This window comes from Schistocerca piceifrons, chromosome 9 (genome assembly GCF_021461385.2).
Source record: "Schistocerca piceifrons isolate TAMUIC-IGC-003096 chromosome 9, iqSchPice1.1, whole genome shotgun sequence".
In the NCBI taxonomy this organism is placed as follows: Eukaryota; Metazoa; Arthropoda; class Insecta; order Orthoptera; family Acrididae; genus Schistocerca; species Schistocerca piceifrons.
In genome coordinates this window covers 207,013,685-207,302,042 of record NC_060146.1, presented here as the reverse complement: position 1 = coordinate 207,302,042, position 288,358 = coordinate 207,013,685, and the positions used below count along the sequence as shown (strand labels likewise).

Here is a 288,358-nt window from a genome sequence, read left to right as displayed (position 1 = left end):
AAACACAAAAAATAATATTTTTTAAAGGTGAAATTTCATGATTTTTTTCACTTACTGTTGCCTGCATTTGTTGCTATAGGTACACTTTTCTTCATAAGTAAGAGAGATTCTGCGATGAATTTTGCACAGCTTACAAACCATACTTACATGTGTATGAAACTCTAGAATTCATTTAATCTATGGAAAAATGAATGGGCTGTTACGTTTTAAACTGTGTTTACAGAAAACTCGAATTTTATAGTTAATTATCTCAATTTTTACTACAGTTTTTAACATATTTGGGAAATTCTAGAGTTTCATACACCTGTCAGTATCGTTTGTATGCTGTGCAAAATTCATCGAAGAATCTCTCTTACTTATGAAGAAAAGTGCACCTACAGCAACAAATGCAGGCAATACCGAGTGAAAAAAATGATGAAATTTCACATGTAAAAAAATTTGTTTTGTTATTTTTTTGAACTTCCTCTGCTATGAGTATGAATCCTGAATCCTTCCTGGTCATGCTGACAAAGTTCTATGTATTTGTGATCTGAGGCTTTCCCGGCGAATGTACTGTATCCAATGTTCACGGGTGTCCAGCCGGATCCGATCGTCGATGTTCCACGATATTAATTTATTTGTAAAAGTATAGACAGTGTAAATTAAAATGTGCTGTGGTGCCTCTCCTGCTCCAAGTCGTCCCGTTTCACGTCCTACCCTCCTTAAATGTGATTTGCAGAGTATCCATGTAGATGTGGATGTAGAAGACCGTAAAGAGCAACGAAGGACCATTTGTACGGAATTGCTTTGCGCGCTACGAAGCTGACTGTGACAATTTTTTTTCGAACATCGAACCAGTCGATGAAACATGGGTTCATCACTTCGAACTGGAAACAAAACGGCAATCTGTGGACTGTCGCCACAGCGTCCCCTCTCTGAAGAAAAAGTTCAAACCACACCCTCAGCTGGTAAAGTGATGGTGACAGTTATGTGGGACTCTAAAGGGTTATTCTGTTTGGTGTTTTCCCTCATGGTGCAACGACCAACTAGGAAGTGTATTGCGCTACCCTCAGGATGTTGAAGAAACGACTTCAGCGTTTCCATCGTCACAAACAAGGAGACGAACTTGTCCTCCCCCATGACAACGCGAGGCCTCACCCGGGTCTGCGCACTTCATTGGACTGTTCCTCCTCGTCGCACCTTCCGACTCCCACCTGCTGGGCCCAATGCAGGATACTCGCCGCGGGATGCAGTACGCGGGTGACGAGCAGGTTTCTGATGCTGCGAGGCGTTTGCTCCGACGTCGATCAGTACAGTGGTGCTACGAGGGCGTACGGGCCTTGCCAGTAAGATGGCGTGAGGTGAGGCCGTCGCACTGAACGGAGATAGTGTTGAAAAGTAGAGTCTTACAGCCAAAAGGGTGGGGAATAATATGGTGCATTGGAATCACGAATAAAACCAACCTGCTTTCAGGAAAAAATGTGTTGCACTACTTTTTGAACGCCGCTCTTACCATGGTAACAAACGCAGAACGAGTGCTTTAATTTACCTGCAACGTTCCGCTGACGATGTCTGGTGCGGGATAACATTGGCAAGCGAGGCTTCACCCCTTTTAAGTAGCTGCGATATCTGGAGTTTCAACTGCAGATAAGTTTTTGACGTCAACTTAAAACTATCGTATTTCGTAAAATGTCTAAGCATAGGTTGTGCGGTTACAACTACTTGGTTGCCACACCGTGTGCCTACCTCCAACACTATTAGTTTGCATGATTTACTGTCTAACATATTACCGTTTATCAGCTAGGAAAAAAAAACGGTCGGGCAGGCACCAAAGCTAGCTACCACGGTGGAAATAATTAGTGTTGGTAGCAGTGGTGGATTCATGAGACGGCAAAGGAGGGCGACCCATCCACGCACGTAGAACTTCGCCAAACTTCAGTACTTCTTTCAGAGACACTCCTCTTTCGAACAAATTTTCTTCCCTGCGTTTCATTCCGTACAGTTCATTACGCGTATCCACCTACTAAACTGGTGATTAAATTTCAGTCTATACGAGTTCATTCGTTAAGCTCTAGATACGACAGCAGTGAGACCACTATAAACAATATGCTTTTCTGCAGCTGCATTTAATCTCCACAAGCCGACTCGAAGTGTGTGGCGGAGGGTAAACTAGTACTACCATCATATGAAGGGCTTATTTCAATAGTGGTGCAAGTCCATTTTTGTTCATGTTGAGATACAGAGTCCTCAAGTTAAATGAGCGCTGAAAAATTTGCAGTTGAGATACCAGAAGTATTCAAGCATATGGCTTCTTGCTAGAGGTGAACCTTTCTTTCTGTTTGTCTGGCTCATTAATTGCAGAAGCATTATAGACAGAAAAGTGGAGGTAATGGACTTGTACCACTATTAAAATAAGCCCTTCATATGCCCTCCTTCAATGTTCCACTCGCGAAGTACTGTTGTCGCTAAAACTCCGTATGAGACCTAATTTCTCTGATTATGTCCTCGTGATCGCTTCACCGGAGGTATGTGGGAGAGAGCAATATATTACCCGACTCTTAATCAGAATTTCAATAGCAGAAATCTTCGTCATGCACACCGCGTCTAATACAGTGTCTGCCGCTGGAATTTGCTGTGCGTCCCTATAACACTCTCTCGCCAGCTAAGCGATCCCGTGACTGAACGCGTTGCTCTTCGTCGCATCTTACCCATGTCTGTTAACCCTGGTACGTGTCTCGGATGTTGTTGTTGTTGTGGTCTTCAGTCCTGAGGCTGGTTTGATGCAGCTCTCCATGCTACTCTATCCTGTGCAAGCTTCTTCATCTCCCAGTAACTACTACAACCTACATCCTTTTGAATCTGCTTAGTTTATTCATCTCTTGGTCTCCCTCTACGATTTTTACCCTCCACGCTGCCCTCCAATACTAAATTGGTGATCCCTTGATGCCTCAACACATGTCCTACCAACCGATCCCTTCTTCTAGTCAATTTGTGCCACAAACTTCTCTTCTCCCCAATCCTATTCAATACTTCCTCATTAGTTATGTGATCTACCCATCTAATCTTCAGCATTCTTCTGTGGTATCACATTTCAAAAGCTTCTATTCTCTTCTTGTCCAAACTATTTATCGTCCATGTTTCACTTCCATACATGGCTACACTCCATACAAGTACTTTCACAAATGACTTCCTCACACTTAAATCTATACTCGATGTTAACAAATTTCTCTTCTTCAGAAACGATTTCCTTGCCATTGCCAGTCTACATTTTATATCCTCTCTACTTCGACCATCATCAGTTATTTTGCTCCCGAAATAGCAAAATTCCTTTACTACTTTAAGCGTCTCATTTCCTAATCTAATCAAGTATTCTATATGCATTGTACTGAAGTGATAATCCACCAGAGCAGCTATTTTTCAAACATTTTTATACACTGCTACCGGTTTCGACCACGACCAAAACCACGTAGATGGAAAGGGCCAACAGCTGCGAGATTTCGAAGTTGTGATGTCAGCGGGAAGCGGAGTAAGTCAACAGATGTCTTGTGTTGTACAAGATGACAGTTATTGAACTACATGAAAAATACGTAAATTAGTTATAAACTACGGCTTGCATACAAATGGGTCAACATGCAAAGGTCACAACATACATTCGGATTTAGGTTTTGATATGTTCGACAAGCCTGCCATCATAACGAAACTGTGTATGACCCGCTGAAGTGTCGGAACATCGATGCTGTCGATGACCTACTGCAGAGCTGACTTCTGCTCAGCAATGGTTTTAGGTCATTGCTGTACACCTTGTCTTTAGTATAACCCCACAAAAAGGAGTCGCATGTATTCAGATCCGGAGAATATGGCGGTCGATTCAAGCCCATGCCAGTGGTCTCTGGGTGCCCCAGAGCCAGAATGCAATCCGCGAAGTGCTCCTCCTGGACATCAAACACTCTCCTGCTTCGATGGGACCGAGCTCCGTCTTGCATGAACCACATCTTGTCGAAATCAGCGCCATTTTGGATAATGCGGATGAAATCACCATCCAAAAACTTCACGTACCGTTCGGTAGTCACCGTGCCATCAATGAATATCGCACCGATTATTCCGTGACTGGACATTGCACACCACACAGTCACTCGTTGAGGGTGAAGAGACTTCTCGGTTGCGAAATGAGGGTTCTCAGTCCCCAGTTTTGCTTATTGACGATCCTATCAAAATGAAAGTGGGCTTCGTCGCTAAATCAGACTATAATGCGCATACTAATTCTCATCATGCCCCGCGACCAATAGTACAGTTTGGACGTCCCAACGCAAACCGTTCGCAAGTTGTGACGATTTTATTTCATATAGTTCAATAATTGTCCGCCTGTATCAGCAACGTATTGGGGACAAAAACTACTTGTGCTATGTGATTGTTATGAGATTGTTATTTAAGTAGACAGAAGTCATATCGTGTGTTACTAAGTTGTGTTTGTGTGAGCTTAACGCAACATATGCGATTATGTAGTTTCATCTCCATTGCGAGTATCAAGTGTTGCGCGCGGAAAGTTAATGGGAATTACACTGGGCAAACAAGGTCCAAGTGTTCAAGTTTCCTAAAGACGATCTAATGAGACCGAAATGGCTTCACTCGATCCCAGGGCAGGATCTCACAGTTATTAATTATTCGGTGGCAAGTTTTGTTTTGAATGTAAATTAGTAACACATGTTTTAGATTATGCAATGCTATTATTTCCCAGATAACTTGGCTTCATTGTATTCGTATCACGATTAATGTACTTCACTGGTCATTTATAAGGTGTGCCACAAGCATCTCAGAGCTAGCTACATTATACAGGAAGTATCAGCCACACACGGAAAGGAGCCGTTACTGCTTCACCTTCAAAACCACGGCTCGATTCAGATGGCGTGGCAGGAATTTTTCCGATCTATCCAGGCTACTTATCTTCAGCTGCACGTTCATTCATAGAGGAGCCAGAAGAAAAAAAGACGCGTTGGCAGCAGCAGTATTTCAGGAATGCATCACGATTACTGCTGCCAGCCATGAGTATTTAAAAAGAATTTCATATAACGGTTTTCAGAAACTGAAAGATTAAGTTAGTCTAATATCTTTACAGAAGTGTGTGAAATTAGTGAAGGAAGAATGTATAATTTTTATGTGCATCGATCCATCTGTACTTAGTGTATAATGTGACTAATAAAACACACATCAAAAAAAGTTTTGCATCACTTCGGTTACGACAGTTCCGGAACCTGTGCAGAAAATTGTAATAGAAATCAACATAAACATCATTTCCGCGATTTTGATTGCTCATGAGAACCACACATTGCATGTTGTACCACCATACAGCGAGACCTCCAGAGGTGGTGGTCCAGATTGCTGTACACACCGGTACCTCTAGTACCCAGTAGCACGCCCTCTTGCCTTGATGAATGCCTGTATTCGTCGTGGCATGCTATCCGCAAATTCATCAAGGTACTGTTGGTCCAGATTGTCCCTCTCCTCAACGGCGATTCTGTATAGATCCCTCAGAGTGGTTGGTGGGTGACGTAGTCCATCAACAGCCTTTTTCGCTCTATCCCAGGCATGTTCGATAGGGTTCATGTCTGGAGATCATGCTGGCCACTTTGAGCGATGTTGTTATCCTGAAGGAAGTGATGCACAAGATGTACACGATGGGGGCGCGAATTGTCGTCTATGAAGACGAATGCCTCAACAACATCCTGCCGATATGGTTGCTTTATCGGTCGAAGGATGGCATTCACGTATCGTACAGCCGTTATGGCGCCTTGTATGACTACCAGTGGCGTATGTCGGCCCCACATAATTCCACCCGGAAACATCAGGTAACCTCCACCTTGCTGCACTCGCTGGACAGTGTGTCTAAGGCGTTCAGCCTGACCGGGTTGCCTCCAAACACGGCTCCCACGATTGTCTGGTTGAAGGCATATGCGAGGCTCATCGGTGAAGAGAACGTGATGCCAATCTTTAGCGGTCCATTCGGCATATTGTATGGTGTCGTGGTTGCAAAGAAGAACCTCGCCATGTACGTCGGGATTGAAGTTGTGCATCATGCAGCCTATTGCGCACAGTTTGAGTCGTAACGCGACGTCCTTTGGCTGCACGAAAAGCATTGTTCAACATGGTTTGGTTGCTGTCAGGGTTCCTCCGAGCCTTTTCCGTAGGTAGCGGTCTCCACTTCAGTAGTAGCCCTTGGGCGGCCTGAGCGAAGCATGTCATCGACAGTTCCTGTATCTCGTGGCATCTCCTCCATGTCCGAACAACATCGCTTTGGTTCAATCCGAGACGCCTGGACACTTCCCTTGTTGAGAGCCCTTCCTGGCACAAAGTAACAATGCGGACGCGATCGAACCGCGGCATTGACCGTCTAGGCATGGTTGAACTACAGACAACACGAGCCGTGTACCTCCATCCTGGTGGAATGACTGGAACTAATCGGCTGTCGGACCCCCTCCGTCTAACAGGCGCTGCTTGTGCATGGTCGTTTACATCTGTGGGCGGGTTTAGTGACATCTCTGAACAGTCATAGGGACTGTGATACAATATCAGTCAACGTCTATCTTCAGAAGTTCTGGAAACCGGGGTGATACAAAACTTTTCTTGGTGTGTACTGGTAACAGAAAATTATGTGAATACAGTCGACTGTGATGTGCATGCCTCAGTGTGAAAATGTCATTTGTAAATTCGTGAACTTTTACTAAACAGCTACTGTAAGCTACATTTAAAAATGCCGCACAAGTTCCTAACGCTTCATACGCACTAAAGTAATGCATTTTTTTCAAAGACACCAGCAGCTTTGTTTACACATTTACTAGTATTGTTGTATAATCTATGCACTGAACTAATCGCAGTTATGCTTTCCTATTTGTTTTTGCCTCAATTCTACATAAACAACTATATGTGTTTCCTCTATTAACTAACCTTACTCAAGTATCGACTCCAAAATCGCTAAACTTACGAGACACACAATTCATTTGATGTTGGCTGCTTTATATTACGATCGCCGCTTGGCTACGACGTCACGATACGGTTGTTTGGCCTTCTCTCTAGGTGATGTTGGCATAATTCATTACCAAGCGGCACCTAAATATAACTAAGTCATTTTCAAGCGGCACCTAAATATAATTAAATGTGTCCTCTTTGGTTGCAATATAATTTTTTATTCTCTCTATAAGATCGTAAATGACATTTTTCAACTTGTTATATTTGTGCATGTATGTTAAAATATCGATCTATGTGTCAGAGATATAGAGCCGAAAAAGCAAGCTACGTGAGCATCATCAAGGAAATAAGAATCTACACACATATGGCAGATAATCTAAATAACATCCTAAGTGAACAAACAAAATTTAAAAAGAAGAAGTATATATTGCAAACGTCGACAAATTTCTTATTAGTGGTAGATAATTCAGAAAAAGAGATAGTTCTAAATGTTACGCACGTTGTCAATAGACTTTTATCAAAGATGAAAATTTAAATGTGAACCACATTTCTGACACTTGTTGGTGTTATCATTTCTGGCTGTATGTATGATCTTTATAATTGATACGTGTGTGGGTAGTTGTTTGTGAATATCTGTTATCTTCAAAAAAATGGTTCAAATGGCTCTGAGCACTATGGGACTTAACTTCTGAGGTCATCAGTCCCCAAGAACGTAGAACTACTTAAACCTAACTAACCTAAGTACATCACACACATCCATACCCGAGGCAGGATTCGAACCTGCGACCGTAGCGGTCGCGCGGTTCCAGAGTGTACCGCCTAGAACCACTCGGCCACTCTGGCCGGCTCTGTCGTCTTCGGTTAGAAATTCTACTAAATTTTGTATAAAAAGTTCATGTTTTAAATCCATTTGTTCATCTAAAATATCATCAGGCCTGTGTATTGTGTGTATGTCTCTGAAGTACGTTCACTTTTAAAACATTAGGTACTGCGAGTAAAATTTTCATTTATAGCTGCCCAGCTGTCAACCTGTCACTTCTGGCGATAAAACGTCAGATGATAAGAAAGGACGATTAACAACTGAACCAAAGCACAAAACAGCTTACAGCATGGGTCCTATACCTACACCACATTCTAATACAATACGAAGTGACAGAGACCACTGATGTTACACAGACGTAAATACCAAATCGGTATATCCGGAAATACAATTAATGAACATTATAGGAAAGTAAAAAATTATATTTTACTTTCGCAGATGCTCTCAAGATAGCAGTCCACACGAATTGGAGAATTCGCACTAAATTAATATTAAACTACTACAGCAGCAATCTGGATTTTATTACATAAAAAATATATGCGTTGTACACGTAATTTTGCCATCGAAGTAAATATACGCTGCGGAGCAGCGTTCGTAAGGAAATAAAATAGCAGCGATACAGTTGTAGCACCATGACAAATGCCCTCTGTGAGAGACTTGATAATGTTCGCTATTCGCTGCTGGCCTTCGGCTTGCCTCCCTTTTGATCCGGGTAGGGTTTGTGTGGGTGGCGAGATGGAGGCAGGCAAGTTGCACAGGATACGGAAGCTGGCCTTGCGTTTAGTGCTTACGAAGACGCCTGAGAAGTCGGCTATGCAGTGCTTACACACTTCCATCAACGAAAATCGTTAGAGGTGGTGAACGCTAATCCCCTTAACTCTCTGTCTTTCCTACTACCACTTACTCAGAACACTTTAAAATTCTAACCGTATCGCGTCAAGTTGGAAACACACATCAGTCCAACTAGTGATGTACCTGTCACAACTGACACGCAGCAGAAACAAATGGTACTCAGTTTCACTAACGAGGCAGTTCTTGTCAGAGTTCCGAGAAATTATACCATCAGTCCTCGTTGTCAAAGTTAAGTGTTTTCTTTTACCCAGGAACGTGCCTGTATCGTTCATCTGTTTGTTATCTTTAACCCGACATTTTAATGAGTCCTAGCTAAAGATATTTTTCCGTTGCAACAGACACTAACAAACCAGCACATTAGAGGAAAGTGCTTGACAACTTTTTCATTACTAGCAGTAATAGCAGCACCTAGTAGTGACAGCAGCACCGGAACGGTGTCCTTGAAATATAAAATTTTCCACTTACTTCATGTTAACGAAACAGCCATATAATCATCGTTAGTTTTGAATTTATGACGAGTAACCGTGTCTGGAGATTATACTGTGAGAATTCAGGTGCTTCTCTGAGGCATAGTTCAAATGGCTCTGAGCACTATGGGACTTAACATCTGAGATCATCAGTCCCATTCAACGTAGAATTACTTAAACCTTACTAACCTAAGGATATCCATGCCCGCGGCAGGATTCGAACCTGAGACCGTAGCACTCGCGCGGTTCCCGACTGAAGCGCCTAGAACCGCTAGGTCAACGAGGCCGGCTTCTGAGGCATGTTTGAAACAAAGTTTTCCGCGTAATCAAATGGAAGAGACCTCCAAATGCGACGAATCTGCATTGACAGCTGTTCCAGAGTGAATATCTTTTTCCTTACAACTTCTTTTTGATGTAAAACCATACATTTTCAATGGTATTAGTGTCAGGCGACTATGAGGGCCAATGCAGTACCTACACACCCTCCTCTTCTTGTGCATCACAGTCAAGAATTCGAAGTAAATTAATGCTTTATGGACATTGCACGAAGGAGAAACGTTCCCTCTAATGGGTTGCGGAAAGCTAAGGCGATGTCTCTCACCATCTCTGTCATAGGTTGACAACGCTCTTACGTAACAGATTGTAACATCACCTTTCTGTCCGCGGCTTTCTCACATATTTTCCATTCATATAATACATTCACTTATATAATATGTGTTTAAAATATAGTTGTACACGTACTCCATCAGAAGTATGCGATGTGCTGGGACATTACCCATTCCTGATAGGCATCGTTCACGTTCTTCAGATTCACCAATGCGTATCACGATGACTCTGTCCTACAAAGCAAAGGGCGATGGTGTCGTGCTAAAAGATAACGACTTCCGTAGTTGTGTACGATATATGCAAATAATACGCATCTAAATACTTGATGGAGACTTGTCCACAATCAAATACAGGTTTTCTCAATTCACCTAGCAGTTGTCCGCCCCCAGTGGCTGAGTGGTCAGCGCAACAGCGCAACAGAGGAAGAGCCCGGGTTCGATTCCAGGCTAGGACGGAGATTGTCTCCGCTCAGGGACTGGGTGTTCTGTTGCCCTAATCATCATCATTTCATTCCCATCGACGAGCGAGTAACCGAAGTGACGTCAAACCGAAAGACTTGCACCCGGCGAATGGTCTACCCGACGGGAGTCCCTAGTCACACGACATTTACGCTATTACCTTGCAGTTTTAGTTTTTACGACAAATGGTGCGTTAAATATTATGCAGGCAATAATTTGGCACTAACGAAGACATTTACATTAGGCTAAGCTACAGGCGAGTCTTCTGTTGTAAACTTTAACTGGCATTGACACTCATTGTCTTCGCCATCTCACATCCAAATTACCACCTTAAAATCTCACCCAGACCTAGGACCGCGCTACAGTGACCAAAACCGAGATATCAGGGTGGGAGCGGGGCGTCCCGTCCGACACTCTAGCCAGTCATCATCATCATCATCATCATTTAAGACTGATTATGCCTTTCAGCGTTCTGTCTGGAGCATAGTCCCCCTTATAAAATTCCTCCATGACCCCCTATTCAGTGCTAACATTGGTGCCTCTTCTGATGTTAAGCCTATTACTTCAAAATCATTCTTAACCGAATCCGGGTACCTTCTCCTTGGTCTGCCCCGACTCCTCCTACCCTCTACTGCTGAACCCATGAGTCTCTTGGGTAACCTTGCTTCTCCCATGCGTGTAACATGACCCCACCATCTAAGACTGTTCGCCCTGACTGCTACATCTATAGAGTTCATTCCCAGTTTTCCTTTGATTTCCTCATTGTGGACACCCTCCTGCCATTGTTCCCATCTACTAGTACCTGCAATCATCCTAGCTACTTTCATATTCGTAACCTCAACCTTGTTGACAAGGTAACCTGAATCCACCCAGCTTTCGCTCCCATACAACAAAGTTGGTCGAAAGATTGAACGGTGCACAGATAACTTAGTCTTGGTACTGACTTCTTTCTTGCAGAAGAGAGTAGATCGTAGCTGAGCGCTCACTGCATTAGCTTTGCTACACCTCGCTTCCTGTTCTTTCACTATGTTGACATCCTGTGAGAATATGCATCCTAAGTACTTGAAACCGTCCACCTGTTCTAACATGTTCCTCCTATTTGGCACTCAATCCGTTTATATCTTTTTCCCACTGACATTACTTTCGTTTTGGAGATGCTAATCTTCATACCATAGTCCTTACATTTCTGATCTGGCTCTGAAATATTACTTTGCAAACTTTCAATCGAATCTCCCATCACAACTAAGTCATCTGCATATGCAAGACTGCTTGTTTTGAGTTCACACATCTTAATCTCACCCAGCCAGTTTATTGTTTTCAACATCTGATCCATAAATAATATGAACAAGAGACAGGTTGCAGCCTTGTCTTACCCCTGAAACTATTCTGAACCATGAACTCAATTTACCGTCAACTCTAACTCCTGCCTGACTATCCATGTAAAGACCTTTAATTGCCTGAAAAAGTTTGCCTCCTATTCCATAAATCGTAGAACAGACAATAGCTTCCTCCTAGGAACCCGGTCATATGCCTTTTCTAGATCTATAAAGCATAGATTCAGTTCCCTATTCCACTCATAGCACTTCTCCATTATTTGCCGTAAGCTAAAGATCTGGTCCTGACAACCTCTAAGAGGCCTAAACCCACATTGATTTTCATCCAATTGGTCCTCAACTAATACTCGCACTTTCCTTTCAACAATACCTGAGAAGATTTTACCCACAACGCTGATTAAAGAAAGACCTCTGTAGTTGTTACAATCTTTTCTGTTTCCATGTTTAAGATTGGTGTGATTACTGCTTTTGTCCAGTCTGATGGAACCTGTCCCGACTCCCAGGCCATTTCAATTATCCTGTGTAGCCATTTAAGACCTGACATTCCACTGTATTTGATGAGTTCCGACTTAATTTCATCCACCCCAACTGCTTTATTGCACTGCAATCAATTGACCATTTTGTCCACTTCCTCAAATGTGATCCTATTTCCATCATCATTCCTATCCCATTCTACCTCGAAATCTGAAACATTACTGATCGTATTTTCACCTACATTGAGCAACTCTTCAAAATATTCCCTCCATCTGCCCACGGCATCCACAGGATTCACCAGCAGTTTTTCTGAACTGTCCAAAATACTTGTCATTTCCTTCTTACCTCCCTTTCGAAGACTGCTAATTACACTCCAGAATGGTTTTCCAGCAGCTTGAGCCATAGTCTCCAACCTGTTTCCAAAGTCTTCCCAAGATTTCTTCTTGGATGCTGCAATTATCTGTTTAGCTTTGTTTCTTTCTTCAACATAACTTTCTCTGTCTACCTGAGTAGCCATTTTTGATATGCCTTCTTTTTCCTTTTACAGGCTGCCTTGACTGTGTCATTCCACCAAGCTGTTTGCTTCATCCTACCTTTACACACTACTGTTCCAAGACATTCTTTAGCCACTTCTAGTACTGTGTCCCTGTACCTTGTCCATTCCTTTTCCAATGACTATAATTGACTACATTCAACTAACTGGTGTCTTTCTGAGATCGCTGTTATGTACTTGTGCCTGATTTCCTTATCCTGAAGTTTCTCCACTCTTATCCTCCTACATATGGACCTGACCTCCTGCACTTTCGGCCTCACAATCCCTATTTCACTGCAGATTAAATAATGATCAGTGTCATCAAAGAATCCCCTGAATACACGTGTGTCCTTCACAGCCAGTGTCATTGACAATCTGTTTCCTTTCTTCGTAATAGTTTACTTTCGTTATCCTATCCATTGAATCTTACCAACAGACTTCTTTCTCACTTCAGGTCCGTTGACAACTTTAAGTGATTGTCATTTCGAGGAAACTAACAGCTATCTGACCCTCCATTGTTTTACACCACACGATTCTAAGAAGACATTAAATATATCTGTGTTACTCAGCCGTGTGGCATTAAATTTGCCTGGAGCGACCAGCACCTGAGCGGTTGTGGGTACCCAGAGAGAGGGGGAAGCTCGACACACCTCGCACGGCCCAAAGGCCCCTCTCTTTCATTCTACGTTCTTTGACTGCTGTGGCGACCACGTGACCTGCGCTGGTGCCAGAGCACGCACTGCAGCTGTCTCGCCATTGGGGGCACCCTGGGGAGCCATCGCTTGATACGTGGATTCTTGTTTCGTTCGTTAATACTGTTTTACTGAAGCACAACAGGCGTCAAAAAGGCTTCAACTCACCAAGTTGCTACTATCCCGTGTCCTGTGGTGGTGGTTCAGCCAATGGCCTGGCCATGGTGGTAACACCAGTTTACATCAGAACACCGAAATTAAGGGCTGTTTGGCTTGGCTCAGCACTTGGATGGATGATCATCCGGTCTGCTGGGCACTATTGGCAAGTAGGGTGCAGGTAGCCCTTGTGAAGCCAATGGAGGTACTAATTGACAGAGAAGTAGTGGCTCCCGTCTTGTAAACTAACAATGGCCAGGAGACCGGTGTGCTGGCAACGTGCCCTTCCATATCTGTACCCAGTGAAGCCTGTGGGTTGAGGATGACACGGCGGTCGGCCGGTGCCTTTGGGTCTTTAATGCCTGTTTGGGCGGTGTGCCCTTTTGGGATGGTAGTTCACGACTTCCTGTCCTCGACCAGCCCTCAACTGCTACCCAATGTAATGTGGGACATATACAGTAATTTTCCCACCACTCTGTACGCAAGCAGAATGGGAAATGCAACCGCTAATACTGGTCCAGTGTACCCTCCACCATGCAGTATACTAGCAGTTTCCAATCTTTTTAGCAGATCGGGCCACCTATTCCATAAAAAAATGCTTTGAGGCGCAGTAGATAAATACACAAGTAAAAAGTATAAACACACACAAACAGACACACACATGCATATATATATATATATATATATATATATATATATATATATATATATATATATATGTGTGTGTGTGTGTGTGTGTGTGTGTGTGTGTGTGCGTGTGTGTGTGTCTGTGTGTGTGTGTGTGTGTGTGTGTGTGTGTGTGTGTGTGTTTGTGTGACATCTAATTAGGAAAACTTACTGTACAAGAAGAAAATTTTTATATATCTTCTTATACAGTAAACATTTTTATTATGTTAAATTAGATGTCAGAACTAGATGGAAACTGAAAATCGAGTGGGCAGTGTTAAAAAGAACTAAATTGGATTTTTGACTCTCTTCGTCACCGAAGAGAGAATTAATGTCTGGATTAAAACTGGTTAATTTTGGACTCAAATCAGTATCTATATCCAATCTATCCCCAGAACTTAAGTGACGTTCAAAGCGCTCGTTCACACAAGCAGTTTTTTGAAAAGCTCGTAAAGTGTCTCAGTGAACACTAGCTCAACAATATATCTCCGCGGGGATGAGAAAAGCGTTGTAGTGACGATCGACCTTGACTCGCATTCCAGAGGCCCAGGTTGAGTTCTCGAGTCGGCCATCCAGATATCAGTTTTCTGCGGTCTCCCAGGTCACTCAAGGGATACGCCAGAATGGTTCCGTAAAAGATCCACGCCGCTTGCTTCCCTTACAGTAGTAATAAATCCGAGCAAAGCTCCGGCTCTGATAATCTTAGCTGCGGATGGAGCGTTAAACACCAACTGTCCTCCCTTCCTCCCTCTGTCGGGATATTAAATGAGCAAAACTCAAGCGAGTCATTTTAGTGAACAGTTGTGACCGAGAAACTATCAACACGACAGATTATGATCGGATTGTTACATGCTGTGTGTTTATCAAATGTGCTAGCAGACAAGCCCTCGGGCCCGCCATGTAACCCCAGTCTGCAGTGGAGCACACTTCCAGCTGACATACGATTTTGGTAATTTTCAACTTTAAAAAAAGTAGTGCCAGTCCGTCTTAGCAGCTTCTATTCATGTATTCGTTCTTTATGTAGGGCAGGCTTCGACATGACTGGATGGACCATCCCCTTTGTGAGTGGAATAAGGTAGCGACAGGGCGTTTCAACTCATCTCATTCTGAGCTCCCGACCTTGACATCTGGAGAGTGAAACCCCTGAAGCTCCCGGTAATTTTTAATCTTGTCTTGGGACTCTCGACCAGCACTCGAGGCCCGGTACCGCACTGCCAACTAGCCACAAGAGGGCTGTGGCCCATGGATTGGGAACCGCTGCAGTCTATAATACACTACCGACCATTAAAATTGCTACACCAAGAAGAAATGCAGATGATAAACGGGTATTCATTGGACAAATATATTATACTACAACTGACATGTGATTACATTTTCACGCAATTTGGGTGCATAGAGCCTGAGAAATCAGTACCCAGAACAACCACCTCTGGCCGTAATAACGGCCTAGATACGCCTGGGAATTAAGTCAGAGCTTGGTTAGCGTGTACAGGTACAGCTGCCCATGCAGCTTCAACACGATACCACAGTTCATCAAGAGTACTGACTGGTGTATTGTGACGAGCCAGTTACTCGGCCACCGTTGACCAGACGTTTTCAATTGGTGAGAGATCTGGAGAATGTGCTGCCTAGGGCAGCAGTCGAACATTTTCTGTATCGAGAAAGGCCTGTACAGGACCTGCAACATGCGGTCGGGCATTATCCTGCTGAAATGTAGGGTTTCGCAGGGATCGAATGAAGGGCAGAGGCACGGGTCGTAACACATCTGAAATGTAACGTCCGCTGTTCAAAGTGCCGCAAGTTCGAACAAGATGTGACTGAGACGTGTAACCAATGGCACCCCACACCATCACGCCGGTTGATACGCCAGTATGGCGATGACGAATGCACGCTTCCAATTTGCGTTCACCGTGATGTCGCCAAACACGGATGCGACAATCATGATGCTGTAAACAGAACCTGGATCCATCCGAAAACATCACGTTTCGCCATTCGTGCACCCAGGTTCGTCGTCGAGTACACCATCGCAGGCGCTCCTGTCTGTGATGCAGCGTCAAGCGTAACCGCAACCGTGGTCTCCGAGCTGACAGTCCATGTTGCTGCAAACGTCGTCGAACTGTTCGTGCAGATGTTTGTATTCTTGCAAACGTCCCCGTCTGTTGACTCAGGGATCGAGACGTGGCTGCACGATCCGTTACAGCCATGCGGATAAGATGCCTGTCATCTCGACTGCTAGTGATACGAGGCCGTTGGGATCCAGCACGGCGTTCAGTATTACCCTCCTGAACCCACCGATTCCATATTCTGCTAACAGTCATTGGATCTCGACCAACGTGAGCAGCAATGTCAAGATACGATAAACCGCAATCGTGATAGGCTGCAATGCGACCTTTATCAAAGTCGGAAAGGTTGTGGTACGCATTTCTCCTCCTTACACGAGGCATCACAACAACGATTCACCAGGCAACGCCGGTGAACTGCTGTTTGTGGATGAGAAATCGATTGGAAACTTTGCTGATGTCAGCACGTTGTACGTGTCGCCACCGGCGCCAACCTTGTGTGAATGCTCTGAAAAGCTAATCATTTGCATATCACAGCATCTTCTTCCTGTCGGTTAAATTTCGCGTCTGTAGCACGTCATCTTTGTGTTGTAGCAGTTTTAATGGCCAGTAGTGTATTACGCGGAGTATGCAGGGTGTCCCGTTTGGTATGGTCAGTATTCAGGGATACGACAGGAACGTACATTTGAAACTAATAGCTTCATATCGGCAAGTGGCCTATTCGGAATGGTTCCCCTGATAAAGCGCGTCAAGTGTATGAGGGGTGTTCAACAGCAAAAGGACGAAACAACACTGTCGGTGCAACAGAAATCTTTATTGAAAGTAATCACCAGACGCATGAGCACAACTTTATATTGCGACTTATACTGGTTAACCTACATGGGTATGTGTTTCACTTTTCTCTGTTTATTTTTATCCATTAATTCGCCGAAGTAGCTTTCGGCAAAGATTGAAATGCGATATGTCCACAGCAATCAAGCCTCTGGAGATAGCGAGGAAAAAAAATAAAGAACATTAATTTCCTTATGTTTTATAAAACTCCTATCGGATGTTTCATCGGTCTTGTACTCTCCGTATTTTCCCGTCCATGATAGAGGACATGAATTTCTGTTTAGTTCTCTAATAATGTGACATATATTAATTCTTATAGTAATAAGCCAATGTCGCTTATTAGTTCTTTATTTTACCTGTTCTACCTCTCTGTGTCACCGGTACCTGTAATACTTCGGAGAAGGAAGAGATTTAAGAAGAGCAAACCGGATGCCGTAACATCGTCTTCAAAGATGAAAAGGAGGTAAATAACTTCAATGCTAGAAGAAATATCATCTAATAATCTAACATTGCATGTTACAGACTTTTTTTTTTGTGTATACGAAAAATCGTAACCTGACTGACTGTGGAGTGTGCGTCGCTGCGCGTAAATTAGCTGAGACACACGCTCCAGACTGAACTCACCATTGCTGCGCCTTTTGTGCGGCGACAGCAAACTTCCATCGTAATTATTATTCTTAAAATTATTAACAAATCAGCAGAACTTCCCCACTGTTCCACGAGCAGTAGGATTCCCTGTATCCCAGTATTTATGTCGCTGTGACAAAAGCCATTCCTGCACTGTCACCTGTCTTCATCGTTCGAGTTGAAGCGATTTCGTTTGACCGCTGGTCCCGGCGGAGGTTCGAGTCCTCCCTCGGGCATGGGTGTGTGTGTTTGTCCTTAGGATAATTTAGGTTAAGTAGTGTGTAAGCTTAGGGACTGATGACCTTAGCAGTTAAGTCCCATAAGATTTCACACACATTTGAACATTTGATTCCGTTTGAGATGTTTGTTTTAGCAGACCAGACGCATGGAAGTCGCAGGGCCTCGTGTTCAGGCTGTAAGGTGACTGCTCAAGTTGGTCCCGCTTGTGACCGCTCTTTTCATTGTCAACAATATTATCTGGCTTATTCTCATATACGGAAAAGGTGATCGATAATACTGGAAATAATTGATGGCACTAGAAAAGTTTCAATTAAAATTATCGATATACAATCTCTCATCAGAATAACGCCCGCAGCAAAGTAGCGCCTCAGGGAAATCAAAGGGGGTTCAGCGCGGCTACTTTTGTTTCCCAATGCTACTAAATAAACCATGTGCGCGTACTGTTAGTCCTCTCCTGTTTTCTGCGCTCTGAATGAGCCTACATAGTTGGGGCGTGCGATGTAGCTGGCATTTCCGTGTGACATGCTACGGAAGGAATCAGCGAACTTCTGTTAACCTGCAAGAAAAGTAAGTATAGGTGATTTATACGGGACAGGCCTACGTTGAAACTTATACTGAGGTCTAAATAGGTCATTGCCGTAAGGACACGGACTAAGAACATCTGAGGAACTATGTGCGAGAGCGAAAGTAGCGCTCAGTATTAAACTCTATTACATGCCGAATAACCGATAACAGAATCTGTGGAATATACGAAGGGACCTTAAAATGAATTTAAGAACAGAATTGGACACTTAGCTTTGCGAGAGTAAAAGCGTACTGAGTTTGAATGGCTGTATCGAAGTATAGTAATGGACCATAGGCCTTGCTATAATATTTTTGAGGGTAATTTTCAAGAATGATTGCCTATCGAAGTCGCTGGGTCCAAACGATACATATCGAACGTGCGATCGCGGGCGTTATGAGTATATTTACGGTGGTCACTACCATAGAGTAAATATCTCTTACTCTATGGTCACTACAGCAACGACAAAAGAAGAGCGATATAAAAATACTTGCAATTGCAAAGGAGACGACTTACTTTACTCGTCGTGGATGTTGTTGCCATGTTAAAATCCATTTGGAAGAGTTGAAACATGTATTCTTCCTGAAACTCGTTCGTTTGGACCCAGCTTCTTCGATAGGCAATCATTCTTGGAAATTACCTTTTTGAGTGATGAACTATAAACATCACGGACATTTTAGATGCCAAAATTGCTGAGAGTAATTATAGGATCCACCCTCCTTTACTCTATATGCAAAACGTAATCATTCATGATCATCTAATAATTATTAGCTGGTGTTAATTGACGGTACCGGTTTGAATTACCGCGATCGACGGTTTAACATCTGCTTGTGCTTGTAGGCTGAATAAGGGAAGTAGGCTTGACTCAGCTTGATGTAACAATTTATTGACGAAGCCCTGCGGGCAGAACAGACAATAATACACTACAATCAATAACTCGTACGAAGGCGTGAGTAAAGTTCAGCACGGAAAATTATTCCGTATCTAACACTGGCATTCACACTTTCCGTCTACGAGTAGGACACGGAACAGAAATCAACAATCAAAGAGTAAATCACAGAACAAGGGTCGCTTGCGTATAGCGTCTCTGGCGTCCAGCGGGAAAGTTTCACGGCACTGTACACACGTGTCACGGCGCTGGACGATGACAGAAGACGACACATTAATAAAAAAACTAAAGTGATTTCCACAGTAGCGTGTGTATCAGTCAACGATAATCATAGGCAAGCTGCAAACTGTATCTCTGGATGACGGAAGACTCGATTATGAATTATTACGAAGTGGAAACTGTGACTCAAGAGCTATTGAACATTTCATTTCCAATCGGACAGAAATAATACAATCAGAAACACTCTGCATAAGTAGTAGTCTCGAAAACTGGGATTTGAAATAATAACTAACATCCAAAGTCGTTATTAACTATCTTGTCTTCGGTAACGCACCAACAAATGGCCGGCCGGGGTGGCCGAGCGGTTCTAGACGCTACAGTCTGGTACCGCGCAACCGCTACGGTCGCAGGTTCGAATCCTGCCTCGGGCATGGATGTGTGTGATGTCCTTAGGTTAGTTAGGTTTAAGTAGTTCTAAGTTGTAGGGGATTGGTGACCTCAGAAGTTAAGTCCCATAGTGCTCAGAGCCATTTGAGCCATTTTTTGAACCGACAAATGAACGGTGATCGAATGTGCAACATTAGTTATTATTATTAAAAGCCGAAGTTTAATCACTGATACAGTGAAGATGTTTGTGGCTGCTCCATCTGATGTGTAGATATAACGAAAAGTCTGGCATGTACAGAAGATAACAACATCAGCATCTTACGTCAGAGAAGTCGGCGACAGCAGATCGACGGAGGGCGGCAACTCACTTGAACTCGGCCACTGCACATTGTATCACCATGGGGACGTGTGGACGCGCGTTATGGTGGAGCAGAATCATTCCCACCGTGAACAGCCCAGGCCGTTTGCTCTCGATGGACTCGTGTAGGCAACCGAATATCTCACAGTACACGCTACTGTTAATGGTTTTTCCGTACTCGAGATATTCGATGATATTGGACGTCGAATGAGCGTCATCTTACCTGCTGAGGGCAAAGCTTTGAATTTTTTTCAGGGGGAAGGTGACGGCGCTACATTCACATCGCTAGATGTCCCACTACGTTATCCCAAAGCAGGTGAGCAAATTTCAACCGGTTTGGTTATTACGACGTTCCGTACCTTTTCATTTTAACACTCCTTATAAGTTTCTTGTTGGGCTACTTTGTCTCACCCACACAACCTCTCTGACGTTCTATTCTAGCTGTACATCGTTGCTTTCTCCCTCTTTGCTCGCGATGTCTTTCTGTCAGTAAACTACCTTGCTGAACGCATTGTTGGTGAGTTGCGACCGAAAAAGTGCGAGAGCCTAAGAGTGTTTCGGGCAGAAACATTGGTTTACTGTCAATAAAATTTTTCTGGGTATGTGACCGCATTGTTAATACGTAAAACTACCGACGTTTCGATCACTATTGCAAGTGACCTTCTTCAGGGTGTTTTTGTTTTTTGCTGAATGAGACAATTTTGTTTGTTATATGTCTGCAGACGTCGCTGTCATCTAGTTCTGACTGGCTGTTAAGGATGAAGGAGAGGGATGTTAGGAGTTCTTTATTGTTGTTTTCATTCATTCAGTCCTCTCCGTTACCACAGATAACACATAATTGTTACCAATTGTACTGATTTCTTTTCATTGGTGGGAACCTGACGTTTTGATTGGTGTTTGCGTTACTGCTCGTGATTGGTAGAAATCGGCGAATGGAAAACCAGGCGGCAGCTGTGACGTGACGTTGTTTTCCTGCTTTCTAGCGCCGGCTGAGGCGTGCCAGTACTCTTATGTACCTGTGGCCGCTGCGCTCTCTCGCGCGCATGTGTTTATTGCTTCACGTGAGCTGTCGTACTGTGACGCTGTTATTGCTGGCAGCCAAGACATCGCAAGTCGATACTCGTCTTCTCTGTTTATCTTCTCGGGTCGCTTGGCAGATTCTATTGCCTCTCTAATCTTCCTCCTGAAAGTGTTTCGCCAGTATGCGAGCTTCACCAAAATCAAAACACGCTGAACAAGGTCACTTGCAATAGTGGCCGAAACATCAGCAATTTCACATATTAACACTGAGGTCACAAACCCAGAAAAATATTATTAATTGTGACAAAGGCCGCGGAAGCCTACGTTTTTATTGGTTTACTGTGTTTGTACACATGCTGGCTAAAATGCCATACATCTCCACTAATGTAGAATATGCAGATATTAAGTACGTTTACGGCTTCTGCGGAGGTAGTGTTCCCGCTGCTGTGTAAAAATACTATCCGCGACATGTCAAACTACTGATCGTAAAGTGTTTACCAGAATTTTCAGCACATTGCGTGAAACAGGCATTATCCCAAGTTCCCATTTTTCTTCTGAATGTGTAGTTCAACAGCCTGCTCAGGAACAGCAACACATTGCTGCAATGTTGCAGCGTAGTCCTGCTGCCAGCACACGGTGGCTTTCTGCATCTGCCAATCTCCCACGAAAACGTGTATGGTAAAAAATTCGTATTTTTTAATTGATAATTTTTAGAACAAAATGGTTCAAATTGCTCTGAGCACTATGGGACTTAACATCTAAGGTCATCAGTACCCTAGAACTTAGAACTACTTAAAACTAACATAGGACATCACTCACATCCACGCCCGAGGTAGGATTCGAACCTGCGACCGTAGCGGTCGCGCGGTTCCAGACTGAAGCGCCTAGAGCCGCTCGGCCACATCGGCCGGCCTTTCAGAACACATGGTGTAATGTTCGCTAAGTGTTGTACGTATGTAAACTCGAAAATCTACTGAATAATACTTTTTAGTTTTGAATAAGGGTTGCTGTCACATCCCTGAATACTGACCATTCTTTCTGGGAAACTCTGCAAACAGGCGTAGATGTAAATAAAGGTTGCTGAAACTTTGCAAGCAGGGTCACCTGATGTGTGGCGGATGTGTTCAAGTATCTTCCAATCCAAGTGTTCAGGATATCCTGACACTATCCCATCAGTCAAAGAAACGGTGCACGGCGGAGGGCACTATTTACACCACTAGGCATTTCCTTTCCTGTTCACTCGCAAATCTGCCTATAAGCCTATGTACCAGCCATAATTTCTTCTTGGTCCTTTCGTAAAACGTACAGTGGCGGCAGCAGACACGTTCTGCAGTCGGCTTCAAACACCGATTTTTCCAAATTTCATCTTCCCTCGGGTCCGCAGCTCGTGGTCCAGTGGCTACCGTTGCTGCTTCTGGATCACGGGGTCCCGGCTTCGATTCCCGGCCGGGTTGGGGATTTTCTCTTCCTGGGGACTGGGTGTTTGTGTTTTCATCATCATCATCTTCCCTCCAAGGATTCCCATTTGAGTTCACGAAGCATCTCGATAATGTTTGCCTGCTGATCGAAACTGACGGTAATACATATGAGAGCACGCCTCTTGTCTGTTCCGATGTTTTCCTTTATCCGATTTGTTAAGGATCCCAAAAACTTAAACAGTACTCAAGAATGGGACGCACTAGCGTTCTAAACACCGTCTGCTTTATGGACGAACCACATCTTCCTAAGATTCTCGTAATAAAAAGAGGTCGAGCATTCGCCTTCCCTCCTTTAAGCAAAAGCAAATCAAAACGTAAATAACTTAATTACAGAACACAGATGACGCTTTACCTCAATAAAGTGAAACACGTCTGGTGAAAAAAAAACACGAATTTTTGTTGTTGTAGTGACAGAACGAAAATACCCTCAAGAATTCTAAAGCAACTACGGACAATATGTCTACACAAACGAAGAATTTAAATTAGAAGCTTTACTGTCTCAAGGAAATTTACTGTATCCGAACGCAGGATGTGTTCTACATTTCTGCAGGAAACCAATTTTAAGGACCTTCCAGTAATTTTCGGGTTTGCAGCCGGATCGCATCAACATTCTGCCACGATATTTCGGCCCAGACACGTCCGGCCATCCTCAGGTGAGTAGACGAAGCACTGAAGAGACTTGATGCAGTCACGGTATGTATATTCCGCGCGTGCGAATCGTACGGACATTTTACGGCGCATGCGTTAGGTGATGACATGCGCGAGGCAGCCAAATTGGGTGTGCTGCCCCCAGTGGTGAAGTACGAACAAACTAATCGCTGAGTATCGACTGAGCATGTCGATTCCGTTGTGACCGCATCATTTTAATAATGGGATTCCAATTTTTATCAAGCTGAAAGCTGTTGTCACGATTCATCAAGTTTTCAGCAAGACGTATTTCCACGGATTCTTTAATTACAGAGTCCCAGAAGCTGGAAACCGGTTCTAAAATGTTGGTATTATTGTATTCCGTTGCATGTCCCATGGAAACGCAACGTTCTGCCACTGCTGATTTGACAGGTTGCCGCAGACGGGTGTGCCTTCCGTGGTCTACACGGCGTTCCTGGAGCGTTCGTGTCGGCTGAGCTGTGCGTGCAGCGCCACACTCACAGCGAATTTTATAAACGCCCGCCTTCCTCAATTGCAAATCGTCTTTAACGGATCCAACTAAGGCCCTGCTGTTTGCTGGTGGACGGAAGATGACAATATTATTCTTCCTAAGCAATCTGCCTATTTTAGAAGATACGTTCCCGGCATGTGGAAGGAACGCAGGTGATTCGTAGTCGACAACAATCTCCTCAGAGCGTTGCTTTTTGTTATTATAATTGTGCAAATAGGAGTCAACTGCGCTCATTTCCAGTCGCTTGGAACCTCACGCTGGGCGAGATGATGATGATGATATTTGGTTTGTGGGGCGCTCAACTGCACGGTTGTCACCGCCAGTACAAAGTCCAAATTGTTTTCCACAGCCCAGTTTTTTTACACAGTCCAATGTAGTCACTGTCACGAATGATGATGATGATGGTGAAATGATGAGGGCAGCACAAACACCCAGTCCCCGGCACAGAAGATCTCGAACCCGGCCGGGAATCGAATACGGGACCCCGTGATCCAGGGGCAGCAACGATAACCACTACACCTCGAGCTACGGGCGCTGGTGGAGAAATTCGCGATATACACTGAAGTGCCAAAGGAACTGGTATACGAGTGCTTATTCAAATACAGAGATAATAAAACAGGCAGAATACTGCGCTGCATACGGCAACGCTTACAAAAGACAACAAGTGTGTGGCGCAGTTGTTAGTTCGGTTACTGATGATACAATGGCAGCTTATCAAGATTTAAATGAGTTTGAACCTGGTGCTATAGTCGGAAGACGACCGATTGGCCACAGCATCTCCGAGGTACCGATAAAGTGGGGATTTTCCAGTACGACCATTTCGCGAGTGTAGCGTGAATATCACGAATCAGGTAAAACATCAAATCTCCGACATCTCTGCGGCCGGAAAAGATCGTGCAAGAACGGGACCAACGACTACCGAAGAGAATCGTTCAACGTGATTGAAGTGCAACCTTTCCGCAAACTGCTGCAGATTTCAATGCTGGGCCATCAACAAGTGTCAGCGTGCGAACCATTCAACGGAACATCATCAATATGGGCTTTCGGAGCCGAAGCCCCACTGGTGTACCCTGATAACTGCACGACACAAAGCTTTAGGCCTCGCCTGGCACCGTCAACACCGACATTGGACTGTTGATGACTGGAAACTTGTTGCCTGGTCGGACGATTTTCGTTTGAAACGTACGGAGTGGATGGACGTGTATCAAGACAACCTCGAGAATCCATGGATCCTGCATGTCAAGAGGGGACTCTTCAAGTTGGTGGAGGATCTTTAATGGAGTTAGAACGGAAATTTTTTTCACATTTTCGGATTTTATCTCATAAAATTTGCAATTTTTCGAATAATATATATAAACTCACATGGTAAGTATTTTATTTTATTTTTTAAAACAAATCTACACCGGTTGAAAATTTTAAAATTTTTACGTGCATTACTTCAAGGTCTAATAAAATTGGTAATTTTTTATATAGAGGGCTGTGGATTTCTGTGTTATAAAGAGCAGTTCAGAAGAGGATGGGCACCAGGTTGAGAAAGTTGAAACAAAGTTTGAGAGACAACAAACTTTCTGATGGTAAAACCTTAAGAGCCAGGCTGAAGACAAAATGACTGATGAACTATAGCAGTAATATGGGATGGCCATTAGAAATAATACTGAGGATATGTTGAAAATGAAGTAGGCAGTATGAGCTACATTCTTCCACGACTGTCAACTGATGAAAAACCAGTACACCACCTTTGCCCTCCTGGACCTGATTCAAACTACCGCCATGCCCAATACTCAAACAGTTCATACAGCCATAAACATTCCATCTCGGCAGCAGTCATGGATAACATAAAAACTATTTACAGAGACCTGCCAAACTTGAATTACTGAAGAAGTGTCTGCATGGTCAGACTCAAAATCCCAATGAGTCGTTCAATAATCTCATATGGACTCGCTTACAAAAAATGCTTTTGTTGGAATGAAAACATCAAAGTGGGGGCTCAGTGATGATGTTATTGCTTTTAATGACGGCAACATTGATAGGATGAAAGCGCTACAGCATTTTGGAATTAATCCTGGAGCAAACTGCAACAGAGTACTTGAACGGATGGACAAGGTATGCACTGATGAAGCAGAGTATGCAGCACAGTTGGCCACTAAGGAGTCCAGAAAGAAGTAAAGAAGAAAAAACTTGGAAAAAGATGAAGAGGATGATAATACAGTATGGTGCAGAGTGCTTCTGAGTGACTAAAAATAAAAAAATTAAGAATATATGGAGTGAGTCACTTTGAGTGAGTTACTTTAGAAGCCGTTCCTGAAAATTTACATTTTCTGTTTCATTTTTTCCTAAATCTCAGAAACCATTTCGGTATTCAAATTTTCAAGGACTAATAACATACATATTCTGAGTCAACTGAACTAAAAGAAGAACATAATGTTATGTACACACACCAAAAAAAGTTTTGCATCACCCCAGTTCACAGAACTCCTGAAGATAGACTTTGATTGTGAATGTTGTATCACAGATACCGTCACTTCCAGTGTTCTGAGATGTCACTAAACCCGCCCAAAGACGAAAACAATCACGCATGAGCAGCGCCTATTAGACGGAGGGGGTCCGACAGCCGATCAGTTCCAGTCATTCTACCAGGATGGAGGTACACGGCTCGTGTCGTCCGTAGCTCGACCATGCTTAGACGGTCAATACTGCGGTTCGATCGCGTCCGCATTGTTACTTTGTGCCAGGAAGGGCTCTCAACAAGGGAAGTGTCCAGGCGTCTCGGAGTGAAGCAAAGCGATGTTGTTCAGACAAGGAGGAGATAAGAGAGACAGGGTCTATGACATGCCTCGCTCAGGCTCCCAAGGGCTACTGCTGTAGTGGATGACCGCTACCTACGGATTATGGCTCGGAGGAACCCTGACAGCAGCACCACCACCATGTTGAATAATGCTCTTCGTGCAGCCACAGGATGTCGTGTTACGACTCAAACTGTGCGCAATGGGCTCCATAATGCGCAACTTCGCTCCCGACGTCCACGGCGAGGTCCTTCTTTGCAGCCACTATACCATGCAGCGCGGTACAGATGGGCCCAACAAGATGCCGAATGGACCGCTCAGGACTGGCATTGCGTTCTCTTCACCGATGGGTGTCGCATATGCCTTCAACCAGACAATCGTGGGAGACGTGTTTGGAGGCAACCCGGTCAGGCTGAACGCCTTAGACACACTGTCCAGCCAGTGCAGCAAGGTGGAGGTTTCCTGCTGTTTTGGGGCGGAAAGATGTGGGGACGACGTACGCCGCTGGTGGTCATGGAAGGTGCCGTAACGGCTGTACAGTACGTGAATGCCATCCTTCGATCGATAGTGCAACCATATCGGCAGGATGTTGTTAAGGCATTCGTCTTCATGAACGACAATTCGCGCACCATCGTGCACATATCGTGAATGACTTCCTTCAGGATAACGACATCGCTCGACTAGAATGGCCAGCATGTTCTCCAGACAAGAAACCTATCAAACATGTCTAGGATAGACTTAAAAGGGCTGTGACCCACCAACCACTCTGAAGTGTCTACACCGAATCGCTGTTGAGGAGGGGACAATTTGGACCAACAGTGCCTTCATGAATTTGTGGATAGCATGCCACGACGAATACAGGCATGTATCAAGGCGAGAGGACGTGCTACTGGTTATTAGAGGTACCGATGTGTTCAGCAATCTGGACCACCACCTCTGCAGGTCTCGATATATGGTGGTACAACATGCAATGTGTGGTATTCATGAGCAATAAAAAGGGCGGAAATGATGTTTATGTTGATCTCTATTCCAATTTTCTGTACAGGTTCCGGAACTCTCGGAATCGGGGCGATACAAAACTTTTTTTTTATGTTTGTATAACTGAAATTATTTAGGATAACGTACAGAAGAAGTAAGCTAAATTTTAACCATGTGATTAAAAAATTGTATATCCGAAAACACTGACTAAATTGCAATTACTGTGGTTCAGTAGACTCAGACATACAGTTTAATGTCATGTAAAAGTTTCATGTCAATGGCTACAGTGGTTCCTGAAATACAGGGAAGACGTGTCACTAGATTTAATATTGTCGGATAGGGCGTTCCAACTCCCTGTTATAGTGTGGGGCGTGTCCGTTGGGGTGACATGGGGCGCCTGATACGTCTAGATACGACCGAGACAGGTGACACGTACGTAAGCATCGTGTCTGATCACCTGCATCTATTCACATCCATTGTGCATTCCGACGGACTTGGGCAATTCCAGCAGGACAATGCGACACCCTGCACGTTTAGATTTGTTACAGAGTAGCTCTTCTGAGTTTAAACATTTCCGCTGGCCACCAAACTTCCCGGATCTGAGCGTTACTGAGCACATCTGGGATGCCTTGCAACGTGCTCTTCAGAAGAGATCTCGAACCCCTCGAACTTAGAGGTTTAATGACAGCCCTTCCGTATTCATGGTATCAGTTCCCTCCAGAACTACTTCAGACATTAGTCGAGTCCATGCCACGTCGTGTTGCTCCACTTCTACGTGCTCTCGGGGGGCTTATTACGGAGGTGTCCCAGTTTCTTCGGCTCTTCAGTGTATATAAGCTAGGTACCCTTACCTAGCCAATGCTGCAGAGTACAGTCTGTAAAATTGAACTGGAATTCCATGTGGACCTGCAGATTTGTGTACTTCCAACTCTTTCAGTTGCTTCTCTGCGCAAAGCATGCCCATTCCTGTGTCTTCCGCTTGGGAGTCCGTGCGAGTCAAACGGCGACACACGAATACTCACTAATTATTACCTGTCATCATTTGAGCGTTTTCCTTTTCACCGAAAGTGCAACAATCTCTCTTTCGTCACCTTTTTCCGAATTTGATTACGAAGCTACAGAGAGTCCTTTAAAATCTGTTTAAACTTTGCCCGTAATTGCTCTACGTCAGTCATTCTGGAGCTAAATGAAGTCCATTCATTGTCTAAGTGCGGTGCTAAGAACTGATTATCTGCTTTTCCTGCAGAATATACTCTCCTAGAGTTCTTGACAGTTTTATTAACTTTGGTAACCGTCGTCGCTACGATGACATCAAGACAACTAATCCCTGTCTCAACACTGACGAGTAAAACATTACGACCACCTGCTTAATAGCTTGTTTGCCCGTCTTTGGAACGAAGTACGTCACTGTTTCTGCGTACCAGGGATGCGGCAGTTGGTTGTTAGGTTTGAGGAGAAAGGTGGCTTTATTTGTCTAGGCACAGGTCATGTAATTCACGTAAATAACGGGCCGCTGATTTACATACGTGGTGATGGCGCCCGATAGTGACCCAGGCGGCTCCCATAGGATTCATTTCAGGCGAATTTGGTCTCCGAGACATCAACGTGAGTTCACTATAACGCTCGTCAAGTCACTGTAACACGATTCTGCCTCCGAGACAGTTATACTGCTGAAAGGTGACGTCGAGGAAGACATTAAGCGTGAAGGGAAGCAGGTGGTTCGCAACTGTCAGCGTGTCATCGGTTACTGCCACAGGTTCCATGCAAGCACAGGAGGATGTCTCCCAGAGCATAACACTGCTTCCACCAGAATGTGTCCGTGACGCGCTGCACGTTTCGAGCCTCCCTTCGTTGCGATGACGGCATTTGTGGAGATGACCATCGACCTAGTGTAGCGAAAATGTCATTCACCCGAAGGACCGACACGTTTCCACTGATCGACGGCCGAATCGCGATGGTCCCGTTAGATTAGGAGGAGGAGGAGGAGATTAGTGTTTAACGTCCCGTCGACAACGAGGTCATTAGAGACGGCCGTTAGATTACATTACATTAGATTCAATTTCCGTTGCATAGACCCAACAATGAGATGACTCTCGTGGATGTGGAACATGTCAGAAAGCATAACACAAAAAAACATAAAACGTTTGAATATATTACTCACTGTCCTGATCATTTGTCGTGAGATCGTCAAAATAGGTGAATACATATACTGAAACTGGTAATATTTACAGAGTTAATACACTGTCAGGATGAAACATAGTTATGTACTTCTAATAAATTTAACATATTCAAAATTCCAAATCTGGACTGTTGTGACCAAGTGCTGTCAAAACATTTAACCCGGTCTAACAATCGCTGTTAGGATATCTAGACTAGGATATCCAGACTAGAAGGAATTGGCTATAAAAAAGTCTTTCAAACTCTGTGTAATCTGTGTTTTATCTGAAACCAAGTTTTTAACGGTTACTGCCTATTTATTGAAAATGTGTGTTCCTTGAATATTGGACCTCTTCCTCGACCAAAGTAAGTGATTTTAGGTCTCTATGTAAATTGTTCTTATTCCTGGTATTTATATTATGTATTGAGCTATTGGTCGGAGACAGAGATGCGTTGTATATTGCTTGCAACAAATTTCATTAAGGAATAAATATACTGAGAAGCAGTGATTAGAATACAAAGTTCCTTCAACATGTTTCTACATGATGTTCTTGAATTTACAACACAAATAATTCTTACTCTTTTAGACACTAAGAACTTCTGCTTAGTTTGATGAGTTGCTGGAAGTGGGTCTTTTCAAAGTTTAATTCAGTGAATTAGCTTCAACCCTTTATTAATGTCAGTTGAAAATTTGATTAGCAGGCATTTCTAAAACTGTACTTGACTTGCCACCAATTCTGATGTTCGTATCCTCTATAAACAAAACAAATTTAACTCCTTGCAATGTAACAGACTAGAGGTCATTACTGTACACAAGAAAAATCAACGGACCCAAGATGGAACCTAGAGGAACACGACATGTCATTAATTCCCAGCCATATGAAGACTGACTGCTTACAGCACAAGTATTTTGCAACGACACTTTCTGCTTCCTGTTGTTAGATAAGACTCGCATCACTGCCAGTGACATCATAATATTCAAATTTACTTAAGAGAATGCTACGCTTCACACAGGCAAAGGCTTTTGACAGGTCACAGCATTCTTATTGTATGTGTAAATAGCTTTCTCTCTGTCAGAACCCTTAAGAAACCCTAAGTATGACTTGAAAAATGTATTATTCGCAGTCAGATGCTTGAGGAGACGCTTGAACACAACCTTCTGAAATATTTTTGAAAAAGTCGGCAAAAGTGAAATTGGTAGATGGTTTCATGGTATATCTTTGCCTGTTTCTTGGAAAGAGGCTTAACTTCAGCATATTTCAATCAGTCTGGAAATGTTGCACTGTTACGAGGTTGATTACACAAATAGCTTAAGATGGAACTCGCATGAGCTCTCTTTGATTAACTTCGTTGATGTGGTATCATAACCACTAGAAAGATTTTAAGGATTTTATAATGGATACTACTTCTTTGGGAGATTGCGGTTCATTTCCACTTTACTGAAATTATTTTTTAAGACTGGTCTCTGATACTCCATTGCAATGATTACCGAACCTGATAACCCCAAGCTGTCAGTAACACAAAGTACTTGGTTAAGTACTACTATGTAGCGGAAAACCTTGACTTCCTCAACTTCTAGTCTCAGATTCTGATTACCTCCGTCTTTCTACGGTTTATTCTCATTCCATGTTCCGTATTCATGAAACTGTTCATCCCATTCAACAGGCCGTCTAAATATTCTTTATCTTTCACTGAGAATAGCAAAGTAATCTGTGATTCTTACAACTGACAACCTTTCAACCTGAATTTTAGTCACTCTTGAATCTTTCTTTTATCTCCATCACTGCTTCTTCGATGTATAGATTGAACAGTAGGGGGAAAGACTACATCCCTTTCTTACATCCTTTTTAATACTAGCCCATAGTTCTTGGTCCTCGATCCTTATTGTTCCCTCTTGGTTCTGTATATTACCCGTTTCCACTGTAGGTTACTCGTATTTTTCTCAAAAGTTCGAAAACCTTGCGCCATTTTACCTTGTCGAACGCATTTTTTGCAGGTCGAGAAATCCTATGAACGTGTCTTGATTTTTGTTGTCTTGATTCCATTATCAACAGCAACGTCAGAACTCCCGCTCTATAGTAAATAATTATACAAAAGACTGAAAAAAACTGCTTTTGCCCCTGGCTAGGATACCTGCGGCTGGGACTGTACACCGTGGACTGGATTAACAGTTCAGTAAAATGAATTTCTTGATAACACGCTGGCCATCTCGCACTCAGAGAAAGAAAACAACTACGTGTGAGACTCCCAGTTAAATCGATAACGTAACATTAAACAGATTACATCATTAGTACTCTATAGTGCACTGAAGCATCAAAGAAACTGGTATAGGCATGCGTATTCAAATACATAGATGTATAAACAGGCCGAATACGGCGCTGCGGTCGGCAACGCCCATATAAGACAACAAGTGTCTGGCGCAGTTGTTAGATCGTTTACTGCCGCTACAATGGCGAGTTATCAAGATTTAAGCGAGTTTGAGCTTGGCGCGCAAGCGATGCGACACATTATCTCCGACGTAGCGATGATGTGGGAATTTTTCCGTACGACCATTTCAAGAGTGTATTGTGAATATCAGGAATCCGGCAAAACATCAAATGTCTGACATCGCTGCGGCCGGGAAAAGATCGTGCAAGAACGGGACCAACGACGACTAAAGAGAATCGTTCAACGCGGCAGAAGTGCAACCTTTCCGCAAATTCCTAAGGCGGTTCAGCGTTCTCGCGGGAGCCCTACACGATATCAGGCAAGGGTACGAGTTTCTTTGGCTATTCAGTGTATCTCTGGTTCGATGGGAGCCGCTTACACACGTGCTCCTGGCGGGGCGGCTGCCAGCACAGCATGCGTGATGTGCGGAAAAAACAACTGCCAGGCGGATACAACAGGCGATGCGGTACCAATACTTTCCAGTATAGTTGTGCCGGACTTGTTCATAATACAGAGGCTGTTTGACTTCCAAGGTACAAAAGAAAGGACGAGTAGAGGACAGTGAAACAAGCAAATAACCCTAATAAACATGGCTTTTCCACTGCGATGTACGCACAAATGCACTTGTGCCAATATTATAATATTATTCATGTCTAAGGCTACGTTTATTTCGAAACATTGCAAGTGAGGCGTAAATTACAAAGTAATGAACTGCCCTCATTTGATTTCACCATCGTTTTGGGTACTTAACAACTATTTAAATGCACTGGCCGTGGCTCACCCATACCACAGGCTCTCAGCTTCTGTGGCTTCAACCAACGTTTTTGTGGAGATTTTTGAAGACTTCTGTGTATTCCAGCCATGTTGGTAGTGTCGATGGGCACTGGGAACGTATTGTGGATGGTTTTCAGTATATTCATAGCATACCTGGGATTTCTTAATGTCTACAGCCATTGATGAGGAAAGTACTGAAGCCTTCCTTCGCATGAACGTTATGCATGCGGAACACTTCCTGTAATGCGTCTATTTTCAAGTGCATATCTGCTGTTTGGATGCTTGGCGGCTCTCTCCGTGTACTGTCACAATATGTCATATTGGGGAAACCTTTCCTGTGTACCATACATTCTGTATTATAAGGAAATATTTATCTTATGATTTGTTCTTTTTGCGTCTCGACCCTTAGGTCCTTGCACAGTTGATTTTTTAAACTACGAATCCCTAAGACTCCATGTTCTGCACATTGGATATGGCAACACTTTGCACTGACCCCGGACGTCACTACCGTCCATAAGCTGAAGTAAAAGGAACTGCCTGTAGTTTATCAAGGAGCGAGTGCAAACCAGTACTTTCTCTGGAATGTCAACTCAGCTGGTTTCCTAGAACATATTTTTAGCGCTGACAGAAAGCTTAACAAAGTTTTGTGTCTAAAGTTGTAACTCAGGGACAGGGGTAGGTAATTCCAGGAACTGCAGTTTGTAATAACTGAGATAAGTCCACAGTTTTTATCAAGGAGCTAGTGCAAACTAGTACTTTGTGCGGATTGTCAACTCAGTTTATTTCCTATAACATTTTCTTAGCGCTAAGAAAAAGCTTAACGAAGTCCTGTTTGTGAAGTTGTAAGCCGGAAACAGAGGTAGATAATTGCAGGCAAGGCAGTTTGTAATAACTGAGATAACTGACAGTCCACAGTTTGTTCGAAACCTCTCGCTGGCCTTTGTTTCACTGCCACGTGACCTTGAGGCTGCTGTCGGGACCTCCGTCCTCATTGCGGAGTTCCGCCGTCGCAGACTGGCTGCATGGTATGAGCCACATCCTCCTCTCGTGTTCCCTGAGTCCTACTGACTTTAGATGATCATCTTATCATCTTCATCATCCTTGCTTGTTCACGTTTTCTGCGGGATCGGCATTGTGATACTAGCGGATGCAATGTTAGTACCTGGCCGGCTGGTGTGGCCGAGCGGTTCTAGGCGCTTCAATCTGGAACCGCGCGACCGCTACGGTCGCAGGTTCGAATCCTGCCTCGGGCATGGCTGTGTGTGATGTCCTTAGGTTAGTTAGGTTTAAGTAGTTCTAAGTTCTAGGGGACTGATGACCTCAGATGTTAAGCCTCGTAGTGCTCAGAGCCATTTGAACCATTTGTTAGTACCTGGATGCCTAGATGCCCTTCCTGAGGCCATCGTTAACCTCCCCCCCCCCCCCATCTCCCCCGTCCTCCGGGATGGCATATGTGTACCCCACCTCTCTGCGTGTAAAGTATATCTCATGTTCAAGTGTCAGAATTTCATCTCAACGTTTGTGTAACGTGTATATGAGACGGAACTTAAGTATTTACTTAGTTGGAAGTGGGAACAAATTTGGTCAATTATTATATGAATTCTTTTGTCGCTTGGAGTCGTAAGTCTTCTGACTGGGTTGTTAAGGCCCGCAACGCAAGCCTCTTTATTTCGGACACGCACTTTAGAGTGGTTCGTAGGTGCACATACCCCAGATCGTGTCACCCTCTCGCTTATGGAGCTGTTGCTGCTGTAATGCTTAAGTCGTACAATAGGCGCCAACCACTGTACAGTTCCGAAGATAAAACTAAGTAGGTCGCAGATTCTACTTTGGTGGTCGAAAGTCGGGGGCTTAAGCTTCTCATCATTAATAGTGGTTGTAATGTTGAAGATTTGGATATCGTGATCACCGTGTTGTTTATTCGTGTGAGCTGGACGCAGTGTACTATCTCTGGTTCGTCAACATTCAGTTTGAGATTGTGTAGAACCAACTCACGAAATATAAACCTGTGCAGCCAATCATAAGAAATGCTTTCAGCATGAAGATGTATTTTCATCACAGTTTTTTCCCAGGCACGATAATACTCAGCATTAATATCACAGGTGTCGCAATTTACAGCGTCAGAAGACATCAGTATCGTTGCTTGTTTAAGCTCCGCTTTACTCTCCAGAATGATCTCTATATTTTTATTCAAGAACTGTCACTTAAATCCTTTTCCACAGTTTAATTCATTTTCCTCCTGTCCAAAATTGAAATAAATCCTGTCTAGTCTTGGAAGAGTGCCCTTCTTACCTTTCTCAACAAAATATCGCGAAATAAGATCAACTCAGACTCAGTACCGTAAAGTCAATGACTAAACAATGTTACTATTCGTATCATGTCTTACGAGATATACGAGTGGCATTCGTAGCTAATGCAACACCTTCTTCTGAAAGGAAGGTGGTTTTATCTAGGATTCAAGTACACCATATTATTTCCCGTTCTTTTCCCTATAAAACCCTCTTTCCCAACATAACCTCCGTTCAATGCGACGCCTCACGCCAACTTTCTGGCAGGGCTTGTATATCCCCATGCTACCACTCTACTGGTCGACGTCTGAACCAACATCATTCTCCATCGATAAACTCCCGATCACCCATGTACAGCTTCACACGGAGAGCATCTTTCATTGGACCAAACAGATGGAGGCGGAAAGTGCGAGATCCGAGGTGTAGGGGGAAGAGGAGGAACAGTCCAATGAACTTTTGTGAGCTCCTCTCGGACATACTTACTTGTGTGAGGCCTTGCGTTGTCATGGAGAAGGAAAAGTTCGTTTGCAATTTTGTAACGACAAACACGCTGAAGTAGGTTCTTCAATTGCCTGAGGGTAGGACAATACACTTCTGAGTTGTTCGTTGGATCATGAGGGGAAAACACCGAACAGAATAACACCTTCAGTGGTCGAGAAGGCCGTCACCATGATCGTCCTGGCTGAGGGTACGGCTTGGAACTTCTTCATTTGAGAAGAGGTGGTGCGGCGCCACTGCATGGAGTGCGGTTTTGTTTCCGGTTGGAATGTTTCATCAGCTGTCACAACGCCCAACAAAAAGTTGTCACCATCAGCCTCGTAATGCGCAAGCAATTTTGGACAGATGGTCCCTCGTTGCGCTTTATGGTCTTCAGCTGGGTGGCGAGCAACCCAGTGGATCCACGCCTTTGAGTACTCCAACTGGTGGACGAGTGTGTCGGCACTGCCAACAGAGCCGTCCAGTTGAGCAGCGAAGTGTTTGATTGTGATCCGTCGATCACCTCGAATGAGACTGTCCGCACGCTCCAACACCGCAGGAGTCAGAGCTGTGCGCTGGTCGGCCGACACGCGGGAGATCTGACAGGTTTACACGACCCTATTGCAATGGTGACAGACGCCTCGCCCAACGACTCAACGTGCTTTTGTTCACTGCCATGTCTCCACAGACATTCTCCAAGCGCCTATGAAGGTCTGTGATTCTCTGGTTTTACGCCAACAAGAAAAAAAAGAAAAAAAAGCCTTAGTGACAGCTCTCTGCTTGGAACGCACCTTCATTACAGGCTCCGTTTCGGCGGCTACGTATAGTTCCTCACCCTACCAAAACTTCCTGAAACTATAGAGGCCGATGTGGGAATATTCCACGACGTCCCACAAGAAATTCCGCATTTTTTCAACCGAAATGGGCCGAGGAAAAAAAGTGTGTTGCTTTACTTATTGAATGCCCCACGTTCTTTAAATGGGACTTCAGCTTTGACTATCTCGCTTGATCTGAAAAACTTTCACCTAAGGCAATGACTCATGAAAATGTTCTTCAGGTAGGATTAAAATCTTCAATATTTTTTGTTCACTTTTTCAACCTTTATTAATTAACTTTACACACACTGATAATATCACCACGTCTCAAACATTAATGAATGAGTCAGTTGATTCGAACTAACTGTGGCCAAAACTGAACACGAACTGAATACATTGCTTAATTTTACAATACAAAGTGCATGTGTTTCTTTTGTCATCCTTGTTAACACGGGGCCGGGCAATTTGGTTCAGGATGTCTCTTCTGGGAAGCGGATATCGATTCGACGCCACCGTGGGTACCTCTTGACAGAAAACCTGTTCCCTCCGCGGCTGCCACGCTCCACGCTCAAAACACGATACTAAGGAAACACACATTTCTACATCATCATATATTCATAAAGGAAATCTTTCCTGTTACTAAAATTACGATACCTATAACTATTCACTGTCCCTGTATCGTGTGGCGGAAAATTATTTGCACAACTTGCACACTCCGTCTCCAATTATTTGTTGGATGTATTCCAATCGCCGGCCGGTTTGGCCGAGCAGTTCTAGGCGCTTCAGTCTGGAACCGCGCGACCGCTACGGTCGCAGGTTCGAATCCTGCTTCGAGCATGGATGTGTGTGACGTCCTTAGGTTAGTTAAGTAGTTCTAAGTTCTAGGGGACTGATGACCTCAGATGTTAAGTCCCATAGTGCTCAGAGCCATTTGAACCATTTTTGTATTCCAATCTCTGTCTTCCCCAACAGTTTTTAACCTCTAGTATGAACTACGTTATTCTCTGACGTCGTAGCACATGTCCTATTATCCTGCCCCTTCTTCTTGCCAGTTTTCCATATGTTTCTTCTTTCGCCAGTTCTGCAGAGAACTTCCTTATTCCAAACTTTATCAGTCCACCAAATTTTCATCACCCTCCTGTAGCACCACATCTCAAATGGTTCGATTCTCTTCGTTCACGATTTTCCCGAGGTCCATGCAATGCTGTGCTCGACACAAAAGTACTCAAAAATTTCTTCCTCAAATTAAGGCTCATGTTTGATACCAGCAGACCTCCCTCGGCGAAGAATGCCCTTTTTGCCAGAGCTAGTCTGCTTTTTATGCCCTCCTTGGTCCTTCCGTCTTCTATTATTTAGCTCCAAAGGTAGCACATTTCCGTAACTTCGTCTACATCGTGGTCTCTAAGTTTGATGTTAATTTTATTGTTAACGTCATTTCTGCTACTCCTCATTACCGTGATCTTTGTTCAGGTTACTCTCAATCTAAAGGGTGAAAAGTATTTAAACCGACAAACACTGGGACGTTGTAGGGGACATCAAAACAAATATTTTTCCCTAATGTCATTTTTTCCTATGAGGATTATTTAAACCGGTGGAGGCCGTATTACGCTCTTCAGTTGTTAGAAGTCGTATTACGATCTTCAGTTGTTAGACGGCGTATTACGCTCTTCAGTTGTAGGCAACTGTGTAGTAGTGGAGCGATACACGTGGAGTGTGTACACTGATATGATTGGTACGTACTACGTAGCGCACCACAACGGACGAGCTGAACAGCCGGTTTATCAGCAACAATATCCTAATCACCGTATCCCGCATCATACGACCTTTGCTGCTGTGTACCAACGTCTGCGTGAGTCCGGGTCATTTAGCAGAATACCTGGACAGAGACGCCGTCGCACGGTAAGAACGCTGCAATTTGAGGAAGCTGCCTTGCAGCATGTGGAGCGGGTGTCTTCAGTCAGCATTCGTGCAATTGCACGTAACATGGGGACGAATCAGACGAATGTAAGAACAGTCCTTCGAGAGCAATTGTTACGTCCATTTCACTTACAGCGTGTCCACAACCTGGAACAAGTTGATTATCCACCCAGATCACAGTTTCCGCAGTGGTACCCGGAACAGTGTGAAATACATCCTACATTTCCATCCTCTGCGTTGTTTACCGATGAAGCAACGTTCGGGCGTGATGGAGTCTTCAACATGCACAATTCGCATGTTTGGAGTGGGGATAACCCACATGCCACAGTTACTAGCGCTCATCAAGTGCGATTCTTCGTTAATGTGTGGGTCGGTGATGTTGGGGACTGTTTAATTGGGCCGTATCTGCTACCTAGGCCATTAAATGGCAGGCACTATTACAATTTTCTCGCCAGAGCATTGCCAGAATTCCTGGAAGACGTTCCGCTCCCTACAAGACAGCACATGTGGTTCCAACATGACGGGGCGCCGGCACAGTTCAGCCGTCCTGTGCCTCGATTCCTCGACCGACGGTTCCCAGAGAAGTGGATTGGCAGAGGTGGTCCTGTACCATGGCCTGTTCGATCCCCAGATATGTCCCCTCTGGACTTTTTTGTGTGGGAAGAGATGCGCAACCTTGTTTCTGCCTCTCCTGTTGCATCAGAAGAGGATCTGGTTTCCCGGATAGTAGCAGCAGCAGGAACAATTCAGGATACTTGTTCAAATGTGTGTGAAATCTTATGAGACTTAACTGCTAAGGTCATCAGTCCCTCAGCTTACACACTACTTAAACTAAATTATCCTAAGGACGAATACACACACACATGCCCGAGGGAGGACTCGAACCTCCGCCGGACCAGCTGCACAGTCCATGACTGTAGTGCCCTAGACCGCTCGGTCAGGATACTCCTGGGGTTTTTGCCCGTGTCAGACACAACATGATCCGGCGGCGTAACCTTTGTTTACGTGTCAATAGAGGCATTTTTGAAAATCTACTTTAATTGAAACTGGGTTGTGTTAATGTGTTATCTCTTGGTCACAAAGAAAATAGAAAGTGTTTGTTGGTTTAATTGATATGCCGCCAGAGAAATCTTCCTCTACTGGTTTAAATACTCCTCATGGGAAAAAATGACGTTAGGGAAAAATATTTGTTTTGATGTCCCCTACAACCTCCCAGAGTTTGTCGGTTGAAATAATTTTCGCCCTGTATATTCTGTACTCATTAGACCGTTCATTGCATTCAACACGTCCCGTAGTCTTTCTTCACTGAGGATAGTGATGCCATCTGAAAATCAAATTTTTGTTGCCCCTGGAAGTCGTTAGATGAGCAGCCCTCAACTTGCTAACCCAAAAGGCCGCTAACATTTGAAAATGCGCAAATTCACCAAATAATGTAGGTAGACGTAAGAATCGACACACATGACTGAAATGACATGGGTTTTATTGAAACCGAGTGCAGAAACTGGCCAACTGATGGCGGTGGACAGCAACACGCCAGTAACGCCGTATGAGAATCGGGTAGAAAATGAGCTGTAGTGAGAGAGGGAGTCAGATCATCGCAACCCTGGCCGACAAACACCTGCTGGAAGATGCGACGGCGCTCCACCGCATATTGCTACACGTGTGAAAGATCTCTAGCGCACATCTCTTGGTGAGGATCGCGTGTTGAGCCGCCATTACCAGGTCCCCAGACCTCATTCCGTGTGACTACTAGTTGCTGGGATACCTGAAGTCGCAAGTCTACCACGGTTATCCGACCTCATTAGGGATGCAAAAAGACAACACGCTACAGCAGTATCTCACCTACTTACCGACACACTATGTGATCAAAAGTATCCGGACACTTGGCTGAAAATGACATAAGTTCGTGGCGCCCTCTATCGGCAATGCTGGAATTCAATATGGTGTCGGCCCACCCTTAGCCTTGATGACAACTTCCACTCTTGCAGTCGTAAGTTCAGTCAGTTGCTGGAGGGTTTCTTGGGTAATGTCAGCCCATTCTTCACGGAGTGCTGCACCTAGGAGAGGTATGTTGGTCGGCGAGGTCTGACACGAAGTCGGCGTTCCAAAACACCCTAAAGGTGTTCTGTAGCATTCGGGTCAAGACTCTGTGTAGGCCAGTCCATTGCACGGATGATATTGTCTAGTAACCACTCCGCCACAGGCCGTACATTATGAACAGGTGCTCGATCATGTTGAAAGATGCAATCGCCATCCCCTTGCTCTTCAACAGTGGGAAGCGAGAAGGTGCTTAAAACATCAATGTAGGCCTGTGCTGTGATAGTGCCACGCAAAACAACAAGGGGTGCAAGCCCCGTCCATGAAAAATACGACCACACCATAACTCCACCGCCTGAGAATTTTACTATTGCCACTACACACGCTGGCAGATGATGTTCACAGGACATTTGCCATACCCACACCCTATCATCGGATCGCCACATTGTGTACCGTGATTTGTCACTCCACACTACGTTTTTCCACTGTTCAATCGACCAATGTTTACGCTCTTTGCACCAAGCGAGACGTCGTTTGGCATTTAGCGGCGTGATGTGTGGCTTATGAGCAGCCGCTCGACCATGAAATCCAAGTTTTCTCACCTCACGCCTAACTGCCATAGTACTTGCAGTGGATCCTGATGCAGTTTGGAATTCCTGTGTGATGGTCTGGATAGATGTCTGCCTATTACACATTACGACCCTCTTCAACTGTCGGCGGTCTCTGTCAGTCAACAGACGAGGACGGCCTGTACGCTTTTGCGCTGTACATGTCCCTTGACGTTTCCACTTCACTATTACATCGGGAACAGTGGACCTAGGGATGTTTAGGAGTGTGAAAATCTCGCGTACAGACATATGACACAAGTGACATCCAATCACCTGATCACGTTCGCAGTCTGTGAGTTCCGCGGAGCGCCCCATTCTGCTCTCTCACGATGTCTAATGAGTACTGCGGTCTCTGATATGGAGTAGCTGGCAGTAGGTGGCAGCGCAATGCACATAATATGAAAAACGTATGTTTTTGGGGGTGTACGCATACTTTTGATCAGATATTGTATCTGTATGGTGTGAAAAGTGGCAACTGACTCTAAATAATGAAAAGTATGAAGTCATCCACATGAATCCATCAGATTTAGATCACACGATAAACCACACAAATCTAAAGGATGTCAGTTCGACTGAATACCTTGGTATTCAATTACAAAGAACTTAAATTTGAACGACCATATAGATATAGTTGTGCTGAAAGTGAACCAAAGACTGCGTTTTATTGGTAGAACAGTTAGAAGATGAACAGGTCCACTAAAGCGACTGCCTGCACTACGCTTGTTCGCTCTCTTCTGGAGTATTTTTCCACAATATGGCACCCTGACACTTGAAATTTCGCTTAAAAGAATCTCATTTCGGCAGTCTGTTTCTTGTTTTTATCAGCTTGTCTACGTATGTGTTTCAGATTCATAGAGAAAATCAGGCACAGATAGTGCTTTGTAGAACTTCATCCATGTTTCTTTCTTGGCTTTAGTTTTTAGGCTTCTGTTTACTTCACCGCTTGTTTGCTGAAACATGAGTTATGCGTTTTTAAAATTTTTTTCATATTTGTAACTGATATATTGTTAGATTTAATAACTAAAATCCGTAACTTGTTCTAAAATAATGTCATTGATTACAATATTGTTTCTAACGTATATTTACCATTGAAGGCCATTGTTTTTGTCTTATTTACGGAAACCTTAAAACTGTAATTCTCAAATATTACTTCTGTAATGTACACTGCTCTTTGCATCTTGTCTTCAGTTTTACTCACAATAAATCTTATCACCAGCAGATAGCATCGTCTTAGATGCAAAATTTGGTGCAATAAAAATGCCCCTGTAGATTTTGTCCTCCATTCTTTAATCAGGTCGTCTATACAAATTTTAAACAAAATAGGAGACAAGCTACGATCATGGCTTACACCTTGGTTTATGCTTTAGATTAGATTAGATTAGTACTTGTTCCATAGATCATGAATACGACACTTCGTAATGATGTGGATCGTGTCAAGTTAATAAAAGGTGTCCATACAAGATATTACTTTCGACAAAATATTACATGACACTCAATAATTTTTTCAGTTGCCTCCACCGATTCAAATGGTTCAAATGGATCTGAGCACTATGGGACTTAATATCTGTGGTCATCAGTCCCCTAGAACTTAGAACTACTTAAACCTAACAAACCTAAGGACATCACACACATTTCTGCCCGAGGCAGGATTCGAACCTGCGACCGTAGCAGTCACGCGGTTCCGAACTGCAGCGCCTAGAACCGCTCGGTCACAGCGGTACGTCTGTATCAAGAACGGCATTCAACGTGCGACAGCCACGTAATCGATATACAGGTCCATACGTATCCAAGTGCCTCAAGTCTTGCTTTATGTAATTAGCGATGTAGTCGTACCGGTTCTGGATGTCTCTGTAAGTTTCTTCCGTTTATAAAAGTTGTTTCTTTCGTGTTTCCCATTCTGATATCTGCCGTTAGTTTCGTTGTTTTAGATGGTGAAACACATTTTATAAGGCAACAAAACCTGTATGACTACGCCTTTAACTGCGCAGAGGGAGATCGGAGACACATGGATAACTATGGCAGAAGTAAGGTACAGCTTGGTCCAAAAAATACGGTGTAACTTGTATTTTTATAGTATGATTCGGTTTCCTAAGAGTCGCCCAACGCTCTGGGAGGGAACGTATCGATTACATGGCTGTCACCTGTCTGTGTACCGTTCCTGGTACAGACGTAGTGTGGGTTGCATAAAACGAATCAATAGGGTCAGCTCAATCACCCTATATGTATTTTTTACTTCACTCCCATTACCGACATGTACGCTTATGGTTGTTTCTTTAAATATCCGTTTTAATACTTTTATTTAATATTCTCTTTGTTCACTATTTCCCAAAATTTTTCCCTACCTATCTGGTCGAAAGCGTTTTCAACATGGAAAAAAACTGTATGTGTTTCAACGTTATATTATCTTCTGTTATCTGCGTAACTGTGAAAGTGGCATCTGTAAAGCCTCGACCCTGTCTAAAACAACTTTCGTCTTCTGCTAGTGAAACGTCTATGAGGGCTCAAACTATTCACATCCTTGCATATATTTTATATCCTGTATCTAAAACACTTATTCACCTATAATTTTCACACCTGTTTCTACCACCCTTGTAAATATTGGCATAACTTGGGCATGTGACCAGAATCTTGAAATATGACAACCATACCAACACCTATTAATAGGATTCAGAAATCTACGATTTGGCATTGCGCCCCCACATCTAATAAATCTACGTTTATTCCATCTTCTCCTGTAGCCTTCCTATTCTTCATTTTTCAGAGCTGTTTCTAATTCCTCTCACGTAAAGCGACCTATATTTCCATACACAGTGTCACCGTTTTCTTATTATTTTTCCAGGGATTTATTAGACCACAAACCTTTATATGTTGTATCCATTCGTCAATAATATGTATATTGGCTACATCTTTTTCTTCACATCTAGATGGTTACGCACGTTATAAGCCATCATTTTTCTTCCATGTATATCATTGGCAATGGTGCTTATAAAATTGTTTCAAGATTCGTGGTGAACTTTCCTTGCAATACATTTTGCTTCATTTAGTTTTGCTTTACATATCTTTCTTGCTTCGTCCGTTTGTTTTTGTAAGGCTTGCAGATGAGCTACTTTCTTGTCTCTTATTGGATTTGCAATTTCTTCTCCAGTACTTCCTTTTCTTACCTACACTTCGTTAGCTGTAGTTCTTGCAGCTTGTGTAATGTTACCCCATTCCTCATAAACATGTTGGCTAATTTCTTGTTCTCGTAGGTAAGAAGATAACCTTCTGTGTTGCAAAGTTTTTATTCTCCCTTGTTGTAACAAGTATATTTTAAATACTTCATAATTTGCTCTTTATGGCTTTTCATTTTCTTCCACCTCGTTAGGATATGTATTTTTGATATTAGCAAATAGTGGTCCATTAATATATCACCTCTCGGATAGACTCTAATGGCTTTTACAATTTTTTATTCATCAGGCTACCCTCCATTCAGAGGCTGTTGCACGCAGTGACTGTTATATTGACTTGTAAATAATAGATTCCAGCTATCAGCCGTCATTTCGAAATTTTATTGGAAGATCTAGATTTCAGCTAGAAACTAGCCATTCTCAATGCACTATCAGTTTTGATCAATGCATGTAATGCCTGTTGGTCGGGCTTCATCCACAGTTCATTGAATTCAATAAATTGTGGATGAAGCCCGACCAACAGGCATTACATGCATTGATCAAAATTGATAGTGCATTGAGAATGGCTAGTTTCTAACTGAAATCTAGATCTGCCAATTAAATTTCGAAAGGACGACTGATAGCTGAAATCTATTATTTACAAATTTTATTTGTAATGACATATTCAATTAGCGATCTGTCTCCCCTTGCACACCCAGCAAACTTAGGAAAAGAGAGTACGTGTTATCTTTAATTTATTAAATGCTGAAAACTGCCATAGCTTCTCTCGATTATCGTTCAAAGTATCTTCACCAAAAGTACCTATAACATCTGTAATCGGTAATTTACCCACTCATGCCTTCAGATCCCCTGATAATATAAGATAATCACTTTTTTCATAGTCATTACATTATTTAGTTCTTTACAGAATTTTTCACTATCTTCCTTTTTGTCTTCTTTGGGGCATAAACTCCAATTACAGCTAGGTGATCACTAGATATTTTAAATGTAACAGCAACCATTCTGTCATTAACAAAAGTGTAAGACTCTCTTATGGGACCACGTTTTATCAAGGATTACTGCAACTCTACTAGCTGCTCTCTGTTGTTTACTAACTCCACTAAAATCAAGGTGTAATTTCCTGTATATTGAGATCCTTTGAGTTTTTTTCTATTTCTGTTAGAACCACTAAATCAGATTTTCTTTCCTTTAATTCTTCAAATAAGTTCTGTTTCCTTACTAGCTATAACAAGAACATTCCTGGTTCCCGAGAGTGGTTTGCTCATATTCCAAAATCTTTATCCTTTTCCTCCTTGTCTTGTTTGTTGTCCATCCAGTTTATTTTTCTGAAACTTTCTACTAAGAAAATCTTGCTGGATAGTGTTACAGACCCTATGCAACCCTCTCGTCAGCCCTTCAATAGAAGTTTAATATATATTCTTTTTCCATTGATAAAGGATAGTATTCAACTTTCTTCCTATATATTTACATCTGTAGAGAGCATGGCAGAGGGCACGTTTCCCGTTCCTTTTGTGTATGGAATGCGGAAAGAATGACTATTTAAATGCCTCTGTGCATTCTGTAATTAATCTAATCTTCTCCCAGTGATCCCTATGTGAGCGAGACTTAGGGGGTTACGGTATTTATTATTCACGTATGGGCCCAGTAGGACCACGCGAGGTACAATCCATTAGTGTCACGATTGGCGGTTGGCCTTTCTCTGTGCCCAAATTTGTTTCATCCTTTCAAAATGAAGTCTCTTTCTTTCATCTGACAACGGCGTTCCAGTCCGTTCTCTAATTTCCCTCTGACCAACTTTCCAATCAAATATCTTTTGTCTGAATGTTTTCCATCTGTAAGGTCTGACTGGGTTATACTGGCTGCTTTTAGATCCTCCTTAATCGCAGCCATCCATTTCATTGGCTCAGTTTTGGCCTTATTTCTGTTTTCGTAGAATTCTACTGTTTGTTTTGTCAACCTAGTGGGTGCCATTCTTTTAATGTGCCCATAAAATTTAAGTCTTCGTTTTCTCATGTCACCTTGTATGTCTGTGTATTCTTCTATTTCCTTATTACTTCTAAGCCTATAAGTTTCTCCAACAGTAATTTTCGGGTCTTATATTTTCCTAATAATCTTTCTTACTTTCTTTTGAATTTCTTCAGTATCCCTCTTCCTATTTAAAATTGAAGTTTCTGCTCCATAAAGACATTCAGGTTTGATTACAGTGCTGTCACGTCTAAGTTCACTGAATTTAGAAAGTGTTTTTTTATTATAAATATTTTGTGTTAATCTGAATGCAGTTACCATCTTTTGACAGCGAACTTCATTTGCAGCTTTTTCCAGACCGTTTTCTTGTAGTATTTCCCCCAAGTATTGAAACTGAGATACCGTTTTCATTTTTCGTGTTCAAAACTTTGGTGCTTGTTTATTGTATGTCATGCGTTCCGTTTTTTTGAATGATATTTGTAGCCAGTTTTTGTTTTTGAAACTTAGTAATTAGGTTTTCTCAGCATATTTTACAGCTACCTTAAACGGGCTTCCCATTCAGTTTCTTGAGCATCTCTGTGACACTCTTCCAAGGGGCAAACAAATGTGTGAGCATTCGTGCTGCCATCCTCTGCATATGCTCTATATCATCTGTTAGTCCTATCTGGTATAAGTTCACACACTTGAGCAATATACTAGGATGGGTCGCTGGAGTGATTTGTAAGCCATCTCCTTCGTAGACTTATTGCATTTCCCCAGTATTCTACCAATAAACCAGAGTCTACCACTTGCTTCACCCACAACTGAACCTATGTGATCATTCCATTGCATATTCCTACAAAGCGTTACACTCTGGTATTTGTATGGGTTGGTCGATTCCAACAGTGACTCACAGATATTATAGTCATAGGATATTATGTTTTTCGCTTTGTGAAGTGCACAGTCTTACATTTTTAATCATTTAAAGCGTGTTGCGAGTTTTTTCACCATCAATTCTATCAAGGTCTAACGGAATATTTACGCAGCTTCTTTCAGACAGTACTTCATTACAGATAACTGCATCTTCTGCAAAAAGTCTGAGGTTACTGTTAATATCGTCTGCAAAATGATTAATATACAAAATTAACAGCAAAGGTGCCAACTAACTTCGCTGGGGCACACCCGAAATTACTCCGCCATCTGACAATTACTTTTCATCCAACATAACATGCTGCGTCCGGTCTAGCAAAAACTCCTCAGCTCAGTCGCAAATTCGTTTGATACACCATATGACCATACTTTTGACAATAAGCGTAGATGTGGTACTGAGTCAAGCGTTTTTCGGAAATCAAGAAGTACCTGACTGTGCTGATACAAAGTTTTCAGAATGTCACGTGAGAAAAGTGCGAGTTGAGCCTCAAATGATCGAAGCTTTCGGGATCCGTGCTGGTTGGCACTGAGGAGGTCATTATGTTAAAGATACTGCATTATGTTTAAGCTCAGAATAAGTTCCAAGATTCTGCAACAAATCGATATCAGTGATACTGGAGGGTAGTTTTGTGGGTCACACCTACTACCCTTCTTGTAGACGAGCTTGACTTTTCTTTTTTCCAACAACTGGGCACGATTTTTTGTTCGAGGGATCTACGACAGATTATAGTTAGAAGAGACGCTAACTCAGTGGAAATTCAGTATAGAATCTGATAGGGGTTCCATCGTGACTTAGAACTTTGTTCAGTTTTAACGATCTCAATTGCTTCTCAGCGACACTGACATTCAAACATACTCCACTCATCTTTCCAGTGTTACGAGGATTAAATTGGGTAATTTCTCCAGGGTTTTCTTTTGAAAACATTCGAAAACGGAGTTTAACATTGCAGTTTTTACGCTGCTACCCTTAATTTCAATTCCTGTGTCATTCACGAGTGAGTGGACGCTAACTTCGATGCCACTAACAACATTTCCATGCGACCAGAATTTCTTTGTGTTATATGAAAGACCAAGTGACAATATTCTGCAACGGCAGTCATTGAAGACTTCACGCATTGCTCTCTCGACAGCCAAACGCGTTGCAGTCTGTCTAGAGTCCTACGCTTTTTTTTTTTTTTTTTTTTACAACTGTTGTGTAGTGCTCTCTGTTTCTTTAGAAGTTTCCTAACAAAGACTCTACACCATAGAGCCTCCCATTATGAACTGTTCTACTGGGTACGTATCAGTCAACTGCATGGTCAAGTATTCTTTTGCATTGCGCCCGTTGGACACTGTAGACCGGCAGTACACCCGTGGATATTTTGATTGTGAAATACGCCGGGAGAAACTCAAGAATCACACAGTATTACTGTTCGTCGAAAGGCCTGAGCTAGCGAGGTGGGCGCATCGCTGCCGCTGCGCGCTAGCTTACTCGGCCACGGTGAGCTCGTAAAAACGTTCTGTGCTGTGAGCGCCGCTGGAAGCAAATTGTCATGTGTTGTTTTCACGAAGGCAGCAGACTGTCGTGTTCTGCGCCCCACAGCATGGGAAGCACGCTCGCAGGAAAGCTGCTGCTACGAGGGCTCCTTCGGTTGAGCATCTCACCGAGTCTGCCGACCGAGCAAAGAAGAGCCGAGAAGACGAGTCTCACAGCCTGTTGCCTCTTTGTACGTCAAAGGCGGGTGGACTGCGCTGTTCGACCTAATGACGAATTGCGCCGAGAACGAGGTGGTCTACGAATCTCTCGACACAGACTCGCTGATCTGCGTTCGGGCAGCAAACGTGGCTGACCACAGGGCGATCGAGGATCGCCCCCTGGTTGTCCACATTGTCGAACCGCCGCGCCGCCAGTGCGTGAAAAGGCACCTTCCGCTGGAAGGCAGAAGACGACCGAGGCACTCCTAAAGGGGTTACCTCGGTACTGTGACGAAGCAGCGGTCCAGGAAGGGCTGCTGCGAGCCGGGTTTGGTAATGCAAACGCAAAATTGATGGTGGTATTAAAAGATGTAACCTTCTCTAAATTTTATACCGTTTCTCTAGAAGTCAGTTTTGTAGCTGACAAATATGCATCCACCATCACAAACGGCTGTCTGCTCCAGTTGGTTTTAACAGTTTTCTTTCCAGTGATTCATTTGAATTACTACTTAAAACCAAATTTCAGTAATCTAGCGTGAGCAGACGCGTCAGGCTGCACCTGGTAACGGTGTTGCGAAATGGCTTCCCAGTACTTAAAAGTGTAAGTATCCCAAAACACTTCAAATTTGGAGCCATGACATGCAACAAATTAGCCGTTTATCACACCTCTCCGTTCCGCATTTACTTTCTGGTACCAAGTTTTTAACCTTTGTTCATCCGCGCGGAAATAAAAATATAAATATCACGCAATCATTTTCCACGTCATAGGTAAGCCACCTAGTTGTAGACTTTGGTATTGTGGCTATTTTAAAACAATCGCTCTGAGATATGTGTAACCTGCGCGAAATAGCTCTGACTGTCATATATAAATCTTATCTACAGGTGAAAGTTGTTCGAAATGTGTGTACATTCAACGGATTGACTGCCAGCGTCCTCCATGCTACCATATTTGTCCAGAACTTATCTCCCGAAAGTCTGCAACACGTATTGCGCGCTTTACTACAGGCTGTTTATAAATGAATATCGGGGTTTTAACGCTTTGTAATATTTATTACATTAAACTTAGAGTTATAAATTATATGTCACATGAAAGAGCAACTCAAACAGTTTTACCAAGAACCTTAAAATGTTCAATGTGAGCACCATTTGTCACACGGCACACATCAATTCTATAACAGAGTTCTTCCCAAACGTTGATAAGTGTGTCTTCAGCGATTGTAGCAACAGCTGCTTCAATCCGGTTTCTTAATTCAGGGAGGTCTGCTGGTAGCGGAGGCATGAACACTCGATCCTTCATGAAGCCCCAAAGGAAAAAACTGCGTGGCTTTAGGTCGGGTGAACGTGGAGGCCAGGCAAAGCAAGCCCTGTCATTGGGCCCCCTGCGGTTATAAAGCGCTAAAACTCCGATATTCATTTATAATCTCCCTGTACCTAGATTACTATAAATGAACTTTTGTCGCCGTTACCCATTATAAGTATTTTTTTAAATCGGTTCACCATTGCTGTTTCTAAGAAATAACTATGTAAAAATAGTGAAAATAGGTGTAATATTAAAGTTCCGGTCTTAACGCAAAATGTAAACAGTCAACATTATACGACAGCCACGTACAGTGACTTGCAAAATTGCAGAGTAATCTCCTTAAATATCGGTTTGCTGCAGAATTCTTGAACATATTCTCCGTTCGAATTTAATAAATGTCTTTGAGGCGGAAATGCTCCTGTCCTGTGAGTCATGGATGAAGGGCAACACGCAAATTCCATAATTGTAGATTTCCGGAAAGCACTTGACACGATGCCCCATGCAAGCTGTTAACGAAGGTCCGAGCGTATGGAATAGGTACTCAGATATGTGGGTGGCTCGAAGACTTCCAAAGCAATACAACACAGTATGTCGTCCTCGGCAGCGATTTTTCATCAGAGAAAAGGGTATCGTCCGGAGTGCCCCTGTTGTTCTTTGTATACATAAACGATTTTGCAGACAGGATGGGCAGCAATCTGCGGTTGTTTGCTGCTGATGCCGTAGTGTACGGTAAGGTGCCACCGCTGAGTGGCTGTAGGGGCACAGAAGATGATTTATACAGAATTCCTAGTTGTTGTGATGAATGGTAGATTGCTTTAAATGTAGAGAAACGAAAGTTAATACAGATGAGTAGGATAAACAATGCCGTACTGTTCGAATACAGCATGAGCAGTGCGCTGCTCGATACAGTCACATTGATTATCTCAGCGTAACGGTGCCAAGCTATATGAAATGGAACGAGCGTGTAATGATTGCACTACGGAAGGCGAATGGTAGATTTCGGTTTATTGGGAAAATTTCGGGAAAGTGGGTCTCATTTATAAATTTGACAGCGTATAGAACACTAGTGCAGCCTAATCATGAGTACTGTTAGAGTGTTTGGCGTCCCCTCCAGGTCGGATTAAGGGATGACATCGAAGCAGTTCAATGGCGGGCTGTTAACCAATTAACACGCGAGTACTATGGAGATGCTTTGGGAACTTAAATGGGAATCCCTGGCTGGAAAGCGAACACTACTGAGAAAATTTACAGAAGCGTCATTTGATGTCGATTGCAGAACGATTCGACTGCCGCCAACGCACATTTTACGTAAGGACCACAGAAATAGGAGTAATTAGGTCTCATATGGAGGCATATACACAGTCGTTTTTCTCCCGCTCTATTTACGAGTGGAACAGGAAAGAAAATCACTGGTAGTGGTACAATGTGCGCCATCATACGATTGATCGCAGAATATATACACCGTCGGAAAAAAAGAGCACCTGGAAAAACGACGACAGTTTTGATCCGATGACGGCATATGCCACCTAGGAAAAGTAGATGCACTAATAATGGTTTTAGCGTCGTCCGCCAACAGATGGCGTAGTGGCATAACTAGCAGAGCGCTATCTGTATCTCGGTGTGGTGCAGACGTGTGAAGCAAGCAGGCAACCATGCCACGGAGATGCATTCGTGCTTCCTACAGCCAACGCAGTGAGTTTCAAACAAGTCGAATTATGGCCCTCCGAGTGTCGGAATGGTCCTTTCGCAGAATTTCCACACAAGTTGGACGTATTTCTGTCAGTGGTCACGTGAACATTCTCGCACCCTGCGACGGCACCAACCGGTAGTTGCACTTCCATCCGTACGAGCAAACGAGTTGCGCCTTTACCTATAGTAACTCGTACTTTAGGCACTTGGGCTATGCACAGCTCTTTTTAAAAACAGTAGCTCGATGTTGTCACAGGGTCGAGACACGCAAGTCTGCTTTCACGCCCTGCACTGATCTGTATGCTGCCTGATTATGGATGTCTGAGTGATACGAGGTTGAAGGGATTCTGGCGTCGGTCATTGTATTTTTCCTGTAAATTTTGAATGTGGACGTCTTGTTATTTCTTGTAATGCGAATTAGCACAATTTTAATAGCACATGTAATCAACATTTAAATACAGTTACTGGCAATAGTAAACCGTTCATTAAAAAAAAACCAAATATGGCAAAATATGAGGTACAGATGCTGTTTTCATTTGTTATGTTTATGTGGAGAATATGACGTTCCGACAAACATCTGCGAGGTAAAAACACGCAAAAACGTAATAAATCGATAAATAAAATAGATACAGATACATAACTTTCAAGGATGATCGCTGTAATGCAGTGTTTTCATCTGAGTTACCGTTTGTTGAAATCGCATGAATAGATTAAAAGTTGTGAATTCAGACGTTCATTGTGTAAATTTTTATTCACTGTGAAAAATTATATTCAGTAGTTTTAAGTATCTTGAAATATTGTTGCGTCATTGGATGTGCCTCATTTTTCTGAGATCGCAGATGCATCCAGATCTGCATTTAATAGCTCTAAGACGCCATCTTTCAGCTTCTTTCTGAGTCCGCCATTGCTGTTCATTCCACATTCTACCGAGCGAGCGACAATTGTCCAGCTGCTACTCCTGGGATTTACTCGCATCCGGTGTTCGTCCTGGGCCGGCCTGGAGCAGCCTCTCTGCTCCAGCCAGAGTCCCGGGCCCACTAGCATTCGGCCGTACATCAAACACGCCTCACCTGCCAGCAGCCCACTGGCTCGCCCAAATGCCTCGAACGTTACAGTCCCTAGACGTGGTTCTGGACACCCACGGAGCACAGACGCCCGCAAGGATCGTCGTATTGTAAGGGCAGCAGTGGCACACCGTATACAGGGTGGGCCACTGATCGTGACCGGGCCAAATATCTCACGAAATAAGCGTCAAACGAAAAGACTACAAAGAACGAAACTTGTCTAGCTCGAAGGGGGAAACCAGATGGCGCTATGGTTGGCCCGCTAGATGGCGCTCCCATAGGTCAAACTGATATCAAATGCGTTTTTATTAAACAGGATCCCCCATTTTTATTACAAATTCGTATAGTACGTAAAGAAATATGAATGTTTTAGTTGGACCACTTTTTTCGCTTTGTGATAGTTGGCACTGTAATAGTCACAAACATATGGCTCACAATTTTAGACGAACAGTTGGTAACAGGTAGGTTTTTTAAATTAAAATACAGAACGTAGGTACGTTTTGACATTTTATTTCGGTTGTTCCAATGTGATACATGTACCTTTGTGAACTTATAATTTCTGAGCACGCATGCTGTTACAGCGTAATTACCTGTAAATACCACATTAATGCAATAAATGCTCAAAATGATGTCCGTCAACGTCAATGCATTTAGCAATACGTGTAACGACATTCCTCTCAACAGCGAGTAGTGCGCCTTCCGTAATGTTCGCACATGCATTGACAATGCGCTGACGCATGTTGTCAGTTGTTATCCTTCAACTTTCCCCACAGAAAGAAATCCGGGGACGTCAGATCCGATGAACGTGTGCGGGCCATGGTATGGTGCTTCGACGACCAATCCACCTGCCGGACATCCATTATGTTGGAAGTACATCGTCATTCTGTCATGCAGTGAAAAATCTTGTAGTAACATCGGTAGAGCATTACGTAGGAAGTCAGCATACATTGCACCATTTAGATTGCCGTCCACAAAATGGGGGCCAATTATCCTTCCTTCCATAATGCCGCACCATACGTTAACCCGCCAAGGTCGCTGATGTTCCACTTGCCGCAGCAATCTTGGATTTTCAGTTGCCCAATAGCGCATATTATATCCGTTTACGTTACCGCTGTTGGTGAATGACGCTTCGTCGCTAAATAGAACGCGTGCAAAAATCTATCATCGTCCCGTAATTTCTCTTGTGCCCAGGGGCAGAACTGTACACGACGTTCAAAGTCGTCACCATGCAATTCCTGGTGCACAGAAATATGGTACGGGTGCAATCGATGTTGATGTAGCATTCTCAACACCGATGTTTTAGATTCCAGATTCTCGCGCAATTTGTCTGCTACTGATGTGCGGATTAGCCGCGCCAGCAGCTAAAACACCTACTTGGGCATCACCATTTGTTGCAGATCGTGGTTGACGTTTCACATATGCCTGAACACTTCCAGTTTCCTTAAATAACGTAACTATCCGGCGAACGGTCCGGACACTCGGATGTCGTCGTCCAGGATACCGACCAGCAGATATAGCACACGGCCGTTGGGCATTTTGATCACAACAGCCGTACATCAGCGCGATATCAGCCTTTTCCTCTATTGGTAAACGGTCCATTTTAACACGGGTAAGGTATCACGAAGTAAATACTGTCCGCACTGGCGGAATGTTACGTGATACGACGTACTTATACGTTTGTGACTATTACCGCACCATGTATCACAAAGCGAAAAAAGTGGTCCAACTAAAAAATTCATATTGAAACCTTCCCGTCTCCTTCATAAGTCTTTTGTTATTACGCAATAACCGTCTCCTCTATACCTCTTTTGTTAATGATAACCTTCCCTTTTACAACAACCTATGTAACCTTCCCTTAGGATTTCTATCTCTTGATAATAATAACAAATGAAATCTTCCCTTTTAAATTTATTCTCTTTCTCAATCTTCGCAAACAAATTTAATTGCTGCTTATTAAAAGTGATTTTCTGATTATTTCGACGAAACATAGAATGTGTCGTCGTCGTGGCCCTCAGTCGTTATCTGCAATAACCCAAAACTGTTCCTTACCTTTTTTACTGTTACTGGATCGCCATCTGACTGCTACATAGAACTGTGATATGAATATATTTACTCTGTTTTACTATACTCTATTAGCTGCTGGTGGGCTTTCATAACAAGTGGCTGTATTTATTACTAAAGCTGACGTTATTCTTTAATAGCAAAGCTGACGTTATTCTTTAATTAATTTGACTGAAGTTACGTAATTCATAGTTACACTTTTTCTTGACAGCAATAAAATTTTTGCAAAGTTTTACGTTAATCGTTTTTGGGATGGATTATAATCAGTAATGCAACATTGCTGGCAAAAATTAATTATATTCTGAAAACGCTTCAAATATTTACTGCTGGTAATGAAATGATTTTACAAACGTTCAAATGGGACTTACTTTTTACAATAATCTTACAACTAGCAATGCGCAAACATACCTTCAGTAGTCTTAAGTTCCTCAAAAAAATTAATTCAATAATTTTAGTTCCTCTTATTATAATAGTTAGCTGACGTCTCTGTACAACCGTTTATAATCTCTTGTAAATCATAGCTGGTGGCTGGCAGGCACACCGCTCCTCTCAACCTCTCGCTTCAGACCTGCTACCGACTCGCTTCACTTCTCGCTTACTACTGACCTCCTACGAACACTTAAGTGCGGTCTCTCCTGCTAACAATGCTTTCTGGTGCAGACAATCCCTGCTACCATTACAAAATGTATCAACGCGCGGTCTTTCTCGCTCTTTTCTTAAAATGTATCCAAACGCGGTCTCTCCCGCCCTTTTTAAAATTATGTCAATTTGCGGTCTCTCTTGCCAACAATACTTTGGTGCAGACATTCCCTGCTACCACAATTATTTCCAAAGTGACAAATATTAATTATTCCTACTTAATCCTATTAATAAAATATAAATTTAACAATAGACAATATAAATATACACGTCTTACAATATTTACTTACGTACTACACGAATATCTAATAAAAATGGGGGTTCCTATTTTAAAAAAACGCAGTAGATATCCATTTGACCTATGGCAGCGCCATCTAGCGGGCCAACCACAGCGCTATCTGGTTTCCCCCTTCAAGCTAGACGAGTTTCGTTCTTTGTAGTTTTTTCGTTTGATGCTTATTTCGTGAGATATTTGGCCCGGTCACTATCAAGGGACCACCCTGTAGATACCAAAGCGCAGGCAAGAGGGCACGTGAATCCAGGCGTGTCAACACGAACTGTTGCTAACCACTTATTAGCAAAGAGACTACTGGTACACACATCTCTAGCCCGTCTTCCACTCACGACGTGCACGGCTTGACTGGTGCCATCAGATGATCACTTCGAAGATGGAATGGCGCGTCGTAGTCTTCAGCGATGAAAGCACATACAGCATGAACACAAGTCGTGGTCATTTGTGCATATGACGCAGACCTGACGAACGTTGTCTCGTTGAGTGCTTCGTCCAAAACACACAGGCCGACCCCAGGCGTTATGGTCTGGGGTGTCAGTAGCTGCATTCTGGTTCACCTCTGGTGTCTCTGGAGACGACGCTAACCAGCGCTTCCTGCATGCAGAATGTTGTTAGACCTGTTCTTTTGCCACTCTTGCAACAGGGCGGTGATGTTTTGTTCCAACGAGATAATGCTCACACACTTATGAGCTGTGTATCGACTCGTGGTTCACCTTGTGTTGGTTTTCCTTTTCTTCCCCTGACATGTTTGTTTGATATGTTGTCTGTCATTAATGGCTGCTTGGTTGTCTTTTCCCTCTGCTATCGATATCTGCATTTGCTTCCGGGAAACTGCCTTGGAGGAAGTGAGATCTTTGACCGGTTGTAACCTCGTGTGGTGGCGTTGAAGTAGGGACGTGGCGCGCAGAGAGTGTGGTGGACACGGGAGGGCAGTGTGGCTCTCCAGCGCGAAGCAGACGTGGTCGGTTGTACCGAGCCGCCACGTGATGTATGTCGGTTGTGTGTAACAAGCAGGTCGAGTTGACGGAAGAACTCCCCGCGTGTTGGTTGTATACATAATCGCCCCACGAGTAGTTGCTGTTCATTTCACCTTGGTGGGGCGTTAACAAGCTTCTTTAAGTCCTCCGTTTCAACACTGGAGTTTAAAAGGAGACACCTAACATGAAGGAGCGGTCACTACCCGTCAACGCTGCAGAGAAGACGTGAACTCCGGTGACAGAGCGTGTTGTCGCGTGGCGTGTTGGGTACATCGGAGGTCGTGTGCTGCCTGTTCGAGCATAATTGCAAGTTAAGTTCGTGGAAGGTTTAATCATTAAGTAATAAGTTTGCGTAAGCAGTGTCTCTTCTGCCTTGTGGCCTCCGGCGATCGGGTTTCCTGTCCCCGGCACCGGTGTAACTGAAGACAGTGATCTTTCCTCCTTCTCTCGTTACTGCCCGATGGGAGGTATAGTTTTGGCAGTTTTAATTGTTTCGCTATTCTGTCGTGTGTTATGAGTAAATTCTTACTTATTGTTTGTTGATCATGTGGTCGCTCATTCAGGACTGTGTGGTGTAATGTTTCCTTGCACGAGGTGAGCTCTAATTCTGTCAGCAAGTTAAGCCATCTTATAACAAGTTTTCGCTGGCTAAAAGTCGGTGCAGTGACCAGCCTGAGAGTGGCAATTGTGTTTACGGGCGTATTTAAATTGGTCAGTATTCTGTCTAGCCTGAGCATCCCTGAGTGGGTGACTTGTGGCCGCCTTACACGGGTCCGTCATGTCTGTTATGTTCTAATGATATTCCAGGACACTTTTGTTTAAAATTTTTTTAAATTCCTCCAAGTTTGTAAATTCCTTTTATTGCCATTAATCGTATGTTTGCTGAGACCTGTTTAATTTTTTTTTTTTAATGGCGGTGTTGGTAGCTCCACTACCTCACCCTACTTTATTAACAAAGTTCTGTATTTACTTTAGTAGCCTGTTTACTAACGTTCTTTAAATTTTTTTAAAATTGTTGTATTGCTATAAATTACTTAGACTGGCGGTAGCGGCGTGTTTTAAAAGGCTGTTTATTGCCGTACTGCTAGTTTCTGTAAGATAGCAATAAAACATTTGTGAAAATCTCAACTCGACAGTAAACTACTAGAAATTTGGCCCCGTTTCCCAACTTGTGGTGTGGCTTGTAGTAACCGTAACCACTGTGTGTGTCAACTCACTATCCCTGAAGCTCTACTTGCTCTGCATGGCGTGCAGCAAACTTCCCCAGTCAGCACGAGTCTCCGGACTTGTTTCCAATTACACATGTACTGGACATGATGGGACGAGGAGTGACTTGTGCGACTCATCAACCAACAGCTCTTACAGAACTACGTGAACAGGTCGAGCAGAAGTGGCACAACGTATCCCAGAACAGTATTCGCCATCTGTACGATCGACTGGGTGCCACAGTGCCTGTATTGCCGCCTGTGGAAGCTGCACCATGTACTAATATGGGTGTTTCAGCATGGGACGATACCTGGTACCTCAGAACCGCTTGTGCTAATCATCTGAAAATGTACGATGGTCACTCCAAAAGAAATGCACACTATTTTTTTTTAATACGTCTTTTATTCTACATGTTTGAAAGGTTTACAGTGTGTAGATACATCCTTTAGGGACAATATTTTCATTTCTCCACATAATTTCCATCCCTCTCAACTGCCACACGCCGACTTGGAACCAGCGCCTGTATAGCCGCACGGTAATATTCTGGACCAACCTGTTGGAGCCACCGTTTGGCAGCGTGCACAAGGGAGTCATCATCTTCAGACCTTGTTCCACGAAGAGAGTCGTTCACTTTCCCAAAGAGATGATAGTAGCACGGAGCCAGGTCAGGACTGTAAGGCGGGTGTTTCAGTGTTGTCCATCCGAGTTTTGTGATCGCTTCCGTGGTTTTATGACTGACATGTGGCCGTGCATTGTCGTGCAACAGCAAAACATCCTGCTTTTGCCGATGTGATCGAACACGGCTCAGCCGAGCTTGAAGTTTCTTCAGTATCGTCACATATGCATCAGAATTTATGGTAGTTCCACTTGGCATGATGTCCACAAGCAAGAGTCCTTCGGAATCGAAAAACACCGTAGCCATAACTTTTCCAGCAGAAGGTGTGGTTTTGAATTTTTTTTTTCTTGGGTGAATTTGCATGATGCCACTCCATTGATTGCCTCTTCGTCTCTGGTGAAAAATGATGGAGCCATGTTTCGTCACCTGTCACAATTCATCCAAGAAATTCATCTCCACCATTTTTGTACTGTTACAAAAGTTCGCTGCATACTGTTTTTCTTGTTTCTTTGTGAGCCACTGTCAACATCCTGGGAACCCACCTGGCACAAATCTTTTTTAACGCCAACACTTTCAGTATTCTGCAAACACTTCCTTCCCCTATCCCAACGTAGCGTGACAATTCGTTCGCTGTGATGCGTCAGTCAGCAGTCACCAATTCGTTAACTCTCTGCACATTACCTGGAGTGTGTGCAGTACGAGGCCTGCCGCTGCGAGGACAATCCTCAATATTGCCGTGCCCGCTTTCATCACGTAACCTGCTTGCCCACCTACTAACTGTACTGCGATCGACAGCAGCATCTCCGCACACCTTTTTCAACCTCTTGTGGATGTTTTCCACTGTCTCGTTTTCACAGCACAGGAATTCTATGACAGCGCGTTGCTTCTGACGAACGTCAAGTGTAGCAACCATCTTGATGAGATGCTGTGACGGCGCCACTCACGGGAACAGGTGGAACCAAGCGGGAATGATGTACCTACACACTTTAAAACTTTCACATATGCAGAATGAAAACTGTATTTTTACAAAAGTAGTGTGCATTTCTTTTGGAGTGACCCTCGTAATCGTTTAATGTACTCCATACGCACTGTTGCAACAATACATCTTGACTGAATTGGAAACCTCTAAAGGGGTATCCTAATTCTTTTCTGGCGTTGTATACAGACGCAGATTTAGTATGAAGTCAGCGGCGTTTGCAGTTCATTACCTTGACCCCCACAGACACCAATACTGTATGCTTAAGGATGGAGATGTCACACAGTCCAGGTGCTTCGCCTTGAGTCGTAAGCTGCTTGTCATTCGAGAGCCTGAGTACGTAGAACTGGTGGCAATTTGTCACGTAGCTAATTCATGCAAACTACTACTTTAATACTGACAACAGCGTCAATTTCCTAGAACGAAGTTTTAGCGATAAAAGGAACAAGAATTTCTTCTCCCTACATAGTATCCCAACGAAGTCCTGGTTGTTAAGTTACATGTCGCGAACAGAAACTCGTAATTATCGGCAAGGCGAAGTTTGATAAGCGACCGTCCTTCATTTCTTACAAATCCCTCAATTGCCTTTTGTTTCACAGTCACGGAGGCCTCACGTAATCGTCTTGGTGGTATTTGATAAGTCGCTGTGCCAACTGCCTGTAAGTATACAATTGCAACATCAAGAATGATATCGAACAACAATATTTTATTTGTTGAGCGTTTGTAGTACATCTGGAAGAATACGTTTTAAGTTTGTGATTTCGGAGTATTCAGGATGCGTGATTAGTTCGCAGACTTGCCACTTCTGAAAGCAACAATGTCTTTCCAGAGTGTTCGGAAATTCCCGTTACGAACTTCTAGGACATGTAGAGGGGAGTGAGTACATAATAATTTGAATAGTATAGCGTCCCCAGTGCCAAATTTTTTATCATGTAGCCGTAAAATAATAATTTCTCTGTGTAGGTTTAGATTGCAAAGAAATAATTTATGACAGAATGATCTAAAGAGGTGACAAGGTACAGTCTTTTGTTAATTTTTTAGTCGTCACTCACTTCTTCTTTTGTCTTGAATGTGTCTAGAGGGAGATCTTGCGAGTGCTGGCGAATGTAAGCATATTTGTATGAGTTAAGCATATAATATACTGATTTAATATCATTGTGCACTTTTAATTTGTAAGAGGTGATCCCGATTTCATGTCCGCCTTCCTTGAATTAACCTGCATTCAAGTAATTTACAGCTCAACAATCGCAGCGGCCGATGCTGCCAACGACGCCATTACGTGGCGATATTAACTTATGAAAAATTAGCGGACGCTGAAAACTCGCCCGTCATTAGCATAATATTAATTTTTCTCCACAGCCGCACGAAGTTGCAGAAATACTTAGCTTTAAGATTCTTATTTTCAGTACCATAGCCGAGACCCAGAACCAGGACTCTGACTACAATACAATGGTTAACGGAGGTAAAATACTCTCGCACGTGTGTGGGCCGCAATTTTAATTAATAACTAAAGATTTCTTGCTTTAAAGTGAACTGACTAGCCGAGGAAAGTAATATGAAAAGTTTATTACATTGTTCAACTTAAACATCATTTTTATTAAGGCCCACCACGTAAGTCGGCAACAATCAAAAAATAATAATAACAATAATAATAATAATATATTAAATTACGACGGCCGACGGACGCTAGATTGGCGCCGCAACTTTGGGGCCCGATTAATATGATTCTATTGTACTGAATGTAATTATGTATGTGTCTAATTGTTGTAAAATATTAATGCTTGTATGAATTTTTTTACATGTACAACAACAAAACCACACCCTGAGGAGATCTGGAGAGGAAAAAGTGTAGAAAAGAAAAAGGATTGCGAGAAAGAAAAATAAGTAAGGTAAGGCCTATTGTGCAAGCATCCTGTGTAGCTCTGTGCGGAATATCGAACCCATGTGCACATGAGATACCTTCGGTGTTTTGTGTATTTATGTGTTTATTTTTGGAGGGGATAATTATTCGTTTTGTGTATTTATATGTTTATTTTTGGAGGGGATAATTATTCGTGTCTATATCAGTGTTAAAGATTCGTCAGTGCCTTAAAGTGAATTTAGTATGGGTAAGATAGGACAACCTAAAGCATCCGTACCAGAAGAACAAAATTCTGTTAATATGGAAAGTGAGGGTCATTTGCAATACGTAAACGAATCCCAAGCCACCGCCTCGGATAACATAATTTCCGGAGCGGGGGGCGAGGATCTGTGGACGGTGAATGACGCTCCACAGCAGAATGGGAATAGAGTAACAACTCCACTGCCTGGGCAGGGGGGCCAATCGAGTGCTAGATTAAGTGGGGCACCAGTATGCTCACCGATTGCAGACCCATTTGCAGAATTTCTGCGCAGGTTAGAAGAAAGAGATAGGGAAAAAGAAAGAATGTTAGAACAGAGGGAAAAACAAAGAGACGAAAAACTGGCTCAGATGCTGCATGAGCAGGAGAAAAAATTAACGCAAAAGCTCATTGAGCAAGAGCAGCGCAGTGAAGCAAAACTAGACAGTATCCAAAGCGAACTTGCCGAGATGCGGGACGCGTGCAAAGAAATACCCGATCTTGTGCAAAGCTTAGCCAGCGAAATGCAAAAATTACAGATGTTGCAGGCTAGGCTTGAAGATAATGTCCAGACTTTAACCAACCGCGTGGATAATGTGGAGATAGATGCACGGAAAAGTATTGACGCATATTTGGAAGTGCAAGCTCAAAAAGTAGAAAAAGAATTAAATGAATGGCTAGAAGTAAAGGATCGCGAGATATCTGCAAAGATTGAAAGCGATGTAAAAACTAGTGATGGGGAGCTCGTGAATGAGTCGTTCAAATGAACGCTTCACTCCAGTGAAGTGTGAACTAACCACTCAATTTCAATGAACTGGTACTTCAAACTCTTCACAGATAGCACACTCCACACTTTTTTCTAGTTCACTCACTCTCTCCCCCTCTCCCTCTCCCACTACATCGGCGCTACGTCACTCATCCTCCCTTCACTTCAGTTCCCCCTCTACTGCCTGTCGACGAATCGCGCGGTGTTTGTGGTGAGCGATAGGCTTTGGAGTGGTTGGGGCGGTGAGGGGTGAGGGGAGGCAGCGTCAGCTGCTTCCTGCAGTGCTGGCATCATTACCCGTGACTATTTGTGCAGTTAAACTTCGCGTCCACGGGTAGCTTGCCGTTGGCAGCGCTTGCAGACAAATGAATATTAAAGATACAAACGAAGAGGCTGGCTGTATGAGCACGCACAGCTAACATGAAAATAAAAGGTTTGTTAATAACACTGAAAGGTGGGTTAATAACACTGAAAGAAGGGTTTTACTTGAAATCGTACCAATGACTACAGGTGACAGTTTACGTTTTGAATGTGGAGGGTTATTATTCCCAACAAAAATAAAATGTACAGGAAAACTTCTGAATAATTACTTAACGTAGGTGTATACACTTTGTGACAGTGGTAAACATACTCATTTTATTTTGGATTAAATTTTAAAAGGAAAATAAAATTGGACTGCATTTCGTTGGAAGTCCTAGTTCTCAGTCCATGAATACAACAAATAATGTTTCACTTGGCAGATAAAGACTTTTTTGGGCGCTTCATGAAAAAATGTCGAGCAAGATTCAATGTATCACCTTGTTTATATGTGACAGGCTTCTCTGTTTATCTTTCCTTTGTCCCCTTCGACCATGCTCTATTTAACTCAGACGCTGTAAGAGCGTAAAACGTTGCGTGCACGTTACTGCATATTTCGGCCATCTGTTGGTAAAATTATGAAGTATTACGAAGCTTTATTGTACGAGCGAGGCGAAGCGAGCGTAGCTGCGGCTGAGCGGCGAACTGGGCAACTTCGCCAGGCTTCCGTACTTCATGAGTGAACTACTTCATTTGAACGCTTCGCGGCAAAGAGAGAAACGAATGAAGTAGTTCACGGGAATGAACGAGTTCGACCCATCTCTAGTAAAAACAGCTGTAGAACAAGCGACTGCGGCCGCGAGTGTAAATATTGACGCTAGCGCTGCCGAATTAGCACAGATCAAGTCCCGTGTGACAGCGGAGTTGCCAAATTGGCAACAGGAGCTCGCGCGAAGACTGTCTGCGTTGGAAAGCAATGTAAACAGTGGCGGACAGATCATGAATCCGACTCCGCGCACTGATTACTATAATAACGCTGACGGTAGGCAGGGTACGAGTGCGCAACCGCAACCTAATGCGAATTATGAGCACGAACAACATGCGATACCGTGCAGCGCACATCACGAAGTGATGAATGTCCCAGAATGTAGCAATCAGACGTGCAAAAAAGAGGACAATGTAATAAAACACAGGACATTCCAACCCTTCAATAGCGGAAAACAAAATGTCCACCCTGTTGTATTTATTAAGAGCTTCAGGAATGTGTTTCCCAGGACATGGACGGAAAGACAAAGGATACAGTTCGTGGTCTCCTTTATTCAAGGTGACGCGGCACTGTGGGACACCGACGTGTCCGAAAAATATCTAACGATGCAACAGTTTGAAGGTGCATTCTTGCAAAAATTCTGGTCCGATAGCGTCCAAGAAAGATTACGAAAGGAGTTGTACAGTCCAGAAATGTACAATCCTAAGGTGGGAACGTTACGCAAATATTTCGAAAAGTATATAAACAAAACCAGGTACTGGAACGAGCCAATGTCCGATCGTGACATAATCAGATTAATAAAAATGAAGTTGCCCAGTAAAATTAAAAGATATTTCATCAATGTGCCGGAATACGATATAGAACAATTCATGGAAATAGTGGATTCTGTTGACTTATTGATCGAAGATATGAAAACCGAAAACAAGTGGAACCATGCAGGCTGTAATCAACAAAAAGCCGATTACAATAGCAGCCACAGTAACGGTAGTAACAACGGGAATAAGCAAGAGCACCGGCAACAGAATCGAGGCACAAACAATGGCAATGGTTATAACGGCAACGGTTATAATCGTCAAAATCGAAAGAGACATCATGATGGACGCATGAGTAATGGATATAATGGTAACGGCAATCCGCAATGGCGGAACAATCGAAACCAGTGGCGTGGTTATAACGAACCGACACCACAGTGGCAACAAAACACAGCGCCACAATGGAACGCCAACCCAGGTCCGTCACAGAACATGTCAGGAAGTTACAACCGACCACCACAAAACCAGAGCCATACACAATATCAAAATACACCATCGGGGAGGCAGGGCGGTCAACTCAACAGTAGCAACAACAACAACAACCAGAACCATAATGTGAGGTTAGTGGAAGTGACAGACAACTGTCAACCCACTAATGCTCATCCGTTAAACTAAAGACAGCCACAATACGCTCTCCGTTGTTGGCTGCAGGATGGTGTAGTGAGGGTACATTCACGGATGACAGCCATAAACTTTGTATGCTGAGATACAATGAAGGAACAAAAATAGAAAAGGAACTTGTAGACATACCGCAGAAATGTAACCGAACCGACAAAAGTGTTGTGCAGGCTGTATTGCAAGCAGAGATGTATGGAGCACCAATACAGATAATAGTCGATACCGGTGCGTCAACCAATGTCATGAGTGCAAATTTTTACAAGTACTTGAGTCAAAATAATAGAATACCAGTATTGCCAGTGAAGAATTGTCGTGTAACAGGTGCAATAGGTGCACAATCTCATATCATAAAGCACCAGGTGCAAGTCGAGTTTACGGTAGGAAATGAAGCAATGAAAAGCTTGTTCCTAGTAGTTAAAGGATTAGGTGTTGCTTGCATCCTGGGGGTGGAATTTTTACGCCAGAGGGACGCAAAAATCGACATCTTGTGCGGGGAAGTAAGCCTTATGAATGAGGATAGACGTGTAATTTTGCCATTGTTGAGGACACGGGAAGTGCACGGTAAATATTGCCGGAACTTTCAGTCGAGAGTCGAAGGGATACAGGTAATGAATTCATATTCTGGCTTAAATACAAGACAAGCATATTATAAAGAATTTATTACTGAAGATAAAGAGGAAAAAAGGAAACTGATAGCCATGAAAGTCAGGGAGTCAGAACATTTGACTGAAGCACAACAAAACGAATTGACTCAGCTACTTACAGATTATGAGAATGTGTTTTCGGAAAAACCCGGTGTTATCGAGGGCTACATCTATAACATCGAAGTGGTACCTCACGATACTTTCTGTCACGCAAACTACACCATCCCGTGGTCAAAGAAGGAGGCTATTACGAAAGAAACAAGAAAAATACTTACAAAGACTTAAAGAAGTTCGCTCAGTAGAGTAACTTTTACATTTGTGTGTAGTAGGTTAAGTTTAGAGTGTATTTTTTTCTGTGTGTAAATGTTCAGACTTTAGTGTAACATTTAAAGACAATGAGGCACACAAGATTAGTGCGATTCAATTTTGTAGATGTTAAGGAATAATAGTATTTTTAAACAATTGCATTTTGAAAAAAAAATGAACGTAGGTTTAAGAATATGTTAAAAATTTCATGTTGAAAAATGCTTTAAAAAATATTTAAAAAAAATTCAATAGCATGTAATGATGAAAGAATTTTTCATTAGTGTGTCATGAATATTTTTGAACTGTAGTAGTAATGCAACTTATGAAATTCAATATTATAGTGTATATGTTGTTCCATGTATTTATGTCTATATCGATCTTGAAATATGCTCAATCATAATTTACTAAACAACATGAGTGCAGGGTGTACATCACCCAAGGTACCTCATGTGTTGTGGTCAAGGTACAAAGCAAATCAGTAAACGCGACTACCGCTAAGCACTGTTAAAATATATTGCCATCTGCTAAGGCAGAGATTTGCACGAATTTGTAGTGTAAACAAAAGTCACAAATCTAACATTAATCTAGGAACTTGCACGCTAGGCCTAGATTATAAAATGTGTACAATAATGCGAGAGGCAAAGTTTTGTAAAGTCGAGCCTGGCTCTGGAGGGCAAGTACGCAATGAGTGGGCAGACATGACATGAGGACTTACCTCAGATGAGACGGAAATACAATTGTATAGTCAAAAAATCTGAAGGCAAGTACCACTCTAAATGGAAAATGAAAAGAGACAATTAGTGCGAGAGACTGGTAAAATCCAGCACGAGCCAAAATCTAGTTCAGACTGAATGAAATACATTAGTGTTTGTGAACTAATCGAAACAGTTACTTTAAACAGTGTGAAAAACTGTGAAGGTGAAACTGTGATATGGACAGTGAAGTGCTAGTATTGAACGTTCAACAGCGGTAAAGACGCCAAACGCCAATATTACGCACGAAAAACTGTGAATTTGCTTACAAATGTGAACTGTTAACGTGAAGTGAACCCACAGTCAATATTTTTGGGACAGACTGTAATTTCAGTGAGTACAACAATGCGAGATTGGAATGCGATGCGTGGACTGTTGCAAAACAGCGACCGCAGAAACGGCGAATGTTTGTGCTAAGCTCGTATTGGGACACTCACCAGTGCCTGCGAGTGCGGCGAAAACATAAATAATTGTATCAAGACAAAAACTGACGTGTAATGGAAACAGTGGCGCAACAAAACTTCATTCACGGGAGAAGATCCATGTCATGTATTCTGCAAGACAGTGCTAGCTTGACACTCGGAAGCTGGCGAAAACTTAACAACAACTGCCGCACTAATAAATGCTTCTTTCCCACTAGCGTAACCATCTGCAGTGGGAAACAAATATTACGTTGGTTGTGTGTATGTTTCATGTACTACGACGGAGATGCGTAACAGAGCTGACTCCTGCCAACAAGCGCGGGAGGCGAATATCAACCCACTCCGCCACACCCGGCCGAGACAGAAGCGCATCGCCAACCGTGCAGCCAATCAGCTGATTCTGACGTTCCGCGACGGCGAGACACACGCTGGCGTCGAGCGGGCGTTGACCTCTCCGCAGCCGCCGCGACCGCCGAGCACCGAACACACCAACCGAAGCTGTCGCGAGCCAAACGTCGCGGCGTAGATCGTCAACGACACCGCAATCAAGTGTTATAATGACCTCATTTTTTGCATAGTGCAACAAAAATATTTGTATGCACATCCTGTACTCCAATGACATTCCAGAAACAATTAAGTGAAAGTGACCAAAGCAGTTAGTCTGTCGCTCCGCCGAGGTTTTCCCCAGGTTTCCCTACGGCCGCGCCAAATGGGGAGCGAACAGTTGACACCCCTGGGACTTCAAATATTCCGGACTAACTCGTGGTTGTATACCTTGAACTTCATCTGTATTACACTTTGTGTGCAACGCACCTCAGTAATTACAACATACGATGTGACATATGTAAACTGTGAAAGAAAAATCTGCGTGTGGACACTGTGGACATGAAAGTGGAAATATTTATGTCAAAAAACACGAACATTTTTTATGACATAAACATTTCGGGGGGCAATATAGCGTCCCCAGTGCCAATTTTTTTATCATGTAGCCGTAAAATAATAATTTCTCTGTGTAGGTTTAGATTGCAAAGAAATAATTTATGACAGAATGATGTAAAGAGGTGACAAGATACAGTCTTTTGTTAATTTTTTAGTCGTCACTCACTTCTTCTTTTGTCTTGAATGTGTCTAGAGGGAGATCTTGCGAGTGCTGGCGAATGTAAGCATATTTGTATGAGTTAAGCATATAATATACTGATTTAATATCATTGTGCACTTTTAATTTGTAAGAGGTGATCCCGATTTCATGTCCGCCTTCCTTGAATTAACCTGCATTCAAGTAATTTACAGCTCAACAATCGCAGCGGCCGATGCAGCCAACGACGCCATTACGTGGCGATATTAACTTATGAAAAATTAGCGGAAGCTGAAAACTCGCCCGCTATTAGCATAATATTAATTTTTCTCCACAGCCGCACGAAGTTGCAGAAATACTTAGGTTTAAGATTCTTATTTTCAGCACCATAGCCGAGACCCAGAGCCAGGACTCTGACTACAATACAATGGTTAACGGAGGTAAGAAAAATACTCTCGCACGTGTGTGGGCCGCAATTTTAATTAATAACTAAAGATTTCTTGCTTTAAAGTGAACTGACTAGCCGAGGAAAGTAATATGAAAAGTTTATTACATTGTTCAACTTAAACATCATTTTTATTAAGGCCCACCACGTAAGTCGGCAACAATCAAAAAATAATAATAATAATACATTAAATTACGACGGCCGACGGACGCGAGAATAGGAAGCCATGTCCAGAAACATATCGTTTCCGTTCCACGACAGTTTCAGTTGAGATGTTCAACTTATCCACTTCTGCTTGGCGAACTGAATTGGGTGTGACGCAGTACACTTATTACGTGTCAGTTCGAAAGGAAACATGACGAAACATCCAATTATCACTTAAGGACATATGTTTGCACTAACACTTAAACCTTGCATGTTCTCATTATTCCAGAACAATAAAGAAAGCAGCATACTGTACGTACTCAACAGTACTGATGCATTACAACAGCGATTCGATGTGGCGACCACATGTACCTGCGACGCATGTTCTGGTACACTGTCTCCATCTCACCTGGTGTCTCTTCAGTTTCTAGTGCAGCGACCACAGCTCGTGCCAGCAGATCTCCCTCCGTCTCGTTAATGAAATTTCGCATACGATACCACAATAAGTCACGTGATCTGTCTACCCTAGGTTTTCCGTGATTTCCCTAAATCGCTTCCGTCAAATGCCAGGGTGGTTCCCTTGAAACTGCACGGCCGGCTTCCTTCCCTAATCCGATGTGACCACTGACCCAGTCTTTAAAGTCCATTTACTGCCCGAAATATGCACGGGATGAAATTCGCGCAGGGAAGACAGAGTGCACGATATATATACACTCCTGGAAATTGAAATAAGAACACCGTGAATTCATTGTCCCAGGAAGGGGAAACTTTATTGACACATTCCTGGGGTCAGATACATCACATGATCACACTGACAGAACCACAGGCACATAGACACAGGCAACAGAGCATGCACAATGTCGGCACTAGTACAGTGTATATCCACCTTTCGCAGCAATGCAGGCTGCTATTCTCCCATAGAGACGATCGTAGAGATGCTGGATGTAGTCCTGTGGAACGGCTTGCCATGCCATTTCCACCTGGCGCCTCAGTTGGACCAGCGTTCGTGCTGGACGTGCAGACCGCGTGAGACGACGCTTCATCCAGTCCCAAACATGCTCAATGGGGGACAGATCCGGAGATCTTGCTGGCCAGGGTAGTTGACTTACACCTTCTAGAGCACGTTGGGTGGCACGGGATACATGCGGACGTGCATTGTCCTGTTGGAACAGCAAGTTCCCTTGCCGGTCTAGGAATGGTAGAACGATGGGTTCGATGACGGTTTGGATGTACCGTGCACTATTTAGTGTCCCCTCGACGATCACCAGTGGTGTACGGCCAGTGTAGGAGATCGCTCCCCACACCATGATGCCGGGTGTTGGCCCTGTGTGCCTCGGTCGTATGCAGTCCTGATTGTGGCGCTCACCTGCACGGCGCCAAACACGCATACGACCATCATTGGCACCAAGGCAGAAGCGACTCTCATCGGTGAAGACGACACGTCTCCATTCGTCCCTCCATTCACGCCAGTCGCGACACCACTGGAGGCGGGCTGCACGATGTTGGGGCGTGAGCGGAAGACGGCCTAACGGTGTGCGGGACCGTAGCCCAGCTTCATGGAGACGGTTGCGAATGGTCCTCGCCGATACCCCAGGAGCAACAGTGTCCCTAATTTGCTGGGAAGTGGCGGTGCGGTCCCCTACGGCACTGCGTAGGATCCTACGGTCTTGGCGTGCATCCGTGCGTCGCTGCGGTCCGGTCCCAGGTCGACGGGCACGTGCACCTTCCGCCGACCACTGGCGACAACATCGATGTACTGTGGAGACCTCACGCCCCACGTGTTGAGCAATTCGGCGGTACGTCCACCCGGCCTCCCGCATGCCCACTATACGCCCTCGCTCAAAGTCCGTCAACTGCACATACGGTTCACGTCCACGCTGTCGCGGCATGCTACCAGTGTTAAAGACTGCGATGGAGCTCCGTATGCGACGGCAAACTGGCTGACACTGACGGCGGCGGTGCACAAATGCTGCGCAGCTAGCGCCATTCGACGGCCAACACCGCGGTTCCTGGTGTGTCCGCTGTGTCGAGCGTGTGATCATTGCTTGTACAGCCCTCTCGCAGTGTCCGGAGCAAGTATGGTGGGTCTGACACACCGGTGTCAATGTGTTCTTTTTTCCATTTCCAGGAGTGTATATATATGAGCCCAGGAAACTGGTACACCTGCTTAATATCATGTAGGGTCCCCGTCCCGTGAGGACGCCGAAGTGCCACTACACGACGTGAATCCTGCAGGGCTGTCCATAAATCCGTAACAATACAACGGGCTGGTGATCTCTTCTGAATGGTTAAGTTCCGAGATGTTCCAGGTATGCTCAATAATGTTCGTAGCGCCTGTTGTTGGTAGTGTTAAACTTCTTGTGTAAAGCGGGTAATATGCAGTATGTACAAGAATCAGAAGAGAACAATAAAACCAATTTTTCATGACTTAGCACAGCCAGAATTGTTACACAAATGTCTACACGGAAAGACGCAGAATCCTAATGAGAGCGTAATCAATTTGATTTGGCAAGTGATTCCTAAAAGGGTGTTTGTAAGCATAAAAACACTTTACTTTGGCATTTATGATGCAGTAGCAACCTACAACCAAGGGAACAGTGTGAAGTGTGAAGTTCTGAAGGCATTAGGATTTACAGTTGGGGTGAACACTGTACGAGCACTAAGAAATATTGACAGAGAAAGGATAAGAGGAGCAGAAAGAAGAGAAAGGCATATGAAGTATGATGGTACAACAGGCCAGAAAAGAAGACAGAAGAGGAAGCTTTTGGAGGATGAAGACCCTGATAATCCATCCTATAGTGCAGGAATGTATCGAGAAACTTTGATAGACATTTCCCGTAAATTAGAATTTTTCGAATATAAGGAACATTTTCTCAAAATCCACTCAAGCTAGAGAGATGAAATTTTTATACAGCACTCCTAGTGGTCAAACTTACATTGTAACACAGCCATTTGGCAATATGTTCAGTAGTTTCATTTCAGTTTAATTATAAAGCAATTATTTGTATAAAAAATTGGGTCATTAATAAAAAAAATTGGAAGGAAACTAGAAAAGATACTCCAAAATCCCTCTGTCATAACTGCAATACTAAACCACTCTATATGTAAAAAAAAATTCAAATTTTTCTATTTGGTAGTTTATTCATAAATGTTCCTCAAACTTAGTGATTTTAACACGGGCAGCATAGGCACCTCCAGCTACCCTTAAACTCAGAAAAGTGTTTCTGTAGCAATTCTGGACGTGTGGGGTGTCGCATTGTTCTGCTGGAATTGCCCAAGTCCGTCGGAATGCACAATGGACATGAATGGATCCACGTGATCAGACAGGATGCTTACGTAAGTGTCACCAGTCACAATCGTATCTAGACGTATCACGATCCCATATCACTCCAACTGCACACGCCCCACGTCATTACAGAGCCTCCACCAGCTTGAGCAGTCTCCTGCCGACATGCAGGGTCCCTGGGTTCGTGAAGTTGTCTCCATACCCGTTCACGTTCACCCGCTCGACTCAATTTGAAACGAGACTCGTCCGACCAGGCAACATGTATCCAGTCATCAACAGTCTAAGGTCGGTGTTGACTGGCCGAAGCGAGGTGTAAAGCTTTCTGTCGTGCAGTCATCGAGGGTACACGAATGAGCCTCCGGCTCCGAAAGCCCATGTGGATGATGTTTCATTGAATCGTCTGCTCGCTGACACTTGTTGATGACCCAGGGTTGAAATCTGCAACAATTTTCGGAAGGGTTGCACTTCTGTCACATTGAACCTCGGAGATGCTGTGTCCCATCTCTCGTACGCAGATTATAACACCACGTTCAAACTCAAATCTCGATAACCTGCCATTGTAGCAGCAGTAACCGATCTAACAACTGCAACAGACACTTGTTGTCTTATATAGGCGCTGCCGACCGCAGCGCCGTATTCAGCCTATTTACATATGTCTGCATTTGAATACGCATGCCTATACCAGTTTCTTTGGCGCATCAGCGGATATAACTCGCTAACGAAGGCCGGTGCAGTGGCGCTTCACCTGGAGGTCAGCCGGTTTAAATCCTTGTGGTGGATGACATTTTCACCGCCCTTGAGTCGCCGGCAAGGCGAGGAGAGGCGGTGACGTAAGGTCCCTGATCGCCAGACTTTTGCCTTACTGCCTAGGATTAAATTCCGAACCTCACCGCAGTGTCTCATGGAGTATGTGACACTGTAGATGGTGATCCGTCCACTAGATGGGGACGTTCGGGTTCCTCCTTGGAGGGGGTGGCTATACTGGTAGCAGGGGCTGTGTGGCGTGGACTGGGTGGTGTTTTAGGTTAGAGGGTCTCGCGAAAACACAGGAAGGGCTTCAGTCACAAACGGTGCAGGCTGAACACAGGAAGAAGCTAGATACAGGAACCATTAGTATAACAGTTGTCGTAGCTGTGTTGGAAAGTACCAGAGCTCCAAGCGCAAATAGAAAGCACTGCCTTGGATTATAGGCTCTGAAAGCTGGCTAAAGCCGGATACAGCTCAGCGGAAATTTTTGCGAAGAAGCTAACGGTGTTCCGAAAAGATAGGCTAAACACGTTTGGAGGTGGCGTGTTTGTTGCTGTTACAAGTAGATGAACTTGTCGCGAAATTGAAGTTGATACTTCCTGTGAGTTAGAGCAGAGGTCCTTGTTGGCAACCAGAGTAAAATAATAACTGGATCCTCTTACCGACCTCCCAGTTCAGATGATACAGTTGCAGAAAGGTTCAGAGAAAACTCGAGTTTGATTTCAAACACCTTCCCGACTCACACGATAATAATTGATGGTGACTTTAATTTACCCTCGGTATGTTGGCGAAAATACATGTTTAATTCCGGAAGTACGCATAAAATATCATCCGAAACACGCATTCTCTGAAAATTATTTCGAGCAGTTAGTTCATGAGCCCACGCGAAAAGTAAACGGTAGAGAAAACACACTTGACTGCTTTAGCAACAAATAATCCTGAGTTTAAAACGAGCATCAAAACCGATATAGGGATTAGTGAACACAGGGTTGTCGTAGCGAGATTGAATATTGTAATCCCCAAATCCACGAAAAATAACCGAAAAATATACCTATTCAAAAAATCAGATAAAAATTCACTTGACGCCTTCCTAAGAGACAATCTCCACTCATTCCCAATTAATAATATAAGCGTAGAACAGATGTAGCTTAAATTCAAAGAAATACTATCGGCAACAATTGAGAGACTTATACCAAATAAACTAACAAACGACGGAGTTGATCGTTCTTGGTACACAAAACGGGTTAGAACACTGTTGCAGAAACAACGAAACAGACATGCCAAATTTAAACGGACGCAAAATCCCCAGGATTGGCGTTCTTTTACAGAAGCTCGAAATTTAGCGCGGAGTTCAATGCGAGACGCCTGTAACAGTTTCCACAACGAAACTTTGTCTCGAAACCTGGCAGAAAATCCAAAGTGATCCTGGTCGTAGGGGAAGTATGTTAGCGGCAAGAAACAATCAATGGCTTCTCTGCGCGATAACAATGGAGATACTATCGAAGACAGTGCTGCAAAAGCAGAGTTACTAAACACGGCCTTCCAAAATGCCTACACAAAAGAAGACGAAGTAAATATTCCAGAATTCGAATCGAGAACAGCTGCCAACATGACTAACGTAGAAGTAAATATCCTCGGAGTAGTGAAGCAACTCAAATGACTTAATAAAAGCAAGTCTTCTGGTCCGGACTGTATACCAGTTATGTTTCTTTCAGAGTATCCTGATGCATTAGCTCCATACTTAACAATCATATACAACCGTTCGCTCTATGAAATATCCATACCCAAAGACTGTAAAGCTGCACAGGTCACACCAATGTTCAAGGAAGGTAGTAGGAATGATCCACTAAATTACAGACCCATGTCGTTAACGTCGATATGCATCAGGATTTTAGAACATATATTGTGTTCGAACATTATGAATTACATCGAAGGAAACGGTCTATTGACACACAGTCAACATGGGTTTAGAAAACATCGTTCCTGTGAAACACAACTAGCTCTTTATTTACATGAAGTGCTGAGTGCTATTGACAAGGGATTTCAAATCGGTTCCGTATTCCTGGATTTCCGGAAGGCTTTTGACACTGTACCACACAAGCAGCTCGTAGTGAAATTGGGAGCTTTTGGAATATTGTCTCAGTTATGTGACTGAATTTGCGATTTCCTGTCAGAGGTCACACTTCGTAGTAATTGACGGAAAGTCATCGAGTAAAACAGAAGTGATTTCAGGCGTTCCCCGAGGTAGTGTTATAGGTCTTTTGCTGTTCCTTATCTATATAAACGATTTGGGAGACAATCTGAGCAGCCGTCTTCGGTTGTTTGCAGATGACGCTGTCGTTTATCGACTAATAAAGTCATCAGAAGATCAAAACAAAGTGCAAAACGATTTAGAAAAAATATGTGAATGGTGTGAAAAGTGGCAGTTGATGCTAAATAACGAAAAGTGTGAGGTCATCCACATGAGTGCTAAAAGGAACTCGTTAAACTTCGGTTACACGATAAATTAGTCTAATCTAAAAGCCATAAATTCATCTAAATACCTAGGTATTACAATTATGAACAACTTAAATAGGAAAGAACACGTAAAAATGTTATGGGGAAGGGTAACCAAAGGCTGCGTTTTATTGTCACGACTCTTAGAAAATGTAACAGACCTACTAAGGAGACTGCCTACACTACGCTTGTCCGTCCTCTTTTAGAATACTGCTGCGCGGTGTGGGATCGTTACCAGATAAGACTGACGGAGTACATCGAAAAAGTTGAGAGAACGGCAGCACGTTTTGTATTATCGCGAAATATGGGAGAGAGTGTCACAGAAATGATACACGATTTGGGCTGGACAGCATTAAAAGAAAGGCGTTTTTCGTTGCGACGGAATCTTCTCACGAAATTCCAATCACCAACTTTCTCATCCGGATTCGAAAATATTTTGTTGACACCGACCTACATAGGGAGGAACGATCACCAAGATAAAATATGGGAAATCAGGGCTCGTACGGAAAGATATTGTTGTTCATTCTTTCCGCACGCTATATGAGACTGGAATAATAGAGAATTGTGAAGGTGGTTCGATGAACCCTCTGCCCGCACTTAAATGTGATTTGCAGAGTATCCATGTAGATGTAGAGCTATTCAAGAGAGCCAATCTGTGCGCAAACACCGTGTTTGACCCTCTCTCTTCTCTCAGTATCATCCTGCAACACACACATGAAACTGCAGTATACGCGCATCCATTACACTCAACCACTCTCTGCAAAGTACACGTAAGACACAAGTCTCATGTATCCACAAGGGAAGTTGCATGTGGGTAGAGAGCAGTCGCCTGAACCCATGCCGTGCGATATCCCATCAAATAATGCCACACGACACTTACATTTTCTTTTTTTCCCCTTTTTTTTTTACAGTCTTTTGTACTGCTGTCAGCAACTTGGTTCGTCACAATGGATCACCCGTTCGCAGTTTGAGAAACTCACGACGAAAACGCCATCTTCGCTGCAGAGGGCACCCCGTTTGTGCACGCCACGAGGGCCTTCGGGCGACTCCCCGATTTCCCGAGCTCCACGCAAATATTTAGAATCCCTGCCCTCAGCCAGTAGAACTAGCGGCCGCGTTCAAGGCGTGTGGGCTTTCCGGCCGCGGGCTTCGCGACCTGACCTGTGACGTCATCGTGGTGTTTCCGACCGTCAAAGGAAGCCGCATTAGGGAGGTTCTGCCGACCGTCGTGTAGTACGAATTTTCCTTCACGTTTTGTCCATGCTTAGGAATGGCCATACACACGATACATAGGGGATTTTTAAATTTGTTTTTTTTTAATTTGTTATTTTACCTTTTCTATTTTTTATTTTATCTTTTGTTTCTACAACATTACTGCAGAAAATGATTTAATTTCTTCTATTGTTTTATGAAATTTTAATTATTCACTCACTTTTTTGTACGAAATCCAGAGATTTTAAACCTTCTTAAAACCCACGAGTCGTTATACATTCTTATCTACATCAATACAAATCACATTTAAGTACCTGGCAGACGGTTCATCGAACTACCTTCACAACAATTCTCTATTACTGAACTCTCGTACAGCGCGTGGAAAAACGACACATATTTTGCCGTGTGAGCTGTGATTTCCCATATTTTATTGTGATGATCATTTCTCCCTATGTAAGTCGGTGTCAACAAAATATTTTCGCATTCGGAGGAGAAAGTTGGTAATTGGAATTTCTTGAAGATTCCGTCGCTACGAAAAACGCCTTATTTTTAATGATGTGCATCCAAAATCCTGTATCATTTCTGTGACACTCTCTCCCTTTTTCGCGATAATACAAAACGTGCTGCCCTTCTTCGAACTTTCTCCATGTACTCCTACCTGGTAAGGATCCCACACCGCGCAGCAGTGTTCTAAAAGAGGACGGACAAGCGTTGTGTAGGCAGTCTCCTTAGTAGGTCTGTTACATTTTTCTAAGAGTCCTGCCAATAAAACGCTGCCTTTGGTTAGCCTTCCCCATAACATTTTCTGCGTGTTCTTTCCAATTTAAGTTGTTGGTAATTGTATTACCTAGGTATTTAGTTGAATTTACGGCTTTTAGATTACACTGCTTTATCGTGTAACCGAAGTTTAACGAGTTCCTTTTAGCACTCATGTGGACGACCTTCATTATTTAGGGTCAACTGCCACTTTTCGCAAAATTCAGATATTTTTTCTAAATCGTTTTGCAGTTTGTTTTGATCTTCTGATGACTTTATTAGTCGATAAACGACAGCGTCATCTACAAACAACTGAAGAAGGCTACTCAGATTGTCTCCCAAATCGTTTATATAGATAAGGAACAGCAAAGGGCCTATAACACTATCTTGGGAACGTCAGAAATCACTTCTGTTTCACTCGATGACCCTCCGTCAGTTACTATGAACTGTGACCTCTCTGACAGGAAATCACGAATCCTGTCACATAACTGAGACGATATTCCATAAGCACGCAATTTCACTACAAACCGCTTTTGTGGTACAGTCTCTAAAGCCTTCCGGAAATCTAGAAATACGGAATCAATTTGAAATCCCTTATCAATAGCACGCAACACTCCGTGAGGGTAAAGAACTACACTCCTGGAAATGGAAAAAAGAACACATTGACACCGGTGTGTCAGACCCACCATACTTGCTCCGGACACTGCGAGAGGGCTGTACAAGCAATGATCACACGCTCGACACAGCGGACACACCAGGAACCGCGGTGTTGGCCGTCGAATGGCGCTGGCTGCGCAGCATTTGTGCACCGCCGCCGTCAGTGTCAGCCAGTTTGCCGTGGCATACGGAGCTCCATCGCAGTCTTTAACACTGGTAGCATGCCGCGACAGCGTGGACGTGAACCGTATGTGCAGTTGACGGACTTTGAGCGAGGGCGTATAGTGGGCATGCGGGAGGCCGGGTGGACGTACCGCCGAATTGCTCAACACGTGGGGCGTGAGGTCTCCACAGTACATGGATGTTGTCGCCAGTGGTCGGCGGAAGGTGCACGTGCCCGTCGACCTGGGACCGGACCGCAGCGACGCACGGATGCACGCCAAGACCGTAGGATCCTACGCAGTGCCGTAGGGGACCGCACCGCCACTTCCCAGCAAATCAGGGACACTGTTGCTCCTGGGGTATCGGCGAGGACCATTCGCAACCGTCTCCATGAAGCTGGGCTACAGTCCCGCACACCGTTAGGCCGTCTTCCGCTCACGCCCCAACATCGTGCAGCCTGCATCCAGTGGTGTCGCGACAGGCGTGAATGGAGGGACGAATGGAGACGTGTCGTCTTCAGCGATGAGAGTCGCTTCTGCCTTGGTGCCAATGATGGTCGTATGCGTGTTTGGCGCCGTGCAGGTGAGCGCCACAATCAGGACTGCATACGACTGAGGCACACAGGGCCTACACCCGGCATCATGGTGTGGGGAGCGATCTCCTACACTGGCCGTACACCACTGGTGATCGTCGAGGGGACACTGAATAGTGCACGGTACATCCAAACCGTCATCGAACCCATCGTTCTACCATTCCTAGACCGGCAAGGGAACTTGCTGTTCCAACAGGACAATGCACGTCCGCATGTATCCCGTGCCACCCAACGTGCTCTAGAAGGTGTAAGTCAACTACCCTGGCCAGCAAGATCTCCGGATCTGTCTCCCATTGAGCATGTTTGGGACTGGATGAAGCGTCGTCTCACGCGGTCTGCACGTCCAGCACGAACGCTGGTCCAACTGAGGCGCCAGGTGGAAATGGCATGGCAAGGCGTTCCACAGGACTACATCCAGCATCTCTACGATCGTCTCCATGGGAGAATAGCAGCCTGCATTGCTGCGAAAGGTGGATATACACTGTACTAGTGCCGACATTGTGCATGCTCTGTTGCCTGTGTCTATTTGCCTGTGGTTCTGTCAGTGTGATCATGTGATGTATCTGACCCCAGGAATGTGTCAATAAAGTTTCCCCTTCCTGGGACAATGAATTCACGGTGTTCTTATTTCAATTTCCAGGAGTGTATTTGTGTTTCACAAGAACGATGTTTTCTAAATCCTTGTTGACTCTGTGTCAATAGACCATTTTCTTCGAGGTAATTCCGAATGTCCTAACATAGTACATGTTCCAAAATCCTGCTGCATATCGACGTTAATGTTATGGTCCTGTAATTTAGTGGATTACTCATACTGCCTTTCTTGAATATTGGTGTGACCTGTGCAACTTTCCACTGTTTAGATATGGATCTTTCGCCGAGCCAACGGTTGTATATGATTGTTAAGTACGGTGGTATACAGTCTGGACCGGAAGTCTTGCTTTTGTTGAGTGAGTTGATTCACTACTCCGAGGATATCCACTTCTACGTTACACATGTTGGCAGCTGTTCTCGGTTCGAAATCTGAGATATCTACGTCGTCGTTTTTGGTGAATGAATTTCGGAAGGCTGTGTTTAGTAACTGTGCTTTTGCAGCACTGTCATCGATAGTATTACCATTGGTATGGCGGAGAGAAGACACTGATTGTGTCTTGGCGCTAGTATACTTCACATACGACCAGAATCTCTTTGGATTTGTGCCATACTTCGAGAGAAAGTTTCGTTGTGGAAACTATTATAAACATCTCGCATTCAAGTCCGCGCTAAATTTCAAGCTTCTGTAAGAGATAGCGAATCTTGGAGATTTGGCGTCCGTTTGAATTTCGCATGTTTTTTTCGTTGTTTCTGCACGAGTGTTGTGACCCGTTTTGTGTCCAAGAAGGATCTGCTCCGTCGTTTGTTAGTTTATCTGGTATAAATCTCACAACTGCTGTCGATACTATTTCTTTGAATTCAAGCTACATCTGGTCTACATTTACACCGCTAATTTGGAAGGAGTGGAGATTGTCCCTCAGGAAAGCGACAAGTGAATTTTTATCTCCTTTTTTGAATAAGTATATTTTTCGTTTATTTTTGGAGGATTTGGGAGCTATGTCTTTTAACCTGTTGTCAAGATCTGTGCATCTTTTTCTCCTTTTTTTGAAGAAGCAGGCCAGTGGAATCTTTTTGAATTTCAAATATAGCATCTACTGCTGCCTTCTTCAGAATTTTTCCATCGAACAGTATACGTTCGGAGCCGGCCTTGGAGACCTCCAAAGGAGACGAGCAACTGGCAGAAGTAAAGCTTTGAGGACTGGGCGTGAGTCGTGCTTGGGTAGCTCAGATGATAGAGCACTTGCCCGCGAGAGGCAAAGGTCCTGAGTTCGAGTCTCGGTCCGGCACACAGTTTTAATCTTCCAGGAAGTTTCATATCAGCGCACACTCCGCTGCAGGGTGAAAATCTCATTCTGGAAATTACACATTGCTTCAAATTTGTCCGTATACGTATCCAATGTAGGGCATACTGGACTAATGCACGGGGCAAACGCCCTAAAAATCGAAATATTCGATGAAATGCGCCGATTCTGTGAAAACAGAGACGCCAGCGGCGATGCGTTCATCTACGAAAAGGGCTTTGAGGAAGAAAATGAGGGCTTATCTGGTCAAAGTAGCAGAAAGCGGCGATCCAGTAGCCGGGGCGATAGTTATTATGGACCAGACATCAACGATACCCCTTAAGATTCAAGCCTTGACCCTTTCCTTTACATGATAAATAATTGTCAAACTTTAAACGCGTTTGTCTCAAAACCATGTTTTTCGGCATGCTTCTCGTCGCCCATGCTACAATTTTCATCCGATTTTAATGTTTTTTGGTTTCCCTTCAAGAAAGAAAGATGAATTACCTTCAATACATCGTAGCCGATTTTTTTATTTTGATATTTAATATTTTTATCGGTCCAAAAACAAAGGTCTAAAAATTTCAATTTTTGTCAAATTTCGTCAAAAAATTATTTTTTGCAAATCGCTACGATGAACTAAAATTACACGGAAGACCTAAAGAAACTGGTGTAGGTATGCGTATTCAGATGCAGAGATACATAAACGGACAGAATACGGCGCTGCGGTCGGCAACATATAGACAAGGGTCTGGCGCAGTTGTTAGATCGGTTACTACGGCTACAATAGCACGTAATCAAGATTTAAGTGAGTTTGAACATGGTGTTACAGTCGGCGCATGAGCGATGGAACACAGCATCTCCGAGATAGCGATGAAGTGGGGATTTTCCCTTAACGACCGTTTCACGAGTGTACCGCGTATGTCAGGAATCCGGTAAAACATCAAATCTCCGACATCCCTACGGCCGGAAAAAGATCCTGCAAGAACGAGACCAACGACGACTGAAGAGAACTGTTTAACGTGACAGAAGTGCAACCCTTCCGCAAACTGCTACAGATTTCAGTGTTGGGCCATCAAGTGTCACCGTGCGAACCGTTCAACGAAACGTCATCGATAGGGGCTTTCGGAGCCGAAGACCCACTCGCGTACCCCTTGATGACTGCACAACACAAAGCTTTACGCCTCGCCTGGGCCAATCTACACCGACATTGGACTGTTGATAGCTGGAAACATGTTGCCTCGTCGGACGAGTCTCGTTTCAAATGGTACCGAGCGGATGGACATGTACGGATATGGAGACAGCCTCATGAATCCATAGACCTTGTATGTCAGCAGGGGACTGTTCAAGCTGGTGGGGGCTCTGTAATGGTGTGACGCGTGTGTAGTTGGCGTGATACAGGACCCTTGATACGTCCAGATACGACTGTGACAGGTGCCACTTACGTGACCATCTTGTCTGATCACCTGCATCCAGTTGTGTCCACTGCGTATTCCGACAGACTTGGGAAATTCCAGGAGGACAATGCGACAACCCACACTTCCAGAACTGCTACAAAGTGGCTCCAGGAACACTCTTCTTAGTTTAAACACTTCCGCTGGCCACCAAGCTCCCCAGACGGGAACATTATTGAGTATATCTGGGATGCCTTGCAACGTGCTGTTCAGAAGAGATCTCCGCCCCCTGGTACTCTTCCGGATTTATGGACAGCCCTGCAGGATCCATGGTGTCAATGTCCTGCAGCACTACTTGAGACACTAGTCGAGTTCGCGCCACGTCGTGTTGCGGCACTTCTGTATGCTGGCGTGGGCCGTACACGATATTAAGCAGGTGTACCAATTTCTTTGGCTCTTCAGTGTGTATCTGTAAGGATCAGGGTAACATGTTAATTTCATGTTTCGTAAAACCACAACCGGAGTTACAGCAGCTACCGTTGATCTATCTCGTTTGAGAGCTACCTCGGGAAAATCTCAAAATGGTTCAAATGGCTCTGAGTACTATGGGACTTAAGATCTACGGTCATCAGCCCCCTAGAACTTAGGACTACTTAAACCTAACTAACCTAAGAACATCACACACATCTATGCCCGAGGCAGGATTCGAACCTGCGACCGTAGCGGTCACGCGGTTTGAGACTGTAGCGCCTAGAACCGCACGGCCACTCCAGCCGGCTGGAAAAATCTCATTACACAGTCAAGATATTAATATTTTTCATTAAAAATTACCAGTAATAACATCAAAGTATGCTTCGTTCATTTCAGCAAATTGCATTTCTCTACTAAATTCCGGTACGGATATAAAAAATCCTGGATTTGAGCAATATTTTCGGCCTTCAGCTTGTCGTGCGGCCTTTACCGGTCAGTTTCTCCCATCAGTACTGGACACATACGCCACGTGGGTAACACCCTGCTCTTTTTATTTACTGGAACGATATGCGCACTCCGTCACGCCGAATGAATTTTCGACTGGACGTGAAATGGACAAGTGCCTGCCCTCCGCTAGAACCTGTCTCTGAGACAAACGTGGAGGAAGTGACGTTATCGCCGCAGTCGATACTCGGACCGGTCGCCCTCTTTTCCGGGACGTCTTAAATCAAGCGCACAATAGGTACCGCTGCCTACACTGTGAATACCCATCCGACGGCAGTAACTTTTTGTCCCGCCACGGGCGTTTTGTCTCACTTTTTTTCTGCCGCTAATTCGTTTGCCTTCCTGCGCAGTCCTTGCTGATTAGCCAGGGGCGTTCCCGCCGGCAGTTTCCCGCGTTGCGGGGTCCACCGGTGCCCCGTGGCGGTGGGTGGGGGCGGCCGACAGGTGTGACCACCTCGCCAATCGCGAGCAGTTTTCCGAGTCCAGGAGTCTGACCCCCCTGATTAGATAGGCCTCGACATAGCGCTGATGTTTTAAAAACGGAGGCGCACGACATTCCCACTGTCGTAGTGACTGAGCGTTGGCTGGCTGAGCATCACAGGTAAGCCAGGCGCTGTTATCTCACTTTCGTTAGAATAATTATTACATGTAAAATTTTTTTGGAAGAAACATGGTAAAATGTTTTGTGAAATGGTTTATCTAAAAGCAATAAACAAACTAGATTTGAAAAACCATTTGAGGAATGTTGGAATGATGCTCGAAGTCGTATACGGTAAACGAGACGCATCAAATGTTTCTCTTATCTACACTGAAGACCCAAACAAACTGGTACACCTACGCAATATCGCGTAGGGACCCCACGAGCACGCAGAAGTTCCGCAACATGACGCCGCATCGACTCGATTAATGTCCGAAGTAGAGCTCGAGCGAATTGACACCATAAAACTTGCAGGGCTGTCCATAAATCCGTAAGAGTACAATGGGGTATAGATCTCTTCTGAACAGCACGCTGGAAGGTATTCCAGACATGCTCATTGTTCATGTCTGGGGTGTTTGGTGGCCAGCGGAAGTGTTTAAACACAGAACGGTGTTCCTTGTGCCGCTCTGTAGCAATTCTGGACGTGTGGGGTGTCACATTGTCGTACTGGAATTGCCCAAGTCCGTTGGAATACACAATGGACACGAATGAATGCTGGAATTCAAACAGGATGCTTACGTACTTCTCACCTGTCAGAGTAGTATCACTGCAACTGCACGCGCCCCACTCCATCACAGAGCCTCCACCAGCTTCAACAGTCCCCTGGTGACGTGCAGTGTTCAGGGATTCATGAGGTTGTCTCCATACCCGTACACGTCCATCCGCTCGACACAATTTGGAACCGTACTCGTGCGACTAGACAACATGTTCCCAGTCATCAACAGTCCAATGTTGGTGTTGACAGGCCCAGGCGAGGTCTGAGGCTTTGTGTCACGCAGTCATCAAGAGTACACGAGTGCGTCTTGGTCTCCGAAAGACCATATAGATGATGTCTGGTTGAACGATTCGCACGATGACACTTGTTGAGAGCCCAGCATTGAAGATTGCAGCAATTTGCGGAAGGTCTGCGCTTCTATCACGTTGAACCATTCTCTTCCGTCGTCGTTGGTCCGCTCTAGCACGATCTTTTTTCCGTTTCCAGCGACGTCGGAGATTTGATGTTTTACCGGATTCCTGATATTCACGGTACACTCGTCAAATGGTCGGACGGGAAAATCTTTCTACCTCAGAGATGCTGCGGCCCATCGCTCGTGCGCTGCGTGTGACACCACGTTCAAACTCACTTAAATCTCAATAACCTGCCATTGCAGCAGCAGTAACTGATCTAACAACTGCTCCAAACACTTTTCGTCTCAAATATGCGTTGCCGACCGCAGCGCCGTATTCTGTCCGTTTACACATCTCTGTATTTGAGTACGCGTGCCTGTACCAGTTTCTTTGGCGCTTCAGTGTATTTTGTTTATTACTTCTAGACGAAACATTTCATAAAACTTCCGACCGCCTTTTTTTAGTTTTGTAATTTCAAGTTTTGTTCAGAAAGCACGAAAAAAATAAAAATATAGTATAAGACCAAAAATCTACAAATGAATTATCCGAACAGGGCAAAAAATAAGAGCATTTGATATACGAAGTCTATTCAAAAAAGTTCCAGAACATTCATAATGGTTTATTGGAGCGAAATGCGGTTTGCATCCCTGCACATGCTCAAATGGTTCAAATGGCTCTGAGCACTTAACTTCGAAGGTCATCAGTCCCATAGAACTGAGAACTACTTAAACCTAACTAACCTAAGGACATCACACACATCCATGCCCGAGGCAGGATTCGAACCTGCGACGGTAGCGGTCACTCCGTCCCAGACTGTAGCGCCTAGAACCACTCGGCCTCCCACGCCGGCTGCACATGCTCGTGTTTAAAGTGTAACTAGCGGAAGTTTCATTGTTGTATGTCTGTTAGTTATTGTCCAGTTCTGTATTCTGAAGAACGTTGTGTCTCAAAGAATTTCGAGATGGCAGAGGCAGAGAAGCAACGCGTCTGCATTAAAGTTTGCGTGAAGCTCTAGAAAGCCTTTATACAGGGTGAAAAGTATTTAAACCGACAAACTCTGGGAGGTTGTAGGGGACATGAAAACAAATATTATTCCCTATTTTTTCCTATGAGGAGTATTTAAACCAGTAGAGGAAGATTTCTCTGGCGGCATATCAATTAAACCAACAAACACTTTCCACTTTCTTTATGACCAAGAGATAACACATTAACACAACCCAGTTTCAATTACAGTAGATTTTCAAAAATGCCTCTATTGACACGTAAACAAAGGTTACGCCGCCGGATCATGTTGTGTCTGACACGGGCAAAAAGCCCAGGAGTATCTTGACCGAGCGGTCTAGGGCACTACAGTCATGGACTGTGCAGCTGGTCCGGCGGAGGTTCGAGTCCTCCCTCGGGCATGTGTGTGTGTATTCGTCCTTGGGATAATTTAGTTTAAGTAGTGTGTAAACTGAGGGACTGATGACCTTAGCAGTTAAGTCCCATAAGATTTCACACACATTTGAAGAAGTATCCTGAATTGTTCCTGCTGCTGCTACTATTCGGGAAACCAGATCCTCTTCTGATGCAACAGGAGAGGCAGAAACAAGGTTGCGCATCTCTCCCCACACAAAAAAGTCCAGAGGGCACATATCTGGGGATCGAGCAGGCCATGGTACAGGACCACCTCTGCCAATCCACGTTTCTGGGAACCGTCGGTCCAGGAATCGACGCACACGACGGCTGAAATGTGCCGGCGCCCCGTCACGTTGAAACCACATGCGTTGTCTTGTAGGGAGCGGGACGTCTTCCAGCAATTATGGCAATGCTCTGGCGAGAAAATGGTAATAGTGCCTGCCATTTAATGGCCTAGGTAGCAGATACGGCCCAATTAAACAGCTCGCAACAACACCGACCCACACATTAACGAAGAACCGCACTTGATGAGCGCTAGTAACATGCGAATTGTACATGTTGAAGACTCCATCACGCCCGAACGTTGCTTCATCGGTAAACAACACAGAGGATGGAAATGTAGGTTGCATTTCATACTGTTCTAGGTACAACTGCGAAATCTGTGATCTGGGTGGATAATCAACTGGTTCAAGGTTGTGGACACGCTGTATGTGAAATGGAGGTAAAAATTGCTCTCGAAGGACTGTTCTTACATTCGTCTGACTTGTCCCCATGTTACGGGCAATTGCACGAGTGCTGATTGAAGGATCCCGCTCCACATGCTGCAAGACAGCTTCCTCAAATTGCAGCGTTCTTACCATGCGACGGCGTCCCTGCCCAGGTAATCCGCAAAATGACCCGGTATCACGCAGACGTTGGTACACAGCAGAAGAACTGCGTGAAAATGGCAGTTCTAGTATAATATATTTGTCCAATGAATACCCGTTTATCATCTGCATTTCTTCTTGGTATAGCAATTTTAATGGTCAGCAGTGTATTATTGTTTAATGTTCATTCAGGACCGAGTACCGCTATATCGGTTTCAAAGCGCTATTTGCTGCAGAGGACAGAGATGTTGCCGACATCTGGATGAGTAAAAGTGGCGACATTCCCTTCTTCGCGGTTTTCCGCGACTTTCACACGTGTATCCTGTGTGCTCCGTCCTACCAGCTGCTGCATTGCGTCACTCATTCCAGTTCCGTTTCGTAGTAACAGAAGGCGCTTAGCAGTTACCGAATGCTCCCACGAAGCGGAATGAAGGCTCTTCTAGGGCACTCAATCCTTTAGAATTTTCGGTTCGTGCTCTAACACCTGCCTGCGTATCATAATCCACACATATAAATTTCGGTAGAAATCAGTAAACCCGTTGAGCGTTTAAAGAATCAAACATTCACGTATAAAACAGCGTCAAACACCGATATGCAACATGTTTTATGCTCCGGTATTACGATTTTTTTTTTGGAGAAGGAAAATCTCCCCTACAAAAAAGCAACACCCATTGCGCAAGCGGAGATCTTGCGAAACTCAGCTCACTCTGTCCCCCACGAGACCCACGGCGCCGCAGACGTCGGCGCTAAAGTTGATGCCGTGTTGCTGCAGCTTTAGCAGAAGCGCATGACTCTGTTCCTAGAGCAAAAGTGTCGGTGGGTTTGAAAGATACAGATATGCACGACCAGAACACAGTTCGCACGGAAGGATTTAACTGTTCACTTCTACTGCACGGTGTTGGAGAATGGAACAGTAGATAAACAGTACGAAAATGGTTCGATGAGCCCTCTGTCAGGCAATTAAGCGTGAATTGCAAAGTAGTCATGTAGGTGTGCAGGGTGATTACAACTAAAGTTAAGCTTTCGGTAGAAATAACACCACTGGTCAGAATGGCGTCAAATTGCAACGGAATATTGTCGGAGAAGGGGGAAGACGTATGGCAGAAGAAAAATGTAGCAATAGATGGCGCTGCATGCATGATAGTTTAATAGTGGTCGACTATAAATGACAAATGAATCATACAACAATGCCTAAGGTGTACGTTTGACAATAAACAAACTGTACTACTCAGTGATCAAACGGCTCTGAGCACTATGGGACTTAACATCTGTGGTCATCAGTCCACTAGAACTTAGAACTACTTAAACCCAACTAACTTAAGGACATCACACACATCCATGCCCGAGGCAGGATTCGAACCTGCGACCGTAGCGGTCACGCGGTTCCAGACTGAAGCGCCTAGAACCGCACGGCCACACCGGCCGGCACTACTCACGAGGGAACCTCCCCACCGCACCCCCCTCAGATTTAGTTATAAGTAGGCACATAGGATAGGCCTTGAAAAACTGAACGTAGATCAACCGAGAAAACAGGAAGAAGTTGTCTGGAACTATGAAAAAATAAGCAATATATACAAACTGAGTAGTCCATGTGCAAGATAGGCAACATCAAGGACAGTGTGAGATCAGGAGCGCTGTGGTCCCGCGGTTTGCGTGAGCAGCTGCGGAACGAGAGGTCCTTGGTTCAAGTCTTCCCATGAGTAAAAAGTTTCCTTTTTTTATTTTCGCAAAGTTATGATCTGTCCGTACGTTCATTGATGTCTCTGTTCACTGTAATAAGTTTAGTGTCTGTGTTTTGCGACCGCACCGCAAAACCGTGCGATTAGTAGACGAAATGACGAACCTCTCCAATGGGAACCGAAATCATTTGATCCCAGGATCATAGGTCAACCGATTCCCCCACAGGAAACCACGTCTGATGTATTCGATACGACACTGCTGATGGCATGTGCGTCACATGACAGGAATATGTTGTCGACCCACCTAACTTGTACACTTGGCAAATGGGTAAAAAGGTTCTTCTACCTTGCCCGATTTAGGTTTTCTTGTGGATGTGATAATCACTCCCAAAAAAGTGATGAAAACATAAGAGTTTGTGACATAGACTGCAACAAATGAATGCAACAGTTTCACAGTCGCACAGTTTTCCCTGTGCTCTGTCAAAACATGTTTTTAACGTTTTCAAATTTTTCCGTGTGTAGACTGTCAAATCCTACGTATGTCCAAGCAAATCTGAACATGTCCTGGAATTTTGGAGAGCGAAGTTTTTGTGTCAGTGCCTGAACTTTGATAATTGTCTGAAAATAAAAAGATTAAACTTTTCACTCGAGGGAAGACTTGAACCAAGGACCTCTCGTTCCGCAGCTCCTCACGCTAACCACGGGACCACGGCGTTCTTGAGCTTACTTTATCCTTCATGTTGCTTATCTTCCATATGGACTACTCAGTTTGTATATTTTGCTTATTTTTTTCATAGTTCCACACAACTTCTTCCTGCTTTCTCGATTGATCTGTGATCAGTTTTTCGAGGCCTATCCACTGTGCCAGCTTATAACTAAATCTGAGGGGGGTGCGATGGGGAGGTTCCCTTGTCAGTGTGCATCGGTGTCCAGGTGTGATACTGTTAGTTGCGTAAGCCCATTGACGACGGAAAGGTCATATCAAATCGGATGGGAAAATCGGTTTTTAAAATTGTGCCGAGGCCAAAAACAGCATTAAAAGTATCAATCACATTGGTTTTTAATTGTCCTGCGGCCATAAACCGCATGAAAAGCATCAATAAAAAGCAAATTGGATTATTAATTTCCGTGTGACTGGCGCAAAACATGTTCAATATGCTGTTCTCCGTTTTCTGCAAAAAGTTGAAATCGAGAAACAGCACGTTCCACAACTGATCGAAGTGTCTCTGGGGTCACGTTCACAATGAGTTGTGCAACGCGTGCCTTCCATGCAGCTAATTTTGCAGTCGGAACACTGAACACTGAACAGGACAGGAAGCATCTGTCTCTCCGAAAAAATATGACCCTGTGATAAATGATGCCGTAAACCCACACCACATAGTGACCTTTTCAGGATGAAGTGGTACTGGTTGATTTGCGTGAGGATTTTCCGTTGCGCATACTCGTCAATTCTGTGTATTGAGATATCCTGTCAGATGGAAGTGGGCTTCGTCTCTCCACAACATCTTCCACAGCCAACCGATGTCCACTTCCATGCAAACAAGAAATTCTAAAGCAAAGGTCTCTCTTGCTGGCAGGTCAACAGGGAGCAACTCGTGCGCATGCGTAATTTTGAGTGGATAGCAAAGAAGGATGCTCGGTAGAATTTTACGCACCGTGATCACAGATATGTCCAATGTCCGGAGAATTCTCCGTGTACTCAACGTTTGCACACCAACAGTCGTCTCCTCCCGCACTTCTGTGGCCACTGCTTCCACTGACGTCGAATCAATTCGTTTCCTCCCTCTACCAGATTGCATATCAAAAGAAACCGTCTTTTCGAATTTCCGAATCATTTTCTCCAGACACACGGCAGTCATCGGACCAAAGCCTTTTTTCCAACGCTTCAGTGTCCGGAACTCCTGCAGAGCAACAGGGCACAGAGATCATTCTTGAAATACAGCTTTACAAGCAGAGCGCGATCCTGCATTGAGACAGTCATGGCGAACGTCGCAGACGCGAAAGGAGGAAAAGCCGTGTACCCGGCGTTTTTATACCAACTTCAATGGGTCGTGCGCATGACAGGTGTTTTCATTTACGTATTATGACACATACAGTGCCATCTATTGATCAGTTTTCACACTTTTTTTTCTTCTAACATACGTTTTACCCCTTCTCCGATGATATTCCTTTGCAATCTGACGTCGTTCTGACCGGTAGTGTTATTTCTACAGCGTTTCGAAAGTTTACCTTTTAATTACACTACTAGCCATTAAAATTGCTACACAAGAACAAATAAACGGGTATTCATTGGACAAATTAGAACTGACATGTGATTATATTTTCACGCAATGTGGGTGCGTAGATCCTGAGAAATCAGCACCCAAAACAACCACCTCTGGCCGTAATAACGGCCTTGATACGCCTGAGCATTGAGTCAAACAGAGCTTGGATGGTGCGTACAAGTACAGCTGCCCATGCAGCTTCAACACGATACCACAGTTCATCAAGAGTAGTGACTGGCGTATTGTGACGAGCCAGTTGCTCGGCCACCATTGACCAGACGTTTTCAATTGGTGTGAGATCTGGAGAATGCGCTGGCCAGGGCAGCAGTCGAACATTTTCTGTATCCAGAAAGGCCCGTACAGGACATGCAACATGCGGTCGTGAATTATCCCGCTGAAATGGAGGGTTTCGCAAGGATCGAATGAAGGGTAGACCCACGGGTCGTAACGTTCACTGTTCAAAGTGCCGTCAATGCGAACAAGAGGTGGCCGAGACGCGTAATCAATGGCTCTTGATACCATCAAGCAGGGTGATACGCCAGTATGGCGATAACGAATACACGCTTCCAATGTGCGTTCACCGCGATGTCGCCAAACACGGATGCGACCATCATGATGCTGTAAACACAACCTGGATTCATCCGAAAAAATGACGTTTTGCCGTTCGTGCACCCAGGTCCGTCGTCGAGTACACCATCGCAGGCACTCCTGTCTGTGATGCAGCGTCAAGGGTAACCGCAACCACGGTCTCCGAGCTGATAGCCCAAGCTGCTGCAAACGTCGTCGAACTGTTCGTGCAGATGGTTGTCGTGTTGCAAACGTCCCCATCTGTTGACTCAGTGATCGAGACATGGCTGCACGATCCGTTAAAGCCATGCGGATGTCTGTCATCTCGACTGCTAGTGATACGAGGCCGTTGGGATCCAGCACGGCGTTCCGTATTACCCTTCTGAACCCACCGATTCCATACTCTGTTAACAGTCATCGAATCTCGACCAACGCGAGCTGCAATGTCGCCATACGATAAACCGCAATCGCGATAGGCTACAATACGACCTTTATCACAATGGGAAACGTGATGGTACGCATTTCTCCTCCTTACACGAGGCATCACAACAACGTTTCACCAGGCAACGCCGGTCAACTGCTGTTTGTGTATGAGAAATCGGTTGGAAACTTTCCTCACGTCAGCACGTTGTAGGTGTCGCCACCGGCGCCCAGCCTTGTGTGAATGCTCTAAAAAGCTAATCATTTGCATATCACAGCGTCTTCTTCCTGTCGGTTAAATTTCGCGTCTGTAGCTCGTCATCTTCGTGGTGTAGCAATTTTAATGGCCAGTAGTGTATATACGAGGGGGGACCCGAAAGAAACCGGACTCCGAGGGCGCTGCCACTCGTAGACGTAGTGCAAGGTTCTCACGCTAGATGGTGTTAGTTGAGACCTTCATGAAACAGCAGTCCAGACCGCGTCTGTGCAGAGCTGAACGTGCAAGTGTGGTATTGTGTTTCTCTGACTGTTGGCTGGTTACCTATGCGAAGTCGTTAGGGCAACTTTAAAAGAACAAAGAGTGTGTGTGAAATTTTGTTTCCTGCTTAAAAAAACTGCAACGGAGACACACCAAATGCTTCAGGAAGCTTTCCAGGAGGACGTATGAGCCGCACACAGGTTGTCGAGTGGTTTGAGCGCTTTAAACGTGGTGAGATGTGTGTTGAAGGCCGAGCTCCTTCTGGACGCCCTTCAACATCACGAACTGAGGAGAACATTGAAAAGGTCCGCCAAAAGATCAACGAGGATCGTCGCCAAACGATCGACCAAATTTCAGCAGAGACAAGAATCAGTTGGAGCTCGTGCCAGCGGATTTTGAGTGAGGATTTGCACATGAGACGTGTTGCTGCTATATTTGTTCCGCGCCTTCTCACACAGGAGCAAACAACCATCTGCATGAATGTGTGTCATAACTTGAGAATGGAGATTACACGTGCTCCAAATTTCTCGAACAGAGTCATTACAGGGGATGAGAGTTGGTGTTACAGGTATGACCAAGAAACCGAGCAAGCGTCAAGCCAGTGGAGGACTCCCAACTCTCCCAGACCAAAAAAGCAAGGCAAGTGAGGTCAAATGTGAAGACGATCATCATTGTCTTTTTTGATGTTCGTGGAATTGTGCATCGGGAATTCGTACCCCCTGGCCAGACTGTTAACCAACACTTTTACTTGGATGTTTTAAGGCGTCTGGGAGAGGATGTGAGGAGGAAACGCCCGGAACTTTGGCGATCAGGTGACTGGTTTCTGCATCACGACAACGCTCCAGCACACACGCCCTTACGAGTGACCCACTATTTGGCATCTCAGAGGTGGTCTGTCGTTCCCCACGCTCTGTATTCGCCGGACCTAGCCCCGTGCCACTTTTTCCTATTTCCACGAATGAAAAAAACGCTAAAAGGGGAGCGTTATGACGATGTGGAGACAGGTAAAAACAGCTCCGCAAATGGCACTGGACAATATCAAACCTGAAGAGTTCCAAACATGCTTCCAACAGTGAGAAAAGAGACTTGACAAGTGCATCGCATGTAATGGAGAGTATTTTGAAGGTGACTGAAGTAATTTTGTAAAAAGGTTCATCAATAAATTTTTTATGACAACAGTCCGGTTTCTTTTGGGTCCCCTCTGGTATGAGAGAACTCAGCCCCAAAAACAAGATAGACGCCTTGCGGATGTGGCTGAGGGAATTGCGGATGTGGTGCGGGCAGCGTTCGTCGTGTCCGCGTTCTCCGCTGCCCGCGCCGGGGCACTCTGAGCTGAGCTGTGGCGCTGCTGCCGCTGCCGCTGCCGCGTGCCTGGGCCGTGGTGCGAGTGTGGAGTGCGTGACGTGCCCGCAGGTGTCGGCATGGCGACGGCGATGACGTGGCTGGCTCTGGCGCTCTTGGGGGCGTGTCTGGTGTCTGCGGGCGAGCGCGGCGGCTGCGGCGACAACGTGGTGCCGCCCTACATCCTCCACACCGAGCCCTGCCGGCCCAGGGCCTCCAGGGGTGAGTACTCCGCCTCTTCTCTGTGCTGACTGCCCGGTCTCCCGCCAGCTTTTGTTGCGGTCTGCGCCGCGCAGGATTAGCCGAGCGGTCTCAGGCGCTGCAGTCGTGGACTGTGCGGAGTGGTTACACGACAATAACATCCCTGTAATGGACTGGCCTGCAGACTCCTCACCCGAATCCCATAGAACACCTTTGGGATGTTTTGGAACGCCGATTTCGTGCCAGGCCTCACAGACCGACATCGATAACCCTCGTCAGTGCATCTCTCCTCGAAGAACGGACTGCCATTCCCCAAGAAACCTTCCAGTACCTCATTGAAAGTATGCCTGCGAGAGTGGAAGTTGCCATCGAGGCTAAGAGTGAGCCAACACGGTATTAAATTCCAGCATTACCGATGGAGGGCCCCACGAACTTGTAAGTCATTTTCTGGCAGGTGTCCGGATACTTTTGATCACATTGTGTATATGTCCGATTCACGGGAGTTTTCATGGTGTTGTCAAACTGTTGTGTACAGTTCTGCATAATCAGGGAGTACACAACTTTCCCACTAGAGCACACCCCGCTAAGCACAACAGCGCAGGCGCAGCGCTCGTCCGTCTCTGCACTACGAGATGGCGCAGCCATAGAGACGGACCAAATTCTGCTTCCGCCAATCCGCATATTAATACATAACACAGCCAATGAGATTGCTGCTAATGTAGAACCTTTTCTCTTCGCGGATCACACTCGCGCGGTGATACCTGAACGCTCGAGGTATTATAACAAGTGCACAGACCTCCGAATGCCGCCGCCGTCACCCCCCGTCCACCTTCTCCAGTTTGCCGATGACACCGCCCTCCTTGCCCTTGCCGCCACCCTACAGCGCTCCCAACGCCTTCTCCAATCCCATCTTGACCGGTTCACCGCTTGGTGCAACCAGTGGTTGCTCAAGGTCAATCCCTCCAAAACCCAGGCGATCATTGTAGGCAAAACCACCCCTTCCTTCCGCCTCCTTGATTTCTATCTCACCGTCTATGGCCGTCCTATCGCCCTCACTCCCACCCTTAAGTACCTTGGCGTCACCCTCGACCGTCGCCTCTCCTGGACTCCCCATCTCCAGACAATCCCAGCCAAGGCACGTTCCCGACTCCGTCTCCTCAAGCTCCTTTCCGGCCGCACGTGGGGTCTGGACCCCTCCACAATCCTCCACACCTATAAATCCCTCATCCGCCCTATCCTTTGTTACGCCCATCCAGCCTGGATCTCCGCCCCCCCCCCTACCTTCTATAAATCCCTCCAAATCCTTGAACGCCATGCTCTCCGCCTTGCCTATCGCATCCGTCTCCCCTCCCCCACGCGGATCCTATATGATCTCATCCCCTTCCCCCACCTCCTCCTTTTCCTTGAAAGGATACGTATCCTGTACACCTCACGTAAACTTGATCCTCCTCACCCGCTCGTTTCCCCGATTCTCTCCCACCCCCGCCCGCTGCCGCGCCTGTATTCCCACGTCCCACCCGGTCTCCATCTCTCCACCCTCCTTACCCTCTCCCAAGGTGGCTTCCGCCAGCTCCCCCTCCCTGATGATGTCCTCGTCCCCTCCATCTACCCCTCTTATCAACTTTGATCCTCCCCCCCCCTACCTCCTATGTCCTCTCCCTTAGGCACCCTCCCTCCCTCCCTTCCCTTCCCTCCTCTTTCCTATCCCCCCTCCCTCCTCCCCTCTCCACCGGGCTTCCCCTCCCCCTTCCTCCCTCCCCCTCTCTCCTTTGCCCATGGCATCTCTGCTCCCCCCTCTCCCATTCCCCTTCCCATTCCTCCTCCACCACCTCCTCTCTTGGCAGGTCCCCGGACTCGTACACGCTCAGTGAACATTCGCGCGCCGGAGATCATCGCCCTAGTGTTTCGTGTGTGTGCCTTCGTTTGTGTGTAGTGTTGTTCGCCGTCACGCCCCCACCGTTCACGTGCCGTCGCCATCATCCCTGTTCTGTGCATCGTGTCGCCCAGTGTTAGTGATGTTTCTCGTCCAGCGTGAACGGCTACATGTTTTTTCGATTTTTAGTGTCTACATTTTTTTTTGCCCACCGTTATTACTGTCTACTCTGTGCCACCTTTCTGTACTACTTGTTGTAACACTCAAGGCTGAAGAGCGGCGTATTGTGCTGCTGCCAGCGCGCCTTTGTATAAGGTGTTAAAATCACAATAAAGAAAAAAAAAAAAAGACCTCCGATTAGTCAGTCTGCATTTGTCTGCTCCAGTCTGTACCAGTCTGCATTAGTCTATAGTCAAGTTTCAGTCCGCGCGTAATAAGATTACCATATTCCCGTACATAGCCATGGAGAGAAATATATAGAGACTTTGTCAAGTATCAGAGATATGTGAGAATAAGATTAACGTACCAAAACCAAAGGAACTTCAGATTGTCAATTGTAAATAGCATCCAGAACCAAGTTGAGTTATTTTTATGCTTGTTATTATTTTAATAAATGTGTGTGAAAATTAATCAAGTTCTGTTTAAAGTTGGTCATCGTCAATCTGCTACTCTAAGCGTGCAAGTGGCATTTCTATCGTCTGACCTAACGGCAGAAGATAAACACTCCACGATAAGACCACGAGACATATTGCTGACACTCGCCTGCTTCGTTAGACCGACAAGTCGAATAATCTGATGATGTGTGTACCGAAGGTCTTACAGTACGCACGCCACACAAACATATCTGAAACGTATGTCCCCAAAGGGAAAAAAGCCGACAAATTTATAAACAGTTTCATTACACCAAAACAAGAAAAAAGTGTTTAGTAAACATGGCCTGTAAAGGGCATAGGTTAAGAGATATCGTGTTCTTCTTCGATACTATGAAACGTCTCTTCTCTTGCAAGCTCTTTGCTTTTCATATTTTGGAGCAGATATATGAGCCATAAAAAGAAAAATAATGTCTAGTTACCGTGGACTCTAAAGTGTATACACTAGCGAAAATGAGCAAGTGTTCGGAGCTCTTAAAGTATGCATTTTAGAGTCCATTGTTGCCAGGCTTTTTTCTCTTGTTTTGGTCAATAATTCTCCCTCCAAAAATATGGAGGGCAAAGACCTTGCAGTAGAAGAGCTCTACTTTATAGTATCGAAGATGAACTAGTGCTGACACCTCATAAAGTATGTCTCTTAGAGCGCACGTTTACTGGACATTTTTTCTTATTTCTGTGTAGAGGACCTGTCCCTAAAGTTTGTCGTTGCTTTTTGGGACGCCCTGCGAACGCTGCTAGATTTATTGGATGCTTAGTGAAATGTAACTGCCAAAAGGCTACATCTGTCTTAGCAACAGCGGGTATTATCGCTTATATTGTAGAACTGTGTAACAAACAATTTGCCGCGCGGGATTAGCCGAGCGGTCTGAGGCGCTGCAGTCATGGACTGTGCGGCTGGTCCGGCGGAGGTTCGAGTCCTCCCTCGGGCATGGGTGTGTGTATTTGTCCATGGGATAATTTAGGTTAAGTAGTGTGTAAGCTTAGTGACTGATGACCTTAGCAGTTAAGTCCCATAAGATTTCACACACATTTGAACACTTGTTGCGGTCTGCCAGCATCTGCTGTCCTGTGCCAGCTTCTTCATCTCCGAGTCTCATGTACGCCCGACTTCCTCGTTTATTCCGTGGATATTGTAAGACACCGAAACCCCTACGGCCATCCTTGTGTCGTCATTTACAGTGTAGCTACCACTTTCGGCGCTTCAGTGCACCGCCTTCACACGTTAGCTGACACTTCGATCAGTTGTGGAACATACTGTTTCTCGATTTCAACTTTTTGCAGAAAACGGTGGACAGCATATTGAACATGTTTTGCAGCAGTCACACGGAAATTAATAATCCGATTTGATTTTCATTGGTGCTTTTTATGCGATTTATGGCCTCAGAACAATTAAAAACCAATGTGGTTGACACTTTTTATGCGGTTTTTGGCCTCGGCACAATTTAAAACCGATTTTTCCATCCGATTTGATATGACCTTGCCGTCGTCAATGGGCTTACGTAAGTAACAGTATCACACCTGGAAACCGATGCACACTGACAAGGGAACCTCCCCATCGCACCCCCGTCAGATTTAGTTATAAGCTGGCACAGTGGATAGGCCTTGAAAAACTGATCACAGATCAATCGAGAAAACAGGAAGAAGTTGTGTTGAACTATGAAAAAAATAAGCAAAATATACAAACTGAGTAGTCCATATGGAAGATAAGCAACATGAAGGATAAAGTGAGCTCAAGAACGCCGTGGTCCCGTGGTTAGCGTGAGGAGCTGCGGAATGAGAGGTCCTTGGTTCAAGTCTTCCCTCGAGTGAAAAGTTTAACCTTTTTATTTTCAGACAATTATCAAAGTTCAGGCACTGACACAAAAACTTCGCTCTCCAAAACTCCAGGACATGTTCAGATTTGCTTGGACATACGAAGGATTTGACGGTCTACACACGGAAAAATTTGGAAACGTTAAACACATGTTTTGACAGAGCACAGCGAAAACTGTGCGACTGTGAAACTGTTGCATTCATTTGTTGCAGTCTATGTCACAAACTCTTATGTTTTCATCACTTTTTTGGGAGTGATTATCACATCCACAAGAAAACCTAAATCGGGCAAGGTAGAAGAACCTTTTTACCCATTTGCCAAGTGTACAAGTTAGGTGGGTCGACGACATATTCCTGTCATGTGACGCACATGCCATCACCAGTGTCGTATAGAATACATCAGACGTGGTTTCCTGTGGGGGAATCGGTTGACCTATGACCCTGGGATCAAATGATTTCGGTTCCCATTGGAGAGGTTCGTCATTTCGTCTACTAATCGCACGGTTTTGCGGTGCGGTCGCAAAACACAGACACTAAACTTATTACAGTGAACAGAGACATCAATGAACGTACGGACAGATCATAACTTTGCGAAAATAAAAAAAGGGAACTTTTTACTCATGGGAAGACTTGAACCAAGGACCTCTCGTTCCGCAGCTACTCACGCAAACCGCGGGACCACAGCGCTCCTGATCTCACACTGACCTTGATGTTGCCTATCTTCCACATGGACTACTCAGTTTGTATATTTTGCTTATTTTTTCATAGTTCCAGACAACTTCTTCCTGTTTTCTCGGTTGATCTACGTTCAGTTTTTCAAGGCCTATCCTATGTGCCAACTTATAACTAAATCTGAGGGGGGTGCGGTGGGGAGGTTCCCTCGTGAGTAGTGCCGGCCGGTGTGGCCGTGCGGTTCTAGGCGCTTCAGTCTGGAACCGCGTGACCGCTACGGTCGCAGGTTCGAATCCTGCCTCGGGCATGGATGTGTGTGATGTCCTTAAGTTAGTTGGGTTTAAGTAGTTCTAAGTTCTAGTGGACTGATGACCACAGATGTTAAGTCCCATAGTGCTCAGAGCCGTTTGAACACTGAGTAGTACAGTTTGTTTATTGTCAAACGTACACCTTAGGCATTGTTGTATGATTCGTCATTTATAGTCGTCCACTATTAAACTATCATGCATACAGCGCCATCTATTGCTACATTTTTCTTCTGCCATACGTCTTCCCCCTTCTCCGACAATATTCCGTTGCAATTTGACGCCATTCTGACCAGTGATGTTATTTCTACCGAAAGCTTAACTTTAGTTGTAATCACCCGGCGCACCTACGTGGCTACTCTGCAGTTCACGTTTAATTGCCTGACAGGGGGTTCATCGAACCACTTTCGTACTGTTTATCTACTGTTCCCCTCTCTAACACCGTGCAGTAGAAATGAACAGTTAAATCCTTCCGTGCGATCTGTGATTACTCTTCCTGATAGTTCTGATCCTCTTTTAATCTATACCTTATTGTCTCTGTACATTTTAATAACCTGTAAAAGATAGTCATGCTTATCTGTATCTTTCAAACCTTCCCACAGCGTCGATACATACACTGTAGAGCCAAGAAAGCTGGTACACCAGGCTAGTATCGTGTAGGGCCGTCCGAGCACGCGGAAGTGCCGCAACACGACGTGACGGAGACTTGACTAATGTCTCAGGTAGTGCTGGAAAGAACTGACACCATGAATCCTGCAGGGCTGTCCATAAATCGGTAAGAGTTCGAGGGAGTGGACATCTCTTCTGAACAGCACGTTACAAGGCATCCCAGATATGCTCACTAATGTTTGTCTGGGGAGTTCGGTGACCAGCGGAAGTGTTTAAACTCAGAACAGTATTCCTGGAGCCACTCTGTAGCAATTCTGAACGAGTCATGTGTCACATTGTCCTGCTGGAATTGCCCAAGTCCATCAGAATCCACAATGGACATTGCAAGTAGTCTGTTTAGGTGTTTATATTGGTAACGCCACGCAGCACTCTGTATGAAAATCACTGGCTGTGCTGTGTGCAGTCTGTGGCTGGTTGGCATTGTTGTAATATTCGCTATTGTAGTGTTGGGCAGTTGGCTGTTAACAGCGCGTAGCGGTGCGCAGTTGGAGGTGAGCCGCCAGCACTGGTGGATGTGGGGAGAGAGAGCGGATGATCTGAAAGTGTGTCCATCAGAAAGAGTAAATTTGTAAGATATATTGATTTTTGAGCACTTTTAAGGTAAATACATTGTTTGTTCTCTATCAAAATCTTTCTTTTGCTAACTATGCCTATCAGTAGTTAGTGCCTTCACTTTTATTTAGCTGGCAGTAGTGGCGCTTGCTGTATTGCAGTAGTTCGAGTAACGAAGATTTTTGTGAGGTAAGTGATTCGTGAAAGGTATAGGTTATTGTAACTCAGGGCCAGTCTTTCCTAGGGATTATTGAAAGTCAGATTGCGTTGTGCTAAAAATATTGTGTGTCAGTTTATTAATGATCTGAATAAGTAAAGAGAGAAATGTCTGTGCGCGTTCAGTTTTACTCAGCTGTTTGAAAACGTAAGGAGTTTATCAGCACAATTATTCATAAATTTTTCTAAGGGGAGGTTTCAAAATGAATAGATGCAGTTGATCACACAGGATGCTTACGTACGTGGCGCCTGTCAGACTCGTATCTTGATGTATCAGGGGTCCCATATCATTGCAACTGCACACGCTCTGTACCATTACAGAGTCTCCACCAGCTTGAGCAGTCCCCTGCTGATATGCAAGGTCCACGTGGTTGTCTCCATACCTCTACACGTCCATCGGCTCGATACAATTTGAAACGAGACTCGTCCGACCGGGCAACATGTGTCCAGTAATCAACAGTCCAATGTCGGTGTTGACTGGCCCATGCGAGGATTAAACCTTTGTGTCGTGCAGTCATCAAGGGTACACGAGCGGGTCTTCGGCTCTGAAAGCATTGATCGATGATGTTTCATTGAATGGTACCCACGCTGATACTTGTTGTTGAGCCAGCACTGAAATCTGCAGCAATTTGCGCAAGGGTTGCACTTCTGTCACGTTGAACGATTCTCTTCAGCCGTCGCTGGTCCCGTTCTTGCAGGATCTTTTCCGGCCGCAGCGACGTCGGAGATTTGATGCTACACCGGATTCCTGATATTCACGGTACACTCGTGAAATGTTCGTACGGGAAAATCTCGACTTCAGCGCTACCTTGGAGATGCTGTGTCGCATCGATCCTGCTCCTGCTACAACACCACGTTCAAACTCACTTAAATTTTGACATCCTGCCATTGTAGCAGCAGTAACCGATCTGACAACTGCGCCGTATTCTGCCTGTTTACATGCCTCTGTACTTGAGTAGGCGAGCCTCTACCACTTTCTTTGACTCTTCAGTGTACGATGCATCAGTGGCCAGCAGCTGGTTCACGCAGACTACCTGTATCTGTGATGTCATCTCCCCCACCCATCAGCTCCCGATGGTTGGAGAGACAACGTCAGTTACAGGTGGTATATATACAGGTCGTATATATACACTCCTGGAAATGGAAAAAAGAACACATTGACACCGGTGTGTCAGACCCACCATTCTTGCTCCGGACACTGCGAGAGGGCTGTACAAGCAATGATCACACGCACGGCACAGCGGACACACCAGGAACCGCGGTGTTGGCCGTCGAATGGCGCTAGCTGCGCAGCATTTGTGCACCGCCGCCGTCAGTGTCAGCCAGTTTGCCGTGGCATACGGAGCTCCATCGCAGTCTTTAACACTGGTAGCATGCCGCGACGTGAACCGTATGTGCAGTTGACGGACTTTGAGCGAGGGCGTATAGTGGGCATGCGGGAGGCCGGGTGGACGTACCGCCGAATTGCTCAACACGTGGGGCGTGAGGTCTCCACAGTACATCGATGTTGTCGCCAGTGGTCGGCGGAAGGTGCACGTGCCCGTCGACCTGAGACCGGACCGCAGCGACGCACGGTTGCACGCCAAGACCGTAGGATCCTACGCAGTGCCGTAGGGGACCGCACCGCCACTTCCCAGCAAATTAGGGACACTGTTGCTCCTGGGGTATCGGCGAGGACCATTCGCAACCGTCTCCATGAAGCTGGGCTACGGTCCCGCACACCGTTAGGCCGTCTTCCGCTCACGCCCCAACATCGTGCAGCCCGCCTCCAGTGGTGTCGCGACTGGCGTGAATGGAGGGACGAATGGAGACGTGTCGTCTTCAGCGATGAGAGTCGCTTCTGCCTTGGTGCCAATGATGGTCGTATGCGTGTTTGGCGCCATGCAGGTGAGCGCCACAATCAGGACTGCATACGACCGAGGCACACAGGGCCAACACCCGGCATCATGGTGTGGGGAGCGATCTCCTACACTGGCCGTACACCACTGGTGATCGTCGAGGGGACACTGAATAGTGCACGGTACATCCAAACCGTCATCAAACCCATCGTTCTACCATTCCTAGACCGGAAAGGGAACTTGCTGTTCCAACAGGACAATGCACGTCCGCATGTATCCCGTGCCACCCAACGTGCTCTAGAAGGTGTAAGTCAACTACCCTGGCCAGCAAGAACTCCGGATCTGTCCCCCATTGAGCATGTTTGGGACTGGATGAAGCGTCGTCTCAAGCGGTCTGCACGTCCAGCACGAACGCTGGTCCAACTGAGGCGCCAGGTGGAAATGGCATGGCAAGCCGTTCCACAGGACTACATCCAGCATCTCTACGATCGTCTCCATGGGAGAATAGCAGCCTGCATTGCTGCGAAAGGTGGATATACACTGTACTAGTGCCGACATTGTGCATGCTCTGTTGCCTGTGTCTATGTGCCTGTGGTTCTGTCAGTGTGATCATGTGATGTATCTGACCCCAGGAATGTGTCAATAAAGTTTCCCCTTCCTGGGACAATGAATTCACGGTGTTCTTATTTCAATTTCCAGGAGTGTAGATCGTGATAACCCCTTAAGCATCACCCGGGGCCTGAAGATGGTGCATTGAAGCACCGAAACTGGTGGCTACGCAGTAAATGACAACGTAAGGATGGCTGTAGGTGTTCCTTGCAATAGTGAACGGCCGTAGTCCCTCAGACCTCCTGACGCAAGGATGGACACACGCGCAGAAAAATTTTGGATATGTTCTAGTCTGACACGTTTCTCTCCTAGAGGTTAGTTGCAGCTTGGGTTGAGCTTAAGATTCCCAAGTGTGGCGATCAGTTTAATTTAGTGGTAATTGACGTTAACGAAATTCTTCAACATAAGTGTAACTAACGCCAGAGGGAAAGACAGAGCAACATATCATTTAGATATATCACAATTTTCATCATTACCGCAATCTGTAATTTCATTATCAATTTGCTGGAAACCGGTTTCGACGACACACTTTATCATCAGGCCCTCTAAATACATGGTGGCTGAATTTTCCCGAAAGAGATCAATCAGAAAGCCCCACGTGCAAGTAACCAGTATCCATATCAGCTCTCGTGCGACAGAAAACTCAAGTCGCATACGCACGGGGAACAGCAAGAAGCCCTAGTAAGTGGTAAAAACCAGAGTACACTCTGCCATGCACTTCACAGTGGTTTGCACAGTATACAGGTGAAACATAACTACACCGACAAACTTTCAGATGGGGTAGTATTGACCAAAAAATGCCTAGTAAACATGGGTTCTGAAATGCTTACCTGAAGAGCTATCAGCACTTGTTACTCTGGGATACTGTGAAACATTCCTCTTCTATTACTAGCTCTCTGCTTTCCATGTTTCTGGAGGAGATAGTACGGACCAAAAAAGAGAGGAAATATCCAGTAAACATGGGCTCTAAGATCCATACCTCAAGAGGTATGAGCACTTGGTCAGTATAAGAGATGTGTTGACATCCGTTTGCGGTATCACTGTGTGTTCTTGCTTACTGCAAGAGCTGATGTGGATGCCATTATTTCCACGTGGAACTTTCCGACTGATGTCTTTCGGGAAAATTAAGCCGCTATGTATCTAGGGGGCCTTATGATGACGAAGTTTAACGTCGAATCCGGTTGCCAAAAAACTGATAATGAAATTACAACTGGCGGTAGTGTTGAAAACTGTGATATTCCTATCGGCTGTGGTTCTATCTTGCTGTTTAACAAAGGTGGATATGCCGACATCATTTAGATAGTAGGAATGCGGCCTTAATAACGTACCGCTATTGTACGTGGTATTACCTTGCAGTATGCTGGCTGGGACACGTCCATCGTATGGATCCTGACAGATTACCACGTGAGGTGATGCTTGGAGAGATGTCTATACCCAAAAGATCTGTAGGACGTCCTGTTTTGAGGACTCCTGTAAACGAGATATGGAGAGCTTTGGAATCGACACAAACAGATGGGAGGCCAGAGACCAGAGTGGCGTGATGATATATCATCTGGAATGTCGAAGAACGATGAAGGCTTCTTAGACAGATTAAGGCAGAAAAAGCTTCGCAATGCTACCACTGCTCCTGCCTCAGCAGCGAGATACACTTGTGGCAATTGCGGCAAGAGATACCGTGCTGCCTTTGGCTTGACAAGTCATACGAAAAAATGCAACCCATTAACACACAGACACTGCAACAATCATCTACCACGATGTCGTGGCCAATATATATGCTCAGTAAAAGTCGTAGACATGTTACTAACAAATACATGAGCTAGTTTTGTCAACCACCATTGATCAGCATTATTTAGGGAGGCCTGTATCTGATGGTATCGAAGCCCGACAGAATCATTGATCAGAGATGAATGACCGAATCATTCACAATAATTTCTTGCACGTAATAAGCGCAACACGCCTTCAAATCATCAGCATGTAAAATCAGGGCTGCGATTTGCTACGAGCAGTAACAAGTTAATACCTAATCTCATTACATCTCTTCATAATCATCTGCTAACTCCGTTATTTCAGCCATAGCGACTGAAACTGTATTAATTTGTGCAGAATTAGTAAATATCCATACTAGGAGAACTGATGATAATAATAAAAGGCTTTTTTACATCTGCTTCTAAGAATAAAACCAGCAAACACCGAATGAACTTAGAAAATGCGTCTGCTCGCTACGAAAGGTCGAGGAGGAAGACATAAGAAAGATACCCAGAGCTATGCTCATAAGACAAGACAAGCGAAAAACAATTTTAAACATGGGTTTTGTTTTGATTTCATATCGCTGATATTCTTTGCGATTACAGTAGATGTTTCTTGATTTACAGAGATTTACGATAAACTTTCACGTATTCAAAAATAAATAAATAAAGTCCACACATTCGCGAGAAACAGATTCCTACTAAACATTTCAACAAATAATGTATCCTTTACGTAACGTAATACTTGAAGTTTTAAAAATAAACTTCCTCTCGAGAGCTACCTCAAGAACAAGCTGAATTTTCTATAGGAAAATGGGCCAGAGATCAAACTGCCAACATCTGACGGAATATGGAGCAGCCTGGAGAATTCCAGAAAGATGTTTCTCTCTGCGTCCTTCATTATGCTATAGCCTTTGAGTCTGTCCACTAAGGTAAACTATGGGAAGCACTCTAAACATGGGAGTACCAGATCACCTCATCCACCTCATAACAAATTTATACTCTGATCAAGAAGCCACAATTAGAACCCTATATGGAGCAACTGAATGGGCCAATCATAATTTATTAACTCAACGATCGCTTAGATAAACTCGTAAGACCAAAAAAGGACACACCACCAAGAAGTTATCCGAATAGGATGTGATGTTCATGTACAGATAAATAAATGTTTAGAATTTCAGAAAAATTGGATGATTTATTAAAGAGAAACAGCATTACAAAATGAGCAAGTCGGTAACGCGTTGGTCCACCTCTGGCCCTTATGCAAGCACTTAGTTCGGATTGGTATTGATTTGACAGAGTTGTTAGATATCAGCCTGAAGGATTTTTTGAAAAATTCCGTCCATATGGAGCGTTATAACTTCAATATCCTGAGCTGGTGGGAAGGCCCTGCCCATAGTGCTCCAAAGGTTCTCTTTCCGGGAGAGATCCAGCAATCTTGCTGGCCAAGATAGGTTTCGGCGAGTACGAAGACGGGCAACATAAACTATCGCATTGTGTGGGCAAGCATTGTCCTGCTGAAATGTAAGCCTAGGATGGCTTGCCGTGAAGGACAACGAATTGGGTCGATGTACCGCTGCCCTGTAAGGGTGCCATGGGTGACAACCAAAAGGGTCCTGCTATGAAATCAAATGCACCACAGATCATCACTCTCAGCTGTCGGGCGTATGGCGGGCGACAGTCATGTTGGTATCTCGGTACTGTTCGGGACATCTCCAGACATGCCTTCGGCCTGTAATCTCACTGACTGGAGCAGAATTGTCTTCAGTGATGAGTCCCCCTTCGAACTGAGTCCCAATGACCAGCGATCACTGGACACAGTTGTACTCTAGTCTATACTATACCGAAGACATGTCTGGAGACACCCCAGACAGCGGTGGGACACCAGCCTGGCTGTCACCCATCATACTGCCCGACAGCCAGGAGTGATGATCTGTGGTGCCATTTGATTTCATAGCAGGACCCTTTTGGTTGTCACCCATGGCACCCTTACAGGACAGCGGTACATCGGCCCATTTTGTTGCCCTTCACGGCAAGCCATCCTGGGCTTACATTTCAGCAGGACAATGCTTGCCCACACACATTTCTGTCGTCATCTGTTGCTGTTATCACAAGCACTTTCCTTGACATTTAAAAAAATTTTTTATGAAATCCAATGATTCGCCCTTTCTTGCACCACACTCGACTTTCCAATATACGAATATTTTTGTAAATGTAATTATTTCTGCTTGAAAAGCGAATATGTTGAAGAGTCTTGCCTCAGATTTAGCAACAATTGTGGAATTGGTATTATCACATCTCTATGGTTTTCCCTTAAGGTTCAATTGTGGGGGAATTATTGGATAGGTTAAATAATACGTTCCACATACTTTCCCACGTTCCAAATTTACTGATTTGGCTGAAAATGTAGCGAACAAAACTCTGCTTTGTTGGATACATATAAGACGTCTTTCTGTAAAATGTCAGGTCTGCTGGTGTTACCTAGCAAGTTCCTGTTATTAAAGGAAAACGATATTATTCAGTAAATGTCTGTACGTTACAAGAGAATCGTAAATAAATTGTCCTGTAATGCACTGTTTCGTATCTCCCAGGGTCCTTAGGAAACTAAATAATCAAAAATACAGTCTAATTTTTTAGTTATTGTCGATTTTTATGGCACTGCATACACTTCCTACCGCAAATACTATCTTACAAATCAATATAGACGTTAGTATTCGCACTTACCCGATACGTTACGCATTAGTGTCGCTTTACTGTTACTTGGGGCGCTGCTATCGCTAGGGTTAACAAAAACAAGATGGAGTGTCGCGACTGATACGTTGGACTGGGGTACACGCCAGGAACGAGTGTGGGTGCTGTCAGTGGTTCTTAGTCGTATTTTATAATAATGTGCATCTAGCAACTAACAACCAAATCCAAAAACGTCAGCTGACGTTAAGAGCTTTTACAGAGTGTTTTTTCCTTGCTCAGTAACAAACAAAAGTACTTACAGTGACAGTAATATTTTAAGATGTGTTTAATTTTATTTCACGTTGGTGAATTCGGCAGTGAAGTAAGGCAAAGTTGCCCGTCCGCTTAGCCAAGCAGTCTAAAGCACGGCTTTCCGGAGTGGGAAGGATCGCCTGGTCCCCGGCACGAATCCGCCCGGGGGACTTGCGTCGAGGTCCGGTGAGCCGGCCAGTCTGTGGATGGTTTTTAGGCGGTTTTCCATCTGCCTCGGCGAATGCGGGCTGGTTCTCCTTATTCCGCCTCATCTGCACTATGTCGGCAAGTTCTCCACGTACGCATACACCACGGTTACTCTACCACACAAACATAGGGGCTACACTCGTCTGGTGTGAGATGTTCCCCTGGGGTCCACCAGGGGCCGAACCGCATAATAACCCTGGGTTCGGTGTGGGGCGGCGGAGGGGTGAAGTGGACTGCGGTAGTCGTCGTGGGGTTGCGGACCACTGCGGCTGCGGGGGGACGGAGCTTCTCCGTCGTTTCTAGGTCCGCGGTTAACATACAAGGTAAAGTTTGCCGCTTACATCATGAGCGGAGTGGGGTGTAGCGCGAACACCGCTGAAGTAAGCTGGAGAGTATTCTATTTTCTGTCTTCCAATGTTGGCAACTCACGAGTGGGAGCCACTCGCACCGATCTGCTTCTGTGGTGCAAACGTCAAACGGATTCGTGAATGCACATTATAGACACTGTCATCTTCAAATGTACATATGTTTGTAGCAAGTAGTATGAAATCAAATTACGGCTGTTGTAACACAACACAGTGAGTAAAGGAAACATGACAAAACACTTAGTAAACGTCTGTGATCGTGTCTCACATTGTAATTACGGTTATTAATTAATACAACGTACTATTTTATGTAGTTGCCAATTAGTCGTAAGAACGGCAGGGGTAGGTGCGTTAAAGTGATCAGGACAGGAAAGGTGGCCAGTGCATATTTTTCTACCCTGAACAGGACGCTGCCGGCCGATAAGTGATCAGACAATTCTAATATACGAGGTCCGTTCAAAACATCACGGAATGACGTGTTGGAGCGAAACGCGGTTGACGTCCCTGCTCACGCCTCTGCTTAGTGTGTAACTGCCGGAAGTTTCATTGTTGTATGTCTGTTAGCTATTGTTCAGTGCAGTATTGAGTAGAACATTGTGTCACACAGTTTGCGAATTTCAAAATGGCAGAGTTAGGGGAGCAAGGCGTCAGCATTAAATTTTGAGTGAAACTCGATAAAATCTTTACAGACTCGCCAAATGATGCAGGACGCCTATGGCGATGAGTGCTTAATCCTAGAACGGTGTTGCGAGTGGTTCATACAGTTTAAAAATGGCCGGACGGAAGTCAAACATGACTCTCGTTGAGGACGCCCTTCGACGCCTACCGACGACGCTCATGCCAAGAACGTCAATGAAACTCTGCACCCAATCGAAGACTGAATGTCCGAGAGAACGTAACATTTCAGTTGAATAATGTCATGAAATCCTCACGCAGCAACTTGGAATACAACGTGTTGTCGCCAAGTTCGTCCCTCAACTCATGAGTCAAGACGAGAAAGACCTTCGCCTAGAAATCTGTGAAGAGCTTCTGGATGGTGCAGGTGAGAACGCGGTGTTCCTTGAGAGAATAATAACTGGTGACGAGGGAAAACATACGACAGTGGATGTCTAGAAACGAGTGATTGGAGTGATGAATCGCGCTATGAAAGTGTTATCAGCAGAGTTCGAGACGTAATAGAGGTGGAAGGTGGACACACGCAACCTTGATGTCTACTAACAGGTGTCCGGAAACTTTCGATAAGGTACTACACTCCTGGAAATGGAAAAAAGAACACATTGACACCGGTGTGTCAGACCCACCATACTTGCTCCGGACACTGCGAGAGGGCTGTACAAGCAATGATCACACACACGGCACAGCGAACACACCAGAAACAGCGGTGTTGGCCGTCGAATGGCGCTAGCTGAGCAGCATTTGTGCACCGCCGCCGTCAGTGTCAGCCAGTTTGCCGTGGCATACGGAGCTCCATCGCAGTCTTTAACACTGGTAGCATGCCGCGACAGCGTGGACGTGAACCGTATGTGCAGTTGACGGACTTTGAGCGAGGGCGTATAGTGGGCATGCGGGAGGCCAGGTGGACGTACCGCCGAATTGCTCAACACGTGGGGCGTGAGGTCTCCACAGTACATCGATGTTGTCGCCAGTGGTCGGCGGAAGGTGCACGTGCCCGTCGACCTGGGACCGGACCGCAGCGACGCACGGATGCACGCCAAGACCGTAGGATCCTACGCAGTGCCGTAGGGGACCGCACCGCCACTTCCCAGCAAATTAGGGACACTGTTGCTCCTGGGGTATCGGCGAGGACCATTCGCAACCGTCTCCATGAAGCTGGGCTACGGTCCCGCACACCGTTAGGCCGTCTTCCGCTCACGCCCCAACATCGTGCAGCCCGCCTCCAGTGGTGTCGCGACTGGCGTGAATGGAGGGACGAATGGAGACGTGTCGTCTTCAGCGATGAGAGTCGCTTCTGCCTTGGTGCCAATGATGGTCGTATGCGTGTTTGGCGCCGTGCAGGTGAGCGCCACAATCAGGACTGCATACGACCGAGGCACACAGGGCCAACACCCGGCATCATGGTGTGGGGAGCGATCTCCTACACTGGCCGTACACCACTGGTGATCGTCGAGGGGACACTGAATAGTGCACGGTACATCCAAACCGTCATCGAACCCATCGTTCTACCATTCCTAGACCGACAAGGGAACTTGCTGTTCCAACAGGACAATGCACGTCCGCATGTATCCCGTGCCACCCAACGTGCTCTAGAAGGTGTAAGTCAACTACCCTGGCCAGCAAGATCTCCGGATCTGTCCCCCATTGAGCATGTTTGGGACTGGATGAAGCGTCGTCTCAAGCGGTCTGCACGTCCAGCACGAACGCTGGTCCAACTGAGGCGCCAGGTGGAAATGGCATGGCAAGCCGTTCCACAGGACTACATCCAGCATCTCTACGATCGTCTCCATGGGAGAATAGCAGCCTGCATTGCTGCGAAAGGTGGATATACACTGTACTAGTGCCGACATTGTGCATGCTCTGTTGCCTGTGTCTATGTGCCTGTGGTTCTGTCAGTGTGATCATGTGATGTATCTGACCCCAGGAATGTGTTAATAAAGTTTCCCCTTCCTGGGACAATGAATTCACGGTGTTCTTATTTCAATTTCCAGGAGTGTATGTACAGTATTGTCGCTAGAGGTAGACTACAACTTATTTTTACTACGCTGCAACTTGTTTTCACTGTAAGATGAAATAATGTGTGGTACAATGACACATGACGAGAGCAAAAACAAGAATAAATACAGACAAACTCAGTCTAACGCACGGCTTCCCGGACGGGAAGGAGCACCGGTCCCCGGCACGAATCCGCCCGGCGGATTTGTGTCGAGGTCCGGTGAGCCGGCCAGTCTGTGGATGGATTTTAGCCGATTTTCCATCTGCCTCGGCTAATGCTGGCATGGTTCCCCCTTATTCCGCCTCAGCTACGCTATGTCGGCGATTGCTGCGCAAACAAGTTCTCCACGTGCGTGTACACCACTATTACTCTACCATGCAAACATAGGGGTTACACTCGTCTGGTGTGAAACGTTCCCTGGGGGGTCCACCAAGGGCCAAACCGCATAATATCCCTGGGTTCGGTGTGGGGCGGCGGAGGTGTGAAGTGGACTGCGGCAGTCGTCGTGGGGTTGCGGACCACTGCGGCTGCGGCGGGGACGGAGCCTCTCCATCATTTCTAGGTCCCCGGTTAACACAGCATAACATAACATAACATACGTTAAGAAGCCATATACACGTAACACACAATTTAGCATGCATAAGAGAACATTTATTAACGGACCAGTTGACGTTTATAGCCTTATTCCAAAAAGTTATTTACTGGATAAAAGCCTTGCTCCAATATATATATATATATATAATTTGTATGTGAAACCTTTTGGCATTTCTGTATCTTTTTACCTCATGTACTTTAGTACAGCGTCGAAAACGGTTCAGTACAGCAATCCGTACCCCCTTGTTTTATTTCCATTATTTTGTAGAAGCGCCTAGTACGTACTGCAAGGAACATCGTAAATTGCGTCGCTCGCTTAACATATGAGTTGCGACTGTCGTCGCAGCCGTCCAAAATGTCGCAGAATATCTTTAGTACGTCGTTACTCTTTGGAGTACGCCATCTGCGGCGAAAAAGCTGTGGCGGTAATCTACGGCCTTACGTTAAAGGAAATGCGAGAGTTGTAAGCTGTCTTAAAAAGCAGTGAAACTCACACAACGCCAGGTACAGAAAGTCAATTAAAACACGAAATTGACAGCAGTATGTTTTTTGGGAAAGATTTAAGCGCAAATCAAAAGCATAGCCAATGGGAAATGCAGAGTTTGTGTTTGTCGCAGTAGACAAGAAACGTAGGTCTACCGAGATAGAAATTGAAGCTCATACGAGATTTTTTGGATAAGAGTATGAAGGATGGGCATAAAATTATAGTTAGATCGTTCTATCTGCCACCGTACGCACCCTTACCGTGATCGAAAATTTTTGCGAAGACCTCAGTTAGCTTCTACGCAAGTTCCCCGATTATACTGTAGTCATCAGAGGAGACTTTCATCGTGAAGTAGTCAGTTGAAACAGTTACAGTTGTGTTATTGGTGTGACAAGGCATCCTGCGGAATATTGCTAAACGCCCTCTCTCAAAACAATGTGCCTAGAACACACAGATCGTAACCCCACTCGTAATAGAAGTATATGAGATCTACTGTCAATAAATATACCTGATCTCTTTGAGAACGTCCACATCGAATCTGGTGCCATTGACCTTGAGGCAGTTGTAGCAAACATTGATTACCAAAGGACAACAGAAAAACTAGAAATACGTGTATGTTCCGTAAACTAGGTAAAACAGCAGTAGTATCATATCTCAGCAAATAGCTGGAAACTTTTACGTCAAGGTAGAAGCACGTAGAGGTTCTACGGCTCAAGTTTAAAATAATAGGTGACAATGTACTGGATAGAGACGTACCTAGTGGGACAGTTCAAGCTGGCAGGGACCCTCCACGCTATACAGTCACTGCAAAGAAATTTCCAAACTACTGCATAACGGGTGTAAAACAAAGTATAGGGCTACAGATAGAGCTGCTAAATGAAACGCGTTTGGCTTTAAGATACCAACGCGTGAAGCCTTCAGTGATTACCGTAACAGAATATTGTCAAATAGTCTTCCACAAAACCCGAAGAAATTCTGGTCCTACGTAACAGTTGCTAGTGGTACCAAAGCTAGTGTCCATACACTCGTGCACAAGCCAAGAACTGAATTCGAGGGTAACCAAGCACAAGCAAAAATATTTAACTCCGCTTTCAAATACTGCTTCACAAAGGAAAACACAGGAGCATTACTCCAATGTAATTCTCTTACCACTGCAAAGATGGTAAAACAGACATTAGTCGCACTGGTGTTGGGAAACTGTTGAAATCATTAAAACTGAAGAGAGCTCCAGGGTCTGAAGGAATCTCCATCAGATTCTGTACGGAATTTGTGACTGAGTTAGCCTTCTTTTATCCGTAATATACCGAGGATCCTTTCAACAAAACACTGTGCCCAATATTACGGTATATTGATAATTTTTACTTATGGACCGTCTGACAGCAACTGAATAAAACACAATTTTAGTGCCATACGCGTTTCGCCTTTATTTTCTGCAAAGCATCATCAGTGGCCTGGAATATGTACATATGTTAGCTATTTTATTTACATTTTTGTCATTGTGCCTATAGGTTATAAACAGTTCTGGTGGTTGGTATTTCCTATTAAGTAGTAATGTTTCGAACTGTACTTACAGGTTGCGTGGACAATTTCTTACATATTACGCTCCTGTTGCGTTTTTGGTGTTGTTCTTCTTCTTATGAACGCCAATTTGCTGTTTTTTCCACATTCCACAGCACTATGCACTGAACGCTTGTTTTAAAGCAATGTTTTGGTTTCTGTTGCCGACTGTCAAATGTTTTTGCCAAAGATCGAATGTTATTGCCAAACTTATGAGTGTAACTATTGAAGTATCTGTGGTCTGTTCGTGTATGCATTTGTGTGTGCGTTTGTGTGTGTGTGTGTGTGTGTGTGTGTGTGTGTGTCAGACGGTCCATAGGTAAAAATTATCAATATACCGTAATATTACACGCATCTGAGAAAGACAGGACTATAAAAGTTGAAGATGTCTGTGCCCAATAGTTTGAAGATAGCACTGACCACCCGCATCTACAAGAAGGGCGACAGAAGTGATGTACAAAAGTAGCGTCAAATAAACTTGACATCCATTAGTTGTAGAATCCTAGAGCTCAATCAGGTACGTCGAACAGAATGACCTTCTTCACGTCTACTAGCACGGGTTCCGAAAATACTGATCGTGTGAAACAGAACTCGCGCTTTCCAGACGTGATATCCTGGAAGCCATGGATCATGGCGGCCAGGTAGCAGCTATGTTTCTTCACTCCCGAAAGGCGTTTGAATCAGTATCCCACACGCACTTGTAATACGATAAAATGGGGTATCACGCGAGACTTGTGACTAGGACAAGGACACAGGATGTGATCTTGAATGGAGAGTTACTGACAGACGTAGAGTCAACTTCAGGAGCGCTCCAGGGAAGTGTCTTGAGACCCATGCTGTTCGTTTGTGTATTAATGACTTTGCAGACAATATTATACTGTCTCGTCACATTAATGTGACTACCTGCCAAAAGCCAGAATAATCAAAATGACTGGCGACAGGTGGCCTTTGCAGGTTAATCACAACTTATGCTGTTGGCCGTTGCCGTTGGTGTGTACGGCATGAAACATCTGAAGGCAAGCACCCTACAACAATCGCTGTAAGAGTCCATTCAGGAGGAGGAAGCGTTAGGGTATGGGAAATGTTTTTGTGCTTTTCCCTGGATGACCTCGTCATTCTGGAAGGCACTGTGAATCAACATAAGTGTGCATCTGTCCTTGGGGGCCATGTGCACCCCTCACATGCCACCTGTTTTCCCTCAGCATGATGGCACCTACCAGCAGGACAATGCATCATGTCAGCCAGCTTGCACTGTACGTGCGTGGTTAGTAGAACACCAGGATGAGTTGAACGTACTCCCCTGGCCGGCAAACGCCCTGGCTTTAAACCTAATCGAGACTCTGTGCTACCACACCGATCGGGCTGTATGCGCCATGGAGCCCCAACTGAGAACGCTACCAGGTTGGTATGCACCTTCGTTCATTGGCTGCAGCAATTACTACCGGGTTTGAAAGCGATATTGATTCACAAGCCTTGGAACGTGTCTCCTATCCTTCTCGGTCAGGGTTTTTTCCGTCCACAATTCTGACGTCGTTTCGTGGCCACGAGAGTGACACCGCTGCTTGCAGACACGTTTAATAATCCGACCCCAAGCACCTGTAAATCGTGCAACTTGTCCGCCCCGATAGCCGAGTGGTCAGCGTGGCGGATTGCCGTCCTCCGGGCCCTGGTTCGATTCCCGGCTGGGTCGGAGATTTTCTCCGCTCAGGGACTGGGTGTTGTGTTGTCATCCTGCAACTTGAGGCACCACATGGCCACCGGCACGGCCGAACACTATTGCCCCTTTTTGCTACTCTATCATGTCCTTACATTCACTCATGTTTCCGTACAATGTCTCCTTGAAACATAAGTGTCGCCGGCCCGAGTGGCCGAGCGGTTCTAGGCGCTACAGTCTGGAACCGCGCGACCGCTACGGTCGCAGGTTCGAATCCTGCCTCGGGCATGGATGAGTGTGATGACATTAAGTTAGTTAGGTTTAAGTAGTTCTAGGTGACTGATGACCTCAGAATTTAAGTCGCATAGTGCTCAGAGCCATTTGAACCATAAGTGTCTCGCCGATCCAGTGGCGGATACAGAAAAACCTCAAAGATGGGGGCGCTAAAGATATCTTAAGCTACATATACTTTACCGTATTAAAAAATAATCAAGTCACATGCAGAGTTTAAGAAAGTTTTATTTAAACTGATTATACAGATATACCATATGTATCCGCCACTGCGCTCATGGCCACCGCCTTGCGCTCACGTAGAGGTAGTGTGCACGCGGTTCAGCTCGTGACTCTATCGCTGCGCTATCTGTAAGGGCTTAACTATTCATCTGTGCATGCGCACTGGGGTGCCTAATTTTCTACCCGCTGAGATAACTTCCGGAGCAATCATTACAACCCAACAACAGTTATGCGCTTCACTGGACACTACCTGTTGAGATGACTGTCACTTTGGGCCTTGCGGGCTCTAGTACATTATCCCGATGTTCACTAATGATCTCTTTTGTTCTTGTATTTTCTTAATAAGATTGATGCGTGCTTCTTTTCGTGTTTGTGCTCGGATTGAGTAAATAAAATTGGGGTTAATTTGGACCAGTGTTGTCAATTCTGTAGATAGACAACTTACTCCAGCTGCTGATAGTTACTTACACTGTTATCTGAAATGCTCCTCCATGATACTGACAAGAGGGAGATTGAGTTAATAATTAAATCACTAAAGACCAAGAACTCTCATGGATATGACGGGGTATCTAGCAGAATACTGAAGTATTGTTCCATGTATGTTAGCCCAGTACTTAGCCATATCTGTAACTTTTCCTTTAGGAGTGGTCGGTTTCCTGACTGATTAAAGTACTCGTTAGTAAAGCCACTTTATAAAAAGGGAGACAGGGATAATGTTGATAATTATAGACCTATTTCTATGCCATCGGTGTTTGCTAAAGTCATCGAGAGGGTTGTATATACAAGGTTACTGCAGCATTTAAATTCACATAATTTGCTGTCAAATGTACAGTTTGATTTTAGAAATGGCTTAACAACTGAAAATGCTATAGTCTCTTTTCTCTGCGAGGTTTTGGAAGGATTAAATAAAAGGTTACGAACGTTAGGTGTTTTCTTTGATTTAACGAAGGCTTTTGACTGTGTTGACCACAAAATATTACTGCAGAAGTTGGAACATTATGGAGTAAGGGGAGTAGCTTACAATTGGTTCGCCTCTTACTTTAAGAACTGAAAGCAGAAGGTAATTCTCCGCAATATTGAGAGTGGTAATGATGTTCAGTCCCAACGGGGTACTGTTAAGTGGGGCATTCCCCAAGGATCGGTGCTGGGGCCACTGCTGTTTCTTATTTATATAAATGATATGCCTTCTAGTATTACAGGTGATTCAAAAATATTTCTGTTTGCTGATGACACCAGCTTGATAGTGAAGGATCTTGTGTGTAATATTGAAACATTATCAAATAATGTAGTTCATGAAATAAGTTCGTGGCTTGTGGAAAATAATTTGATTCTCTCAGTTTTTACAGTTTCTAACTCACAATTCAACAAGAACTGATATTTTAATGACACAGAATGGGCATGTTATAAGAGAGACGGAACAGTTCAAGTTCCTAGGCGTATGGATACATAGTAAGCTGTTGTGGAAAGCCCATGTTCAGGATCCTGTTCAGAAACTAAATGCCGCTTTATATACCATTAGAACAGTATCTGAAATAAGTGACATTTCAACACGAAAAGTAGTCTACTTCGCATATTTTCATACGCTTATGTCATATGGTATTATTTTTTGGGGTAATTCTTCTGATTCAAAAAGGGTATTTTTGGCTCAAAAACGGGCTGTTCGAGCTATGTGTGGTGTAAGTTCGAGAACCTCTTGTCGACCCCTACTCAATAGTCTGGGAATTCTGACATTGCCCTCACAGTATATATTTTCTTTAATGTCGTTTGCTGTTAGCAATATTAGCTTATTCCCAAGAGTTAGCAGCTTTCACTCAGTTAATACTAAGCAGAAATCAAATCTGCATGTGGAATGCACTTCCTTGACTCTTGTGCAGAAAGGAGTGCAGTATTCTGCTGCATCCATTTTCAATTAGCTACCACAAGAACTCAAAAATCTTAGCAGTAGCCCAAACGCTTTTAAGCCTAAACTGAAGAGTTTCCTCATGGCTCACTCCTTCTATTCTGTCGAGGAGCTCCTGGAAGAGCTAAAAAATTAAGCAAATTTCATTGTTACATTCTTGATTTTCTTTATTTAAACTAACGATGTGTCACCTGAATATGTTTCTTATATTTCATTTTATCTGTTTCTACAATCGTGTTATAATTTCATGTATTGACTCGTTCCATGACCATGGAGACTTCTCCTTAATGTGGTCCCACGGAACAATAAATACATAAATAAATAAATAAAAACTGAAGAGCCAAGGAAACTGGTACACCTGCTCAGTATCATGTAGAGCATGCAGAAGTGCCGCAACACGACGTGGCATAGACTTGACTAACGTGTGAAGTAGTGCTGGAGGGAACTGACACCATGAATCCTCCTGGGCTGTCCATAAATCCGAAAGAGTAAGAGGCGGTGGAAGTATCTTCTGAACAGCACGTTGCGAGGCATCCTAGATATGCTCAAAAACGTTCATGCCTGGTGAATTTGGTGGCCAGCGGAAGTGTTTAAATTCAGAAAACTGTTCCTGGAGCCACTCTGTAGCAATTCTGGACGTGTGGGGCGTCGCATTCTCCTGCTGGAATTGCCCAATTCCGTCGGAATGCACAATGGACATGAATGGATGCGGGTGATCAGACAGGATGCTTATGTACGTGTCACCTGTCAGAGTCGTATGTAGATGTATCAGGGGTTCCATAACATTCCAACTGCACACGCCCCACACCATTACAGAGCCTCCACCAGTTTGAACAGTTCCCTGTTCACATGCAGTTTTCTTGAATTCATGACGTTGTCGCCATATCCGTACACGTCCATCCGCTCGATACAATCTGAAACGAGACTCGTCCGACCAGGCAACATGTTTCCAGTCGTCAACTGTCCAGTGTCGGTGTTGACGGGCCCAGGCGAGGCGTAGGGCTTTGTGTCGTGTAGTCAATTAGGGAACACGAGTGGGCCTTCATCTCTGAAAACCCATATCGATGATGATTCGTTGAATGGTTCGCACACTGACACTTGTTGATGGCCCAGCACTGAAATCTGCAGCAATCTGCGGAAGGGTTGCACTTCTGTGACGTCGAACGATTCTCTTCCGTCGTCGTTGGTCCCGTTTTTGCATCTTTTTCCAGTCGCAGCGATGTCGGAGGCTTGATGTTTTACCGGATTCCTGATAATCTCGGTACACTCGTGAAACGGTCGTATGGGAAAATGCCCACGTCGTCGCTACCTCGGAGATGCTGTGGCCTATCGCTCGTGCACCGACTGTAACACCACGTTCAAACTCATTTAAATCTAGATAATCTGCCATTGTAGCACCAGTAACTGATCTAACAACTGCGCCAGATACTTGTTGTCTTATATACGCGTTGCCGACCGCAGCGCGGTATTCTGCCTGTTTACATACCACTGTATTTGAATACGTACGCACCTATACCAGTTTCTTTGGCGCTTCAGTGTATTTTGTAAGACCCAACATCCAGGACTCACTTACGGCTGCCTTTCTTTTCTTATTATGCGGTCCAATGGGCAGCAAATTCAATTACTGTATTTCTCTGAGTTTATGGGGAATGATCTGTCTGTCGGAGGGTCTAGTTGAAAGATCACAAGAACGACCGATGGGTTCGTTAGGTCGAGTCGACTCCTTGCGCAACCTCCGAACAGGGGGTACACATATGCAGAGAAGCTCAAGTATATCTTCGATGATCGCCACTCCTTATTTCGAGCTGCCTGTGGAACTGGAAGACTATAAAGCCCCTCTAAATACTCGTGAACAGAGAACTTGCCGAGCCTTCAATCGGCTGCCTTCCACTTCAGGAGACGCCCAGTGGCGAGAACTCGAGTCGTAGGACTGGGGAGATACGGAACCACACCAGAACGGGCGTAAGGCCACTGAAGCTAACCCTGATCACGTAGGGTTTTGTAGATTAACATGGCGACAGGATGTGCTTATGGAGAATGTCAGGGTATGAAGTATCTCCTGATCCATCCTGTCACAGTACCAGGTGTACCGGTATGAAATGTGCGTTTTTTTTGTGAAAATGAAACACTAATTTTGAATTGAAAATTAAAAACATTTTATTCAAAGTACTGACCATTGCTTTCTAAACATTTTGATCACCTTTCTGGCAATTTGTGGACACCACGCCAATAGAAATGTTCGTCTTTTGAAGCAAACCAATCAGGCACCCAATTTTCGACTTCTTCATAGGAATCGAATTTTTCCTCAGCCAGCGCGTGTCCCATTGATGAAAACAAATGGTAGTCGTAAGGGGCCAAGTCTGGTAAATACGGTGGTTGGGGTAGCAGCTCCCAGCCAAGTGTTTTGATTGTATCCTGAACCAGTTTTGCTTTGTATTCAGGTGCATTGTCGTGTAAAAAAATTACTTTGCCATGTCTTCTGGCCCATTCTGGTCTTTTTTCGATCAATGCATAGTTCAAATTGATCATCTGTTGTCTGTAGCGATTACTATTCACAGTTTCACCTTGTTTTAGAAGATCATGATACACCACACCTTTCTGGTCCCACCAAACACAGAGCATTGTCTTCTTGCCGAATCGATCTGGTTTTGCAGTCGACGTTGATGGTTGTCCCGTATTAACCCATGATTTTTCCCTTTTAGGATTCTTAAAATAAATCCATTTTTCATCGCCAGTAACAATTCGATGCAAAATTGATTTTCTTACATGTCTTTGAAGAAAAATTTGACAAATGGTTTTTCGGCATTCCATCTGTCTTTCATTCAATTCATGTGGCACCCATTTCCCACACTTTTTGATCTTTCCCACAGCTTTCAAACGGTCAGAAATTGTTTGCTGTGCAACATTTAGCATTGCCGCCATTTGCTTCAGACTCACAGTATCATCTTCATCCAATATTGCTTGCAATTCGGCGTCTTCGAACTTTCTTGGTGGTCTTCCACGTTCTTCATTTCTTACATCAAAATCATTATTTCTGAACCGTTGAAACCATCTTTTGCATGTTGCTTCTGATAGAGCACGATCACCATATGCCTCGACAGGTCATTCGATGCGACTCTGCAGCACTTTTTTTCACATGAAAACAAAATCTTAATGCTTTCCGCAAATCATCACTTTCTGGTACAAAATTCGACATTGTTATCACGATGAAAACGTATGATGTTGTTTGTTCCATGACTTGATGTATACTAAATATCTTTGACAGATGTCATACCAACCAAACAAAAAAAATTAAGCCTCGTTCACAACAAATGTTCCCTATCGACACATTTGTATCTTAACGCCCATTTCATACCGGTACACCTGGTAACTGTACCCTCACTGAATTGTGGCAAGGAAGCATCGGACGTAGCTCAGTTTTGGACCGAAAAACTTTGATCTCCGGACACGAATAAGTAAGGAAAGGCGTACATAAAGAAGTTACGTGGCGCCAGTCCTACTGTACTCTCACTGGTCCTGATGCCGTGTGACTAGGGCCCCCCGTCGGGTAGACCGTTCGCCGGGTGCAAGTCTTTCGATTTGACGCCACTTCGGCGACTTGCGCGTCGATGGGGATGAAATGATGATTAGGACAACACAACACCGAGTCCCTGAGCGGAGAAAATCTCCGATCCAGCAGGGAATCGAACCCGGGCCCTTAGGATTGACATTCTGTCGCGTTGACCACTTTTTTATTTTTATTTTTTTCTGTTCTGTACTGTTCGTTGAATTTGTTCGTGGCGAACGTCCAATGACACTCGTTCAGGTTGTTCGTTGATCCGTTCACTCACTTTTTTTTTTATTACAGAGGGTAGCTAAACCCTCTGACCGAACACGCTGAGCTACCGTGCCGGCGGCCACTCGGCTACCGCGGACGGACACTGATCCTGATAGCGGACAGGTTACGTAAGGCAGGCTGCCCGTATCACAACAGCTGACAGCCACCTCGTTTCATTTGCATTAGCAGCCAGCACTCTTGTAATTACCCGGCGCGTGCGTATGTAACCGAACCACTTAGCGCCTACTGCTTTCAGGGTCGTTCTGGTGGCACAAATTCGCTTTTACCTTGAAATCGTGGATAACACGGGACAGCGAAATAATATCTTTTGTTACCTTCTACTATACGTTGACTTCCTCCTACGGTGTTTTTGGGCACTTAATCCACATCTGAAGTCAACCATAGATCAAATATCCACCTTAAGACAAATCCTGGAAAAAAACAAACGAATTTGGAGTTGGCACGCATCACCTCTTTATAGATTTCAAAGCATCTTATGATAGCATAAATAGAGAGCAGTTATATCAAGCTCTAGATGGACTGGGAATCTCTAGAAAGTTGGTAAAGCTGGTGAGAATGACAATGAACGAAACACAAGGTAGTGTAAGAATAGGAGGAATGATGTCCAAAACATTGAGTATTAAAAATGGAGTAGCCGGCAGTTGTGGCCGAGCGATTCTAGGCGCTTCAGTCTGGAACCGCGCGACCGCTACGGTCGCAGGTTCGAATCCTGCCTCGGGCATGGATGTGTGTGATGTCCTTAGGTTAGTTAGGTTTAAGTAGTTCTAAGTTCTAGGGGACTGATGATCACAGCAGTTAAGTCCCATAGTGCTCAGAGCCATTAAAAATGGAGTGCGACAAGGGGATGCATTGGCATGCCTTCTCTTTAATACCGCCCTGGAGATGGTGATGAGAAACGCAAACCTTCTGAACAGAGGAACGATCTTCTATAAATCGGTGCAGATACTGGCCTACGCAGATGACATAGATATAACAGCAAGAACCCAAAAAGCAATGGAAGAGACATTTAGAGCTCTTGAACAGGCCAGTAGGAACATGGGGTTAACTATTAATGAACAAAAAACAAAATATGTGGCAGCTAGAAAAGCATATAGAGAAAATATGCCAAATGCAATAACAATGGGCAATTATACATTTGAGAGAGTTGAACATTTCAAGTATCTGTGCTCGACAGTTACACATCTAAATGATACCTCCGATGAAATTAAGCAGAGATTAATATGGCCAACAGAGCCTATTTTGCCCTAACAAGACTTCTATCCTCAAGGCTCCTGACTCGTACCACGAAATTAACTATGTACAAATCACTTATACGACCAGTGCTTACATATGCCTCTGAAGCCTGGACATTAACAACTAAAGATATTGAAACACTGGAGGCATTTGAAAGAAAGGTACTTAGACGAATTATCGGCCCAATCTGTGAAAGAGGAAGATGGAGCAGGATATACAACCATGAGTTGTATACCATATACAAAGGCCAACTCATCAGAAGGATAGTGAAATCATCCAGACTGAGGTGGGTGGGACATGTGGCTCGCATGAATGATACAGAAGTACCAAAAAGAGTATTACAAGCAAAGTCAGGAGGGCAGAGAGGACGTGGTCGACCAAGAGCCTGGTGGGAAGATGGAGTAATCGAAGATCTTAGGAAGATGGGCTATAGTAACTGGCAAAGGACCGAGAGAGATGCAAGGAAATTGTAGAAGAGGCCAGGGTTCATCATGAGCTGTAGAGCCAAAATAGAAGAAGAATCCATATCTGAACACAGTGTTTTTCCAACTGTCTTGTCACTATGTGACTCCACGATAAACTAGAAAATTAGTGAAAGTGCAGTAAATAGTAATTCAATTTTTCAATACGTTCAAAGGTTTTATCGAAATATAAAAATGAAAACACCTCTTTATTACATAGGAACGGTGTGTCCATTGCTTAACAACTTGTCAGCCCAAAATGTTTCAAGACTGAATTAATAAAATGCTTGATCGATTTATTGATCATCCATTTTATCATATAAGCAACGGCTTCGCCGCAGTGGATACACCGGCTCCCGTCAGAACACCGAAGCTAAGCGCTGTCGGGCGTGGACGGCACTTGGATGGATGGATGGATGGATGACCATCCAGGCCGCCATGAGTTGCCATTTGCCTCGTGATGCAATTGAGGAGCTACTCGACCGAATAGTAGCGCCTCTGGTAAAACAAAACCATCGTAACGACTGGGAGAGCGGTGTGCTGACCACACGCCCCTCCTATCCACATCCTTAGCTGAGGATGACACGGCGGTCGAATGGTCCCGATAGGCCCCTTGTGGCCTGAAGACGGAGTGCATTTTATCATATACAATGATATAGGACTTGTCATATGTTGATACAAAAAACCGTAAGTCTGTATACAACTCATGCAGATAATTAAGTACATAAACAGAAGCGAATCATACAGATACAGATAAAATCATACGGCTAACCAAATACGTAAACCAAACAAAGTCTAAATTTACATTATATCCAGTGGCTATGTTTATCTTAAGTTATGGATGTCCTCAAATTCATAAAATTTATGTACTCGTCAACATTGAAAAAGCTTTCACTTATAAGTATTTTCTTGAGCTCATTTTTAGAAATGTGGAACTTTGGTATCTTTTTATCGCTTAAGGGGAGGGCACTAAAAAGAATTTTGGGATGATATATTAGAATTTTTTGATACACGGCTTTCTTATGTTCTTCTCTATGGGAGTCAGCTCTGTGTCTAGTTTAATAATCGTGGTAATCACTGTTCATAGAAAAGAGCTGGGGACGGGATTACAAAAAGCACACACTTTCATAGATATATATAGATGGAAGAGTCAAAACTTTCAGTTCTTTGAATATTTCCCTACAGGACTCCCTAGGTACAACCCCTTTTATAATTCTTATTCCTAGTTTTTGAATAGTAAAGGAGTGTATTTCTAGACTTGGAAAACCCCAAAATAAGAAACCATACCGCAATAGATTATGATTGAGCGTATAATAGGTATTTGAGCCGTGTATCGACTCGTGCTACACCTTGTGTTTAGATTGAATTGGTTTTCCTTTTCTTCTCCTGACATGTTTGTTTGATATGTTGTCTGTCATTAAGTGGCTGCTTGCTTGTCTTTTCCCTCTGCTATCGATATCTGCGTTTTTGCTTCCGGGAAACTGCTATGGAGGAAGTGAGATCTTTGACCGGTTGTAACCTCGTGTGGTGGCGTTGAAGTAGGGGCGTGGCGCGCAGAGAGTGTGGTGGGCACGGGAGGGCAGTGTGGCTCTCCAGCACGAAGCAGACGTGGTCGGTTGTACCGACTCGCCACGTGATGTACGTCGGTTGTGTGTAACAAGCAGGTCGAGTTGACGGAAGAGCTCCCCGCGTGTTGGTTGTATACATAATCGCCCCACGAGTAGTTGCTGTTCATTTCACCTTGGTGGGGCGTTAACAAGCTTCTTTAAGTCCTCCGTTTCAACACTGGAGTTTAAAAGGAGACACCTAACATGAAGGAGCGGTCACTACCCGTCAACGTTGCAGAGAAGACGTGAACTCCGGTGACACAGCGTGTTGTCGCGTGGCGTGTTGGGTACATCGGAGGTCGTGTGCTGCCTGTTCGAGCATAATTGCAAGTTAAGTTCGTGGAAGGTTTAATCATTAAGTAATAAGTTTGCGTAAGCAGTGTCTCTTCTGCCTTGTGGCCTCCGGCGATCGGGTTTCCTGTCCCCGGCACCGGTGTAATTGAAGACAGTGATCTTTCCTCCTTCTCTCGTTACTGCCCGATGGGAGGTGTAGTTTTGGCAGTTTTAATTGTTTCGCTATTCTGTCGTGTGTTATGAGTAAATTCTTACTTATTGTTTGTTGATCATGTGGTCGCTCATTCAGGACTGTGTGGTGTAATGTTTCCTTGCACGAGGTGAGCTCTAATTCTGTCAGCAAGTTAAGCCATCTTATAACAAGTTATCGCTGGCTAAAAGTCGGTGCAGTGACCAGCCTGAGAGTGGCAATTGTGTTTACGGGCGTATTTAAATTGGTCAGTATTCTGCCTAGCCTGAGCATCCCTGAGTGGGTGACTTGTGGCCGCCTTACACGGGTCCGTCATATCTGTTATGTTCTAATGATATTACAGGACACTTTTGTTTAAAATTTTTTTTAAATTCCTCCAAGTTTGTAAATTCCTTTTATTGCCATTAATCGTATGTTTGCTGAGACCTGTTTAATTTTTTTTTTAATGGCGGTGTTGGTAGCTTCACTACCTCACCCTACTTTATTAACAAAGTTCTGTATTTACTTTAGTAGCCTGTTTACTAATGTTCTTTAAATTTTCTTAAATTGTTGTATTGCTATAAATTACTGGATTGCCGTTATCGGCGTGTTTAAAAGGCTGTTTATTGCCGTTCTGCTAGTTTCTGTAAGATAAGAATAAAACATTTGTGGAAATCTCAACTCGACAGTAAACTACTAGAAATATGGCCCCGTTTCCCAACTTGTGGTGTGGCTTGTAGTAACCGTAACCACTGTGTGTGTCAGTATTCATCACTGTTTCTTCACTGCAGGAATTTTTGAGCTTTCTTAGTACGTAACTGCATTTACTTATCTATTTATTGAGAAATTCTGTATGTTTATCCCATTCAATATGCTCATCTAAGCAAATTCCTAAAAAAATTGGCATTTGAAGTTTATAGTATTTGCTGTTCGCCTAACTTCACTATTATGTTAGGGATTACATTATATGATGTATGCCTGTAATTCAGCCATAACGTTTTCTTTTCATTGACCCATAGACTCCTTTCTCTAAAGCATTTAACTACTCCTTCATTTGTTATGTCAATTATTTTGTGTAAGTCACATTCTGGCATTAACGATGAGACTAGTATCGTCAGCAAACTGTACAGCATAATCTTGTATTAAATAACTTGGTAAGTCATTTATGAGTATCAAGAACAGGGGAACCGACACCGATCCTTGAGGTAGTCCATGAGTAACTTTCTCATATCCAGAAATGTAGGTTTTACCTTCATGAGTTATTTTCACTTTCTGGTATCTGTTAGATAAGCATGATTCAAATCACACATAAGTCAAGATGGTACTTTAAATGCTTCACGTGTTCGACGTAGCCCCCACCCACAGTTGAGTAGTAAGTACAACGTACAGGGCGTTCGTACAACCATGCAAAACTCTCAAAGTCCTTGTTTGGAATGTTGTTCGGCTCGTACTTCACATTCGCGCCTTCTTTGTTTTTGGGCCCCGTCAGAGATACGTCCTGCGATGTTTTGTGGCACATTCGTATTGATAATACCAAATCTCATCAGCCGTGATGATTTTTTTTAGAAAAGAATTGTCCTCGTTTTTCATCTGAATCAACTCGCAGCAGGTGCCATTTTTGCTCGGGAGTCAAGGTGTGCGGAATGAACTTCGCACACAGTTTTCTCTGCCACAAAATATACTGGAGAATATTTTGAAGGCCTGACTTAGAGGTGTTCATTTCTTTGCTCTGTTACGGTTCGTAACACAACAGCAGTTACTCTCTACGCCCACACGTCGAGTGCTTAACGCTGCCTGCTCACAAATGACTGGTCGAATGCACGTCTGTTGTTTACAGTTGTTAGTTCAAGCTGCAACCGTAGTTACAGTGCTGACGCTTGTTATTGTTGTTGTTGTAGTGGTGGTGGTCTTCAGTTCAGAGACTGGTTTGATGCAGCTCTCCATGCTTCTCTATCCTGTGAAAGCTTCCTTCTCTCCGAGTAACTACTGCAGCCTACATCCTTCTGAACCTGCTTAGTGTATTCATCTCTTAGTCTCCCCCTACGATTTTTGTCCTCCACGAATACCTCCAATACTAAACTGATAATCCCTTGATGCCTCAGAATGTCTTACCAACGGATCCCTTCTTCAGTCAGGTTCTTCCACAAATTTCTCTTTTCCCCAATTCTTTTCAGTACATACTCATTGGTTGCGTGATCTACCCACCTAACCTTCAGCATTCTTCTGCAGCACCGCAATTCGAAAGCTTCTATTCTCTTCTTGTCTAAACTATTTATCGTCCATGTTTCACTTTCATACATGGCTACACTCCATATAAATACTTTGAGAAAAGACTTCCTGACACTTAAATCTATACTGGATGTTAACAAATTTCTCTTCTTCAGAAACGGTTTCCTTGCCATTGCCAGTCTACATTTTATATCATCTCTACTTCAACCATCATCAGTTATTTTGCTCCCCAAATAGCAAAACTCATCTACTACTTTAAGTGTCATTGCCTAATCTAATTCCTCAGAATCATGTGATTTAATTCAACTACATTCCATTACCCTCGTTTTGCTTTTGTTGTTGTTCATCATATATAATCTTATCAAAACACTGTCCATTCCGTGCAACTACTCTTCCAGATCTTTTGCAGTCTCTCCCAAAATTACAATGTCATGGGCGAACCTAAAAGTTTTTATTTCTTGTCCATGGATTTTAATTCCTTTATTGCTTGTTCAATATACAGACTGAATAACTTCAGTGATAGGCTACAATCCCGTCTTACTCCTTTTTCAACCACTGCTTCCCTTTCACGCCCCTCGCCTCTTATAATTACAATTCCGTTTCTGTACAAATTGTAAATAGTCTTTCACTCCCTGTATTTTACCCCAATCCCCTTCAGAATCTGAAAGAGAGTATTCCACTGAACACTGTCAAAAGCTTTCTCAAGGTGTACAAATGCTAGAAACGTGGGTTTGCGGTTTCTTAATGTATCTTCAAAGGTAAGTGGTAGGGTCGGTATTGCCTCGTGTATTCCAACATTACTATGCTTTCTCTCTTCTCCTAAAAGCACCTACAATAGACTACTGGCCATTAAAAAATGCAAAACCATGTAGACAGCACACTACATACATCAACTGGCATTAGGATTACTACATGCTTAGATATGTAAATGATTAGCATTTCAGCACATTTCTCCAAAGCAGGTAGGAGTGATGCCACCTAAAAAAGATTGTTCAAATGGCTCTGAGCACTATGGGACTTAACATTTTAGGTCATCAGTCCCTTGAACTTAGAATTACTGAAACCTAACTAACCTAAGGACATCACACACACCCATGCCCGAGGCAGGATTCGAACCTGCGACCGTAGTGGTCGCGCGATTCCAGACTGAAGCGCCTAGAACCGCTCGGCCACAGCGGCCGGCGATGCCGCCTACATCCTGGATCCACTGTCTGATCAAAACTATCCAGACACGCCTACCTAATGTGGGACTGACCACCAGTTGTCACGAGACAGACCTGTCTGTATGAAAGGGAGCAGAGACTATTGTGTTGTTAGTAGGGAAGCAGTAACTGCAGATAGGGTTGGTCAGGACAGCTGAGTGGCTTCGAATGAGAAAGAGTTGTTGAATGTCACCTGAGTAACAGATACATCATGGACTTTGCAACCATTATACAGTTACCGAAGTCGACTGTTGGCAACAAGGAGATTTTGAAGTAGGTATGCGAAGGAATAACGGCAGCTGAATAGAGACTGGGCAGACCCACATACTGATGGACAGGGAGCATCGAGCATTGTGGAGGGTGGTTTTAAATAAACATGTCGCACGAAATCAATGGAAGGAAACGCTCGCGATATCCAAAGTGCTACCAGCAGTCTAGCTAGCACAATGACTCTGTGTAGGAAGATAAAAACATGATCGAGTCGCTCCTAAAGGTTCAAATGGCTCTGAGCACTATGGGACTTAACATCTGAGGTCATCAGTCCCCTAGAACTTAGAACTACTTAAACCTAACTATCCTACGGACATCACACACACCCATGCCCGAGGCAGGATTCGAACCTGCGACCGTAGCGGTGACGCGGTTCCAGACCCGCTCCTAAAGGCTACACATATCTCTAGTCAATTCTAAGCGACGCTTGAGATGCGAGTTGCTTATACCAGTTTCCACAACGAAACTGTATCTCTGAATCTTGCAGAAAACCGAAAGAGATTCTGGTCGTTCATAAATCACACCAGTGGCAAGGCGCAATCAATACCTTCACTGCGCAATAGCAATGGTGAAGTCCTTGATGACAGTGCCACTAAAGCCGAGTTGTTAAATACAGTTTTCCGAAACACCTTCACCAAAGAAGAGGAAGTAAACATTCCTGAATCCCAATCGTGAGCGACTGCCAAGATGTGAAACACACAGGTAGACATCCTCGGTGCAGCAAAGCAGCTTAAATCACTTAATAAAGGTAAGGCCTCCGGTCCAGATTGTATACCAGTCAGGTTCCTTTCAGAGTATGCTGATACAATAGCTCCATATTTAGCAATTATATACAACCGCTCCCTCACAGACAGATCCGTACCTAAAGACGAGAAAATTCCTCAATTCACACCAATACCCATCAAGGGAAATAAGAGCAATCCGCTGAATTACAGGCCCATATCACTAACGTCGATTTGCAGTAGGGTTTTGGAAAATATACTGTGTCCGAACGTTATGAATTACCCCGAACAAAACGATTTATTGATACATAGTCAGCACGGATTCAGAAAATATCGTCCTTGTGAAACATAACTAGCTCTTTGTACTCATGAAGCAATAAGTGCTATCGACAGGGGATGTCATATTGATTCCATATTTTCAGATTTCCAGAAGGCTTCAGACACCGATCGTCACAAGCGTCTTCTAACCAAACTGCGTGCCTACGGAGTATCGCCTCAGCTGTGCGACTGGATTCGTGATTTCCTGTCAGAAAGGTCACAGTTCGTAGTAATAGACGGAAAGTCATCGAGTAAAACAGAAGTAATATCCGGCGTTACCCAAGGAAGTGTTGTAGGCCCTCTATTATTCCTGATCTATATTAACGACATAGGAGACAGAGTAGCTATCTTAAATTGTTTGCAATTGGTGCTGTCATTTACCGTCTTGTAAAGTCATCAGATGACCAAAACGAATTGCAAAATTATTTAGATAATGTATCTGTACGGTGCGAAAAGTGACTATTGACCCTGAATAAAGAAAAGTGCGAAGTTATTCGAATGAGTACTACAAGAAATCAGCTAAATTTCGATTACGTGATAAGTCACACAAATCTGAAGGCTGTAAATTCAACTAAATATTAGGGATTACAATTACAAATAACCTAAATTGGAACGATCATATAGTGTTGTAGGTAGAGCAAACCAAAGACCGCGATTCATTGGCAGAACACTTAGAAGGTGCAACAGGTCTACCAAAGAGACTGCTTACACCACGCTTGCCCGCCCTATTCTGGAGTACTGCTGTGCGGTATGGGATCCGCGTCAGGTGGATGCGAATAACATCGAAAAAGTTCAAAGAAGGGCAGCTCTTTTTGTATTATCGCGTAATAGGGGAGATAGCGTCACAGATATTATATGTGAATTGGAGTGGCAATCATTAAAATAAAGGCGTTTTTCGTTGCGACGGGATCATCTAATGAAATTTCAACCACCAATTTTCTCCTACCATTGTGAAAACATTCTGTTGGCACCCACCTACGTAGGGAGGAATGATCATCACTATAAAATAAAAGAAATCGGGGCTCGCACAGAAAAATTTAAGTGCTCGTTTTTCTGTCGCGTCGTTCGAGAGTGGAATGGTAGAGAGACAGCTTGAAGATGGTTCATTCAACCCTCTCCCAGGCACTTGATTGTGAATAGTACAGTCATCACGTAGAAGTAGACGTTGACGAGGTGGTACAAAAAGAGCAACGCCACTGGGTACTGGATCACTGACAACGAGTGATTTAGAGTGGGGAATCAAAGTATACCCTGTGGCAATCCGATGGAAGGGTTTCGGTTTCCTGAATGCCCGGAGAACGTTACCTGCCGTTGTATTAGCGCCAACAGCAAAGTACTGTATGGAGAAGGTAGTGTTATTGTATTGAGGGCGTTTTTTGTGCTTCTGATGTAGTCTTCTTACGGCGCTTAAGAAAATGATAAATGCGGTAGCATGTGAGCACATTTTGCAGCATTGCGTGCTGCCTACAGCAGAGAAATAGTTTTGAGACCATGATTGCTTGTACTTGCTTGACAATACGAGGAGCATTTGAAAAGTCCGTGCAAAGTCCGAGAGATGATACTGCCGGCGTGTATCGTGTTAGTTAATAGCATCTTTGGAAAGAACACACACCAAGTTTCAGCCACATTGATACAGACTATAAAGAATTTCGTGTGGTGATTAAACATTACTTTATGAAAGGCAAAACGCCTCAGGAGACTAAAGAGAAGCTTCATAAACATTACGGTAACTTTGCACCTTCGGTTAGAACAGTTTATAAGTGGTTTCAAAATTTTAGGAGTGGCCATAAGGGCACAAGTGATGGGGAACGTTCTGGACACCCTGTGGAGGTTACAGCTCCAGAAATCATTGATAAAATCCATGATATGGTGACGCATGACAGAAGAGTTAACGTGTGTGAGATTGCTAGTGCTGTGGGCATCTAGAATGAACGGGTACATTATAATTTTCGTAAATATTTGGACATGAGACTGCTATCCGCAAGATTGGTACCGCGACTGTTCACGCTTGACCAAAAACGGAATCGTGTGAAGTGTTGCAAGGATGGTTTGGAACTGTTCAAGAAGGATCTGCAGGACTTTAAACGTCGTTTCGTCACTGTGGATGAAACATGGATGCATTACTATACTCCTGAGACCAAAGAACGATCTAAACTATGGGTTACCAAGGGAGACTTTGCACCATAAAAGGCGAGCACCATTCCTTCCGCCAGAAAGGTTATGGCGACTGTCTTTTGGGATTCACAAGGGATATTCCTCATCGACTATCTGGAGAAGGGTAAAACTATTACAGGTGCATATTATTCAAGTTATTGGACCGTTTGAAAACCGACCTGCAAGTTAAACGCCGGCGATTGGACCACAAAAAAGTCCTTTTCCATCATGACAATGCACTAGCACACACCTCAACAGTTGTGATCGCAAAATTAATGGAAATAGGGTTCCAACTCGTTTCACATCCCCCCTATTCTCCAGACTTGGCTCCCTTGCACTACTATTTGTTCCCCAGTTTAAAGAAGTGGTTGGCGGGACAAAGATTTTATTCAAACGAGGTGGTGACTGCAGCAACTAGTAGCTACTTTGCAGACTTGGACAATCCCTATTATTCGGAAGGGATCAACAAATTAGAACAGCGTTAGACGAAGTGTGTAAGTCTGAAAGGAGGCTATGTCGAAAAATAAAAAAGGTTTACCCCAAATACGTAAGTAGTTTTTATTTTTGCACGGACTTTTCAAACGCCCCTCATACACCCTTACTGAAACCGATTGGCCTGCCCCGACTGCCGACCGGAACCCAGTGGAACACCTTTGGGATGAGTTAGAATGTCGACTTCCCTCCATACCCCAGCATCCAACATGTCTACCTACTCCGGTTCCGACTCCTGACGAAAAACTTGCTGCCATTCCCCTCCAGACATTCGCACAGCTCACTGAAAGTGCCCTCACCAGAGTTCAAGCCACCATGAAGGTGAAATGTGGCCACACCAGACAGTGTCCACTAAGAGGTCGCCAGAAACTTTTGATCAGATAGGGTATAAAGAAAGGCGACACAATGGTTTTCTCGCTCAGAAATATATCTTTATTAGAACATCATGTTACGCCTCGGATGTGAAGGAGAAACATCTCTCAGCACACGCTAAAATACTGGACTAACGAGAATACGGTTTATCATTCAGCGGTGTTGCTGCTCGTGTTGGGCAGCATCCCATACCTGTCAAACGATTATGGAATTTATGGTTTCAGGAAGGCCACACTCAACACCAAGCAGGATGTCAATGGGCTGAAATGACTAGCGCCCAAAAGTAGACAGACCCATTTATACGAAGTTCTGACATATTTATGGAGAATAGGACCAGCAACTTGCATTATTAAATCTTTATTTCCTCTCAATATCCAACATAGATGTGATAATAGCCATTTCTTTGTGGCGCCCAGTTTTGGATTATCACATCCATTTTCAAACCGTGGCCTTAAATGGAAGTTTAATCATGCAGTTCCCACAAATGAATATTCAAGTAACCATATACTCCTTATTGCTCAATACTAACCATTATACAAATGCAAAATGATGATAGGAAGTTTGTGGCTGTGTATCTGATTAATGATTACTGTTGACAAATCCACACATACTACACTACTGGCCATTAAAATTGCTACACCACGAAGATGACGTGCTACAGACGCGAAATTGAACCGACAGGAAGAAGATGTTGTGATACGCAAATGCAGAGCATTCACACAAGGTTGACGCCGGTGGCTGACATGAGGAAAGTTTCCAACCGATTTCTCATACACAAACAGCAGTTGAACGGCATTGCCTGGTGAAACGTTGTTGTGATGCCTCGTGTAAGGAGGAGAAATGCGTACCATCACGTTTCCGACTTTGATAAAGGTCGGATTGTAGCCTATCGCGATTGCGGTTTATCGTATCGCGACATTGCTGCTCGCGTCGGTCGAGATCCAACGACTGTTAGCAGAATATGGAATCGGTGGGCTCAGGAGGGTAATACGGAACGCTGTGCTGGATCCCAACGGCCTCGTATCACTACCAGTCGAGATGACAGGCATCTTATCCGCATGGCTGTAACGGATCGTGCAGCCACGTCTCGAATCCTGAGTTAACAGATGGGGACGTTTGCAAGACAACAACCATCTGCACGAACAGTTCGACGACGTTTGCAGTCATGGTCTCTGAACTGATAGTCCATGCTGCTGCAGTTACCCTTGACGCTGCATCACAGACAGGAGCGCCTGCGATGGTGTACTCAACGACGAACCCTGGGTGCACGAATGGCAAAACGTCGTTTTTTCGGATGAATGTACAGAAAATATTCGACTGCTGCCCTGGCCGGCACATTCTCCAGATCTCTCACCAACTGAAAACGTCTGTTCAATGGTGGCCGAGCAACTGGCTCGTCAAAATACGCCAGTCACTACTCTTGATGAACTGTGGTATCATGTTGAAGCTGCATGGGCAGCAGTACCTGTACACGCCATCCAAGCTCTGTTTGACTCAATGCCCAGGCATATCAAGACCGTTATTACGGCCAGAGGTGGTTGTTCTGGGTAATGATTTCTCAGGATCTATGCGCACAAACTGCGTGAAAATATAATCACATGTCAGTTCTAGTATAATATATTTGTCCAATGAATGTCTGTTTATCATCTGCATTCCTTCTTGGTGTAGCAATTTTAATGGCCAGTAGGGTATAAAAAAAATGTATGTTTATGTGTATGCTTACCCACCTGAAAGTTCCACAACACCAAATATTCGGACGTCTGCATCATATGCTACTTTAAACAGGCATTTCCGTGCAGGTATGCATCATACAGGTCGGAATCGAGCAGTGTGAACCCCTGAAATGCAAGAGGAGATTTTGCAACATGTTGAAGACACTCCCTCTACAAGCACACAACCTGTTATGCACATCTTTGGCGCCAAACATAGTGTTGTGTGGGATATGTTGCATGACCAGCAGGTTCATCCTTTGCATCTTCAGCACACAGCAGCACTAGAACCTGAAGACTTTCCACACTGTATACAGTTCACACAATGGTTTGTACAGCAGACAAACCCCTTATCTTTGACCGAGGTCCTATACACTGATGAAGATTTGTATATTCATGTCGCCATTTTTAATACCCACAACTCGCATGTTTTGTCACATGTGAATCCACGAGGTACTCGACCTAGTGCTCAACAACAGCAATTCAGTGTTAATATGTGGGCCGGCACTCTTGGTGACAGGTTGACTGGACCATGCATTCTTTCATTACACGTCAGTGTATCCAGAACTACTGCAGGATGTACTTCTGAATGTTAGAGAAAAGATGCACTTCCAGCACGATCTGCACTGGACTATTTCAGCACTGCTGTGTAGAATCATCTAACAGCCACCTTCAGGAGTTGATGGGTTTGCCAAGGCAGTCCTGTGGCCTGGCCAACCAGGTCATCTAACCTCAACTCTCCTCTGGAGACATATGAAGCAGCTGGTGTATGAAACATGAGAGTTTGATTCTTTAAAGAATTAGTGGGGATGGGATGTTACTGGAGAGATACAGTGTGTTTCAGAATCTATATCAGTGTGTAAGGTTTTGTAGCATTTATTACATCCATCTTACAACTGTGAATAATACATCAAATGAAAGAACAGCTCAAAATAGTTTTTGTGAGAAGTGTTCAATGTCACCAACATTCGTCACACAGCACAGATCGGCTCTGTGAGGTAACTCTTCCCAAACCTTGACCAGTTTGTCTGGGATAATCGTTGCAATAACTGCTTCATCCCTGTTTCTTAAACTGGGTTTTATCACCTCTGAGCAGACACACATACACATGATCCTTTACGAACCATTAAAGGTAAAAATCGCATAGTCAGATAGTGTGAATGTGGAGTCCACGTGAAACAAGTTCTGTTATCCGACCTCTTGTGGCCAATCCAATGGTTGTGTACAGCATCGTTTAACAAATCGTATACTGAACTATGCCCTTCGGGTGGCTCTCCATCTTGCTGCCAAATGAAGATCTGTGCTGCATCTAATTCCAATTGAGGAAAGAACCATAGTTCTACTACTTCATGATATATTGCTTCACCAAAAAAAAGAAGGGCCCATAAACTTATAAAAAAGCAATCAGTATTAGGGGAGTCTCGGTGCAACTATACCATCTCATGGGGTTCTGCTGACCCACAGATGTAGACTTTGAGTGTTCACATAATCATGTAGGTGAAATGCCGATTCACGACTGAAGACAATATCAGAAAATCTTCATCGTAATGCAGCAAAATTCCATTTCCAAACGTGACACATAAACCATAGTCTTTAGGCTTCAGAGCTTGTAACAATTGCAAACGATAAGGATGCGGTTGTAAGCATTGCATTAAGTCTCCACACAAAGATCACTGGGATTGCTAATTCACGAATAGCATTCCAAACTGATTTCTTGGGTCTGTTTATGCATGAAAGATCTCTCACTCGTTCAATGCATCCTTCAGTCACTCTTGCTCCTCCTGTACTTTTTGCTTTGCAAAGACAGCTGGTGTCTCCAAATTGGTGATGCCATCCACAGATGTTGTTATCACTAGGTTGATTACAGTGGAACTTAATACGAAATGCACGTTGCGCTGCAACAACAGATTTTGTCCTTGCAAACTGTAAAACACAAAAAGCCGCCACCTCTGCTACTAACGCTTTCTGAACCTCAACAGTTTCTGCAGATGCTGCAGTTATCTACAATGAAGTACCATGTGAAAACGCTGCACAAGGATTCATTGGATCCTGATGGAATTTAAAAGCGGTGGAAAGATTGGTAAGTTACGTCAAATGTTCAGAATTGTGAAACTGTGCACGTCACAAAACAAAAACAAAGAAAGTGGTATCCTATGCCTATAATACTGTTGAGACACAGCTGGAATCAATCAGCTCATACAAATACCTGAGCCTAACAATATGAAAGGAAGCAATATGTAATGATCACTCAGTGTAACTCACAGATAAAGTTGGCGGCAGGCTTCCATTTACCCTAGGATACCAGGAAAATGTTATCAGTCTAGAAGTTTACACAGAAAACACCTGTGCGACCCATCCAAGAGTGTTGCTCAAGTGGATGAGACTTGCACCAAAGGAGTAACAGGGGATAGTTGACATGTGCAAAGAAGGGCGAAACGTACAGTCAAAGATTTGTTGGAGACATGAGAGGGCGTTACACACATGTTGAAGAACTTGAACTAGCAGCCGCTTCAAGATAGACGCCAAATAACCCACAGTATAGTCAATTTTAGCTCGGTTTATTTACTATGTAAATAACCCAAAAACCTGTATACTAATAATAAATCTGTAAAGCAGTCGTGTGTCTGTCTTTGAACACACTAATCTCCTAAAGTACTTGACGATTTTCCTGGGATTTCCGGAGATAACTGGAGTATAGTTTGGAGCACTGTAGGCTTCAGTTCATCAAACTCGGAGATCACGGAAAAAAAAAGATATCCATGCATATCATTAAAATGTATGTGTGTAAATATGTATGTATGTTCCACACCTCCCCTCAAACCTCTGGATTAAGGTTGCCAGACGGGCAGTTTTAGCCCGAACAATACGGAATTTTCCCGTTTCGTTCGGGGCACGGTAGAAACCTTAAACTGTCCGCCGAATGTTCCGATTTTGAACATGAGGCATAGTGAGTTATATTTTTTAATCGTCCAGTACCAAATTTTAATATGTGGATTACGTTTTTCATGTTAGGGCGCGCGTGTGATAGCAGTTGAGACTGAGAGTGAGACGGATGTGACGTCAGAAGCAGCACTGCGTCATCAGCGAGGCCCGCCCAGTTCTGGCTCGGTCGTTGCCAGCCTCAGCGATCCAATACAGAACCTTGTGTTGTAGTCATTGCCAAGTGATTGTTGTAGTATGTTATTTTCATCGTCAAAACGTAAATTTTATTACTGGCTCTTTCCAATTTCGAAAAGTCTATGGTACAGTATTAGGAGAAAAAGAGCATTATCACTCAATGTGACACCATCAATTCCGATTGTAGCCTTTCTTGGGCAGAAATTGATACCGGTTTGTAAGTGCGAATGTAGTACTAGCACTGCGTGATGGAAGTGCGGCTTATTCTCTCAAAACCGCCCCCCCCTCAAAAAAAAATCTGAATTTTTCTTCATTTTGTAACCAAGCTGTACTGCCACTCTGTGCAACATGGCACATTGTTTTGTTAATTTCGGGAGCAGGTTCAACTGGTTATTGCAAGCCATCGTATATTTTACGTCTTAGAATTTATTTCTTTGTGAAGCAGTGTGTTCAAAATGGATGGGACTGTGACAAACCACACGAAAAGAAAATTAGATATTCAAACCAACACACAACGGAATAGAAGACCAAGTGTATCGTTCAGTCTGAGAAAAAGAATTTCCAGAATTGCGGCTAGTTCCAGGAAATGTATATAAAACAAGGTATACGTTATGTGTTGGAAAAGCTGGAGAGGGATTTTCGATTTCACATGGCAGTGTAACCGATGTTAGGCATCGTTTTAACAGTGTCAACCACAAACGCAGGTGCTTAACATCGGTATAAACCACACTGATGAAAAGTCTCTACAACGTGGACTCTGTTCAAGCAGATAAGGTATGTGGCAGGTGCGTGCTAATTTCAACATTTCTAATTTTCAAGCTAATAATAGACCTGTTTAGGCAATTATAAAAGATGCTATTATTAGTGCCTTTTTCCTCGTTTTCTTATAACAGTGTCTGAGCTTACATTCGCGTTTCACACAGTTAATCATCATTTTAGCCATGCCAGCAGTGACTGCAATGTAAAAATATCTTCTCAGTTATTCCCAGATTCAAAAATTGCAAAGGAAAAAAAATCACGTTTGGTAAGACAAAATGTGGGGCATTAATTACTGATGTTTTCGGACCAAACAGCGTCAATAATTTACCTCTGTTTGTAAGGTACTTTGATTTGCAAGCAGGCATGTCCCACAGAATTCTATACTGCGTTGGGAGCATTTTGATCTATGTCATGGCTGGAGTGAACAAACCTCCAGCTGCGACATAGATCAAAATGTATTCAACACAGTCTTGAGTGCAACAGCGAAAAAATTGGTGTGAATGGGCAAACAGACCTGTATAAGGACAGCGAAGGTATCTGTAAGAATCTTATTATTTTTCATCCAAATATCAGGAGTCTCAAAAGTAAGATTTTTTTTCTGTAAATCTATGGGATATGAACATTGCTCACCATCCTCTATTAACTGCAGCAGAACATGTAGGTTGTAGGGGTTTCTTAAATGCTGCTATGCATTTATTACACAGAGCTAATCCCAGGACATATGACCCAATTTGTATTGCCCCCGTCACTATTACTGAAGTTAAAAATACCATAAAGGCCTTAAATAATAAATATTCCACAGGTTTTGACACAACTTAATCTAAAATTCTAAAGCATTGTAGTGACCAAATATGTCACTGTTACTGAAGTTAAAAATACCATCAAGGCCTTAAAAAATAAAAATTCCACAGATTTTGACAACATTTCACCAAAAATTCTAAAACGTTGTAGTGACCACATACGTCAAGTCCTGTGTCACATTTTAATGAGTCTATGCAACAAGACATTGTCCCAGAGATATTAAAGCTTGCTGTTGTGAAACAACTTTTCAAGAAGGGAAACTAAACCAATTTATCTAACTACCTTTCAATATCACTACTAAGTAGTTTATTTATTTATTCCATGTGATCTGATGGTACACAGTGTGTTACAGATGTCAGAAAATATCAGTCGACATTGTTAATATACAGGGTTATTACAAATGATTGAAGCGATTTCACAGCTCTACAATAACTTTATTATTTGAGATATTTTCACAATGCTTAGCACACGCATACAAAAACTCAAAAAGTTTTTTTAGGCATTCACAAATGTTCGATATGTGCCCCTTTAGTGATTCGGCAGACATCAAGCCGATAATCAAGTTCCTCCCACACTTGGCGCAGCATGTCCCCATCAATGAGTTCGAAAGCATTGTTGATGAGAGCTCGCAGTTCTGGCATGTTTCTTGGTAGAGGAGGTTTAAACACTGAATCTTTCACGTAACCCCACAGAAAGAAATCGCATGGGGTTAAGTCGGGAGAGCGTGGAGGCCATGACATGAATTGCTGATCATGATCTCCACCACGACCGATCCATCGGTTTTCCAATCTCCTGTTTAAGAAATGCCGAACATCATGATGGAAGTGCGGTGGAGCACCATCCTGTTGAAAGATGAAGTCAGCGCTGTCGCATGAGCCAATTTTCTAGCATGTCCAGATACACGTGTCCTGTAACGTTTTTTGCGCAGAAGAAAAAGTGGCCATAAACTTTAAACCGTGAGACTCCACAAAACACGTTAACTTTTGGTGAATTGCGAATTTGCTGCACGAATGCGTGAGTATTCTCCACCGCCCAGATTCGCACATTGTGTCTGTTCACTTCACCATTAAGAAAAAAAATGTTGCTTCACCACTGAAAACAAGTTTCGCACTGAACGCATCCTCTTCCATGAGCTGTTGCAACCGCGCCGAAAATTGAAAGCGTTTGACTTTGTCATCGGGTGTCAGGGCTTGTAGCAATTGTAAACGGTAAGGCTTCTGCTTTAGCCTTTTCCGTAAGATTTTCCAAACCGTCGGCTGTGGTACGTTTAGCTCCCTGCTTGCTTTATTCGTCGACTTCCGCGTGCTACGCGTGAAACTTGTCCGCACGCGTTCAACCGTTTCTTCGCTCACTGCAGGTCGACCCGTTGATTTCCCCTTACAGAGGCATCCAGAAGCTTTAAACTGCGCATACCATCGCCGAATGGAGTTAGCAGTTGGTGGATCTTTGTTGAACTTCGACCTGAAGTGTCATTGCACTGTTATGACTGACTGATGTGAGTTCATTTCAAGCACGACATACGCTTTCTCGGCTCCTGTCGCCATTTTGTCTCACTGCGCTCTCGAGCGCTCTGGCGGCAGAAACCTGAAGTGCAGCTTAAGCTGAACAAAATTTTATGAGTTTTTCTACGTATCTGTAGTGTGTCGTGATCATATGTCAATGAATGGAGCTACAGTGAATTTATGAAATCGCTTCAGTCATTTGTAATAGCCCTGTATAGTAACATATAGTATCCTAATGTGTTATGTTGCAAAGATTGGTTAAGTATACATCACTCCATTGCTCAATGTTTTCAACTTAACATAAATAGCAAGATTACTGTTCTAGGTATTCATTTATAGAGTAAAAACAGACACAACAAATATGACTTCGCGGCTTTGCTAAATTTTATGTTGTCTTTGATGGACTTGATACTAGTGGGAAAATTGTTGAACAGTTGGAGGCCCATGTGGAAAGCTCCCATTTTTTCAGTCGAGTGTTTGTACGTAAAACATGCAGATTTGAGTTTTTCCTGGTGTTGAATTTATGTATTCCATTATTTTTTACGAACCTGGAGTCAGTTGGCACTATGTGGTTTCTGAAAAATTTTAGTCTCGAGAATGTATAGGCAAGGCAGTGTAAGGATTTCCAACTTTCTGAAGATGAGTTTGCAGGAGTCTCTGGGTATGCTCCCAGTGATAATCCTCATTGCTCTCTTCTGGATTTAGAATGTGCTCAGGGCAGTTGGAGAATTTTTCCAGAATATCACACCATATTTTAGATGAGCTTGTATGTAAGCATAATACGCGCTGGTTAATGTTTTCAGGTTGGCACATGATTTCAGTACATTTAATATATAACAGCCAGTACTAACTCAGGAATTTACCTTTCCTGTATAGGTATTCCATTTCAGGTTATCTTGAAGCCGTAGACCCAGGAATCTGAAAATAGTGTCAGCATCTATTGGCTGGTTATGTACAGTGACAAGTGGCTGAGAGGAATTTGCATTTTGTGTTGTGTGAAAGCTCATGGAAGATGTCTTGCTCTGCACATGGGTGATATTTTTGGTTTGCTGGTTGGTAGTTTGTGTTAGAATTATTTTTGGCCAGTTTTTCAGCTATACTCGTAAAGAATTTGTTGAAAGTTCGCCACAACTTCGGGATTAGATATAGATTCATTGTTGAGTTTGATTTCCATGTTCGTGTGTGTAGTTTTGATTTCCCCTCTTTCCCTTTTTATAATATTCCGCATTGCTTTTACTTTATTGCTAGATTTGTCAATGTATTCATCGTTTTGCATGCTTTTTGTCTGTCTTATCACTCTTCTTAGGATACATGTGTAGTTTTTATAGTATTCTGTTAGATGGGGGGAGTCACTACTTTGTTTACATAATATTGGAATTTGCGCAGCTGAATAAGTATTAAGGAGAAAAAAGGACATTTTACTAATAACTATATTTGCACATTCAAGAACAAAAAAAATTTACTGCGAACACAACAGAATAATTAGTGCACACTAAGAATGTTAGACAATGCCAAAGAGGTCTATTTTACACAGTGCACTTTGCGCCGTCACACGCGAAATATATTGTTCACACAATTCCAGCACCCCTCCTTGAACTTATATTTTGTGTGTTGCTTCCACAAGATAAACCATATAGTGCCACAATCTTCTGAAACTTCTCCCTTTCCAAGGGTTTGGTCAGAAGGTCAGCTAACATGTCTTCTGTGCACAGATAGTCCACGGCAATGTTCTGTCGCTCTATGTGGTCCCGAATGAAATGGTGCCGTATATCGATATGCTTTGTCCTATCACTAGTAACATCATTTTAGCTAGGTTTATGGCTCCCTTATTGTCACAGAAGATGGTTGTAGATTCCTCAATTAAATTGGGTTCTATTTCACTTATTAATGTTCGTAGCCATAATGCTTCCTGTGTGGTGTAAGATAGTACCATATACTCGGCCTGTACGGTGCTCAATGCAACAGTTCTCTGCTTTTGACAGGACCATGATGTGAGGTCCCCCATTAATGTAAAACAGCAGCCAGTGGTGGAGTATCTGTCCCCCAATTCACTCCCTCAGTCCGCATCGCTATATCCCTCTAGTTTTGCGTTACCATCTCTATGGTATTTTAACTCATAGTTTGAGGTTCCTCTTAGGTATCGGAATATCCTCTTTACAGCTTTCCAGTGCTTTTCCTTTGGGTCTCTGCAATATCTGCTCACTGCATTGATGGCAAAAGCAATGTCGGGTCGTGACGTTTGAGACAAATATAACAGACTCCCTACTGCTTCTAAATAACGAACATTCTTGTCACATTCCACATCAGTCTCATTTACACTTCACTCCTACTTCCATTGGAGTACTTACGGGTTTGCAATCACTCATGCCAAATTTCTTTAATATTTTTTTCCGTGTATGGTGATTGACTTATGTTCAATTCTTGTCTTTCTTCATCCTAAGTAATCTGCATACCTAAATAACGTTTGACTTCTCCCAAATCAAGCACCTTAAACTTGGTTTGCAGCTGTTTCTTGAAAATTCTCATTTGGCCTTCACTTTCAGCCAGGATAAAGAAATCATCCACCCATATCGCCATTATTATTATTTCTTCTTTTCTCCCTTTATAGTAAATGCTGGGATCTGCCTTGGATTGCTTCATATTCATATTTATTGGAGTTTCATGTAGACATCGATTCCAGCAACGACCACTTTATTTAAGTCCATAAATACTTTTTCTCAAACGCCAAATCTTTTTACTTTCTGATCTGGTTTTATGGCTTCCCTTGGTGGAATGACATATATCTCCTCCTCCAATTTCCCATTTAAATATGCCGTTTTAACATCCATATGATGAATTATTTAATTTCGTTTTACTGCCAAGGCTAAAAGATATCTCAATGATGCATACTTGACTACAGGTGAAAAAGTTTCTCCGTAATCTACCCCTTGTTTTTGTGAATATCCTTTTACCACAAGTCTTGCTTTGTATTTTGGTGATGAGCTTTCTGGGTTCTTCAAATCGAATACCCATCTTGCCTGCAGTGGTTCCTTATCTCCTGGCATATCTACCCATTCAAAGGTTTCATTCTGATATAAAGATTCTAATTCTCTCTACGTCGCTTCTTTCCATTCTTGAGAGTTTGGGCCACTCATTGCTTCTTCTGCTGTTCTTGGCTCATCATTAAGACTGTGCTGTATACATCTCAAAATCTAGATATTCCTTCGGTTTTGGTACGCGAGAAGAACGCCTTACATTGTTTTCTTCATTTTTTTCATCCTCTAACTCATTGTCATCATAAATTGTATCCATTTGACCTTGGCTGTCGTCTTCCTCTTCTTCACTTTCTGTTTCCTCACACAAGGCTTCACCTTCTGAACTGGGTGCAGTTGACTTAGTGGTTTTGCTCTCTTTTGAGTCCTTTCTATTTTCAAAGAATATTACATCTCTACTTGTGACAATCTTTTTAGTCAATGGATCCATTAATCGGTAGCCCTTTGAATTTTCACAACAGCCTATAAAAATATACTTTTTAGCTTTTCCCCTTAGCTGTTTTGGAATATGTGCCATCGCATCACACCCAAAAACCCTTATGTTGCTTAGATCAGGTTTCTTTCCTATCCATATCTCATAATGGGTTCTATTCTTTAATGCTTTTGTAGGTGATCTATTGTTCAAATATACAGCTGTTGACACTGCCTCTGCCCAAAAATCTTTGGATAATTCAGCGTCAGTCATCATGCTCCTTGCTTTCTCATCAATGGTCCTATTAGCCCTCTCAGCAACCCCATTTTGAGATGGGCTGTACCTTATGGTAGTTTGATGTCTGATTCCCTTTTCTGCCAGAAGTTTCTTCAATTTCTGGTTAATATATTCTCTCCCATTATCAGACCTGATGATCTTGATCTTCTTTCCCGTCCACCTTTCAACCATATTGCAATATTCCTCAAAGATATTTCTCACTTGGTGTTTAGAACTAAGAAAATAAACATTAGTATATCGTGAGTAATCATCTATAAACGTAAGAAAATAATTACTCCCACCTATGGATTCACACTCCATCGGGCCACATACATCTGTGTGGATTAACTGTAAGACTTCTGTGGATTTACTCTTACTAGTCTTGAAGGGTAACCTTGCTTGTTTTCCCTTATACATGTCTCACAAGGATCCTTGGACACACTAAAATTCTGTATTCCCTTTACCATATCCTTTATTATAGACATACTCTTTCTATTTAGATGTCCAAGCCTCCGGTGCCATAAAAAACCTTCTGCTGAATATATTGAATCACTAATTTCATGTTTACTGTCAATGGTATCCAACTTAAAAATACCCCTTTCGTTACTTGCTGTAGCTATAACTTCACCACTTTCACTGATTACTCTTGCACCCTGCATGTCAAAAGTGACTATTTCCTTTCTTGACAATTTCCCCTACAGACAGCAGGTTAGTTGCCACATTTTTCACATAATGAACATTGTGTGCTGTAACCACATCTGAGACACCATTTACACTTACATGTAGATCTAGTTTCCCAGCCAGGTGACACTGGAGCTTGTTGCCATCAACAGTAGATATTCCCATATGAGTCTTATCTTTGATGTCATAAAGAAGTGATTTATCTTTAACAATATGCACAGATGCACCTGAGCCTAAAATCCATTCCATATCACGATTACTCATCCCACCAAAAGAATAAAAACATGAGAGTGCCTTACCTTTGTTATTGGTCCTTCTATCTGGGCTATCAGTAACATACCTCTTTTGCTGAGTGTATGATATTGGGCTTACTTTTTCTTTGCACTGAGACGCAGTATGTCCCATCTTCTGACATTTATAGCACCTCACCGATTTCTTCTTTTTGTTTTTTGAGTAGAAGCAGACGCACCTTCCTTCTCCAATGTACAACAGCTTGGAGCACTCTTTATGTCCTGCAGGATTTTCACCTTAACACTGTCGCCTGTGATTGGTATATCCGAGCTTTCAAGTCCCATAATCATAGGTGCATACCTTTCGGGCAGTCCTGCCAACAGCAATGTTCCTATCCATTCGTCAGCGATCTCGAATCTGATGTTTCTGAGTCGGTTCGACGTGGTTATTATTTTGTTAACGTATTCGTCTACACTCTTACATTTGTCCAGACGAGTGGTAATTAACTCGCGTAATAATCCTACTTTTCTCGTAAGACCACCATCCTCGAATGCACTTCGTAAATTGTCCAGGACTTCTTTCGCTGTAGCAGCTTTTTCAACATGAACATAATTCACCGAATCAATCAGTAATATCAATTTTGATTTTGCTTTCCTATCCCTACTTGAATAATTCTGATCTGTGGATTTCGTTGTCCCATCTACCACGTCCCATAGGTCGTCTAAACGTAAATACGCTTCTACTGCGAACTTCCAGGTTGCATAGTTTTCGCGACCTATAAGTCTTTCAATCTGTGGAATTTGTGCCGCACTCATTCTTAACGGTAACTTGCTTTTTATTGCCGTAAAGAACACCGAAAAATAATGCGGAAAAAAAAAATTGCGATCGTCTTGTAAGGATAACTCGCACTTCACGTAAATCGGAACTTTTCCAATACTTTCTCCCTACTATTTTATTGATATACTTATTCCAAATGCAGCCTGGGCCCATAACCTATTGGAATTTGTATTAAGGAGAAAAAAGGACATTTTACTAACAACTATATTTGCACATTCAAGAACAAAAAAAATTTACAGCGAACACAACAGAATAATTAGCGCACACAAAGAGTGTTAGACAATGCCAAAGAGGTCTGTTTTACACAGTGCACTTTGCGCTGTCACGCGCGAAATATATTGTTCACACAATTCACACATAACATATTGAGTATTCTTTTATGTTTGCAAGAGATTTTTATAGCTGGTGTAATCCAAGTCTTGTTTCTCTTATTATTATTTATTCTTACTGGTTTTTGTTGAAAAGTCTCTTCAAAGTGGTGGATCATTGTGTCAAGAAATATGTTGAATTTCATGTTGACATCATTGGCTGGGTACTCCTCTGTCCACTTTTCTTTACTAAGGAGGGAATTTAGCTTGTTCAAGTTATCTTGAGTGAAAAATCTTTGTAAAGTTTTAGGTGGGACTGGGTTTGAGATATCTTTGCTAACATTGACCTTTAGAATGACACCTTGGTTGTCACTGAATCCTGCATTGTATCCTTCTAGTGTTGGATTAAGTTTATTTCTATTTGCAAAAATTTGATCTAGAGCTGTATTGGATGTGGGTGTTATTCTAGTGGGCTCATTTACAAGGCCATCCAGATTATGAGTTTTTGTAATGTTAATCAATGTCTCCCTGTTTCTGTTGTGGGTGAGAAACTCTATATTACGTATACTTACATCCTTATTTTGGATAGAAACAAGTCCATTTGTAACAGAAAATCATTAATACTACTGGAGGGGGGGGGGGGGATGGTGAATTGTAGCTACAATTACATTTAGATCTGCAAGCTTTATGGTTGCACATTCCTTTACGGTAGGCAGTGGACTAAATTCTACATGTTGTTTCATGAAGATGGCAACCTCATCATGTCCATCATTTGATCTGGAGTAGTGTTCACTCAATTTGAAATTTGGTAGTGAGATTAACTAAACTAAGTCAGTGCAGAGCCAGTGCTCTGCTAGGCATACTGCTGAGATATCACTGAGTTCACTGGTCAGCAAAATGCTTAAGTCATCAGTTTTGTTGCTTAAGGATTGGACATTGTGATAATAGATTTTCAGGTCTGAGTGGGGTTTCCTTAGGGGGCTCAAAGTCATATTTACTGTGTCACTGACCTTTAGTTTAAATTGTGCTGTATTCCAGATATGTTGACTTCAGAGCAGTTGTGCTGGTTCTGTTAGTTGTCCTTGGCAGCTGATCTACCAGCTGGTCCTGAAAACTATCCACATGCACATCACACTGCTGAGGCATCACATTGTCATTTTGGAAGGCTGTCTCAATAATGTTCACCACCACATTATTGATCCTTTCAGGTTCCGTCCTGTGACTTCGTGACCCATTTGTCTAGTGTAGTTTGCACAGTATGGCCACTATTACTCTTTATTTCCAATCTCGTTTGTCTTGATCCAATTGGTTATAAGCAACTGTTTATGGTTTATGACTTTTGGTTTCTTATTGTCTCCCTTAGTTGTCAGGAAGGCCAGCCTATTGCAGATAATTTCCTTGTCACATTTGTTTAGATGGAAACCATGTGTTGTGAAGTGGTTTCTGGCTAGTCTCTCTATTTCAAAGTTCACAGCAATTCTTTTTTTGTATGCACGTTTTGCTAAATTCAGTGCTTGTATCAGGTGGAGGTTTGCAGTATTAATTTTACTATTTAAATTATGAACTTCATATGTCCTGGGTATAGGATGTGTAATGATATTCATTTTGTGACTTAGAGCGAGTATTGGTTCCAATGGTTCTACATGTTTCATCATTAGATCACGAAGTTTGTCTGTGTTGTTAGAACCCCCCACCCCCATTACAATCAAAGTATGACGTGTACTGGAGCTTCTTGTCAAATTTTCTGCGTTTTTTACCACCTCTTTTAGTGAAGCGCCAGGTTTTACTACGCTTTTTACCTGGTATGAGGACCCTAGTTTGTCTTGCAGTATTTGAGCACTGCCTCTTCCATGACTGTCAAATAATATTAGTACTTTCATTTTATCCATGATTTTCTTGCTATGTAACGTTCTGGAATTTCTTTCGGTTTTGTCCTGCACATATATTGGTGCTTGAGGAATTATGTTCACTAGCGGATTACTCATACACTGTGTGGCAGATTGTTCACTTTGGGTTAATTTTTGCATAAGATCTTGTGCAACGTTAGACTGTAAATTGACCTTGCTAGCATCTTGCACCAGGCGGTTATCAGAAGTTACAATTCTATAATCACTTTCTGGATCCATTTCACGTAGGCCTACCATCATATTATCTTTGTTTACCGAGCAGTTTGTTTACATGCAGATTGTACAGGGCTACGATCACACGTCGCGCTAGACAACACACGATTTCTGTTCGGATTCAGCATCGCATTCTGAGCATGATTTACGGCTTGACTATTTTTCGTAGTACGCTGTTCCGTCAAACTCCAGTTTTTGTTACCTATATTTACGTTCGGGTTGCAGATAGCGAGTTAATTGTTCGTGTGTTTATTGGTTACTGCCAGTTCAAGTTCATTACACTTCACAAATAGTTCTTGATACTTTACCAATAGGTTTTCATGCTTGAGGCTGAGAGCCATTATTTCTTGTTTCAACAACGTAAGTATGCGACCTTCGTTTTTAGAGTATTGTTTACTTTGGATTCCGTAGCAAGTATAATGCATTGGCGGCATGTCCACTGATCTTCACTGTTAAAGTATTTCGGGTTAACTTTGACGCATTTTTCGTGGTTCAAGTAATTACAGTTAATACACAGAATACCTCATATAACTCTTTTTTAACATATTTTGTACTTATTACGGTCAAAATTCGTTGGAACTGGAGGATCGGCAATTTGTACACTTCTACCCGGCGCCATCTTGGAACTGCAGAAGTATTGCAGAAGCTAATGTCTAAAAGAATTGTAGAACATCTGAACATCCACACCATACTCAACAGAGACCAGTTTGGTTTCCAAAAAGGTAGATCAACTGAGCGGGCTATTTTTACTCTCACAAATGAAATTTTGGAGTCAATAAATTATAAAATGTCGCCTATTGGAATTTTCTGTGACTTCTCTTACAGAAGGCTAATTCTTATGGCTTGAGAAATAGCATTGGTAGGTGGATTGAATGATACCTACAAACAGAAAACAGAAGGTGATAATTAATGGTGCCAATTATAGTCCCATCTCATCTGACTGGCACACATTAAAGTGTGGAGTGCCTCAAGGATATTCGTTTTGGGACCTTTGTTTTTCCTTATCTTCATCAATGATCTCCGACTTTGTACAGACACGGAGTGTAAATTTGCTCTTTTTGCCGATGATACCACTGTTCTGCCTGAAAGTCGAACTAACAATGACCTAGAAAATAAATATAATGCTGTACTTGTTGACATCCTACACTGGTGTAAGTGCCGTGGACTAACTCTAAATATTGGAAAAAAAACTCAGTTTGCGCAATATCATACACCTCGGGCAAGAAAATTAATTATGCCATTTAAACTGTGCTAAACTAAATATACTATGTTGTGAATCATCTAAGTTCTTGGGCATTCTAAATGTTGGCAAGTTGAACTGGTCTGTACATATCGTAGACCTACATAGAAGGCTCAGTGTGGCAACTTATGCTCTGTGTGTAATCAACCTCATTGGTGACGTGGATGCTGTCAAAGCTGCCTGCTTTGCCTGTTTTCATTCTATCGTGTCATATGGAATAATATTTTGGGGTAACTGGCCTTTAGCCAAAAACATATTTACTGCACAGAAGAGAGCTGTGAGAATCATGAGCAGTGTTCATCCTAGATATTCTTGCAGAAATCCCATAAGTTACTAATATTAACAGTCTCCTCTCGATAATACTTTTCTTGATCATTTTTGTTTCTGATAACTTGTCTCTTTTTCAAAACTAATACTGAATGTCATGACCATAGTACTAGGTAAAAAAATGATTTACATAGGGATCTGAAACATTTAAGTCATGTGCAAAAAAGGTGTTCATTATTCTGCCACAAAAATTTTCAACTTTCTTCGTTCAGTTATTAAAGTTCATGCTAATGTCTTACCTACTTTTAAATGTATATTAAGAGGATACCTAATGGGAAATTCCTTCTACTCTCTTGATGAGTGGCTGCAGATAAAGCAATGATTGTTTTTTTTTTTGTAAATTGTGTTGTCATTGGTATTTATATTGCTAAAACTTTGTTTTAATGTGATTTGCTATACCTCATCTTAACTGTTTAAGTTGGAGAATGTACTATATTTTCTTTTTCAGTAATTGTTTCATGTTACTTGAGCTATACCTTTGATTTGATTTTAACTATCAAGCTTACTCATCATTTTATGGCGCATTTTTGTCATTTTATATACATTTATTATTTCTGTGTTATGTAATCATGACTCGTTCCACATCCTTGTGATTCATCACACTACAGATCCATTGAATGTGTAATAAATAAATAAAAATCTAGATCTCTATGAGGGTTCTGGTGAATCTGCATTTGCAATGTTTGAGCAGATCTTGAAAAGGATTCCAAAACACAAGTTGAGTTTGCCCCATGTTCCAAGTTTTACTGCAGACAATACAAACTACTGGGAAAAAATTCTGTTTATATTCACTTAAAAAAAGGAAAATCGTAGTATAGCAAACTCAAATTGCTGTGCATATATAGTCCATAGTTGCTGTAAATCTGTCATGACTGCTATGTGTCAATAGATAATGAAATGTTAATGATTAAGACTTTTAACTATTTCTCAAATTCAGCTAAAAGAGGAATCTCAGTTGAAAGATCTCTTTCAATTTGTTGATATAGAATACTAAACTTTGTTGAGGCAAGTGCCTACAAGGTGGTTAAGCTTAAAGCCTGCCATAGAAAGATTGTTGGAAAATCGTCCTGCAATTATATCATACTTTTCTACTGTGGCTTCAGTAAAAACAACTTTATAGGTGTGTCTGGTTCAGGAAAACAACTTATTTTAGTGGAATTATATCTACAACTTTCCATGCATTTAACTAACGTTTTCTTGAAGGGTGTACTCAACTTAGAAAAAAAATGAACTGTCAATTTGTAGAGTATACCGTGTGATGGAGAAAATAAAAATGGAGTTGGAACGTAGGATAAATGATCTGGTTTTTGGTTATAAGGTGCAACAGTTGCTAGATAAATTGGAGGACCTGACCCCAGGTGAAAAACAAATACAACTGGAAGAATATAAGTTTGTCTGAAATGTTGAAATAAATGGATTGATTATTTTTGTCGTTAATAGACTGTGTATCACCTGAAAAAAACCTTAATTTCAAAATATTTTGAAATTAGCCAAATCACTTTGTATTGTTGATTTTCTTAGTGCAGATAATATGTATTTTGAGGTCACTATGGTTTCTGAGTTGTTTTGGAGAGAAGGGAATAAGCATTTGAAAGCAATATCACAGAGATGGAAATACATCATGGAAATGGTTGGCGCATCAAAATTGTGCCGTGTTTTAGTTACATTTATTTTGAGTGTATTTACTTAAAAAGCTTTCACAGAGAGAGTTTTCTCCGTTATGAGCATTAAATGGAGGGATGAGCAAAACAGTTGTTCAGTTGATCTAATAAAAAATGAATTGTACAGTTATTTCAGTTATGGTGAAAATGGCAGTGATTTTTATAAGACAGTATTCTCTAATGAAAAAGTGTTGAGAATTGCACACTCAACTGAAAAGTATTCCTCTTCTTTGTATTGAGTGTATTATGAAGAAAATGTGCAGTAAATATAATTATTTGAAAAAATGTCATAAATGTGTTCCTGTTTTCCCTCACTGAAATCTGACAGCCCTACTCTGGGTCAATTTCAACCAAACTTGGTACACATATCATTTACCTACATATCGGAAGGGTGGTGTGGCAGATGAAAAAGGAGCATTAAGTCAGCACATCCGAATATCCAGATTTTATTCATCCAGTACCAGTATTTCAGAATGAGAACACTTGGTGATCTGCAACGAACTTTACAGATAATTTTAAACATCTACAAGCCTTTTTCTCACTGACACTCGCCACAAAATGATGAAAGGACAAAAGTTTATAGTTTACTACATTTTTGCTCTTCATGCAGTGTAACTTCTGCATGAAACATGACATTTTAATTTATTACTTCTTTATTACTACTTGTATTCATGACCCATTTTGCAGACAGTAATCACTTACACCACTGAATGTACCTGCAAAATTAATTCATTGTATGACACATAGTTCAGGATACGTCACGTCATAAGCACTGAGATGCGTGAAAAACTGCCACATCATGCATGAGATTGAAATTTATTGTTAGTAACCCACTGAATCAATTTTGGTAGAAGTTCTTAAGGAGGAAGCTTGTAAACCTGACCAAAAACAAAAACAACTTTAGGGTGTAGTACATATCTGCATACATACATTTTTATGATATGTTTGCATATCTTTTATTCTGTGATCTGACTGATGAAATGAAGCCTGTATGGTGCCCAAAGCTATACTGAAGTTACGTGCAAAACCCCATGAAAATTGGTCAAGTAGTGTGTAGTACGAGCTAATTATTAATTTGAAGTAAATTGCACTAATTGAGGAAAATATCGACTCTCTGACTTTTGAACTTCGTCATGTATGTGTAAATGCTTTTATTAGCTGATACATGCCATGTGATATGATTCAAAGCAATGAATACAATGCTTATACAATATTGAGTATGTTTAATCCATACTTGGACATAACTTCCATAGCACAATTCATAGATGCATGCTCCTGCCCATGCCCCTCTGTATGTAGGGGAATAGTGGTGAGCACATCATTAACTATGCCTAACCCAAATAGGCAGGTATGCAGGGGCAGCTGAAGTTATTGCACGTACATTAGCTTACTTAACTCACGGTCACTCACCATAACAGAAGAACTCATACGTGGGCACAGCAACAGGTAACAGCTAGTTGAAAATGAAAATAGCTTCCACTTAGGAAAGTGACCCACATTCTTCACACTATCGTTCTGCATTCCTTCCACTACATCAGCCACTGCCCAGGGCCTCACCAGTCCTATGCCAAAAATGCTATTGCTTCTAAACACTTGGCCATTTGGAGCCTCCACTTCTTTCATTTCTGTACATACCCTAAGATAAAAAAAGAAGACACATCAAGAAGAAAATATTAAAATGGGACAGAAATCTGTGTATGTGATGTACATGTATAGACAAATAAATGATTACGACTTCGTAAAAACTGGATGATTTATTCAGGAGAATTTATAGCTCAGATATTGATTATAAGCAAATCGGAGAGTAATAACATTCAAATTATTAGTAAACAATGTGTTTGATTTGATTTTTTATCAATTTTATGTAAAAAATTCAAAACTAAAAAATATATATGTAATTAGGAGTCGTAGCATAAGTTCTGTATAATTACACTTACCACTCACAAATTATATAAATCACCCAGTCTGCAACAAACGAATGCTGAAAGTCAAATTTTCATTACTTGCACACAAATTCACACTTTTATATATTATATTGTAGCTATTGATACCCAGTGGTATTTGTGGGTTCAAACAAGATAGGCCAATGATGCCATTGTTGGAAGGTATGTGCATCACCAGGTGCTTCTCCTTCGTTTAATTTTCTGTCTCTGTTTTCTTGCTGAATTTTGTAGATCTTGTTATATTTTGCTGTTTTATCCTTTGGCTCAGTTGTATTGTATACAACTTTTTCAATTGTTGCTCGATGCTGTTTTTGTCACTGATGTGGTCGACTCTGGCAGTTAGCATGTGTAGACTGGAATGCTTCTGAATCAGCTGATGGTGGGATTTGGCTTACAGGTGTTGGTTGGTGTGGATAAGTTTTCGGTAGACTTTATGTCTGAGTTTTCCAATGGGGTTTCTATAGCCGTCCACATCTAGGAGCGGAATTGAACCATTATAATCCTGTTCTATCGTAAGCTGTTAATATTCTGATGGAGTTTAATGCAGCTTTGCTTTCCCATGTGGCCAAATGAAGTTATCACCCACATATCACAGCCAACGTAGTGGAGAGGACAACGTGGAGCTTGAGGCATTTCATTCAAGTGCTTACATGAAGATGTCCACCGCTACTAGAATTGTGACCAGGGATCCCATTGCCACCGCATCTGTTTTTTCAGTATACTTACTGTGCCAACTGAAATACACTACATGACAAAAGCAAAGTGAACCATGGAGAAGGGGAGCAGGAAACATTTGAAACTCAGCTGGCTGAGAGGATGTGTGACGTTATCTCAGTGATTAGAAAATAGTCAAATTGTCAAAGAACTTGCACTAGGAGTCCACATCTACATCTACATCCATACTCTGCAAGCCACCTGACGGCAAGTGGCAGAGGGTACTTTGAGCACCTCTATCGGTTCTCCCTTCTATTCCAGTCTCGTATTGTCCGTGGAAAGAAAGATTGTCGGTATGCCTCTGTGTGGGCTCTAATCTCTCTGATTTTATCCTCATGGTCTCTTTGCAAGATATACGTAGGAGGGAGCAATATACTGCTTGACTCCTTGGTGAAGGTATGTTCTCATAACTTCAACAAAAGCCCGTACCAAGTTACTGAGCATCTCTTCTGCAAAGTCTTCCACTGGAGTTTATCTATCATCTCCATAGTGCTTTCGCGATTACTAAATGATCCTGTAATGAAGGGCGCTGCTCTCCGTTGGGTCTTCTCTATCTTTTCTATCAACCCTATCTGGTATGGGTCCCACACTGCTGAGCAGTATTCAAGCAGTGGGTGAACAAGTGTACTGTAACCTACTTCCTTTGTTTTCAGATTGCATTTCCTTAGGATTCTTCCAATGAATCTGTCTGGCATCTGCTTTACCAATGATCAACTTTATATGATCATTCCAATTTAAATCACTCCTAATACCTACTCTCAGATAATTTATGGAATTAACTGCTTCCAGTTGATGACCTGCTATATTGTAGCTAAATGATAAAAGATCTTTCTTTCTATGTATTCGCAGCACATCACACTTGTCTACATTGAGACTCAATTGCCTTTCCCTGCACCATGCATCAATTCGTTGCAGATCCTCCTGCGTTTCAGTATGATTTTCCATTGTTACAACCTCTCGATATACTACAGTATCATCCACAAAAAGCCTCAGTGAACTTCCGATGTTATCCACAAGGTCATTTAGGTATATTGTGAATAGCAACGGTCCTACGACACTCCCCTGCAGCACACCTGAAATCACTCTTACTTTGGAAAACTTCTCTCCATTGAGAATGATATGCTGCATTCTGTTATCTAGGAACTCTTCTACTTATTAACATGACATTGCACCCCATATGGCCTGGATGCATGCACTCATTCTGTTGAGAATGGTGACATAAAGTTGTTGTATCCTCTTTTGAAGCAAGCAGACTTGCAACTGACATAATCAATACTTGATATTCTGGATATTGGCACTGGGAAGGATGTGTTCCCATGTATATTCTATCAAGGTCAAATCTGGGGTGCTTATGGGCCATGAGAGTACCTTAGCAGCACACAGAGACACATGCCACAAGTGGAGAGTCATTATCCTGTTGAAAATGGCAACAGGATACTGTCACATGAGAGGTACCCATTAGGATGAAGGATGTCCATCACGTAACATTGTACAGTCACATACTCTGTCACTACCATCTATGATCTGAAGGCACATCACGTGCCTTCCCACATTATGACTCCGAGAGCAATACTGCTGTTCCTCTCCAAAACATTTGAAAAATGGGACCTTTCCTCAGTTTGCCACGATACTCGACAAAACTGATCGTCTGAAGTAAAGAAGAAACACAGTTCTTCACTGAATACCTTGCAACACCGTTCATTAGAAGTTCATGTTTCTTGGTCACAGCAATACTCTAGACATAGTCATCTGTATAGTGGAGTTTACACATTGGTAGGCATTCCTTTGGTCATCTGCAGCTAACTCTGACCAGTGGTGTTGGATGACACAGAATGTTGTAGGGATGTCTTAACTTTGTCTTGGATGGCAGGCACAGGATTTGAGATGTGCTCGATGCACAATTCAGTGACCCTTCCTTGCAGTGTTCGGACATGGTCGACTGGAACCTTGAGCACAAATATTCCTGCCATCCTTTACCGGGCCAGTGTCTCATCAGGACATCCCACAAATCTGCATGTTGCACAATTCGCCCAGCTGACCAAATGGAGACCCACAATGAGGCCCTCTTTGAACTCTGTCAGGTGCTGACAGTGTTGTCTCATTTGGGTATATGGCATCTCCTTTTCCCTCACAGTGATCACTCAACATCCAACGCTGTTCATGCCCCTTATATATTCTACCAGGCCTGGCAGTACTAAACATGAATTACACTAATGCTCTCTTGTGGCCTTTTTAATTGCCACAGGCCACAGGAACTCTAATCAGTTACAGAGTACGTGTACAAAGTTACATTGACAACCGACAGTGTCTTCTGGATGATTCACTCTTTTGTCAGGCAGTGTATTTGCACCAGGTCACAAATGTAGTCTTATGATCCCTTTAGAGACCCAGTACACTGTGGCCCTCATTCCCCAGCTAATAAGTCTGTGCCTCAAGGAAAGTTGCTGCAGCAACGTCGAACATCGGTGATTTTAGTATTTTAGCTTTTTAATTAATTTTTAAGGTTATCTGGGAAGCTTTTTAGTGAGCTTGACACTGATTACAAAACCCTGCATATTTGTCTGTGAACTCTGCAAAAGGAAACAGTGGGGCCATATGTGGTACGCTCTGACGTGCTGTGTTGCAGACGACTTGGACGTGAGTGATGCAGAGCTGGAGGAGGAGGTGCACACAGGGCTGCAGAAGGGTGCCAGGTTGGCGCAGAAGTTGTTGGAGCACGAGAAGCAGGTGTCGGAGTGGCTGAACGTGCCACTGTTTACGCCGGAGTACCACCACTACCTCACCAATGAGGCGAGCGACAGTGACAAGCAGCAGGTCAAGGGCGTGCTCCAGGACCTCGCCAATGCCACCGCACTCGCAAGGCACCTCTCAAAGCGGTGAGTACGGCACTCGAGTTGTCAGGCTCAGTATGACAGTCTGCCTCAGATGTGTTAGCTGCTTCGTGGGAAAGCACAAAGCCTCTGTAAACTACCAAACAATCTGTCAAACAGCACTAGTTTTGTCAAATACTAGGCAATGTGCAGTTTCGTTTGACATGTGTGTGTCAAACATAGACCATGTTCAATTTTTTTGTGAAATGTAGACCATGTTTGATGTGTCCAGCACTCCTAGTACCAATGGGGTGAATGTGACCCCATAAACACATTGGAAATACATATATCCCTTGTTTTCAAAACTTTTATTTTCGAAATATAAGAAATTCTCCCACGAGTCAGTTGCATCCAAAGATATTCCGTTCATTTTTATATTTACAAATTTAAAAATTTATTCTTGGTTTTTGCACTGACAATGAGTACCACAGGGGTCAATATGTGTGATGTCACCGCCAGACACCACACTTGCTAGGTGGTAGCCTTTAAATCGGCCGCGGTCCGTTAGTATACGTCGGACCCGCGTGTCGCCACTGTCAGTGATTGGAGACTGAGCGCTGCCACACGGCAGGTCTAGAGAGACTTCCTAGCCCTCGACCTAGTTGTACAACCGACTTTGCTAGCAATGGTTCACTGACAAAATACGCTCTCATTTGCTGAGACGATAGTTTAACATAGCCTTCAGCTACGTCATTTGCTACGACCTAGCAAGGCGCCATTATCAGTTACCATTGATATTGTGAATCATGTACCGGCAAGACTGACGTTCTTCATTAACGGATTAAAGTTAAGCATTCCACCAGCTACGTCCGTTTTTCTAAATTCTAATTTCCTTGTCCTGTTCCAGACCTCACGCCAGCCTGCGTGAGCTAAAACGCGTGCCTTTCGGCCTCCTCTAGTAACACGGTGATGGCTCTCCTGCCAACCAAAACAATATGACCCCAGCATAAACTGTTTGTTTGTTTCTGACTGTGATATGTGGAAACAGAATGATGAGTTTTATGTTGGGCAGCTGTTATACGAAACACCTGTTACAGTTAAAATATTATTTCCCACTTACTTTTGTATGCATTGTTAGGCTTTCTTGCATCAGCTGTTGCTGTACGCTGCCTAGTACCACTGGCATCAACATGATCCCATAAGCAGGTTGGAAAATCATATCTCCCTTGTTTTCAAAGTTATATTTTCAAAATACATTACATTCTCTTTTTGAACAAATTTTATCGGTATTATATTTACAAAGTATTAAAATTTATTCATGCTGTTTTGCACTAATACTGCACTAAATTTCTTTTTGTTTCATGAATGTGATATTTATGAAAGTAAAATCATTACTCTTCCTTTGTGCAACTATAACATATATTTTTATATTAGTTCATTAAAATACTGCTATACAGAATAATTGTTTCCACCATGTGCGAACCCTACAGCATGATCGATGAGATGATACGGACCAAAGAGATGTAATAAACTTACGTCTGAAAGTGCATGGTTTCCATGCTAGAGACAATTTATTCAATCATACAAGCTAATATGTGCTGCACCATGTAACCACAGTTACAGTATGCGTGGTTTCCTCCCAGAGAGTCGTACTCTTTCTCATGCCCTAGCACCCTCTCCTGCCATTGCAGTTGGTAATGTTGTATCTGATTCACTTCTCTTGCTGACTCACCTTGTAGTGGATGTGATACAGCATTGTGCACAATGGTTCTATATTCGAAATGAGAGCTTGCTGACAGGGTTTTTACTTGTGGAAAGGCAAATGGCAATGGGTGGCAGGCAGCAAGGTTGTATCAGGAGACCTATTCCTGCCAACAATAACCATGGCATTTAATGTTTGCAACAGTGTTTCATCATTTGTCTGAGACAGGATCATTTCAGGAAGCAGGAAATCATGAAGGACATACCCGATATGTTCGGACACCAGACTTGGAGGGAAATGTGATTAACACTGTGGAAAATGACTGCCGTGTCAGTATCGGGCAGTTGACCTGCCAGCACAGGGTAAGCCAGATGACTGTATGGAACATTTTCCATGACAACTGTTACTACCATTATCATTTAAAGTATGTGCAGGGCTTACTAGTGACAGACTTTCAACATTGGTAGCAGTTTTGTCACTGGTTTCTTCACCAGGCAATCACAGTTCTGGAATATGTATTCTCCATCCTATTCACAGATGAGGCCACCTTTACCCAGAGTGGTATCTTCAGCTTTCATTATGTCATTTGTGGCATAGTATGCAGAGCCCCCACGATATGGTGACACGGAGTCATAAGCATCGGTGCAGCCGCAATTGGCTGAGATAATTGGCAACCGTATTTTGGGACCATTCTTCCTTCAATGTCACCTAACAGACCAGAACTTGTTTCATGCAGGTAACTTGGCCTCCCCTGCTGGAAGAAGTGCCATTGATGATTTTAAGTGTTATGTGGCTGTTACGTGATGGTGCTCCAGCACATATCACTGTTAACGTCTGGATACATATCAGTCTTGTCTTCCCTGGTTGATGGGTGGGATGAGGGGGCGTGCTATTTCACTGGATCATAATCCATTAGATTTCTGGATCCCCTATCTCTTCTAAATCGACTCCTGTTTTTTCTTCTATGACATCAGACAAATCTTCACCCTCATAGAGGCTTTCAATGTATTCTTCCCACCTATCTGCTCTCTCCTCTGCATTTAACAGTGGCATTCCCGTTGCACTCTTAATGTTACCACCGTTGCTTTTAATGTCACCAAAGGTTGTTTTGACTTTCCTGTATGCTGAGTCTGTCCTTCCGACAATCATATCTTTTTCGATGTCTTCACATTTTTCCTGCAGCCATTTCATCTTAGCTTCTCTGCACTTCCTATTTATTTCATTCCTCAGCGACTTGTATTTCTGTATTCCTGATTTTCCTGGAACATGTTTGTACTTCCTCCTTTCATCAATCAACTGAAATATTTCTTCTGTTACCCATGGTTTCTTCGCAGCTACCTTCTTTGTACCTATGTTTTCCTTCCCAACTTCTGTGATGGCCCTTTTTATAGATGTCCTCTTCAACTGTACTGCCTACTCCGCTATTCCTTATTGCTGTATCTATAGCGTTAGAGAACTTCAAACGTATCTCGTCATTCCTTAGTACTTCCGTATCCCACTTCTTTGCATATTGATTCTTCCTGACTAATGTCTTGAACTTCAGGCTACTCTTCATCACTACCATATTGTGATCTGAGTCTATATCTGCTCCTGGGTATGCCTTACAGTCCAGTATCTGATTTCGGAATCTCTGTCTGACCATGATGTAATCTAATTGAAATCTTCTCATATCTCCCGGCCTTTTCCAAGTATACCTCCTCCTCTTGTGATTCTTGAACAGGGTATTCGCTATTACTAGCTGAAACTTGTTACAGAACTCAATTAGTCTTTCTCCTCTTTCATTCCTTGTCCCAAGCCCATATTCCCCTGTAACCTTTTCTTCTACTCCTTCCCCTACAACTGCATTCCAGTCGCCCATGGCTATTAGATTTTCGCTCCCCTATTACATACTGCATTATCCTTTCAATATCCTCATACACTTTCTCTATCTGTTCATCTTCAGCTTGCGACGTCGGCATGTATACCTGAACTATCGTTGTCGGTGTTAGTCTGCTGTCGATTCTGATGAGAACAACTCTTACCCAGTCAGTTATTCTGGGTAGGACTTGGGGAATCACTTCTTAATCACCACCAACACACCATTACTAGACAGGGTGGCAATCCAGCACACTCTGGTGCCCACTAGAATGATACAGTATGTGCTCCATGAGCATGCTCACAAGTCCTTATATAACTCTCCACAAGATGCCTACCTACGTACATGAAATAATATTGCCTGTATTAGTGTCCCTTCCAAATACACAGAGAGGAATTTTCTGTTGGGTGAGCCCATTGTATGGTCTGCCTAAAATACATAAAGAAGTCATACCACGGAGGTCCATTATACGTGCTATTGGGTATCTTGCATAACAACTGGTGCCCTTTGTTGGCCACTGTAAAAAACATGTTAGGAACTCTAAAATTCATATAAATCTCCCTTTATAGTTTACATCATACACCGCCAACATAAATTACTTATCAGATCAACCGGTATGATTTTTAATGATAATAGATGACTGAAAAATCTGATATTCCCATTTCTAACAATAGATTCTGAAAACCCTCCTTGTAATACTCACAAACACTGTGCTGCACAAGACTGATATTTCACATGGGTTTGAGTTCTTTTTTCAAATGTAAATTCCTGATTGTATGTAACACACCAGTGATATGAAAAAAATTGATTGTTTTCGTTGTTATATCAGTGATATTAAGCTATTTACAAAATGGTTTGCCATATTTGCAGAAGTACAGTAAGAGAATCCAGTGACCTGTAAAGCATTGACCTTAATGTTCCTGGTTGTGTTATTTAAGTGTACAAGAGGATTTTAAAAAGTATGGTAAGTTACAGATTATTATGGCAAACCAACTTAACTTTTACTAAATCCTGCATGACACTTCAAAGTAACACTGATACACTACTATTTTTCAGTACAGTCACCAATTTCTGTATACAGTTGTTGGAACATTCCGCTAATCATTCAGTTCCTCATAAACTGAAGTCTGCATCTTGTTCACTGATCCTTTCGAGAGCTACAGTATGAACTTCCAAATCATAAAAAAATCTGTAATTGCTTTAAATCAGATCCTGGATTGACTGGACACTATCATTGGCCATAGATATTAGTGGCCTCCCTTCCCAATTGGTATCACCCACAATTGTGGAACTGTTGTTGAATTACTGGCACTATTTCACTTTGTCTGGATACAACATTGCATTTGGTCCTTATACCGCCAGAATTCTGTGTTGAGTCAGTGTGCAACTTAGATGTTTTGCCCACAAGACTTGTGCTGCCCCATGTACTTTAGTTTTGGAGTACATTTCCAGTTTCCATGTCATTTCATTCCCAAATTTGATGCACCTGTTACCTGCCCTGCAGTAGGAGTGTGTCTGCAGGAAACCTCGAACATGTACTCTCGTCTGAAAATATGCACTTACTGTTGTGCCATGGTCTTAGTATAGGACAAAATGTGTAACTTACTTTTTGAAGTACCCATGCATTAAATATTTGTCTGAAATGTAATTCATATATATGAGGTGTGATTGGAAAGTTTTAAGAATGGGCTGTAATTGTACAATGGTGGTACTTACATGCTACTGTGATGCATCTCCTTCAAAATAGACTCCTTCTGACTGAACACACCAACTCCAACAGTGTTTCCACTTTTGGAAACATTCCTGGAAATTTTTTTCCTGAAGTGTGTTAAGGACGCTCTCCGTATCTGCTGGATGTCTTAAATAGAGTCAAATCGCTTCCATTTCAATGAAAATTTCATTTTAGGAAACAGGTAGAAGGCCCTATCCAGGGGAATATGGCGGTTGTAGAAGCACAGGAATTTTGAATCTGATCAAAAATTCAATGATGGAGGAGGCACGATGAGCCGGAGCATTGTCATAGTTAGCTCCCAACTCAGATCTTGTTATAATTGACTGAACTGCATAGAAACTTAAATTAAGTTCATCAGCCATCTCCATAATTGTAAGTTTAAGATCAGAGTGCAGTAAGTCGTGAACTTTCACAACATTTTCATTCGTTATTTGAGGTGGAAGGACAACCAGACTGTGGTGCATCTTCAAATGATTTGCGGCCATTTTTAAATCTGTTGAACCAGACAAAAACATTTGACTGGCTCATACAACTACTGTATCTCCAAAAACTGTTTTTAATAGTTCATAAGTCTCAGAAGCTGATTTCCTGGTTTTAAAACAAAATTTCACACAAACTCGTTGCTCCATCTTTATTCATGCAGACAGAATCCGGAGCCCTAACAGACTTGCACTCAACCAGCTGCCACAACAAACTGAATGAAAGAAATGCAGTTTCCTGTCAGAGGGTGTTCTAGGACAAGGCAATGACTCACTCCCCACCCTCCGTGTACCTGTCCGCCAAACCAGTAAGCAGTAGCGGATCCATTCTTACAACTTTCCAATCATACCTCGTATGTCCCTTCCAACGTTTAAATCACATAGAAATTTTGGTTTGTACAGATTTTAACTGTTACATCATGAATGCAATTCCATAGAAAAATTGTGTAAATAAATTCATAAAAAATTATATCTGAATCTCTTGCTGTAAATTTTGAGTACATAACTTTCTTGAATTATCACTTCTGTACAGATTTAACATACCCCCGGAGGCCATGGGAGACTTCCTGATTTCTTTAAAAGTTCCTGCAGATCCAGCTCATGTTCTGCAAATACCTACATGTGATGCTTCTGATATCTACAGAACACACAATGCGTCATGTAACAATTTGGAGCATCCAGCATGGGGAATGACAAGTACTGCATATACACGTCTTGTCAAATCAGTCTTCCTCGATGGTAAGATATTTTATGCATAAATGTATATTACATATGCATTGCCTCATGATAATACACATTAATAAAAGCTTGTTGTACTTCCAGCCATTTAAATTGGGTTAGTTAGATAGATAGAGTATCTTCTTTTTATTTCTTTAAAAGAAACCAAAAGAAAGGTCTGCCATTTGAGTGTTAATTGTTCATTTATAGTAAACCTTAATGATTTAGGTTTGTAGCCATTCGCAAGTGCATATTGAAATGTTAAAATGTGTCTGACTTGTCTGTGACATGTCATTGTCAAAAAAACATATTTCTGGTCTTACAGGCCAGTTGTTGTATTACAGGATACTTTATTATTATTATTGATTTAAGCCCACTAAGGAGCTCTTATGACTAGTTCTTCGATGCTCTCTTCCATTCCCAATATCTCTTGAGCCCTGCTGATAATTTCTCCTTCCTCTCCTGTGAATACAATACAGGATACAAGTACATACCCAAGATGAAAAACTGATAACATACAATATGGCATATTTAACAGTTTGTATATTCATGTGACCAGCATGTATGCATTTATTGGTGTTAAATATGCTATACTATGTGTTAATGCTTTCTCACTGTATGCAATGTCAGCCATATTATGTATCTTGGATATGTATTCATATCCTGTAATATGACAACTGGTCTACAAGACCAGAAATGTTTTTTTCAATTATGACACATGACATGAAATGTCACAGACAGATCAGGCATATTTTAAAATTTCAACATGCACTTGAGAATAGCTATAAAATCATGACTGTGTACAACAAATAAACAATTAAGTCAGGTGGCAGAAATTTCTTTCATAAACTTCTATATCACTCTAGTTTTCCATAAGGAAAGCTCAGGTCGTTTAGTGTTGGTGGAATACGATGCTAATGGTCACTGGTTTCAAATTGTATGCTGTAGGCATACTGATTATTAAACTTTGTTTTGAATTGGAATGGAGAATCATGTTTTCCTGTACACTTTACTGGCTTTTTTTCAGTAATGCATCATATTGACATTTTAAAAGTTGAATCTGATCCAGTAACATTGAAATAAGTTCACCTTTACTGTTAAATGTCTGGCCTACTCCTTGTTTACAAAATTTTTGCTCCAGGGCTAATGAAGGTGCTAGAATGTGTCCTATCATGAAAAACAACTAAAAACAAAGGAGGTATCCTTTTGTGTATCCAGACAGGTTAACAATTCAGATTTTATGTGTAAAATGGAATATTCAACCTAGTGGGAGGCCCAAAAATACATCTTCAATTAGTTGTGATGTGAAAAGCTAAGCAAGCTAACTCACTAAATGTTTACAAGATCCAAAGTGTAGCAGCAATCACAGATAAGCTGTGTTGAAAATTTGTGGCACTATTTCACAACTGAAAATGAAAAAAATTCTATTTTTGTTGGGGTCTTCAGTCCAAAGACTGGGTTGCTGCAACTCTGCATCCTAGTAAAGCAAGCTTCTTCATCTCTGGAATGAGAATTTCACTCTGCAGTGGAGTGTGCGCTGATATGAAACTTCCTGGCAGATTAAAACTGTGTGCTGGACCAAGCCTCAAATTGGGGGTCTTTGCCTTTCGTGGGCAAGTGCTCTACCAACTGAGCTACCCAAGCATGACTTTCGACCCATCCTCACAGCTTTAATTCCACCAGTACCTCATCTCCTCTCTTCCAAACTTCACAGAAGCTCTCCTGTGAGCCTTGTAGAACTACCACTCCTGGAAGAAAGGATACTGTGGAGACATGGCTTAGCCACAGCCTGGGGGATGTTTCCAGAACGATTCTGTCAGGAAGTTTCATTTCTTCATCTCTGTATTATTACTGCAACTTACAGCCATTTCAAACTGTTTACAGTGTGGTATTCCTCTACAATTTTTATACTCCCACATCCTTCCATTACCAAACTGACAAAACCGTGATGTCTCGGCATATGTCCTATATAGCATGATATTTCAAAAGCTTCTATTCACTTTTTGCCTGAAATGCTTATCGTTCACTCCCATTGTTACATTTCTATTTGATGTTAACACATTCCTCTTTAACAGAAATGCTTTTCTTGCTATTGCCAGATTACATTTTATATCCTCTCTACTTTGGCCATCATCAGTTATTTTGCTGCCCAAATAGCAAAACTCCTCTACCACTTTTAGTGTCTCTTTTGCTAATCTACCTCCCTCAACATTGCGTGGTGTAATTTGACTACATTCCATTACCCTTGTTTTGCTTTTGTTGATGTTCAGCTTATATATTCTTCTGCAGACACTATCAAATCCATACAACTGCTCTTCCAAGTCTGCCATCTCTGACAGAATTACAATGTTATCAGCAGACCTTGAAGTTTTTATTTCTTCTCCCTGAACTTTAATCCCCTTCCAAAATTTCTCCTTGGTTTCCTCTACTGCTTGCTCATCGAAAAACAAGACGTTAGGCTGTTATACCTGCTGTCTGGTTACTGTACAAGTTGTGAATACCCTTTCACTAACTGTATTTTATCCCTGCTACCCTCAAAATTTCGTGTGTGTCCCTCGTAAGATAACTAACTTCTAGGGTCAGTATTGCCTCACATTTTGCTACATTTCTCCAGAACCCAAACTGATTCTCCCTGCATTCAGCACACACATTATACATGACCAACCAATAATTGAACAATAATGTCTTGCAACATGAATAATAATAATAATAATATTGTGTGGCTGTTACGTGCTTGTGTCAGTAATTTTGGAATGTCTGCAGTTGTTTAGAGGCAGAGTAAATTTCTTCATGATCTGAAATTAGTTGGTTCAGGTCTCAGAATTTCTGAGAACACTAATGCCATTTTAACATCGCTGATTTATTACCAGCTCTTTTTTTTCAACACCAGTAATAGTTACCACTTTCAAATACAATTCCATACGAATTGGCTCTTGATTTCACACGTATACGTGGAGCACTTGTTTGCACAGCAATCGCTGACATAGTGTGGCTGAGGTGGGATAAAGGGAACTAGCCCACATTCGGTGAGGCAGACGGAAAATTACCTAAAAACCATCCACCAACTGGCCGGCTCACCGGACCTTGACAAAAGTCCACTGGGCGGATTCGTGCCAGGGACCAGGCACTCCTTCCCACTCCGGAAAGCCGTACGTTAGGCTGCAGGCTAACCAGGCGGTCTGTGTAAATCATACTAAAATGTTTAAATAATTTGTAAAATTAATAGTGAAATAGCAAATCGAGATAAAAGTAATGGAAAACTGAGTTTTTAACAAAAATTGAAGATCGCCAGAATTCAATCAAACATGGTATCAAATGATTTAGTTTAGAAGAATGAAAAAGCCTTGGATTGCTATAAGCTTCTGCCAATGTTTTCATTTTTCTGTGAACAACTTATGTCAATATTTTGCAACCATGAATTATTAAACTTGTGTTTTGGCAGTATCCACACCTGTCTGCACCTGCTTTCTTTGGAATTTTAATTGTTACATTATTCGTGAACTCTGATAGTATTCTCCCTGTCTCATGTATTTTGCACATCATGTGGAATAATTTTATCATGGCTGGTTCTCCCAAGGACCAATAATTCTGAGGGTATGTCATCTACTCCAGAAACCTCATTACCACTTAGATCTTTCAGTGCTCTGTGACATTCTATTCACAGTATCATACCTCTCAAAGTGGGCAAATAAGAATATCATTAAAAAAAGGAGCTACAGAGAAGGACGTAGATACTAGTGAAGAAACCAAGAGATAATGATAATGCAGAATGGAAACAGGGAAGGGAAGTAAAAAGACATTACATGCCCTATACCAGGCTGACACAATGGTGTTTGTCTGAAGCTTTGTCTCTCATATTTTTTCATGTATTCCTTGGTTTACAAACGTCATACTGTTATGAATGTGCCTTTGATTGCTGTACTTTGTAGATTGTAGATTGTATTTTATTGGTCCTGTTGTCTACATAGCAGCTTATGCATAAGACATTGGACAAGTCAAGTTATAAATATACAGGCTGAAAGTAATTTCAAGGCATACATATTTAAGCTTACAATAATACATATTTAAGCTTACAATAATACACTTTACGCACAAGTATTTATATAACACATTTCATAAATTTAAATATTCTTCAATGGAATAAAAGCAGTGATGCTGTAAATATGACTTTAGAGATTTTCCAAAAGTATTGACCTCAGTGATAGCTTTTATGTTTTCAGGAAGTTTGTTATAAAGCTTAACTCCCATGTGAAAAGTACCTTTTTGGCACAGTGCTGTGCTGATTTGAGTCATATGTAAGTTCCTGTTTTGTCTGGTAAAGTGCTCATGTATATCACAGTTTTTTTGTAGCCTCTGGTCCTTGCCTATTACATTTAATTTAAAGAACAAAAGGGTTTCCATAATGTATACACACGGTAATGGGGGAATACCAGATTTCTTAAACAGGGGTTTACAAGAGTCTCTAGGCTTGCACCCAAACAAGATTCTAATGGCCCTTTTTTGTAGTTTAAAAGTGCTATTAGCTATTTTAGAGTTTCCCCAGAAGGTGACCCCATATCTAAGACGAGAATGAAAGTACGCATGATATGCATTCATTACTGTTTTCTCACTACAGCATGATTTTAATGAACAAAGAAGATAACATGTTTTGCTCAGTTCTGTATTGAGACATTCAATATGCTTATTCCATCTGATGTTACTCTGCAGCCAAAGTCCTAAGAATTTGGTTTCAGTACTGTTACCAACTGGTTCGTCATTGATAGAGACTGATGGGATAAACATGTCCTTGTTAGGAACAGTGTGGAATTTTAGAGCAACGGTTTTCTTACTGTTTATTACAAGCTGGTTACTCTGTGCCCAGCTGCTAAGTTGTTTCGTGACCGTGTTTACTGTCTGCTGTAACTGTTCATCGTCGTCTCCTTTTAATAGAATCGTGGTGTCATCTGCAAATATGATTGATTTGTGTGCATCAATATTTAAGCTTAGATCATTTATGTACAGAAGAAACAGAAGGGGTCCCAATACGGATCCTTGGGGTACACCACATTTTATTTGTTTATAGTCAGATAAGTGATTAGATACAGTTTTTAGTTCAATATCTGTGTGCTTGACGCACACTGCCTGCATACGATTTGTCAGGAAGGAACTGATCCACTTGTTGGACAGACCTCGAATACCATATCTTTCTAGCTTTGATAGCAGAATTTTATGGTCCACCATGTCAAATGCTTTTGACAAGTCAATAAAGACTCCTATTGTTTCCTGTTTTTTGTCCATCAGGTTTAGGATGGAATTGATGCACTCATAGACAGCCGTTGTCGTTGACCTCTTATTTCTGAATCCATGTTGTTCATTACATAGGATGCTGTTTTTATTTATAAATTTCATAAGTTTCTCATACATAACTTTTTCCAATACTTTAGAGATGCAGGAGGAAATTGTGATGGGTCTGTAGTTATTTACATTGTCTTTATCCCCTTTTTTATATACAGGAATAACTTTTGATGTTTTTAACACATCAGGGAAAGTGCCTGCCTGAAGTGAGCAGTCGCATAAATGTGTGAGTACTTCAATTAGGTTTGATGCGCTCTTCTTTAACATTGTTGCAGGTATACCATCAATACCTGCCGATTTGGAATTTTTTAGTCCTTTTATTGCTTTAGCTACTTCATCTTGTGAAACAGAACTGATGTACATTGATCCTCTACATGTACTTATTTTATATTCATTTGCCTGGATGCTCTTAAAGTTTGATTGTAACATATTTTCAGCAACACCTGTGAAAAAGTTGTTAAATGTATTAGCTACTTCTAAGGGGTTTGTTACTTTTTTATTTTTATGTGATAGTGTTATATTTTTCCACGGTTGTCTGTATTCTCCACATTCTTTTTTTATAACACTCCACATAGCCTTTGATTTATTAGCTGAATTAAAAATGATTTCATCATTACGCATTATTTTTGCTGCTTTTATTACTTTTCTTAATATTTTGGAGTATTTTTTATAGTATGCGCGTACTACAGGTGAGGAATTTTTTGAGTTACATATTTCATGAAGTAGTCTTTTCTTCTGGCATGAAACCCTTATTCCCTTTGTGATCCAGCTGTTTGTTCTAGAGTTTCCCCGTATGGTCAATGTTTTCAGTGGGAATGCAAGTTCAAAGAAATGGGTTAATGTATCAATGAAAGAGTCGAATTTTTCATTTATATCATTCATTTTGTACGCTCCTAGCCATTTTTCTTTCTGTAATAAGTTGTTGAAGTAGTTCACATTATGCTGATTATAGCTTCGATATGTTGTTCTAAGAGACATGTTGTTAATAATACTGCCTTGTACTTTTATGCTTAATATTTGAGCAAGATGATCACTAAAACCTGCATTGAAAATTTTTAGTGAGGTGTTGTGTAAACTCTTCTTTACTAGAAACTGATCAAGAGCTGTTTGACAAGTTTCTGATACTCGGGTAGCTGCTTTTACTTCAGCCTTTAAATTGTAGGACGTTGCAAGGTTCAAAATGGTCTCCCTATTTCCACTATTTGTGAGGAAGTCAATATTGAAGTCACCACAGATTATCAATTCACAATCTATTTTATTTACTTTATTTAGCAATGACTCCATTTTGTTTAAGAAAAGTTCAAAATTCCCGGACGGTGATCGGTAAACTGTAGCAATAACCAGGTTGAACTGAGTAATTTTTATAGCTGCAATTTCATAATCCTTTTCGACATTTGCCCTAGTTAAGTCAGGTAGTGTAATAAAATCTACATTTTCCTTTGTGTAAATTGCTACCCCACCCTGTTTGCTGTTTTTCCTGCAGTAGTAAGCAGCCAAGACAAATTTGTTTATTTTTGTATTCTGGATTAATTCTGGGTTAAGCCAGTGCTCAGAAATGCATAACACTGAGATATCATTAAGTTCATGTGTCAATAGAACGTTAATTTCATCGATCTTATTACGCAGGGATTGCACATTATGGTGATAAATTTTTAGTTCGGGCGTATTCACGATTTGGTAATTGGGAATCATATTTACAGCATCACATACCTCTAGTTTAAATTAGGAACGTCAGCAGCGTTGTATTTTCGTTCTTCTTTCTTGTTTATTTTGTTTTCCTCGCTGTTGGAAGGATGTTCAGGAAGCTGATAAATTGTTCTATCCCTTACAAGTCTTTCTTTGATTATTTCACTAACACGATCACAAACAAATCTTTTCCCCTCATAGTTCAAATGCATTCCATGCTTCGTGTGCAGATTTCCATGCAGCTTGCTTATATCCAGTACATCGCACTTAGTGTATTGAGAACACAGTTTCCTTATTTTAATGTTTGTTTTCCGAATTTCTTTGTTTACACACGAATTATAAATCAGATCATGCCTATGAGGAAGTGTGGCAACTACTGTGTTTCTGCATTTATTAGCTTGTAAAAAATTCTGTAGCGTTTTCACGCAAACCTCTGCTTCATTTTTTGCCACATCGTTTGAACCCATTATACAGACGATAAAGTCATTTTCTTGCATTAATTTCGTCTGAGAGTTAATGTCTACAACATTTTTACATCCCGCTCCCGGTTTCACTACACTAGTTACTGCTATGTCGCGATTTTTCTCACGGAGCATGCTGGATAGATTCCTGCCATGACTGTCTGCTAGTAATAGTACACTACTCTTTTTCTCTGATGATCTGTGTTTGTTGTTGACATTATTTGAAAAAACGCTATTCATTTTCAGTTCACTGTCTTTTTCAAGTTCACGATCATTTGGAGAGTCGTTATCACAGTTACTTGTTTGCGAAACATGATATTTGTTTTTCTCCGAAAATGTGACATTTTTAGCGGATTTTGTTGTTCTTTTTGTAGTTGGAACACTATTTTTGTACGGCACTTTTACCCACTCGGACGATATATTACTTTTGTCTTGCATCACTTCACTTAGTGTTGGCTTCGATCGCAGATCCCGATTTTCTTTCTTGAGTGAGTCAATATCGCTTCTTAAGGAACTGACTATGAATTGTAAGCTAGCAATTTGTTCTTTTAGCGTTGTTATTTCAGTGTTACAATTCTTACAAACTCCCTTTTTAACAGCATAACTATAACTATTTCTCAAGTTAGATTCACACACTTCTACACTCGCGGCCATCTTGCAATGTATAAATAATGATTACACTGTTTCTTAATTGAAATTCTAATGTTATCAGCGATAAAATACTGAGATCAGAAAGCTATTTATACACTCCTGGAAATTGAAATAAGAACACCGTGAATTCATTGTCCCAGGAAGGGGAAACTTTATTGACACATTCCTGGGGTCAGATACATCACATGATCACACTGACAGAACCACAGGCACATAGACACAGGCAACAGAGCATGCACAATGTCAGCACTAGTACAGTGTATATCCACCTTTCGCAGCAATGCAGGCTGCTATTCTCCCATGGAGACGATCGTAGAGATGCTGGATGTAGTCCTGTGGAACGGCTTGCCATGCCATTTCCACCTGGCGCCTCAGTTGGACCAGCGTTCGTGCTGGACGTGCAGACCGCGTGAGACGACGCTTCATCCAGTCCCAAACATGCTCAATGGGGGGACAGATCCGGAGATCTTGCTGGCCAGGGTAGTTGACTTACACCTTCTGGAGCACGTTGGGTGGCACGGGATACATGCGGACGTGCATTGTCCTGTTGGAACAGCAAGTTCCCTTGCCGGTCTAGGAATGGTAGAACGATGGGTTCGATGACGGTTTGGATGTAACGTGTACTATTCAGTGTCCCCTCGACGATCACCAGTGGTGTACGGCCAGTGTAGGAGATCGCTCCCCACACCATGATGCCGGGTGTTGGCCCTGTGTGCCTCGGTCGTATGCAGTCCTGATTGTGGCGCTCACCTGCACGGCGCCAAACACGCATACGACCATCATTGGCACCAAGGCAGAAGCGACTCTCATCGCTGAAGACGACACGTCTCCATTCGTCCCTCCATTCACGCCTGTCGCGACACCACTGGAGGCGGGCTGCACGATGTTGGGGCGTGAGCGGAAGACGGCGTAACGGTGTGCGGGACCGTAGCCCAGCTTCATGGAGACGGTTGCAAATGGTCCTCGCCGATACCCCAAGAGCAACAGTGTCCCTAATTTGCTGGGAAGTGGCGGTGCGGTCCCCTACGGCACTGTGTAGGATCCTACGGTCTTGGCGTGCATCCGTGCGTCGCTGCGTCCCGTCCCAGGTCGACGGGCACGTGCACCTTCCGCCGACCACTGGCGACAACATCGATGTACTGTGGAGACCTCACGCCCCACGTGTTGAGCAATTCGGCGGTACGTCCACCCGGCCTCCCGCATGCCCACTATACGCCCTCGCTCAAAGTCCGTCAACTGCACATACGGTTCACGTCCACGCTGTCGCGGCATGCTACCAGTGTTAAAGACTGCGATGGAGCTCCGTATGCCACGGGAAACTGGCTGACACTGATGGCGGCGGTGCACAAATGCTGCGCAGCTAGCGCCATTCGACGGCCAACACCGCGGTTCCTGGTGTGTCCGCTGTGCCGTGCGTGTGATCATTGCTTGTACAGCCCTCTCGCAGTGTCCGGAGCAAGTATGGTGGGTCTGACACACCGGTGTCAATGTGTTCTTTTTTCCATTTCCAGGAGTGTAGCTTGTGCAGAAGTAGGCTGGTGTCGTGTGAGTCAAAGAATATGAAAGGGAAGCAGTAGTTAGGCTTGCCAGCAGCCCCATATAGTAAGGGATTTCTTGTATATCAAGGTTAAAAAAATTGTCCTTTATGCACCTTGTACAGATGCTAATGTAATGTTTTTCACTAATTTGTGTTTCTTGTGTAACTGAGTTGTCAAAATTCCATCAATGTTAGGCCTATATGTCACTGATCAGTATACTGAAGAATGAATTTGTCTTGAAACACGTTTGTCAGAATCACATTATGGTATATCAATTACTTACTTATAATTAGACATGCATTTACATTTGACTTTGCCTAATTTAAAGCCATTTGTCAGAACTGAGTTTTGAAAAGTTTGGACAACAATGAATGATGCTCCATTCAAAAGAAGCCATACTATCTGTAGCACCAAACAGATTGCAATTATGTGCAGACAATAGACATCAAACATCAACAGCCAACACTTGGTATTAGTAGTTTGCTGGATGAATATGATTAACATCAAAGTAATAATGTATAATTCACCTCTTAAATAAGTTATGGAAATAAGATAAAAGAAGCATCCATGGATAGCACACATCAATAACAATTTGTCCAAGACAAAATGTGTAAATTATAACTTAAAACTGCAGTTGTCAGGAACTTTTTTAAATTGTTATAAATGACAAAGTTGACTAAACTAGAAAACATAGATAAATCAAATTTTGTCAGAAAATTGCCTCATGATGGAATGGTGTACGTTAATGTTCAATATTTCAAATGTTTTCTGAGTATTTATAAAAGCTCTGCAGCATTTAAATATGAACTTATAAGAGCAGTTTTTTATATTGAACTGATTAAGATAAGTTTTCTGATTAGCACATTCTGCACATTCTTCGCTTAATAAAATCTCAGCTGATTGGCATAAAAATTTGGAGTTATCATTGGTGTCCGTATTGGGGTTTGTGGAAGTTGACGACCATAGCAGTATGTGAGAAGCAAATAAGACAGGGTTGTAGTCTGTCCCCAGTGTTATTCAGTTTTTAAACTGTGCAAGCAGTGAAGAAACCAAGAGGAAATCTGCAAAGGGGATTACAGTTCAGGGAGAAGAGAGAAAAACTTTGAGGTTCGCTGATGCCATTGAAATGATGTCAGAGATGAGTAAACTTGGAAGATCAGTTGAAGAAAATATGTAGTTTCTTGAAAAGATATAATGCAATATGAGGTGGGGTGTTGTCTTGATGTAGAAAGATTAAAGCAATGGCTATAAAATGTTATAAAATTAAATCACATTTTTCCTTGATGTAGAAAAATTAAATCAAGGGCAATCAAATGTAATTGAATTAAATCAGTTGATGCTGAATGAATTACACCGTCCGACGAAAAAAGTGAAGCACACAGATGACAGTCAGATGTCAATATAACTTTGTACATTTATGATGTGTGGCTGTGAAATAACAGGACTATTGCTGTAAAACATTTTATTTCAAAAACGTGCATATTTAGCTACTGTCACTCTCAATATATTCTTCTCCTTTATCACTAAAACACTCCATATGAATTTTCCATTGATGTAAACAGTGCTGGAGGTCTCTTTCTGTGAGTTTCTTGATGATGCTTGCTGCTTTTCCTTCCACTGCTTAAACAGAGTGAAATCTTGTTCCTTTTGCTGCAGATTTGACCTTGGGGTGTAGACAAAACACATGGTGTTAGGTCAAATGAATAAGGTGGGTGGTCTAGCACTGAAATGCTGACTTTGCTAGAAACCTCTTAACAGACGATGGATTATGAGCCAGTTCGTTACCTTGGTGCAGAACCCATGACTTGTTCTTCCACAGTTTGTATCATATATTTTTTTATTATTTATTTCCTTACAGTGTTGAACAAGAACCTCAATGTAGTAATGTTGATTAGTAGTCTGACCTCCAGGAACCCAGTAAAGATACACAGTCCATGAATATTGGAAAAACAGTCACCGTCACTGTGAATCTCGATTTGCTCTTTTGAGTTCTTTTTGCCCTCGGTGAAGCAGGGCCCTTCCAGTGAGCGGATTGGCACTTTGTTTCTGCAACATAAGTGAAGAATCAAGATTCGTCACATGTTATCATTCTTTCCAAGAAATTAGAATCATTTTGAATGGTATTAAAGTGTCAGTACAAACATTTTAACGAGCTTCTTTTTGTTTGATCATGAGAATTTTGAGCACCAGTTTTGCTCACAGTTTTCTCATGTTCAACTGGTTGTGTAAAATTTGCCTTGTGCATTCTTTATCAATTTCTACAGTTTCAGCAATCAATCAAACATTCAACTGACAGATCAAATCAGATTGCCTACATTTTTCATATTTTTTTGTTTTTGATGTTAACTGGCGTACTGGGAATGAATCATCTTCAGCATCTTTATGGCCATCTTGTAAATGCTTTAACCACTCAAAAACTTGTGTACATGATAAACAGTCTTCGCCATATATTTCTTTTAGTAAAAGATAGATTTTGGTAGTAGTTTTCCAAGTTTCATGTGAAACTTAATGACAATTCATTCCACAATTATTACACTTATCATTTTTCTGGAAAAATAAAATACTGCTCTTGCACTAATGAAGGCAACAGTCACACAGATTTATCTACAGACACCAGAGATGCCGCATTCAGTTTAGAAGGCTATCGATCTACCATCTTTATTACATACATACTTACTCTGTGACAGCCTCAATCCCATCATTTTCTAGCCACACTCTGTATGCACCATCAGCAAGTATGTAAAAGATTATAGTGGCAATTCCAATGACCTTCATTGTAGTTTGTGTTAAGTGTTGTTACCATGGAGGTAGTGCCTAACTAATGACTAAACACTGTGAAAGACTGGAGATGCCATCTACTCATTTGAGGTAGCATTGTCACCACCTGACAGAGATTGATAGAGGCCTCGTTTGGGTCTGCATTTGACCAGCTGGTGGAATCCTGTGATATCCAGATTTGTGAGACATTTGTATGTGATAGTAGCCCCATGTTGGATGGCAAATGAACCTGAGGATAGGTCAAGGTTCCTGGCAACTGCAACCTCCGACAATAAAGCTCAGTGAATGAAGTCAGAACGATCAATCAGGCAACACTGGTGACTCACAACACTGTACCTGTGTAGTGGCCAGTGTTGACAACCTCCCACACTGTAGTTCATTTGGGCATGGTGTGTTCCATGTTAAACCTGTTGGACAAAGTGTTTGTTTAGTGCATTGGTTCTGAACTGAGAACAGGACAATGAACAAACAAAGGATCAATTTAAAGTTTTGTTTTGAGCTTGGCGAGACACCAAAAGAAATGCCTGCAATGCTGGTACATGTTTGTGGGGATCCAGTACTGCCCATGAAGTGTATGTACGAGTGGTTCACCGATTTTCAAGGAGGCCGGGAAACTGTTTCTGACAATCCCAGTAGCAGACGACCGGTGGCCGCCGTCAGTGATGAAAATATTGAGAAAGTGAGGACATTAATCATGAATGACTGTCGATTAACTGTGCGCATCATAGTGGATGAACTGCAGATGAGCCGTGAATCCGTGTGACAAATCCTTACCCACAATGTGTTGTCATCTTGTGCCACAGCACATGACTGATGATCAGAAGCAGGCACATTTAGAGGCTTCACAGGATTTTGTGAAAACGGTGGCTGCAACACCCAATTTCTTGAATTGTATTGTCATTGAGGATGAAACCTGGTGTCTACGGTATGACCCTGAAATGAAACAACAAAGCATGGAATGGTGTTCTCCGATATCACCTCTTCGGAAAAAAGGTCAGAGCCAAAAAATCACACACCAAAACGATGCTCATCACCTTTTTTGATAGTTGAGGTATTATCCAAAAGGAATTCCTATCTGAGGGAATGACGTTGAAAGTTGCACGTTACATTGAAATTGAGACCCATTTCATGCAACATCTATGTAGGGTACGATCCCAGCACACACAACAAGGTTCCTGGTTTTTTGTTCACGACAACGCTCACCATAAACAGCCAATATCGTCAAACAGTTCCTGCCAAAAAAGTGTGGTGCAACTTGAACATCCACCATACTCATCGGATCTCAATGCTCCAGACTTCTTCCTTTTCCCTCAACTCAAACTTTGCTATGAAAGAAAATAGATTTTGTGATATTCCTGACATCCAACAAAATGTGACGCGACTTTTGAACACCATACCAAAGGAAGACTTCCTGCAAAGTTTCCAGGACATGTATCGCTGAGCTCAGTGGTGCATAGTTATGGGAGATGACTGTTTCAAAGGACAGTAAGGTAACTGTAGTTCATAGTTCATGTATGTTACAGGACTATCCACTGAACTTTGTCAGAGGTTGTATATCTCACCCACACAAGGGGGGAATCGCCGTAATGTACACTATGCACATTGTGATTTGTTCACATTTGTGCCTGCCACCTGACAATAAATGATGGACATTTTGTGTCGGCCTACACCATCAGTTAGAGACTAGCTGCAGATGTACTAGGGAAATATCATCCCATTTGTAGGCAACAACACAGCACAAACAGTTGTGTTTGGAGTGATGCCATGGCTGGCAAGTGTGGACTGTCGATGAATGGCATCGCATGTGTTCAGTGATGAATTTCCATTTTGTACTACCCTGGATGACCACCGTTGGTGAGTGTGACGATTATCTGGGAAGAGGTCTCATCCTTGCTTTGTTTTGGAGAGACAAAGTTGTGTTACTCCTGGCATCATGATTTGTGGAGCCACTGAGTATGACCTCAGGTCATGGCTGGTGTTGATTGAGAGTCCTCTGACTGCACAGTGATACGTCACGGACATCCTGTGTTGCCACAAGGTGCCTGTTGTGCGACATTCCATGATGCTGTTTTTCAACGGAAAGTGCTCATCTACACACAATACATATCTCGATAATGTGTCTGCACAATGTTGAGGTAATCCCGGTAGAACACATGTAGGACCAGTTTGGACATCAGCTCCGGCGCAGAGTCAGTATCCGATATCCAGGATATTGAACACTGTTTGCGGCACTTGTAGGCCAGCGTGCTTCGAGAGAGGATACAAAGCTGTATGACAGCATTCCAATTGATGAGTGTGTGCATCCACACCAGAGGAGATACAGTGTCATACTGATAAGTGGGCTGAGATCGCCATTTTCTTTGTAAATTTTACTCAATTTTGTAATCACTGAAATAATGTCATGCGGACTCTCAAAAGGCGACTTTCATTTTCTTTCCCCTTCCCTTCTGAGTGGTTCACTTTTCTTGTCAGGCACTGTAGATAAGAAAATAAGACTTAAAGGATTAGATGAGTTTTGCAAGTTGGGAATCTAAACAATGGACAATAACCAAAAGAAAGGGGATACGAAATGTAGATTGACAATAGCAAGAAAATCTGTCCTGAAGAAAATAAATTTGTTAATACTGTACAACAGTGTTGGTAAGTCTTTTCTGAAAATATTTGTCTGCAGTGTAGACTTACCTAGCAATCAAATGTGAATGATAAACATTAAAAGAGTAGAAGCTTCTGAAATGTGGTTAAAAAAGAGGGGGGGGGGGGGGGTGGAACTAATGTAAGGATGTTGAATCAAATCAGGATGAAAAGAAATTTGTGACATTACTTGCTTAAAAGAAGAAATTTGTTGATAAGACATATCCCCAGGCATGAAACAGTTGTTAATTTTTGGTGATGTAGGGAAACCTGGGGGATAAAAGTGTAAAGTGAGACCACGGCTTAAATTTAGTAAGAGGTACTTATTAAGAGATGAAGAGATTTGCACACGCTGGACTAACATAGAGATCTGTATTAAACCAGGCTTCAGATGGAAGACCTCAATGACGACTTTCTACATTTATTCACTGCAATGAATGAAGATGCTCAATAAATTCTTTGGAATAGTAATTGTAGACTTCTTTCTCTTCAGGTATCAATGAACCAAAAAAGTCTGTAACAGGGAAAGAGCTGCCAAATCCCAGAGTTCTGAGGACACATCTGTTTCCTACTGGAGACTTTAATGACAAGATCAACTCTCTGATGTACATGCAATTTGGGCAAATGATAGCACACGACACGGCTCTCAGTGCAGACTCGGTTGGATTTGGTGAGTAGTAACTTACTTATGATGTTTCCAAGTAAGGAAGAAAAACTATAGTTAACATCCCATTTGCACATATCAAGTATGGGAAAAATAACAAGAATTCTAAAGGCTTTCCTGGCAAGTGTTTGGAATTGACTTCTCCCAAATGCAATGTATGTATTTACTCATTCACTATCACTAAGTCATACTTATAATTCATTAAATATAAAATACATTTTTTAAAAAGTAGAATGGAGAACAAGAATAAAATCCTTTATTTCCATACTACAGCAGTGATGTTTTCTAGCCATTCCAACATTCCTTTGGCGTTGTGTTAGTTCATTAGCTTAAAACTCCATTTGCACTCATATCACTCTTTATACAAAGACTTTTGTCTTCCTTTTGCTTATTTAATCAATATACTGTATGCATATGAAATATCAAAATTCTTTTTGAAGCGGTGTTTTTGTAAAACGTTTTGTATAATGAAAACATGGTTCCCCACAAAGTATACAATGGGTTTGTGTCTGAATTTTCATAGTCATATGAAGAGAGGGAAATAGACATATAATGTATTGAATAGAACATTGTGAGGTCTATTCCTACAAAAAAAATACATTTAATTTGTTTGAAAGTAATCAAGGTGATTAAGAAAAACATAGTTATTTGAGAGAAATCTTCACTAAGGATTCTTGTATGGATTTCAATAGCCAAACAAAGAGTGGGAAATAAATGAATGGAACATTAAACTGACCAGCATGAGCTCCAGTTTTGCAAAAAAAAAAAAAAAAAATATTATTATTTGAAAGTAAACAAGGTAATTAAAAAAATTAATTAGTGATTTGAAATACATTTTTGTATGAATTTTCATACCAGAGAAAAGAGAGGGAAGTGAACAAGTAGGGTATCAACGTGAGGAGTAGATTTGCAAAACAAGATTTAGTTTCTTGAAATAAATCAGATTTGTCATCACATAAGGGGGACCATTCATTCCAATTGAAAAAAGTATTAAACCTGACTGTGAAGTTGTCTGGATATCAGCAACCAGCCTGATACCAGCAACCAGCCTAAGTAAACTAAAATTAATGATCAGATGTTTTTACTATCCACATGATTCTGCTATAACAGTTGTAGAATCATTCAAAGGCAGTCCATACTCAGTAGTACGGAAGTAAGCTGATCATACAATACTGGTTAGAGGTAACACTAACATACCAATATAGACTGGGATGTCTACAGATTTGTTGCAGGTGGTATGGATAGACAGCCCTGCAAAGAAATTTTGGAAGCTTTCCCCATGGTCCGTCTTGAGCAAATAGTGCAATAATTCATTCACAACAGAAATATTTTAGACCTTGTAATTACGAGTAGTCCTGACTTTATTGACAGTGTCAGTATAGAGACAGAGATTAGCAATCATAATATTATCATAGCCAGAATAGTACTAAAGCTAACAACTCCATCAAGAATGCAAGGAGAGTTTTTATGCTGGAAAGAATAAATAAGCAGTTGTTAACTTCTTATGTACACAAAGAATGGATGTCTTTTAGTTGCAATATGAAGTATGTGCTGATAATTGGATTACAGACAGTAAAGACCCACTGTGGTTTAATAACAAAACTCAGGAAATGCTGAGGAAGCAGAGATTGGCGCACACTTGTTTCAAAAAGGAATGCAGGAGTATCAACATGCAAATGTTGGCCAAAACTCGTGCGGCTATAAAAAGATCAATGCACAAAAGCATGCAACAACTTCCACCATCATACATTAGTAAAATATCTTTCTGAGAATTCAAGAAAATTCTGTCCTGCATAAAGTCACTAAGCGAGTTGAGTAATCTAAGAGCAGTCTGGTGTTGCTGAAGAAGACAACAAAAGGAAAGGTGAAGTTTTAAATTTCACATTTAAAAATCATTCACACATGATTTTGTTCAGACACACCATAATTTGGCTGCCACACAACCTTCTCTTGGAGGTCATAAAAATAGGCATAGGTACTGAAATGTAGCTAAAAGAGTTGAAAACAAAAAGCTCACCTGGTCCAGATGGAATTTCAAGTCAGTTTTACAGAAGAAATCCTGAGTGACAGGAAAAAACCCAGATGACTCCTGTGTTGGAGAAGGGTAAACGAGCACATTTGCAAAATTACAGACTAATATCCTTAACATCAGTTTCCTGCTGAGTTCTTTAGCATATCCTGAGTTCCAATGTAATAAATTTTGTTGTGAGAGAAAAGCTTATATCCTTAAATTGTCATATAATTAGAAAGCAATGTAAAACTCAGATTTTCCTTTTCTCACATGATATCCTGTGAACCATATATGAAGTAAGCAGGTAGATTCCGTGTTTCTTGATTTCTGGAAAACATTTGACACAGTACCACACTGCAAACTGGTAGCAAACCTCTGAGCATAAAGAATAGGTCGTCAGATACATAGTGGCTTTACGACTTTTTAAATAATAGAACACAGTGTGTTGTCCTTGATGGCAAGTGTTCATTGGAGGCAAAGGCATCATCAGGGGTGTCCCAGGGATGTGTGATAGGACCACTATTGTTCTCCACATACATACATGATCTGACAGATAATGGTGAGCAGCAGTCTGCAGCTGTTGGCTGATGAAGCTGTAGTATATGGAAAAGTGTCACTGAATAATTGCAAAAGGATACAGGATGACTTAGAATTTCAATTTGGTGTTATAATGGCAGCTTGCTCTAAAATTAGAAAGATGTAGACTAATACAGACGAGTAAGAAAAACAATCCTGTTATGTTTGATGCAGTATTAGCAGTGTGCTGCTTGACACAGTCATGTCAATTAGATATTTAGGCATAATGTTGTAAAGTGACATGAATGGAACAAGCACAGTAGGTCTGTTATAAGGTTATTGGAAGAAGTTTATTGGAAGAATTCTACGAAAGTGTGGCTTATCAATAAAGGAGACCCTGTACCAAGTGTTCATGCAAAATCAAACAAGGGAAAAAGCCAGGCTCAAATGTAACAATATAATGAAAAGGATAGTTGCCACTCACCATAAAGCAGAGATGCCGAGTCACAGATAGACACAACAAAAAGACTGTCACACAATAAACTATTGGTCAACAAGCCAAAGTAAATAGCCAAAAAACACACACACACACACACACACACACACACACACACACACACACACACACACACACGACCACAGTCTCTGACAGCTAAAGCCAGACTACAAACAGCAATGCACGATGGGAGAGGCAACTGAGTGGGAGTAAGGAAGAGATTGGGGAGGAGAGGAGGAGGGTAAGGATTGGGAATGATAAAGTGCTGCTGCAGGAGCATGCATGGACGAGATGGAGAGAGGGTAGGGCAGCTAGGGGCAGTTGGGAGTTTATACAGAGGGTGGGGGAGAGAGGATTGTGGGGGGGGGGGGGGGGGGGGTTAGCAGGAAACAAGAGAAGTACAAAGACTGGGTGCATTGGCGGAATAGAGAGCTGTATAGTGTTGGAATGGTTACAGGGAAGCAGCTAGATGAGTGAGGAAAATGACTAACAAAAAGGTTAAGGCCCGAAGGGTCATTGGACTGTAGGATATATTGCAGGGAGTGTTCCTGCGTGGGCAGCTCAGAAAAGCTGCTGGTGGTGGGAAGGATTTAGATGGCACAGGCTGTGAAGCAGTCATTGAAATGAAGAACATTGTGTTGGGCAGTGTGCTCAGCAACAAGGTGGTCACAGTTTGTTGGTGGCCATTCATGTGGACAGACAGCTTGTTGGTAAAATGCTGCACAGCTTAGTGTGGAGATCACGTGACTGGTTTCACAGGTAGCCCTGCCTTTGATGGGATAGGTGATGTTTGCGACCGGACTGGAGTAGATGGTGGCGGGAGGATGTATTGGACAGGTCTTGCATCTAGGTCTATTACAGGGATATGTTCCATGAGGTAAGGAGTTGGGAGCAGGGGTTGTGGAAGGATAGATAAGGATATTGTGTATGTTTGGTAGGTGGCAGAATGGCACAGCTGGCAGGGGGGAACAGAGGGGGGAGGGGGGGGGGGATAGTGGGCAGGACAGTCTTCATTTCAGAGCACGAAGAGAGGTAGTCGAAACCCTGGTGAAGAATGTAATTCAGTTGCTCCAGTCTTGGGTGGTACCGAGTCACGAGGCTGGACAGTGTGACTTAGGGAGGTGGTGGGTGACTGGAAAGATAAGCCACGGGAGATCTGTTTTTGTATGAGATTGGAGGGATAATTACGGTCAGTAAACGCATCAGAGACCCTTGGTGTATTTTGAGAGGGACCACTTGTCAATGTAGAGGCGACAGCCATGAAAGGCTAGACTGTATGGAAGGGACTTCTTGGAATGGAATGGGTGGCAACTGTTGAAGTCGAGGTATTTTGGTGGTTGGTAGGTTTGTTATGGACAGTAGTACTGATGTAGCCATCTTTAAGATGGAGGTCAACATCGAAGAAGGTGGCTTGATGGGTTGAGTAGGACCAGGTGAAGCAAATGGGGTAGAAGGTATTGAGGTTCTGGAGAAGGTGAATAGTGTCCTCATACTCAGTCCAGATCATGAAGTTGTCATAAGTGAATCTGGACCAGGTGATGATGTTTAGGAATGATTCTGAACCGTGAATTTACTTTCAAAACCTTTTCTTAAAGAATTTACTTTATTTACTAACGATTCATCAAGAACATTAACACATTTAATCACACTATGTGAGCGTGGAAGTAGTTGCCAATGGGTAACTGATGAAAACAAATTAAATTTCAACTAATGGAAATTTTATTCCTAAAAATCCTTTCTTAAAAAAAAACAGATATTAAAAATTATAATCAGAAAGCACCCTCTAAATATCAAGTTACAATTTATTCTGAGACATAAATACCCTCCCCCTTTTTTTTGACAGTATGAGCTTTCGGGCTGAGAAGCTTGCCGCTCCCTTTTAACATGACCGCTCACAACAACCTCTGACTGACTACACTGCTGCTAATCTGCAACACACCAGATTACTTTAAACTAAAAATTTAACAACTCACACAAACACATAAGCTATGCACCCCGTAGGAGGAATGGAAATGGTACCTCACATGTGCCAATGCTCAAGGCGGACAAGTCATCTTGTGTCTCAGTGTGCGACCGACCTACCGATCGATCCAACCACAAATGACCGTTGCCTGAACAACTCAAGCAGACTGGTGACCTAACACATACTAGCACTCCGGACGACAGACAGACACTGACTGCCCCACACTGATGCGGCCGAGCAACTGACCAGCCTCTCTCCGACTGACCAACTGCAACTCACGAGCTTACAGCACCCCTTAAATGAACGTGAACAGGCTACCTTTCCCCTTTCACACCAGAGGGAGACACCAAAGCTGTAATTGCCACAGCGGTGGCTCCGCCAGAAATGGAGGGTGACTGCTTTACAGTACCTGCTGCGGCACACTCTTCAAACAGCAAATTTTACCACGGCTCAGATTCTTCTAAATGGCCCATGAATAGGTTGGCATAGAATAGTGCCACATGGTGTCCATAACGATACCCCAGATTTATTTTTAGACAATGCCTTCATAGAAGAAATTATTGTGGGGAGTCAGTGGAGGAAATGATTGCTATTTTCTAATAGGAGAGTAGTTGCAGGTGATAGGCTGTTAGGTGTTGGTCTACAGGAGCAAAGATTCTGTCAGTGGGGGAACAGTAACCAGCCACAGTGGGGCATCCTGCGTGGTTGGGTTTATGAACTTTAGGAAGCATGTAGAAAGTAGAAGTGCAGGGAGTAGTAGGGGTGAGCAGAGATTGCCTCCAGGTAGATGTCGTCGGATGGGCCAAAGGATTTGAGGAGAGACTAGAGATCCTGCTAGAGCTCAGTTATGGGGTCACTGTGGCAGGGTTTGTAGGTGTCTGAATCTGACAGCTGGCAGAGTCCTGCCAGGTAATCCTTGCAGTTCAAACAACAGTGGTGAAGCCTTGTCAGCAGGTAGGATTATAGGTACAGGATCAGTTCATAGGTGATAGACTGCAGTTCTTTCTGCAGATATAAGATTTATTTGCATTTAAGGGATTTGGGGAATGATGGCGAGGCAAGCTTCAAAGTTAAGAAATCCTGGAAAGTTAACAGCGGGTGATTTGGGTGCATTTTGGGTGGATAACAGTTGGCTAGAGAAATGAACTGAGTCAAGCAGAGTTCAACATTGATCTTTGGTTGAGTTTGATTGGTAGGGTTGGTGGTGAAAAAGTGTTTCCGCTGTAGCAACTGGGAGAAGGAGAGAAGTTCTGTAACAAGTCCTGCATGATTGAATTTGGGTGTGGGGCAAAAGATGAGGCCTGTAGAAAGGATCGATATTTCTGTGGGCTACTGTGCTCCCACTCAGAGAATTTCTGCTCTCGTAGACCAACCCCTTCAACCTATTACCCAGAACCTACCCTCCTATCTAAAAGATACCAAGTGGTTCCTCCTCCAACTCCCTACAGTTCCTGTCCATTTACCACATGGTGTCCTGCTTGCCACTATTGACACCACCTCCCTTTACAGTAACTTTCCTAATGCTCATGGCCTTACCACTATTGAAAACTGCCTTTCCCAACACCCAACGGATTCCAAAGCAACAACCTCCTTCTTAGTCACCATGACCAACTATATCCTCCCACAATTACTTCTCCTGGGCATGGGCACCCACTTGGCACCATCCGATGCCAACCTATTCATGGGCTATCTAGAGGAAACCTTCCTAAACATCCAGAATCCTAAACCCCTCACCTGGTGAAGATTCATTGATGACATCTTTGTGATCTGGATTGAGGGTGAGGACACCCTATTCACATTCCTTCATAACCTCAACACCTTCTCCCCCATTTGTTTCAACTGGTCCCACTCAACCCATCAAGCCACCTTGCTCGATGTTGACATCCACCTCAAAGATGGCTACATCAATACTTCTGTCCATATGAAACCTGCTAAACACCAACAATATCTCCACTTTGGCAGCTGCCACCCATTCCATACCAAGAAGTCCCTTCCATACAGCCTAGCAACTCCTGCAGTGACAAGTAGTCTCTCTCAAAATAGACTGAGGGTCTCACTGAGGCCTTTACAGACCATAATTATCCCTCCAACCTTGTACAAAAACAGATCTCCTGTGCTTCATCTTTCCACTCACCCACCACCTCCCAAAGTCCCACTGTTCTGGTAGGGAGGAGCATTCCCCCGTGACTCGATACCACCCACGACTGGAGCAACTGAATTACATTCTCCATGAGGATTGTTACTGCCATGTTTTGTGCCCTGAAATGAGAAATGTCCTTCCCCCTCCTCCCTCCCTCCCCCCCTCTCTTCCCTCGCTGTTATTCCACTGCCCACCAATCCCACACAGTATCATCATCCGTCCCTATGTAACGCCAGCTTCCAATCCCTTGCCTCGTGGCTCATATCCCTGTATTATACCTAGATGCAAGACTTGTCCTATACATCCTTCCACCACCACCTACTACAATCCAGGCACAAACATCACCTATGCCTAACAAAGGCAGGGCTACCTGTGAAACCAGTCATGTGATCTACAAGCTAAGCTGCAGCCACTGTGCTGCATTCTACATGGGTATGACAATCAACAAGCTGTCTGTTCACATGAATGGCCACCGACAAACTGTGACCGAGAAACAACTGGACCACCTTGTTGCTGAGCATGCAGCCCCACACAGTGTTCTTCGTTTCAATGGCTGCTTCACAACTTGTGCCTCTGGATCCTTCTCACCAGCACCAGCTATTCTGAAATGCGCAGGTGGGTACTTTCTGTGCAGTATATCCTACAGTCCCATAACCCCCTGGCCTCAACCTTTGTTAGTCCTTGCCCTCATCCATCTAGCTCCTTCCCTGTACCCATTCCAGCACTATACAGCTCTCTATTCTACTAATGCACCCAGTATTTCTACTTCTCTCATTTCCAGCTACCCCACAGGAGTAACTTAGAGGCATCTCGCTAGCGTTGTTGTTGGTTGTTTTGATCAACATAGGAGTATCATGGAAATGCTCTGTGAACTGAAATGGGAATCCATAGAGGGAAATACTATGGAGAAAGTTTAGGGAACAATTAATTTCAAGAGACTGTATAATGATTATATTGCCACCAGCGTACATCCCCTGTAAGGATTGCGATGGAAAGATAAGAATCATGAAGAATTTCCAGCAAACACATTATTTATTTTCTTTTGGTCACAGTGCATTTAATCTAAATGCAAAGTTCATCTTCCATTCCTCTCCCAACAACACTTGAATGTGAAATGACTCAAAAACATTGCGACCTTGCCAAAATCACATATAATCATACAAGATACACAGTTCAAAAAGATGAAGGGAATATTGTTAAATGTTTATCTTGTATGCAATTTTTTACATTTTGAATTTGAATATGATTACTGCAAGTGCTCTGGTGTACATAACTGATTTTATAAAAACAAAGATGAGGTGACTTACCGAACAAAAGCGCTGGCAGGTCGATAGACACACAAACAAACACAAACATACACACAAAATTCAAGCTTTCGCAACAAACTGTTGCCTCATCAGGAAAGAGGGAAGGAGAGGGGAAGACGAAAGGAAGTGGGTTTTAAGGGAGAGGGTAAGGAGTCATTCCAATCCCGGGAGCGGAAAGACTTACCTTAGGGGGAAAAAGGACAGGTATACACTCGCACACACGCACATATCCATCCACACATACAGACACAAGCAGACATATTAAATATTGTTGCGAAAGCTTGAATTTTGTGTGTATGTTTGTGTTTGTTTGTGTGTCTATCGACCTGCCAGCGCTTTTGTTCGGTAAGTCACCTCATCTTTGTTTTTATATATAATTTTTCCCACGTGGAATGTTTCCTTCCATTATATTAACTGATTTTATAAAATGAAATAACTTTTTTTTAAAACTTACACTCCACAGCATGATCAAGTAAATATAAAAATAATTCACAGGAGATCTGGTTGTGACAGAACCACAAGCACAATCATATTTCAAGAAATTTATTTAAAACATGGAAAGAAAATTGTAAAAGTAATCTCCACATAATGAAAATTATAAAATAAATTAACTGATACCATGTTGCAGTGAAAATAAGGAGATGAATGCTCAATGGACCAATATCTCATACCTGGAAAATCATTATAGTGTCTGTTGCATTGGATACTCTGTCATGCCTGGACTGCATTTAGCTGTCAGGCTGAGTGAGAGCCAATTCTAGTTATCTGTTTACTAGTACATGTCAGTTTCACATTTCATTGTGCATCTGGCATAGTCCATATCAATTCAGGCAGGCTAGGGAAAACTCTTACCTTCATAGTCTCAGATGTTATTAAATTTAGCATATGTTAAAATGAAGGACTGAGTAAGGAACACATATTTTTATGTTTTCTTCAAAAAAATTTCTGCTCTGACATACAGTCCTCCAAAGATGACGCTGCACATACCATTTTGAAGGTGTGAATTTTGGAAAAAATTCTAAAATGTATCTCTGGAACAGTTCTAGATGTTTTGTTGTTTTTTTTATTTGAAAGATAATTGATTTATAATTACAAAGAAATCCTCCATTTGGACTTATCTGTCAAAGTTCTTTTACAAAAAAATTTCAAAATTACCAATCCACAAAATTTTGATTTTTTTTTGTGTTGATTAGTACCATATAGATTTTATAAACAATTGAAATTTTTGCCATACATAAAACCTGTTTTATTACCACATTAACAGGCTCATAAAAAAACAAAACCTAGCCTTATTTAACATAATTTTAGTTTTGAAAGATGAGTAAGAGACTCATTTTTCAAGCATTAAAGGTTCCAAAATGTATGTGAAAGGTACAAAGACTTAAAGGTTTCAATTTGTACAACTTCTGTGCACTCTGTTTTGCACACAAATTAGCCAGTCAATGAACTAAAAATGTGTTCCACTGCTTCAGTATCTTCCCTTGATATAGAGTGATGTCTTCCTGTTGAACCAATAGGAACTGGAGCACTTACAATCTTCAAAACATTGTGAACAGAAAGTGAGCACTGATGATGTTGTTGGTGTCCTTCAGCTGGAAACCTACATCCAGCTGCTGGTCCATGTGGCAGCACAAAGTTCACTACAGTTTCATTTAACTCATAACTGGTGTCTGTAATCCCTGCAATCCACCAGCCGCAGTCATACACACACATGCCACAAATATCCCCCTTCTCAGGTTGTGAATCTGAATATTATCCTGCTGTTTCTGAGGTGTTGGCCGAACAAATGAAATTTCTCCTTTCTAACTATTTAAAAAGCATGCAATATGAGTTTTCCCATCACTTTGAGTCCAAAAATGTGTCTTCCGAATTCCTTTCACATGAGTACTTTGTTTTAACCATTCTTCTTCTTCTTCTTTTTTTCCATGGAATTCTTTGATTTCCTCTTTGGACAAAAGAAAGAGGGTTGTGGATGTGTAAGATTTCATGACTCTCATAAAATCCTCAGCATTCTGAACTGCAGCTATATTTGGTCTGGAAAGATTACGTTTAGTAGCATGGTGCTTCAGCAGGCCTCCTACACCATCACAAGGCCCCTTCCTTTGACCAGTAGCACTGTATACCCAGTCAGTTGGCACAAGCGATGTAATCAATTCAAACAGATGGTAACGTTTTCTAAAATGGCTAGGAGTGCCATCAGAAATAATGATGATCTTCTCTGCCCCTGTTTGCGGTCGAAGAATTTTGCACACTGCTAGCAAAGCATGTGCTGAGTCATGTCCTGTGTCATCACTTATAATTGCAGCACTTGTGGTCTTATTTTGAAAATATATCACTCCTCTAAAAACTGAAACCTGGTCATTACTCAAATGATACCCTTGTATAGTTTGTGGGTAAACTGAAGACTGAGCAAGTGAGTCCCCACTATGCCTACCCAGCTACGTCACAGGGCACTTCTACAGGCTGTTTCACAACGTAGTGCCGGCCTTGCCGCGGCACGCACTTTAAATCTGTGGCAATGCCGTGTACAGATATGTTCCGGCAGCATTTATTTTTAGACAAATGCGCTAAGACTATAAGGATTACAAAAGACAATAGCTTCTTCCGAAACACAACATTATAGAGTAAATAATATTAACAAAGAACAGAAGTCAGAATTCTATTACAAACATAGAACCAAATGCCTGTTCATGTCAATGTATGTTCCTATATTGCTATTCGTAAAGCGAATCCCATATAGTGCAGTCAATCTGTAGAATTTAAGGTTTGTTCCTACTTTGTGTTTCTACTAAAAGTTAGGAGTTTCCTTTAAAGGGCTGCATTGAAACTTAACAATTCTTGCAATACGAAGAGTATTTAAAAAGTAACCAGAAATTTATAATTTCTTGTGTTGTATAACTCTTTTTGCCTGCCTTCATAAACAAGTCTGAAAAGTATCTGTACAATGTTATGGATATTGGGTACTTACTCTGTTGTCAGTTGCCAAAAAGGTTTCTGTGTTTTAGTAGCAGCAACGATTATTTGTTTTGCATAAAAATAGATTAGAGATTCTGTATTAAATTTTGTCGTAAGAATGGAATAAAGTGTATCAAATTTTTAGAAATGTTCAATATTGCTTTTGGTGAGTCTGAGTATACCAAGGGCATACAAGTGGTATAAACATTTCAAAGCATGCCTTAAAGGACAGCGGTTTTACAAGCATGGATGAGATTCAAAATGCATAGTTAAGAGACCTATAAATTATACCAAGGAAACAGTTCCTAAAGTGTTTTGGGAATTGGAAAAAGCACTGTCATATGTATATAGTTTGTAGCGGGGAATGTTTTGAAGAGGATAACATTGCTGTAGATTAACAAATAAAGTTCTTACCAAAAATAAAAAGTAATATGTGAATGCATCTCCGAGACTTTGTGACAGAATACATTAAAATGCTGCTGTTCCATAAGCATCAAAGGTTTTAAGTATTGAATCACATTCTATTAGCGAAGAGGACTATGAAGTCCTTATATTATTACTGAGTTTTTACAACTAGTGATAAAGGTATTTATTGCATTGGACCATATTTGGGTGTATTTATCTTGGAAAACTGTTTAACACTTTTACTACCATGTAGTACGTTTCTACCAAAAGAAACTTTATAGCGTATGAGCATAGTCACCCTTGAAAGGACACACAGTGTATTTTTTAAGAAATTATTCATTGCCTGTTTATATACATCGTATTTTAGAGGTCATCATCAACAGTATCACTGTCATCGTCGTCACTTTCTAAATTAATAACTATGGCATCTAGTATATCTCCAATAGTCCCATCCTTAACCCAGTGCTGTCTTTCAAGTTTCTCCAGGTGGAGGCAGTATGCACTCCAGTCATCTTGAGTTATCATTTCAAAACCTGTAACAATCGGGACAAGTGTTTGTATATGCTATTTTTCGGTTACTGTAAAATTTAGTTTCGAATAAAAAATAGGAACTCATAAAATGGCTACATACCTTCTTTCACCAACTGTAGCAACTTCGTCATGCAAATATCTCTAAAAATATTTATTCCTCTGACGAAATTTTTGAGTTTTGCCCTTGCCATTTCAATTGGATTTAAGTCTCAGTTGTATGGTGCAAGCTGCAGCACAATGTGTCCATGAGCTTCAAGTATTTTATTAATTTCAATTACTTTTTCCTCCAGCTTATGTTGTTTAATTAAATAAATAATTTTGTTTTTCCCGCTGAAGAGTCAGCTTCCACTTTATTTAATAACCAAGCGATCATCTCTCTCTTATTCGAAGACCTAATTGGAGCTTTGTAATGCTCCTTGTTGTAATGTGAAGTGTTGTCCATAACAACAGCACAGTTCGGTGGAAGATTCGGAATTACTTGAGTCAATATCTAATCTGAAAAATTTTCGGCTATCATTTGCCCATGGTAGTATCCCGTTGCACATCCTGGTTTATAAATCAACTGTGCGTTGGGTAATAACCCATCTTTTGATCCAATATTGACCAGTATGATCCTATTGTTTCCGCTAACAGTGTCCATAATGCCATCTTCGCCAAGGCCCTGCCAACATTTTCTGTAAGTAATGTTGTTTTCCACCCAAGTTTCATCAATATAAAAGAATTTTCTGCCTAGCTCCCTTAATTTCCTCACTTGGATCAGGTACTTACATCTCTTTACCAGAATCTTTCATTTACTTACAGATCTTTTCCAGGGAAATACCATTTCACGCAGTGTCTTGTGTAAAACATCTTTCTGCCAAGGAAAATCTATTTTCTGTTTCACGACAGTAAGCAATTTCCATAATGTCGCTAGTTTTTGGTTTATGTAAAAATCCTCAATTGTTTGTCATATGACTGACTTTGTGGCGATTCCAGTAAACTATGTGGCTTATTTTCACGTTCCATGATGTATGAAACAGGCGAAATACCCTCAGACTTCAAGAAGAATATAATAATTCCAATCCCAAAGAAAGCAGGTGTTGACAGATGTGAAAATTACCGAACAATCAGTTTAATAAGCCACAGCTGCAAAATACTAACACGAATTCTTTGCAGACGAATGGAAAAACTAGTAGAAGCCGACCTCGGCGAAGATCAGTTTGGATTCCATAGAAATACTGGAACACGTGAGGCAATACTGACCTTACGACTTATCTTAGAAGAAAGATTAAGGAAAGGCAAACCTACGTTTCTAGCATTTGTAGACTTAGAGAAAGCTTTTGACAATGTTGACTGGAATACTCTCTTTCAAATTCTAAAGCTGGCAGGGGTAAAATACAGGGAGCGAAAGGCTATTTACAATTTGTACAGAAACCAGATGGCAGTTATAAGAGTCGACGGACATGAAAGGGAAGCAGTGGTTGGGAAGGGAGTAAGACAGGGTTGTAGCCTCTCCCCGATGTTATTCAATCTGTATATTGAGCAAGCAGTAAAGGAAACAAAAGAAAAATTTGTAGTAGGTATTAAAATCCATGGAGAAGAAATAAAAACTTTGAGGTTCGCTGATGACATTGTAATTCTGTCAGAGACAGCAAAGGACTTGGAAGAGCAGTTGAACGGAATGGATGGTGTCTTGAAGGGAGGATATAAGATGAACATCAACAAAAGCAAAACGAGGATAATGGAATGTAGTCAAATTAAGTCGGGTGATGTTGAGGGTATTACATTAGGAAATGAGACACTTAAAGTAGTAAAGGAGTTTTGCTATTTGGGGAGCAAAATAACTGATGATGGTTGAAGTAGAGAGGATATAAAATGTAGACTGGCAATGGCAAGGAAAGTGTTTCTGAAGATAAATTTAAGTGTCAGGAAGACGTTTCTGAAAGTATTTGTATGGAGTGTAGCCATGTATGGAAGTGAAACCTGGACGGTAGATAGTTTGGACAAGAAGAGAATAGAAGCTTTCGAAATGTGGTGCTACAGAAGAACGCTGAAGATTAGATGGGTAGATCACATAACTAATGAGGAAGTATTGAATAGGATTGGGGAGAAGAGAAGTTTGTGGCACAACTTGACCAGAAGAAGGGATCGGTTGATAGGACATGTTCTGAGGCATCAAAGGATCACCAATTTAATATTGGAGGGCAGCGTGGAGGGTAAAAATCGAAGGGGGAGAGCAAGAGATGAATACACTAAGCAGATTCAGAAGGATGTAGGTTGCATTAGGTACTGGGAGATGAAGAAGCTTGCACAGGATAGAGTAGCATGGAGAGCTGCATCAAACCAGTCTCAGGACTGAAGACCACAACGACAACAACATGTGTCCTATTGTGGCAAGACTGACATTTGCATAAATTGCAGCCCTTTGATTGGGACTGGTAAAATTAGCACACAGTTCTTTTTGTGTCGCCTCCTGAACACACGCTGACTGAACGCTCATTAGCCCGCAAACACCTCCAGTTCCTCGTATTCTGCACATTTTATTGCAATGCAGGACGATTATCCATCACTTCCGGATACCTAAGTATATCAGTGAGTATACAAAGTTAACTGACTGACACTGGAAACTATGATCCCCGAACAGAAACAACGTATATCACTGCACTCCAATCTACACCACTGGACAGGTAATGGGCAACTGATTTTGGGTGCCCCTGTAGGCCGGTGTCAGCGTTCTTCTGGGAAGGGCCACTCTTGAGTTTACAGACAGACTATACTTCTTTTGGGAGAATTGCAGACCAGTTCTCAGCAAAATCACAGTGAAGCACTAAACATAGTTCTTGAGCCTGTACACACCCTTTCACTTCTGCAATGTGTTGTTGTTGCAATTTCTTCAGATGCTGGTGTGTTACTGCTTTCACTAACCATTTACCAAGTTCATCAATGAAACTGTCAAAGGCAATAGTTTTCTTAATTAGTTTATTCTTCTACCATGTCCCATAAGTAATTTCTGCTAGGCTATCTGCTACATCTTCCAGGCAAAGTGTCTGTAAAAACAGTCCCACCTTTCCAGGGAAGTCACCACATTCTTGAAACAAACAAGTCTCTCACTTTACGCCACAGACTACAAATGACTTCACATGCCCAACCGAGGTGTCATATGTCATATGCTTCAGTAAGTTCTTCAAAGTTACCACACAAAGAAAATCCACCCAGTACCCACATAAACAGACATCTCTAGGTGGGTGTGGAACTACCCACTTAGGTCGTAGTGCATAAAATTCTGATCTTCCAAAGTGTGAAGTTGTTTATTTGCTCTTATACATTACAAAAGTTTCTTTTATACTGCAAGTCATGTACCTCTTCACTTTCACAACCTTTTTACTTTCAACTGTTACAGTTATAGCGTCTTTTTTGTTGGCACTCTGACAAGAACAGTCCCATTTATCTTCCAGATAAAATAACTGCACCATAATAGGGATCTGGTCTTCCAAAGACTCCTTTTACAGACCTCAGATTTCTTGATTTGTCTACCATGTACTTTGATACTGATGGAACGTGGTTCAAAATTGTTTTCTTTGACAATGTCTGGATAAATAGTTAAAACTTGCATCTTTTCACTGTAGGATGCTCAATACTCAACAGCTGAATTGATATTTGTGAAAAATTCCTGGCAAGAGGTGCAGGAGTGCTTGGGTTCATTTTCTTCTGAAGATGGAATTTATACTTTGAACAGTGTGATCAGTTTTGCTGTAGTGTATTCATCCATAGCTTTAATAATTTCTCTGCACTTTCTTGGTGCATAGAGCTTATGACTCGACTTCACTGACCACGGTTTATTAACAGGACTAACACCTACCTCTGTAGTTGGCTGATTCAGTATATTTAATTCTTCCTCTATTGATGCAAAACCTACATCAACTGCACCATGGGAGGCTTCACCTTGTTCATATACCATCATTGTTGTTATTCTGCCAAAACATTTAGATCACAAAAAGTCGTCACTGGAGACATCTTCACTTTGAAACAGAGTCTTCAAATGAGAACACTTATTCCCAAGCTGAAAAAAGTCTGTTTTTTGTTTGTCTTATATATCACTCTTTTATGGATATGCAAATAGTCAGCACACTTCACTCTCATGTGGTCCCAGTCAGAAGACATTTCCAACTTAAAAGTGGAAGCTCTCCTTTACTGAGAATATAGTACTACAGAGAATATAGTACTACATGGCATTAATCAACAGAAAAAAATCTAACTTTTCTGGGTTGGCATTTTTGAAAAAAATAATTCTGTAAATTATAAAAAAAATTCAAAAGGAGGCAGTAAAAGAACTTTGACAGATATGTCCAAATGTAATCATAAAGCAAATACTTTCAAATGAAAAAACTCTAACAAAATATCTAGAACCGTTTCCGAAATTCACATCATCAAAACGGTGTTCACAGTGTCGTCTTTGGAGGCCTGTATCTCTGTGCACAAAGATTTTTTGGAGAAAACAAAAAAATATGTGTTTCTTACTTACTTCTGAATTTTAACTTATGCTAAATCCAGTAACATCCGAGACTATGAATGTAACACCCCTGCCTGAAGTGATACAGACTATGTCGTCTAGTATCATATTTCTCTGTACTGAAGACACTGTTAGTGCGCATGTTGTATGCTCACACTGCACAGATCACTGGCATTCAGCTTCAAGATTATCAGTCAGTTAAACAATTCTCACACCACAAGATAATATCCTTGATTCTGAGGAAATAACAAGATCCTCTGTTGTACTGCTATGCTCTGTTGAACTATGTTCTTGAATTATTTTGGAACACCATGGTTTCCCATTGAAATCATATACATCATTTCTTTGTTGATGCTGCGTTAGATTAATAGAGGTAACACCATTATTGGCAGCTGAGAGCTACATCAGAGGCTCATTCGTATTTTATGTACACATGCTGATATTTGTGCTAATAATTATATTTACTTAGGCTCCCTGTGTCAGGCAAGGAACACACAGTGAAAATTAGGCTTTATTTGCAAAATGTAATTAGAATAATGCTGCAGGCATATGTTCATGTAATTATGCAATGATTCTTCAGAAAACTAATTTTACTGATAAAGTGTGTAAAATCTATTTTATTATCTCTTACAGATGGACTTGGCATTGAATGCTGTTCACATAATGCAACTCCTCTCCCATGTAAGAGCCTCAGCATTGGATGTTACCCAGTGAAAATTTCAAAACATGATAAATACTACGCAGATAAAGGAGTGACATGCATGAGTGTAGCGAGGTCAATGAAGAAGTACACAGTGGGAGGATATCTAGGCCCTGGAGAGGGTGTAAGTTTGATCATCAACACTGGCCCATTTTGATATATTACATAGTTTAAAAGTTCACTCAATAGAGGACAAGTACAATCTGACAAATGCAGAGAGTAACACAGTGCAATTTTCAAATTATAAATTACAGATAATAATCAACCATTACAATATTCCAATAATTAGAATTTCAGCTTGTGAATATTGTGTTTTACAATTTAATAAGTACTAGAAGGAGCACTGAAAAAAGTAACAAGCCTGGAGACAGGAATTCAGCTGGATATGAGGATCAACACCTTGGCCTGTGCAGATGATGTAATTTTAAAGCACAGAATGAGCAAGATTTGATTCAGATGATAGCATGATTAATGGAAGAAGCAGTGAGAGCAGGATTGAGGACTGTAGCGTAAGATGGGATTATACAGAATAATATATTATACCTTTGTTCTCTTAGGCTGACAAAAGATATTTGTAGAAACTGAGAACGTAGTTTAGGCAGTTGTTCTTGCACCTGCCCCCACTGCTTAAGGAGAAGAAGTCAGACATCACAGTCTCTGGCACTTCACAGCATGAGCACTTCAATAACAGCAACCAGAAATTATTTAAGAGGTAAAGCTGACACATGTGCATCAGGGTGACAGATCGTACATGAAGTGTACCACACCACACCTAAACAACCATCACAGTAACTCTGCAAGATGAATACAGATAAGACCAAATACCTCACAGTGAGCAAAGAGAATGATGACAGACCTTTATATGTGAATGGTAAAATCTTTGAAAGGATACAAAAGTTAATGTATCTTGGGGAAGTACTTAGTGAAGGGAATGAGACTGACCAGGAAGTATGGGTGAGAATTCAAGCAGGAAACAGGTCTAGATTTGCACTCTGGAATCTGCTAAAGTTCCTGCTTCTATTGAGATCCATGACGATTAGGATCTACAAAAATGTAATACAGTACAGTCTGTTGCCCTATACAGAATAGAGATGGGGACTCTGGCCCAAAAGACAGAAAGAAAACTCCTGGCTAGATTTTTGGACCTGAGGGGGATAAATATGATTGGAGTAAAAGGAAAAAAGTGTGACCTGTGGGAGTTGTACAAAGCACTGGACATTTTAGCACCAGTGAAAGAGAGGAGACTGAAGTGGTACAGGAACATAATGTGCACAGAAAGCTAGATCACCAGGCAGGTGGTGGAAGAAGCCATCATATGTAACAGATGAGGGGGGAGATCGCAGCTGAGATGGATGGAAGGGATCAGAAAGGATATGAGCATGATGGGACTAGCTGGAGAAAAATATATGCAACTAAGAAGGTGGAGCAGGCTGAATGGTGAAGCCAAAGACTGACTGATTTGTGTAGCCAACGTAATATTAGTACTAGTAGTAGTAGTAGTAGTAGTAGTAGTAGTAGTAGTAATTCAATAATGTTTTTACTGAATAAAAGCTATGTTCCATCAGAAATCATACAGATTTATTTTCAATGGAACTGTTATTTTGTTCCTGGTTTAAGTGATTTGGTAGACTTTTGAATGTTACAGTTCCCAACTTCTGTTTAAAAGGTACTCATCTGCAGACAGGATAGAGTTACACTTGTAAAGGCTGGGTAGGTTTATTATTTTCAGTTGAATGAGGCATTTTCTACACAATTGAAGTTTCTTCGCACCTACATGTAAACACACTCTCTTCAAACCAGTGTGAATTGCGTGGCAGAGGGTACTCAGCTAGGTACCACATGTTACTGCTTCTTCCCATTCATTAATAACTAGTCTAAGCTTATCTTCATGTTCCCTGAGGAAGTAATATACAGTGAGTTGAAGAATGTTTGGATTCTTCACTTAAGACCAGTTCTTGAATCTTTGAAAGTAAACTTTTGTGGGGTGATTGGTATATATCTTCAAGGGTCTGCCAATTCAGATTTTCCAACATTTTTGTGATGCTCTCCCTTGAGTCAAACAAACCTATGGCCATTTGTGCCACCTTTCTTTGTATACAATCAATATCCTATATGGTATGGGTTCCACACACTTGAGACTACAAGTGATCTGTAAACAGTCTCCTTTACAAACTGACTGCATATTCCCACTCTTCTACCAATGAACTGAAGTCTGCGACTAGTCTTACCTATGAATCAGCCTGTGTATCATTCCATTTGATATCACCACAAATTGTTATACCCAGGTTTTTGTACACTGAGGCAACAAAGTCATGGGATACCCCCTAATATCATTCTGGGAATTCTTTTGTCTGGTGTAGTGCAGCAACTTAGTGTGGCTGTACTCAACAAGTTGTTGGAACTTCCCTGCAGACATATTTAGACATGCTGCCTCTACAGCCGTCCATAACTGCGGAAGCATTGCCAGTGCAGGATTTGTTCACAAACTGACCTCTCGATTATGACCCATAAATGTTCGATGGGATTCATGTTGGGCAGTTTCATTGGCGAAATCATTTGCTTGAACTGTCCAGAATGCTCTTCAAACTAATCATGAGCAGTTAAGGCCTGGTGACATGGCCCATTGTCATCCATAAAAATTCCATCGTTGTTTTGGGACTGAAGTCTGTGAATGGTTCCAAATGATCTCCAGGTAACTGAACATAACAATTTCCAGTCACTAATAGATTTGGAGGGACCAGAGGACCCAGTCTGTTCCACGTAAACACAGCCCACACCTTTACCGAGCTACCACCAGTTTGCACAGTGCCTTGTTGACAGCGTGGGTCCACTGCTTCACGGGATCTGCATCACACGCAAACCCATACCATCAACTCTTACCAACTGAAATCAGGACTCATCTTACAAGGTCACAGTTTCCCTGTCATCTAGGGTCTAACTGATATGGTTCCGAGCCCAGGAGATGCACTGCAAGTGATGTCATGCTATTAGTAAAGATGCTCGCATCAACCATCTATCACCATAGCCCGTTAATGTCAAATTTCACCACACTGTTCTGGATACGTTTGTCGTATATCACACATTGATTTCTGTGGAGATGCTGAGACACAGATAGGCACAGCAGAAAAACTGTCACAAGTAAATGAAGCTTTCAGTCATTAAGGCCTTCACCACACACACACACACACACACACACACACACACACACACAGTCTCAGGCACGGGCAGTCTTTTTGTTGTGCCTATCTGCGACTCAGCATCTCATCTATATGGTGAGTAGCAACTTTTCTTTTCATAATATTGTTACATTCCATCCTGGATTTTCCATTGGTTGATTGATTTCTGTGGTTATTTCATCCAGTGTTGCATATTTGTTAGTACTGACAACCTTGTGCAAACATTGCTGCTCTCAGCCATTAAATGAAGGCCTTCAGCCGCTGTGTTGTCTGTAATGAGAGGTAATGCCTGAAATTTATTATTCTCACCACATTCTTCACACTGTGGAGCTCAGAATATTGAATTCCCTAATGGTTTCCAAAATGTAATGTAGGATGTGTCTAGCTCAAACTACCATTCTGCATTCGAAGTCTATTAATTCGTGTGCTGTGGCCATAATCACCTTGGAGACCTTTTCACGTGGTCACCTGAGTACAAATAACAACTCAGCCATTGCATTGCCCTTTTATACTTTTTTTTTTTTGTTGAAAAGTTAACAATTTTATAATTTTATATTTCTGAACATTTGTACCACTTTGAAATCTTATCAAAATCTGACTAGATATTTAAGGCCTGCCAGCTTTCTCTGCATCCTAAAGATGTTGCTGTGAGATGGGTTTCCCCAGAAGACCAGCTCCAACCATACAAATTAATGGAAATGAGCACAACATTTTTGAATCACTGGTAGGTAACCTGTGTTCACTCTGGCTTAACACATGTGAAGCGTAGCAAGCTTTTTAGTCTTTTTCTAGAGCTTCCGCATAACCATCCCATTTAAAGTGACTTGGCAGTGTCATTCATAGAACTTAATTTCATAAACTGACTTCAATAATGTATTGTCAAACTTCTTTATTGTAGATGTGAGGAAAAGAGGAAATTCATCAACACAATTTTTATCTTTATTCATTATTATCTTATTTTGTTTATTAGATGGAAAAATGATCATTTTGCTTTGTCTTTATCCTCATTTGTTTTCTGAGAACATTTCAGATCACTCAAGAACATTTGAGAATATTGTAGAAATGAACACTGAAAAAAGAAAATGTAGAAATGTTTGTATCTCATGCTCATAAATACTCTTGAATGCTCAAAATTACTCCTAAACACTCTTAAATCAACTTAATTATTCAACAGTAACCTAATTTGGAATAAAGTACTGTGTCACTCACTTGTTCACTCCTTTATAGAACATGGAGAACATCCTAAAGTATTCAAGAACACTCTTAAATAATCTAAAACACTTTGGAGGTTCTGGAACATTCAAGACCATTTTAGAACATTCAAAAACATTCCTTAACATCCAAGAATATTTGTAAATGCTTGAGAACATTGTAGATGTGTGGTGACCTTACAGGGATTCACAACACCAGACAAGATTCCCAAGTAGAGATAAAACCATAAACTCTTAATTTTAATTAGCATGAAATTACTGATTCACTGCAAATACCTGCAGATGCAGCTAATTAGCAAGTTCAGCTGATCACAAATAAATTACCTTCCTGATTAATAATTGATAGTGACTAAATGCTTTCTGCAATGTGTGTCAAATGCACTAACAATTGAAATAAATGTTTCTGGGTTTAGACTTCAATCACTACACACTGTTTATCAGTTCAAGTCTAAGTCCAGACAGACTCAGTCTTGGACAGCAGGCCTTGGAAGTCAAAAACAGCTGGGAAAAATCAAGTACTGATGCCCAGAATCAACGGGAGGCTCTGTTGGTAGATTCCTGTGCTTCTGGAGTGTGGCAACCTGCTGCTCTGTGGTGTCACCGGGTTGCTGTAGCTGCAGCTGCAGGCAATAGCTAGGATATGGCAAGATGAATCTTGAATCTTTTCTCTTGAAGTATGCATTGATGCAAAGGAGAAAGAAAGTGCCCTGGGGACCACCACAATGTGATACTGACTACTTCAATCACTCATTTCTCCACAAACACGGCACAACCACTACAATGCTCAACACAGGAACCAACGATAGCACCATACACAAAAGCCAGTGATTAGTGGTGGGTGGATTTTAATATATGTAGATGGAGCTACCCTCACTTTGCTCAAACAAAGCCAGCCAGCTCCAATTAAATATGAACCTTTAAATACAGAAATTGATCATTACATTTCACAAATTTTGCTCACTATAACTCTACTTAGTTAATTTTGTAATCCTGTTTCTTCAGCAGTTTCTCTATATCTGCTTGCTGAGTTTCTCACTTGATCCTCTTCTCTAATTTCATCTCATCATTGATCTGTTAAGTTTTCTCTTACTCTATTCATTCTCCTCCCTTGCGAAGCTAAATGTGCTTCTCTTCCTCATCTGTTTCATTTCTTCACCATTCTTTCTGTTTCCTTCTTTTCTATTCATAGCTGGTAAGGCCTCGTCCTGTTTTATATTCCATCATCCTGTTAAATGCTAATATTATTTAACGCATTAAAACTCCATTTTATACATTGTTCTCTACCTTAATTAATTCACTTCCACTTAAATTTATTTCATTTTTCCTTGCTCTGCTCTAACTGATTTCCAAAAATATACTCACATGTACATCTCTCCAGCTACTCTATATACCATTCTGAGATGGAACATACCCCACCACAAAAGGTCGAGCATCCTGAAAAATTGCTAAACATTCTGGAAAATTCTAGTACATTCTTGAACCTTCTGGAAGATTCTACATTCTTGTAGAATATTCTGCAACATTGTAGAAGGAACATTCTGGTCAGTCTTGGCTACTTTGGCATCCACTTTCTGCTGCTTAACCGACTTCCCACAAGATCTTCAATGGTGTGGTGCCATCTTTTAGGACCCATATCACTGAGTCCAACCCCTGCAGTTCCAAATTGGAACCTTTCTATTATGTTTTTGATTTATTATTTATTATCTGTCCACTGGATCATGTACAGTATAGCATACTTTGATACTGGACAACTTAAACCTAAGGTTATACAGCATTTATTTACATTCGCACATTCTGTTTCACAGATTTAAAGAAATTCATATATACAGTTATAAAACATTGTCGAGTTTCTCATTTAAAGCGGTACTGTAGATATGCCCTTACGTGTCTGAAAACTTTTTACATCTGTCATAGATTTTATTCTGTTCGGACGTTCACTGCATAGTTTCATCCCCATCTGACAGGTTTCCTTCTGGCATCATTTTATGGCTGTAAACAAAATATGAAGATTATCTCACTGTCTTGCACAATTGTAAATATCTGGACTTCTTTCGTTGTTGTTGTTGTGGTCTTCAGTCCTGAGACTGGTTTGATGCAGCTCTCCATGCTACTATATCCTGTGCGAGCTTCTTCATCTCCCAGTACCTACTGCAACCTGCATCCTTCTGAATCTGCTTAGTGTATTCATCTCTTGGTCTCCCTCTACGATTTTTACCCTCCACACTGCCCTCCAGTACTAAATTGGTGATCCCCTGTTGCCTCAGAACATTTCCTACCAACCGATCCCTTCTTCTAGTCAAGTTGTGCCACAAACTCCTCTTCTCCCCAATTCTATTCAATACCTCCTCATTAGTTATGTGATGTACCCTTTTTTCGTATTTTCCTGATTAATTTCATGTCTTTCAACAAATAGTGATGTCCCCAACATGTACATATAGAGCAATAGTATGTGTCTGATTTTCACAACAAAAGCCTGCATGAATCTCTAATAGCTTGTTGAAACCATTTAGTAGTCACACTGATTGAGATGTCATCTGCTGATCCCTGCAGCCATAAATAAAATATTGATGTCATCTGCAAATAAAATTTATTTTTCTGCTTCAGTAAAATTGTTGACATCATCAATGTAAAGAGCTCCTAGTATAAAACCCTTGTGGTACACCATACTTAATCAGTGATTTATTGGATAAATGTATTGTTTTTAAAATGACATTTTCTTTTGGATCGACACGCATTAATATGATTGTGGCCTGTCTTCCAGGTAAGACCTTATCCACTGCTTTGGTATGCCCTTCTGACACCTATTTTGGCTAGTGAATAAGAATGTCATGGCCACTTATGTCTCATCTTATCTGCCTCCATAGCTGAGCAAAGGTGCTAGATTGTTGCTGGCTGAAATCCTCGAGGTGGGCAAAATTACTACTGCTAGTATTTGGCCAGAAAATTCTAGCAGGAAATGTAGTGGTGTGAAGTTCCCAATCGCCAGACTTTTTGCCAATGTTCTCGGTTAAATTCTAAACCTCTCCACAGTGTGTCAGGGGGTGGGGGCACGTGACACTGACAGTGGTGATCCGCCCGTCAGAGGGGGCCGTTAAGCCAGGCGGCCCCCTCAGTGGCACTCGAGAGGAGTAGGATACATGCTGGCTCTGTGTTTCGCAATCTGCCTTCTCTCACCATCATTCGACACTAAAATAACATCACACTGCACACACCCATTACAGACACCTACACTCGACAAATACCTTAACACACCCCTCACACATGCCAGGAGAGGGTTCATTGTGTGCAGGAGGAGAAAACCCTTTCCCACCAAGTGGGTGAACTCACCCACTGGGGTCTCTCAACCAGTATTAGCATACATACTTTTTCTCGTATAAGATGCATTTGAGAGGCCTAGAAAAGTATCAGTGATATGTCACTATCACTCAGTACTTTGAAGAGAGACTCTAAGTGCTCAAATGCAGTGATTAACGGAGACTTTTATATTTGCTAAAGCCATGGCAATCTTGTGGTAATAAAGAATTCTGTATAATGTACTATTGATTACTTAATAGAAATTGAGAGAGAGAGCTGCTGAGTTGAGTTATTGGAGAGAGAACTTGCTTCAGTTACTTTTAGAGTAATAGAAGGGTGGAAGAATGTGATCATAGTGCTAAAACATAAGAAGAGGGATGAGAGGTACTGCAGCCAACTACAGAAGAATATCACTACTAGAGGTCGGCTACAAGATGCTGTCAAAACTCCTCCTCGAGAGATTAGAAGAACAGATAGAAAGTACAATTGGAGAGTATAAAGGGGGGTGTAGCAAGGGAAGAGGATGCATAGAACAGATATTTATCCTGAAAAAACTGATGGAACATACATGTTTAAAGAACAAAGATGTTAGTAATAGTATTATGAGAAAGAAAATTGCTACTCACCGTACAGCAGAGATGCTAAGTCGCAGATAGGCACAACAAAAAGACTCTCACAATTAAAGCTTTCGGCCATTGGCCTTCATCAACAATAGACACACACACACACACACACACACACACACACACACACAAATACAAATCACACACACACGACTGACACAAATCACACACACACGACTGCAGTCTCGGGCAACTGAAACCTTTACGAACTTCATGAAAGCATGTGACTCCATTGACAGACATGCTCTTAGGAGGACCCTGAAGAACAGAGGACAAGACAGCACTACACAAGAACTGATAACAGACATTCTGACGAAGGTGAGAGGAGCACTAGAGAGACAGTCTGAGATTAAGACTGGTATCAAACAGAGAGATGGATCATCTCCAATTTTGTTCAGTATAGCGCAGAACAAAGTGATCAGGCAGTATAGAGAGGTAAATGAGAAAATGACAGTTCTGCCTAGCATTTGCAGATGTCATAGTAATAGTGAGATGGAAGAAGACACAATTGCACATCTGTAAAACCTAACAAAGATAGCCAGAAGTGTGGGACTGAAGATCAGCTACAACAAGACAAAGGCATTGAATACTACTGTGGATCAGAAAACGCCAGAAGGCACTGTGCAAAAAGTGGACAAGATTAAATACATGGGAAGGTATATAACAGCAAGAAATAGGAACAATGAGAGACTAATAGACAGGATGAAGAAGATGAGGTCAGCCTGTATGATAAGCGATATATACAATAAAAGGAATACCACCTAAAGACAAGAAGATCAGACACCACAAGACACTGGTAAGCAATGAGATTCTATACATGGTTGAAATATATATGATAAAATAATGTATCTGCAGACAGAAAGATCAGACACTACAAAGCAGTGGTGAGGAATGCAGTTCTGTATGTGGCTGAGATGATAACACTAAGAAGAAATAGCGCAGATTGGCTAGAGAGAGAAGAGAAAAAAATATTGAGGAAAATACTAGGCCATAAAAGAAATGGCAAGAGTTGGATGTGAAGACACAAGCAGAATATACTGGTACTTAGTGGTTGTAATTAAAGTGCAACCACCCACAGGGGTCCATTTTGGGCTGTAATTAATCTACAGCAGTGAAACTTTATAGATATTCTGAAGTGTAATGCAGAACTGATGTACACTGGAAAAAATAGTTCCAGTTTTGATCACCAGCTACAAATCTGGTGCTGTGAATGTGAGAAAAATGCATACAAATTCCATTTGCAATGAATTAGTATCGACATGTAGGCAGAAAATATCAAATGAGAGAAAGGCATAATGTTGGTTTTATTATTAACTACCACTTACATAATTTGTTCAGTACAAGCACTGCAGACATCGACAAGATGCTGCTTCTATAAAATGATGTGATCAGCTGTTCCTCACAGCAGTTCTAGTATAATCTGAGCCATGTGTTCCTGTATATTGCCTTCAGATCAGGTAGAGACCGAATGTGTCCCTGGTAAATGCATTCTTTCAGATATCCCCAAATCCAAAACTAACATGGATTCAAATCAAGTGGTCTTGCAGGCCATTCATATAGAAAACCTCTGAATATAATACATTTGTGGAAGGTTGCATTAAGCAGATCTTTCACCAGGTGAGCAATATGATGTGTTGCCCCATCTTGCATGAAAACAGTACTTTGCACAGAGCTCCATTCTTACAAAGCAGGAACGTGTGCTGTACAAGGAGGTCTGAATAATGTGCGGATATCTTAGTACACCTGAAAGGCCTTCTGGGTTTACTCTCTTCAAAGAGGAAAAGAGTGAAAATAAGAGTGCTCGTGAATCCACAACACACAGTCACATACAGTGAGTGCAATGGCTCACAGCAACAGCAACCTCATCAATAACTTCAAACGCAATAGGATGCCATCCTCTTCCACGTGCTACACCAAGCTCATTTGTGTTTCTTAATTTCATTATCATCTTCTTTTAAACAATTCAACAACATTGTGTCTCTCCTCAAATCTATCAGTTGGCAGTACTCTCTCCATGCACCACTGTAATTGCTACATTTCACATAAAACAGTTCAACTAACAGTGTACAGTCTCTCTTCTCAATGTCGTACTGTTCACTCGCATTATGGACTGTCAAATGACAGTGTGGATGTCATACCAACACACAGATAGCTGAATCTTGTTACAGTATTGATGAATTTCTTAGCAAAAATGCATAGAATCTCTTGTTCATGCTTAAACCTTACTGCGTGACCTCTACAATTGATTAATCATACTCTGTAAGTACAGTGTAATTTAATAAAATACCCAAATTTGTGTATGTCTGTATATGACGCCTGCATAACTTAAGAACAATACCCAAATTTATGTATGACTGTATATTCTTTCAGATGTTATCTATCTTAACTAATATGTAAGGGTATATGCTAACTTCACAGTTTATTTAATCTAATGATAAGATCAATGTATCTGTGCACAAAACAATAATCTGTAAAAACCTTGACTCGTTCTATATCCAGGGATATGTTCCCATATTGATCTATGGAACACGAAATAAATAAATAAATAAATAAAGTGCCAGATTTACAATGGGTGGCCAAAATTGGAACTAATTTTTTTCCAGTATAAACCATTTCCACATTAATGCATTAGCATACCTGTCAAGTCTCACTGCTATATGATAATTACAGCCCACACTGGACCTCCATGAGTAGCTGCACTTTAATTATAACCATGTGGTACAGGAGGACCATATCAGAAGAAATCAAATCGAAAGACAAGGCTTGCTGGACATGTTATATAGATGAATACAGATAGAATGATCAAAAGGGAGAACAAGAGGAAAGAAAGGATCCAGATGGGTTATTGAACCCTGGAAGAATTGGCTAGAATTGGGGCTCAAGGTGGAGGGAAAGGAAAATTGGAGTATCAAATACACGCCAAATGATATACTGTAGTTTGACAACAGAGAAGGATACAGGGAAACTATAGTCGCCAGTGGGCAGATGAGAGAAGAGGCTATTGAAGGTCTCAGAAAGAGTAGCAGAGAAGGAGAGAAAGCATTAAGAGGTTCTGGCAGGAGGAAAGGAAAATGCAATCCCTGAAGGGGCTGCCCACAGCCCTATTGGAGCCATACTGCAGGAAGTAGAAGAAGAAGAAGAACAGCACTGAGGAAAGTTCCAGTTGTGAAGGATGTGCTAACTATGTGCATTAATGGTTTTGATGCAATCAGAGCCTTTTTTTGTGAACAAAATCTGGTACATTACCCAGCCCATACAAGTATTTGCTTTTTAGTGACATTATTATTAGCATCATCTCTGTACTCAACATTACTTGTTTGTATATATTAATAACCATCGCCTTTTGTTCCAGACTAACACTGATAATCATATACTAGATTGTTCTTTCACATACGGATCTGACAAGGATCGAGCAGATCAGTTAAGAGAATTCGACAAAGGACAACTCAGGACACAGGAACTTCCTGATGGCAGAAAGGTGTTGCCCCAGAATGACAATCCAATGCAGTCCTGCAGCCTGCCTACGAATAATGGAACCTGTTTTTTTGCTGGTGAGGATCATAGAGTCCTTCTTAACATTAAGTTCTATAAACAATAATTAAACAAAAATGTCCCACAAACTTTCTGACACCGTGTCACAATTTAAGTTTTTATAAATGACTGGTAGATGGCACTACTGAGATGTAAATTTACTACTGTTTTAAAATTTATGATCTGTTATTGCTAATACAATGGTAGCTCAGAAATTATCTGAGTAGTTTGTTTACAGTGAGATTTTAAGGAAACTGTGTTATGAAGATTTTTATTTGATGTTTCTTACAATTTTCATAAAGGCCTAGCTCAACAACATTGTCTGAATTGGCTTTGTTCAATTCCTGACAATTGTCCACCTTTAGAAGAGACTCTACAATTTATTGATAGAATTTTGCCATAGTTGTGCATCTGCAGTGACAAATTTCATATTGGTCGACCATAACTGGTTGATGCACCAAAAAACATTGATTCTGTTTACATTGTAATTGAAGAGGCTCAGCATCTACATTTACATCTACATCTGCATTCATACTCAGAAATTAACCATACAGTGTACTGCAGAGGGTACCCTTTCCTGTCCAAGTCACAAATGGAGCAAGGAAAAAACGATTGTCTGTATCAGCTCTAATTTCTTTTATCTTCTCCTTACAGTCCTTATATGAAATGTATGTTAGTGGCAGTAGAATCATTCTTCAGTCACCACAAATGACAATTTTATCAATAGTGCTCATTGAAATGAACATCGCCTTAACACCAATGATCCCCATTTGAGTTCTCAAAGCATGTCCATAATAGTGATATGTTGATCAAATCTACAAATAACAGCTGTAGCAGCATGCCTATGAAGTGGTTCAATGTTTTCCTTTAATCTCAGCTGAAGGGTACATGAAACACTCAAGACTGTCTCCTTTATAGATGAGCTGCATTTTCCTAAAACTCTCTCAATAAACTGAAGCTGACCATTTGTCTCCCCTGCTACCGACTTTATATGCTCATTCCATTTTGTATTGCTTTATAATATTATGCCTAGATATTTAATTGACTTGACTGCATCAACCAGCACAGTTCCATTACTGTGAAAATTACAGTATTGTTTTTCCAACTCGTCTGCATAAGTTATATTTTTCAGCATTCAGAGCAAGCTTCCATACATCAAACAAAATATAAATTCTAATTAATGATATCAATATAATGGAAGGAAACATTCCACGTGGGAAAAATTATATATAAAAACAAAGATGAGGTGACTTACCGAACAAAAGCGCTGGCAGGTCGATAGACACACAAACAAACACAAACACACACACAAAATATGTCTGCTTGTGTCTGTATGTGTGGATGGATATGTGCGTGTGTGCGAGTGTATACCTGTCCTTTTTTCCCCCTAAGGTAAGTCTTTCCGCTCCCGCGATTGGAATGACTCCTTACCCTCTCCCTTAAAACCCACTTCCTTTCGTCTTCCCCTCTCCTTCCCTCTTTCCTGATGAGGCAACAGTTTGTTGCGAAAGCTTGAATTTTGTGTGTGTGTTTGTGTTTGTTTGTGTGTCTATCGACCTGCCAGCGCTTTTGTTCGGTAAGTCACCTCATCTTTGTTTTTATATATAAAATATAAATTCTGTTTGTCACCTTGTATCCTCCTAGAGTCACTCATCGATGACTCTCTCCTGCACACAGAGAGATACAAGCATCCTTAAACAAACTGAAGATTATAGAATATTAGGTTCTGAATATATTTTTAAATGGAAAAGACGTCTTTCCTGGTGGATCCTGCATAATTTGACTGGAGCTAAAGAAAAAAGGGCCACATGAGCTGGGCAAATACAAAAATAAGCCAACCAAGGAAATGAAAAATCCACATACAGCATCACAAAAGTAGTTTAAACTTGGCCATATTCTTACATCCCAGAAAGTAAATACCAGACAAATGTTTGGCTGTTCCAAGATTAACTGAGGGCTACAAAAATGGTTTGTTTGTGAGACACTTCAAAGAAAATGATATCTTGTTACTTTGGTCACACTGGGCATGTCATGATCATTGATTTAAAGGACTGGAAAACAGTTATACTGAATGCTACACAATAATTTATTTTCAACAAGTTATTGATGAAATCAGGGAGAAAACTTACATCATTCTGCGTTGTTAACATGTCAGTTGTCGTACATGTCAAACAATAGAGTATTTGAAAGAGAAAAACACTGAATTAATGCCCCATTTCCTGATTTTGCCTCATTTATTGCCTTAATGCCTTCTTTTTCATCAACACAGGAAAAAAGAACATGTGGACAGTGATTTTCATCACTTCAAGAAGCGGCTGAATCTTTACCAATATAACATCAGAAATAAATGTTTCTAGAATTGGTTTTAATGTGTGCAAAAGTATATATATTTTAAAGTTTAAAAGAGCAGGTGAATTGAAGTATCTAGGGGAATATATGCAAATAGGAGGATCAAGCAAGGCATTAATCATACTAAGAACCAAAAAACATCAGAAAGTTTACAGACTCACATAGGTGCAATACGATAAAGGAAACATATCAAGACAAGCCAAACTCATTCAATACAAAACAACTGTACTACCTAAAGTCCACTACGCATCATAAAGAACCACAATTAGAGCATCAGAGACAGAAAAAATAGAATGTTAAACCCTCAGAAAAATTTTTGGAGCAATACACAGAGAAAGAACACTCTTAAGACAAGAAAAGGACACAACACAAAGGAATTATTCAAATGGGACAGAAATCAGTAGAGGTGATGTACATGTATGAACAAACAAATTATTACAATTTCAGAAAAATTGAATGGTTTATTCAGTAGAAAGAGCATCACAAACTGGTCAAGTCAGTAATACATTGGCACACCCCTGGTCCTTATGCAAGCATTTATTGGGCTTGATAATGATTGACAGAGTTGTTGGATGTCCTTCTGAGGTATATCATGCTATGTTCTGTGCAATGGATGCATCATCAAAATCCCAAGATGGTTAGAGAATCCTATCCTTAATGCTCCATACGTCCTCAGTTGAGGAGAGCTCCAGCAACCTTGCTGGCCAATGTGGGGACTTGCAAGCATTTAGACAAACAGTAGCGTGTCTCGCCATAAAAGGGCAGGCAATATCTTGCTGAGATGCAAGCCCAAGAGTGCTTGCCATGAAGTGCAGCAAAATGGGATTTAGAATATAATAAGTGTACCACTGTGCTATTGTGGTGCTGTGCTTGAGAATGAAAGGCATCCAGCCATGAAAAAAATGGCACCCCAAACCATCACTCCTGACTGTCAGGCTGTATGGTGAGCGATAGTCAGGTTGGTATCCCACCACTGTCTGGTATATCCCCATACATGTCATTGACTGGAGTAGAATTGTCTTCAATGATGAAACCTACTTCAAATTGAGCACCAATGACTAGCGAAGATGTGTGAGGAGATGCCCTGTGCAGCAATGGGATATCAATCTGACAGTCAACCACTATGTGGCCTGACAACCAGGAGTGATGGTCTGACGTGTCGTTTCATTACATTGCAGGACTCCTTTCATTCCCATCCATAGAACCCCTACAGCATAGTGGTATTTCGACAATATTCTATGCCCTGTTTTGTTGCCTCTCACGGCAAGCCATCCTGGGCTTACATTTCAGCAAGATAATGACTGCCTACACAAGGAAAGAGTTTCTACTGCTTGCCTTCATACTTGCCAAAGCTTACCTTACCCAGCAAGGTCAGTGGGACTCCCACCAATTGAGAACATTTGGAGAATTGTGGAAGGGCCTTCCAATGCGCTCAGGTTTTGGAGGATCTAACACGACAACTGGACAGAATCTGAAACAGTATCCATCAAGAGGACATCCTACAACAGCAACAATGAATGCCAAGCAAAATAACTGCTTTCATAATGGGCGAGGTAGACCAACATGTAATTGACTTGCTAAATTTGTGAAGATCTTTCTCCCAAATAAATCATCCAGTTATTCTGAAATTGTACCCATTTGTTTGCCTGTACAAGCAGATCACAGGTACCAATTTCTGTACCATTCAGATAATTCTTTCACTGTGCATCACTCTTTGGTCTTAAGAGTACGTATGGATGAAGAGACCAACCAAAGAATTATGTGAACACACACAGACAGATTCACATACAATATCAGAAAACATTGACTAACATTGTATGGATACTTGCACAGAACAAAAAAGCAACAGATCCATTAAGAGGATTTTTAATGTGGTAAACAGATTAAAAAAATGATTGGCTTCAATAAATAGAAGGAAGACCTGAAATAAGCAGAAATCAACAGGGAAATGATAAATGAAAGAGGCAAAATTTTGAAACAATATTATGAATATGAAATTTGAAGTGGAAGAAAGGAAGGAAACAAGGAAAATATAAACACAATAGAGGAAACAGGAACACAGTCAAAGAATGAATAGATTTTGATTTCCTTACATTCAATTTGATTGATGCAGGAACTGACAGACTCCATGTTTTGGGTTGATTTAGATAATGGCATTAACAAACAGGCCCATGTTTTGTACTACGAATGGTATCCACAACACTACATTCCACCTGCAAAACTTTTCATCATGTTATTCCAGTGAATTTCAAGAAACATCATCATTTTGTACTCCGAATGGTATCCACAACACTACATTCCACCTGCATCATCATTTGCAGCAATGACAAACAATTGTGGTAGACCTTGCACATATCACCAGTGTGGAGGACTGAATGTTGTGAGGGCAGATGATGCTATGGAACATGGCAATCACGTAGATGGAGTATTTCTTGACTTCCAAAAATCATCCCCTGTGACTCTGTATCAACCCAATGTTTATTATCAGAAACACAGTCAATGTGGAATCAAACAAAATTTTTAGCTGGAGTGGGTAATTTAGTAAGGGCAGACACAGACCATTATCTCGGATGGAGAGTCATTGACAAGAGTAGAATTAATTTAAAGTGTGCACCAGGCAAGTTCATGTTGTGTACTAATGACCCAGCAGACGATGCCGCAGTAATCTCAGCCTTCTTGCTAATGGTGTAGTCAGGCCTGTGGTCGATCGGTCTTCTGTATTACTAAACAGCTAGAATGGTCATATGGTCCCAGCTGTAGATTGTCCATCTGATGACTTCCAAAGGCAAAGAGAATTTGATTTTCAGTATTTCCTATGATAATTGCCCAAATTTAAAAATTTAAAATGATGTCATAATATTTTCATTAAGAAGATTATAATAATTGTATGTTAAAGGTTTAACACAGAAAGTCCAGTATTAAAGTCAGGAGCTGGGTGTACATATGTCTTGAGGCAACATAACTCACGGCCTACAGACTGTGTCAGCTGCATTCATCCAATATTTGAGAGTTAGAGTACCTAGAAACTTCCAACAAACTTTATGCATAATTTGAAACTTTTCCAAACTTTATCTTGCTGACACCATCACAAAATAATGAAAGGAAAATATTTTGTCACTTACTACATTTTTGTCATTCATACAGTAAAACTTCAGCAGCAGGCATTATGTTCTAATTCATTACTTTTTTACTACAAATTCTGTTTGCAACATATTTTGCAGACAGTATCCATGTATATAATGGACAATTAAAAAGTTTCCATTTGAGGAAGTTGCTGCAGCAAATATGCAGCATAGTAAAACTCCATTGTGGGTATATAAGCACCAACACATTGGCGAAGGATTCGTGTGGCATTCGTGTCTCTCTGACATAAATGTGGGAACGTGGACTGTGGCAATGTTATTACCAAATGTGTCCAAATGGGTTATTCTTCTTTTGACTGCCAAACACTAATAAACATTCATCAGGGAATGAAGAATGTGTATGAGGTAGCACATCTGTCAGAAACCACTGTTGTGGAATGGTGCTCCAAGGGATGCTGCTGCTTCATATGGTTCATATGGCTCTGAGCACTATGGGACTTAACATCTGTGGTCATCAGTCCCCTAGAACTTAGAACTACTTAAACCTAACTAACCTAAGGACATCACACACATCCATGCCCGAGGCAGGATTCGAACCTGCGACCGTAGCAGTCGCGCGGTTCCGGACTGCGCGCCTAGAACCGCTAGACCACCGCGGCCGGCTGCTGCTGCTTCACGATGATGCACGTCCCCATATACGTCATAACACAGAGTTATGCAAACTCAAGTTTGAGACACTTGAGCACCTGCCTGACAGTCCTGATCCTTCTCCACGTGATTGTCATACCCTCAGCCCTTAGAAAAGGCCTTTGAAGAATTAATAATTCCTCTCAGATGAGGATGTGCAACAGGCTGTTACAGAATTCTTCACACAGCCAGACATGGTGTTTTACCAAATGGGTATCTTCAACCTGGTGCATTGATGGGATGATTGCCTCAGTTCTCACAAAGATTTTGCGTAGTTGCCATATCGATTTTGGATTGTACAGCATTTGAACAGGAACTTTTTGATCGCACCTTTATACTCCTGAATATACCTCCAGAATTATGTCACTGTGTGCACATAGTTCAGAAGATTTCACATCATACAGGTAGAATACATAAGAAACTATATTTTTTAAAATGGAGCACCCATTAAATGGACTACACTCATGCAATGTTTGATTATGAAAGCATTTTGCAACTTCCAACAAATATTAAACATGTCTTTTACATGGGAGTTTGATTCTTTAAAGATTCGAGAGGTGGGGAGGTTACGAGTAAATACTGTCTTCAAAAAGCTGTACAAATATTCATTCAAAATTTGATAAGTTTTCAACGTAGAGTAAAGATTGGCAACATCTTTTAAATTTGCAAAAATGTAAAATGGAGCATTTCATAAAATGCAGAAAAGTAGTATTTCATGACAATAATAATGAGAACTTCTATCAGTCAACTCAACATATATCTGGGTGTAATAATTTGTGGGGGTATGAAATGGGATGAGGGGATTGGTTATACTTCACTCAAGTGTAGGTGTTATTGATGACACTGAATGTAGTTTTACAAGCTCTAAGTTCTGATCTGATGACAGCAGTAGCCAACACAAATGTATAAATAAAGTAATTGTTAAGCAAAAGATTACACAAGACTCTGCTGCAGGTAAAGCAACTGCTTTATTGGTAGGATACTGGGAAAATGCAGTCAGTCTTTAGGGGAGACTCCTTACAAAACGCCTGTGGCTCCCATTGCAGATTACTGCTTGAGTGTGCTTGAGTTGTCTATATTGTAAACTTCTTGCCAAATGTACTCTAAGACTGGCAGAGCTGCCCGAACTCTTTGCCTTTACAAATGTCTACTTGTGTCTGTATATGTGCGGATGGATATGTGTGTGTGTGTGTGTGTGTGTGTGTGTGTGTGTGTGTGTGTGTGTGTGTGTGTGTGTGTGTGTGCGCGCGCGAATGTATACCTGTCCTTTTTTCCCCCTAAGGTAAGTCTTAAAAAGATGGTATCTGTTCTTTCAGACATGTCCAAAAGAACAGATACCATCATATATATAAGATGTGCTGGCCTGTGGCTAAACATGCCTTGCTGCACAGCCAGCACATCTTGGCGCAGTGTTACACCGTACGGGTTATCTGGATACTTCCCACTAACATCAACCTATCAGAGCTCCGGAGATGGGAACTTGCTCTTCAATATATCCTCTCTTCCCATTACCCACCAGGCCTCAACCTCCGCTAATTTCAAGTTGCCGCCGCTCATATCTTGCCTGTCATTCAACAACATCTTTGCTTCTGTACTTCCGCCTCGACTGACATCTCTGCCCAAACTCTTTGCCTTTACATATGTCTGCTTGTGTCTGTATATGTGCGGATGGATATGTGTGTGTGCGAGTGTATACCTGTCCCTTTTTCCCCCTAAGGTAAGTCTTTCCGCTCCCGGGATTGGAATGACTCCTTACTCTCTCCCTTAAAACCCACATCCTTTCGTCTTTCCCTCTCCTTCCCTCTTTCCTGATGAAGCAACCGTGGGTTGCGAAAGCTTGAATTTTGTGTGTGTGTTTGTGTTTGTTAGTGTCTCTATCAACATACCAACACTTTCGTTTGGTAAGTTACATCATCTTTGTTTTTAGATATACAGATATATATTTACAGATACCATCTTCATATACAAAATGTTTCTTCCCATTATACATCATTGTTGAAGCTTCAATTAGCTGTTACTTATAATTCCTAAGGCTTCTAGTAAAATTAAGTGCATCAATGTAATCAGGAAGATAAATATAAACAACTGAGCTACAGTATAAGTGTAACTGAGATCTTATATAACTAACAATTTTACAAATTCCTGATATGAATTTAATAGAGGGAAACATTCCACATGGTAAAATTGTATCTAAAAACAAAGAAGGTGTAACTTACCAAACAAAAGCACTGGCATGTTGATAGACACACAAACAAACACAAACATACACACAAAATTCAAGCTTTCGCAACCAACAGTTGCTTCATCAGGAAAGAGGGAAGCAGAGGGAAAGACGAAAGGATGTGGGTTTTAAGGGAGAGGGTAAGGAGTCATTCCAATCCCGGGAGTGGAAAGACTTACCTTAGGGGGAAAAAAGGACAGGTATACACTAGCGCACACACACACATATCCATCAGCACATACACAGACACAAGCAGACATTTTAGCTCAGTGAATTTCTGTTCCATTTGTTGCGAGTTGTCATAGCTGATGGTGGTGGTAAGTCACAAAATCTGCATAAGCAATGTCTAATGTCTGCTTGTGTCTGTGTACGTGCGGATGGATATGTGTGTGTGTGCGAGTGAATACCTGTCCTTTTTTCCCCCTAAGGTAAGTCTTTCTGCTCCCGGGATTGAAATGACTCCTTACCCTCTCCCTTAAAACCCACATCCTTTCATCTTTCCCTCTCCTTCCCTCTTTCCTGATGAAGCAACCGTTGGTTGCAAAAGCTTGAATTTCGTGTGTATGTTTGTGTTTGTTTGTGTGTCTATCAACAAGCCAGCGCTTTTGTTTGGTAAGTTACATCATCTTTATTTTTAGATATAATTTTACAAATTCCTGTAGAAATTACTTGTTATGTGTACAATTGCATTAGATATAAAATAAAAAAGTGAAAAATTATTCTTAGTAGCAGAAAACAACAAATATATTAAATTCAAACTTGCTACATTTCACTTTCCTTGTGGGTTACTAGGTTACATTTAACAGTCATGGGTACAAATAATGACAAGCTGTACAGTTAAAGTTTATTGTTAAAACTGTGTACTAGTTAAGTTTCTATGTTTTTCTTACACTTTGTTAATGTATGTACATGTAGATGTAGATTCCACATCCTTGAAGTTCTTTCTTTTTTATGGTACCTGTGGTGCAGAATGTGTGAATTAATGATGACGTAATGTAGAAGGTGCTGTTAATAACATATGAGGTGCATCCTGAAAGTAAGATCAGATTGTGTTCAAAGATGGTACAAGTAGTTGGATAGGAATGTCAAATACAAGAGTAGAGAGAGAGAGAGAGGAGATATGTGGGAACAATGGACTGCAGTTTCAGTTTTGTGATGGCTGTGGTTTTCGCACAGTGCTATAGTTGGTATCATGAATGATGGTGATTGAGTTCAGGCTTCTTCTGCACACCAATGTCATATATTCTTCAACAGCCAATGGCAGTTCATTACTGTTCTGAGTGCTGTGCTGTGAATGCCGTAGCTAATGTGAGCATTAAAGTTGATCATAGCGAGTGGCTCAGTGAACTTCTGTTCCATTTGCTGTGAGTTGTCATAGCTGATGGTGGTGGTAAGTGACAAATTCTGCATAAGCAAGTGAGAAGCATAATTTGCAAGGTACACACTTTCAACAAATGCAAAGCACCTATACATGCATACTGCAGCTGTCACTTGGGGCCAACAACAATGCAATCCCCATCTGTGCCTTGACTTTTGCGATCCACCCTCATTCGTGGATCAGATGGGATAAAATGGTTCCGCTGATATTGTCTCCCACCAGCTGTGAGGTTTGTACAGTTTCCAACTTTTGCACACTCAGAAGCAGTCTCCAGAAGAGAATCATTGCTAATTGTGCCACTTGTATAGACATGACATTATGAGTATCAGTATGGTTAGATGATAGTGCAGGCAGTTCACAGAGGAACAAACTGATACTCATGATGAAGACCGTAGTGGCCAACCAACCCTGGTAACACCAGAACTCGTGGAAAGTGTGTGGCAAGCAGTTATGCAGAACCGGCACTTCACAATTTCAGACCTCTCTCATCAGTTCCACAGATGTCCCGCTCACTGTTGTGCAAAATTGTTTCCCAGTGGCTTGGTTTTCACAAAGTGTGTGCAAGATAGGTGCTAAGACAACTGACAGAGGAGCACAAAACCAAATGTCGGGTCACAGCATTGGCATTCTTACAGTGGTACACTAAAAATGTGAGGAGTTTTTGACCATGTTCTGACTTGGGATAAAACATGGGTGTCAAATGCCACACCAGAAATAAAACAACAGTCTGTGCATTTGTAGCATAGTGGTTCACCAGTCAAGGCCAAATTCAAGCAGACACTCTCTGTCAAACAAATAATGTGCAGTGTCTTCTCGGATCAATGTGGTGTCCTCCTGTGTGAGTTTTTATCGTGATGGGATGCCGTAAATGCTGACTGGTTTTATAAGACATTGAAAAATCTGAGGAGGGTGATCCAGAACAAGAGATGTCATATGTTGACAAGAGGTATTATGCTTGTGCCTGACTGTGCAACACCCCACACAGTCAATAGCACACAAAATGTATGGAATCAGTTTAGATGAGAGAGCTTCGATCATTAACCCTACAACCCCAAATGTGTCCGAAGTGACTTTCATCTCTTCCATCTCATGAAACATTTTTGGTATAGAAACATTTCCACAATGATTCTGAAGTACAGACTTTATGGCCCTGAATGTTGGCGGCAGATTTCTATGACGTGGGCATACAATTGATGGTGCTCCATTACTATACATGCCTTGATGGTGGTGACTATGCTGAGAAGTAACCAATGAATTTATGTAAATATTCCAATAAATATTGCTTATTTAGATGTTTTTGTTTTCTTTATCAGCCATTGAAACTTACTTTATCAATGCATTTCATGTATTTAAAATTTCCTTTGAATTAGTGGCGGTTTAAAATTTCTTTCCCAGTGTTTACCATTGGTAATGTAAAGCTAAGTACATTTGACTAAGCTATCACACTCTACACTAACTTAATTGCACTGGCTACGATTCTGTCAAGGCTCTATGTACATTGATTAGTGTGTGATGAAACTGTTTAACCAGGTGATGGTCGAGTGAATCAAAATACCCAGCTGTCAGCACTTCAAATTGTATTTTTACGAGAACACAACAGAATAGCTCACGAATTGTATTCCATGAACCCGCACTGGAACGATGAGAAGATATACCAAGAGGCCCGCAGAATTTTTATTGCTGAATACCAACATATCGTCTACAATGAGTATTTGCCACAGATTTTGCGTAAGTGTTACTTATATGTATACACAAATATGTTTTATCAAAAGAGATTCTATTGTTTCCTTTCCAAATTTTCTGAAGAAAATATTCTGACTCTATAACTCTTTTTTGTCTTACTCTAGATTTTTATGTTCCTTATGATAGATGATATTTACATGTTCATCAGTGCAGTCTCATATTGTGAAGAGTCCCCATTATAACCACATCTTGGTTACTAGTCAACAATGTAGCATAGTGCCAAAATGCCTCTCAGAAATCTGTGTTAGCAAGATGTTATCAATGAACTATGTTTTATTTCTGCTGTATCATATGTTCTACTTTCTTTCAGTTGTTTTGTCATATTCAACATACCATCTAATAAATGGAAACCAGTGAAAAATAAATGCTGGCAAACAAATTAAAAAGTTCCCTGAACTGTAGTTCATTGTACAACTACTGAGATTTGTATTTAACAGAAATACTATTGATAAAAACAAATAATCAACAGAATAATTCAACAGCAAAAATGACCTGCTAGCACCAGAGGGAGATATTAATGGTCGTACTCTAAATGAAACATTTATGTACAATTTCTTGTGATCCAGTTGGATAAAAAGTTAACATGGACTCAACACACCATAAATTAATCAAGACCAGTTACGCATATGTTACTCTTAGAAGCGTCTCTCATTTTGTTGACATAAAGACAACAGTTTTAGATTATTTTGTTTGTTTTTGTTGCCTGTAATCTTACAGAAGTATCTATCCAGACAATTCACTTAAAGAATACAAAGTAGTTATTGAGCAGATGAAAGTAGTCAGAACATTGTGTAAAGTAAATACCTGCAAATCTTGCTACACTCTCATTAAGAAATTTTGGGTTTTTATCCTCATTTACCAGGACATTTAATGCTTAATCTTTAAGATACAAATTGGTGGAAGAATGAGTGTCAAGTCATTCACAATAAACTGCTTGAGGTCAAAAATTACGTTTTCTTCAGTATATGTACCTGCAAATAGTTCTTAAGTTTTGCTTGTAGGTGATACAAACATTATTGTTGTAGATTTACATCAGGAACTCAATAATAATATAATTAATCATGTTTGGAGGTAAGGAAGTCTTGGAACAAAATAATAGCCCAGCTTTTCATTGTAGTAAAACAGAGCACATATGTTTTCTTGCATAAAACACTGCTTATCCTGACATCAAACACTCCAACAATGGGCTTTAGAATAGGACATTTCCACTGTTGGAATTGCTTGGATATTGAAACATTTTTACTTTTCATACCTTCTTTCATTGACCTTAGGTGAATTTAATTGTCTTACAGGATAGATTTTTTCATGTTTGAATATTTTATGCTTGCTTGGTTTTGCAGTTTAAAGTCCATAAGATACATTCAAAAATAAACAAGTTTTTCTCTGTAAGAGAGGATGCAGGCTTGTTCAACTAACACAGTCATACTGACTTCAGTATTACATCTACAAATACACCTTCATACACATTCCACTATCCACTATACAGTGCATGATGGAGGGTACCTTGTACCACTACTAGTTATTTCCTTTCCCCTAGTAAACAGAGCGATGCAAAAATAAGTGTCTATGTGCCTCCAAATGAGCCTTAGTTTGTCAGATCTTATCTCTGTGGTCTTTATGTGCAAAGTATGTTGCCAGCAGTTGAATCATTCTGCAATCAGCTCCAAATTTCAGTTCTCCACATTTTCTCAGTAGTGTTCCTTGAAAAGAATGTTGCCTTCCCTCAGGGGATTCTCTTTTGAGCTCCTTAAGCATCTCCACAATACTTGCATATTATTTTAACCTACCAGTAACAAAATCTAGCAACCTGCCTCTGAACTGTTTTGATATTTTCCTTTAATCCGTCCTGGTGTGGATTCTGAACACACGAGCAGTACTCGAGACTAGGTTGCACTAGCATCTTATAAAATCTACTTTACAGATGAACACGCTTTCTTAGAAATTTCCCAATACACCGAAGTCAACCATTCATCTTCCCTACCACAGTCCTCATATGCTCATTCCATTTCATATCACTTCGCAGTGTTATGGCCAGATATTTAAATGATGTGACTGTGTCAAGCAGGACACTACTAATGCTGTACCTGAACATTACAGGTTTGTTCTTCCTACTCATCCACATTAACTTACATTTTTCCACATTTAGAGCTAGCTGTCATTCATCACACCAACTAGAAATTTTGTCTAAGTCATCTTGTATCCTCATACAGTCACTCAACTTCAACACCTTACTGTACACCACAGCATCATCAGCAAACAACCGTAGATTTTTGCCCACCCTGTCCACCAAATCATTTATGTATATAGAAAATAATAATGGTTCTGTCACGTTTCCCTAGGTCACTACTCATGATACCCTTGTCTCTGATGAACACTCAGCGTCAAGGACAATATACTAGGTTGTATTACTTAAGAAGTGTTCGAGCCACTCACATATCTGAAAACATATCCCACATGCTCATACCTTTCTTGACAGTCTGCAGTGGGGCACAATGTCAAATGCTTTTCAGAAAGCTATAATATGGAATCTGCCTGCAGCCCTTCCTCCGTAGTTCGCAGTATATCATTTGAGAAAAGGGCAAGCTGAGTTTCATGTGAGAGATGCTTCCTAAAACTGTGCTGATTTGTGAACATAAGCTTCTCAATCTCAAGGAAAATTACTATATTGAAACTTAGAATATGATCAGGAATTCAGCAGCAAACTGATGTTAGAGATATTGGTCTGTAATTTCGTTGGTACATCCTCTTATCATCCTTATACACTGGAGTCACCTGTTCTTTTCTCAAGTCACTTGGGGTTTTGTGCTGGGTGAGAGATTTGCGATAAATGTGAGCTAAGTAAGGAGCCCAGTACCATTGAGAAATCTTTGTAAATGCTCAATGCTGGGTGTCGGAAGGTGTAGCCAGATCTACACATTCTTTTAAAACTCAATCTCAGGATCTATTGGCCTGCTTTGAAAATTCCAGAAAAGTAACATCAAGTGTGTTTTTCACCCACCACCCAAGAAAAAAGCCTTGCTCTTGTCCGTTAGGAATGACCTAGAACTACTAGAAATGGGTTACTATGTCCCGTGCCATTGTGGAAAAATATACTTAGGTCAGATGGTCCAGACAATATGGGAAACGTATCACATAGATGAAGGTCAATTGACAAAGTTGGCTGTGATGGAGCACTACATCTCCAATGGACATAGCATGGATTATACTGGCACCAAGTTGCTCAAACAGGTCAGCACTTGCTGGAATTGTGCTTTAAAGGAATTTGTGAAGGTCGTGGTACAGAATGAGATGACAAAGACAGCAGTTACCAGCATGCTCAAAACATGACGACAGTCTATTAGAAGTTCCATTTGTGCGATGCCTATTGATGAGCTGAGCTCACACCACGTAGACATACCTCCTCTGCATCATGCATCAGCAGTGATCCGACCCCACAGTGGTGCTGCAGAGGCTGAGTAAAGCGACTCATAACCCAGTAACACACTGACTGGCAGGTACTGGGGACCTGAGTTTGGAAGTGGGAGGGAACTGCAGATGGCAACAAGTAAGCTTAATTGTGTGCTTCTGCCAAATCAGCACAGTCAGCACCATTTGGATGGCACCACCAGTCGAATACCCGAGAACATTTCAAAATAATCATATGACAGGAATGCCTAAAATCACAGCATTTCTGTTGTTGTCATTGCCATTTTGATTCTGGAAGTTATTGGTTATACTTTTTACCATTCCAACCTTTGTCTTTTGAAAACTGTTTTGTGCCACATTGTGTCATTGACACATGAAAATTTGATGCTGCACCTCAGGCAACTGTGGTTAGTTAGCAGGTTTCACCTGAACTCAGCGATGGGAGGTATACTGTGCACAGAAAGGTAAACACGACACTCGTGATGCATTCATTCAGTTATACATCATGTTCCACCAAGCCCATCAGGGAGAAGAGCTTTTGTGACTGTGGAATGTATCAAGTTTCATGGTAACTGGCAGCAACTTCTGTAAAGTGTAGAACAACAAATTATGGCTATTGCTAGTCTACTCACATTGACTGATAATTATGGCAGTTACTTCCACATTATTTTACACACTCATATTTGCTGCAGAGAGCAGTTTGTATGATAGCATTATGTGTTCTTTTTATGTGTGTGTTATAATCTTTTCTGTTATTTTTTCTTCTGTTTCCATAGATCTGGAAAAAACTCTGTGAAATTACAAACCAGTAATCAATAAAAATTGTTGTGTTAACAAGATGGACAAGTATCCCACAATAAATTCCACTCTGACCATAGTTTCCTCGTTGCATCATGTGAAATTTCAAAACAAGCTACATTAGTCTCTATTAAAATTTGCCATCTGGTGCAACATACTAGATTCTCTAAGTCAAATATTCTTTGAGACAGCTGCATAGCAGAGAAAATAATCCTTAAGGCTGTAGTTTTATTGAAGGCACTTCTTACATCTTCAGTCTGGAAACATTCATTATTGGCTGATATTGTGGAACAATGTTGAATGTCTTCTGAAAATATAAGGCACAATATATCTACAAGTCTGCATTTACTATTTGCAAAATATTACACATTAAAAAAAGTGAGCTCTATTGCACATGAGTGATGATGTAAATTTACCGCCTGTCATTGTGGCTCTTCAAGTCTCATAAATTTTCATCTTCATGACTCTTCATCAGCTAATTAATAGAGTCTTTCAAAAGTAAATGATGACATAACATCACAACACAATCTACTTGACTTGTTTATTTCATTTGCATTTAATGGTTTAAACCTACGATGATCAACTTTCGGTTAGTAACTTTGACAATTAATATCACCAAGTCAGCCTTTCGGTTAGTAACTTTGACACTTAATATCACCAAGTCAGCAGCTCACAATGTCTACAAGTGATCTAAAAAAGTTTCACAAGTGGCAACACAGACAATGTATAGTAACTTGCTTAGTGATGACAAAAAAAGAATGAACAGACTGGTCCAGTTAACAAAATGGTGGCATTGATCAAATGCTCACTCCTGACAGACTAATTACATTGTGATTGTATGTATGGAATGTCCAGCACTGACTTACTCTGCAACCTTATGTGTTGAATGCTTCCTACAGGCTGACATGCTTTGTGAATAGCACATATATAAAGATGTGTGTAATAGAGGAACTACAAAATGGTAAAGCACAATGCTGTTATATTTGAGATGTTGACAAAAAAGACATCAGAGACAAAAAATACTAAAACAACGTAAGGCAGTGAAGTTGCCTCAATTAACTACAAACTATATATTAGCATCACTCACAAAGAAACGAGACAGAGGCTCTAAAATGTGTACGATGAAAACTGCTGAAGGGACTGTAGTGCCTTTGCTGACAGAAGAAAGTATGCTGAGGCTCCAAACTTACCACTAGAGGGACAGAGGCATACACCTAAGTGATTACAGAGCCAGCTCCTGCACTCGTCAACCATCCACTGTACTCTATTGGACTGAAAACAGAGAAATGGAAGCTTCAAAAGAAGGGTCCTGACAGCAGAAAGAGTACTGCCAATTCATCAAAGAATACCACAACTGGACAGAGAGCACTGAATGTCCATTGCAAGGATCAAGGCATGGTACAAGCAATTTGAGGAGGGATGGATGTCATCGACCGATGACAGATTATGTGAAATGGCACACCACATTACCCGTATCACAGGCCAGTAGGTAGATACCCTCATTATTGAAGACTGGCAGCAATTTTCGCAAAGGTCAGGCTGAGCATTGGAACTGCAGCAGACATTCTTTGATGAATTTCATTCCCCGCACTTGCTCCAATGTAAGGGAGACCTCTTTGCTCTTCTTTTGAAGTCTCGATTCCTCTGTTTTCATTACTATTGAGTGCAGTAGATGGTTGATTCACACATGTTCTTGCTCTGTCGATACATGTGTGTGTGTGTGTGTGTGTGTGTGTGTGTGTGTGTGTGTGTGTGTGTGTGTGTGTGTGTGTGTGTCCCTGTAGCAGTGAGTCTGGAGCCTCAGAGATTTTATATGAATCACAGTTTCTTCCTTAGGCAGCAGCATTACAATTCCTTTATAGGTTTTCATTTTACAGCTTTCAGCTTGTTTCTTTTTTAAAGACACTAAAACTTGAAAAATGACAAAATAATAGACACTGTTTTATGATGTGGAAATTTTAGTGTGTACTGGGATTGCCAAAGTCCACACCAAGGATTTTCTGGAAAGTTAAATTTTCTTATTGGAATGGTTATGAACTAACATGTTATTCTAGGAAAATTATAAAATAAAAATTGGCTGACAAATTTATAACAGTGGAATTTTTACTGGATTATATGTTAAGATTTAAACAATCTGGAAACAATAATTTTGAATAAGTATAATTTTTTAAATGTGTAGTTTTTGGAAAAATTTAAATGTTATTAGAAAGTGGGAAAAAAGAGTTTACAATTAACATATGTCAATCCTAAAACAGATAATTATTAGTGGCATCAAATTTTGAGGAGCATACAGTTTTAGTGAATTGTACACTTAGCATATTTCATCAAAGAAAATGTTTTCTCAAAAACTAATTATACTGTTATCATTAGTGGTCTAAAAATTATACATTCAATAATAAAGTTTAGTTTAATACACTAAGGATAATAATTTAACTGTTTCATGTAAGGGGACAGAGGGTAAAGTGCCTGCTCTAAGAAAGTTGGATTTTCACCAAAACATGATTATTAATAGAAGCTTGCCGCTCATATATTTAAATCTACATATTATAGTCTATCATACTAAATATTTATAGTTAAAAAATATATAATGAATATGACAAACATTTTTCATTGTGCACATATATACTCCAAAAGTGGACAGCAATCCTTTTTTAGCTGAAGTAATGCCACCTGCTTGCTACCGCAAGTACAAACACTTCACTATTCTTGGACTGGACTGCCAATGGTTATAAATGTGATGAAGACGATGAAATTGTTTATCTTAGACTGTTTTAAATGTATCAAAAAACTTGTACATGTTGACCTTAAAATCTTTGTTACACTAATGTTAGGTATTTATATTTCTTCCAGAACTCTTCATTCTAATGTAGGCGTACAATCATTTTTTTAGTGCCTTACCTTCATTTTTGTTCACAACAGGCTTCAGTGTTGTTACTCTGATTTCCAGCCTCTGTCATCAAGTTGTAAAATGATGGGTAATAGTTTTGTATATAGAAATATTTAGAAGTCAGTGTGCAATATTAAGTGTGATGTATGGTAGTAACTAACTCTTATTGGGGTAAACAGATTAAAAATGTACTGCTGCAGTTGGGCACCATGGTGGCATTAGTAGTTCACAGATGAAGGTGCCAAATTGAAAGAAACTACAGGAAACTACATTTGCAAACAAAAAGACATTGTTTAAACATTGGGGTAAGACATATTACTCTGCGTATAAGTAATTGAGAATAATGTGAATGACATATGTTATGTCAAATGAATAAAAATTATAAAATCTTTTACTAAAAAATAATGGAACAACTCACTGCCAACAAAGAAAGTGTATATTAGAACTAGTCTGACCACTTCTTCGCAGGCAAGAAGCACTATTCACGGCAAAAAACATACAGTGGCCAACCCCCAGCCATTTTACCCAACCTTTCCCTGTAATAGGAAACAGAAAAGAAAAAAATTATTTAATGACTGAAACTATAGCAAGTGGGTCTATTCCATCTTGCTATGATCCAGTGTTTCATCACAACCCAGCATATCAAAAGCAAGAATATCCCTACAAAAATAGGTGACACAATAAGGATTTGAGATCCTGGCTCAAAACTACAATTAGATTATGGATTTCCATTCTATAGGAATATTTGTCACAAATTCTTTTAATAATAGCATTGGCAGATGTGCTGTGCTGTTTTATTTCTTTTTCTCTTTGCCCCCTTAATGCTGCTGCTTAATTACATCGAATGATTTCATATTATTACTTACTTTTTTTCTGTGTATCTGTGTCTTTCCTAATTACAGATTATATTTCCAGTATGATTTGACTGTTGTTTACAGGTGAGGAATGGTTGGAGAAGTTTCATTTAAAACCAAATGAAACAGGTTACAGTAATTGCTATGACACCTCCATAAACCCAGCAACAATGATAGAGTTCACTCATGCTATATTCAGAGTATTTCATGGGGTTGCTCAAAGTGACTTGCTGTAAGTAGTACTTAATTGTGTATTTTTAAAATGGTGAAATTTAGAAATAACAGTTATCTATCACCGTGTAATCAGTACTCATCAGGTTTCTGTGTCAGTGGTAGCCAAACTATGTGGTCTGCACATTAATACAGTTCTTACAGAGCCCTACAGAAATTCTGTGTCGATTCAAAAGGTCAAACTTAAAAATTAAATGTTCATGCAACTCAAACTGGAGTAGTCAAAACAACTAATGTGACACTGAGAAATAAGACTTCTGTGTATTTTAATGTACTGTAATGGCACCAAATGAAAATGTTTTGAACATTTGGTATGTCTGCGTCTATGTACAAGCTCTGAAAGCCACTTTGCTGTGCACAATGGAGGGTACTTTGCACCACTGCTAGATGTTCCCTTTCCTGTTCCACGCAATTGAACTGAGGGAAAAAAACTGGGTGACTGCATCCTCCATAAAATGCTTAGTCATCCTTATTTGTTGGAATCATTCCGCAGTCTATCAGAAATGCTGCCTCTCTAAGCTTCCTCAATGACCCGGAATGCTCTGCAGAAGAGCATGCACTGATTTGAAACTTCCTTGCAGGTTAAAACTGTATGTCAGACTGGAACTCAGTCCTGCTTAGCCTTTAGCAGCTGATACTCTTACTGAATCAGCTATACAAGCATGACTTATGACAAACCCTCATAGCTTTACTTCCAGAACATCATCTCCTTTGCCCACAAAATGCAAGGTCACAGGTTTTAGTCCCTGCCTGGTGCAAAGTTTTTACCTGTTAGGAAATTTCAAAACAGAGCACCCGGAAATAATCACGCAGATTGTGAGTAAGCCCCATCCCCACAATATCCTTTTCTTCTGGGGTAGCTAGACCAGCAGAGTATAAAAGAGAAACTTAGGAAAGTAGGAGAAGAGGTACTGGTGGAAGTACAGCTGCAAGGGCAGGTTGTGAGTTGTGCTGAGATAGCTCAGGAGCACCCAAGGAAAAGTCTCAGAATTAGTATTGCTACTTGAAGGCTTTAATGCTCAGGTAGTATTAAAAACAGAGAGTTTGCTGGAACCATAAATGAATAGCCATGAAATCGTAAGTCCAAATTGGAATATTTATCGGAAGGATAACAACTCCATCCAGCTGCCTGTAATTGAGCCTGCCAGACCAAAGATACCAAACCCTTCCATCACTGACTCTCCATCAACTCCACACCCTTACCTCCAGGGACTGTTGATGCCACATTTCTTATACACCAACATCCCTCACACCCATGGTTATGCCTCTTTGAACACCACCTCTCCCAACACTCTTCAGACTCAAAACCCACTACATCATTCCTTATACACCTTAACAACTTTGTCCTCCTCAAAACTACTTCTCCTATGAAGGGAAGGTACACAAATAAATCTACAATGCGGCCGTGGGTACCTGCATGGCACCTCCTTATGCCAACCTGTTTATGGGACACCTAGAGGACACCTTCTAGACTCCCAAAACCCTAATCCCATGGTCTCGTTTAGGTTCATCGATAATATCTTCTTCATCTAGGCTCAAGGCCAAGATGCCCTATTGTTACTGCTTTACAACTCGACACCTTCTCTCCCATCCTCTTCACACGATCCTCGTCAGTACAGTGTGCCACCTTCCTGGATGTTGACCTCATCCTCTCTGATGGTTCCATCCACACTTCTGTCCACATTACACCAACCAATCGCAAAGAGTGCCTGCATTTAGACATCTGCCATTCCTTCCAAACCAAAAAATCCCTCCCATACAGCCTTTCCTCCCCTCCCCCCCCTGCGGGTCCGGGGTAAGAATAAGCCCGAGGTATTCCTGCCTGTCGTAAGAGGCGACTAAAAGGAGTTTCAACCGTTTCGGCCTTCCATGTGATGGTCCCCCTTGGGGTTTGACCTCCATTTTTCAAAATTCTACAGAAGTACGAGCCTTTTAGGGAAGGACGCCTTACGTGGTGTACCACTGGTCCTCAGTGCACTAAAACCTTGGCACTCAGCATTGTACCGGCGTTGTAACCATACCCACTATTCCTCAAATTGGGCCTAAACGCCTGATGGGTTGTACAAGTTACGCCCATAGTGCGTCCCCATCTGCACCTACGATCATGATGGACTTTCCATGGCACCAGAAATCCAGCACGGTAGCCAGCCCGTTGTGGTGGGGTCATCATGTACCCTCTAGGTTGTAGCCCCCTGACAACACAGGGATCGTACTGCCGATACCTGAGCTGCACCCTCCCCACGTCGGCCAAGGAGTAGATGCCCATCTCCTTGGGGCATCAGGACTCCCGGCAACGGTCATCCTGCCAGGTGACCCTTGCTGAGGCTGGGTGGCGCCCGTGGGGAGAGCCCCTGGTCGGAGTGGGTGGTATCGGGGTGGACGTTTCACAGATGAAATGTCAACACGTATCAGGTCACTCAGCGGCCGAGTCTTTCAAAAGGAAAGGTACTGTTTCTAGTTCTGGTTCTCCTGCCCTTTCCCCCTTGGCCACTCCCTGGGAGGAGGGACAGGCCCGCCGGCTTGGGGCGAAGTACTTCCCCCACTATTTGGTCTGTTCTCGAACCGATGGGGGGACGTTCGCCACCTCCAAGCCCATGTTCTTTGTTCAGCACATTGAGGACATCTTCGGGGAAATCGAGGCTCTCAGTAAGATGCGTTCGGGGTCCGTTCCAATAAAGACCACCTCTGCCACACAGTCGGTGGCACTCCAGGCGTGCGACCACCTAGGGGACATCCCAGTGTCCATTGTCCCGCATCTGGCACTAAATTGGACACAGGGGGTTATTTTTCATCGTGACCTCCTGCTACAATCTGATGAGGAGCTCAGGGCCAACCTGGAGCGCCGAGGCGTGCATTTCGTCCGGCGAGTCCAGCGCGGCCCCAAAGACCATCGCATCGACACCGGGGCCTTTATCCTCGCCTTTGAGGGGGACGTTCTCCCGGAGAAGGTAAAGGTGATGTGCTACCGGTGCGACATGCGACCTTACGTCCCGCCTCCTATGCGCTGTTTTCGGTGTTTGCGCTTTGGGCACATGTCATCACGGTGTGAGGCTGAGCCCCTTTGTGGCGATTGTGGATGTCCTCTTCGTGAGGAACATACATGCACCCCACCACCTCGGTGCGTTAATTGTCCTGGCACCCACTCGCCTAGATCCTCAGACTGCCCCGCATATCAGAAGAAGAAGAAGATACAAGAACTCAAAACTTTGGATCGGCTCTCTTATTCTGAGGCCAGGAAGAAGTATGACCGCCTCCATCCCGTGCCGTTGACCACTTCGTTTGCCTCAGTTGTGTCCACTCCTTCCACGGTATCCTTAACCCTATCCTGTCCCCCCTCCGCCTCCTCCCCCCATCCGGGGTCTCTGGCTCCGCCTCCCAAATCCCTCCCTTCCAAATCCTCCTCCCCCGTGGCCCCCGCCCCTCTGCCCCAGGGGCCACCCTTCCTCCTCCTCCCCCCCCCCCCCCCTGCCGCCTGAGAAGCGATCCTCTTCTCACGCGTCCGTCGGGGAAACGTTCCGGACCCCAGCTTCCGAGGTCCGGCGTTCCAAAACGGACCCCGCGCGTGAAGACCTTCTTCGGGTCCAGCCCACCATCCCTGTGCCTCCTCGGCCTTCCAAGAAGGCCTCCAAGAAGAAGTCTCTATCCCCCTCTCCACCCCGGCGCGTTTCGTCTGACGCTCCATCCGTGAGTCGCTGCTCCCGGCCGTCCTCAGTTTTGCCGGGACGCTCTGCTGCCAGGCGCTCCGCCGGCCTTTCGTCGGCAAATGATGATGCCCCTCCTACGCAACCAGGGACAGCGGCCGCAGCTGGCGACGACTCGATGGAACAGGATCCGCCTCCCACCAGTTGTAGCGTTGTTCCCTCGACACCTGGCCCTCCGCGGCCGTCGAGGTGACCAGCTCTTCCCCCGTCTCGTTCCCCCTCTTTTTTGACTAGCGATGGCCTTGTTACATTGGAACATAAGAGGTATTCGATCTAATCAGGAGGAATTACAACTGCTCCTCCACCTGCACTGTCCGCTCGTCCTTGGTCTCCAGGAAACCAAGTTGCGCCCAACTGACCATATTGCCTTTACCCATTATACCTCGGAGCGGTATGACCTCACCCCTGTGGACGGTATCCCAGCTCATGGTGGGGTCATGTTGCTCGTTCGGGGCGATGTCTATTACCATCCCATCCCATTGACCACCCCACTCCAAGCAATAGCTGTCCATATTACTCTTTCTGCTTTTACTTTTTCAGTTTGTACCATCTACTCTCCATCGTCATCTGCTGTTAGTCGGGCTGGCATGATGCACCTGATCGTTCAGCTTCCCCCACCATTTTTATTGTTTGGCGACTTCAATGCCCATCATCCCATCTGGGGCTCTCCTGCATCCTGTCCAAGAGGCTCACTCTTGGCGAATGTCTTCAACCTTCTCAATCTTGTCTGCCTCAATACTGGTGCCCCGACTTTCTTCTCGGACTCTACTCATACGTACTCCCACTTGGACCTTTCGATCTGTTCTACCACTCTTGCCCGTTGGTTCGAGTGGTATGTCCTTTCTGACACCTATTCGAGCGACCACTTCCCCTGTGTCGTTCGTCTCCTGCACCACACCCCATCCCCACGTCCTTCGAGCAGGAATATACCGAAAGCTGACTGGGGACTTTACTCCTCCCTGGCGACCTTTCCGGACCATGATTTTCTCAGTTGTGACAGTCAGGTCGAATACCTCACGGCTGTTATCATCAATGCTGCCGAACGTTCCATTCCTCGTACTACCTCTTCTTCACGTCGCATTTCCGTCCCCTGGTGGAACGAGGCTTGTAGAGATGCTATCTGTGCTCGATGACGTGCTTTACGCACCTTTCGCCGCCATCCTACGTTGGCGAATTGTATTGGATACAAACAACTCCGAGCGCAATGCAGTAGAGTCATCAAAGACAGCAAAAAAGCTTGTTGGGCCTCTTTCACCAGCTCCTTTAACAGTTTTACTCCCTCTTCTGTCATATGGGGTGGCCTGCGCCGGCTGTCGGGCATTAAGGCCCACTCCTCGGTACCTGGCCTGACCTCAGGTAATGAGGTCCTCGTTGATCCTGTGGCTGTCTCCAACGCCTTCGTCCGGTTTTTCGCGGAGGTTTCAAGCTCCACCCATTACCACCCTGCCTTCCTTCGCAGGAAAGAGGCAGAAGAGGCTCGGCGACCTTCCTTCCACTTGCTGAATCTGGAAACTTATAATGCCCCCTTTACTATGCGGGAAGTAGAACATGCGCTTGCACTGTCCCGGTCCTCTGCTCCGGGGCCAGATGCCATTCACGTTCAGATGCTGGCACACCTTTCTCCGGCGGGCAAAAGCTTCCTTCTTCGTACCTACAATCGCGTCTGGACCGAAGGTCAGGTCCCCATGCGTTGGCGTGACGCCGTTGTTGTCCCTATACCCAAACCCGGGAAGGATAGACACCTTCCTTCTAGTTACCGCCCCATTTCTCTTACAAGCTGTGTCTGTAAGGTGATGGAGCACATGGTTCATGCTCGGTTAGTTTGGATTCTTGAATCTCGATGGCTGCTTACCAATGTCCAATGCGGCTTTCGTCACCGCCGCTCTGCTGTTGACCACCTTGTGACCTTGTCGACATTCATCATGAACAACTTTTTGTGAAGGCGCCAAACGGTAGCCGTGTTCTTCGATTTGGAGAAGGCTTATGATACCTGTTGGAGAGGAGGTATCCTCCGCACTATGTACAGGTGGGGCCTACGCGGTCGCCTGCCCCTTTTTATTGATTCCTTTTTAACGGATCGAAAGTTTAGGGTATGTGTGGGTTCCGTATTGTCCGACATCTTCCTCCAGGAGAACGGAGTGCCTCAGGGCTCCGTCTTGAGCGTAGCCCTTTTTGCCATCGCGATCAATCCAATTATGGATTGCATTCCACCTAATGTCTCGGGCTCTCTCTTTGTCGATGACTTCGCGATCTAGTGCAGTGCCCAGAGAACATGCCTCCTGGAGCGCTGCCTTCAGCGTTGTCTAGACAGCCTATACTCGTGGAGCGTGGCAAATGGCTTCCGGTTCTCTGAAGAGAAGACAGTTTGTATCAACTTTTGGCGATATAAAGCCTTCCTTCCACCATCCTTACATCTCGGTCCCGTTGTTCTCCCATTCGTGGAAACGACTAAGTTTCTAGGGCTCACGTTGGACGGGAAACTGTGTTGGTCTCCGCATGTCTCTTATTTGGCGGCCCGTTGTACACGTTCCCTTAATGTCCTCAGAGTTCTTAGTGGTTCATCTTGGGGAGCGGATCGCACTGTCCTGCTTCGCTTGTATCAGTCCATAGTCCGATCGAAGCTGGATTATGGGAGCTTCATCTACTCGTCTGCTCGGCCATCCCTCTTACGCCGTCTCAACTCCATCCACCATCGGGGGTTACGTCTTGCGACCGGAGCCTTCTACACTAGTCCTGTTGAGAGTCTTTATGCTGAAGCTGCTGAATTACCATTGACCTACCGGCGCGACATACTGCTGTGTCGGTATGCCTGCCGGCTGTGGTCTATGCCCGACCACCCCTCTTATCAGTCCTTCTTCACCGATTCTCTTGACCGTCAGTATGGGTTGTATGTGTCTGCCCTGCTGCCCCCCAGAGTCCGCTTCCGTCGCCTGCTTCGACAATTGGATTTTGCCATCCCTACCACCTTCAGAGAGGGTGAGAGCCCGACACCACCTTGGCTCCAGGCTCCGGTTCATATTTATCTCAACCTCAGCTCACTCCCGAAGGAGGGTACTCCGGCTGCAGTGTATTGCTCACGGTTTGTCGAACTTCGTGCTCGACTTGCCGGTCACACCTTTATTTACACCGATGGCTCCAAAACTGACGATGGTGTCGGCTGTGCCTTTGTCGTCGGAGCCGCCACCTTTAAATACCGGCTCCTCGACCAATGTTCGAGCTTTACGGCCGAGCTTTTTGCTCTCCATCAGGCCATTCAGTATGCCTGCCGCCACCGCCATTCCTCGTATGTACTCTGCTCTGACTCACTCAGGGCTCTTCAGAGCCTTGGAGCTCCCTATCCGGTCCATCCCTTGATTCAACGGATACAGCAGTCCCTCCATTCTTTCGCTGATAATGGTTCTCCTGTCAGCTTTCTGTGAGTTCCCGGACATGTAGGAGTGCCTGGGAATGAGGCTGCGGATGCTGCAGCCAAGGCTGCAGTCCTCCTGCCTCGGCCAGCCTCCCATTGTGTCCCGTCATCCGACGTTCGTGGGGATGTTTGTAAGAGGCTTGTGTCGTTGTGGTGGGATGCTTGGTCATCCCTCCAAGGAAACAAGCTCCGGGCAGTAAAACCGCTCCCAACTGCTTGGACAACCTCCTCCCGACCATCTCAGCGAGAGGAGGTCCTTCTGACCAGGTTGCGGATTGGGCATTGCCGGTTTAGCCACCACTACCTGCTCTCCGGTGACCCAGCCCCGCAGTGCCCTTTTGGTCAGGCATTCACAGTGAGCCATGTTTTATTGTCGTGTCCCCGCTTTAGTCAATCTCGTGTTGTCCTGTCCCTGCCATCTACTTTACCGGATATTTTAGCTGACGACGCTCGAGCAGCTGCTCATGTTCTGCGTTTTATAACTTTAACTGGCTTGTCCAAAGATATCTAACCTTTTTACTTCTTTTATCTGCATCTTTGTCAGGTCATTCTGGCGTCCCCCCTCCCCTTGAGTTTTACTAGATTCCATGTGCTCTAACAACGGTGACTGGGCGCTAATGACCTCAGTAGTTGAGCGCCCTTAAACCCCACCAAAAAAAAAAAAAAATTTCCTCCCCTCCCCCAGCTTCATCCACACAGCCTCCCAATTCTGCATCAACCTTGTCCTGACACCATCTAGTCGTGCACGTGCTGTCAGACAGCGCTCTTCTCTCCCCCGTCTGTACCCTGCTACCTCCCCCTTCCCCACCCCATACCGGTGCTTTTGTTCAACACCACAGTTACAGTATGGCCAGAGCGCCAGATGCAGTGTGTGTGTGTGTGTGTGTGTGTGTGTGTGTGTGTGTGTGTGTGTGCACGCGTGCGTGCTCATATTTTCCTTTCTTTTCTGAAGAAGTCTGTTGCCAAAAGCTCTGTGTGTCAGTGTGTAACAGTCTTTTCATTGTGCATATCTGCAACTCAATATATCACCTTTACTATTAGTAGCATTCTATCCTATTTATAATATTGCCAAAATTTTAGTGCAGACTTTTGATTTTTCAACTCAAGAATAATTTGGTTTAACTGAATAGTAGGTGATTAGAAAAGTATTAATATTCATATTATTATTTGGTTAATACTCTCTATGTCTCCATGGTGAATTATTTTTGTGTAAAATCTCCAGGTTCATAATTTAGCTACTTTAGAAAATTTCTTAATTATAAATGGATGATTCGGAAAACTAATGGCCCTATTTGATTTTTTAAAAAAATTAAGGCAGCAAAAGAATAATGTCAAATGTAGGAATTAAGCAAAATCTCAAGTAATGAAAATATTTTTGTATGTGGCTTAAATTTAATTTCAGATATTGTCTAACATAATTAGTTTATGGAAAAATGAGACTGGTTATTGTAAAGAGCGAAATCAAGGCTAGCTGTGTCTATCCCCTCAAAATTTACTGATTAGCTCTTGACTTTTTTCTAGTCATGTGACATTGAGACAACTAGAATTATGGTAATAACTTCTCTTCATTAACAAAGTTTTAAGAAAAATTAAACACACCATTAAATTCAGCAGACTGTGCAATAAGGTTACGTAAAATATTGTACGAACAGTATTTATATATACAGGATGGGCCAAAGTCACTACCCATTGTAACCCATTGGAAAAATTAAGTTAATCTTGCTTGTTTGTGATAATTGTAGATACAAATACCAGAGTGCACTGCTATATTTTTTTTAGATAATTATAGATGCAAACACAAGAGTGAAATGCTATTAAATCAAACACCTCTGCTATTGTTTCTAACCTGTTGTGAAGATGTTTTCTAATAATTTTTTGTTTTAAAAACATTGTACAAAGGTGGTTATAATTGAATAATAATGACTGTAATAAAAATTTCAACACTGTTCCACCTAAAACTAAGGCTGTCTAAAATTTATGGATACTGTCTGAGAAAAGTGGGAAACTAAAGGAAAAATTGTACAAGTGGTAATACAGTGATCTAAAAAGTCTACGTAAAGGCTATCTCTTTATCAGGATATTTCTAGATCTTCTGTAACTTCAATAAAGCATTCAGCTATTTTATAAGACCAGTTGTTTGTTTTTTATTCAATTAGCTTATGATGAGTAGTGACTTAGATGGACATAGTCAACAGATAAACAAAAAAAATAGTATTAAAAAGGAGTAGAATAATGGTGGGTGGAATAACCTGGTTTTGCTATGTTTCACATTGTGCAGAATTTTTTATTTGAGAATCTATGAGTACATTGTGGTTGAAATGGGAGCTAACTGAGCTGCAAATTCTATGTAGAATCATTAAAATCTTAGTGCTCGTTAGCCTGAATATGTTGAATTAAGATCATCTTTGATAAGAAAATATTGGCTGAAGCTGTATTATGTAAATACCTATTTACAGTCTTGCTAAATTGATATCAGCATCTTGCCCATTTTCATGAGATACTGACAGAAGACAAAACGTAACTGTTGTAGATTGTGAAGAAGGGTTTGATATAAAACTTTTAATTCATGGTTTGAAACTGCTACTTGTTTTGTGATCGCCTGGTGTCTTGTTTCATGACTACCTGGTGTCGGGGCAACAGACTTCAAGACTGTGTATTTTTAAAAATGAACAGTTTATTATCAGTGAACAGAACTAACAAATTCACATTTTCAGCATGTACAAAGACATAGGATGTCCAGTTGGAAAAATCAAAATAAGTAAATGGATGGATAAGCCAGAAGTACTTGTTCAAGATCAGCACTTGAATCAGCTCACACTTGGTCTTACTCAACAACCTGCCACAAAAGATGATAAATGGACAGTGTATGAGGTAAGTGTCCTATAAACTGTAATTCTGGTGACTTACATCTAGATTTTACAAGTCAAATGGTTTTCTTTAGTAAACCTAGAAGTTTGATCCTATATTTGTGTTAAGTGAACATTTAAGTTGGTCTAGTGGTTTCTTACTGGAAATATGAAAGCACAAAATCACAAAGGTGGCAAAACACTGAAAAGTTTGTCAGTCAGAGGACATGTGACATTATTTTTGTGGTAAACTAAAAGGGTTTCAAAATTTTAATCTGTTGCAGAGCCTTGTATTCAAATAAACTACAATCTTCTAAGGCTTGAGTAGATGATGACAGGTCCCACTTTCAGAAAGCTTTTTAAATGGCCTCTCACTTGTTAAAACAATATAAACTTCATTGCGAGATCGAAAAATATTAAATTTTATTCATAGGTTTTTGGCAACTTCCAAATGTGCTTTCTCACTGTTTAACTGAGATTTTTTGAATTTATCTGCCGGTTACTGCAAGTTTCCACCAGGTCTGAACAGCTGTATGTGATTAGCAAAATACTGTTCTAATGTACCTGCCATCATATTGCACATCTTTTTCCTTCATTTTATAAGGGTGATTATTTTCTGAAATATTTCTAAGGTTTTTCAATTTTTTTATTTGCTGCTGGTGATTTATTTTTTTATCTACATTCTGGACATGGTGGTATAATATTAACATTAGCATCTTTGGCCAGTTCATAATCATATACAATGTTTCACACATACCCTGTAAACATTCTACTCTACGTGCTTCCAAATGCAAACTGCCCTTGAGGATTACACATAGTGTAACTTTCTAACCAATATTCTTGACACAAGTTTGTAATTTTTACACTACTACTTTTCTACATAAATTTTGTGTGACTTCTACATCTACATAATTAGTCCACAATTCATGCTTAAGTGTATTGGCTTAGGGTTTGTAAAAGTACTCTCTTTCTCAACTGTTCCACTTTGAGCAAGCATGTGGGACAAATGAACACCTCAATCTTTCCACACTAGCTCAGATATCTCTTATGTTACTGTGATGCTCATTTCTCCCCATATGGGTGGGAGTACACCAAGTATTTTGCCATTTTAGCAACAAAGTTGGTGATTGAAATTTCATGAAAAAATCTCACCACAATGAAAAATGACTTCGTTTTCATGATTGCCTCTCCATCTTGCTTATAATATCTGTGACACTCTCTTCCAATTCTTTGATAATACAAAACAAGCTGCCCTTCTTTGGACTTTTTCAATGTCCTCTTTCAGTTCTATCTGGTAAAGATGACATAACATGAAGCAATACTCCAGAAGAGAATAGACAGGTGTAGTGTAGGCAGTCTCTTTAGTAGATTAGTTGCATCTTCAGAGTATTCTGGTAATAAAACATAGTCTTTGGTTTGACATCTTCGCATAATTTCATGAGTGATGGTTCAAATTTCAGTTGTTTTTAATTGTAATCCCTAGGCACTTAATTTATTTATTATTTATTTATTTATTTATTATCATCCCAATGATCACATTTGTGATATAGGATTTGTCAGGGTACATTTTAACAACTATATAATATCTTTACAAAATTTGTATCTGTGCTGAATTCATACTAATCTATCTTATGTTTAATACAATATACAACTAATAAGTGTTTTTATAACATAATTTATTATGCACTGATGTAATTTCATTTGTCACATTAACTTAAACATATATTTTATACAGTTGCGCAGAGATATTCACTTATGCTGTAATAGCATTTGTCAAGCATGTGGTTCTTTAGAACAGTTTTAAATTTATCCTCATTTTCCAGCTCTTTGATATGTTTTGGTAGTGCATTAAAAAGTTTGATGCCTTGATTACATACATGTTTCTGGCTTCGGGTCCTTGTTACAGCTTGTATGTGGAGATCTTTACATTGCCGTGTATCGTAATTATGGAAGTCTGTATTGGTTTTCATTTTGTCCTGATTTCTTTTGATCACCAACAGACATTTCAGAATGTATAATGATGGAATTGTTAAAATTTTCAATGCTTTAAAAAGGGGCCTACAATGTGTTTGAGGTGGGCTGTGGGTCATTGTCCGAATAGCACGTTTTTGCAATTTGAAAATCTCATTTAGATGACAATTTGTTTTTCCCCAGAATACTATCCCATAGGATGCAATGGACTGAAAATAGCCAAAATATACTAATCTGGTGCAGTCATTACTACAAACTCTTGAAATTATTCTAAGCACAAAACATGCTGAATTTAGTTTTAGTGCTAAGTTCACCACATGGTCCTTCCAATTAATCTTCTCATCAATGTGCATACCCAGGAATTTTGCACACTGTACTCTTTCAAGTTGTTTGCCCTCCATGGTGGGATTTAGGTCGTCCTGTTCACTTGTTTTTCCATATTGCACATAATTAGTTTTTTTTGCATTCAGTGTTAGCTTGTTAGCACTAAACCATTTTTGTATATCTTGTAGGACATGGACCACAGTACTGTGCAATGACTGCTTCATATCACTAACTATTAAACTAGTATCATCAGCAAATAACATGATTCTAGCTTTTCTCTCTGACACCTGAATATCATTAATGTAAATGAGGAACAGCAAGGGGCCTAATACACTTCCTTGAGGTACTCCTACTGTGATCTCCCTTGGATCTGATCTTACTTTAATTTTTTGACTAATATTTGGTGCTGTAATTTCAACCACCTGCATCCTCTTTTCCAGATAAGACTCAAACCACTTTTTTACCGGTCCTCTGATACCTATAGCTTCAAGCTTTTTCAAAAGTATGCTGTGGTCAACAGTGTCAAAGGCTTTTGACAAATCTAGATTTATCCCAACTACACTATTTCCCTCTTCCAATTTAGTGATTATTTCTTTTGTGTATTCTAGTACAGCTGTTTTGGTACTTCTCCCAGCTTGAAATCCATGCTGATTACTGTTTATCAGATTGTGCATATTAAGATAATGTGTGACTCTATATTTCATTAGTATCTCTAAAACTTTAGAGAAAGTTGGGAGGAGTGAGACAGGTCTGTAGTTTTCTATTTTAAGTTTATCACCCTTTTTCAACAGGGGAATGACTTTAGAAATTTTCAGTTTTTGTGGAAACACGCCCTCAGCCATTGACAAGTTTGCTAGTGCGTCAATGGTTTCGCTATCTGATTAGCTGTTTTCTTTACTAATATTATTGGCACCTCATCTACTCTGGCTGACATCTTGGACTTCAGACTTTTAATCACTTTTAAAACTTCTTTTTCGTTTGTTGGAACTGCCATCATACTGCTGGCTGCCTTGGGTGCTTCCATCTTAATCTGCTCCCCAAGATTCCTGCTTAATGTCTGGGGTACATTTAAAAAGTAATTATTTATATAATTAGGCATGGCATATTTATCTACCATTTTATTCTCCTCATCTTTTAGAATAATTTCCTTGTCTTTGGTAGGTACCCGGTTTCTTTTCTCACAATTTCCCATGCTATTTTAGTTTTATTTCTGGACTGTTTTATTTCCATATTATTACTTAATAACTTTGCATTTGCAATTACTCTGCGGTATATTTTCCTATACCTCTTTACATATTCTATAAAATCAATATTTGTACACTCCCTCAACTCTGAATTCAGTTTTTTCATGTTTTCACATGATTTCTTAATTCCAAGAGTCATCCAAGAACTTGACTTTATGTATCCAGTAGACTTGACTCTGGTCAGTTTCTTTGGAAAACACATCTCAAAGTTCATCATATAAATCGATGCAAATACACTATATGCCTCATCTGTACTTGACTGTTTCAAAACATCTAACCAATTTTCATTTTCTAAGATACTTATGAACTGATGACAGCTGTCCACAGAGAAGTTTCTTTTGTAAATATTATTTACACCTTTATCTTCCTTTGACCTTAAAGGGATTTCAATGGTGAGAGCATTGTTGTCAGACAATCCTAAATCTATGTTTGTTACCTCTATGTCAGTTTCTGACATATTTGAGAAAATGTTATCTATGAGCCTATTGGAGGTGTTTGTTATTCTAGTTGAATTGTTTATGTGTGGTGACATGTTGAAACTCTTTAATATGTCCAAAAATTGCCTTTTTTGTTGACTTTCAACTAGAAGATTAATATTGAAATCACCACAAAGAATAATCACAGCACAACCTTTAAATTTGTGTGATTTATCATGTAACCAAAATTTAACACAAGTTTTTAGTACTTATGTGGAGGAACTCAAAATTTTTTTTATCTTCTGGGGTCAACTGCCACATTTTGCATCGTGCAGACATCTTTTCTAAATCATTATGCAATTCTTTTTTATCTTTCAATACTTTACTAGATGTTACATATGCCAACATTCTTTACAAAAACTGCAAGAGCGTTTCCCAGATTGTCTCCTAAATCATTTATATAGATTAAGAACAACAGAGGACCTATAACTTTTCCATTGAGTACCCCACATATCACTTTGGTTATAATAGATGGCTTCCCATCAGTTACACAAACTGTGACCCTTGTAACAGGCAATCATTAATCAAATCGCAAGACTGAGGTGATACTTCATAGGCACACAATTTGATTACAAGTTTCTCATAGAGAATAGTGCAAAAAGCCTTCTGGAAAACAACAAATGACCCTTTACTGGTAAGTGGTGGAGAGGCGGCTGGTTGGTATCAGGCGAGGAGTTGTGCAAGACTGTGCGACCAATCATGTCACAGCAGGCTTGTGACGAAAACATGAGTGGACCATCTCTTGAGGCCACAGGTGGTGTGAGGTTGTGGATACCAGAGACCATTTAGTTCTGAAGCCAGTGAGAAGGATGCATAGGCCTGCCCACTCAAGAGAGAGGGATTGTAGAGGGAGGGTGCACAAAGAGCAGGACCATGTTAGAGAGGTGACCATTGTTGTCAAAGGAAGCTGTGATGTTACCCTCATTGGCACCATGCACAAGATGGAGGGAGCCGAGCAGAGTGATGTCGGCAGATGTTGAATCAAGTGTATGTGGAGAACCACAGAGAATGAAGAGAGTGCCATCTCTGAGTTGGAGAGAGTGATCCTCAACACATAATGCAGGTATGTCAAGCGTGAATATCACAACATTACGAGAAGAGTGAAGTGATGATGGTACAGAGGTCACACAGTGAGAGGGCACATTATCCAGCAGGGAGTCATCAGATGGACACTGGCATCAGTGGATATACATGGAGAGGTGAACATGAACGTCAATTATTTGACACACACAGAGTAAGCCATGGCCTGGATGACATCTCAGAATCATATTTTGATAGAGGATCCTCATCAAGGGCCCATCATAGTCTGCTGTTTCTTGTTGAGGCAAATGTCTAAAGTATTATTTGTGTGTGAAAACACCCCTGTGCAGACTGGAGCTAGGAGGTTGAAACGCTTCCCAGACTACGTCATCCTGGAGCATAAAAAACTTGCAGTCTTCTAGGTCTTTGTGCACAAACATTCACAGTATGGTGGGAAGCATGTGGGGGCAGAGTGTGGATGTTAGTAATGTGTGAGTGGATGTGTTCGACAGGAGGGGAGCTTGGTAGTGAGGAGGGGAATTGGGGGGGGGGGGGGGGGGGGGAGTAGCTCAGAGTCTTCGATCTTCAACAAACAGGATGTGTCAAAGGCACACCACATAATACCTTTTCTAAGAAACAATTTAGGTCATCTTTAAAGGCAGTGCTGATGCTGAGTAACATCTATAGAACAGCCTCTGACTACGAGCCTGAAGTCACTTGAGGACCACTTTAAGTGCACAGTTCCAATGCTCAACAAGTCCGTTGCTCAAGGGGGGATACGCAGTCATGTGGAATTTGTTGACACCACACAGGCCGCAGAATCTGGTAAAGAGGAGTGACTTGAATTGTCTCCCTTGGTTGGTCATTATAGAAGATGGACAGCCAAATTGGGAGGGCCATGTTGTGGCAAAGGCTCATGTGCCCAGATCAGCAAATATGTCTGAGATGGGAACAGCCTCCACCCATCTGCTGGCACTATCAGTGTCAGGTAGTATGTACATAAAACCTTCTGAAGGAGGAAGAGGACCCACGAGGTTGAGATGTGCGTGAAGGAACCATCCTTTCTTTTGTCACATTGTCCTACAGAGGGGTCGAGCATGACAAACAACCTTGCTATGGCGGCAAGGTAAGCATGCGTGTCATTTTTTACTGCAGGCTACACGAAACTGTCTGTCATTAGGCATGTGGTAGCCTTTATTTCCAGGTGTGCAAAATCATGAATGGCCAAAGAAAACATATGTTGTAGGGAAGACAGGACCAGGGGGTGGAGAGCACTTGTAGAGGTATCACACAGCACTGGATGGGAGGAGCCAGGAACACGTGGTATTCCACTGTCAACACATTGGTAGTGTACTGTAGTAAATTTTGAATGTCTCAGTCGTCGTCTGCAGAAGGAAGATGAAATGCCCTGCACATGTGACATGTAATTAGCGACAGCATTATGAGGTCCCCTGATCTAGTCACATCTGTGGTGTATTGACTAATGAGGTCCATGTGACAGAAATGTCTAGTGGGAAGATAATTAGCAGGGTTGCAGGGTGCATCTGTGAGCAGTTTTTGATTGGTAAAATTGTGACTTCATGTTATTCAGTGTCCTCGTGGAAGTATCACACAGCCTCATACATTGCAAGGAGTTCCTGGTTGAACACTGCTCAGTTGCATTGAGGAGTTGCATTTTTTGAGAAGAAATGGAGAGGTCGGGTCATGTCACTGACCTGTCACTGAAGAACGGTGCTGATTGACAATGCACTCATGTCAGTCATGCTAGAGATGTAAGCATCAGTAAGTGAGTGAGCAAGTGTAAAGGCACTCATAAGGAAAGTCTCAAGAGCACTGAATGTTTGGATCATATCATCAGACCATTGTACTTTCCACACCACAGAAATGTTCTTGCCTGCCATGGCATCCATCAGCAGAGTCTGGAGAGAAGCAGCTGAGGTATATGGCACCGGAAAAAATTTACCATTCTGAGGAATCATTACAGATGTGGTAGTTTTCTGGTAATGGCAGGTCACCAATAAGAGGCATGGTCTAATGTCGTATGGTTTCCCTCAGTTGTGACAGTATGCTCAAGGAAAGCAGCACTAGTGTAGCGCAACTGTGATTTGGTACGGTTAATCTCCACACTGTGTCGACAAGCACTTTAAGGACCTGTGTTAAGTGCTGCTCATGGCACTCAGTGGAGATGGACTAGATGAGAATGTCGGTAAGATAGATAGAGCAAAAATGTAGGGAAAGAAGTACAAACTGTTGCCAGTCTAAACAGCATTCTTGAGACCAGATGGCATAAAGCAGTACTCAAACAGACTGAATGGCATAATGATGGCTGTTTTCGGTATGCGGTCTTTGTACATAAGGATCTGATCATATGCTTTGTGATAGTCAACCAAGTCAAAAACCCATGCCCCACTGAATCGTCAAGCAAAGTGTTGAATGTGAGGAATAGGGCAGTTGTCCATAACAGTATGTGCATTGAGCTTGCAGTAGTCCCTGCACACTCAGAATGAACCATCCTTTTGAGGGATTAAATAAAGGGGCAATGACCAATTGCTATTTGATGGGTGCACGATTCTTGCATGTAAGAATTCATGAATGGCTGCTTTTGCGTGATGAAGTTTCTTAGAGGTTAGGCATTGGGCCTTATAATGAACTGGAGGATCTTCTGTAATGGATAACCTATGGAAGGAACACACATGTATCAAGAGATGAAGTATCTGACCACACAAAACATTGATTGTTTGAATGTCACTGACCCAACATTTATGAAGTGTGGTCAGGGGTGAGGGAGTGATGAGTGTGGATATACAACCAATGACGTGAAGCAGCAAGCAGTGAGGTTGTTGACTGTGCAAAGAGCCTGTGCCAGGTTGGCTGAAATGTTGGCTACCAGCTGATGAAGGATATTGTTGTTGGAGCAGAGGGCATTGATCTCGCAGCACTGAGTTGCAGGCTCAGCTAACGAGATGATGAAGTTTACTGTCAAATGGCAGCACTTGGAGGTAGCACAAAAAGGGGGTCGTACTGAACTAGTGGTGGGGGGCAGAGGGGAAGGAGTGAAGGAGCCAGGAATGCACGTGCTGGTAAGGCAGACAAATGAAGGTTGGGAGAGAGACCAAAATGCTTAAGAAAATCAAACCACAGTAGCAACATGCAAGGTCTAACGGAATTGTAGTTCTGGTGCAAGCTGGAGCCGGAGGTCAGTGGCACCGTGGACAGTGATGTCAGAGTTGTTGGCAAGTGTTCACACCATCATGAAGGAACGACTGCACGTGCACAAAGGGTGTGCTCAGTGGGTGCCCCACAGTCTTCAACCACACCAGGAAGCATGTCGAATGGCCCACTGTCTTGCTCATCTGCAGCACTATGCTCGGGAAGGGAATGCGTTCCTGGAACAAGTGGTGGCTGGAGATGAGTCATGGTGTCATCACTTCAAACCAGATTCAAAATGACAAAGTCTCCAGTGGAAGCATCCAGGGTCACCACCACCAAAAAAACCAAGGGCATCCACACGAGTGCAAGAAAGGTTATGCTGACATTCTTCTTTGACAAAGATGGCCCCCTTCCGATTCACTTCGTGCGGCACAGGACAACAGTGAATGCCCAGCATTACTTGCAAACCTCGACCACCCTTTGCCAAGCGATCAAATCAAAACGACCGGGCAATCTCACCCGTGGGGTCATTCTGCTCCTTGACAATGCAAAGCCTCATATGGCCAACACAGTCACGGCACTCCTGCAGATATTCAAATAGGAGGTTCTCGGCCACCCTCCATACAGTCTGGACCTCTCTCCCTGTGATTACGCCATTTTTGCTCTGAGGGGCAAATAGTTCACCTCGGATGACGAATTCAGCTGTATGTGCGGAGCTGGTTAACATCGCAGCATTGGGAATTTTATGAGACAGCCATTCACTGCCTTACGTCACAGTGGGACAAGTGTCTCAACAACCATGGTCACTACTTCTAACATACAGGTACTGGTTTCTGTAATTATGCCTCTGGCTCGTATCTTTTTGAACACCCCTTATACACAAAATTGAGTGCAACACACTGTCCAGTTTCAGTACAAGTGAAGTCTTGTGTGTGGTGAATAGGGTATCAAAATGATACAATTGGGAAAAGAAGTACCCAACCTCTACTGTTTTCCAAAGGCTCTTTACGCCTTATTACTTTGACACCACTAATTGTTCTTAGCTTTTGTTTCACTGCCTTGCATTTCATCCTGCTTTTTCTGGTTCAGTATGTCTCTGTGATGAGTTTACAAAGAGACAGTACAGCTGACCCATACTACCTGCAGATCGGAACAGGATGGTTATGTTTCCTGGCTGGCTGTTGTTTATAACTGAGACTCACATCCTGATGGTGTCACTATCTTCTTCTAACAGAAATTAGCCAATTCATGCCACATTCACTCGTGTTATAATACTTTTGTGTCAACATTTTTGTAGTTCACTTTGTTTTTGTGAAGTATTTTAAATTTTGGATGAGGCTTGATATTTTTCATTTGAATGTTTATAAGTTTACTTAACTGTCAATGGTCTTCCTAATACACATTTTCTTCTTCCATAAAGCGAGTTGTAGATGTCTAGGAACTCTAAATAACTTTTCAAGCCACCACTGAAGTAGTTTTTAAAGTTCATGTACATTTAAAGGATGCAGAAAAACATCCTTCCTCATTTAAAGTTCAAATAGAAAAGAGATGGATCAAAATAAATAAACTATATTAAAATGACTGATATTTACGAAGTTGGAAGTTTTGTTCCCACATTTTGCCATAGCGATAGACTGATTAAAATAACAAGGATTGGATAGGACACTGAATACATGGAATTTACATTCAGCTACTTTAAATTGTAGTCTGTAATGAATTCCAGTCATGCTGTGGATGGGTAAAGAACATGGTAATACTGTGGAATCATTTCTGGTAAATGATTATTCCATCACCACTGCCCAGATGTCTTTCCAGAGGCACTTCCCAGAGTGTGCATTGAGTTTTTCAACAGACTTGCAGTTTCATCCATAGAGGATCATTGTTGTTCAAAAATTGTTTAAACGTGATTATGATAGCTTGTGAGGTCATATGCAAACATCCTTGAAATGTGCCTACAATGATAAAACACATATTCACTTATTTGGATTGCATTAATAATCAGAATTTTTTTTTATTTTTGAGTGGACAGAACCCTCATGACCTTCATGAAAAACCACTACATTACATAACAACCATGTTATTGTATTGTGTGTGGTTCAGAGAGTCAGGTTAATTGGTCCATACTTATTTGAAGTGGATGGGTTCCTGTGACAGTAAACTCTCAATGATGCACTCTTATGGTCAGCACCTTTTTAGCACTAAGATACAATGTGCTACATTTCATGAAATGAGTTCCATCCTTCATGAAATCCTCCCCACTCCACCAAGAGTGTCTTTTCGCCATCCACCTAACCTTCGTAAACTCTTAATTCATCCCTATGAAATCCCCAAACCACCTTCCCTACCCTCTGGCTCCTACCCTTGTAACCACCCCCGGTGTAAAACCTGTCTCATGCACCCTCCCACCACCACCTACTCCAGTCCTGTAACCTGGAAGGTGTACACGATCAAAGGCAGAGCCATGTGTGAAAGCACCCACGTGATTTACCAACTGACCTGCCTACCCTGTGAAGCTTTCTATGTGGGAATGACCAGCAACAAACTGTCCATTCACATGAATGGCCACAGTCAGACAGTGTTTGTTGGTAATGAGGATCACCCTGTGGCTAAACATGCCTTGGTGCACGGCAAGCACATCTTGGCACAGTGTTACACCGTCTGGGTTATCTGGATACTTCCCACTAACACCAACCTGTCAGAACTCCGGAGATGGGAACTTGCCCTTCAGTATATCCTCTCTTCTCGTTACCCACCAGGCCTCAACCTCTGCTAATTTCAAGTTGCCGCTGCTCATACCTCACCTGTCATTCAACAACATCTTTGCCTATGTACTTCTGCCTCGACTGACATCTCTGCCCAAACTCTTTGCCTTTACAAATGTCTGCTTGTGTCTGTGTATGTGCGGATGGATATGTGTGTGTATGCGAGTGTATACCTGTTCTTTTCCCCCCTAAGGTAAGTCTGTGAGCTCCCGGGATTGGAATGACTCCTCCTTACCCTCTCCCTTAAAACCAAAGGAGTTGAGGTTGGAGAGGAAATTCATAAGTTCTTCTTCACTGTGAGTCCAGATCATGAAGATCTGAAGAAGAACTCCAGAATTTCCTCTCCAACGTCAACTCCTTTGGTTCCATCAGATTCACCTGGTCCTACTCCAAATCCCATGCCACTTTCCTTGACGTTGACCTCCACCTGTCCAATGGCCAGCTTCACACGTCCGTCCACATCAAACCCACCAGCAAGCAACAGTTCCTCCATTATGACAGCTGCCACCCATTCCATATCAAACGGTCCCTTCCCTACAGCCTAGGTCTTCGTGGCAAACGAATCTGCTCCAGTCCGGAATCCCTGAACCATTACACCAACCACCTGACAACAGCTTTCGCATCCCGCAACTACCCTTCCGACCTGGTACAGAAGCAAATAACCAGAGCCACTTTCTCATCCCCTCAAACCCAGAATCCCCCACAGAAGAACCACAAAAGTGCCCCACTTGTGACAGGATACTTTCTGGGACTGGACCAGACTCTGAATGTGGCTCTACAGCAGGGATACAACTTCCTCAAATCCTGCCCTGAAATGAGATCCATCCTTCATGAAATCCTCCCCACTCCACCAAGAGTGTCTTTCCGCCATCCACCTAACCTTCGTAACCTGTTAGTTCATCCCTATGAAATCCCCAAACCACCTTCCCCACCCTCTGGCTCCTATCCTTGTAACTGCCCCCGGTGTAAAACCTGTCCCATGCACCCTCCTACCACCACCTACTCCAGTCCTGTAACCTGGAAGGTGTACACGATCAAAGGCAGAGCCACATGTGAAAGCACCCACGTGATTTACCAACTGACCTGCCCTTCGTAACCTGTTAGTTCATCCCTATGAAATCCCCAAACCACCTTCCCTACCCTCTGGCTCCTATCCTTGTAACTGCCCCCGGTGTAAAACCTGTCCCATGCACCCTCCTACCACCACCTACTCCAGTCCTGTAACCCGGAAGGTGTACACGATCAAAGGCAGAGCCACATGTGAACGCACCCACGTGATTTACCAACTGACCTGCCTACACTGTGATGCATTCTATGTGGGAATGACCAGCAACAAACTGTCCATTTGCATGAATGGACACAGGCAGACAGTGTTTGTTGGTAATGAGGATCACCCTGTGGCTAAACATGCCTTGGTGCACGGCCAGCACATCTTGGCACAGTGTTACACCGTCCAGGTTATCTGGATACTTCCCACCAACACCAACCTATCCGAACTCCGGAGATGGGAACTTGCTCTTCAATATATCCTCTCTTCTCGTTACCCACCAGGCCTCAATTTCCACTAATTTCAAGTTGCCGCCACTCACCTCACCTGTCATTCAACATCATCTTTGCCTCTGCACTTCCGCCTCGACTGACATCTCTGCCCAAACTCTTTGTCTTTAAATATGTCTGCTTGTGTCTGTATATGTGTGGATGGATATGTGTATGTGTGCGAGTGTATACCCGTCCTTTTTTCCCCCTAAGGTAAGTCTTTCCGCTCCCGGGATTGGAATGACTCCTTACCCTCTCCCTTAAAACCCACTTCCTTCCGTCTTTCCCTCTCCTTCCCTCTTTCCTGATGAGGCAACAGTTTTTTGCGAAAGCTTGAATTTTGTGTGTATGTATGTTTTTGTTTGTGTTTCTATCGACCTGCCAGCGCTTTCGTATGGTAAGTCACATCATCTTGTTTTTAAATATATATATATGAGATACTTAAAACTGTACAACTTCCTGTTATATATGTCGATCTGGAGATGATAGATGATTTGGTTTAGTTATGAATCCCATTTTTATTTGTCTGAGTTTGCCTATAAGCAAAACTGGCACATTTGGGGGACTGAGAGTCCAAATTTATTTGTCTGAGTTTGCCAATAAGCAAAACTGGCTCATTTGGGGGACTGAGAGTCCACATTTCATGATCAAGAAGTATCTTCAACCTCAACGGGTGGATGTGGTGTTCAGTGTCCAGTCATGGAGCAATGGTGTGATGTTCCTTGATGACACGTTGACTACTGAATGGTATGTGAATGTTTTAGAAGATGATTTCATCCCCATTATCAAAAGTGACCCTGATTTCGATAAGATGCGGTTCATGCAAGACAGAGCTTGACGCCATCAAAGCAGGAGAGTGATTGATGTCCTGAAGGAGCACTCTGGGGACATCATTCTGGCTCTGGTGTACTCAGAGGCCACTGGCATGGGCCTCGATTGGCCTATATATTCTCTGGATCTGAACACATACAACTCTTTTTTGTGGGGCTATATTAAAGATCATGTGTATAGCAATAACTCCAAAAATCATTGCTGAGCTGAAAACAGTCATTCAAGAGGTCATCAACAGCACTGATGTTCTGACACTTCAGCGGGTCATGCAGAACTTTGCTCTTCATCTGTGCCACATCATCGCCAATGATGGCAGACATATCTAACATGCCATAACCTAAATCCAAATATCGGTAGTGATGTTTACATGTTGAATAAAGTGTGTGCACAGCTTAGTTTGTAACTAATTTATGTTTTTTTTTTCATATAGTTCAATAATTGTTACCCTGTATGTGTAAGGAAGTAATATATGTAACAAAATAAGATATGGGAGGATGTAATGCATGGGAGGAAGTAATATGTGGAAAGGAATATCCAGGAGAAAGGAAGTAATATGTGGGACACAGTCATATGTGGGAGGAACTAACACATGAAAGGAAGTAATTTGTGAGGGGAAGTAATTAATATGTTGTCTGTCTCTTCCCCAAACATACTCTTTCAGAATTTCAGTAGTAAACCTCTCTGCTATGCGCAAAGCCTCTCTTGTAGCATCTGCACTTGACGTTCGATGATCATCTCCATAATGCTCTCATGTGCTCTACACAGCCGTCTGTAACATTATGTGCCGCTGTTCATTGAATCTGCTCTATCTCTTCTATTAACCCAACCTTATAGGTGTAAAAGACTGTTAAGCAATATTAAAGTGTCGCTCAGACGAGCATTTTATAAGTCACTTATTTCATACACAAATTGTATTTTCTTATGATTCTTCCAATCAATCTCTGCTTGGCACCTGTTCTTCCTACTATCTGTTTTAAGTGGACATTCCAGTCCAAGTCTTTCAGAATTCACAGGTGTCCATGCAGGTCACATCGTATGTTGATGAAGTACTTATACTGTGACCCGGATGGACCTCTAAGAATTCTACAAGTTAGAAATACGCCAGAGAAACATCAGATCACATGCCAGTTAGGTCATTCCTCATGATTACTCAAAGGTGTTTTACAATAATTATGATTTTCAGCAACTTGTCACCAAAAGGATGGCAAACTACTGACAAATTAACGGTTACAGGCTACACATGAATATACTGTACTAAACTTACCGTATTAGGCATTCTCCAAGACAATGACAGTGGGTGTACCTGTGGACTATGAAATGATAGTGCATCAAATTATATGTTGTTTGTCACAGATATTTTAAAATTCTTAATTGTTTGCAGAATTGTAACTATTACTAATTTGTTTATTCTCAATAATGTGACTGGTGTAATTTTAACAATTTCAGCTTAACAGAAACCTGTTCAGAGTAGATCAGGCTTATGGTCAAGATCTAGATATGTTTGACATTCTTAGAGGAAGGGATAATGGTTTGGGAAGCTACAATGATTACCGGGAATTAATAAACCTACCACAAGCTAAAAAATTTGAAGACTTTGCTGATCTTATGTCATATGAGGTTTGTACATCAACAATCATTTTTCAGCATTCTTATTTGCTTGTAAATATTATACACTGAGTTGTAACAACATATGTTTAGAATTTAACTGAATTAAAGATGATATGATGAGGAACCTCTCACTGATAGTATACAATAATTCTTTGTCATATTTCTTAGCTAGCGTATAATGAAATTTACTGTACGGTATTATTCTTTCTTTCTTCCTGCACCCTCCCCCCTCTCACTCCCTCCCCCTCTCCCAACCTCCACCCTCCAACCTCCAGTTTCCTCTGCCTCCTCTTTTCTACCACAAAAAGTAACTTGTTGTTCCAAACAAGAGTGATGACCAAACAATCTTCCTCAACAATCTTCCTAGCAACAGACACAGAAAGAAATCACTGCCAGTTACTTGTTCAAAATCTAGGCTGATCAGATCATTTCTGGCATATATCAAAAGCAAACATTTACACAGAAAAGTCTGCTGAATTGAATGCATACAAAATGGTCTTCTGAGAATCAAACCCACATCATTTCTCATCCCAGTTGCAACATGAAAGGTAGGAGAAAGTGTGTGCAGAAACAAATATAAACAAATATTTAATATATTCATGACAATATTAAAATTAAAATTTGAGGAAGCATTTTCCCAGAACATTTCATTTCATTGGAGCTCCAAAAATGTCTATGGTGACCACAGGTATCAAAAATCCTCTGAAACTCTAAGGGATCTCGTATCTATCCAAAATAGCCAGATTGACTCAGCTGTTTCAGAATCTACAAAATTTATGGGAGAAATTATAGAAAGGTATTGCTACCTGCAAAATAAAATCTTACGAACAGTAAAACATTACTGAAGGCAGGTAAAAAAGCAAAGCAATCTGGAATGTAACCAGACAGGAGACAGCACATGTTGCACAAAAACATATGGAAAAATAGATTGAAAGCAGAGATGTTCAAATCAGCAACCCAAAGGAACAAGCAAATTTCATGAATGCACACTTCAGTAGCGTTGCTTCAAAACTGCAAGAGAAATTTTCATACACATATGTTCTGCATCACAAGGACCAGTAACCACACTCAGTGGTGCTCTTTCCAACAATAGAGAAAGAGGTGGCACTGGTAGTATACCAGTTGAACAATAATAAATCCACAGGGTTAGATGAGATCCTAGACAGTGTCCTTAAGAAATGTGTAAACAACATAAAAACCCATTAACAGTAATAATTAATGAATATTTCACATCTGGCTGCTTTCCTGAAACAAACAAAACTAATACCAGTACTATAAAATGGTAATGAGGAAAATGTAGAAAACTGCAAACCAGTTTCTTTATTATGTTTCATTTCCAAAATAACATAAATCATAATGAAAAATGCACTAATGGAGTAATTAAATAAATACAAACTTCTCTTACTTGAAACCCTAGTTAAGGGTGAGACTGCAACAAACTTTACCTTTTCTCCTTCTTCTTCTTCCTTTTTTTTTAAAAAAAAAAAAATCTATCAAAGGCATACAACACAGTTGGCCACATAATTTTACTGCACATATCAGAGTTATTATGAATAAGGGGTATGGCACAGAATTGGTTTAAGTCATGCTTGGAAAACCAGGTGCAAAGAGTTGAAATCTCACTTATTTCTAAAAGACTAGTAGTGCAACACTTATCAGACCTGAAATAAGTTAATATAGGCATCCCCTATGGAGTGTTTTGGACCAAATTGTCTTCCTTATACGTATATAACTGTTTTTACACAGTGTGTCAGGCACAGAGAAAAAATATGACTTGCTGATGACAGCAACAGTAGCCTACTTCGGATATATGCATTCAATTCTCAGTTATGGGATCATGTTTTGAGGAATAATTGCTGGGAACATACACATTATTTTTAAGATACAGAAATAGCTGTATAAATAGCGACAAATAGCCCTAACAGAACACACTCTAAAGAATTATTCAAAAAGTTAGAAATTCTGACAGTTCTGTGTGAATACATCTACCACAACATGATGCACATAAGAAAAAATCTTAGTCTGTACACCACAAACGGCACAATACATGGCCATGGAACCAAATCCAGACAGTGTTTACATCTAAACAGAAGAAAAAAGTAAAAAAACTCGAAATAGTGTATTACGCCCTGAATTAAGATTGTACAATAGACTAGTACAAGAAATAATAATTGCAAATGAGCCCTACACCTTTCGCCAAAGCCTAAAATAATATTTACTAACTAATATATACTAAACTGTAAATGAATCTTTAAAATAACTATAGATAGTAACTTAATGTTCATTATCATTACACTATGCAAAAATTATTCCATTCCATTGTGACATGGTGGTGCAGCAACTTTCCATTGATGCTACATAAAAAACAGTTGTAGGTTGTACAATATTCTTTGTTAATTTAAGAGCAACACGTCACGCGGATGGGGCATCATTAGGTTATCTTAAAACATAAGAGGATGACAATATTACAATAAAGCCAGTGTGGTCCTATCCTGGACTACCATAGAAACAAAATAAGCTTCAAAAACTGACCAAACCAAATTATATAGAGAAACATAATGTAACTCATGTTAAAAAATTGGAAATTTCCTGCCAAAAAGCATCCATCAAGAAGACATGATACCACGTAAAACATAATGAAAGGCAACCTATATGGAAAAACATTAAGAATTAGTGAACTAGAATCACCAGGATCGAGCATGAGTAGAGAACGAAGGAAAAACCGAAGAGGCAACGACAGGCATAGCAGCGTAGGACAGGAACTCACGTTCTACCTGTAAGCACAGCTGTACGCAACAACTATTCACTATGTGAATATACACTCCTGGAAATGGAAAAAAGAACACATTGACACCGGTGTGTCAGACCCACCATACTTGCTCCGGACACTGCGAGAGGGCTGTACAAGCAATGATCACACGCACGGCACAGCGGGCACACCAGGAACCGCGGTGTTGGCCGTCAAATGGCGCTAGCTGCGCAGCATTTGTGCACCGCCACCGTCAGTGTCAGCCAGTTTGTCATGGCATACGGAGCTCCATCGCAGTCTTTAACACTGGTAGCATGCCGCGACAGCGTGGACGTGAACCGTATGTGCAGTTGACGGACTTTGAGCGAGGGCGTAGAGTGGGCATGCGGGAGGCCGGGTGGACGTACCGCCAAATTGCTCAACACGTGGGGCGTGAGGTCTCCACAGTACATCGATGTTGTCGCCAGTGGTCGGCGGAAGGTGCACGTGCCCGTCGACCTGGGACCGGACCACAGCGACGCACGGATGCACGCCAAGACCGTAGGATCCTACGCAGTGCCGTAGGGGACCACACCGCCACTTCCCAGCAAATTAGGGACACTGTTGCTCCTGGGGTATCGGCGAGGACCATTCGCAACCGTCTCCATGAAGCTGGGCTACGGTCCCGCACACCGTTAGGCCGTCTTCCGCTCACGCCCCAACATCGTGCAGCCCGCCTCCAGTGGTGTCGCGACAGGCGTGAATGGAGGGGCGAATGGAGACGTGTCATCTTCAGTGATGAGAGTCGCTTCTGCCTTGGTACCAATGATGGTCGTATGTGTGTTTGGCGCCGTGCAGGTGAGCGCCACAATCAGTACTGCATACGACCGAGGCACACAGGGCCAACACCCGGCATCATGGTGTGGGGAGCGATCTCCTACACTGGCCGTACACCACTGATGATCGTCGAGGGGACACTGAATAGTGCACGGTACATCCAAACCGTCATCGAACCCATCGTCCTACCATTCCTAGACCGGCAAGGGAACTTGCTGTTCCAACAGGACAATGCACGTCCGCATGTATCCCGTGCCACCCAACGTGCTCTAGAAGGTGTAAGTCAACTACCCTGGCCAGCAAGATCTCCGGATCTGTCCCCCATTGAGCATGTTTGGGACTAGATGAAGCGTCGTCTCACACGGTCTGCACGTCCAGCACGAACGCTGGTCCAACTGAGGCGCCAGGTGGAAATGGCATGGCAAGCCGTTCCACAGGACTACATCCAGCATCTCTACGATCGTCTCCATGGGAGAATAGCAGCCTGCATTGCTGCGAAAGGTGGATATACACTGTACTAGTGCCGACATTGTGCATGCTCTGTTGCCTGTGTCTATGTGCCTGTGGTTCTGTCAGTGTGATCATGTGATGTATCTAACCCCAGGAATGTGTCAATAAAGTTTCCCCTTCCTGGGACAATGAATTCACGGTGTTCTTATTTCAATTTCCAGGAGTGTAGATGGGCCTCTGGGGCCTTTGTAATGTATGGCTGTGTTTACAGTTTGTATGTGAGGTCCTGTTCTGTGCTGCTCTGCCTAACATCGCCTCCATGATGTAATACACATTTTTCGGTTTCTCCTTCATTCTCTACTCATGCCTAATCCCAATGATTCTATTTCATTAATTCCCAATATTTTTTGTGTATAGATTGCCTTTTAGTACATTTTATTTGGTATCATGCCTTCTCGATGGATGCTTTTTGGCAGAAAATTTTTTAAGTCCAGGATAGGACCATGCTGGCTCTATTGTAATGTCATCGTCCTCTTATATTTTCAGATAACTCAATGATGTCCTATCTGAGTAAAACACATTGTTCTTAAGTTAATAAATAGTATTGTGCAACCTATGACTATTTTTTAAATAATGTTGTACTGCATAACAATTTATTACACGATTAGAAGTATAGGAGCTATAAACACTATAAGAGGAAAGCTTATTTTAATAAGAACTGTTGTATAAATGACATCCATACGATGTATATTGTTCTATAGATGAATAAATAAATCATTATTTTGTGTATAGCTATTGCTCATATTGGGAACTGAACCTTCTCAACTATTATTAATCACTTACCTGGTTCTCTACAAAGTTATTATTAATATTATTTTCAAATATTCCCTTTTAAGAAAACGTATGAATATGAGTAGTCATGATTTTGTCTTGTTCCTTCATTCTTCCCAGAGTCTCTTCTTACAATCACTGTGTTTTCCCTTCCATTTATTTCCTGTTCTCTTTTCTGTATGTTTCTGCATAAGTGTGATGTTTCTAAACAGCTCTCGATTGCTTATGTAATCTCGTGTGATAAATTCTTATTGTTAGATGTATAATTCCTTCAGTTCTGAACACTGTGTTGCAGTTGGTTTTACTTAATGTTAATTAGTTCAGGAGGTATCATTATCTGAAGATATTGTAAATTCATCACTACGTAAACACAAGGGTACAAATCCTTTATATATATATGTCCATAATGATGACCTTTTTTGTTCCTTATCCTCCCAGGGATTGTTTCCTAGAGTTTGTTCCCACTTAGCAAAATTACCCTGTATATTGCTCATGTGCCATGCAAATTGTAATGCTTACTCACTAAGGAAATCTGGTTAGATGTAAGACTGGCCTAAAGCCCTTAATCTCACCAAGAGAATAAAATACACAAATAAATCACTTTGATACATATTAGATTACTAATATGTTTCACACCTGTAAGTGCTTAGGTGCAAAGTACAGCAGTAAGAAAACTTCAATATCTTGTCACATATCCTGGGCTCCCACCCTTTCTTTCCAGCATTCCCCTGACTCTCTCCCTGAAGAAGGAACTGCCTGCTATGAAAACAGTGGATATATCATTATTATGGTGTGGGAACAATGTGTTCTTTGAATAGAACATATCCAGTGCCGCACAGCAATTGACGTAGCATTAGGGGAATCTTTAAGAGCTCATTGGCTGAGGAGGCACACTCCTTGAGTGTGTTGGTGGATGTACAGTTCTCTTCTTGCTGTTTGTCAATGTACTAGGCAAGAGTGGAGGCACCAGGGAAAAAGATCTTGGGACCCTGCAGCCCATGTCAAAATGCAGCAGCATGGTGGGTCGAATGACTGGTTAGAGATGAAGTAATGTAAAAAGTCCGTTCCTAAGTGTGGTTTTATGATGTCTTTGTCAGAGATCGCCCATGTGACATGGCAAGATGGGGACAGTCCCACAATTGAAAACACGGTTCGCAGAAGTGCACATATTGTGACCAATTGTGAGACGATGTTTGGAGTGTGCCAAAGACCAGTCACAACACACAGTGTGGAATATGTGGTTGTCCCTTGAAACGCACTGAAATGTGGGATAAGTTCCATTTGGCGGTATGCAGGTACTGTTGTGAACCTGTAGCAAAATCCTGTTGGAAGGCCAGTAACAAGTCTACATCTACATCTACATCTACATTTATACTCCGCAAGCCACCCAACGGTGTGTGGCGGAGGGCACTTTATGTGCCACTGTCATTACCTCCCTTTCCTGTTCCAGTCACATATGGTTCGCGGGAAGAACGACTGTCTGAAAGCCTCCGTGCGCACTCTAATCTCTCTAATTTTACATTCGTGATCTCCTTGGGAGGTATAAGTAGGAGGAAGCAATATATTCGATACCTCATCCAGAAACGCACCCTCTCGAAACCTGGCGAGCAAGCTACACCGCGATGCAGAGCGCCTCTCTTGCAGAGTCTGCCACTTGAGTTTCTTAAACATCTCTGTAATGCTATCACGGTTACCAAATAACCCTGTGACGAAACACGCCATTCTTCTTTGGATCTTCTCTATCTCCTCCGTCAACCCGATCTGGTACGGATCCCACACTGATGAGCAATACCCAAGTATAGGTCGAACGAGTGTTTTGTAAGCCACCTCCTTTGTTGATGGACTACATTTTCTAAGGACTCTCCCAATGAATCTCAACCTGATACCCGCCTTACCAACAAATAATTTTATATGATCATTCCACTTCAAATCGTTCCACACGCATACTCCCAGTATTTTACAGAAGTAACTGCTACCAGTGTTTGTTCCGCTATCATATAATCATACAATAAAGGATCCTTCTTTCTATGTATTCGCAATACATTACATTTGTGTATGTTAAGGGACAGTTGCCACTCCTTGCACCAAGTGCCTATCCGCTGCAGATCTTCCTGCATTTCGCTGCAATTTTCTAATGCTGCAACTTATCTGTATACTACAGCATCATCCGCGAAAAGCCGCATGGGACTTCCGATACTATCTACTAGGTCATTTATATATATTGTGAAAAGCAATGGTCCCATAACACTCCTCTGTGGCATGCCAGAGGTTACTTTAACGTCTGTAGACATCTCTCCATTGATAACAACATGCTGTGTTCTGTTTGCTAAAAACTCTTCAATCCAGCCACATAGCTGGTCTGATATTCCGTAGGCTCTTACTTTGTTTATCAGGCGACAGTGCGGAACTGTATCGAACGCCTTCCGGAAGTCAACAAAAATAGCATCTTCCTGGGAGCCTGTATCTAATATTTTCTGGGTCTCATGAACAAATAAAGCGAGTTGGGTCTCACACGATCTCTGTTTCCGGAATCCATGTTGGTTCCTACATAGTAGATTCTGGGTTTCCAAGAATGACATGATACTCGAGCAAAAAACATGTTCTAAAATTCTACAACAGATCGACGTCAGAGATATAGGTCTACAGTTTTGCGCATCTGCTTGACGACCCTTCTTGAAGACTGGGACTACGTGTGCTCTTTTTCAATCATTTGGAACCTTCCGTTCCTCTAGAGACTTGCGGTACACGGCTGTTAGAAGGGGGGCAAGTTCTTTCGCGTACTCTGTGTAGAATCGAATTGGTATCCCGTCAGGTCCAGTGGACTTTCCTCGGTTGAGTGATTCCAGTTGCTTTTCTATTCCTTTGATACTTATTTCGATGTCAGCCATTTTTTCGTTTGTGTGAGGATTTAGAGAAGGAACTGCAGTGCGGTCTTCCTCTGTGAAACAGCTTTGGAAAAAGGTGTTTAGTATTCCAGCTTTATGCGTGTCATCCTCTGTTTCAATGCCATCATCATCCTGGAGAGTGTGGATATGCTGTTTCAAGCCACTTACTGATTTAACGTAAGACCAGAACTTCCTAGGATTTTCTGTCAAGTCGGTACATAGAATTTTACTTTCGAATTCAGTGAACGCTTCACGCATAGCCCTCCTTACGCTAACTTTGACATCGTTTAGCTTCTGTTTGCCTGAGAGGTTTTGGCTGTGTTTAAACTTGGAATGAAGCTCTCTTTGCTTTCGCAGTAGTTTCCTAACTTTGTTGTTGTACCACGGTGGGTTTTTCCCGTCCCTCACAGTTTTACTCAGCACATACCTGTCTAAAACGCATTTTACGATTGCCTTGAACTTTTTCCATAAACACTCAACATTGTCAGTGTTGGAACAGATCTGTTAGGTAGTCTGAAATCTTGCTAAACAGATAAACCTTCCTCCCTTTTTTTATATTCCTACTAACTTCCATATTCAGGGATGCTGCAACGGCCTTATGATCACTGATTCTGTATGTACAGATACATACAGAGTCAAAAAGTTTGGGTCTGTTTGTTATCAGTAGGTCCAAGATGTTATCTCCACGAGTCGGTTCTCTGTTTAATTGCTCGAGGTAATTTTCGGATAGTGCACTCAGTATAATGTCACTCGATGCTCTGTCCCTACCACCCGTCCTAAACGTCTGAGTGTCCCAGTCTATATCTGCTAAATTGAAATCTCCACCTAAGACTATAACATGCCGAGAAAATTTATGTGAAATGTATTCCAAATTTTCTCTCAGTTGTTCTGCCACTAATGCTGCTGAGTCGGGAGGTCGGTAAAAGGAGCCAATTATTAACCTAGCTCGGTTGTTGAGTGTAACCTCCATCCATAATAATTAACAGGAACCATCCACTTCTACTTCACTACAGGATAAGCTACTACTAATAGCGATGAACACTCCACCACCAGTTGCATAAAATCTATCCTTTCTAAACACCGTCTGTACCTTTGTAAATATTTCGGCAGAATTTATCTCTGGCTTCAGCCAGCTTTCTGTACCTATAACGATTTCAGCTTCGGTGCTTTCTATCAGCGTTTGAAGTTCCGGTACTTTACCAACTCAGCTTCGACAGTTTACAATTACAATACCGATTGCTGCTTGGTCCCCGCATGTCCTGACTTTGCCCCACACCCGTTGAGGCTGTTGCCCTTTCTGTACTTGCCCAAGGCCATCTAACCTAAAAAACCTCCCAGCCCACGCCACACAACCCCTGCTACCCGTATAGCCGCTTGTTGCGTGTAGTGGACTCCTGACCTATCCAGTGGAACCCGAAACCCCACCACCCTATGGCGCAAGTCGAGGAATCTGCAGCCTACACGGTCGCAGAACCGTCTCAGCCTCTGATTCAGACCCTCCACTCGGCTCTGTACCAAAGGTCCGCAGTCAGTCCTGTCGACGATGCTGCAGATGGTGAGCTCTGCTTTCATCCCGCTAGCGAGACTGGCAGTCTTCACCAAATCAGATAGCCGCCGGAAGCCAGAGAGGATTTCCTCGGATCCATACCGACACACATCATTGGTGCCGACATGAGCGACCACCTGCAGATGGATGCACCCTGTACCCTTCATGGCATCCGGAAGGACCCTTTCCACATCTGGAATGACCTCCCCCGGTATGCACACGGAGTGCACATTGGTTTTCTTCCCCTCTCTTGCTGCCATATCCCTAAGGGGTCCCATTACGCGCCTGACATTGGAGCTCCCAACTACCAGTAAGCCCACCCTCTGTGACCGCCCGGATCTTGCAGTCTGAGGGGCAACCTCTGGAACAGGACAAGCAGCCATGTCAGGCCGAAGATCAGTATCAGTCTGAGACAGAGCCTGAAACCGGTTCGTCAGACAAACTGGAGAGGCCTTCCGTTCAGCCCTCCGGAATGTCTTTCGCCCCCTGCCACACCTTGAGACGATCTCCCACTCTACCACAGGTGAGGGATCAGCCTCAATGCGGGCAGTATCCCGGGCAACCACAGTCGTAGTCCGATCGGGGGATGCGTGGGACGAGCTGGCCGTCCCCGACAAACCCCCATCCGGAACCCCACAGTGATGCCCATTGGCAACAGCCTCAAGCTGTGTGACCGAAGCCAACACTGCCTGAAGCTGGGAGTGAAGGGATGCCAACTCAGCCTGCATCCGAACACAGCAGTTGCAGTCCCTATCCATGCTAAAAACTGTTGTGCAAAGAACGTCTGAACTAATCTACAGAGAGCGCAAACAAATCGACACAAAATTTAAACGGTTATTAAAATACAAGATTGCCTAGTAAATGCAGTAATGCTGCTACTTGCGCACTGCTGACACACTGCTCGGCGGCGGAAGGAGACTACGCAATTTTACACTATTCAGGTACTAAAACGCGATGCTACAACTCTCAAATACTATAATACGCCTGAAGTTTATGAATTAGACAATGCAAGTACCAAAAACATGCAAAGAAATTAAGAATTAAGCTATGTAACAAATGAGTGAGCTAGGAGTATACGACTTGCTGCTGCAGCTGCTTATCCAACGGCGGCAGGGAGCACACTGACTGTGACCAACCGACACTGGCCATTCAAAACAAAAACAGAAGACAAACGACTACGCGAATTTACACTATTCAGGTACTAAAACGCGATGCTACAACTCTTAAATACTATAATACGCCCGAAATTTATGAATTAGACAATGCAAGTACCAAAAACACGCAAAGAAATTAAGAATTAAACTATGTAACAAATGAGTGAGCTAGGAGTATACGACTTGCTGCTGCAGCTGCTTATCCAACGGTGGCAGGGAGCACACTCCTGTTGAACTGGTAAATCACTTGTCCACACTGTTAAGTAGTTGCATCACAGACAACAATTGCATGTAGTGTCACTGGATTGCTCACGTGTGTTTCATGATATGAACAAAAATGGTTCTGCTCAGGTGTAGTGTGGTGTGGTCAGCCATATCTTGTGGCTGTGCAGACATGACATGTGACAGTATTTGTCGGTGTTGTATGAAGGTCATCATTCCAGCTGGGCACAGTGACGTTAGAGTCAGAATAGTCAGGTGAAGTAGGTGGGGCTCCGCTGATGCATGGGAGTAAGCACGCCAAAGCTGATACTGCACCACATGGCCACCAGCACTGTTGTCAATGGTGTGGGCGCATTGTTGGTGGTCAGTGGAATTTTTCAATGTAACTAGTCCACAGTTGTCTGTTAAATGCATCAAATACTGGTGAATGACTCACAAATATGAGCAGATCGAATGTTGCTATTCAACCATTGCCTGGTGTTTCTGCAAGACAGGAGCAGCAATGAGGTCACACAATAAACTGTTTGTTGCTTTGACTTGTTCATATGTTGAATCACAATACTGATGGATGTCACTTGAACAATTGATGAATCCAGCTGGTCAAAAAGTCGGTTGAGAAGCACTGCACTGGTCAGAATGGAAACCATCAGTGTGGTATGTGAATTCTGGCATGCAACAATTACGCGAGGGTTACTTTGTCCTCATATAGTAACCGTATCGGCATAAAAATTACCTCGTGTGTGGTCATCGCAAATTGTCAGTATCACATCTGTAGACAAAATCCTTACGTAAATAATAGGGAGTGTTCCAATAGCGTACACAAGGCTGCTATACCTAAATCTATTTTATTTAGCCACAACATACAGACTCATACCTTACACCAAACCATGTCTTGTGACACCGTGTCATCTTTGGTCACAGATATCCCCTTACAGTATGTTCGTGATGTGTATTGTAGTGGATGTCACCATAGGTATAACATATGAATTACAAAGCATTTTCTTATTAAGTAAGCCAGTTACTTTGATTAGAACTCTCATTGCACAAACAAAACTGTTTAATTACTTCACTAAACAACCCTTGTGATCAGCCTATGACAAGTTTTTGTTTATAGTAATTCCAGTAAATTTGACAGAGTCTGCAGCGACCATCTCTTCATCCTTATAGTTTAACTGTGATATATTTTCAGCAGTTTGTTTAGTCCTGAATTGTACTGTTTGTGATTTTGTAAGGCTCACATTCATAGCATTATTGTTTAGCCAAGTTTCAAATTTTTACAGAGATTTTTTTTTCTTTCTTTCTTTTTTTGTATCCTATGCTAGTTCTTCATTGTTTTTACTGCAGACTACTGCTCTTGAGTCATCTGCATACAGAATTGTCAGTGAGTTCATCTTACTCACATTTATCTAATACAGAAACAAAACAGGCCTAGTATCAATCTTTGTGGGTACATCTGCTTGTATCTCCTTCTAGCTAGACCATCTCTTTCACCTTTTTGTTATACAACTACCATCTGCTTTCTATTTTTTAGAGAACTAGCATAAAGATTTTCCATGGAAACCATAAGCAGCCATTTTGTGAAGCAGCAGCTTATGGGTTTTCATTTCAAATGTGTTAATGTGGTCACAAAAAATATCAGATATGCACAGCTTGTTATCATGACATTTCCTTATTTTAGTGAATAGCTCTTAATAGTGTGCACAATATTTCACTCCTTCCTAAATCCATATTGATTATTTAGAGCAATGTTACGCATTTTGTTACACTTTTCTAATTGATTACATGCTGTTCACTGAAATATTCTAGGAAAAAACTGATAATAATATTGATCCTGCACAAAACTGTCCTATCTCATTTGTGATTAATGAAACTGGTAGAAATAGGTAGAAATAGTACAGGTTTTGATAAATTTCAACAAAATATGGAGCACCGCCTACTGAAAAGAATTTCATCAATTTATAACTAATTTTATTCTCACTAAGCAACAGTGCAAATGTAAGACCAGATTTGCAAGGTGCCTACAGTAATAAAATTTCATTTTTCAGGATGCCATGGCCCTGTCCCACTTTTATGAGCATCCAGATGATGTTGAACTTATGATGGTGCTGCTCGAAAAAAAGAACCAGGATATACTGAGTGTACGGGAGGCTATACTTTGTGAACAGTTCTACCGCTGGAAGTGTGGAGACAGATTTTTCTATGATTATAGTGGATCTCCTTACCCATTCACACAAGGTATCAGAAAATTTTGGGTTTTCTTATATTTGTACTCTGTTAACTTAGTCATTTATGAAGTTGTTGCTGCTGTAATTAACCTTGACTTTTCATTTTATTACAGTAGCAGATAGTTTCCGAACAGCCTGGTCAATGATATTTTCCTTTTTTCTCTCTCTCTCTCTCTCTCTCTCTCTCTCTCTCTCTCTCTCTCTCTCTCTCTCTCTCTCTCTCTCTCTCTCTCTCTCTCTCTCTCTCTCTCTCTCTTTTTCCAACATGGTTTGAACATATTTAATACTGATTTTGTGATGACCTTCACAAGAAAACATCAATTCCCTCCTTCCATTTCTCTTAGCTACCTTCAGTTCTTCTATGTCTGTAATTATTACATAGTTAAGCGCAGACTGTAGCTAATGGTGTAGTCGGACCTTGGGGAGTATAGAATTGCACCGAATTTGTTTTATCTAACTGCAGTGAGAGTCCATTTCCAGGGAATGTGTTATTATTTCCAAGAAAATGTTATTTTCATTTTCAACTGTTGAAGTTTCTCTACTATGCTTGATTATAGTGCTTGCATTATCAGCAAAGAAGCTATTTCTGTTTCTAGTATATATAATAGTAATTGATTCACATATATGAAGAACAACAGCTGCCCCAGTATTGATTCGTGTGGTACTGGTACATTTGTAGGGGGGGGGGGGGGGGGGGGGGGAGGAGTAACAACAGGATAATAGAGCAATTTGGAGCGTGATTTGTGCTTTGAAGCTGGACGTGCTGCCAGGACTTGGTGAAAGTATCATTTTAGACTAAAAAGGAAATGATAGATGAGATGAAGTTAATACTGTCCTGACTTATAAAACTGAAAGTTATGTAAGTATCTAAATTTAACATGTTCATGGGATATGTCAACATGATAACTAAAATAGAAACCTGTTTATATGTGGAATGTGGAATTTGTTGGTTACTAAAAGAGATTATCTGCCCATAGATGGTGCACCTACTGTGATGAGCTGTTGAAGTTACTACTAAGGCCTTCGGTGACAGCCCCTACCCTTGAAACTGAATCCGCAAACAGATTTCCCATGTCATATTCAAACATTCTCTTAATATTCCAACAGCTCTCATTAACGATATGCAAAGTATCATATCTCCCCCTACCCTTTTTTTATTATCCAGTACTGCCAGCATAACTATATTTCATTGTGCTATGAATTCCCTTCCCAAACTCCTTGCTATCCCTCTCAAAGTGATCACCTAAAACCCCTCAGAAGCTTCCAATTCACTTGAGATTTATTGTTGCAACAGTGCATATGGAGGAGATGAAATGATTACTTTGCAGATCAATAGCACAAGCGATTCTGAGGTACCCCCAGTATTGACTCATGCTGAATCACCTGCATTCATATGTGATATTGCCTCCACAGGCGGCAATGGAGGCACTGACTATGGCATCCAGTCAATCATGCAGATGGTGAGTACTGTCATAGGACACATCGTGCCAAACCTGCACGAACTGTTCATGTGGTTCTGTAAGAGTTGTCGGTTGATGAGTCACACAAATCACTTCTCATCCCATCATATCCCATACAAGCTCAATTGGAGGCAAGTCCAGAGAGTGTGCTGGCCAGGGGCAGTGCGTGGGAGAGCATTATCCTGTTGGTACAAAATGTCACCTTCCTTTTGCAAGAACGGCAAAAGAACAGGTCTAGTAACATTCTGCATGTACCGGGCACCTGTTAGCATTCCCTCCAAAAACACCAAAGGTAATCAAGAGTTGTAGCTTATGGCACCCCAGAGCATAATGCCTGGGATGTATCATGAATGAATGCATTCAATAAGACAGCACTCACCAGGTCTACACTGTATGTGCAAACAACCATTACTTGTGTGCATGCAGAATCTGCTTTCATCACTGAAGATCACGGCATGCCATTCCATCTTCCAAGTGATTCTCTGACAGCATCAGTTGAGCCATGTGTGTCAGTGCTGTGGAATGAGTGGAAGACAGTCTACAAGTGTGCATGCCCATAGTCCCACTGGTAATAACTAGTTTGCAACAGTTCGTGTTGACACGTCTGGGCTCACAAATCTTCTTATCTGTGTAGTTGTAGCTGTACAATCTGTCACTACTGCCCTTACAATATGACAATCCTGGCATCTGTGCCACATGAATGCAAGTAACTGCACCTATGAGTGCGAAAATGTCCATGTGACCACTTATACCATTATTGTTGCACAACTGACTCAGCACCTCCAACTTCTGTGGTAGTTCTCTGAAAGGACCAATCCACCACTCAGGATGCCACAATTAGACCCCTTTCAAACTTGCTCAGTTGGCTGCACAAATCACGAGTGTATATCCGTTGCTTGGGCGCCTACTTGCTTCACATGTTTCCACCACGCTGAGCCTTCTGGCTGTGAGCATTCCTTATTAAAGATTAGACAGGTGGCACTCTGATAGCTCTGCCACTACACTATCTGTTGGCAGATGACACTGAAACCATTATCAGTAGATCTACTATCTGCTAGGTGCCATATGCTGTCATCAGATTGAAATTGATCTTGTCTCTCCAGGTGTACCAATTTTCTCTTCCAGCAGTGTAATTTCATACCTTGGTCATTTTCTGTATGGCTGCTGTTCAAATTTAAATGCTTCCTGCACAGTTAGTTGCCACCGACTCATTGAATCACCCACTAACACCCTCTTCCAGTTCACTGTCATTTCCACAGTCCTTTCTGCACAAAAATTCCTTCCATTTAGGTTGAAGGTGGTAACCACTTGGGTCAAGTACGGGTCACAGGCAAATGTTCAAAAACTTCCCACTGAAACTGTCAAAGAAAATCATTCAACAGTGCAGCAAAATGCAGGAAAGCATTATTGAGGAGAAGCAAAATGTTACTGGACAAAAGTCCATAGCATTTGTTTTGAGTTGCTCGGCTCAGTTGTTGAAGGGTCTGACAGGGGGCCACTGTATTTATGATCTCTGCTCTAGGGACAGTGCTGATGTGTAGAATGCCCTTTTGATTCCGTTCGTTGTTTTTTGTGTCCATCTGTCTAAAGCTGAGGATCCTGCCTAGCATACATTCTTCTACTATGCAAATCACCAGTAATAATTTTATATATAAAAAAAAAAAAAAAAAAACTTATCTTGAAACTTCAGAAAAGAAGCACCTCATTCCATCAATAGGAAAATTATGTCTATTCTGTTGAAATTTTTCCTCTTTCCTCGATTCTCTGTCACAACTGAAGATCAGCCTGACCATTCTTCACCATTAATATTCATTCTCCCACCATTAAATGTTATACACCATTTTGGAACTGAATCTTCATTCATCACATTTCTGTGAACTTCAGTTATCTGTCTGCAAATCTTATTTTTGCATTCATAAATCTCACATTCAGTGGGATCATTTCTCTTGTCATACATTTTAAAATCACATTAATAAACAGTAAGTAAACACTCGTGTTTGATGTTAGTGCTGTACTGGCACCAACAGTTAGAAAGGTGTATGACACGGCAGCAAGGGTGTGGGGAGAATTGTGCAACTGATCATATCGAAACATTTTTTACTGTAAGAATGATTGTTGTATTTGACTATAGTTACAGGCATATCCTACACCATCACATGCAGGGCCACCTGTGAAGCTGTTGTGTCATATATCGAGTCCACTGGAACTTTCTGCACTGTCTTTCATGTGGACATAAACACCAACCACATCTTCACCTGAACAAATGACAACCATCAGACTGTGACTTGGACAACCCAGTGGCAGTGTGTGGCTGCTCCATGACTTGTGTCGTGTGGATCCTGCACAGATACCATTCACTTCTTCACACAAGACAACTGAACTAATATAACTATGAAAATTATCAATTGTTGACAATATAACATAATTGGATAGTTAAAAAAAGTCTACAAGTGGCAGCAGCAGTAAACACACACACAAAAAGATTTAACTTATGCAAGCTTTTGGAGCCAGTGGCTCCCTCTTCTGCCAGAAGAGCTGAAGGGGAAGGAAAAGAGGGGAGAAGGAAAAGGACTGGAGAGGTTTAGGGAAAGGGGTACAGTTCGGAAAAGTCAGCCAGAACTCCAGTTCAGGGGAGGCTTAGTGGCCAGGAAAGAAGGAAAGACTTTTCTTGAAGCATCTGACAAATGCCATACTTGTCTCATTAAACTTAGGAATAGAAGCACATAAAATGTTTAGTCACAATTGGAATTGTTACAAGAGATAAAAACATGACAATAATGAGCTGAACATTCATGGCCAAAAATGTAGGGTGACTATTAGCACACTTTGCTTACAGCTGTTATACCAACAGCCGAGGTGGGTGGGCCAGTATGTGCTGCTCACTGTGAGTGCAGTGACAGGATGTATAAGACTCTACACAAGCCAAAATAGGCTGAGTTAAAAATGTGATTAAAATAGAGCTAGAGTATAAAATTCAGTTCACAGTAAGATACTAGTTAAAATTAAAAATACCAGCTGTCAAATACAGAGTGTCTGATTTAAACATATAATAGCATAAAATGGAATAACTTGAAGTAATTCAGGTATTTATTTACAACACGTTTTCACAAGTATGGTAACTAAAAATGTTTTTTACACACCTAATACATCTCAACATATGTGCCTTGTGGCATGACAACATGTAATCTCCAGTCCAGTTCTCTTCAAGTGTTTTGCAGCTTTGCAGGAACAACAGCTGCATGAGTGAGAAGGCAGACATCTGGTAGATCACGAACTGATGTCTGGTGCACTTGATTCTTGACAAACTCCCACAGAAAAAAATCAAGTGTTGTAATTTCTGGGCTTCTAGGGGCCAAGCAATCGACAGACCACCTCTCCCAGTCCAGCGATCTGAGAACTCCTATTCCAAGAAATCCCTCACAGCGTTCACAAAATAGCATGGTGTACCACCTTGGTGACAGATCACACCATGAGGAGGCTGGAGCACAGCATACAGCTCCAACACGTCTGCACACATGTTGGATTAACTGTAGGCTCCGTGAAATAGAATAGGCCTATAACCCTGTCCTTCAACAATCCACACCACACATCCACTTTTGGAGAGTCATCTTCACACTCTGTCGTTACAGGGGGGATTCAGTTCCCCACACATGACAGTTGTGCATATTTACCGTGACACAAGTGTGGACTGTAGCCTCGTCCAAGGAACAGATGAAACTGAGCAATGCCTCATTTTTATCTATTTTTACCAGAACTGTCTCTGTGAATGTTTTCCATTGTGGCCTCTCCTCAGGCTTGATTTTGTGATGAAGCTGCTGTTTGTATGCCTGTAGAGGCAACATTTTCATGGATGACATTGTGTACTGTCATATGAGTTAACTGAAACTGCCTACTTGCTAGTTGGATTGACTTGCAGCTCCACTGGAAGGACAGGCTTGGTATGGTGGCCCGACACTGAAAGCAAACTCTCGGTTTCCTGAAGCCACTTGTCCCATTTTGTGATTGTTATGTAAATGGGAACATCATCACTCAGTTGCAATCCGTAATCATATCAGAAACGATGTTGTACCAGTGTATAAGACTTAAGTTCCTTGAGAGGAAGCACACAGAACACCTTCTGTGTAGAGTCTGCATAGCTACCAATACACATTTACATCAACAAAGCAATTATGTGCATGTGAAAGCAGTGCCAACTGCTGCAAGCAAACACGGAAAACATTTTGACTTACCACACTTTTAGAAACAAATTGTATCTCTATTACGTCTCAAGTTATTATGTTTTATATTATTGTATGTTTAGCCCAGACACCCTATAGGTTCCTATGACATTCATGGTACATTACAAAATTGGATGAAAGTAGTTCGAGACATGCAAGAAGCTGCAGACACAACAGGCTCGAGAAAACACAGCCAGGAAGATGCAAAAAATTTAAAAGAAGAATACCATCTGATAAAATTCTAAATGAACAAAATGAATTCAACCCAGACACTTATTTTCCACTGTATGATAGACTGTTGTAGTTCTTGCACATCCTGCTTTCCTGACTCTGTCCATTCTTATTTCTATCCCTGACCCCAAATTTCCCACTTCTCGGTTGCAAATATACATGCCATTTCTTTTTTAGAGTGTTCGCATATTCATGGCACCATTTTCACGAGCTCATTGCACCTGTGGTGGTTTTCTTTCCCCCTAGTATGCTGCTTTCAGCTAAGTTCATAATGTACTAATGTTATAGACACTTATCAAGAAATAACATTCGTAATTCCAACTAATATCTCACTGTGGACCCAATTTTATGTTCCAACTCCATTTTCATTACATCTTTAACTCATCTTACTATGGCTTACATAGAATCTTTAAATCCCATTCCTCGCTCTATAACAAGCCATTGTAAACTGTGCTTAGACAGCAGCACTTAGCAGCTAAGTACCCACAGCTGTTTGTACTGCAGCTATAAGCAAAGTGTGCTAGCAGCCAGCCTGCATCATGGGCTATGAGTGTTGATCTCATTATTATCATGTGTTTATATCTTGTAATGATTCCAACCACGGGTATTATTTTATCTCCAGCTTTTAGCATAAGTTACGAGTTTAACACTTAGGTAGGGACATCGTTTTACACTGTATTCTGGGGAACGTCCATCTGGGAGGTGGACAGGGTGTTAGAATATCCACCTGGGAGGTGGGTAGCGAGTAGGAACATCCACCTGTAGTGCAAATATTGATTTTTCTGACATGTATTAAGCTAGTGTTAAATATTGGAATTTACCTGAAAATTTAAAATTAATGAAGAAGTGTTAATATTCAAAGAGTTTAATTTTTTGTTCAGTTTCACAATGAAAATCCGTCATTCTTAAACAATGTTTTATCAGTCTTGTACAATATTTTAGCTGAAGAAAATAACTTCAGTAGTCCAAAGATAAACTAAGAGAGGAATATGGAACTCATGGCAAATCTATAATGTCACATTCCATCTTTATCATATCTAGCACATTATCATCAGAACTGAGAGTGCTCACTTTTTTCCATTGGGTAATGTTGGTCAACTTCAGTAGTAGTACTTGCATTGTCTTCATACAATAAAAAATAAATAAATAAAATAAAAAAACAAAAGCCGACCAGTGTGCCTGAGCGATTCTAGGCGCTTCAGTCTGGAACCGAGTGACCGCTACGCTCGCAGGTTCGAATTCTGTCTCGGGCATGGATGTGTGTGATGTCTTTAGGTTAGTTAGGTTTAAGTAGATCTAAGTTATAGGGGACTGATGACCTCAGATGTTAAGTCCCATAGTGCTCACAACCATTTGAACCATTTTCATAAAAAATATTTCTATCCAGCTCATTTTTTGATATGTCTGAGACTCTATCGTGCTGTATCATTGATAGAACAATTTCATCAGGAGCATATGAATCACTGGAGTCAACTTCAGAGTCAGTCTTCATAAAACATCTCATCCATCATCTGCATAATTCATCTGCTTTTGTTAGAGACATTTTCAGGTATTTTTCCAGCCTGATTTAGGAACCAGTATTTGTTAGGACTTCCTTGTGGAATGTAATTGATGAAAAGAGTTGTAAAAAGAGCTACTTGTCTTCACAAACTAGTAAACAACCAAGAAACAATGGTGAAATGAATGAATCATAATAAATTAAATCAAAATTGTTACTGTGTGAAGTACATACCTATGTACAGAATACATTTTGAATCAGTAAAATTGTAGTTTATAAAGAATGAGAAACACACTAAAAAGAACTGAAACTGCATTTAAAAGTAAATAATTTGGTACGTGTGATGTTACACGCACAGTTATTCCCTCCAAATTCCTCTAAGCAAACTCACTGAAACAAATTTAGCTGTACAGTAGTTAAACACCTGAAAATGCCATGAAAAAGAACTTAAAAAAGAGTAAGTTGGATTATCTGCCTGTGAGGCAACACTGTGAGTTCAGGAACATCAGTCTTTGAGGCAGGTGAATATGTGCACTTACTCAGAACACCCACCTGGGAGGTGGTGTTGGTCTGGAATGAAAGCAAGTTTTGTTCAGTAAATCAATGCTGTGAGACACGTGACCTCCATTACAGTACAACTATGTACCAAATGAGATGCCTGTAGCTATGTAGAACCATAGGGTGATTTTCAGCATCTCTGGCAGAACAAACATAAACCGTATCCACCTGTCAGATAGATGTTCCATTCTAAGTGTTAAGGAAACAGGTACGTTATTTGTCAGATGCTTCTCAGGTCATATGAATCACTGCTACTAATTATACTGTTGTAGTATACTATATTGCTCTTACTCATAAATATACACACATTTTATGAATCTGATGATGATCATAAAGATTGAAACTGGTAACTGAATTAAATACAGAAATTTGATATCAAAGAACATATTAGTTTCTACAAATTCTGGTTTGCTATATGTAGCACCGTCTTTATAGAGTAGGAAATGTCAATCACAGGACTGAGTTAGGAGATGGCATCTCAGAGAATTAAGAGGGTAGTTGAAACCCTGATGAAGGATGTGGTTGAGGTTCTCCAGGTGTAAGTGACAGTAGTAGTACTGCTCAGTGACTGATTCATAGTTAAATCGGGTTTGTTAACACCATAGGAAGTATGGCACCAGAGACTTTAACAAGGTTATAAGCAAATTTGGATAATGTGTACTTACTGATGTAGATGCAGTGGCCACGTGTGTCAATCCTGTAGGGGCGGCACTTTATTATGTCAATTGGATGACAGCTGTTTAAAAAAAATACTGTTGGTGGTTGGTGCATCTGATATAGATGCATTTGTACGGGGAACTCTAAGAAGCAGGGAGCAGCGTCTAGAAAGACAACATGCTGAACTGAGAGGAAGGAGGTGAAGCAACTTAGGGAATAGATGATGTGGTTTAGGAGGAAAGAGCAGGGGTCATCATTTCCATGGTTGCAATCATTGCCATGGTTGCAATTAAAGATATGTTCAATAAATGAAAACCAGAATGTTGGTTATTGAATAGATAGGAAGGATTTCTTTAGGTGGTCCATCAACAGGTTAGCATAAACAGTGCCATGTGGGTACCTGTGTAACTGCCATCAGTGCTTTTGTCCAAAAGACCATCACATTGGGAGTATGCACTCTACTATTTACGTTTCTTTAGGCTAATGTGACAGTTGTGCTCCGTAGTGATGACATCGACCAGTGGTGCGTGCGCCTCTTCCAAAAGTGTGCATATCTGGGTATAATCTGTTGGAGGTTAATGCCCAATAACACAGGACTCGCCTGTTCAATGAGTATTTGCAGTATGAGGACATTATGCATAAATAATGACCAGCTCACTCTCCAGAGTTAAATCAGAATGAACGTCTGTAGGATGCTCTCATTCAAAGAACACCATCATCATAACCATAGCCAATCTTGAGAAAGATGTTCCAGCACTGGGAGTCACTACTGCAAGTCCAACAGCCCCCCACCACTTAACTCTAGCTCAGACGTCTGATTATTAATCAACACCTACACTAATGCCTCCATGCAAGGACATAGCCAAAGGGGGAGTCCAGCAGATCTGTACCCGCCCTATAACCTAAAGCAGGGCTTAACAACTGGCCAGTTTTGAGTGCGAGTACTCGCGTCTGCTCAGCCACTTGCACGCGAGCAGGTGCAAGGTCGCGGAGTAGGGAGGGAGGGGAAATGCGCGCGCACGTTTGAATGTGATCTCGCGTTCGTAGCAGATTTAACTAGCCATCTGAATGCTTTGAACATTTTACTACAAGGTAAAGATCTGCTAATTACTCATTTCATAGATCGAATACGAGCTTTTAAAATGAAATTGACACTTTGGGTGAGTCAGCTGGAAACAGGAAACCTAGCTCATTTTCCTAAATTATCATCCATGCAAGATGTTCACAAAGACTGTGAACGTTATTCACATAGTTTAGTTGATCAGTGCTTTCAAGATCTGACAGCACTAGACAGTGATTGTGATCTGCTCTCTCCATATTCAGCGAATATTTAAGAGATTCGTCCTGAGTTGCAGCAAGAAATTATTGACCTGCAGTGTGACAGAGAATACAGAGACAAATTTCAGAACAAGAAAAACATTTTGGAATTCTACAGACACTTCCCTCAGGATAGATTTCCTCGTTTGCACAAACTGGCGGCTACAATAATATCAATGTTCAGTTCCACGTATGTTTGTGAACAACTGTTCTCTACAGTGAAATGTAACAAGATGCGCCTGAGAAATGCATTGTCTGATCGAAATTTAAACTGCACGCTGCGCCTAAAATGCACAAGAACAATTACTCTGAACATAGACGCAATTGTAAAGGGCAAAAAGTACAAGATTACCAAGAATCCCACACTTCAGTGACACCTTTTATTGTGTAACAGTTCACAAATTAATGCGAATGTAGAGGCATACACTAAGCTAATAAAATTATGTGGCACGTGTACATTCTCCTTTATTTGTTTCATTTGTTGCAGTAATAATTCGTGGGTGATATCCCTGCAGGTGGCCGCGGATTTACATTGACTGGTGGCAGCTGTTGTGTGCCCCACGTGACTTTCCCCACTCTCCGCTCTGGTCCGGTAGTGGGGGTAGCGTGCTCGCGCTGCTCCGTGCTCGCGCCTTGCTGCTCACAGCTTGCTCCGCGAGCACGTATGTTGTGAAGTCCTGACCTAAAGGAAATTATGTACGACCTAGTTGCTGTGTAGTGAAACTGAAATATATTTTGATTTTCAGTCATACGACAAGGGGTGTGCACTATCATTAGCCAGCAAGGCCAATGATAGATTTAAACTACGTATACATCCACAGCACTATCGGCTATCGCCCGTTCCTATTTTAGCAGAGTCCAGTTATTGAACTAGCCTCAAGTCAATTGTTTTGTTAATCAGTTCAGTTCTTACTTGCAGTTGAATTTAATATAAGAGCTACCATTTGTTTTTCATGTGCTTTTTGTTGACGTGGTAGTTTACAATTAGGGATAAGTTTGTAACAAGAAAGTCTAGGAAAAGTTATTTTGATTTAGCGTTATATCAAGTTAAAAATATGTATGCACTACTATAATAGCCTAACTCTATTTACAGCAGTTTGATGTTAGCACTGGAGCTGTTATTTAGAGGCCAGTAGAGTTTTGTGGCTGCAATATTCCAGTACCTTAAAAGGCAGTGGAATGGCAAACATCGTTATGAATATCATTAAATTAAAATTGGTGCATAAAAATACACCTGAATCTGTCTGTATCACCCAAAAATCACTTTGATCAAGAAAAATATCACCTAAATGGCGATGAATGCATTTCTTTCAAAAATTTGCTCAAAATTTTATCATTAGTATCCCAAATGGCAAAGTATCGCCCAATCTGCTCATCTGGGTGGTACTCAGTTATGAAAACCAGTTCCAATACAAAGCAATGGGGAGGGGTTTGTGGAGAGCAGAAGGGCTATGTGATGAAAGCGCATTCATTTCTAGCTCTCTCTCTCTCTCTCTCTCTCTCTCTCTCTCTCTCTCTCTCTCTCTCTCTCTCTCTCTTTTTTGGGCTGCTTGAGTTTGTCCGACTGCACCCTACAAGCCTACCCATAAATGAAGCCAGCAATTACATGCACAATTAAATCTTAAAATATACATGCATTCATGCACTATCAAATAACTAAACATGCACAATTAAACAAAAAACTTACAATGTCAGAATTCAATCTTTTGTTGTGATTCATTTTATTTTAAATAATGTACAACAACAAGTTTTTCCAAATTCTCCACCAATTTGAGGTTGCTTTGCATGTTAAGCCACTAAGCTAGCAACCCCTGAATCTGGGAGGCGAGTTGATTTGAATCCATCCGTCGGCAGTCTTGAAAATGGTTTTCTGTAGTTTCCCATTTTCAGTTTAGGCAAATGATGGGGCTGGTCCCTTGCTACAGGCCACAGCCAATTCCTTCTTTCCTGACAGATTCCAGTTCCCTTAAAGATCCAGCATCTCTGTTTAACTGAAAATAGCTGCATCAAAGGTGAGCCGAGCATCTTTTGCAAACTCCTGGCATTAAAACCCATATAATAAAAAAATAGTAATCCAAATTCACCTCATATGACCTCATGCATTTGTCTGCCAAGACATTCCTTAAAGCAGAAAATTATTTTTCGTACATTGCAAGGAGTGATAGATGCATACTTAAATGAAAAAATTTCACAAAGTGTAAGGCTGAAAAGTTCTAGATCCTTTGTATTTTTGTCGCCAAAAATTATTCTAACTTCTCTGTTGAACAGATATTTCGTTATTCCAAAAGCCCTGTTGGTAGTAATCATGGTGCCCCAAAGGATTAGCATTCATGCATACATGATCACCTCCTCAGTTCAAATCCAGACTGAAAGAAGAAGAGTGTAAAATGACCTTGGTGGGGGAAGGGAGACTGGAACATGAATACTTCCCAGTGGTTTGCCTAAATACAGCACTCCTAAGCACTGAGATTGTATCTCCACTTGGTGAAAACCCTGAAATAATTTTTGAATAAAATGATTTACCATTCTTTATAGAAATTTTCAAAATAAATGAAAAACATGAGTCCTTTAAAGTCTTCTTCAACAAATTGGAACTCCTGTTTGATAGAATATGCTTGCTCCAAAATTTCTCACTTCTGTTAAATCCAGCAACCACCCCCTGCTCCTAAACCAAATCTCGTATTTTCCTATTTCATTGCGTACCATTGTACCACCTCTCCACTCTCCCCCACATTCCTCTCACCTACTTCACTTAACACACTAACACACTACTAAGTCCTTCACCTCCAGACAATACATTGTAGTTCTAAGCTGTGTGTGTGTGTGTGTGTGTGTGTGTGTGTGTTTTCTTGCTGCATACAGACTTAAGCCAGCTAGAGGCAGTCAGTCACAGTTGATGTGATGTGTCAGTATATTGGCTAATCACAGACTCAACTGATGATGATCTAGCATTACTTGGCTTTTACCTCACTGTTATATGACAACAGTTATTTATTACATTTCCATAAGTACAATGCAACATGAAACAAAAATCAACTACTCACACTTAAATATTTTTTCTGAGTCACGAGAAAATTAAAAGCATTCACACAAGTAACCCGCACTGGTTAAATTGGATATAGGAAACACAGGTGTGAGGAAATTTATAAGGTGGTGGTGGATTTATTTCACATAGCTGAGTAGGTATACCAGTCCATAGGTGCTGAAGCATAAATACACTCTAGCAATCTCGCACACAAGCATAGTGAAAATGCATAGCATTACAAGCAGCCTAATTTGTTACCAGCAAGCGTCTGTTGTCTAGAGAAGCAATGGTTGATATTAGAACATAGCATCAGTAAACTTGAAAGATTGAGAGAGAGCCTGTGGCCATTCAGGCTTAAATTTGATGGCTGGCTAGTCTCTGGTGAGCAAGAGAAACTGTATTTTCTTTACTGGTAGTGCCCTCACTTGATATAGACATAATGGTACTTGATAATTCAGCATCTTCCAATGATACCTCTGCGTGCTTAAAAGACTTGATTTAGTTCTGACAAGCCAAGACCATTTTGAATGTTGTTGGGAAAAAAGGGTTATGTAGCATAAAGAAATGTCTGAAGAAAAGTCAAGCATATTCCCATGTTAATTTGTTGCACTTATCTCAGGGTACTCCTAAATTAGTATAATTATTTATGAATGCTCGGTGACATTATATTTCTATCCCATTTAGCTATTTCCTCCATTGATTGAGATGGGAGGTATTGTTATGAGAAAAGTCCTCTTATAACTGATTTCAATACTGTTATTTTGGAACTTACAGTCTGTTGAATGAAAGCTTTATTTCCTTCAGTTTTTCTATAAATTTTGGATACACAACTTGTTCCGTCTGGTGACACATTCGATGAACTTCTTTGACTTTGTGTGACACCATTCTGTCATTTATATATGTGCTATAATTTGCCTGACAAATCAAACACACAAACAAGTTTATGGGTATAATCAAGACTTGGGCAAGAATCTGAAGAATGGCTGAATCTGAACATATATCAAACTCATGTGCTGCAGTTAACAACCAAAAAGTCAAAATTTAACGCAATTAAGATTGTGTTTAGATAATAACAAAATTGGCAATGAAGTAGGAGGCTATCCACCACCGGGAAGAAAACAACTGAGTAGTGCTCAGATGAATGCTGAATATTAATCAAAAAGCGAAAACATATATGAAGTATATAAGACACAAAGATACTGAGTTTCTCTTTTTTGTGGGGGAAGGGGAGGAGGGGGAAGATGTTAAGTACAAAAATGCTGAAGTGAAGGGAGGGCAGGGATATAATTCAATACATACAAGTGTTAATAAACAGAAAAATATAACTGACCACATACAAGTGTTAATAAACAGAAAACAACATTGTATTACATTTATTTTTGTTTTCCTTGTTTCCAGATCAGATCAATGAAATCAAAAAGGCAACCATGTCCAGACTATTATGTGATAATGCTGATAATATAACAAGAATACAGCCCAATAGTTTCAAATTAGTTTCCAGCAAGTAAGTTGATTTTTCCATACATTTTATGTGTATTTTCCTTCCATTTGTTTATTTCAAACTACAGCTTGAATCCTAGTTCTAATAATTTCATCTCAGCATAACTCATGCAGCCTACTTTCTCTTGAAGCTGATTACTGTTGACAAGCTTTGGGTTCCCTTTACAACTTTTACGCTTCACACTGTCATCCTTTAACAAACTGACAACTCCTTGATGCCTCAGAATGTGTCTTGTTAACTTTTAATGACCCTGCGGTATTAGATCACAGTCTCTCCTTACTTTTCCAACACACTTTCCATACAGTGAATCTCATAAAATAATCCCTCCAGGGATACTGTAATGACTGTTCCAAGTGATAACATCGATAGTTAAGAGGTCACAAATTATAATTTATTCAAACACTCAGTGAACATCACACTATTGATAACATTCAGCATTTCAATCTACATACCACAATTTACTACTGGTTGCTTCCATGCTGAAAGTTAAGCAATGGTCAATCGCAGCACGGTCACATTATAAAATCCTTAAGACTGCTACCAAGCAGTGCTGATGAATGCACTATCGAAGCTCAGCTCACTCCATCATGTATACCGCGAATCCATTGCGATGAGGGGACACTATACCCTCACAGACTGATCTTTAGGATTCTATGTTTATCTTGTTTTTACTGTTTATCTAACACATTTTGCTTTCACATAAGGCGACACTTCAAACAAACACTTTCAGAAAAGATTTCCTGACATACATATTTATATTAGATGTTAACATGTATCTCTTTTTCAGAAATGTTTTCCTTATTGTTACCAATTTACTTATTTTATCCTCCTTATTTCGACCAAAATCACTTATTTTGTCATCCAAAAAGCAAATCTTAGCACACCACTTGTAGTTTCTCATTTCCTAATCTAACTACTTCAACAGTGCCAGATTTTATTACCATTAAGAGTAAAGTATAAACTGTTATAGTGCCTAGACATATCACAACCACTGCTTAATATCTGTAAATTTTCAAATTTAAAATGTAAGTGTGTTTCTGTAGTGTTATTAAAAATATTGTTTGTTTCTTAAGGAATCAGGTGACGGACTGCAAAAATTTGCCTGTTGTGAAACTGGACTTCTGGAAAGAGGACAATTGAAGGCACTCCAAATCAGTTATGATGATCTTGTTACATGTTATACTGATACTGAAGAATATAATAAATGTGCTTTTGTGAACAGTGTACTCCAACTTGATTTTATTTTTTAATCCACACTAAACTCCTTTCTCTGTTCCCATGCAAAAATTTCTGTTTATAAAATTTGGTAAACAAAAAGCTGGTCAATTCCAGTAATAATAATAATAATAATAATTAATTATTATTATTATTATTATTATTCAACACTGAATAATCGAATACAATCCCTAGAAATAATATAGTTTCTGGACTTGTACAGATTATTCTTCTGAATACATTAGTTTACAAATTACAAACTAAAGATATGTGTGTAACAATAAATTTTACATTTTAATGAGTTTTGCGTTTGATAATATACAAATGACAGTGTTACAAATATTTTTTATGATTTTATCACATGTGTATTTCTTAAAACTATGAGCTTGACATACTTACAAAACACTTTTCATAAAGACAAAGAACTCATCCAGGGAATAAAATGGATTTTCAGTTAAAATTCTTTTTAGCTGGGCTTTTAATTTGCTAGTGAAAAGGGCTGTGAGACTGTTTAGTAAGGCATCGGCCAACTTCAGCCAGGTATGAAATGCATTTTTTTCCTATATAGGTGTTCTGTGGCTATTTACATGGTGATGAATTCTTCTTGGGTTATCAGTCGAGTGGTGGCGTCATCTTGTCACAACATTTCAAAGAATTTATGACTTCGCCAGAAACTGATGGGTATGAAACTCATTGAAATGCTGTGACAAGATGACGCCACCACATTGGCTGATAACCTAAGAAGAATTCATCAGTGGAATATGCTGAGAAAGACTGCAATCACATATGTTTACATGGTATTGTAATTTTTGTCTTGTATCATTCTGGTGTAGGTCACAGTTTAAGTATGGATTTACTTTTTTTCACAAGAAATATTACTTTTAATATATATACTCCTATAATTTTGGAAAAAGCTTCCAACATGATTCTCTAGGTTAAGACCACAAACAGTTCTGGTAACATAAAACAGTTTAAAATAATAATAATAATAATAATCTTGTTCTGAAAGCTTCAGTGTTGTTAAATTGGATAGACTGGGAGGTCAATCTGCAGAGAACACTGTAGAAGTTGAAGATTAAAGAAGCCAAATTCCTTCTTTGCCAAACATTACATAATTGAAAATTCCTATACAATAGATGTAGAGGTTTGATACATGAAAGAAAGAGAGCAAAGCTCACTCAGTTAGAAATTTAGAAATTAAAGAAACAGATATGTATATCCCCTATATTTATTATTGAATGAACAAACTCATTTCAATTATTTGCCCCTTTTAGACAGTACTGCAGCTCCTACATAGAAAAAGAACCTTTTTGCCTTCATTCACATAGCAAAAAGTTCCACTCCTGTGCACAGCTCTACTGTAGTGTATTTTTAGTCATACACATTGTAAATGATGCATTAATGTGTTTGGTAAATCTATGTGTAATTTTTCAAAATTGTCAATGCAGATAACTTTTAGAGTTTAAGTTAAGAATTGATAGATTTAAAATGTTGACATGTTTGTCTTTTCTTGGTTCTCATCTTTGGGATCAGTTATGTACTAGAAAATGGGCTTATAATCCGAAGTCTTGCTGCACAATAATAATAAAGTTTGTGAAACAAGGCTAACAGAGTTTTTCATTTAGTTAATAATCGCTAGTTCATTTAGTTAATAATAGCTAGTTGGATTGAAATTAAGAAAAAAAAATAGTGTTTAAATTAGATTGTATGTACTTTTTAATCTAATAGACTCACAGGAGGAAGGTCCAGGGTGTAGAATATGTCAGAAAACAATAATAAACACTATGTAAAAATTTACAAAATAAAACAGGTATACTAATGTGCACTCCAGAGATTCAAAGTGAGATGGACCTCATTGATGTAGAATACATCTTAAACATACTTTCATTTAAAATTCAATTCAGTTTATTGCTCATAACATGTAATTTTACAAGCAGGTGTGTTTTCAGCTAAATTTACAGTTTTTACAACTACAATTTTTTTAGTTTACATAATTTCTTATTACATTATAATTCATGATAAATTCAAAGGGCATTTTTGGATAAGCCACTGCTTGACTCACTTTTTAAAAGTATCCACTGTCAAAATCTTAACTCCATTTGGTAACAAGTTATTAAAAACAGCCCCTTTGACATAGGGGCTTTTCACTGTTAAAATTAATCTTCAGTTACCCACATGAAAATCTTTTCTATGCCTTGTTTGATAGTTGTGAATATCCATGTTTCTTTTTGTGACCTTATTGTCTTCTTTCACTAGCATTATAGTTTCTAGTATATACATGGCATAAAGAGTAACAATATTGTGTCGAATGAATACGGGTTTGCAAGAAGTTTGTGGTTTTAGTTTTGCTATGATTCTCAAGGCTTGCTTCTGCAATATGAAAACTCTTTTCATATTAGTTTGGCATGTCCCATCCCACAGTACTATTCCATGAGACAAAAAGGATACACTAATCCATAACGTACAGTCTTTAGGGTTTCAGAATTAAGATATTGTGATAATTGTCTTGATACATATAGACTGGGTGATGCTTTTTTTTTTTACATACATAATCAGCTTGCTGCTTCCATGAAAGTCGATCTCCTATGCATAAACCCAAAAATTTACAATCTGTACAGGTTTTTGGTAGAGTTTCATCAGTCACAGTATTTTGTCTGTTTGGACAACGTGGTTTAAAATGAATAATATTGGGGTTTTCTATGTTTACTTTTAGGTTCTCTCTTTCAAAGTGAGCTCTAGCCTTTTCAATAAAATTATGTATCTCTTCAACTAGGCTGGGCCATTGTCTGCATAACATCCACCAAATGTATTGTCTGCATACATAGTAATCAACTGCTTATTGTCAAGAGAACTTGAGAAATAATTTACATAGCATATGAATACGACTGGACATAAAATGGAGCCCTGAGGAACACCAAAATGTGTCTTTCTTATACTTGACTTTCTCCTCTCCAGTATTTCTCCATTAGAGTACATAATCTCTGTGCACTGTTGCCTACGCTTTAAATACATTTCTAGCAATTGCATGAGTTTTCCTGTGACACCACTCTTTGCTATTTTTGATAAGAGCACGTCATGATGTACTCTACCAAAGCCCTTGAGAGGTCCAGGAATACTCCTGCTGCTTGTGATCTTTAATTTATTTTTTCAAGTACATTGTGGACAAATTGTACTGCTGCTGATGTGGTACTTTGACCTCTTCTGAAACCTTTCTGGTAATCACATAATATGTCAGCATTGTTGTAAAGTTTCAACTGTATCAGTTTCCTGAAAGCTGAGATTAGGGCAACAGGTCTGTATTTCTATACATGCTTTATTCCCCATTTTTGTGTATTGTTTCCCTACAGACAGTTTCAACTTGTCAAGGAACATACTGTCTTCAAGAACACAGTTTATTAGATGAATTAGTGGTTTCATTAGTTCATGTTTGCATTTCTTCAATAGATATGTAGAAATTTCAGCTAATCCTGCTGATTTTTTGTTCCTGAGGTTATCAATAAGCTGCAGATTGGCATATGGGCTTACTGTGGGTGGTGTATTGCAGTGCTGTTTATTACAGAACTCAAATGAGTGCTGTAAATCCTGTTTCATAGAGACACCATTTTCAACAGTATCTATGAAGTAATTATTAAAAATATTGCTGACTAATAGAGGTCAGAGATGTCTTCATTATTCACAGTTAATTGTACATTATTAATTTCAGTTTCTGTTTCCTTGTTTATGATTTTATTTGCAATTGACCAGCAGGTCTTTGAAACTTTATCTGAACCTCATATCTGTTGGCTGATTCTCTCTGATTTTAATGTCCTGACTACTTTGTGGTACTCACAGTTGTACTGCTTGTAGAGTTCTTTATGTAACTCTGAGTTAGTCAGTCTGTGTAAGCTATACATGTTTTCCATTTTTACTTTCAGACCTTTTGTTTTAAAATCTAATGGCATAGGTTTTAATTTTGAAGGTTGATTTTCCTGTACACTCACTTTTTTAATGTCATCGCTCTATTTAAGTGCTCAGTCATAATTTCTGTGAACATGTCCCATTTTTTGTTGACCCCCAATGATAGTCATTACTGATTCCCATGATTCCTGGCTTAAACTATGTCTTAGTGCAGCAGTGTTGTTTGCAGATAATATTCACCTGTGCTCGTACTAGTGTTTGGCCTAAATGATCCTTTGCATTTTGCTGTAGCGACCACCGTAAACATAATGCCCGCCAGCAGAGTCACATGATCGATTTACGATCACAAGTTCAAATGTATCGTTTTGACACCGCCACTTCGATAGGCAATCATTCTTGGAAATTACCATTTATTATGTCTGTTGAGATGATGTGGTCACAATTTGTGATAACGTGAGCAGTTGAACTGCTGTGTGCATTAGCTATTCCGGTGGTTACCAGTCCAAGAAAATCTTTAGCTCCAAAAGGCAGGATACAATCTGTAAAACATTTGCTTTCCTGACCATCATGTAAAGTGTTGTTGTTCAGATCTCCCAACCTCCCATTATGACAAAATTTACACTTATACAGCGTGACAATAATTTACTTAGAACTCCATCAAGTGATTTCAGAAAACCATCAAAGTTTCCACAGGGTGGTCTATATACACCAATGACACAGAAAGGAACAGTGCAAAAAGTGATTTTAAGAATTGCAATTTCGAAATCTTTGTCAACACGGAAATTGTTCCCCCATAACACTTTTTCCGTGGTGGTTATGAACTTACATTTCCTTGAGTAGCTGGCAACACCACTACCTTTATTGTGTGTTCTGCTGTAGAACGTAGCTTGGGTGTAGCCTTCTAATTTGCAATACTGAATTTTGTTCACTGACTTCTGGTGTTCAGTATCTATTACTACATGTGGAGATAGTCCTCTGATAAATGATTCAAAAGCACCTATTCTGTTTCCCAAACCCTGTAGATTATAATGCAAAAGTGATAATTTACTCTCGTGTGGAGAGACGTCTGTTTGAGGCACATATGAAACACATACACTTGCATCTGGCGTTGTTCTGGTGAAAGGTTTTATTGTCTTAAAAAAATATCGGTCTCGTCCTGCTGATGTATTGTTTTACTGACCTGGCATTTCGTGGTTCATTGTCCCAAGTATTCGTTATTTTTGTCCTTGAGAGGGATGGCACAACACTGCACATTCAGTTTGCTGTTCACTATTTCTTGAATCCGTTTTATAACTAAGTCCTCCCCCAGTCTGTTGAGATGTAGGCCATGGGACACGTGGAATCTTCTTCCTACGCAGCTTATGTCCACAGGTGTAACATTTTTTAACCTCGTGCATATATTTAGGATCTGTTTATTTGCACTTCGCATATCTCTATTTACACACGACCAGATGGCAAGTCATGACAATGTGGAACAGAGAAGACGATCAAGTTTTAGCTTCTCAGCTCATGTAGTCTTCTTTTAAGATAGATCGCTAGACCTTTCGTTTCATTTTTTGCTACGTCATTTGTTCCCGCTAATAACACGAAAAGTCGTTATTTGTTGTTGTTTTCATGTCGTGGTTCATGGAAGTCACTGCCTGAAATTTTGCCCCCTGTTTCATTATGCTAGTTATTTTTTGGCTGCTTCTACACTCCTGGAAATGGAAAAAAGAACACATTGACACTGGTGTGTCAGACCCACCATACTTGCTCCGGACACTGCGAGAGGGCTGTACAAGCAATGATCACACGCACGGCACAGCCGACACACCAGGAACCGCGGTCTTGGCCGTCGAATGGCGCTAGCTGCGCAGCATTTGTGCACCGCCGCCGTCAGTGTCAGCCAGTTTGCCGTGGCATACGGAGCTCCATCGCAGTCTTTAACACTGGTAGCATGCCGCGACAGCGTGGACATGAACCGTATGTGCAGTTGACGGACTTTGAGCGAGGGCGTATAGTGGGCATGCGGGAGGCCGGGTGGACGTACCGCCGAATTGCTCAACACGTGGGGCGTGACGTCTCCACAGTACATCGATGCTGTCGCCAGTGGTCGGCGGAAGGTGCACGTGCCCGTCGACCTGGGACCGGACCGCAGCGATGCACGGATGCACGCCAAGACCGTAGGATCCTACGCAGTGCCGTAGGGGACCGCACCGCCACTTCCCAGCAAATTAGGGACACTGTTGCTCCTGGGGTATCGGCGAGGACCATTCGCAACCGTCTCCATGAAGCTGGGCTACGGTCCTGCACACCGTTAGGCCGTCTTCCGCTCACGCCCCAACATCGTGCAGCCCGCCTCCAGTGGTGTCGCGACAGGCGTGAATGGAGGGACGAATGGAGACGTGTCG

At 42.0% G+C, this 288,358-nt stretch overlaps 1 protein-coding gene across 1 annotated transcript; it reads left to right on the top strand.

Annotated features, from left to right (window-relative positions):
- The first annotated feature begins 83,463 nt into the window (after positions 1-83,463).
- LOC124717096 (peroxidase-like) lies at positions 83,464-282,082 on the top strand. The gene is made up of 14 exons (XM_047243801.1): positions 83,464-83,517; positions 93,587-93,736; positions 157,241-157,490; positions 163,725-163,930; positions 179,482-179,658; positions 197,099-197,289; positions 208,822-209,020; positions 220,249-220,446; positions 228,490-228,637; positions 238,461-238,617; positions 253,353-253,523; positions 266,213-266,402; positions 280,754-280,859; positions 281,930-282,082. Exons 2-14 carry the CDS (start codon positions 93,595-93,597, stop codon positions 281,994-281,996), a joined length of 2,202 nt encoding a protein of 733 aa, XP_047099757.1. The 5' UTR covers positions 83,464-83,517; positions 93,587-93,594; the 3' UTR covers positions 281,997-282,082.
- Positions 282,083-288,358: the final 6,276 nt, after the last annotated feature.

Excerpts from the sequence above, each read along its gene's own strand:
- LOC124717096 (XM_047243801.1), top strand. The coding sequence starts at position 93,595 with ATGGCGACGGCGATGACGTGGCTGGCTCTGGCGCTCTTGGGGGCGTGT. Across the intron at positions 93,737-157,240 it reads CCGGCCCAGGGCCTCCAGGG|ACGACTTGGACGTGAGTGAT; the intron begins GTGAGTACTCCG and ends GCTGTGTTGCAG. Across the intron at positions 280,860-281,929 it reads TTCAAATTAGTTTCCAGCAA|GAATCAGGTGACGGACTGCA; the intron begins GTAAGTTGATTT and ends TTGTTTCTTAAG.